At 31.5% G+C, this 288,358-nt stretch overlaps 6 protein-coding genes, 2 long non-coding RNA genes and 1 other non-coding gene across 12 annotated transcripts in view; 5 read left to right on the forward strand and 4 right to left on the reverse strand.

The window, feature by feature from the left end:
- Nucleotides 1-26,847: 26,847 nt before the first annotated feature.
- Nucleotides 26,848-30,675, reverse strand: LOC145330398 (uronyl 2-sulfotransferase-like). Its single transcript, XM_080175036.1, has 4 exons — nucleotides 30,650-30,675; nucleotides 29,070-29,459; nucleotides 27,392-27,501; nucleotides 26,848-27,032 (listed from the first exon to the last, which is right to left on the reverse strand). Exons 1-4 carry the CDS (start codon nucleotides 30,673-30,675, stop codon nucleotides 26,848-26,850), a joined length of 711 nt encoding a protein of 236 aa, XP_080031162.1.
- Nucleotides 30,676-48,716: 18,041 nt separating this feature from the next.
- LOC145329237 (uncharacterized) lies at nucleotides 48,717-53,146 on the forward strand. Its single transcript, XM_080173284.1, has 8 exons — nucleotides 48,717-49,255; nucleotides 49,595-49,706; nucleotides 50,109-50,183; nucleotides 50,336-50,406; nucleotides 50,627-50,699; nucleotides 50,871-52,454; nucleotides 52,703-52,757; nucleotides 53,065-53,146. Exons 1-6 carry the CDS (start codon nucleotides 49,161-49,163, stop codon nucleotides 50,964-50,966), a joined length of 522 nt encoding a protein of 173 aa, XP_080029410.1. The 5' UTR covers nucleotides 48,717-49,160; the 3' UTR covers nucleotides 50,967-52,454; nucleotides 52,703-52,757; nucleotides 53,065-53,146.
- Nucleotides 53,147-60,585: 7,439 nt separating this feature from the next.
- Nucleotides 60,586-78,521, forward strand: LOC145329238 (C-type lectin BfL-2-like). 4 transcript variants are annotated; one of them, XM_080173285.1, is made up of 11 exons: nucleotides 60,586-63,575; nucleotides 65,869-65,931; nucleotides 67,028-67,069; nucleotides 68,639-68,701; nucleotides 68,803-68,865; nucleotides 69,156-69,197; nucleotides 69,728-69,773; nucleotides 76,125-76,244; nucleotides 76,896-76,985; nucleotides 77,586-77,644; nucleotides 78,403-78,521. In XM_080173285.1, the coding sequence occupies exons 1-11, from the start codon at nucleotides 63,081-63,083 to the stop codon at nucleotides 78,472-78,474; spliced, it is 1,155 nt and encodes a 384-aa protein (XP_080029411.1). In that variant the 5' UTR covers nucleotides 60,586-63,080; the 3' UTR covers nucleotides 78,475-78,521. The 4 variants fall into 4 exon arrangements, with proteins under 4 accessions (XP_080029411.1, XP_080029412.1, XP_080029413.1 ...); XM_080173286.1 differs by lacking the exon at nucleotides 67,028-67,069; XM_080173288.1 differs by lacking the exons at nucleotides 60,586-63,575; nucleotides 65,869-65,931 and adding an exon at nucleotides 66,041-66,950.
- A 5,831-nt stretch (nucleotides 78,522-84,352) lies between these two features.
- Nucleotides 84,353-86,800, forward strand: LOC145330504 (uncharacterized). The gene is made up of 4 exons (XR_013883435.1): nucleotides 84,353-84,401; nucleotides 84,644-84,699; nucleotides 85,584-86,128; nucleotides 86,605-86,800. It is a non-coding gene; the product is annotated as an uncharacterized LOC145330504 (long non-coding RNA).
- An 8,860-nt stretch (nucleotides 86,801-95,660) lies between these two features.
- Nucleotides 95,661-149,048, forward strand: LOC145330475 (uncharacterized). The gene is made up of 33 exons (XM_080175105.1): nucleotides 95,661-95,721; nucleotides 96,505-96,591; nucleotides 98,869-98,949; nucleotides 101,084-101,146; nucleotides 108,505-108,582; nucleotides 113,671-113,721; nucleotides 114,697-114,723; nucleotides 117,082-117,140; nucleotides 117,267-117,993; nucleotides 118,221-118,298; nucleotides 118,647-118,710; nucleotides 121,939-121,991; nucleotides 122,352-122,413; nucleotides 122,495-122,571; nucleotides 123,201-123,263; nucleotides 123,617-123,684; nucleotides 123,767-123,824; nucleotides 124,103-124,205; nucleotides 124,306-124,418; nucleotides 124,786-124,838; nucleotides 128,280-128,359; nucleotides 128,425-128,514; nucleotides 143,996-144,110; nucleotides 144,383-144,464; nucleotides 144,596-144,693; nucleotides 145,845-145,931; nucleotides 146,362-146,466; nucleotides 146,585-146,639; nucleotides 146,940-147,010; nucleotides 147,511-147,577; nucleotides 147,658-147,749; nucleotides 148,034-148,134; nucleotides 148,899-149,048. The coding sequence occupies exons 1-33, from the start codon at nucleotides 95,676-95,678 to the stop codon at nucleotides 148,947-148,949; spliced, it is 3,105 nt and encodes a 1,034-aa protein (XP_080031231.1). The 5' UTR covers nucleotides 95,661-95,675; the 3' UTR covers nucleotides 148,950-149,048.
- A 5,358-nt stretch (nucleotides 149,049-154,406) lies between these two features.
- LOC145329242 (uncharacterized) lies at nucleotides 154,407-156,578 on the forward strand. The gene is made up of 3 exons (XR_013882820.1): nucleotides 154,407-154,441; nucleotides 154,699-154,807; nucleotides 155,440-156,578. It is a non-coding gene; the product is annotated as an uncharacterized LOC145329242 (long non-coding RNA).
- A 7,930-nt stretch (nucleotides 156,579-164,508) lies between these two features.
- On the reverse strand, nucleotides 164,509-164,580 carry TRNAH-GUG (transfer RNA histidin (anticodon GUG)). The gene has a single exon. It is a non-coding gene; the product is annotated as a tRNA-His (tRNA).
- Nucleotides 164,581-228,732: 64,152 nt separating this feature from the next.
- LOC145329246 (uncharacterized) lies at nucleotides 228,733-264,886 on the reverse strand. The gene is made up of 9 exons (XM_080173296.1): nucleotides 264,750-264,886; nucleotides 263,694-263,791; nucleotides 243,640-243,826; nucleotides 239,553-239,635; nucleotides 239,065-239,120; nucleotides 238,255-238,379; nucleotides 235,357-235,570; nucleotides 234,920-235,066; nucleotides 228,733-230,713 (listed from the first exon to the last, which is right to left on the reverse strand). Exons 1-9 carry the CDS (start codon nucleotides 264,867-264,869, stop codon nucleotides 230,613-230,615), a joined length of 1,131 nt encoding a protein of 376 aa, XP_080029422.1. The 5' UTR covers nucleotides 264,870-264,886; the 3' UTR covers nucleotides 228,733-230,612.
- A 1,078-nt stretch (nucleotides 264,887-265,964) lies between these two features.
- The window catches only part of LOC145330399 (uncharacterized), a 123,269-nt gene continuing 100,875 nt past the window's right edge, over nucleotides 265,965-288,358 (reverse strand). The window contains exons 18-24 of the mRNA XM_080175037.1: nucleotides 285,382-285,503; nucleotides 282,505-282,642; nucleotides 281,429-281,501; nucleotides 278,762-278,800; nucleotides 267,249-267,363; nucleotides 266,515-266,577; nucleotides 265,965-266,059 (exon numbers count right to left, since the gene is read on the reverse strand). Of these exons, the coding sequence (XP_080031163.1) occupies nucleotides 265,965-266,059; nucleotides 266,515-266,577; nucleotides 267,249-267,363; nucleotides 278,762-278,800; nucleotides 281,429-281,501; nucleotides 282,505-282,642; nucleotides 285,382-285,503 (645 nt within the window). The remainder of the gene's footprint in view (nucleotides 266,060-266,514; nucleotides 266,578-267,248; nucleotides 267,364-278,761; nucleotides 278,801-281,428; nucleotides 281,502-282,504; nucleotides 282,643-285,381; nucleotides 285,504-288,358) is intronic.

Below are 288,358 nucleotides of genomic sequence, written 5' to 3' on the forward strand. Positions count from 1 at the left end.
GTAATTACAAGCCAAAATAAACTAAATATTTTGCTTTACATTATTTATATATCTATATAGTAACAGTCTCAGGAAGGAAAAAAAGGAGTGTTGAGAACTTAAAGTTTAGGTATAATTTTACAATAATTTAAAACTGAACAATGTCTGTCTTAATGTCCTTTCATCTGTCTGTCCTTCCATCTGTCCATTGCATCCTGTGCCACCACAAAGATAAAATTTAAAAAAATTATACTCTAATTTATTTTAATACCCATATTTTAAAAATCACTCAGTTATAGCCTTCTATCTTTCACGCACAGAAAATGAAGTAGATAAAAATGGAGGGTGGGGGGGGGGGGGCGTTTAATGTAAAAGTTGTTGCTAAAATAACTACACAGATTACATTACCACTAAATCTTGGGGTGAAGCCTCTGGAGGGGAAGAGACATTAATAATAATCAAAATTAAAAGATCAGTCTTCTAAATTTAATTATTTTTAATTTTAGAAATAGAGAAAAATCAGGTTCAACTAGGCTTCAAGGAGCATCTCCACAAGTGCCCTTTAAAGGTAAAAGTTTATTGACTGTATTTTTTACTTTGAAAACGAATTAATTCAGCCACTGAAAAACTTGATTTTCAAATTTCTTTATTATCATTCTATGTATAGTTATATTTTAAAATTAATACTTTATATTTTATTAAAATTGTCAGAATTTTCTTGATAATTCTAATTCATGAAGTACTCAAATTATTTGAGACTAAATACTATCAATATTATGTGAGAGGAAGGGAGCAGAACTGTGGACCTTAAGGGATAAAAATTGGCAAATTTACACAATTCAAATAAATAATTTAATAAAAAAATAAATTAAAGTTAGAGATGTCAACAGAAAGTTTCCCTGGATTTGTTCACTAAGGACATCGGGTTTCAGGTAAGAAATAATCTACCTTAAATCTGCCATTGAAAATTACTTCTTAAGATTAAGATCAGTTTTTCCCCAAAACTATCTAAAATTGTACATAAAAGTTGTATTTTTTTAATAATGAATATGTTTCAAATACATTTATACTTACAATGTACAGTATGACCCTCGAAAAAGTATTTTTTAGCATCTGCAGCCCTTATTTCTCAATGAATTATTAAAAAATGTATATGTCCCTATAGATTTCCACATAAGTAGATATAAAATTTTTTTTTTTTTTACCTCCATTAACACCGGAGATTTTTAGAGCTAAAGTTTTGAAAAACACATATTTTTACACATATTTTTTGAGTCTTTTTAGTTTAATGATATTTTGAAAAACTTACTTATTAGGCAAATTTGTTTTAGATTAAAAAACCAAATAAATCTTTATGAATATAGCAGGAAAATTGTTTTTGTTTCATAATCCTAACTTTAATAACAAAAAAGTTATAAAGAAAATAAAATTAGAACATAATGATTTTTTAGTCTAAAAAAACTTAATTAACCCCCTATTAAATGATTGAGATGTCAGAAAAGGGGGCGGAGATAATCCTAACTTTAATAACAAAAAAGTTATAAAGAAAATAAAATTAGAACATAATGATTTTTTAGTCTAAAAAAACTTAATTAACCCCCTATTAAATGATTGAGATGTCAGAAAAGGGGGCGGAGCAACTGTCATAATTAATCCTTTTCTTAAATAAGGGTAAATAAATAACCTAAAATTTGCAAATAATCAATTCATTCAGTAGTATTTTTTGCCATATAAAATTGATATTTTTTGGTGGAATAAAAAAGAAATAATTAGTTAACTTGTTTTTCTTTGTGTATTATTATTCAGTTGCCAGAAAAACACAATATAACCATCCAAAAATTATGAGAAACAAAAAAAATTCTTTTTCTCAGTCACTTTTTCAAAACTTTAGCTCTAAAAATCTCCAGAGTTAAAGGAAGCCTGCAAGAAATACCCCGCTTTAACTGCTGAAAGACTGCCACAAGTAGATCAAATACCCGAAATTTGAAGCCTTCAGCTTCTATAACAAAAAAGTTCTAGGCATTTTAAAATGACATTTTATGTACAATGAAAATTTTGAAAGAATTGCAATGCTCATGTTGAAAACTTTGAAATTAAACTACGTGGCCTAGAAACAAAATTATAAGCTTATTTTTTTCATAAATTTAGGTTTCCAGTAACTAATTATATTTTTATAATAAAAATACCCATTTTTATAATCAAAATCATTAAAAAAAATTAAGTTTTACTTGCGTTGTACCGAATGTACTGTAGCCAATCAGAAGGCTGAATCAGCTTAACAACCAATCACAGCTAAGCTTTTATTAGTTTACCCCTTTGTTTCCGCTATGATTTTTGTTTAAAAATGCAATTTAAATCGATTTTTTTTCTTAGATTTTGACTATGAAATGTGGTGTTTTTATTGTAAAAATGTAATCAGTTACAGGCAATCTAAGTTTCTGACAAAGATAAGGTTATAATTTTGTGTCGAAGCGACGTAATCTAATATTGTTTTTTTCTTTTATGAGCATTGGAAATCTTTCAAAAATTCCATTGTACATAAAATGCTATTTTGAAATGCCTAGAACTTTTTTGTTATTGAAGCTTAAGGCTTTAAATTTGGGGTATTGGGTCTTCTTGTGGCAGTCTTTCAGCAGTTAAAGTGTGTTATTTCTTGCAGGCGTCCTTTAATGGAGGTAAAATTAAAATTTTTATATCTACTTATGTGGAAATCTATAGAGAACAAGGACATATACATTTTTAAAAAATTCATTAAGAAATAAGGGTTGCAGATGCTAAAAAATACTTTTTCGAGGGTCATACTGTATATGCTTTGTGGTTGGCTACTCAAAAAAACCCTTTTTTTTATCATTTAGAGGTTATCATAAATGTGGAGTAACATTGTTGAATGGACCACAAAAAGACAAGTATAGTCAAAAAGAAAAATATAGTCCAACTATTCTTGTTTCAGCTGCTCACTGTAATTTTGTATGCAAGGTAATTTGAAAGAACATTATTCTATGAGATATTTTGATTAAGTAATACTTTAATACATTATTTATTTATTTTCTAATATATTTTCTAAGCACTGAATTATTCTTTTTTTAGACTTACAAAATATTTATTTGATCCAATTATTAACCCATGTCAGGTCTACTTTCAGACCTTTGCTCTCTTTACCCCATTATTTAAAGAGCTTTGATCTTGTGACCTTATTTACTTAAACAGCAATAATTCATTTCTTTTATTTTCTAAGCTAGAAGAACAACTTTTCCCTTGAATTTCTGTAATTGTTTTTTTTTCTATATATTAATTTGATTTGAACTATAATGATATTTTATAATTTGGATTGATTAAGTAAAAAATTTGCTGTTAGTTGGCACCTGGAGGAGTGGTGAATTTGATATTTAAAAGTAGACCCAATGCCCCAAATTTGAATCCTTCAGCTTCAATAACAAAACAGTTGTTGTTATTTTAAAATGACATTTTATGTGCAATGAAAATATTGAAAGATTTCCATTGCCCTTATTAAATTAGATCTACTAGACACAATTATATCATTATCTTCGTTAACAACTTAGGTTGCCAGTAACTGGTTATATTTTTGCAATAAAAACACCACATTTCATAGTGAAAATCTCTTTAAACAATTTGGTTTAATTTGTGTTTGTAAGCATAAAATCATAGCTGAAACAAATTAATAGCTGTGATTGTTCAGCCTTTTTATTGGCAGGAAATACTACAGTACTCTTGGTACAATGCAAGTTAAACTGATTTTTAAAAAATGATTTTGACTATAAAAATGGGTATTTTCATTGTAAAAATATAATTAGTTACTGGCAACCTAAATTATGACAAAATAAGCTTATAATTTTGTTTCTAGGCTATGTAGTTTAATTTTAAAATTTCTAACATGAGCAATTAAAATCTTTCAAAATTTTTTGTTGTACATAACATGTCATTTTAAAATGCCAAAAAAATTTTTGTTATTAAAGCTGAAGGCTTTATATTTGGGGTATTGGGTCTCAGTCTTTCAGTAGTTACATTGATGCAGAGATTCAAAATCTATGGGGGAATAATTTATTAATAATATTTTCTCAAATTCATAGTTTGGGAATTGAAGATTAATAATGATTTTCAATTTTTACATATCAAATTCAAAAAATGCATGTTCTTATCCATAATTTGAAATATTTCAAGAATTGTAAGGGTGTTTATACTTTTGCGCAAAATTTCACTTTTGAATTAAAAATACTTGTCAATTTAATTTTAATACAGCTAAGAAAATTTAAACGTTTTTATGGATATAATTAAATTGTGTAATTTCCATATTTAAACTTTGTGTATAATTTTTTTAGGTGTTTTGTAAGAAACCTTATTTCATCCCCCAACCTAGACCCCTACTTTTAATTTTAACATTTGCACAAATTGTATTAAATTACTACAAGTTTGTAAGACTTCAAAATTTTCAAAACTACAATTTAGAATTTTTAATTCAAACTTTTGGAATCTCTGCATTAATGTATTTCTTGCAGGCTTCCTTTAAAATTTTCCTTTTAAGGATTCTGATGGTAAAATACTAGAAAGTTGCTGCTGTAATGAAAATGGAGATCCTGGTTTTGTTATAAATTGCAGGTAAGAAAATTATATTAATTTCTGGACATGGCAGTCCCAGCCACCCTTAAGTAACCTGTATTGGCGTTGCTACAAAAGACCAACTCTACAAAAGACCAACACCTACAAAAGACCAACTCTACAAAAGACCAACACTACAAAAGACCGACACCTACAAAATACTAACACATACATAATACCAACAACTACAAAAGGGTCGGGTTTGAAACTATTCCGTTACATAGCAAACACAGACTTTGGACAAACTGTCGGACGGAATTTTAAAATTTAGCCTGTGGACAAAGTTATTCAAGAAAGAAATTTCGGTTTTGAATTTTGTCCTTGTGTTTTTATTGTCATATTGGATACCATTTCTTTAAAATTTAGAAGATTTTTATACTGGTTTTATATTGGTCTTTTGTAGTGTTGGTCTTTTGTAGGTGTTGGTCTTTTGTAGAGTTGGTCTTTTGTAGAGTTGGTCTTTTGTAGCAACGCCTGTATTATAAAAGCCTTTTAATTCAGACAGCAGCCAAAATTTTTTGTGAATATTCCAAATACTGATGACCATCTAGTATATAATTTTTTTTGGCTTCAGGTTCGTCAGTAATGTTCTGACATTTATTTGATTTGTATTATAAAAATTTGACTTTCTTGGCTGCTATTCTAGATAAATGAATGATTTTTTTCTGTAACAGATTTTCCTGAATGATGAGCAATTACTTTATCTATATCTTACTTAGTACATCAGTTGGTCAGTAATGCTCTAATGGTTATTGATCTATAAAAAATTGCTATTTTACTATCTGCTAGATAGACATTGCACCATTAAAGGGTTAACATGTTTACAATTTTATTTTTTTTATAGATAATAAACAAAGAAATTGTCTATCTAATTAAATCCATTTAAACCTAAGTTTTCTTCAATTATCATACAAAAATAATAACAGTAAATATAAATTTAATTCTTTATTGTTTTTATATATCAACATGATATGAAAAATATTATAATAGGTTTTATATCTGTCTGGTCAATGAGATATTTTGGGAATTATTTAGCCAATCATATTAGGGTTTAATTATACAACAATTGGAAAACTTGAGTTTTCCCATAAACGTTTTTTTTCCTATATATAAATTTGTCATGAATAAAGCAACCAATTTTGTCAATGTTTAAAAAGCTTTGTTTGGGTGTGGTGGGCATCCTTATATTGTATACATTAATGTTGTCCTTACGTACATAAAACTTATCACATAGGGGAATTAAAATCAGGAGAGAAGTGTTTAAGTGATAGACTCAATGTACCCCCTCCCTGCCTTCATATTCTTTTAAATACAGAGCCAATAAATGCTAAAGGTGCAGCCACTATTAGTTTACTAGAGGCTGTGTTCTAAAATTATCCTGCTATTGGCTAGATTGAATATTATTTTTTTCTTCCATTGGCCTCTCCCTGAATATTATTCTTTTACTTTCATTGTCCTATCCCTGAATATTAATCTTTTTCTTCCATTCTCCAATCCCTGAATATCAACCCAACTACAAAAAAGTTACTACACATAAAGATTACTGCAACTTTAGTTTAATTTTTTCATCATTTTTTAAAGATTAAATGTCCTTCTCTCTCACTTCCCTTTCCTTCCATCTTTTTAAAATTTCATTTTTTTTAAACCATATTTATAATTTTGTCTGTCTTTCTTTAGAATATTTTGGGATAATAGTATTATTTTTTGTGTCAAATTATCGTCCTGAATGGGTTAAAATGTTTAGTTAAATGTTAAAGAAGTTGTATCAACTTTTTTGCTTTTTATTTAAGATAGCTAGCCGGTTCTTTCAGTAAGTAGTAGATGTAAAATTTTTCATAGAATTCAGATATGCAATCGTTTTTTTTTGTAGACCTCTTATTTTTTAATTAATTTAAGTTTTTTAAAAAAATAATTAAGTCGGTTTTAAGGTACTAAAACGCAACAAAATAAAAGAAGAAAATAGCTAGTATGAACAAAAATAGTAAGATCTTTAATTTGACACCTTACTTTTAAAATTCTGTTGAGTAATTGTTGAAAAAATCTATTTTTTTAACCTCGGTTTAATCAAAACATTAAACCTAAATATTTTCTCATACAGACATAAAAAATATGGGTTCATATATACCATTAGAATGAGAAAAATAATATGAATCCATTCTAAGCAAAATTGAAAAAGTTTAAAAAAATTGTAATAAAAAATAGAAAAAATAAAAAGTTTATTTTAAGAATTGTAACTACTAAACTAGCCAATCACAAATCGCAAAAATTGACGAATCGGGAAGCTTAACCTATAAAATTAACCTATAGAATTGCCAGAAAAAAAGGAGAACGTTCATACAATATATACAATAGATACTACAATAAATATAGTGATATTAAAGAACATGTAAAGAATGAAAAATTATGAACAAATATGCATCAGTCTGTTTATAAACTTCAAAACAATGCAGTTAAAAATATATTATTGTTTCTTGTGTTTAAAAAATATCTGCTACATTGCATTGTCTTTTGTTTAGGTTTTGTTCAGGTTTGGTTCAAGCTAACCCTTTAAAGCCGAAAATTATGATTCTTAAAATAAACTTATTTTTTTATTATAGTTTTATAAAACTTTTTCAATTTTGCTTAGAATAGATTCGTAATATTTTTCTGATTCTAAAGGTATATATGAACCCATGTTTTTTATGTCTGCTTGAGAAAATATTTAGGTCTAAAGTTTTTATTAAACCGAGGTTAAAAAAATAGATTTTTTCAATAATTACTCAACAGAATTTTAAAAATAAGGTGTCAAATAAAAGATCTTACTATTTTTGTTCATACTGGCCATTTTCTTCTTTTATTTTGTTGCGTTTTAGTACCTTAAAACCGACTTAATTATGTTTTTTTTAATTACTTAAAAAATAAGAGGTCTACAAAAAAACCGATTTGCTAATTTTACATCTACTACTTACTGAAAGAACCGGCTAGCTATCTTAAATAAAAAGCAAAAAAGTTGATACAACTTCTTTTAGTTTAATATCTGAACACATTATGGACGCATCACTAGTATCAAATTATTTTAAAACTAAGTTTTCTTTGATTTACTATTTTATAAATTTAAATTTTCTATTTTTTGAATACAAATTTAATAGTTTATAAATAATATATATTATTCAAATAGCAACATGAAATAAAAAAAATGAATTTATTTTTCATAGAGTAAAATAATGGGTCTTATCATTCTGGTCATTGAGAGTTTATTATTGATTATTGGAGCACTATGAGTATTAAACACTCTACTATTGGAAGACACAAGCTCATTTATAGACGTTTATTTCCTATATAGATCAGTCATGGATCTTGATGAAATAAAGCTAGCCGTTTTATAAAAAATCTATCGAAAATAATTCATAAGGTAAAAAACAGAAAAAGTAGTAGCTTATATAGGTGTAGAATAATCTAAATAATAATTGTATTAACTAATTTATTACAATATGTACCTTTCCTATATCAAAATAGAATTTAAAAATATTTAGAGCTAGTGTACATTGTGGAAACAATCCAACAATAGGAAAAGCTGAACCAAAAGACCTTGTTATTGTTTGTGGAGAAGTGAGTGTTGAGATTGAAAATCAACATAATTCAGAAGAAAATGAGGTGAATCATTCATTTTTCAGAAACGTAGATGAACTTTTAAGACTGCATTTCAAGATTATTATATAAAAAATATTCTAAGATACTATATAATGTTATGTTTTTAAGGTTACCTTGAAAGTGCTGGAGTATCACAATCATTTTAAATTTAACCCCGCAGACATTCTCAATGGCTATGACATAAGTGTATACAAAGTAGATGATACAATCTTAAGAAAGGTGAAATATTCTCAATATTTTAAAACCTACACAAACTATTAGGGGAAAATTAGCTATGGAGAGGCTGGTGTTTTCACTCAAATACAATCTGAAACACTTTAATCACATAATTTTGAAGAAAAAAATATGAAAATAAGGTGGGGATATCTACAAAAAAATATGTTAAATGAAAAAGGAGAGTTTCCTACAAACCTGAAACAGATATATACCTGAAACCCTGTACAGTATGTGCAAAAATATTAGAACAATTATTGGAGCAGTAATTGAGAAGGATTAATCTTTAATCATTTTATGCAGTAAATGAATATCTATATGCTAAAGGAGAAGGATTTATCTTTGTCTGTCCAAATTAAATATTGTGTGTTGCATGTTTTCTTTAAAGTTTTCTCATCATTTTTATGGTCTTTGAGACATCTAAAACTATAAAAATTTGTTGGTCTGCCTGTTTGTACATATGTTTGTTTTGTTCATTCATAAGACTTATTTTGGGGGAAGATAGGCTCATCATGTACTTTTTATGAGTTGGGTTCTTTAAAAAAGTGTTCTATAATTAGTGGTAGTCAGATAAAAATTTTCATTGCTAAAATTTTCTATCAATTTTAAAAAAAGTGTGGAAAACAAAAAAGGGTTATTAACATTTAAAGTTTTTGAAAGATTTTTTAACATTTAAGATTTTAAAAAGATTTTTAACCAAATATTCTGTTAACTGGTTAAATTTTTTTATTATTAATTTATATTTTCCTTTAATGTGCTGCTAAGGGATTTTTGTAAATTGCAATTAGTGGTTGACCCAACTAATCAAATTTCAATTAAGTACCCAAAGTTGTTAAGCCTAAGAATAGGAAAAAGGTTATTTCTGAAATCTTAAGCATTAGATAGATAGATAGAGAGACTATATACTTATAAGACCCACAAATAGTCCCCCTAATGTCAAATTAAAAATTATATTTATGATTTTCTCTGCGACTGAATTTCTTAATGTTCCTAAATCATAAAATTGGCTTCAGATGCCAAATGTTATCATTTTACCTTTATAATTACTAATTAATAATGTCATTCATATTGTGTGTTTTTAAAAAAAAGGAAAAATTATGCATGAAAATGTGACGGAAGTTTTTGTCCAAGTTGTGTCTGCTTCTGTTGTTCTCTGAGAGAAAGTACATTACGGAGCATACCAAGCCTTATGGCTTTTGTCTTTTTTGGTTTTAAAATGTGTTGTTGATCATTTTTGAGACATAATGTATATTGTGCTGAGTGAAGGTTTTTGTTAGTGGTGTTTCTTATGCAAGTATGTTAGTTTTATCAATTTTAACCCTCCTTACATATGTATAAATTGCGTGTTCAAGCATGGTGTTAGACAAAGAGATATTTTTGGCAATTTTACTCGATATTGTTTATATTTATTTTTTAACAAAAACTTTTAAAAAGGACCTAAGCACATTTTTTTTATATTAGTAGATTTTTTTTGTATGATTTAATTTTAGCTATACAAAAGCCATACCAAAGATTTTTCTATTTAAGTTATATACGAGCAAGGTGAAAGTGTTAAAGAATATAATTTTGATTTTCTTTTCAAAAGTGGTTCAGAAATCTTTTTGATTAATATTGCTTTGGGGGGGGGGGTAATTACCCCCCTGAAATCTGTTGGTAGGGGTAAATATCCCCTCCCCCCCAAAAAATATACCCCCGGGGTAAAAATTTTTTTTTTTTTTGGGGGGGGGGTGGTAAAATAAAAAAAAATTCGGAGGTATCACCACTTTACCCCCCCCCCCCCCACCTTGGACGTCCTTGATAACCATACATGACAACTAATTAAGAATTAATTTGTTAAATGTTCTAGAGAGAATACTTTAATCAAAGAAATATTTGGCCTATCTGCCTGCCTAGACGTGATGAAATTTATGATAGATGGTGAGTATTTCTATAGTTTATTAAATTTATTTTACAGAATGTAATCTAAACCAATATGTTTATTATTTATAATTATTTGCATGTATCACTCTTAGAACAAACCTACATTAAAAATAGTCACTAGAAATATTACTTTTAAGGTCAAGTAAATAGTTCTCAAGCAAGAATAAAGTTAAATACTTAAGAATGCACTTTAAAATCAATTTATATATTCTTGCATATCAGTACAATATCTGTAAAAGCATTTCAAGATATTCACATTAAAATATAAATAAACCATTTCATTATATTTGTATTATTATTTAGGCATTTACAAAGTGATTTACAGGGTAAACTAGCTGGATGGGATTCACCTGATGTTATTACCAGAAGTATTGGGGGAATAAAATCAAAAACATTTGAGGAATTTGAAACATCAACTTTTTTCATAAAAGAAGTTGTAATGGAAAAAATAGATTGCAAGGACCATGAACGCATGGGTACTGATACATATTATCCTCCAAGAGGTGCTTGTTTCAGGTATGGTACCATAATAAAAATAGTTGAATAAACTAGTAAATTTAAAAATAATTTTTCTTTTAGTGCAACTAACTGCCATCTTTATTCACACACATGAAAGAAACTAGAACTATAACTAAATACTAAAAATGCACAGAAAGTGTGTAGCCATTAAACATTCCCCACCAATTTTTTTAGTATTAGACAATCCATCAATATTTTTACAATCAACTTCATTAGAAAAACGATGAAAATTTTTTCTGATATAAAATCCACAAGCCAACAAAGAAAATAGAATATGTTGACTACATCTGTCAAATGTAAATGAGGTAAAATCCGCCACTTTCTAATTTAGTTTTAAAGGAGCGATTTATCCTGGGAGGGTAGAGGTACTATCCCTTAAAACAACTTTAAACCTTTCTTTTACCTATAAAAGCTTTTAAGGAAAATCTTATTGTTCCAGCTGTTAGCAAGATCTTCAGCTCATCACAGATAGATAGACAAACATCCAGTTACTTTTCTATAGGGATTGAAATAATTTTAGAGACCCAACAATGACAAGTTGTCCCAACTTCGGATTATCAGGATCTGGGATTATGAGACCTATTAACTGGGTAAGCATATACTTCACAAATAGAAAACAAGGCTTCCTACACTCCCCTCCCCTTACCCCTCCCCCTATATGTAAATATTTTGTCCTAGACTCATAGAGGAACTCCAACTATGTTATAGTCCTTTCCTGTAGAACACTAGACCTTTCTAAATCAAAGCTTTTCTATAATTAGGGTCGGTCCGTACGTCTGTAATGGATAGCTTTTTTCATTAATTTAGGCATATTAGAATTGTCCTTTCGATTTCAAACTTTGCATGGTGATTCCTGTAGTAGTTAGGTACGATTTAGAAAGCGTAGCAACTCTATAACCGTTACTAGAATGTACATACGTTCATTTTAAACATGTTGATTTTCAACTTTTTTAACAACAAAATTTGTATCAGAAAAAATTTATCCAATTGATCTGATTTTTTGAATACGGTTTCTAGGACAACAAAGTACAATATTCTAATCGAAGCATCTCTATAATCCAGTCCTAAAAATGTAAGTATTCCATAAACATTATCCTGTATCTAGCAGTTTTTCAACAAAATTACTTCAGTTCTGACACTATACAAGTGTTAATGTCCGTTTGTCCTACCATTTCAGTGCTTCGCTTTTATGGATGTTGTCATCCTTGTTGTAAATAGAAACTGAAAAAGAATGAATTATCAAGTACCAAATTTTTATAAATATAATAATAGTTACACATACAAAGAAAACTTCACCTTTTAAATCAAGCAATTATAAAATTATAAGTAATTTATTTTTTTTCAGGATCAATATAGCTTTTTTGGACCAATAAGCTTTCACAGGTAAATTATTAGATTATGATCATGATAAATTTCTTAATAGTATATAATAAAATATAAATTTCAAATAATATTATCTTAATTTAAAAAATAATTTTTTAATTTTTAAAAATTGATTGATTTAGAGGGTGTCAGGTTATACCCCTAACTTCACAAGGAGGGCTATTTTCAGACCTATATATCAGACAATCCATCAATCCATCTTTTGTAACAGGTATGTAGAAATGTAATGTGAATCAGGGACTAGGGAATGCTATTCTGGCAAACAATGCTTGAGAGCTGATTTTTACAGATTTCCAGTTTAAACTTGATGATGAGATTGGGCAACTTTTGGCAGAATTTAATAAAAAAACTCAAGCATTATCTTTTTTGCTTTCTTTAATGCAAGCAAATTTTACAAATTTTAGGAATTTTATCTAAATTATAGACTTGTCATAAATTATATGTTAAATAGCCAATAAAATTTATTAAAAATCCTAAAGAGTGGATAGTTGTAATATTTTGAAAAATATTTAAGATTGTTTAAATATTTATCTCATATAAAATAAAAATAGCAATAAAATTCTGAACTACATAACAACAGTAAACGAAAAAGTATCCTTTGGGGTTTACAGCTCTTATTTTTTAATATATTTGGGTTCTCTGTACATTTCCACACAAGCATATATAAAAATTTAATTTTACCTCCATTAACACCAGAGATTTTTAGAGCTAAAGTATTGAAAAAGTGACTGATAAAATTTTTTTTGTTTCACATAACTTTTGGATGGTTACACTATATTTTTCTGGTTACTGAACAATGGTATACAAAGAAAAACAAGTTACTAATTTTTTTTTATTCCACCAAAAGTATTATTTATTTACCCTTATTTTACAAAAGGATTTATTATGACAGTTGCTCCGCCCCCTTTTCTGACATCTCAATCATTTAATAGAGGGGTTAATTAAGCGTTTTAGACTAAAAAATTATTATGTTGTAATTTTATTTTCTTTATAAGTTTTTTGTAATTAAAGTTAGAATTATGAAACAAAAACAATTTTCCTGCTATTTTCATAAAGATTTCTTTGGTTTTTTAATCTAAAACAATTTTGCCTAATAAGTAAGTTTTTCAAAATAGCATTAACTAAAAATACTAAAAAAATACGTGTAAAAAATGCTTTTAACTAAAAAGTTAACCTAAAGTTTTCTGCTAGTAACCAAAGTAAAAGGATTTCTACCTTAATTTTGCTAAAAAAAAGTCGATTCATGTTAAAAGTTACTTTTTGTTTAGTCATTTTTGTAAAACTTTAGCTCTAAAAATCTCCGGTGTTAATAGAGGTAAAATATTATTTTTTATATATGCTTGTGTGGAAATGTATAGAGAACCAGGATATATGCTATTTTTCATGATACATTAAGAAATAAGTGCTGCAAACCATAAAAGATTGGCTAGTAATTTTCTATGCACCATTAGCTAAATAGATGAACCATAACCGTCCTATTAACGAAAATATTAAGGATTAAAGACTGTATTTAGCAGATTTTTGAAATGTAAATTTAGAATGACACTGATTCTAAGGTTTTTTTACTTATCATATGACATATAAAACAATTCAACACTTTTATGGATTTATTTTGCACTAAAGCATCATGGAAAGCAACATATTACATCAAACTTATTGATATAAAAATAAAATATGGTTTTCAAAAATAGTTCTTTTCTCAAAAACTAAAAATCCAATAACAAATCTTATAAAATCTACATTTAAAATAATATTTAAGATTGAATATTGATATTAGTTCTTGTTTAGATGTTTAGGTAAATCATAGACAAATGCAAAATACGAATACTCATTTTCTATGTGTGACAGATAGATCCACACCCCACCCTAAGGCTTATTAGGTTAGAAAAAAACCTTTGGAAACGGTTTATACTGAATGTACTGGGTCCTTTCTAGCTCTAATACTTTTTAAATTTTAATTTTAAAATATTGCTGTAAATCATCTTTTACACAGCTAAAAGGTGAAACATGAAATTGGATATTGACCAAATTGAACTTTAAAACCTAAACTATCTACATTCAATAAACAATCCCATGGGGTGAAGTGTGGATGTAATCACACACATAAAATGAGCTGGGAAAAACCAGAGGAAGCATTAGACGCCCCCTCTTTTGACCATTTAATAGATATTATATAAGTTTATGAAATAAAAAATGCATAAAGCAAATATGATTAGATAAACAAGATATTGACAAATTAACTAACTTGAAAGGTGATAAAGGGGAATCAAATTAAAACAAATAAATTCTTTTCTTTAAAAAAATAACATAAAGGGCGGGGGATCCCCTCATTAATAGGGACAAAGCCACTAGTTTGCTTAAAATTAAAAGATATTATAAGGTATACAAAGAAGATCTATCCTAAACTTTATATTTAATTAATTTATCTACTGTAGATACTGTTTAATATGTGCTTTCTGTTTTAAAATTAAAATTATTTTTTATGTAGGTATATACCATTTTATTTTGTATTTATAAGTTACAGTAAAATATATTTATTCATATATTGAATAGATGCACGCTGTTTCATGCCATGGATTGCATTAAAATATAAAATGAGAATGCCAAAAGATTATCAATTACCAACATCATGCTGGCTACTTAATGGAAATGGAATAAAAAATCATCCGTAAGTTTTTAAAAAAAATATTAATTTTTTTTAAACTAAGAAGACTAATCAAATTCTATTTATTAATCAAATTTTAGTAGGACAACTGATTGTAAAGCATTTACTGTTAATGGATTGGAAAAATGTAATATGACTAAATCGAAGGTATATTTATCTTGATTTGTTTTTAAACAAACTGGTCTGAAGACTCCAAGATTTTATAAAACATAGTCCCCAAATCTAAGAAAAATAAACAGTTCCCTTTTTAAATTTTCATTCATTCTTTATGATTCACTAAAAGAATTATATATAAAAATATTTTGTTAACAATATAGTAGTTAGATTTTTAAGAATACAAATAGATTTTTTTTCACTTCTCATGAGGATAAAACAGAATTATTATGTGAAGCAAGGTATAAATAAGTTTTACAAGATTTAATTGTTTGAAAATCCATGAATAGAAATATAAGAAAATCTAAGTGGTGAATTATTGTAAAAACATTAGAGTCAGATAAAGGTATTATAAAGCAACTTCTATATTATTAAAGCATATAAGATGTCTTTCATAAAATTAATTGATACCTTGCTTAAGATTAAGTGTACAAAAATTAAATAAATATGTACAGATAGTTTGGTTAAAAATCTGTCTCTTTTTTTGTACAACATTTACAATTTCCTTATTAAAAGTTTTATAGAATTAGCGCATTTTTTAATAAGCTTTAAAATAAAAACTGCTAAAACTATATTAAAAGCAAAATAATCTTATAAAAACAACTTTTTACTATCATTATAGTTGATAAGTTTAGTAAAACATTATTTCTAGGAATTTTTTGGTTTGGAAAATAGATGCTGGTCTTTTGATCAGGAGGGACACAAAGACCATTCCTTCTATTGTATTACAGGTTGGTCATAAGCCATTGGAGAGAGTGGGAGGGGATTTACATCCAATGCACTGCGAGTTAAGATATATAAGATGGAAAGAATTTTAATGTTAGAGGTAGATATGAAATCAGCATCAAATTTTAAGGATTTTTTTTATAAAATTCGTTTTTTGTATAATTCTTTATCTAAAAGCGCAAATACAATTTAAATTAATTAAATCTGTGATTGGTGGATCTGCGCTCTGATTGGTCGAATGATGTATGACTCTTAAGCTTCTCCCATCACAGAAGAGTTAATTGCCTTAAACTGCATTTGCACTATCAAATAAAGAATTATACAAAAAACGAATTTTATAAAAAAAATCCTTAAAATTTGATGCAGATTTAAAATCTACCTATAACATTAAAATTCTTTCCATCTTATATATCTTAACTCGCAGTTATATATCTTACTGCGTGTATTTAAGCTACAAATTTGTGGTATTATTTTTACGAATAAATTTATCATTTTATAAATATAAGAAGAATTTATTACAAAAAACACTAATTGAATTTTAGAGGACAAAAGGGATCCATTTGGTAGATTAATACCAGGTGTTCAAGGAACATGTCGCAGTGATTGTAATGGAGTAACAGAAGTTCAAGTTGGCCTTGGATTTGCTTTTGTTACAAGTACATTGGCTCTTGCAGGTGGGTTAAAATTAAACATTAATATTACTAACAAATTTTGTCATTTTGGTTGATTTTCAAATAAGATTGTCTAATTTATTTAAATATTGTTCATGAAAATTAACTACTTACTTTAAAAGAAAGCTTAATATATTTTCTCAATTCATAGGATCTTCCCTTGTACCACCATTCACATTTGCATCATCTGTGTTACTTGGCTCTGCATCTATGTCAATGTAAGTAATGTAAAAACTAATTAATATTTTTTCTCATATTCATTCAAATCCGGTGGATAGGAACTGATTCTCATCCATTCGAAAAAACTATGTCTAGCATCATATTATATCCAGCTTTCTACGAATATAAAAATATATTATTGCGAGAAACAACTATTGTACAATAATAATTATCACTGTTTTATTTGTATTAATATTGCTTGATAATTTAATGAAAAATTACTTTTAATTCAGGCAAGAAAGATGTCCAGAAGTTTGTAAGTTGAGCTTTGGTATGTGTTTACGTGGTAGAAGATGCAGAATGTTACAGAATAGCTCTCAACCTAGCAACACAACTAACAGAAATGCAAGCAGGAGAAGGTTCACACATCAGGTTAATGCATTCGGGAATCTTAAAGAAATAATCTTATAGTGTCAGCTTATAGAAAAATAAATTCGAAAAATAATAATAAAAATTGCTCTGAAAATAATAAAATTAATATTAATTTAGAATTCTCCTGAACAAGTTTTGTCAAATATAGAGGGAAAGCCCAAGAACGAACAGCTGAGAATCCTACAAGAAACACTGGAGTCAATTCCTTTGCCAGATTGTTATGTTAAAAGAAGAGATGATGAGCAGCAGATAGGATTCTTTCATGAAAGTCTTGGTTTTATGTCTAAACTATTTGACACTGTGTACAATTATATATTTGAATAAGCTTTTGCAAAACTACTCTAAAAGGCAAAAATTATATAATCAAATAATATCTAATTTTTAGTCTTCCTAGATATTAAAAGTAATTCTTCTTAAAGTTTTTACTATAATGCAAATTGTACTTTTTGATTCTGTTTTGAATGATATGTTATTAACCCTTTACAGTCGGGCCCCTTGCCGCACCTTAATCGGTAGGGGGGGGGGGGGGAGCTAGAGGGCTAAATTTTTTTGTGCAAGTCCCCTGTTTGATAATGAATTTCCGACCTTTTATAAGTCTAAGTCAATTTTCGCTTCCTTCACCCTTTTATTTAACAACCTTTGTTTTTAGGTCTTTTTTTATTTAAAAGTTTCAAACGGCTGTAATTTTCTTATTTTTGAAGCTAGAAGAAAATTTTTTTCCCAGAAAATGTTTATCTTTATGTAAACTTTACATTAGAAATATCAAAATATAAATTTCAGCGGCCGCAGCTGTACTTGGCAGCTGCCAGCCGCCGCAGTCGGCGGTCGGCGGGAAAACGGCGGCGGATCTTCATGAAATTTTAATACATTATGTAGACATGTAAGAAAAGCTTAAGTTTAAAATTTGAAGTCTCTAAGTCAAAAATTGCGGCCACAGGAGCCTTTTAAAGATTTCTGGAGACCTGGAGGATCAGGACCTGCAGGATCATACCTGGAACCTGAAAGTGACTTGAACACCTGTATTTCATATAAGGATGTACTACTAGAGGATTTTTTAGTATTTTAGTATGATAAAATGCTTTGTTTTAGTCAAAAAAAATATTTTTCCTCTTTACCTGGATGACCCTGATAGGTTTGCTGGCATCCTGTGCCCGCCAGGATGGAGATATTCAAAAAATTCCAACTCTCAGTTATGTGTCATACTTAAAAAGTCAAGCAGTTTGGGCTCTTTATCTTTCACACACAGAAAATGAGATAGAAAAAACCGGATGGGGGGGCGTTCAACGCCCCCCCCCCCCGACCGTTAAGGGTTGATATTTATATTTGCTTGTTAATTTGTTGAAATAAAATTAGTTAAAAATTATAAAGATGAGAAAAAATATTTTCTTTTGGAGTATCACATGTTAAGTAATTAAAAGATTGTTCTTTTTATAAGTGAAGCTACTCTATAATTTTGTCTGTCCATTTGTCAGTTTGTCCATAATGTAATTTGATTTACTCAGCTCTTAATAGAGCTAGACCTCAGATTTTTTTTGTCAACCTTTCAATAACTCTTGTAATATACTAAACAAAATTGTACATACATTTGTTGCAAATTGTGTGAATATAGGATACAGTAATAGGTCATACTTTCGTTTTTAGAATTTAATTATAGAGTTGCCTTACTTTTAATACTTTACCTTGTTGTCCTAAGAATCATTATTCTAAAAATCAGATGAATAGGATAATCACATCACACAACATTTTGTCAAAATATTTAAAAATCAGCATGTTTTAAATGTACGTATGAAATTTCTGGTAGTTATTATAGAGTTGCTACGCTACCTAATTAATATATAAATAGTTACTGCGTTTCTAATACATACCTAACTGTTAAATGAGTCATCATCAAGAGCTTCAAGAGCTAACCGTTACAGACGGACAAACCGACCCAAAATATAGAAAAGCTTAGCTTTAGAAAAAAACGAATAATTATGTTATAAACAAATTATCATCATTAAAATTACAAAATATTTAAAACTTTTTTTTCTTTTTAATAAAAATTTTTTTTATGAGATAAAATCATCCGATTGATCTTATTTTTGGATTACTGATTCCGATTACAATAGGGTACAACATTACGAGTGAAGTATCTCTACAATCAAGTCCTAAACATGTCAGTATGTCCTTAAACAGAATTCTGTGTTTAAGAAATTTTGCAACAAATTTACGTATATTTTTGTCAAAACTTTTATATTCTTATTTTGCATATTCAGTTCCGACACACTACAAGAGTTAATGTTCGTCTGTCATACCGTTTCAGAGCTTTGCTTTTATGGGTGTTGTCGTCCTTCTCTTAATATTGATTCCTAGGACAACAAATTACAATAATATAAGCAAAGCATCTCTATAATCCAGTCCTAGAAATGTAAGTATGTCCTTTAAACGCCATTTAACAGTTTTGCAACAAATTTACGTACAACTTTGTCCATACATTTATATTTTTTGTTATTACAAGATTGAAAGTTTGTTTGTCCTTTCATTTTTATAGCTTTGCTTTAGTGGATGTTGTCATCCTTGTTTATTACAAGAGTAATCTATATATCGTCACCTATAGCGTAAATTAACAGCACCAAAATTGTGTTGTAAATAAATGGCAAAAATTCATTGAATTTATCAGATGCTAAAAGCTCAATTGCATTTCTCAGATAACACACACACGCTTACACACACACACACACACACACACACACACACACATGCAAACACACATATACACACACACACACACCCCACACACAAACACACACATATGCTTATTAGCTTTTTTATAAATAATCAGTGAAAATGTTTTTTTATTGGATTATTTACATTCATGGCTCGGACAATAGAACACATGCAAAATTCATATTATTAAGGCCAATCGGGGAGGGGAGTGGGTGCTCCTGAATTTTAACATTTTGTACATTATCTCTGTAATCTATAATACTAAGTAGAGCGATGTCTGTCTGGGTGTTTGTTTGTACATAAGGTTCTCTTTTACAGGGTAGCTTCTCATAGGTCCCGGGAAGGTTAATAAGGTTTTCTTGGGGGGTGGGACACCCCCAAACCCCCTCTAATTTTTTTTTATCTTTAAACTAAAATTAAGAGAGTGGGGTCGACAGAACCCAAACAAAAAAAATCCCCGACCCAAAATTTTTTTAAAAATTTTCAGTTAAATCTAAAATACGAAAAATTAGGTTAGTCAAACATTTTGGGGCAAAGCTCCTAGAGGCTAGGGGCGATGCCGCTAGTGTTAAGATAAAGCGGCCACGCCTCAAGGGCACTTGTGAGAGGGGAGGGGTTAACTTCGGTAACCATTTTTTTATATTTAAAAAGAAAAAGTTAAAAAAATTTTATGGGGGGATTTTTTGGAAGGGGGGGGGGGGGTCGACCAACACCTGTATTATAATTTATTAGTTTTTAAAAGTTTTACTAAGGGGCAGTTTCTCTTGGGAGGGTGGTTGTACCCTCGCTCAAATAGAAGCACCCTAAAATGGAGAACCATATCGGTCAGCGATTAGCAAGATCCTTTGGCAAACACAGACAGACATACAGATAGAGATCATTTTACTTTATTATAATAACCATGGGCAATTGAGGGAAGGGGTAGAGAAGTAAATCTTCTCTAGATCTAGAAGAAGCTTCACTTTAAAGAAGACCTACATCGGTTCAGCGGTTAGCCTTACTAATTTACAGGGTGGAGCAAATAAGACCGGACAAACTTTAAACGGCCATAGCACCAAAACTACTTAACCAATCAGGATTTTGACCCCACTATAAAAAGCTTAAGTAATTACCTTTTAAAAACTTATGACAAAGATGTGCTCTTACTCCGAGCTGGCCGCGCTTATGTTCAACAAGGCAGATTTGAAATGCGCCGGTGGAATAATCTGGATCCTCGACTAGGGCCCACTAAATCGGATCTCAGCCCATCTGTAGATGAGGTAGAGTTATGCAACTTGCTGGGAATACTGTTAGATACATAAATAAGACACTAGAAAAGACTAGAGCTCTCTATCTAAAGTAGCTTGGCTGTAGTACTCCGGCAAAGTGAAACGTGCCAGTTTTTAAAATTCAATAAAATCTTTAAAATTGACGATTTTATGTTCATTTGTTTAGAAGTTAGAATTTGTCCGGTCTTATTTGCCCCACACTGTATATAATTGGAAATAGTATTTAAAATGTTAAGATTTGGTGATTATTTGAGTAACTTTTTTCGACAAAGCCCAAATTATATTAAAATTGTGTCAAAAATGATCCACGTGACGTAATAAAATGAGGAGGATGAGAGGAGAAGTGGGAAAGAAAACCCCTAAAAATGACAACATCTCACAGCAATTAGACTTTCCTTTATCCGAACCCCCATTGAACCAAATTCGTGGGAGCTTTAAGATGGTGTATTACCTGCTTCTATGGGGGGGGGGGGGGGGTGGATACACCCCACTAGCGGTCTACCCAACCAACCAAAAGTAAAAAAATCTTCCATTATTTGGTAAATTTCTCGCAAAATTCCTCTCTATTACACCTACTCTAACTTTATCTCATAAAGGACATCATTTATTGGTTATTTCGTTCATCCTGTAGGGGAGGAGGGGATGGTGGGATCATTATTTTAGCCTGCTACATGATTCACTATATTAGGGTACATGATAATCTCCTTCCTTCTTTCTATCTCATAAAGTATGCTTAGCTTATTGATTGATTATCTTCACTACCATTGTATGTAAACTTCCTTGTTAATAATATTCTAATTTTAGGAAATATTTAATATATTTTTGGATATAGGATGTTCGTAGATATATTCACAATGTGAAAATTTTCTTTAATTTAGCTTGCTAATATGGACAACATTTATTGGTCAGTTCGTTTATCCAGGAGAAGGGGAGGGAATAGGGAAAAAATGTAGTTTAGCCAGCCTCAAGTTTCATTTTATTAGAGTAAATGATAATCTGGTGTAAGATCCAAGTAATAATAAATCCATTTCTATCTTACAGTCTGCTGTAATGTTTAACTTTTATATTGAAATGCTTCGCTATTTTTGTTAGTAAATGTCCTTGTTAATAAATATTTTTTATCTTAATTTTAGGAAAATATTTAATGTATTATTTTTATAATGGTGCAATTATAAAACAACAAAATAGTTATTTAGTTCAATATATTACCTACATGTATTTAATCTTATTAAACAAAATATATTACCACAATGGATATAGAATAGAATATTTGGATATTATGACAGAGATAAATTTAGGCTTTTATTATGGACATCATTCATCGAGAGGATGGTGCAAAGAGAGTGGATGAAGGGATCGTAATTTTTGACGGCTACAAGTTACAATTTATCTGAGTACATAATAATCTGGTGTAAGGTCCAAGTAATAATAAATCCAATACTACCACTTCTATTATTAGTAGCAAAGCTACTCTATAATTCACGAAGGTTATGCGATTGTCTACTATTCTATCTCTTACTTTCTTTCACTCTTTTATGATTAATAAACATCTGTTTTCTAACTCATTTGTCCGTTTTAATTTTTTATGATTTGCTACTTATGGATGTTACCATCCTTGTTTTATTATAATGTAAGCGGCTACGTTCTTAAAGCCCTCTAGAGGCACTTTTAAAAGCATTGTATAACCTTTCTGTTTCATTAAACTGTTTTTAACCTATTTTTAAAACGTATATAAAAAATATACTATGACACCAGTAGAATGAGACTGCAGAGCCTAAATTTGAATTAAGTCCCCAATAAACTTTTTTGGGGGGATTTAAATATTAATTTTTACTGTTGTGTGATCATTTTGATCCGAGCAAAAGGTCTTTTTTTTATTTGGGTAAAATTTGTAGCAAATTTATTTTTGTCACATATACAAATGTGTTATAAAATAAGATTATTCAAACTTATCTTTTAAAATAATTTTTAAAAGTATGTATCTTTTATGTGTACGGTTTTCATTCTTTTCATTTTAATTAAATAAAAAATATTTAACTACATTGGAAATAAGTCACCTTGTGAAAACACTCTTTTTTTGAATTGTAAAGAATTATATAAAACAAGACTTGTTATTGGTTAGATTTCAGAATTATTTGTTTTATTGTAAATGTTAGATTTTTCAATGAAATTCATTGTTTTGGAAAAAAAAATTATTTCCAATGAACAGAGTAATGTTTTTTTATTGTATCAATATAAAGTGAATTATATAAAAATGTTCTGTAAGCCACAATATTACCCGAAGTAAAAAAAAAGCTTTTGCTTCGGTCAAAATGATTACAGCAACACTAAAAATTAATTTTTAAATCCCCCAAAAAAAGTTTACTGGGGACTTAATTCAAATTTTGGCCCTGCAGTCTGATTCTATAGGTGTCCTAGTATATTTTTGACCCCCCATTCAAAATTAGGTTAAAAACAGTTTAAGTAAGCTTCATACAAGCAGACAATCTTATCAGTTCTTTTTAGGGATAATCATTTTTCAGTATGGCTTCAAAAACGTTCAATATCTGCTGGATTATAACTGGTTCTCAGCTGTACTGAAAAATAACATGTACCATCGGGTTATAGACTCGGGCTAATAAAACTGTTTGTAATCTTAAAATTGTTAATTTTAATATTCGCGGAAAGCTGTCTTTAATACAGTGCAATAAATAACTATTATAAAACCAATCTAGTTTAGCTGTTTAAAACGCGATTTTTATTATAATTATAAATAAACTCACCTTTCTCTCAAATATTGATCTAAATATCAAATTTTCAGAGTATTTTCAATATTAGTTATTTTAAATGCTTATTTACAATATTAGTGTTGTTTTTATTTACATTATTATATAAATATATTTCTTTATATCATTTTTTCTGTATGATAAATGATCCTATCTAAATTTTGGAACAATGATTCCTTTTCAAAAAGATACAATATCTTAATCAAAGCATCTCTATAATCGGGTCCAATAAATTAATTATTGTCAGGGACGTATATTTCCTGATAATGTATTACCTCATTAAGCAGATAACTGTTTGACAGTTTTTAAGCTCTTATTAGGCAGAATCACGACATATTACCATTTTCAGTTTCTAATAGTAATAAGAAATGATTACTATTTCAGTAATAGAAGAGTAATAATAGAGTAATAGTAGATGTGAAAAAACTGTTCCAATCCTGAGCTTTAGAAATCTGACATTATTGATTATCTGAAAGTACAAGACTTTCAGTAATTGAGAAAAATTTAGGGGGGGGGGGGGTATACTCAGGAATGAAATTAGTTTATGTAGGCTTGCTTTGCTTCTCATGGGTGTGCCTCTGGACCTCTAAAATATAGAGCATTTATAATGTACATATAGTACAAGTATGTCCTTTTCCAATAAATTTCTATACAATTTTGTTTAGACCTATAAATTAATATTGAGATTTTTTTATTATAACACTCAACAGATTTATTGTTTGTTTATCCTTCCATTTTATTTTAGAGCTTTGTTTTTATGAATGTTGTCATCCTAATTTATATAAAGCAATTATTTTGGAATTTTCAGTAAAACTTTCTGTTTTCTAAATGTTTATTTTCAGAACTTTCCCAATATTTGTATTGCAATAAAGGATGATAGAATGCAAACTCCATAGAAGTTCTTATCTTCCTTTGCTTGTTATGTTTCTTGTTTTAATAATATCTGTTTATGGACCTCCCAATCCTAATCAAGGTATCTATCTATCTATCTTACTCTACTTGTTATGCTTCTTGTTCTAATAATATCTATCTATGGACCTCCTAATCATAATAAAGGTATCTATCTATTATTCATCTATCTATCCATCTTTCTTTGCTTGTTATGTTTCTTGTTCTAATAATATCTGCCTATGGACCTTCTAATCCTAATCAAGGTATCTATCTATCCATCTATATATCTATCTATCTTCCTATGCTTGTTATGTTTTTTTCTTCTTATAATATCTATCTATGGACCTCCTAATCCTAATCAAGGTATCTATCTAGTTATCTATCTGATTATGTTTGTTATGTTTCTTGTTTTAATAATATCTATCTATGGGCATCCTAATCCTAATCAAGGTATCTAACTATCCATCTATTTAGCTATCTATCTATCTTTCTTTGCTTGTTATGTTTTGTGGTATGGGTTAAAGAGAAGCTTTGCTCCTTAAAAGTATATAGACAACTAGCAAAAGGGTAAAGGCTAGAAGGGCTAGCTTTTATAAATAAATATTGCAAGCTGCTGCTTGCAATTTAAGAATGTGCAAAGTAAGAGACTAGGGAGTTCTCTATAATTAACTACATTCTGCTATACATCCATAATACAGTTTCTTGTTGTAATAATATCTATCTATGGATCTCATAATCCTAATCAAGGTATCTATCTATCCATCTATATATCTATCTATCTTACTATGCTTGTTATGTTTCTAGTTCTAATAATATCTATCTATGGATCTCATAATCCTAATCAAGGTATCTATCTATCCATCTATATATCTATCTATCTTACTATGCTTGTTATGTTTCTTGTTCTAATAATATCTATCTATGGACCTCCTAATCCTAATCAAGGTATCTATCTATCCATCTATATATATATCTATCTTACTTTGCTTGTTATGTTTCTAGTTCTAATAATATCTATCTATGGACCTCCTAATCCTAATCAAGGTATCTATCTATCCATCTATATATCTATCTATCTAACTATGCTTGTTATGTTTCTTGTTCTAATAATATCTAGCTTTGGACCTCCTAATCATAATCAAGGTATCTATCTATCCATCTATACAAGGTGTTTAAAAAAAACTGCGTTTTCCAGTTTTTGGAATCAACCAAAAGGAGCATGAAAAAAATAATTATATGTCCATATTCTCTGTAAAAATGTACATAACATTTACTTAAAGTGTTTTTCGATATCTCTAAAAGTGCGGCTGTACTGATAGGTACATGTAGGGTAAAAATGCCTGATGTTAAAAGTATTATGGACCTCCTAATCCTAATCAAGGTATCTATCTATCCATCTATATATCTATCTATCTAACTATGCTTGTTATGTTTCTAGTTCTAATAATATCTATCTATGGACCTCCTAATCCTAATCAAGGTATCTATCTATCCATTTATATATCTATCTATCTTCCTATGCTTGTTATGTTTCTTGTTTTAATAATTTCTTTCTATAGACCTTCTAATCCTTATCTATCTGACAATCTCTTTGAAATATGTATCTACTAGCGGCTACGCCCCCTAGAAGACTCTAGGTGCACTTAAGGTAAGAGGGGGGAAAGTCGACCTCATCCAATTTTAAATTTGAGTTTCAAAAGTGTAAAAAAAATATTTTTTTTGGGGGGGGAGGGGGGTGAAGACACCCTCCCCAAAAATAGTTTAAAACCTTCCCAGGACCTATAAAAAGCTTCATTGTAAAGGAGAACAATAATGGTTTAGCGGTTAGCGAGATCCTTCGGGACAGACAAAAAACGCTTACTACTTTATATAATAGGATATATCAATTTACATATATTTATTTACCAATTTACTAACTATTTATCTATTCAGATGATTGTACAGGAATTATTCTGTGTGTTGTCTATTTATCTCTTAGAAGATTTTTACTATAACATTAAATACTCATTACATTTATGCATCCATTAGTATGATTGTAATAATGTAATTAATAATAAGTGTATAAATTTAATCATATTTATTGTAATAACACTTCTGACATAGTAGAAGTAACAATTTTTTAATCAAATTTAGTTAATACTTATATGATATTTTTACAGGCTTTTCATATGCTGAAGTTGAACATTAAATCTTTTAACAATAAAATTATATAATTCTAAATCAATTTGTAATTCTTGTTTTAATTTCTGTATAACTTTCTCACTCTGCTCTGGATGAGGATTCACATTTTCTCTTGAGTTGTTTTCAGAATAAGCGGTAGATGCTCCCTTGAAGTAGCCTGTATCATACAGTAAATTATTTCTATCTCAATGTAAAATATCATAAAAGATTTGTGTACTTGCAAGAGGTAATAATTTCCTTGCTCAAAAAACTACAAAAACTTACACTTTACACAATACTTTTATCCTGGCATATAATGTTTGAAGTAACTCTTCTGTTATTCCAATAACTTTCTACATAATTTTTAAGATCTCTAGTATGTATGGTATATAACTGCCACCAGAACTAAAGAAATGTTACTGGAATAATATTTCCTTAGTTCTATTAGGGCCAATGAATTAGGATCTTCTATTTTTCAATGATCTTTAAAATGATGTGGTATAGTACTGAGATCTAAATAAATCTATATTCCTGGGATATAATGTTCAAGTAAGAGCAAGGTATTGGCAAACTCTTCCACAATTCCTACCACACTGTATTCTTCTTCTATATGCTTCTTGGCCAACTGAAGAGCGTCTATTGAATGGCTAAACAAAATAATAATTCATTTTCTCATATTCATTTGAATTCGGTGGATAGGAACCGGTTCTCATGAATACGAAAAAACTATGTCTAACATCGTATTATATCCAGTTTTCTACGAATATAGAAATGTACAATCATAAGATTAAAACTAGTTTTTTAGCCGGTGCCTTCGGCACCACAGGGCTAAAAAAAACTAGTTTTAATCTTATAATTGTACATTCTATATCCGCGGAAAGCCGTTTATAATACGATACGAGAAATAACTATTATGAATTTTTTCCATAGCAATTAAGGTCTTTATTAAATGAATGTATTACTTAATATTCTCTAACTTCTTTCATCAACTTTTGGGAAAAAATTCAGATTAATTGTTTTTTTTTTATCTTAATTGTGATTTAAATATTATCTAATAATAATTTGAGAAACGCACCTATAAATAGGGAGGGGAGATATTGAAGTTCAGCTCTATTGATGAAAACAAATTAACGATATTTTACCTATTTCCACACTCCCAAGCAGTTCCACAAAAATATGTTGTTATCAGTTCTTGAGATTCTCCAAACTTTATAGTCATATTTTTATACCACGGAATGTCCCCCCCCCCCCCAAAAAAAATAGTTAAGATTTCAGAATTAAGTGAGTCTGGAAGACAGACAGACAATATATTATTTTATTGTTTATAGAGACAGGTTAAATGTAGTGAAGAATAAAACAATAATATAAAAATATAGCCAAATCTACCAAAACTTAATTTAATTTTATATGTAGTAAGGCAAGCATCTCTGAGTGAGTTATATAGCATCTCCGCTCCCAAGACTAGGGATAAACTTAATGCATGTTGTACTGCAATTAAATTAGGACTTGTCAATTATAAAATAAAATTAATTATGTTTGTAGCAAATAAAGGGATTAAGCCCAATATGTGTAATAGTTAATGGATTTTTGTAATGCACATGATTTTTCCCCCATCCCTGACAGAGTCAGGGACAGGGGGATATGTTATCTAAACCTCTGTAATGATCTGAATATTACTTATATTGATTGTATTTGTATATGTCTGTCCCTGTACCTATGATTTGTAACTCATTGTTCATTGTAGATAGTCCCCTTTAGACCTTTTGATCAAATACACTATATCTTATACATGAACCTGGTTATTCAAAGCAGCGAAGCTGAGTACAATAAGGTTATAACTGTTACACATCTAACCACACCCGCTAGTGTCTTCTGTTGCTGAACCTGCCCATAGTAAGCAGACGTTGCTACCAGTCTCCTTACTACATATAAAAAGCTAAAATTAAACTAAAAGAGTGTATATAAAGATCTTGAAAAAATATTATTCCTGACACTCGGGGTCATCAGAAAATAAGCACTCTTCAAGAGTTTTATTGAACCAAGCTTGTGCTGGTCTCTCCAGGGCATTGCTCCAAAATCTCTCTGATCTCATGTAGTAAAACTGTAACATTACCAATAATAAACACTAGCTAGTGAAGCCTCCTAAAATGATAATCACGGAGGTGAACTTTTCACTTACTATGTTTGTAATTACCCCATCTAAAGTATTTTTGGCATTTCCTTTGAAATCATTCTTTGTACTGGATCTCTGACAACATTCATATATATTGGGTTGAAATTAAACTTTTTAAATTCTACATAATAAAAATGGCTGTTCCAAACTAATTTGTCTTGTGTCAATAGTTGTATTTGTCCAATAAGATCTTGGATCTCTTGATCATCTAAAGCATGGTTCTGATGAACAACATACATATCAAATTCATTTTCATCTGAGAGATCATTTATGACTTTTGTAACTGAAGAGGATCCACATTTTAGAACTCGGTTGTAGACTAGATATGATGATTCTTTGGACTTGGTTACATTATGACTAGAAGGTAATATAGGTACTTCTGGTACAATAGGGAGTGGTATGTTGAGCAGGGGCTGATGGCTATCATTCGTCCTTTTAAAATATATAATGGTAGCAGATCAAATTTTCATGAATGGATTTGATAAAAAAAATAACACTATTAGGGAAATTTTATTTTCATAGCTCCTTATCAAGATTTTCAATGGGGTATTCCTATCCAGTTTTTTTTTAGGAATGAATATTTTTTACCCGAGGGAATAAATGATGGACCGATAGTTCATCATTTATTCATGAGGGTAAAAAATATTCATTCCTAAACAAAAAACTGGATAGGAATATTAATCTCATTTAAACAAAAACTCATTTTTATGCTAAAATGTGGTTTAATTTTGGTTTTTAAATTTCATTTATTTCCCTGTTATCATTTTTCTTTCTTTTAGTAATTAATAAAAATTCTAAAATCTTCCAAAAAAACTAAAAATATTCTAAAAATGATACCAGGGATATAAATGATGATACCGGGGAAATAAATGAATATTTACATCCACTATTTAAGGGGTCTTTTATATGGGAATGGATATTCCTATGACATAAACACATCTAGTCCTTCTGCAGTTAATCATGCTATGCAGTTTTTAAGGTTTCGTGATTTTTTTTTATTTTTGTTGTATATTCTCTCTCTTTCTTTTCTTTTTATAACAGCTGAACATGTCTGCTACATAACTTATGTTGTCCTATTTTCCTTTAGTTTTTTTACTTTTACACTACACTAAAATTACACTGAAATTTAAAAAAAATAAATGTATGTAAATTTGCCACCATTATCCAGACCTTGCTAATCTAAAAATATCCACTTCATTCCATCCACCACTGAGGTAATTAGCTAGCAGGGTTTTGTTGTAAGGCTTCTTTGCCTAGTAAAAAAGGATGACAACATCAACAAATAGCAAAGCAAATTATTTTTTAGATCATCAAGAAAATCTAAATACAATTTTAGGTAAATTTTTGATAAGATGAGAATTATTTAATTTAAGAAGCTACTTTAATACAGCAAAATAATAAAATTGTGATATGGACAAACGAATTATCACAAAACAAAGCTTATCTGTATCTTCCATAGCACCCAAGAAATCATGTTTTAACCAGGAGTCTTTCTGGTCATTTGGACAATTATAGAGTAGCTTTATTCAAGAATATGATATATTTGTCAGTTTTTAATCAAAATTTTTTTTGTAGATTAGTATTTTAAAAAGTATTTGTAAATCATAATAGCTGTTTTTTACCTGTTTACTGAGCTGATATTGTCCATCTTTATTATTGATATTAATATTTTCTCTTAGTGTATTCAGTCTGAAAACAATTCAACAATTGAACTGCCATAAAAAAATTTTATTCAAGATTTTTGTTTGGCTAATCCAACTTTCTTTGAGACAACTTAAGATTTCCAGAAAAAAGTCCTGCAATTACAGAGTTGGTTGTCTGTCGAACTTTACTTTCAAATAATCCAGACAGAAAGAAAAAGAAGATATGGTTCCCTTTTGGTGCCTTGACTATTGTGACATTAGAGTAAAACACTAGAGGGAGAAAGGATTAAATAAATGTATCTCCCCATCGCAACCACCTTGTGCACCCCTTCTACTGGGTCATAATAATCAACCAATGCAATGGTGTCGCTTATATTAACACAGCCAAGTAGCAGAGAATAATTTAGAAGCAAACGAAAGAGGTCTTTGAAAAAGAAAGGGAGGTAGTCTGTATATACATCTGTACTATAGATCTTTTATTAGGCCCATGGCATTACAGTGAGCAGCAGGTTTATAATTTATAAGCTTCTCCTTTTCAACAAATAGCTCACAATTAATACTAAATATACCTGTAGCTTGTAGTATAAAACATTAGAATTTGGAGTACGGCTGTTAGAAGAACCAGTGTTTTTTTCTTGGTCAATTTCACATCCATTATATCTTATCAATCTGAAATTTGATAGAGGGATCATGATCGATTGGTAGTTTTTCATAGTTTACAACAAATTTTGCCTTAAAAACAAAGAAGATAAAGTATAGAATAGAATCCAGTTAGAAGATTCTGCCTGGCTAGCCTGAAGTAAAATTGGAACATTTGAAAGACCAAAACGGCTATAAGGCTGTTAGTAAATAACATGATTTCAGTAATTATTCAGAAAAAATATTCAAAATGAATTACTTTTGCAATAATTTACTAAAAGCCTTGTAGCCAAGCTCCCAGCTTTCTCTTCCCTATTCACAATGGATTAAAATTGAATTTGATGTGCATTTTAAGCCTAAACAAATTTAATTATGTTGAAAATTGACAAAAAATATTGGTCTCGGTATTTATATTATAAAACTAGGTTACTCTCTTATGTATGTTTTTAAACAGCTGATTTATACTTGATAGCTACTACATCCATACATTAACTTGTGGTAGGGGCAGAGGGGGGAGGAAGGGGCTGTACCTATATAACTGTTCTATGAAAATTACAAATGTGGTCAATCGTACTTACCAAAATAAAAACAACATTAAGTTAAGTGACTTTCATCTTTGTCTATACAGACCAAGCAGCTAATGCTGTCTTCACCTCAATAAGAGGTGTGTATCAGAGGTCTCAATCAGATACTTATGTGTATGGGTAAATAATTACCTTCTGAATACAGAGAATATTATAAATACTTCTAAAATCAAGCGTGTTACACTACAATACACAATTTTAAATCATGAAGATCAATAAAATTATTAACAGTATATATTAGATTTTGATACAAATTAAATTTTTCTAATTTTGTCCATCTAGTCATTGTGATTTGTACTTTAGCATTATTGTCGTTACTGCGCAAGTCAAAGATTCCTTCAAATTTCCCAGAAATTTTTAGGTTTTCACTTCTATTCCTCCTTATTCTATGCCTAAAAAACAGTTTTTCAAAGTGCCTTAATTTTGAAGATTAATTGATCATAACCTATTTAAAATGTGTGCTCATTGTGTTCAACTTCAAACTGCGCGGCATGTGTTAAAAGTAGAAAAATAGTATACATATCATTAGAATTGTTATGAAATCTAGTTTTTGAACATTTTACCACTTAGCTCCAAAACTATTTGAAGAACAGGAATGGTTCTTATATATCTAAAACCTAAAACCACATTTACAATACTCTGTAATAAAGTGAATTATTTCAATTGCAAATAAGACAGCATCGTAATTAAATAAGATCCAAACATTTTGTATTTTTAGGGAAGCTTTATTTAGAAAATTATATAACGCAACTTTGACATCTATTTACCTATTAGCTCTTCTATTTCTATTTTTGCCGACAGTATAGTATATACTACTTGGTTCAATTAATAATCCCTAAAAATAATAATATCTAATATTAAATTCTTCTAATTCCATGTAACCTAATCTAAAATATCATTGTTTCATTAAATTCACCAACTTATACTAACAACAAAATTAAGTGGAAGAAATCACGAAACCCATACGTTATTTCAGCTGTCCTTGGGGGGTCAAAACATAGTAGAGTTGACGAGCTCTACATCTGCCCCCCAATTATTATTATACATTTATTTCGCTTGTTGCTATTCCTGCAAATTCACTATTGGTTAAGGTTGAAGATACTTAGTAAGATGCAACTCTATTAGTGTCTGTCTGTCTGTAATGCAATAATAGTATGAATGGGACAAACTATCAATTCTTACCGTCCGAAAAGAATTAGCTCAAATATAAGGAAGTAGAATCATAGGCACCAGCTTCTATGAAGAATCCATCTAAAAAAGGTAATCATATTTTCAATAATCTGCCGGATTATAACCAGTTCTGAGCCATACTTAAAAATCATTTATTATATCATTTTATAAACAATTTTCTACGAATGATAAAAAAATATCTTAATATTAATACCAGTTTTCCTAACCCGGGCTTTAGGCCCTGAGGGGCTAACAAAACTTAAATAAATCATACAATTTTTAAATTTACTATCTGCGGAAGACTGTCTATAATAAATTACTACTACGACAAATTACTATTATTGTATAACGTTGTGTCTAAAAGAAGCTAGTATGCTAAGCTCTAGCTTGGATTGAAAAAGGACGGTTAACTATTATTGTCCAAAACAGTCAGTTAATATCCTATAATAAAGTAACAGTATGTCTGTTTGTTTGTTTGTCTGTCTGTACCAAATTATCTCGCTGACCGCTTAACCGATCGGGTTCTCCTTAACAGGGTAGCTTCTCATACGTACCAGGAAGGTTTATAACAATTTGGGGAAAGGATACCACCACCCTCCAAAGAAAAATCGCCCCTAGAAAAAAACATTAACCACGCCCCCCCAAAAAAAAATTAAATTTTTTTAAAAACTGAAATAAAAAATTGGGTGAATGATTGGGGTTGTCTAAAGTAAAAAAAAACACTTAAAAGTAATTTTGCATATTTTGTATTTATATTTACTTTTTAAATATTGATAACAAATCAGTATGTTTACTTATAAAATTATTTTTAATAACATTTTTTCTTGCATTCCATTGATTTTTGGACTGTTGATATCTCTTACGATAAGATAAAATGTAAAAAGCAAAGCGTCTCTAAATTAAGCTTTTAACCCTTAACAGTCAGGCCCCTTGCCGCACCTTAATCAGTCGGGGAGGGGGGGGGGGGGGGGGGCGTATCTCAGTTTCTATGAGAGCTAGAATGCTATAATGTTTTGTGCAAGTCCCCTGTTTTATGATGAATTTCAGACCTTAAGTAAGTCCTGGTCAATTTTCACTTCCTTCACCCCTTTATTTAACAAGTTTCTGTTTTTTAACTTCATTACTTTTACTTTCAGTACTTTGTGAATGTAGAAAGTAGAAAGTTCTATAAATAAATCTTCCTATTTAAAGCGAAGCTTTTCTATAATTAGGGTCGGTCAGTCCGTACGTCCGTCCGTAACGGATAGCTTTTTTCGTTAATTTAGACATGTTAGAATTGTCCTATTGATTTCAAACATTGCATGGTGATTCCTGTAGTAGTTAGGTACAACTTTGAAAGCGCAGCAACTCTATCATCGTTAACAGAAAGTCAGAACGTCCATTTAAAACATGCTGATTTTTTACTTTTTTGACAACACATTTTTGTATGTTAAAATCATCCGATTCGTCTGATTTTTCGTATACTGATTCCTATTACAACAAGGTATAATGTTATAAGCGAAGCATCTCTATAATCATGTCCTAAAAACGTCAGTATGTCCTTAAACAGTAACATGTATTTAATAAGTTTTGCAACAAATTTACTTATAATTTTGTATAGACATGTGCATTAATATTCAGTTTATTCAGTTCTGACACACAACAAGTGTTAATGTTCGTTTGTCCTTCCATTTCAAAGCTTCGCTTTTATGGATGTTTCCATCTTTGTTTTTAATTTCATACATGGTAGCTTAAAGTAAAGGATGGACAAAGGACTGATTGGCTATTTTTTATATTAACAATAAGATTAATTTAATGTAAGTTGTCTACAATACAATACGATTCATGGTTTTTCAGTATGGCTCGGAACCAGTTCTATTTCCGCGGTTATTTATCCGTGACAAAGCCATGCTAGAATAGTTATTTATCGGATCGTATTAGAGTCAGTTTTCCGAGGATATTAAAATGAAAAATATCAAACTTTTAATTCAAGAAATTTGCTAAGAGAAGCACCAAAATAAGATTTCGTGGTGTATCCCATCCTCATCTTCAGGATAGCTAGTTGGTACATAAATTACCAGGTTAAGTTTAGAATAGACAGGACTATTCTAACATGCATAAATTAAAAATAAGATTTATCCATTACTGACGTACGGTTCGAATGTAATTATAGTAAATCTTTGCTTTAAAATTATGGCAGAAAAATGTTATCCAATGCATATGATTTTTCATAAATCAACTTCAAATTCTTTGAATTTATGCAATTTGCTTAATTATATATAGTATACAGTAAAAGTACATACTTTCATTTTTTGGATCAAAGCAAGCAGAGTGTGCTTGACTTGGGATACTATATTGGCATACTCTAGGGGCACTTTAGGGGAGGAGCTGAAAATATATCTGTATTACATTTAAGTTTTAAAAAGAAAAACTTTAAACAAAATATGGGTGATTTATTAGGACCAATGAGAAGCTTCATTGAAAGGGGAATCACAACAGACGAGCGATTAGTGAGATCCTTTATTTAAAAATTTTAAAAGTGAAGCTTTTCTATAATTAGGGTTGGTCCGGCTGTCCGTACGTCTGTAACGGATAGCTTTTTTCATTAATTTAGACATGTTAGAATTGTTCTATCGATTTCAAACTTTGCATGGTGATTCTTGTAGTAGTTAGGTACGATTTATAAAGTGTAGCAACTCTATAATCAAGTCCTAAAAATGTAAGTACGTCCATAAACTTTAACCTGTATCAAGCAGTTTTTCAACAAATTTACTTATAATTTTGCTTCGACTCTTTTACATTTATATTCTGCTTATTCAGTTCTGACAATAATGAAAGTGATAATGTCCGTTTGTCTTACCGTTTCAGTGCTTTGCTTTTATGAATGTTGTCATTCTTGTTTTTCGTATTATTTCTACCACTTGGAATAGAGAGCTCCTAGATGCTATGGACGCAGCTGCTAGTTTATATATTTTGCATACATTAAGTAGTAAATTTGTAGGTTGATTTAGATGCAAATAAATCGGAAAAAATTGTTAAATTCAAATTCTTTTTTTATTGTCATGCTGCTTTGTTTGATAAAATATTGGCATACTCTGCCTTACTTGATAAAATATTGACATACTCTGCTTTACTTTATGGAATTTTGGCATAGTATACTTTACTTGGGGGAACATTGGCATCCTCTGCTTTACTTGATAAAATATTGGCACACTCTATTTTACTTGTTTTGTTTGGTACACTCAGCTTGACTTGATCCCATTTTTTCAGGATTTGATTATAGAGACACATATAATGCTGTACCTTGTTTCATTATTTATTCTTTACTATTTTGCACATTGCATTATGTATGGTAACACTTTTCAAAAATTTGATACAATATCTATATCTTGATCCCACTTTAAACTTTCATCTATTTTTCTGATCACTTAACTTGGATGTATTAAATATTTGATTTTTAAAAAATATAAAGAGAATTTTTTGACTCAATCAAATTATCTTAAGTCTCAACCATTGCATAACCTCCCTAATACATTAAAAAAGCTTCCGTAAAAAGTACAACAGTTTTGTATATTTTTTTCTTTTTCTAATGTCTTTTAGTTATTACTTGGTGTTAGGCCGATATTTAAACTTATCAACACCCCGAATAAAACATACATGAACAAGGATGACAACATCCATAAAAGCGAAGCTCTGAAACGATAGGACACACAGACATTAACACTTGTATAGTGTCAGAACTGAATAATCAGAATATAAATGAATAAGAGTCAAAGCAAAATTGTGAGTAAAGTTGTTGAAAAACTTCTTGATACAGGATAATGTTTATGGACATTGTACTTTATTGTACCATGAATCAGTATACCAAAAATCAGAAAATTCGGATAATTAGAATTTAGATCACATAAAATTTTTTTTTTTAAAAAGTAAAAAATCAACATGTTTAAAATGGACGTACGGACATTCTGGTAATGATTATAGAGTTGCTACGCTTTCTAAATCATACCTAACTACTACAGGAATCACCATGCAAAGTTTGAAATCGATAGGACAATTCTAACATGCCTAAATTAACAAAAAAAGCTATCTGTATGTGACGGACGGACGGACCGACCGACGGACCGACCCTAATTATAGAAAAGCTTCGCTTTTAAAAACACCTTGGCTAAAAAATCTTTGGATTATCCAATGAATGTTAATAACATACTAAATTGAACATGTATATAAAAAAAAGAAAACTGTTTTCGCTCCAGATAACACAATAATTTTTCTTGTATAATGATTATCTTTAAAGCCAAGCACATTAATTTTTTTATGTATAATAATTATCTTTAAAGCAAAGCTTTCCTATAATTAGGGTCCTGACGACTGTATGTAATTGGGAGCTTTTATCATTAATTTAGGCATGTTAGAGTTGTCCCATCGATTTTAAACTTTTAGTGGTAATTCTTGTTGTAGTTAGGCACGATTTATAAACTATAAACGTTATCAGAAAGCCCGTACGTTCATTTAAAACATGCAGATTTTTAACTTATTTATCTAATATTTGAAATAGTGATTTTATAGACTTATACATTTAGATTCAGTTCTGACACTCTAATAGTGTTAATGTTCGTTTGTCCTATCGTTTCATAGCTTTGCTTTTAAGAATGTTGTCATCCTTGATATGGTTTCACTTAAACTTGGCACAAACAAGGATGAAAATATCCCTGAGCTCATGAGAAGCAATTTGTCACTTTCACACAAGATACCTTGTTAATCACTGTAACCCACTCCCCAATTTATCTTTAAAAAAAATTAAGAAAAAGATAATTTTCCGTTTTTTATTGCTTTAGCCCTATTCTATTAGAATTATGTGAGGATTTGATAAATTTGACAAATAAATTCTATTTCATGGAATTTTATATTTGAGACCATTTGTTCATGGTTTGTGATTTTTGTTTTGTATGTTTTATACTTAATTAATCTTCATATTAATGTTATTTTAACTAAAACACACAAAGACATAAATACAGGAATCTAAAAGGATAAGATAAATTATTGTACATTCCCAATGAAAATACATAATATTACCCCTTAAGTATATTAAAATCAGTGGTTGAAACGATTGAACACTCCTTTTAATGAGCCATCTAATCAAAATTCATGAAAGTCCCCAAAGTTGTTAGGCCAACAAATACGAAAACGTTATTATAAAACTAGTGTAATAAAAACCCATTGTCCCCTATGTGTCTCTCTGCATAAATTAGGCATAGAGTAGCTTAACTATAAAAATTCAACTCACTTAGCTAAGCCTGGACATGTTACCAAGTTCACAAATAACCCACAACCGTAGCTCAACACGTAGCGCATCCGCTCGTCTTCGGGAAGGTGATAGGTTCGAATCTCGGTCCGACACTGCATCATAACTGAAGACGTTAAAAATGGTTTCTACTGCTGCTATTTCAGATGCGCGACATAAATAGTTAGAGTGGGGGGAATGCCTTGGCCCAAAACAGGCGCAACTCATTACCATGCACAGTTAGGACTTCTCAGACAAAGGTCGTGCAATCAAAGGGTTGGTTGTCTGATGGGTGTTGATACCCTAGGCGATTGAGCTTGTTACTCTGCACTTTAAAACACAGAGCATGTTCAAAGGTGACGTGGAGAGGACTTGTGCCCGAAGTGTCACCACGCCCCTATAGTCAATAGTCAAGTTCACAAATAAAATAATACTGAGTTTAAGAACTTGTACTTTGTGGAATTTGAAAGTAAAAATCATTAATTTTTCCCTAAGCAATAGTACGTACCTACACAATGATTCAGCACATACAATGCAAACTTTCTGCACTGTCAAATTAAGCATTTCCCCCCCTGTTACTCTAGCAGCAAACGTCGGTTTACACTGACTAACCTCCTTTTTAAAAGCAAAGCATTTCTATAATTAGGGTCGCTCCGTCCGTCCATTTGTCCGTAACCGATTGCTTTTTTCGTAATTAAGGCATGTTATAATTGTCCTATCAATTTCAAAAACTTGCATGTTGATTACTTTAACAGTTAGGTATGACTTAGATAGCGCAGCAACTCTGTAAGAAAAACTTTCGCTTCTAAATTCAGTGTAAATTGAAGTCAAATGTCATGCACCTCCCTCCCTGGATTTTATTTACTAAGTATATTTGCGATAACTTTTATTTAATGAAATCTTCCAATTTTTAACATGTACAAAACGGCCTGCTTAATTGCTTCAAGATCCATGTCAGATCTATATAGGAAATAAATGTCTATAAACGAGCTCAAGTTTTCCAAGGAATATATGATTAAAACTCATAGTGCTCCAATAATCCATAATAAACTCTCATTGCCCAGAACGATAAGACCCATTATTTTACTTTATTAAAAATAAATTCATTTTTTTAATTTCATGTTGCTATTTACCTTATATTGATGTACTTAATTTCTAATCATAAAAAAGAAAATTTAAATTTATAATATAATAAATTTAAGAAAACTCTGTTTTAAAAGAATTCGATTGTGGCGACATTTTGTGTGGTCAAATATTAAACTAAAATTGTAATCATCATCATTAACCCTTTGGTGATGGTAATGTAAAGGAAAAAATATAATTTAAAAAATCTTTTTAAAATCATTTAAATTATTAAATATTTACTTTCTTTTAGATAGTAATGCCGGGTGAGGAAAATAGATTTATTGAGAAATAGATATGCATATAGAAAACTAGCCAATAGGGAGATAATTATATCGAGCCAACTCTAGTATATGTATATTATCGAAATCCCAATATTTAAATTATATCAGTGAAGTATATAGCACCAAGTAAGGTGATGTATTGCTGAAGCATAAGATCTTGGTAACCGCTGAACTGTTCTTTACATAATATAGATACTGGTCCTGCGTTGGTTTCAAGCTATTTTATTGGGGGATGGGACACTAAAAAGATTAATACAAGCAACATTAATTCTTTTTTTTTGTTTTTGGATGTTGTCATCCTTGTTTGTAAAATCTGGTTTGTACTTTTACATTGAAATCTTAAGATTCAGACAAACAAGGATGACAACATCCATAAGTAGCGAAGCACAAAAAATTGTGGATGGGAATACTTAGAAGTAGATTTAAAGTGTATTTATTAAAATCAAGAATAGATTTATTGGAGAAAATAAACACGAAACCTGGTTTTATTTTGTATGATGAAGACGGTTAAAGTAAATTACATACATAACAATGGGGGAAAAAAATTTGAAACTGTTAATGCAAAAAAGTTTTAAAATTGGACCAAAAATACCAAAGATATGGGGAAATATATTCAAACATATAAAAATAGCCAAAAACCTGCTAAAAGACAGTTTGGCCGCCATTGTTTCTTTTCTTAAAACACCAGAAATTTAATGTTAATATCTTTAACTGAAAAATTTTTGAAAATTGGACTATAAACACCAAAGATATTGGTAAAAATGTGATAAATACAAATATAGCCAAAAACCTGCAAAAAGGCAGTCTGACAGTCATTGTTGTTTTCTTCAAATGACAGGAAATTTAATTTTGATATCTTTAACTGAAAAAATTTCGAAAATCGGACCATAAACACCAAAGATATGGAGAAAAATGTGAAAAATATAAAAATAGCCAAAAACCTGCAAAAAGGCAGTCTGACCGTCATTGTTGTTTTCTTCAAATGACGTAAAATTTAATTTTGATATCTTTAACTGAAAAAATTTTGAAAATCGGACCATAAACACCAAAGAAAGTTTGGAAAATATAAAAAATAGCCTAAAACCTGCTAAAAAGCAGTCCGACCGCCATTGATGTTTTATAGTTAATTGTGCTCCTCAATGGTGGGAATGTTGTCAAAAAAATTCAGCTCTCTATCTATTTTAGGAGCCGAGAAAATCACGTTTCCCCCAATTCATTAATTACGGACAGACGGACGGACGGACAGACGGACGGACAGACGGACGGACGGACATTGTGAATTATAGAGTAGCTTCGCTACTAAAAAAACTTAGTAATTCATATAATAGGACTAGCGGCTGTGCCTAGCATCTAGGTTCTCTGTAATGTATAAAAGGATAGAGAAGAGAAGAATGATAGCCTAAAGCCATCCTAAGACTTAAATCTAAAAATGAAATATCTAAAAACCTTCCTGGGATCAATGTTAAGTTTCCCTGAAATGGAAAACTCATTCGCTCCAGCTGTTAGTAAGATCCTTCGCTACAGACAAAGAAGCTTAGTACTTTATTATTAGAACTAGCGGCTTCACCCCTAGCCTCTAGGGGCTTTGCCCCAAGAGGTGATAAAAAAAAATTTAGACGAAATTCGTAAAAGGACCAAGGAAATCTTCTGCATAAAAAAAGGACCAAGGAAATCTTTTGCAAAAAAAAAAAAAATTGGGGGGGAAATTTCCATTTTTTGGGGGGTTAGGGATGTCCCAACTCCAAGAAAATAGCTTAAAACCACCACAGGACCGATAGGTATATACTCTGAAGAGTAGAATCCAATCGGTTCAGTGGTTACCGAAATCTTAAGCTACAGACGGTCGGAAGGACGGACAGACAGACATCAAGCTACTTTGTATTATAGATGACTAGTGGCAGATGAGCCTTTTCAAACGGTTTCACTTATTGCAAGTTAAAAACTACTCTGGTCCGTTGTTAATTATTTGCTCACTCATCATTATCAGAGCTGGATCTTTAAATCATTTTAATGGTGATTTAGATCGGGGTGCGCCGAATTTTAGCCAATCACAGCGCGGTATTTTCAACCAAAACGATTTCACTTATTGCAAGTTAACAACTACTCTGGTCCATTGTAAATTATTTGATCACTAATCATTATCAGAGCTGGATCTTTAAATCACCTCTAAAATAATTTAAAGATCCAGCTCAGAGAAAGTTAGCAAATATTGTGAAAATTTATGACTATTTCTAGAAACATCAGGGAGGGAGGGAGGGGACAATTGGCTGTTAATTATACTAGTACCCAAAGTTTTATAAGTATGTTATCTTATTCGATATAAAACCTTTTCACAGTTTTAACCAATATTTTTAAAAGCGAAGCTTTTTTATAATTAGGGTCGGTCCGTCCGTTTTTAATGGATAGCTTTTTTCATTAATTTAGGCATGTTAGAATTGTCCTATCAATTTCAAACTTTGCATGGTGATTCCTTTAGTAGTTAGGTACGATTTAGAAAGCTTAGCAACTCTATAATTATTACCAGAATGTCCGTTCGTCCATCTAAAACATGTTGATTTTTTTACTTTTTTAAGAACGAATTTTTATGTGATCTAATTATCCAATTGATCTGATTTTTGGTATATCGATTCCTGGTACAACAAATTATAATATTATAAGCGAAGCAACTCTATAATCAAGTCCTAAAAATGCAACATTATCCTAGCTGTATCAAGCAGTTTTTTAACACATTTACTTTACATTTTGCTTCGACTATATTACATTTGGTGCATTATTTGCCAAATGTACCACTTTTCTGCACTACCTCTCCGATTTTGTTAATACTCTATATTTTGGTCCGTTTGGGTCATTTAAGGATGCTGGATGGCCAAAAAAAGTTTCAGAGTCCCTGGATGTCTAGATATCTAGCTATCTATGAAGGTAGGTAACAAAAATGTAAAAAACACCCATTTCTCACAATTTTAAAAATTAATTTTTTCAGCAATCTTTTATCCAATCTATACATTTTATACACCAAAATGATCGTTTATTCATGTAAAAAGCGCACATAATGCTATTTTGGCCAAAACTCTAATTTTACAGGGTGTCCAACAAAAAGTGTATTTTGGATATCTAGCGTAATACCCAAAATACCTGTCCAAAAAAATCATTTTTTTTGGCTTAAATCCTGTGTTTTATCTGTGTGCATATGTGGTATATAACGGTTTGGACCACCCGGGACTATAAGGTTGTCAAATTTCACTTTGGGACACCCTGAAAATGTGATTTTTGCGTCTGTAGAGCTAAAACTTGGTCCAAATTGGCTATTTTTTTCAAATTACTCTTATATGTGTCTTAGTATGTTTAACCATAGTGTTTTCTGACCAGATCAATATTTTCATATTTTTTGGACACCCTGTATTTTTAAAAAATTTTTTTTTGTTTTTTAAAAATCTTTTTTCTATTTTTAAGTTACTTAAAATTGTCATATAGATACAGATTTTGACTAATAACAATAATATTTGCCTATTTTACAATTTTTTACACTTTTGTGACAACCTGTGCATGTTTTTGAATAATGATGGTTTTTGCCCATTTTTTTGGGGAAGGAGTCGTTTTAGGGCCATAGACTATTTCTTCATTTTTGTAGAACTTTTCAAGACACATCATTTGTTATTTATGCAAAAACCGCAAAAACCGAACCGTTTTGCCGTTATTCACCACCAAAGGCGGATTTTTTTTACGTTTTTGCTGTTCCGGAGGTTGTAATGGGCATTTGTGGTAAGAAAACATTGATTTATCAAGATCCCTCTTAAATACTTTTATTTAGGTAATTTAATTTACTAAATTTCATATTAAGTAAAATTTTTTGTGCAGCTAACCGTTTATCGTCGAGATGGATTTCAATTGTTAAAACAAGAAATTGAAGTGAATATAACATAAGTAATTGCTATAACATAAGTGATAAAAGAAACATAAATCATGTGCATTTGAAATTCCTTTTGACAAAAATCGGTTGGATATACAAAAAAATTTACTTTACATGAAATTTAGTAAATTTAAATGCCTAAGTAAAAGTATTTTACAGTTATTTGATAAATCAACGTCTTCTTACCACAAATGCCCATTAGAACCTCGCAAAAACGTAAAAAATTCTGCCTTTGGCGGTGAATAACCGCAAAACAGTTCGGTTTTTGCGGTTTTTGCATTAATAATAAAACCATCATTTTTCAAAAAACATGCACAGGGTGTCCCAAAAGTGTAAAAATTTGTAAAATAGGCAAATATTATTGTTATTAGTCAAAATCTGTATCTATATGACAGTTTTAAGTAACTTAAATAGAAAAAAAATTAAAAAAAAAAAAAATTTCTCTTTTTTTGAAAATATCTAGACATCCAGGGACTCTGAAACTTTTTTTTGGCCATCCAGCATCCTTGAATGACCCAACGGATTATAATATAGAGTATTAACAAAATCGGAGAGGTAAAGCAGAAAGTGGTACATTTGGCAAATAATGCACCATTTATTTATTTCTGATAATTCAGTTCTGAAACTATACAAGTGTTAATGTCCGTTTGTCCTACCGTTTCAGTGCTTCGCTTTTAAGGATGTTTTCATTCTTGTTTTTTCCTACAAACGTGTTTATCACCATTTCACATAAGTTTATCGTCTATTGTCTTATCCCTTAAGATCCTTGAGAGAATTCTTGGAAAGATTGTTGGCTTTTAATCAGGGATCTTAGGGGATAGGACAATGGACAATAAAATTAATTTTTTAAACAGATTGACTGTCTATTTCTTAAGAAAACATCACAGTGCCGTTGCAGTACAATGAGTACAATTGATATACAGCCCAAATTATAATAAAGAAAATTACCCCTTCTGTAGATAATATTTTAAGCCAACGAATAAAGGAAAGAGATTATAAACAATAGGAGTAATATAATCAAAATTCAATTGTCTCTTCCTCCCCTATCTCTGACATATTTTACAATTTAGAAAGTTGAATTTGAAGTTTTTGCTTGTATTTTGCCATAAGGAAAAAGGATAAGAGGATGAATACTCACCCCAATTTCATTGTAAAATATTACTTCCCCCCTACTAAAATAATTTGTCTGCTATTTATCTAAACCGTCCGCGGCTTTTTGCATCTTAATCATAACCTATTCTTTATATGTAAAATAAAACAAAAAAAATTTTATCTTATTAATTATTATTATTTTTCTGTAATTTATTATGTTTTAAAAAAAATTAAAGAAAATATTTAAAATACAATTTGATTTAGAATCTTAAAAAACAAACAGCCGCGGACGGTCTTAGTGCAGCAGAAAAGTATGTTTCGCCCAGTTTAAAAATAGGAGGGTTCACCTTTTATGATCAAAATTTATTTTTTTTCAAATTAGCCTAAATGTAATATTTAAATCTAATTAACATGATAAAACTTTTAAATGTTTACTAATAAAAAATTAATAGTTTAGCTCTCAGCCACCAGGTTCGCTAGTTGTCTACTTCAAAGACATACATTAAAACTAAGGCTAAATATTAAATAAAAAATTTCATAACTGAATAATCTAAATAAGTGAATAATCTGTAATGCTATCTATGTTCTTTCTCAGACAATACTCGTTTTTACAATATTTTTAACATTTTCAAGTGATGTTATTTACCCCTCAGGGTTTGGCCCTTTAGTGACAAAAATCCAAATTTCCAAAACAAGAAAAATACAGGCAAAATAAAAATTGATGAACGCTTTGATATTCTAGTTCTATATCCAAAGCTAGATGGCACTGAAAAACTGATTATTATAATTTACAATCAAATGTTCATATTAAATTTGTAAAAACGTTTATTTATTAAAAAATATAAGTTAGATAGACTGCAATGTAAATCTTATAAGCTGACAATGAGTGTTATGATTAAAGTCAGTAGCAAAGTCATGAAAAATTAATAATGATAATTTTATATTCTTTCATTAGGTTTCATCAGAATGGATGATAATTCAAAATATTTCTATATCATCCCTTAAAAATTAGATTTATGCTTCAAACAGTAACTATAATTGTCTTGAAATTATATTTAATTTTAAGATATTCCCATTTTGGAAAGTGGTGGAATAACATTAAAAATTCAGCGCGGCAATTGCTCAATATAGGCCTCTAGGCCCACTGCCTATTTTAGTCCTTCAAATACCTCGATTTCTCTCTTTTATTATTTTCTCTATGTATTTTGCATATCATCAATCACGCACTTCCAGGTCACGTGTACTTTTTGTACACAAACGCACAGAAAAAGGGGGTGACTGACAGGGTATTCAGTAGACCAAGGATGTACAACAAAGTTTAATTAATTTTGATCTTTAACGTGTCAATATTTCTTACATTTAAAATATTTATATTTTTTAGAAAATATTATTAAAACTGTATAAATTTTGTGTACAAATCAGATCCTAAATTTGCCTGACATCCACCAAATTGTGCGCTCTGTCTCATGCAAACAGTACAACAAACAAGGATAACAACATCCATAAAAGCGAAACTCTAGAATGGTAGGACAAATGAACTGAATATTAATGCATATGTCTATACAAAATTGTAAGTAAATTTGTTGCAAAACTGATTAAATACATGTTACTGTTTAAGAACACTAGCGGCTTCGCCCCTAACCTCTAGGGGCTTTGCCCCAACCCAAGAGGTTTGATCAACCTAATTTTTCGTATTTTAGATTTAAAAAGAAAAAGTAAAAAAAATATTTTTTTTTTTTTTGGGGGGGGGGTATTTTTCATTTTTTTGGGGGGGTTTGGGGTGTCCAACCCCCCAAGAAAATAGCTTAAAACCATCACAGGACCAGTAGGTATATTCCCTGAAGAGTAGAGCCCAATCGGTTCAGTGGTTACTGAGATCTTAAGCTTCAGACGGACAGACAGACGGACAGACGGACAGACAGACAGACAGACAGACAGACAGACAGACATCGTTCTACTTTGTATTATAGATAATTGTATCACATAAAAACTTGTTGTCAAAAAAGTCAAAAATCATTATAATTCGAACAGACATTCTGGTAAGTTTTCTAAATTGTACCTTACTCATATAGAAATCATCATGCAAAGTTGAAATCGATATCACAATTCTAAAAGGTTTACATTAAAGCCATCCAGTATGGACGGACGGACAGACTGACCCCAACTATAGAAAAGCTTCGCTTTCAAAAATTATTGATTATTTTTGCATTTAGAAAGAATTTGTCTAGCGCACGGCTGGGGTAATGGAATGTTGATTCCTAGGACAACAGAGTACAATGCATATTCAGAGCATCACTATAATCAAGTCCTTAAAATGTAAGTGTGTTCTTAAACAGTATCATTTATTTAATCAGTTTTGCTACAAATTTATTTACAATTTTGTTAGGACTTTTACTTTAATCAGTTCTTACATTCTACAAGTGTTTATGTTTGTTTGTCTTACCGTTTCAGAGCTTTGCTTGGCTGCTGCATAAAGTTTGTTTCTGAAATTTATATATTTGTCTGTTTGTTGTTTTTTTTATGAATGTTGTCATCCTTGTTGATCAAAGTTTCTAAATCTATTTGTATTAGTATAGTTATGCAAAAAAGGAAGGGAACATTAAACCAAAAACTACACTGATATTCAAAATGTTTTATATTAGTTAGCTTTAAAACTTTGGGTAGTTCAATTATTTTTGGTTGGATTATTCTTGTAATCTATTGAAGCCGAAGGGGTAATTAAGTTTATCATTTTTTGGAATAAGTATTTAAATCTATCTTTTGTTTTATCCTTTAGATTAAGTAACAATATCTAGGTTCTGTGAAAAGTATTGATTATTTAAAAGATCTTACTAACACACAACTGTGTATTGAGTTATAAGCTCATGGATATAATTCTCCTTGCTATGATAAAAAAAGTTCCTTTAAATGTTGACGAACTTGTTATTGCTCGGCTAATAATTGACTTAATTGTTCTTGTTTTTATAAAATTTTGTCAACTTATGTTGCTTTGCTACTTATGGACATTAAAGTTTATCGTGTAATTGATAATACACTACTTTTATTTTCTTGTTTTTTTAAATACCATCTATGGCTAGACTACTTTTTTACATAAATGTGTTTTTAAAATCTAACACCTTCTTGTTGCTTCACTTAGTGACAGATTTGTCCTTGTTTCTGTAAAATTTTGTTTTGTTATTTTGTGTTTTATGACCTATGGATATTATTGTACTTGTTTTATTAGTAAATTTGCCTTGATATTAAATCTATTAAAATTAATGACTAAATTTTGTTTGAACCTTATCAATTCTGCCTAATTTCCTGTCCTCAATATTCAATTGAATTACTCAATATTAAATTTTAAGAAAAGATAGTTATTTTGGGGTGAGGTTGAGTTCAGGGAGGGAGAGAACATTGGGTTGCTTATTACACTAGTCCCCAAAGTTTTATAACAACTCTTTTTTACTCTTTGGCTTACCAACTTTGGGGACTTTGAATTTGACTTGTTGGTTTTAGAGTCCAAATGGTTCAACCACTAATTGTAATCTACAGAAGGGGTAATTTTTGTTTTATCATTGGAGATGTACATCAATTTATCGGCCATTTTCTAATCCCTTTAGATCCCTAGGATGAGTTATACCCAACTGAATATTTATATCCAAAATTAGAGAGTTAATTTTTTTATGGGGGGGGGGGGGGGCCGGGGGGTGTAAATTTTGATAGTGGAGTCAATAAATTCCTTGGACGGCCTTGACTATTGTTCTAAAGGAAGTGAATATTGTTATCAAAGTTAAGGCTAAAGTACTTATAATATTTAAATGATTAATCAGTTGATATCAAACTATACACTACAGCAAAGCAGAAACAAAAGATAAGTAGAATACAATATTGTAGTAATTATGCATATAGCTGTTTATTACACCAGACCCCAAAGTTTTGAATTAATGTTTTCTTTTTCATTGGCTTAAAAACTTTGGGGACTTTTATTGAATTTTGATGGGTTGGTTGAGTGTCTAAATGTTTGAACCACATGTTGAAATCTACAGTAGGGGTAATTTTGTTTATCATCATTGGGGGTGGACATTAATTTTTCAGCCATTGTCTTATCCCTTTAGATCCCTGGGTCATATCTATGTTATATATACCCACCAATCATAATATTAAAGGAGGAAGAAGGGTGTGATTGATAGGTGTATTTAGTGCATGGTAAAGAAAGGGAAAGATATGGGTTCAGGGATATTTCATTGAAGAAAAATAATTGATAGAATTGGAAGGAAGGGATATATTACTGGGGAAAGGTGAGAATATGTATTTTGATAAAGAAAAAGATACAAAAAGGAGATGAATATAACATTTAGGATAGGTAAAATTAAATAGGACAGGTTGATGAATTGGCTGGGTAAATAAATGTATATTGATATACTTGGCATTTTTAGATTTTTATTTTCCAAAGATGAGAGGGGTGTTCTTATTATTTGGAGCATTTCTGTTCTGCAGCTCTGCATCTGCTGTCAAAGTTGGGCCATGCTTTGTAAAGATGGAGAATAGGTAATTTTTAACTTTACTTCATTGAAATATTTAACTAAAATTTGATTTTCTTGTTTGTATGGATTCTCTTATATCATTCATATTTAAAACAAAGTAATTATTGAAATTAAACCATTTATTTACTTATAAGGACCCTTTAATTTATTTTTTATTTGCATAAGTCGATGTGTGTAAAAATTGAAGTGTATGTGTTAGGATTGTATAAAAAAAGAGCAACTGACTATATTAGAGTTAGTAATATTATACTAATTGAATTAACTTAATCAGACAGAAGTATACTATAAACTTAACCTTATCATCAAATTTACAAACATAATTAAAAATTGCCTAATCTTCAAGGAGATTTCCCTTTATGGAGGGAACAGTAGGTCCTCTGTATACCACTGAGACAGCAGAGGAGTGTGAGAACATTTGCATAGGAATGCTCAAGTGTATGGCATACACTTATGAGGTTGTACCATAATATTAATCCTTATATAAAAGTAACAGGATCCATGTCTGTTTGTCTGTGTGTACCAAAAGATCTCACTAACTTCTGAACTGATATGATTCTACTTTAGATTGTAGCTCCTGGGAATATTTATAACTTTTTTAGGAGGATAACACAAGAAATCCCCCCCCCCCTCCCCTTAAAAAAAATATTTTACGTTTCCCTTAAAAACTAAAATTGTTATGCGGTCTAACTTCCCTCCCAACCTACCTCAATTGAACCTAGAGGCCTCTTGGGGCATAGGTTCTAGTATACTATTGATGTAACATTTTTTAACATTATATGATAATAAATGATAGGAAGAAGCTATGTAATTCCAGAATTGTTACCTTTTAGTGCCGTGTATTATTTTTCTAATTTTAGTTTAGTTCAAAGAAGTGTTTCATCTACCACTTTTACCCTGACATTGGAAATAATGAAAAAGAAATTGATTGTAAGGTATTTTGAGCTTGGTTGTATCAAATATTACTTTTGCTATTACTTGATAATGTTTTTATGAATTGAAATTTAAAAGTAAAAGCATCCTTTCAATTATTTCTGCAATAGTGTGAACTGTAATTCAAAATATTTATCATTTTATTTCTTGTTAGGAACCTTGTGTCACTTATTACATTGGCCTCCCCACCTTCTGTTACAACATATCAACAGATTATATTTTCTAGTAAGTATCAAAGAACCATTTTTTTATTATTCTAATTTACACTCAAAAGGCTTTACTACATTAAAACAAAGTATTCTGTTTTTCATTTTCTCAATCTGAAAAAAGTAGCAAAAACAAATTTTTAGAACTAAGATGAGAATTTGAATATTACTCATCTATTTTGCCTGGAAAAAATAAAATTTCTTTTTCTCTTAATTAAAATTTTTTATTTTTGTTATAGTCGTGCCTACCTCACCAGACTTGACGACTGTAATACCTACTCAACTTTGTGTAAAAGTATTCATGTTCTAGAGGTAAATAATTCAATTACCAGCGTTCACTAATAATAAATATAATAAGAACAGAATGAAAATTATAAGCACATTATTGACAAATTATTATCTTAAATAATGTGGTGACAAAATATTTCTAGTTCATAGTAAAGATTTTATAAATATGATCTATCAATGACATTCATTCACTAGGCTGAAGCAAACTCCTCCAAAGATGTTGTGGAAAAGATGAAGACTGAATATGAGGACAATAGCAGATTATTTTTTTTCTCATCTGAACAAAGCTAATCTATAACTTATAACATGTCTGTCCCTCAATCAACCAATACATATCACTAAAAAATTAATATTAATGCTCTAATTTAATATACAGGGTGTCCCACGTAAACTGTTTTTTTTTTAATGCTTATTACTCCCTTAATATTTGAGCTATCTTAGTAAAAGTATTTGGCAGCCTACTACTGACCATTTTATAGGGTAATGATGAAAAATCCACAAAATAAACAGAAAAAAATCTACGAGGTATTACATAAGAGGTTTATTTTATTGAATTTTGACTAACCCACAAGAAAATATTTGCTTTGTGAACTATAAGATTAGTTTGGGTCCAAACTGCTGGTCGCTCAGACTTTCTAAGCACAAAAATAGAACAATCTTGACATGGCATATTAGAAATTCTCAATATTCAAGAATCTGAAGTGTAATATAAGTAAACAATATGTAAAAATAGGCATAATATTGGTCTTCTTTTTCTTTAATTTTTCATTTGAGCTCGCTTTAAATGCACACAAGAACCTGAAATATACCAGATTTTTTTATTAGACTACAATGCCAGTTCTTATAATGTCTGGAGTAAGTCTTTGTGATCCACCGTTTGACCACCAGCTGCTTTAAAAGTTAACTAAGGCATATTTTTCTTGTAGTATAGTCTTATATTCACTAAAATCAACCTGTAATGTATTACCTTGTAGATTTTTTCTGTTAATTTTGCGGATTTTTCATCAATATATCATTAAATGGTCAGTAGTTTGCTGCCAAATACTTTTTATTTTACGAAGATAGCTCAAATATTAAGGGAGTAATAAGCGTTTAAAAAAAAACAGTTTACGTGGGACACCCTGTAGGTGACTGTTTTTTACTCACCAAAGGTGTGCTTGTAATGCTCTGGAGACAATAGAAAGCTATATATTAAAAATATTATTCTAATTTATGTTATTGCAGAATTAGAAACTTTTGAATACTTCCACTTATTAATAAAATTGAACATCTACTCTATAGCTCACTTGGTTGATTGTCTATCTGTAATAATTTAGGAGTATTATTTTGTTTTGTAGAATATAAAAAAGATATAAAATGCTGACAACCAATGTGAAGAACCACTTTAAAAGTTTAATAAATCCATTTGGAAACAGGGGAATTGCACAAAACTTACAGCCCTATATCATGCCGCCATGTGGGGAGCATCCCAACTCCCTGTGAATGGCAGTTGTCCATCTAACAAGGCTAGATTTATCTCTTAACTTTACTCTTCTCGAACTCTGAATTTCTTTAATTAAAAACTACCAACACCCACTTGTTATTCCAAAAAAAGATTTTTGGACTACAAAAATTCATTTGATCTCTTATTTTCATATCTTTGGACAAAAGCCTAATCATACCTTATTGTTACCAAGTTTTTATGTGATAATTTCTATATACTTATATAATTTTTGTTTTTTACAGATTCAGTTAAATACAGCTATGGAAAAGATTACAAATATGGAAACAACTATTCAGGTGATCATTCTAGTATTAAAACATTGCTTTTCTATTTTGGGGAAAAAATGTACTATAGGATATCTTAGTATATTGTAACATAAAATAGAATTTAAAAAATGCTGGGGGGTTGTGGGTGTTCTCAGCGCCCTCTGACTGTCATGGTTTATTAGCTTAAAAATATTGAAATATAATTAAAAAGTAACTTGTTCTAAAGTTTGGGCAATTATCTAGGGTTGATTTGATTGTTGAAAGTATTTCAATTACAGAAACTTATGATTGTGAATGCCAATGCTGTGGAAGAGTATGACCAAGCCATGAAAAGTTAGTTGATTTTTAACTAGATAAACAGACAATAAAAAAAAATTTTTTTAAGTGCAACAAAATGTTATGAAATTATGAATAGAAATAGATGAGAAAGTCATAAATAGATTGATAGATAGATAGTTTGTTGGATGGATAAATAGTTGAATTGATAGATATTTTGAGGGATGGATAAATAGATGGAAAGATAGAAGGATAGATAGATAGTTAGAAAGATAGATTGATAGAGAGCTATTTAGGAAGAAATATCATTAGTTCAAGAAATTGACAGCCAAGTAAATAAAAGATTTTAAATATATTTATTTAGTGAGAACTGAATGTAACATATACAACAAATTAGCAGAGGAAGACAGAGAAGCCAATTATGCAAGTGTTAATTATTATTGTGATAGAAGTGATCGTATTTATAATGTTAGTCAAGACTGGAAGGGAGCGGGCTGGTATAGATTCCAACACCCAGCTGGTATTTTATTGGCCCAGTCACCCCCCGGTGCTAATCATTGTGGGACAGTTGCAACTGGCTGGTCAAATTCTACACTTCCAGATAAACCTGGTGATAGTGTTGATATCAAGATATGCTTTCAATGGAGTGGAAATGATTGTTATGAATCAAATGAAGGAAAAGTCACTAATTGTGGTTCATACTTCACCTATTATCTTGACAATGTACCAGCCTGTGATAATAGATATTGTGGCAGTAACTAATTATAAACATTGATTAACTAATACCTTTATATTAGCTATTAATTTTTGTTTATTATTAGCCAATATGCACAAGACAAAGTATGATTATCCACTTTAGGGACTTTGTTTCACATAGCAATCATATGCATTAGCAATATCATTGATTTTAAAGTTTGACCAACCAGTCCTACAATGTTACCAGCTTTGCTTTTATATTACAAGCAGGGTGTTGGAATTTATATCTCCCTTACAGTCTTGACTAGTCTATGGTTAATATAATCTTTAATTATTTCAATAGAACCTAATGATTTGTTTAAATAATAAAACTTGTACTATAAAAACACATCATGTATTGTATAATAATGACAACATCCATAAGAAGCAAAGTACAAAAAAATCATGAATAAGAATATGGACAATGAGATTTAAAGAGCATTTGTTAATGTCAAGAATAGATTTGTAGAAAAAAAACCATGAAAGTTTTCTTATGGCTTTTTAAATTTTTTTATGATGACTGACCAACTGATGGTCTAAGTAAAAAACCTACTAGATTATCAGAACATCAGAAAAAATCAATGTTGATACTTTTATCCACAAAAAATCGTAGTCAAAAAAAGAAACATATGGGGATAATGTAAAAAATCAAACAGCTACCTGTAAATTCATCCTTGAACACAAAAATTCTTTGGAACAAATTTTGATATTGTCATCCAAATCTTTTGAAAATCTAACCAAAAACACCAAAGATTTGGGGGAAAATATCAAAAATATAAAAGTATTTAAAATCCTGCCTAAAAGCAGTCTTATCGCCATGGATATTTTAGATTTAATTAAGCTCCATATTGATGGAAATATTGACAAGGAGCTGAAAAAATAAAGATAAGGCCAAAAATTTGTTAAAAATAAAAATTGCTAAAAAACTATAAAGCAGTCCAAATGGCATGGATATTTTAAAATTGATTAGGCTCTATGGGATAAGAAACTAAGTGGGATCTCACTTCATTCAATGACCAGATAAAATCATATTTTCGTGGCCGAAGTGGAAAAAAAAGGAAAAAATTTCCACACCAGGTCTCACTTTTATCTTTAAAGAATTAAAACATTCTTATTTATAATTATAGCATTTGTTATAGATTTTTATTTTCTGCTAAGTTTTCTTTCATTATAGTTAGTTTACATACTTTTTTTATTAAACTGTTGTGCGTCTTATCTGACAAAATCTGACTAATAATTTTTTAAGTGCGTCTTTTTTGACACCATCAGACAAATCTTTTTAGGCTATTACTTATAAGCTGCTAGTTAATTCACCTCTACCCTCTAGGGCGTGTGGGGAATGTCAGGAAAATAGCATAAAACCATCCAAAGGTATTTATAAGCTTCCCTGATAAGTAAAACCAATTCAGACCAACAATTTCTGTAATTTTTTGCTTCAGACAAAAAACCTTACTACGTTATTGTATAGAATACTATACAAGCAGTAGCTACGCCCCTACAGACATCTAGGGACCCTTGAATTTTTTAAAGAAAAAGTTAAAAACAAATGTTTGGGAGTAGGTTATTGTTTTCTAGGGATGATTTTTCTTGGGATGTTGGTCGCACCTTCTTTCAAAATAGTAATAAACCTTACCAGACCCTAGTAAAAGCTACAATATAAAGGAGAATGAATGTATGTCCATTTGAAATAGGTTAATTTTTAAATCTTTTAACAACAATATTATATGTGTTATAGTTATTATTTTCCTCCGATTTTTAGAATAATAATTCCTAATACATCAAGGTAAATGTTATAAGATAAGTCCGAAACATGTAAGTATGTCCCTAAAACATATAATGTATTTAATCAGTTTTGCAACAGAATTGCTTACAATTTTGTTTAGACTCATTCATCAATATTCTGCTTATTCAGTTCTGACACACTTTAAGTGTTTTATTGTTTTTTTTTACCTTTCCAGAGCTTTGCTTTTATTGATATTGTCATTAAGCTATAAAAATTGGAAAGAATTTTAATAAATATAATAGATTTGAAATCTGCATAAAATTTTAAGGAATTTTTATAAAATTTGTTTTTTGTATAATTCTTTATCTATAAGAACAAATACAAATGAAGTTAAATAATTTTGACATCTTTGATTGGTGGATTGAAAACTATCTGCGCCCTGATTGGAGAAGCTTAAGTGACGTACATCATTCAACCAATTTATTAACTTAAATTGGATTTGCGCTTTTGAATAATGAATTATATAAAAAACGAATTTTATAAATAATCCTTAAAATTTTATGCAGATTTCAAATCTATTATATTCTTTAAAATTCTTTCCAATTTTTATAGCTTAATTGTCATCCTTGTTATTCATACAAAATACAAGTTTGTGATAATTTCAGGGAAGAAAAGGACATGGACTCTTAATTCCACTAGAACCCAAGGTTTACAACCACATTCTTTTTCATTAGATCAAAACTTTGGGTAATTTGTTAGATACTGGGTGTTAAACTTAGAAAACAAACACATTTTACTTTGTACAAATGCAAGAACTACGTAGAAATTTCTTCTAAAATGAAGCCACAGACTAATAGAGTTCTAAAATGTACATAGACATTTTTTTACAAAATCAAATTATTACCCAAACTTGATGGACCAAGTGAATCTATATACTAGTGATATTTTCTAAATGCTTTAAAAAGCAACTTAACAGATTCTTAACAACTAAGCATTTATTTAAAAGCTAGATATTAAAATCATGGAAATAATTTTGCATTAATTTTATTTTCAAAATAAATTGAAAATGAGTAAGGGTTAGCTAAGGGTCAGGTTAGCTTAGTTTATATTGAGTAGCACCGCAGGGTCAGGGCCTCCCTCAGGATAAGGTATTGGAAAATAAACTAACTCTGCCTGTTCTTTTCAATTTATTTTAAAACAAAGGGTGGGATAATTAGTGCTCAATATGCACTTTGTGTTATAGCTCACAGTAGGATCAAATGACAAATACTTGGATATTAAAAGTAGACAAAAATAAACTTCAATAAATAGGCTTGTATTTGAAGAAATGATGTAATTTCTTTTGCTTTATCTCGGAAATTACTTAAATTTTGCTCCTGTTAACTTCTAATTTGAATTTGGTAAGTACGTCTGGCTGTTTTGGAGTTGCGAAGCTACCCTATTTTTTAAAATCTATAAACCTTCATAACTTTAGTTACGATAGGAATATTTTAACAAAATCAACGTCTATGTAAATATTTCTGCAATGCAAACAATTTTGTTAACAAGAATATAGTGTCAGGTGCACCCAGTTTGAGTCCCGGCATTTTTAGGTAGGCCCAGAATAAGTAAAATAGGACACTTGTCAGCCATGTTTTCAAATATTTTTTACAGATATAAATAATAATGACATAATTTTCAAAACACTTTTGATTTTGTGCTAATACCTTTATTCTAAGTGTATTTATGTTTATTTAAAGTTGGTATAAGAATATACACATAATTACTTATATTATTATCTCTCTCACACACATATTGTTCTTTCTCTCTCTCACGCATATATATGGATTTTGAACATCAAAAATAATTAAAAATCATTGGCGGCAAATAACAGAGGCAAATACTGCAGAAGAAAAGAAACATCCGCCTTAAAAAGTTTTAAAATATTGCGGAGATGACTTTGGGCTCTAAAATGATTCTTTTTCCCTCTAACAGGGTAAAATTTGAAATAAACAAGAACGAAATTGTTCAAGTCATGCAATATAAAATGCTCAATTATGCAAAAAAGGGCGAGAGGGTGCACATAGAGAAAACTGTTTTATACATAATACATGTTGCATATTGATATTATAACCCGCGCCTTCCTGTCCTTTTTTTGGATACAATGGAAAAAAACGATTTTTAAGTTTAAAAATCTTTATAAAGAAATAATATATAACTGCCTCCTAGCCTGCCTAGCTGCGGTCGCTTGGCCCCCTAGCCATATAACCTAACCTAACCCAGTAATTTAGTCGGGGGAGGGGGGGGGGGGGGGTATAAAATCGAAAAAAAAATTCAAGAAAAAAATTCCTAAGGGGATAACGCTGTATTATTTGTTGCTTTGAAAAAATTGGGTAAAAATATGGAAAATCAAGAAAACTGACACTACCCTTTTTAAAAATTAATATTTTATTTAAAAATTTCTTTTCTAGCTGTATACTTAGAGCCATTATTAGGTCCTAGGATAGAAAAAAGTTGATTTAAATTTTTTGAAAGTCCCGATTTTGGCGTTGCTACAAAAGACCTACTCTACAAAAGACCTACCCCTACATAAGACCTACTCTACAAAAGACCTACCCCTACATAAGACCTACTCTACAAATTACCTACCCCTACATAAGACCTACTCTACAAAAGACCTACGAATATATATTGTTATATAAACATCAAATTTATTAATAAAGGAATACATAATCAATACATGGCCGCAGCGCTCGGCCCCCTGGCTTGCCTAGCCGCATGCGCTCGGCCCCCTTGCCTATAACCTAACCTAACCTTACCTAAATATTGTAAAAAAAATATTAAAATTTTAAAAAAATCTACCAACCACTTTTTGTAAATCAACGAAATTCTAAAATATAATTAAGTTAATGTACGATAAACATTCATACATTATTACATATAAGTTAGGTTAGGTTAGGTTAGGTTATAGGCAAGTGGGCCGAGCGCCCACGGCTAGGCAGGCCAGGGGGCCGAGCTCTGCGGCCATGACCTTCTAACATTACAATATTTTGTAGAGTAGGTCTTTTGTAGGCGTTGGTCTTTTGTAGAGTAGGTCTTTTGTAGGCGTTGGTCTTTTGTAGAACCAACGAGTAGGTCTTTTGTAGGGGTAGGTCTTTTGTAGAGTAGGTCTTTTGTCAAAAGATTCCACTGTGTATCTCCAACAATTTCTAAAATTTACATAAAATATTTTTTTCACTCTAAGCTTTTCTTTAATTAAGGTCTGTTTGTTCGTAATTCTTAGCTTTCTTCATCAAACAGTTAGCTCATTTTGTTTATTTAATATTAGAATTCTTTTATAGATTTCAAACTTTGCATGATAATTCCTATAATAGTAAGGTATAACTAAGAAATTGTAGCAACTCTATAATCATAACCAGATTGTCTGTACGTTTATTTAGGTCTTGTTAATTTCGTTTTCATCATCTAAACTTTTTGACAAAAATTTTTACGTGATATAATTATCAGATTTTTGGAATACTGATTCCTAGGAAACAAATTACAATATTTTAAGCAAAACATCTCAATGACCAAATCCAAAAATAAACAAGAAACCCTGAAAATAGTTTCTTGTATTTAACAATTTGCAACAGATTTATGTACAATTTCGTCAAAGAACCCAGTAATAGTGTCGGACTGATTATGACGTAAAAATAAAAATTAGCCAATGAGAGGCAATTATTGACCAGTCCGACACTTTTACTGGGTTCTCGTCAAATCCAATTCATTTGTATTTTGCTTATTCAGTTCTAAAACCTATAAGAGTTAATGTTCGTTTGTATTACTTCAGAGCTTTTTTGTTTGTTTGAAATACTACAATTTTAGCAAATTTGTGTTAAAAAATATTCAACCAATGATTATAATGAACAATATCCTCTACTTAAAAAGAACAAATTTACTTACAATTTAGTTTAAATTTATGCATTAATATTCTGCTTATTTTGTTCTGTCACCGATACAAATAGTAATGTTTGTTTGTCCTAATGTTTCATGCAGAGCTTTGCTCTTATAGATGTTTTCATTCTTTTTACACATTTGTTTTGCTTATGTAACTACGGAAATTTCCAGACTTTTATACACAAGGAGAGTTTAAAGTTGGGGTGCTTACACACAATGTGCCTATTAAGCACTCCCATCCCCCTCTTTTATTTTTTTAAAATTTAAATTTAAAAAAAGATTGGGATTATCTTAATTCTTTCAATGTTTAACATCTCTGGGGAGGGTTATAACCACGGTGCCCTAAACCTAAGGGGAACTACAAATATAACCTAGCCTAAATAAATTACAAATAAACAAATAAAAAAAGTTTATGCTAACAACCCCCCATACGCCCCCTTCTTTTTTCAAATTATCATAAAAACAGTGGGAGGAGTATCAGTGCTCAAAAATATACTTTGTGTGAAATTGACATTCTAGCCAAAAAATCTAGCCATTCTTAAAACACACTAGACAGTACAAAGTTCACATTTCAAAGTCGCATTAACTTTGAAATACAATATATGACTCTTTCACACAAATTTCCATGATGAATATTGATTACCCCCTTATTATTAAATCAATTGAAAAATGAAAAAGAGAGGGGGGTATCTCATTTTTGTTGGGTATTGTATAGCCCCGCAGGTCTAGGGCAAGTATAGATCCCTGCTTGGTATCCCCCCCCCCCACCACATAGCACAAAAATTGAAATTGAATGTTAATATCCTTTGTCCCTGTGATCTTGTAAAGTTATTTGCCACCCCTCTCTCTTAGGCAAGATTAGGTTTTTTGCAAATTCCAAAGAAAGGGGATAAGATAATGATCTACTGAATATTCGTTGTAAATTGCTTAGAACTAAATTGAGCTTTGCACTTGGGATTTCCGAGTGTAAACAAAACAAGAATGATTTTGTTAAAATAGAATAAAAGGACATTTTACATGAAATAAATTTTAAAGGGAAGTTTAGTATCAGCCATTTACATTTTGGTTTTACAGAATAAAGGTGTAACTTCTCCTGTAAAAAGGGTTGAACGTACATACATCTTACCTTTAATATTCAAGGAACAGAATGTGTGTTTGTTTGTCTGTCTGTTATGAAAATATTGCTCATTTGGCACCAAATTGATATTTTACCTGAATCCTCTAAAGAAAAATTACCTTTCTTAAAACATAAAGAATAGACAATAGTAGAACTACCCCTATGGTTAAAGTGGCCATAGAGGTCTCAAGATGTAAAGTCACGTAAATTTAAATAATAAAGAGTGCAGTTTAATTGGTTTTATACACAAAATTGGATAGAAAAAATCAAGTATTTTAAATTGAAATGAATATAAGCAAACTTACATACCCATATTTTTTAACAGATTTGTCCTAATTGCTTCTAGTCTGAAAACTAGAAAAATAAACAGTATATGTTTGATCATACACAGCACAGTTCAGTTTAGTTTCTCCGTTATAATATTAAAAAAACAGTGCACATGCAGGAGTTTAGATTAATCATGCCAGGGATGGAGAAGTTTATTCATTATAATTTTTAATTATGATAACATGCTTATAAAATATTTCAGTTAAAGCATTACAAACAGAGCAATAATAAACCAAAGAAGTTAATAATTTATTTTATTTTAATGGAATTAGACAAACTTTAAATATAATTTGTTTTACAAATTAGTTTACTCCTTTAACTTTAAAAATAATGATTATTGTCTCTCTTTATTTGATACTACTTTGAAAACATGCAAAGAAATCTTTTTTTTTATTATTTTAAAAAGATATCATCCATAAAAGCAAAGCTCTAAGTCATATAGTTACAGCAAATCAGATACTTACAACAAATTGACATTAACACTTAAGAAGCAGAATAACAATGTATATATACAAAATTCTATGCAAATTTGTTGCCACATTGCTTAATTACATGACACTGTTTCTGTTTGAATGTTTAACCCTTAATGCCCCCCCCCCCGACCCCCAGGAACCCAGCAAACCTGGCAGGGTCATCCAGGTAAAGAGCAAAAATATTTTTTTAACTTAAACAAAGCATTTTATCTTACCAAAATACTAAAATATCCTCAATTAGTACATCCTCATATTAAATACAGGTGTTCAAGTCAATTTCAGGTTCCAGATCCTGCAGGTCCTGATCCTCCAGATCTCCAGAAATCTTTAAAAGGCTCCCCTGGCCGCAATTTTTGACCTAGAGACTTTTAAATTTTAGACTTAAGCTTTTCTTACATGTCTACATAATGTATTAAAATTTCATAAAGATCCGCCACCATTTTCCCGCAACTTCGGCGGCTGGCAGCTGTCAAGTACAGCTGCGACCGCTAAAATTTATATTTTGATATTTCAAATATAAAAATTACATAAAGATAAACATTTGTTGGAAAAAAAAAATTTTCTAGCTTCAAAAATAAAAAAATTACAGCCGTTTGACATTTTTAAGTAAAAAAAGACCTAAAACAAAGGTTGTTAAATAAAAGGGTGAAGAAAGCGAAAATTTACTTTGACTTACTTAAGGTCGGAAATTCATCATAACACAGGGGACTTGCACAAATTTTTTAATACCCCGCTTTAACTGCTTAAAGCCTGCCATGAGTAGACCCAATACCCAAAATTTGAAGCCTCCAGCTTTAATAACAAAAAAGTTACAGGCATTTCAAATTGATTCTTTTAGTACAATAAAAATATTGAAAGATTTTCATCTTACTAAAAGAAAATTTGAATATTAAATAACGTCGTCTGGAAGCAAAATAAAAAGCTTATCTTTGTCAGAAACTTAGACTGCCAGTAACTGATAACATTTTTACAATAAAAAACGCCCCTTTTATATATTCAAAATTCCTTTTAAAAATTCGGTTTAAATTGCATTTGAAAGCGCAAAATCATAGCGGAAAAAAAATAAACTAATGTAAGTAATACAGATGCTCAGCTGTGATTGGTTCAGCTGACTTAGCACGGACTCAGACTTATGATTTTTAAAAATGATTTTGAATATAAAGAAGAGTTTTTTTATTGTAAAAATGTTATCAGTTAAAAATAAGCTTATAATTTTCTTTTTAGGTGACGTATTTTAATAATGAAAATTCTACTAATAGCAATGAAAAACTTTCAAAATTTTCATTGTACTAAAAATATGATTTTGAAATGTCTATAACTTTTTTGTTTTTGAAGCTGGAGGCTTCAAATTTTGGGTATTGGGTCTACTCATGGCAGTCTTTCAGCAGTTAAAGCGGTATATTTCTTGCATGGTTCCTCTAAATTGTACCTAGATAACACAGAAATCATTTTCAAAAATCAGTTAACTTTATAAATGATTACTATGATGGAGGGACAGACCAACCCTAATTATAGAACATAATCAAACTTTAAAATGAGAGAAAAGTACAAAAGATAAATTTTTCTATTGATTTTTTAGTTTATATTCATATAAAGATTATATATTTTGTATTTCCATTAGTTTTCCATACAATAGAAAGATATTTTGTTATTTTTTAGGCAACTTAATAATTTTATCTGTTTTTAATTGGATGAAGCATTGATCCTTTGGCCGCCAGGATAGGAAGATCGCTTTATACAATAATCAAATAAATAACTTCACATCAGGGATACCAATCTGTGCATACTTCTTGCTGTTCTCAAGTAATTTCTTCTGCTTTGCTGTTGGTGACAATGTGACCCTTCCAGAGCCAAGGATTATCATCCTTGGAGCCACAGGAGTTGGCAAGTCAAGTCTGGCCAATGTACTTTTAGGAAACCCACCAGATTGTGATGACTGTCTTTTTCCAGTTTGTCCTGGCAGTAAATCCTGCACAAAATCCACATCCTATGGAACAGGACAATTTAATGGAAATGGCTTTCCTGTTACTGTTGTGGACACTCCTGGCTTTGGGGATTCTGATAATGATAATTCAATTTTGATAGATGAAATGGTTCACTTTCTAAAAGATACAGTTAAAACAACTAATACTTTCCTTTTGCTATTCAATGGACAACAAGACAGAATTGATAAATCTCTTCAGCAGATGTTGAGAGAATTACAGGCTTTGTTTGGTGAGACGATTTGGTTAAATATCATTTTGTGTTTTACATTTTGGCCTTATGATAAAACCTCCATTGCAAGACGTAACAGTACTGGTAAGACAGAAACATGGAAAATAAATGATTTCAATTTGGCCCTTCAAGACAAATATGGAATAAAAAAAAATTTATCAGCAGTTTTCATTGATTCGTATGCAAGGAAAGATTTCAGTCTTGGAGATAAAACACAACAGCTTTATTTTGAGACAGAGATGGAAAAATTATGGAATTTGACAAATAATTTTCAATCTTTCCCTCTGAGGACCATACAAGATGTACTAGAGGAAGTGTATGATCTTAGGGGAGAAAATGGACAGTTGAAATTAGATATTCAGCAGCTAGAGGTTGTTATGTTTACAATTGTGTTAAAAAGTCCAAAATGCTCTGGTAAAATACCTGGTGTCATAAATCAGCCCCATCCCCACACTAGCCACAAAGTGACAAAACTAGAAAGGCTGAGCCTTCAAAATAATTATAGGGTTGTTTATTATTAGTAAATATGAGTAAGTCTAGACCTTAAAATTTTTGAACCACCCACTTTACAGCTAGTCTGGTTGACTATTTGTAAGGCAAAAATTTTCTTGGCTTAATTAAAAAAAATAAAGTCCCTGTAGTGTAATGTAACAAAAATTTAGCTTAGTGGGTTTTGAAAGATGAAATAAATTCAGATTTTAAGTTTGAAACAGTACACAGAGAAAAGACAATTAATGTTGTACATTTATCAGACAATTAAAATGTTCCAAGCTATTCATTAAAACTTCTTTAAATTTCATGATAGTTCAAATTAGTCCATATATCTAATCTCTGGTGTGCACAACTGCTTCTCTTATTGCTTAATGATTAATATATTTGAATAGTTCTTTAGCTACAAATTATAATTTATTTTTCCATACTCCTTATACATTATAATCAAACACTTCTAACATTCACATAAAAAAATAAAGGAAATTATCTTATGAACTCTCTTATGTCTTATTGACATATCCAACTAATTTATTAGAAGACAGTCACAAAGTGACAATTACTCAATCCACTAGTCTATAAATAAATAGGATTCATATTGAATAAGTCAGTCAATAACTTTTTTCCAATGTAATGGAGTAACTGATCCCAAAATTTTATTATAAAACTTTGGAACTAGTGTGTTAAACATAAGAATTTTATTATTTACATTTTTTTGAATACCAGAAACTGTGATATAGCAATGAAAAGGTGATCTTGTAATACAGTAAATATAGCTAATTTCAAATAACATGTTTGTATTACTACTTTTTTACAGTTGCTTTATTTAAACAACAAAGGGAGACATAAATGGGCAGAGTAATATTTTTCATTAAGGATGAGCAATTTTTTGTGAGCATTAATTTTTCCATCATTTATGACTTCCCCTTATAACACTTTTTCAACAGAACAGCTATTGAGTACAGGGGTATGTCTGTAAATCTGTAATTCTGACTGTCCAATGCTTGATTGACTGACTTTAGCAGAAATTTTTTTACCTAGACCGTGAGTTAAATCAAATAAATTTTTCTTTTTTAAATTTTAAATGTATTAAAATTTTTCTTTTTAGATTCCTACTTACAGTACTTTTTAACAAGGCAAACAGTTTTATTATGATGGATTTTAAAATAAGAAAAACTTTAAATTAGTGCTTAGTGCTAGTTATGAATCATCTAAGATAATGGCAAAGTAAAAATATAGAAAATATTTAAACCAATAAATTCATTTAATTTGGTGTACTAGTAAGATAAAATAATTATTGCAATCTGTAGAAAACATTAATTCAAGATTGCTACTCTTAGGTATGTCATCAGTAAGTTAAGTAAAAGGTATGTTTTGTTAGATCAAAATTGGAATGCTTGTTTAATAATAGATGTTGATTATACATGCTTAAAAATGTTATTACCTAGAGGTGTTTTATTATGTGTTAAAACCAGGGACGTTGTGGGTTTAAAACACCTTCCTCAATTTTAAAAGTAAAAGCAAAAGTTTTTCAAGGGGTTGGGAAATATCAACCAACTCCATTATTTTTAACTTTAGTTTTGAAAAGAAAAAAAATATTTTTTTTTGAAGGGGATTGTCCCACCCCTCATGAAAAAAAGCTTTAAACCATCACAGGACCAGGAGGTATATTCCCTGAAGAATACAGCTCAATCAGTTCATCGGTTACTGATGTCTAAAGCTTCATACAGACATCATTCTAATTTATATTATAGAAGATTAATTCTAGCATTTAGTCCCCTTTAGAAAAAATCTAGCTTTTGTCATATACTAGTGTTTGTTGCATTCTAGTGTTTGTCGCATTCTAGTGTTTGTTGTATCTAGGTTATGTTGTTTCAAAGAATTGTCTGTCCACTGTTTGTCTGTCTAGCATTTGTCAAAATGCACTGTTTGGCATATCTAGGGTTTGACATTGCACCATGTAATCATGTGTATTTTTAGAGATGTTATAGTTGTGCCTTACAATTGTAGAATTAGCATTGGAACTTTTGAGATTTTTTTTGGCATGTCAAAGGAGATTTTTCATGGGATTTATTATTAATAAATTAATTATTTATTAATCATAAATCCCTAATACATGTAAAATAAATTACAAATTTGTGAACACTTTAATTAATGTTGTTATTTTGATTTTAGTCTGATTTAAAAGAAAAAGAAAGAAAAATACAGTCACAACAAGATAGCATAAGTAAATTGAATGTGAGTTTAGATTGCATGTTTGACATTAAAAACATAAAAAGTAAAATAATTTTTATAGTACTGTTTATTTGTGAACACATATAAGTTAAACAAAAAAGTTTTAAACTTTTAAAGCATTTCCATATAAGGAAACATAGCAACAAAAAAAACATAGAAATTCAAATTATTTTTCTGAGAAAAGAATTCTCTTTTGACCAAACAGCTATTTTCCTATTGATTAAAGGGAGTGTGAATGTAAAAATTTCTCATCTGATTATCAAATCTTAACATTTTCTAAGCACATTTTACTACACTGATCAACCAAAAACGTCCTATTAACAAGCATATCCAGGAATAATGTTTTTGTGGTATTTTGAGAGGAAAAAAGGAAAAAATAGGGAAAATCTTAACGTTTTTGTTTCGTATAATGTTTGTAGGGATATTTAACTTGTCATATATAGTTGAAACAATTTACTTACTTTTAAGGATTTATCTTATGATATCAAATTGCCAATTAGTTTTTTTATAACATAGTAATTAGGTAATAAAGATCTATTTTAAATTTGTATTATTGACAAAAAAATTAATGTCTACAAAGTGTTGAATCTCAGAGGTTATTTAAAATAATAATATCCTTCTTTATTGTGTTGGACAATAAATAACCCACTTTGGAGAATTAGTTTACACTTTTATCAGACTGTTTATAAAGAAATATTGCACCTTTATTATTTACAAATTTGTAATTAAAGGTGGGCGAGAGATGGGCCATCTAAAGTTACTAATAAAAAAAAACCTGTTTCTAGCTTTGTTATTGTATTTGGTTTTCAACAAAAAAAAATTGCTTATTTCATCAATTTCTAAGTAACTATACATTGGTTTAAAGAAAGGATTATGTTAAAAGTCAACTTAACTTTCGGCGAAAAAAGCTGTTTTTAAGGAAATGAGTGACAGTTTTGCCCTATATTTGAGATTATATGAATGAGATGATGTTAAGGTTTGATAATCTGATGAGAAATTTTCTTGTTCACAGTCCCTTTAAGGTAGAAAAAGGAATCTTCTTATTGAATTTTTATTCTGTGTAAAGTATTTCTAATTAATTTTGTTATATTGATTTCAGTCCAATTTAATAGAAAAAGAAAGAACAGTGGAGTCATGTGAGGTAAGTTTATGTTAACAACATTTAGTTTTGTGTATGATTAAAACAGTGCACACTGGTCCGAAAACGGAGATTTGGGTCAACAATTCGTTTTAGCCGTTTTTTGGCCGATTTCGATGCCCAATACGGCAAATTGGGGGTTTTAGGGGTCAGGGAGTCCATTTATGAGAAAAAAATATATGACCTCGAAGGTCAAAGACCTTTAAAATGACCTTTAAAGTCTGATTTTGCCGTTCTCGTGGCTTTATTGGACATTTAGGGGGGGAAGGAGGTGTCCAATCAAGGCGACACTGAAATACGTTTTTATAGGGGATTGCATTAGCTAAATTTCATGTGAAGTAAAAATTTTTGTAAAATAAACTGGTTTTGCACCAGCTGAATTTCAAATTTTCGCCTTTATTTATAGTTTTAACCCATTTATATAAATTTATATAAATATATATATATATATTATATTATTAAGACATACTTTTAAAAAAGAATTTATTTGATACTTAAAGTCTTGAAAATTGTAATTTTTAATTAATTAAATATTTACAAATCAAAGCCCAAAAAATGTGTTTATGTTTAAATAGAAGCAGACGAACACACACATGAACGCACACACACGAACGCAGACACACGAACACATAGTTTCGACCAATCAGAGGCAAGAGATTTTTCTTAATTGTCCAATGAGAACTCAGTATTTTGGCTTCGACCAATAAGAGACAAGGACCTTTGTTTCGACCAATCAGAAGCGAGATTGGCTACGCTAGAATGTGTAGGCAAAAGATTGAATTAATATATGTATGTTTTACGACACGTATATTATTTTTTTTTATAATGCACAAAACGAACAAAATCGGATGCCATATATATCGTGAAATATGAAGCTAATTACAATACCAACAAATTCTCTTTAATAAACATGCGCGAAACTCGGAGAATACTCACTAAGAAAATTTTGCCAAACTACCCTTATCTTAAAAACTGAGAAAAAAAACCACATTTTTGCATTTTGTACCATTTTTTGTGTTATAAATAATTTTTAAACTTATATAGGACTTATTTTAGTTGGACAATTTTCAACATGCGGATATTTGATTTTATCACATTTAAGCAAGTATAGCCAATTTATCAATGTCAACAATACCTTCTTAGATTTTAGGGTTCTGCAGCTTTGGCCCCAAATTATTTCAAAAAACATATTATCAACATGGGTTGATATTTAAAATAAAGGTGGCCCAGGATGTCTTTGAAGGCTGGCAGGTCAACTTTTGTCTAAATTGATGGGTAGGAAAAATTGAATTGTTGACCCCTCCAGACCAGTGTGCAGTGGACTATAATCAACTGACTGTCTCTCTCTGACAGTTTATCTGTTTGACATTGCACCATGTAATGATGTGTATTTTTAGAGATGTTAAAGTTGTGGCTTACAAATGCAGAATAATATTAGAACTTTTGAGAGTTTTTTTGGCATGTTTAAGGAAATTTTTCACAGGATTTATTATTAATCATAAATCTTTAATACATGTAAAATAAATTACAAATTTGTGAACACTTTAATTAATGTTGTTATTTTGATTTCAGTCTGATTTAAAAGAAAAAGAAAGGAAAATACAGTCACAACAAGATAGCATAAGTAAATTAAATGTGAGTTTATGTTGTTGAAATTGACATTATAAATCTTTAATACATGTAAAATAAAATACAAATTTGTGAAAACTTTAATTAATGTTGTTATTTGATTTCAGTCTGAATTAAAAGAAAAAGAATGGAAAATACAGTCACAACAAGATAGCATAAGTAAATTGAATGTGAGTTTATATTGCTAAATTTGACAACAAAAACATAAAAAGTAAAATAAATCTTATAGTACTATTTATTTGTAAACAAATTTAGGTTAAAAGTTTTTTAACTTTTGGAGCATTTCTATACAGGGAAACGTAGCAATAAAAAAGCATAGAGCTTCATATTAGTTTTCTGAGTAAAGAATTTTCTTTTGACAAATAGCTATTTTCCTATAGATTAAGGTAAAAAAAGGAATCTTCTTATTTGATTTTTAATTCCGAGTGAAGAATTTCTAATGTTGTTATATTAATTTCAGTCTGATTTAAGAGAAAAAGAAAGAACAGTTGAGTCATATAAGGTGAGTTTATATTATTAACATTTAACTTTGTGTGTGATAAAGATAGTAGACAATAATTAACTGACTGCCTCTCTGAAAGTTTGTCTGTTTGAATGTCTGTCTAATGTAAAGTTCAAAAAGCTGATTTCCTTGGCTGCTATATGAGATAAATATCTGATTTATTTTAGGTTTTGATTTTTTACATTTAAGTGTTACTATTTTTGAATTTAATTTTGTGTGTCCATCTATCTCTTTTACTATCTGTCATTCCTTCCGTATGTTTAAGATATAATTTTCTTGGCTGAGTGGTGGGTTTTGCCCTTCTCCATCCCTAAGAGTCAATATTTCTCATTCAAGTTAATTTAACAATTTATTCAATTCACATTCCCTTAATAGTGGATAGAAAAAGAAACTTTCACTCTATATTGAAATAAGAATAGAGGAACATATATAAATAAGAGTTGTAAAATATATTTGTTTAAATTAGTTTGATTTCTAATTTTGCCATTACTAAAAATTAACATAGAACTAACCAATATTTTGTATTTTAGTCAAATGTGTGTCAATCAAATTCATTTAATTATGACATGGGAACAGGTTAAATTTGCTTATATAAAAATATCTGAAATATATTTATTTTTGTAACAAGGTTGTCTAAGATTTTTATTTTCTAGGGGGGGGGGGGGGCAGGAACTGAGAAATAATAAGGTCTGAAGCAGACCAAAAATTATCCTCCTTAGTTTCACTGTAAATAAAACAGACTAATGAAAATATGAACATACCAATAATTAGATGAATTAAGTTATACATAAGTTTTGTAAACATGCAAACATTCAAACAAATGCAAACAGTGTCCTAACATTTAAAATATAAATTTTAAAAATGATAATTAAAGGATGCAACATTTTAAAAAGCTATGCAAACACATCTTAAATATGATCTTATACATATCTAGACATTTAATATTAGTTAACTTTCTTAAATAAAATTCTGTATAAACCTATCCTAAAATCTTTTAGATAATATATAATCAATTATAACTTTATCATAGAACTTAATTGCTCTAGGATTTATAATTCAAAGTCAAGTTATAATATAAAGGATAACATAACATAAAGATTACTTCTTTATCCTTAGAGATCGGTCTCCAATTCCCACCTTAAAGTGGCTGTGAATTTGCAAATAACGTTATATATATAGGTAGATAACTGATAATTGAAGATAAATCTTTAAAAATATTGCCTAAAAAGATGACAAATATTTAATTAGATGAAAAAGAATTTTTAAATTTTCTGAACAGTTCAATACCGCGCACGTCATTCTTATGAAAATTGAATAATAAATGCAGTAAATACAAACAATTGTAGTGGTTTATAGAGAATTGCATTCAAATTAGATAAAACATTGTGTGTTTCTTTTATTTATCATTTAAAAGTAACACACTTGACAATCATTTTATTGATAAAAAATGCAAAAACTAAAATTAGTTACAGGTCAAAATTTAAAATATTTTTTACTGTCTCGGAATTTGCATTATCTCTCTCTCTCTCTCTTTTTTCCTTTTCTCTCTCTCTCTCTCTCTATCTATCTCTCTCTCTCTCTCTCTCTCTCTCCCTCTCTCTCTGTTTCTCTTCTTTTTCACACATTCATATTTTTACCTGGGGGGTTAGTTGTTAAATAAATATTATTTAAAGTAAAAAAAGAAACCAAGTCTAAATTTATATTTTTCTAATTTATATTCAATTCACTAGCAACTGCGTCCCTAGTATCAGGGATTTTGGAAGGGATATATAAGGGCAGAAAAATAGCTTTAAAGCAACAAACGACTTTTTTAATAAATATAAAATAGCCTAAAACCTTTGCTACAGACAAAAAAATCTTACCTTTTTTAAAAATACTAGCAGCTACGCCCCTAGAAGCCTCTAGTGCCACTTAAGTTAGGGGGGGGGGGGGTTGACCTCATACCATATTAAATTTGAGTTTCAAAAGAATAAAAATAGTTTAAAACCTTCCCAGGACCTATTAGAAACTTCATCGTAAAGAAGAACAGTATAGGATCAGCGGTTAGCGAGATCCTTCGGGACAGACAAAAAACCGCTTATTACTTTATATAATAGGATGATATTGTTAAATCTTTTCATTAAAAACTCACCTTGTCTATGTTATAGAGGGGGTGGATGGCTGGGGCATTGTAGGCTGAGTGAGTGTACGTGTGGGTGTGTGTGTGTGTGTGTAGGTAAGTGGATAGGGCGTTTTATGCTAAGTGAGTGAGAGTGTGTGTGTGTGAGCGAGTGTGTTAGGCTAAGTAGTGTGTGGGTGTAGATAAGTGGGATGTTACGTGTGTGTGTGGGTTCTAACTTTTCATTAGCGTAAAGAAAAGAAAATTAATTTTTATGGAAATATTTTAGTAAAATGACTAAATTTTTTGCTGAAAGTGTATAGCAAATATAGTAGATTTTTATTTTTTAAACAATTGAATTCTTAAATGTTATTGATTCTAGAGATTTAAACAATTTTTCTTTTGTCACTATACCTGCATAAACAAAGCGGTATTTGGTTAATGATTTTAAAAAATAAACCAAACTTTTTCATTACATTTAAAAGAAAGTTCGAAGACAAATATTGATAAAGGTTTATTACAAAATTATTTCCTAAGTATTGATTTTTTTGTTTTTATCTGCAAGCGAAGAAATGGCCTATTTTCTTATAGTTTAATTGTTTCTCTAATTTTAACGTTAACTTTGTGTGGAATTGAACTTGGAATTTTAATCTAATTTTTTTCTAACTTACTGGAACTTTTAAGAAATTATTCTATGAAAATTACTTAAAAAATGAGGAAAGGTAAATAAAAATGAATTCTGAAAAAACTAATTCTTGATCTCTTTAATAGATTGGGGGGGGGGGGGTCATATTGACCCCCCCCTCTATCTCGGCTTTTGTTACAGTTAGAGACATAAAAATTTTTTCTGGTGGTTCATGTGCATATTAAGATAAATTAATTTTTCTAGTCATAGTGGTCAGACCGTTCCTTAGCTGCTTTTTAGGGGCCAGCCGCTAAATATTAAAACAGCTGTAGATCGGCCAATTTTAAAGCTAGGATCACAAAATTTTAGGTGAAACTTTTATTTTTTATAACAAAAAAATTACTTTTTCTGACCATCGCCGAAAAACGGCAAATAATGGAAACTGCCATTTTCGGCGGTTACGGTGGTAAAATGGCGGTTGGCGGCGCCGATTTATATTTTTATCTGTTTCTGATCACAATAAAAGACTACAAAAAAATTTGGTTAGTCTAGAGCTGTTTTGAAATTAGGCAGCTGGCAGCTGACAAATGTCAAAACAAATGACAAATGTAGGAAATAGAAAATCAGTCAAAAATCGGTCAAGGAGTGGTCAAACAGTCATGACCTTACTACTCACAGAAGTTTATTATTGCTCAAGGATGTACCTCAAAATTTATGTACTCTAGCTGTAATAGAAGCCACAATATATCTGATATAAGTCCATAGTAAAAGCAGGACACAAAATTGGTCAGGAAGCGGTCAAATGGTCAAACGGTCATAACACAACTATTCTCAGATGTTCATTGATATCCTAGTATTAAATAAAAAAAATTTTAGGTCTCTATCTTATACACAAAAGTCATAATGAAGAAATTAAGATTTATTTAGAATTTTTCTAAATTTGGTGCCACCTAACTGACTTTGACCGGACGCCATGACCGACACAGACCAGATATCCTTATAAGATCAACTCTTGGCGACGTATAATTACTAAACTTAAAAAGTCATGAAGTCACAACTCTCTATCTTACCTACAAAAAAAGGACATTGAAAAAACTAGAGGGGGGGGGGTAGATATACCACACTTTTCTGGGATCTTGCCAGATCAAGTATCAACTGTGGGGAATACCAAAGGATGACTCCATGCAAAATTTGAGCCGGATCCGGCCAAAACCGGCCGGGATTTTTATAAAAAACCGGTTTTTCCCGGTTTTTAGGGGGTATCTGTAAAACAAGCCCCCTCCTGGGTACGCCCCAATATTGATTTTTGCTTTAAGGTCTGATCTGAATTCCTCAACACTGGATATGACCCCTAGAGTTGAAAAAATGGTTAAAATCCGGTCTTTTGACCGGTTTCCGGCCATTTCCGGCCCAAAAAAAAAAAATTTTAAATCAAAACTTCATCTAAAATTAAAAAAAATATGCTTTAAATTCCATTTTTCATTAATAATTTTTCAAAAAAACAAAAACCTTAGGTAATGAAGATAATTTTAGCAACTTAAAATGTGAAAAAAGGTTGAAAATTGACAAACTTATGTCAATTTGAAAAATGTTGGTAAATCCTAAAAATTTGACGGATTTATACATACATTTCAGAATTTAGGTTGACTATGGTCTTTAAGATACGCCATATCCAACAAAATTGCAATGAGAGGGTCTAAATGTTTTTCTTAACCAAAATTCTACATACCCTGGTGGTTCCAGGGATATATCATTAAAGCTTGTCGGCTGGCCAGAAAGCTTTTAACAGGCGGCCGACTAAAAGCCGGATTTAATGGTTATCAACTGTACAAAGTAGCGATTTTCGTTTTTTTTGGCCAAAACTCATGCAGGGAGTTGTTTTTTGGGATTGACATACAAAAGCAAGTTTGTACAACTTATTGGGGCGGACATTTCTTTAATTACGCATTATCCGCCACAGGCGAACCTATTGGCTTTTATTTGCCGCCAAAGGCGCAATTAAATACTTTTCTTTTGCAAATTTAATTGGCTACATTTTATGTGACATAATTTTTTTGTGCGTCCAACCAGTTTTGTTCCAGTTGAAATTTAAAAAAAAGATAACAACTTCTAATTATACCAACCCCATGAAATGTATTTTCCCCCCACAAGAAACAAGTTTGGGTGAAATAATTTTTTAAGCTGCAGGCTCCAATTTATCTTATTATTAATTATAACACTATAAATATGAATTATATTATCTTACCATATTTATACATAATAATTATGATTATGTTATTATTATTATTCAGTCATAGTATTATAAGTATTAATTATCATATATAACCTATTACAAATCAATCAATAAATTATAATACATAACCTATTTTAAATCGATCAATAATAACTCATATTAATTATCATTATCATTTTATTACTTATTATTTATGATTTTATCATTATTAATCATATAAAATATCCTATTACTAATTGATCAATACTTATTCATATTGTTATAATTTTTAAAAAAATGTAGTAACTATCACCATTTCTAAATTACTTTATTTGATTATCAATTGAATTACCTAACCTATTACATATCTTTTTAATTTATAAATAATTGCTAGAGATGAATAATAAGTATTCAGATTTGTCAGTAATAATCATTAAAGATTAATCAGATAAATAAAAGATAAATTAGAAAAAAAAATTACCAAGTAGTAAATATCAGTGATTGAAATGTGGAATTAATTATCAAAATTATGATGTACTAACAATTAGTGTTTAATTAATTTTAAAATTGCAAGAAAAAAATAATTATGATTAAAAAGTAATAATTTTTAAATTTCAACTGGAACAAAACCAGTTAGACACACAAAAAAATTTACTTCACATGAAATGTAGCCAATTTAATTTGCAAATGAAAAGTATTTCAGAGTTATCTTGATTGGATGACTCAAAAATAGTCTTTAAAACCTCGCGAACGACAAAATCGCCAAAAATCATGATTTCGGCGGCAATTAACTGCCAAACTGTCAGTTAGAGGTGAATGATTCATAAGTAAAGAAATTTTCCCCTTAAAAAGTTAAACATTATTGAAGAAGTGTCCTAAGTCGTCAAATCGACTCCATTATCCCATAAAGGGCCAAAAAAAAAAAATTTTTTTTTAAAATTGTCAAAAATCGCGCCTTTGGCAGTGCATATCAGGCAATAGGTTCGCCCGTGGAGGATAATGCGTAATTAAAGAAATGTCCGCCCCAATAAGTTGTACAAACTTGCTTTTGTATGTCAATCCCAAAAAACAACTCCCTGCATGAGTATTGGCCAAAAAAACGAAAATCGCTACTTTGTACAGTTGATAACCATTAAATCCGGCTTTCATTCGGCCGCCTGTTAAAAGCTTTCTGGCCAGCCCACAAGCTTTAATGATATATCCCTGGAACCGCCAGGGTATGTAGAATTTTGGTTAAGAAAAACATTTAGACCCTCTCATTGCAATTTTGTTGGATATGGCGTATCTTAAAGACCATAGTCAACCTAAATTCTGAAATGTATGTATAAATCCATCAAATTTTTAGGATTTACCAACATTTTTCAAATTGACATAAGTTTGTCAATTTTCAACCTTTTTTCACATTTTAAGTTGCTAAAATTATCTTCATTACCTAAGGTTTTTGTTTTTTGAAAAATTATTAATGAAAAATGGAATTTAAAGCATATTTTTTTAAATTTTAGATGAAGTTTTAATTTAATTTTTTTTTTTTGGGGCCGAAAATGGCCGGAAACCGGTCAAAAGACCGGATTTTAACCATTTTTTCAACTCTAGGGGTCATATCCAGTGTTGAGGAATTCAGATCAGACCTTAAAGCAAAAATCAATATTAGGGCGTACCCAGGAGGGGGCTTGATTTACAGATACCCCCTAAAAACCGGGAAAAATCGTTTTTTTATAAAAATCCCGGCCGGTTTTAGCCGGATCCGGCTCAAATTTTGCATGGAGTCATCCTTTGGTATTCCCCACAGTTGATACTTGATCTGGCAAGATCCCAGAAAAGTGTGGTATATCTAGGGGGGGGGGGGTCAATATGACATTACACTCTCAATCTACATAGATACATACTAAAAAGTTAAATACCAAGTTAATTACTTCGTTTCTGTATCCATTTTTAAACAGTAAGACTAAATATCATTCTAAATCATTCTATTGTTTACTTTTTTCTATTAAGGCATTTGCTACAAGATAATCAAGGAACCTCTCAGTTGGGATGATGCCAGAGAGAGGTGTAGAGGGTGGAATGCTGATCTTATCAGTATCCACTCTCAGCAAGAAAACAATCTTGTATTTAGTAAGATAATTTTAATTAAAAATTCACAAAATAAAGGAAGCGTTTGAAAAAAATATTTAAAAAACAGTTCATGTAGTGTGTATGGCTAAAATGCCAACAAGGATAACAATGTCTTAAAGTTAAATAGTCAAAAGAAAATAAAACTAAGCTTACTACCTTTTTCTAAACAGTCGAATACAAATACATAGTAAATGCTTACATTTCCATCTAAAGTATTCAACAAATATTTCTCCAGATTATTATGTTTATTACAGGAACGTTTATGTGGTAAGAAAGATTACATATTACATACTTTCATTACATTTGTATTATATTTACAATTAAAACTGGGGTTTAATTGTCATAGCATTATATCAATACTTAAAAATACATAACACCATGTCTAAATGTAAATTGTAGAAAATATTTTGATTATACTTAATGGTTACACAAATCAAGCAGATGATTATGTCATTATCTGAATGTTTACCTAACTGATAAGAATAAGAAGTTTATGGATCCACTTTATAAGCTATATACAAACAGTAACATCTGAAATAGTTTGGTTAATTTAATGTACTTTTTAGTGATCAATTCTAAATAAAAGTCCCTAAATATTAGGAGCAAACCTAAAGGTAGATTTAGTATGGTATATAACAAAAATCTATTTAGGCATTGCTAAAAGATTAGGTCGTCAAACTTGGATTGGCTTGAATGACCAAGCCCAGGAGGGGTCTTTTGTGTGGGCCGATAAAAGCTCAGGTGAAGTGTATACTTTATATATCTTTAAAACATAATACACTCAATATAATTTTATATTAAAACAAGGTTAATTAATTCATAAAAGCAAAACTCAACTCATCAGCTGAACAGACATACAAACCTTAACAAATATTTGCACTTGATATTATTTAGAAGACTAAACAAAAATACCTCACAAATCTATTCCAAGATTATTTAAATACGGGGAGCCTTATAATGGACAAACGTACAATTTACCACTTGATTATAGAGATGCTCTGTTTATAACATTAAAGCTAATTATAAATAAATATATATATTCCAAAAGTAGCAATCATATAGAAAGGGGGATAGGAGGGAAGTTGGTGGTTTAAGTTGTACCAACTAAGTACATAAAATCTTTCCACGACCAGAAGACTCTACATTGTAAATTATGGCCATATTGGTCCAGCAGGTTGCAAGACAAAAGATATACTGACAAAAACACATAGCACCTCTATTTTAGTAAAAATCTTTAGGATCAAATAAAAATTATGCGTTTTTATAATATTCACATATTTGACATATTTCTTACACGAGCTTTGTTTGTATTGATTATAATTATTTTTTTTTTTATTTTAGTTGAATACAAAAACTGGCACTATCAGATCCCAAATGGGGGTAGAAGTAAGTGTGTTTGTGTAAGTTAATTTCTTATTCTTATTGAGAAATCAAAATAAAAATCATATTTTTGTTCTCAATATTTCTTGTGTAAGTTTATGTAAAGTTGTCTGTAGATACATATATATTAGAAATAGGAGAAAGCTACTGTGAAAATATGACAAAACCCACTATGTCTTTTCTTTCCATGATTCAATATTTCTATAAAACCTATAAAAATGGGATTTTTAACCTTAATAAAATATCTAAATGGAAATCTTAGTGGTACACATTAATATTAAATAAATTTACTAGCATAAACTATAAGTTGTCGTATAATATTAAAGATTTATCTCAACTGTATGCCATCAGAAGGATGAATTTGTTTTATATTATTGTTAAAGTTATAACCAATATATAGCATCACTATTGTAAACTATGATAATAGATGTAGAATATACAATACATGGATATTATAACAGGAGAAATTTTTTTGTCAATTCAGGTTGCAATATCCCCTTCCATTTATTGGTCAGGCTTGTATTCAGTAGGAGGCAGAGGGATGGGGTAAAAAAAGGGGGAATGGAGGGATTGTTATTTTAGCCCTCTACAGAGTTCACTTTATTATAGAACATGAAAATCTGGTGTATTAAGTAATAATAAACTTTAATCTATACTCTATACAATATTCTTTTCTAAAATTCATACTATAAAATTAATTTGTTGACATAAAAGCAGTCTAACAAAGTTTATATGATACAAATATTAGATTTTAAGTATGTGTTATGTTCATTTGTAGGTATGGTATACTGATGGCATATGGGATGGTCATGGATGCAATTACAAAAAACCATCTGTATGTAAATTGTAATTACAGATATTATGTTGCTTCTTATGAATAAAAGCTTGAATTATAAATCTTTAATTGTTATTAATTAAGTTTAGATACTTTTATGTATTATGGCTGGTTAAGCAATAAAACATTCCCTGATTTCTCATAATTATTGGTATGTGATTGACAAGATAGCAGTAGGAAAAAAACAAGAAAACAAATTAATTACAATAAGAAATGATAATAAAACAAAATAGAATTATATAAATTAAATAATAAAAAATATAAATGACTTGACAATATAAGCTACTCTGTAAGTAAGTTGTGTCTGAAATCATTGTAAAGAAATAGTATCTATATACTTTTCAGTATCTAATGTGTTACAGTTTCTATATCTTACTTTGTCTGTCTGTTCATTATTACAAAGGAAAATTTAAATCAAATATTTTACTAAATAAAACAAAATTATGATAAATGAACTTATTATCATTATTCAATAATTAATATTTACGGCTACTCTATAATTAAAGTAAGTCTGAATTTCTGTCAAAGAATCAAACATTGCATTGTACAATATTAATAAATACATTAATAACTTAAACCTAAAATAAAATGAATAACACAAATAATATAGATTAAATGAGGGGTTATTAATGTATCTACTTGATGTTTATTAACACACTTGCCTTGTTACTAGGGTATATCATACTTTGTTCTGTTCATAGTAATAAAGAGAAATTTTAATTAATATTCCCCCTACACTAAATATTATAATGTAGTCTTCTGATCAAGAATAATCTTATTTATTTCAATCTTTGCTTGATCATTTATGAAACAATTTGGTTAAATATTAAATTCAAAGCATCTCTATAATTTGTTAACTTTTTTCTAGTATTTTGTAATTACTAATATGTAATGTGATTAATTTCATAAGCATAAGAACTATTTATTTTAAATGTAAGTATGTCCACATCAAACATATTGCCTATTGACTAACTGGAAATAAAATCTGTATGGGTAAGGAAAGGCTAAGCAGCCACAACAATAACAACTACCAGCAGTCAAGCAAGGTTTACAGAAACCTCCTCACCAGCAAAAATTTCAGCCTCAGTCAACATTAGTGGCAGCCCTAATCATTCTGAATTAAACCGCAGTCATCTAACAAAGCCGTTTTAAACAGCTGTAGGTGATGAAATATTCATGCAAACAGCTCAGGCAAATCTTGGATAGTAGCTGCAACAAACAGCATTGATTCGAGAATATTTCGAATATACTGAAAAAGAATATCTACCACCATCAACAATATGTTTCAGCTACTGCCACTCTCAGCCATCAAATTCTGATGTTAGCATAGTATCTCAATAGTTGTGTATCAAAATATGAATATGCCTATATATGAAACCTACTTTTGAAAATGTTACTATACATCCAGTAATGGAGGGGGCATTAGACTGTAAATTATACTGGTATTCAAAGTTTAAAAACTTTGGGTACATTACTAAATCTTAATTGGTTGGTTCAAATTAGCAGAGGCAAACTTTTCACATGATAGTTAAATCTATAATGTGGTAATTTTATCATAATTGTCTTATCCCTTCAGATCCTTGATGTAACTAGAAAAAAATAGTTGTATTGATTTTTAAAAAGAATTCTTTTATTTCAATATTGAAAGTGCTGTGATTCTATATTTTATCAGGGATCTTAATGGATAGGGCAAAGGGTCTAATTTTCTGCAAAAGTCCCTGAATAAAATTCTATCTTTGAAAATGTTAAAAAATGTTAGTAGAATTTTCTACTTACTCCCTGAAATTCATATTTTTGCAGGAATTCAAATGGATAAGACAATGGCAAATAAATTGGTGTAAATCCCCAATGATGGTAAACAAAATAACTCCTTTGTAGATTACAATTAGTGTTTGAAATGTTTGGACTCTTGATGGACCAATCATAATTGAATAAAAGTTGTTCAGCCAACTAAAAAAGAAAACATTATTATAAAATTTTAGGGACTAGTGTAATAAACAGTCAAATGTCCCCTTCCTCCCTGCGTTTATTATCCATTTAATTAATAATACAAAGTAGAATGATGTCTGTGTGTCTGTCTGTCTGTCCGTCCGTCCGTCTGTCCCTTAAGATCTTGGTAACCACTGAACCGATCGGATTCTACTCTTCAGGTAATATACCTACTGGTCCTGTGGTGGTTTTAGGCTATTTTCTTAGATACCACCAACCCCCAAAAAACAAAAAATCCCCCCACCATTTTTTTTGAAATTATTTAAAATAGTAGTGGAGTAGGGGCTCTCCAGAAAATAAAAGATGTAATAATAACTCTTGGGGCAAAGCCCCTAGAGGCTAGGGGCGAAGCCGCTGGTAATCTAATAAAGAAATGAACTAAGAACAACCTTTTCCCCTTATTTCTGATAATTTAAAAATAAGTGCTCAATAGGGTTCTTTATGGTCAATCACCTAATTTTTATAATAACAGATCTATAGTATAGATGTATATACATATAACTACCTGCCCCACTATTCCAATAACCTTTTTCGTCTGCTAACATATTTTATTTTCAAAGATCCAATTGAGAGTCAGCACAAGGTCATTGGGATGGGTGGATACAGTTATGTAACCCCTTCCCCCTCTAGTGTTTCACATTATTATTATGATTATATAAAGCTCCTAAGGGAAGGACCAATATTATATTATTGAGGGGGGGGGGGGGATGAAGGGTGTCCTTTAGATTATTAAGTTATTCTTCAGCAAATTCAATTGCTTTTAATGTTTGTTTTAGCGAGATAACAGTAAAACACTAAAAATTTAAATACTATAAATTTACAAATGTTTGAAAACAAATTTATTGGCAAAGCTACTCTAAATAAGTGATCAGTTTTTTTTCCTTCTTTTCTTCTTTATGTCTATTATACCTGTATCTATGATCTCTAAAAGTTCTTAATCTCTCACTATTTCCTTCTCTCGCCTCTTTTTCTCTCTTACTCTCTCTCTCTCTCTCTCTCTCTCTCTCTCTCTAGTATATAGTCAATGAAATACACCTTTTAAAGGCAAAGCTTTTCTATAAATAGGGTTGGTCCGAACTTCCAAACTGCTTATCTTGTTAATTTTAGATATGTAAATTTTGTCCTATTAATTTCAAACTTTGCATGTTATGTTCATGTAGTAGTTTGGTAAGAAAGCGTAGCAACTCTGTTATCATTACCAGAATTACCGTGTCTGTACGTCATATTTAAACATGTTGTTTTTAACTTTTTTAACAACAAATTTGTTCAAGGTTAACTTAGCACTAGGGAAGTGAAATGAGGGCCAAATGACTTAAATTTTAAATGGTACTTTCCCCTAAAATAGATATATTTCTTCCCTTGACCTATGTGAAGCTTCACTGCTAAGGAAACCATATCGGTTCACCTGTTAGTGAGATCTTTTGCTACAAACACGCACACACAGAGACCCACACACACACACACACACACACACACACAGACCCACAGAGACCCACACACACAAATCTTGTTACTTTTCTTTTTGTTTTGTGTTTGTAAACTTTTTCAGCGGCTGGATGCATAAGTTCAACGAGATACAGAGGGAAAAAATAGCCTAAAACTATCAAACAGAAGATCAAAAATGGCCCAAAACTGACTTGGAAACGGTGTCAAGCTTTATAAAATTTGAAAAGTTGATGGGTTCAATATCTAACAAATTTTAATTATTATTAGATTAATAATTATTAGATAAGCTAAAATATGAATGTATTTTTTTACATATAAGAAATGCTTTTGCTAATAACAGGTGCAACAAATTGGACATCTAAAGAGTTGGTTGTCTATTAATGGTTGATTACTTTATAAGATGGCCCTACCATAGGTCATTTGGAGACAAACGCCTGTAAACAAATCCTTTTAAACCTCACATACTGTAAGGATCTGAAGCACCAATTGTTCCTCAATGTTATGGAAAATATGCCTAGGGTAGGTTTTTGGCTATTTTAATAAAATAGGCGTGAAGATATAGGCTAGGGCATAGAGTAATAGATTTAAAAGTTAGCTGTAAATAGTTTTTAGTAAAAAGCTTTTTTATTTGGTAAGATTATTGTGTCTGATTTACCATCTACTTATTAATATATTTACCCAACATTAGTAATAGTTATTCATTGCATTGTTTTATAGACAGGTCTCTGCAGATAGAAATATGAAAAATTATAAAATTAAGTTTTGTTGGCCCTGCTAGGCCGAAGGACCAGGCTACTTAAAGTGGTATTAATTTGTGATTTTTTTATTCAAATACTCGCAGAAAATTGTCTATGATACATTACAATACATTATTTAATTATTTATTCTAATCCAGCGGATGTTAATCCGTTTAGAAGCCATACTGAAAAAATATTTGTTATCTATAATACAAAGTAGAACGATGTCTGTCTGTTGGTTTGTCTGTGTGTCTGTTTGTTTGTTTGTTTGTAGCAAAGGATCTCGCTAACCGCTGAACCGATCGGGTTCTCCTTTACAGGGTAGCTTCTCATAAGTCCCGGGAAGGTTTATAACTATTTTCTTGGGGGGTGGGACACCCCCAACCCCCCCAAAAAATTAAAAATACCCCCCTGAAATAAATTTTTTTTTTTTAGATTTAATTTTTAAAATCTAAATTACGAAAAATTGGTTTGATCATACCTCTTGGGGCAAAGCCCCTAGAGGCTAGGGGCGAAGCCGCTTGTCTTTAATAAAACAGAAATCAATTTTGTGGGGGGCAAATCCGCATGTTTCTATACATATTACTATTATGTTTTATAACAATCATGCTTGTCCTTCATGATAAAGATAAAACATTTCATGGGACATAATATCAAATCAAGGATAACAACATCCATAGGTAGCAACTCAAATGTTAAAGCTATTTTCTTATAAAATAATTATTCAACTGATTACTAGGACAAAATATTCAAATATTACAATTATTTTGTGTGGACTTCTAAATGCTTAATAATGAATGTACTTAATCATATTGAATGTTTGTTTGTTGTCTGTTTTAGTTGATAAGCTTCGTTTTTTTATACTTTGTTTAACTATGAGTAATGGATTTTTTATTACTTGGATCTTACACCAGATTTTTATGTTCTATAATTAAGTGAACTCTTTAGCTCTGGCTAAAGTAACGATATTCCCCATCCCCTCTCCTCCTACTGGATAAACTGCAAAAACAATAAATGCAAGGGGATACTGCAAACTGAATTGATGCCAACTTTTCTCCTGTCATAATATCCACATATATTCTATATCCATTCTTTAAGTTACACATTCTTTATTAAATCAAACCTTGTTTTAAAATTGATATATCACAATACAAGTTTTACCTAACCCCAAAGTGTGACACCAATATAATTTTGGTCTTTAGACCTAACTTTAACTATGTGCCTTATGGTGTTTTCACATTGTCGTACCACCCTGAATTTTAATTTTAATTTATTGTCATTTTATTAGTCCCCCCTCCCCCAAAATGACATTTTTGTTGTTAATTAAAAAAATGGCGGGAAATATGTTTCTCCAGCACAATCTCCCCCACCCCCTTAATCTCCACCCTCTTTCAGGGCGAACACACACTCAAACAGTCAACATACAACTTTACAGAATAGGATTGTTGTATATAACCTAGATAAATTGATTTTTTAGCCAAAAGTTTGATAAGTAGGCTTCCTCAATCGCCGGCTTGGTACTTTTAATGAATCTTGATAAATGATTTCAAACTGGCAGTGTCCAAACTTTTAAACCAATTATTCTAATATTTATAAGGGGAAATCTAATTAAAGTAAAAACACATAAACTTATGTAATATAAAAAAATTAATAAAATCAATGCAAAAATTCTTTTTTACGGTTTTGTTGAACATCAAATAAATGCTTATCACACTGTTGTTAGTCTTTATCATTTTGCCATACAGAAAGGCCACGCATTAAAGTTGCAAGGTATATATAAATTTTCATTTAAATATAATTAATTTTTTAAAAATCATCAGGGAACAAAGGATGGAGTAATAGGTAAAAAAATCATCTACCCACGATCAACTGTAGAATTCTAACTTGGGTAGCTTCTAAATATTGTGACTTGCAGAATAATTTGATTGTCATTATCATCTCCCTCCCTAATATTAATAAAGTTTATGTATAATGGCACCCACCAAGAAAATTATGTTTTTTGTTCTTTTCAGGCAAGGTTGGCCTTGTTGACATAAGACACACCGCATAGAAGATACACCAACAACAGGTATATAGTTTTTTTTATCTAAATTAGGAATTAAAGGGGAGTGTAGGTAATCAAGGATGCAACATTCATAAAATCTCTTAGGTAGCTTATAAATAATGGTAATAACAAGGATGACAACATCCATAAAAGCGAAGCACTGAAACGGTAGGACAAACGGACATTAACACTTGTATAGTGTCTAAACTGAATGATCAGAATATAAAAGTATAAGAGTCGAAGCAAAATAGTAAATTCGTTGAAAACCTACTTGATACAGGATAATGTTTATGGACATACTTACATTTTTAAGACTTGATTATAATATTGTTTTTTGTTGTCCCAGGAATCAATATACCAAAAATCAGATCAAATGTATAATTAAATCATATAAAAATTTATTGTTAAAAAAGTAGAAAAATGAACATGTTTAAAATGTACATACGGACATTCTGGTAATGATTATAGAGTTGCTACGCTTTCTAAATTGTACCTAACTACTACAGGAATCATCATGCAAATTTTGAAATTTATAGGACAATTCTAACATGCCTAAATCTTGGACGGACGTCAGACCGACCCTAATTATAGAAAAGCTCTGCTTTTCAAAAGGACCTACAGAATAATTATCCTGTTATTATCATCTCCCTCCCTGATATTTATATAACTATAAAGATTATCTCTCACTTTTCATTTATATAAAATTATATTTTTCAAATCTTCAGGGAAAAAGGGATGGAATAAAAGATGAAAAATAGATTTACCCCCAATCAATTCTTTCTTATAAACCTTGGGATAAAGGAGGACCTGTAGAATCAGTTGATTGTCATTGTCATCTCCCTCCCTGATATTCATATAACTCATGTAGTTTATGTATAATGGCAACATAGTTTTTCTTTTCTTTTCAGGAAAATTTGCGGCTATAGGCCACCTATCTAAAGGATACAGTCATCAGCTTATATCAGCAATGAAATTTATTCAGAGGAAAATCACGAAACCTATTCAAGATTTTCAGCTGTCCCAGGGGGGACAACTCTAAGTAAAATTGACGATATTTTTATCTGCCCCTCCCCTCCCCCCCCACAAACTGTTTTAGATTTATTTGGCTAAACCGTATTCATGTTGTGGACTATAAGCCAAACATCTAGAGGATACAGCACAACAGGTACAAAAGTTTATAAATTCAGCATGAAATGGGGGAATAGATAAACAAGGATGCGATATCTATAAAATCGGAGATCAAGATGCTGTCGTATCTTCACAATCATTATTGAAACAATGATGCACATGAAAAGTGTTCAAAAAGGTTAAATTGAAATTAAATGAAAGTAATAAAAGAGTTGCTTGTTACACTTTGTAAATTGTACCTAAATATTCATTTATGTCTAATGGCACTCCAATGTAATTTTGACAAATTTGTCACACAGAAACATAGAAGATACACCAACAAAAGGTAAAAGAGTCTTTATAAGCGAAGCTTTTCTACAATTAGGGTCGTCTGTACGTCCATTCACATGATGATTACTGTTAGGTATAATTCAGTACCTCTATTATTGTTACCAGAAAGTTTTTTTAAACAATGATCCCTAGGACAATAAGGAAGGATAAAACATACAAACAAATTACTTTGTGCCTTATCTTCCTAAGAATCATCATCCAAACAAGCTATAAAAATATAAACATGAAAGTAAGATAAAATATAAAGTTTCTGTTAATAATGCTACTCCTTTTGAATTGTATCTAATCATTATAGGAATCACTATTCAAAGTTTGAAATCAATAGGATGATTCTTAAATGACTAAATTAAGAGATGTATGGGACAGACAGGCGAACTGTTCCTTATTGCAGAAAAAAAATATCGCTTTTAAAAATAATTTAATTGAAATCTAAATTTTATTATTATTATTTCTAATATATATTTATTTAAGTGATTGGCAGCTACCAATCAGCTACCAGAGAGGATTTCACCACACCTCTCCCAAGAGAAGAATTAAAAAACCCCATACCCCCCCCCTTCCTCCCTGCCGTTCCTTTGCATGCCCCTCACACCACCATCCAAAATAAATTAATTATTGTGATTTAATTTTTTTTTAAAATTTATATCTAATAAATTTTAATTGTTGATACCTCGTTGTAATTGAAGCTCTGTTACTCTACTATGTGTAGATTGGTCTGTCTGTTCGTTTGTGGGTCTGTAATGTTTTTTTTCTACATTTTTGCTGATTCTTTTTGAAGATTAGTAATATCGAATTAGCGCAAAGTTTTTTTTATTCCTTATATGGATATTTTTTGGGGACTTTAGTGAATTATAATAAGGGTTGATTCATTAGTTAAGTGTTCAAACGTTTCAACCACTAATTTTAATCTACAGAGGGCATAAGTTTTGTATTATCATTAGGGATGTACATCAATTTATCTGCCATTGTCTTATCCCTTTAGAACCCTGGTAGCATATCTATATAAGTATCCATGTCCCTCACTTAATTATTTTTGCCCTTAGGGTCAGAGAGAGATAGGGGACAATTGGTTGTTTGTTATTCTAGTACCCAAAGTTTTATAATAAATTCTCACTCGTAGGCTTAACAACTTTGGGGACTTTAGTGAAGTTTGATTGGTTGATTGAGTTGAGTGTTCAACCAGAACACAGTAAAAGTGTCGGACTGATTATGACGCAAAAAACAATTAGCCAATGAGATGCCACTATAAATTTTACCATTGGTCAATAATATAATTATTAGGGAGGGAAAGAACAATGGACTGTAACTAATCCAAGTTTGAAAAAAACGTTCTCTCATGTGTTTGCTTAAAAACTTTGGGCACTTCTATTCATCTTTGATTGGTTGACTCAAACTATTGTATTCAAACTTTTCAACCAATAATTTTATTTTATAACTGTAGGGGTAAATTTGCGTTAATTATTTGTTTATAATAATCTATCATCCATTGTCTTATCCCCTAAGATCCCTGTATAGCTATAATATACTAGATACCTATAGCTACCCTATAACTAAACTACGTATTTAGTAACTTACTAAAATCATCTCTCTCTCTCTCTCTCTCAGAACTATAACGGCAGTATAACGACATATTATTTCAAAAGTTTATGTCCACAATATATGGCTTAAATAAAAAGTGGTTGCAGCTGACATAATTACACAGTGATAAAGGGATAAGACAATGGCCGATAAATTGATATACATCACCAATGATGATACAAAAAATTACCCGTTCAATAGATTTTGATGTGTAGTAGAAGCGTTTAGACACTTAAATCAAAATCCAATAAAAGTCTCAAAAGTCAACGAATAAGAAAATTAATATAAAACTTTTGGGACTAATTTAAGTTTTTAATAAACAGCCCATTGTCCACTCTCTCCCTGCATAATACCAACATTCACTAGGCTGTTTTTAATATAAAGTTTTTAATATAAAGTTTTTAATATAAAGTTTTTGACAATATTTTTTACCATGATCTTTCTCTTCCTCATAATTTTATTTTGATAATTTGTATTAATCTTCGCATCTATGATCTTTTTGGTCTTGTTAACAAGAAGAAGGGACGTTTTTTTTTCATTTCATTTTCTTTTATTACTTTATTTTTTGTTATCATTTTCTTTAAATCTAAAATACCCATTTAGATTTATTTTAGTTAATCAATAAATGTTAAGATTAGTGACATTTTAAACAGGGATCTAAAGGAATAAGACAATGGCCAACAATTTCCAATGATGATACACAAAATTTCCCCTATTGTAGATTACACTTATTGGTGAAAACGTTTGGACACTCAACTAAATGAATCAACCAATTAAAATTCGTCCCCAAGGTTGTTAAGCCAACGAATAGGACAATGTTATTTTAAGACGTTGGGGGGGACTAGTGTAATAAACAGTCCAATGTCCCCTCCCTCCCTACATTTTAAAGCTTGCTTTAATAGTTAATTATTTATCATATCTTATTATAGACAGCTGTCCGCGGATATTAAGTTATAAATCAAAACCCGTATCAAGTTAAACCTACGGGGGATGAAGGCCTGGTCTAACAAAACTGGTTTCAATATTATGATTTTTATTTCAATATTCGTAGAAAACTGTGTGTTCGATATGATACATGATTTTTCAGTATGGCCTAGAATCGGTTCTAATCCAGCAGATATTAATCGGTTTGGTAGCCATACTGGAAAAGGCCTTAATATTATATAGGTTTATTCCAGCAGCTACGCCCCTAGGGGCCGTATAGGGCAATTGAGAAAAAGGGGGAAGGGGTGAATACGATCAATTTGAAAAGAAAAATAAATAATAAATTTTGGGAGAGGTTATTTTTTCTAGGGGCGATTTCTCTAGGGAGGTTGGTGGTACCCTCCCCCAAAATAGTTATAAACCTTTCCAGGACCTATGGGAAGCTACCCTGTAAAGATGAACCATATTGTTGCAGCGGTTAGCGAGATCCTTCAGTACAAACAGACAAACATCTTGTTAATATATTATAAGGATTAGATTGACTTTGAATACATGTTCAACAGAGAGACAGACAGACAGACTGATGGATGAACAGACAGACTGATGGACAGACAGACTGATGGATGGACTGACAGACAGACTGACTGATGAACATTGAACAGACAGACTGATGGATGAACAGACAAAGTGAATTATACAGAAGAATACTTTATAATTGACTAGGGGCTGCGACTCCAGTTACTAGGGGCTCTGTATTTGAAAGGGTATGTATAGGGAAAGGCAGAAAAATTGTCTAAAATCATCCAAAAACTTTAATCTAAAATTAAATAGCCTGAAACCATTCCAGAACCTATTTGAAGTTTCCTTAAAATTAAGTTCAAAATCCTTTAAAATTTTAAGCTGCAGTAATAAAATAATAATACGTTTAATAGGATGTTTGTTTGAGAATTAAAATGACCTTAAAATATACACTTTTAGTTCTGTTATCTTTTTATTATAAGTAAACATTTTAACAGAATACTTTTTCTTAGGAAATTTCCATTCTATTTTCAATTTATGTTTAATTGGATATATAATATACATGGATATATTGACAGGGGTAAATTTTTCGTCAATTTAGCTTGCTGGTATGGATTTCATTCATTAGTCAGTTGTGGTAAAGCAGGGTTGATGTGGGGTATTGTATTATTATTTTAGCCAGCTGAGAGCATTGCTTTTTCAGAGTACATGAAATATATGGTGCAATATCCATGTAATAATATATCGATTCATGTTTTAGCCATGAAGCAATGCTTTTTTGTTATCTTTATATATGCTGGATAATTCGTTTTGGGATTTAAAACTACGTTTTATAACTTATAAATATTATTTATTACAAACTAGCGGCTACGCCCCTAGAGAAAATTAAGGTGAGAGGGGGAAAAAGAAAATAGCTTAAAACCATCACAGGACCAGTAGGTATATTCCCTGAAAAGTAGAGCCCGATTGTTTTAGTGGTTACTGGAATCCTCAGATTCAGACCGACAGACAGACCGATGGACAAACAGACAGAAGGACAGACAGACAGATGGACAGACAGACAGACATCATTCTACTTTGTATTATAGATACACGTGGTCACATTAAAGTTCAAGCATTTCTTTTTTGTTATCTTTGCATAACCTTGCTTATTCATCAGAATTTCTAATTACGTTTTATAACTAAACTAGCGGGTTCGCCCCTAGCCTCTATGGGCTTTGTCCCAAGAGATTTAATCAACCTATTTTTGTGTTATTTAGATTTTTAAAAAAAGTAAAAAAAAGGGGGGGGGGAGTATTTTTCATTTTTTGGGAGGGTTTGGGGTGTCCCACCCCCCAATATAACAGCTTAAAACCATCCCAGGACCAGTAGGATATTCCCTGAAGAGTAGAGCCCAATCGGTTTAGTGGTTACTGAGATCTTACGCTTCAGCCAGATAGACAGACATCGTACTACTTGTATTATAGACTTTGTATTATAGATTAGTGGCTAGGCCCCTCAAGGACTCTAGGGGCACTTGAAGTGGGCGTGGGGGTTGACATTCATTGATTCAATTTAAGCAAAAAAATATAGTAGGTCATTTTTTTCTTTGGAGGGTGGTGGTACCCTCCCCCAAAATAGTTATAAACCTTCCAATGACCTATGACAAGCTACACTGTGAGGGAGTACCAAAAATCCTTACTAGAATGCCCGAACAGTCATTGTAAAAAGCATTGTTTTGTTTTCAGTCAGATTTTGGTACAAAATGTCTTTTGTAACATGATTTTTTTATAGTTTGTTATTCCTAAGATGACAAGACAAAATACGAAAGGAAATTAAATTTGTTTTTTTTTGTCATATACATGGACATAAAGATTTATATTTTGCTCAGACTATATATGAGGCCTCTTGGAGCACATAAGGAGGGGGGGGGGGGGGGTTGATTTTGACTACCCATTTTTTACTTTAGATTTAAAAAGTAATTTTAAAAAAAATTTTTATCGGGGATTTCTCCTGAGAGGGTGGTGATACCCTCCCCCAAAATAGTTACAAACCATCAGAGGACCTATGAGAAGCTACCCTGTAGAAGAGAATCATATCGGTTCAGCAAGATCCTTTGGTTCAAACAGACAGATAGACATCCTGCGGGTATAGTCCTTTCCACGACATATCTCCATAAGGAGCGATTCTTCGTATTTTTCACAGTAGCTTTTCTCCTATTTCTAGCCCCTGCGGGGGGCTCTAACCCTGCGGGGCCATTTACCTAACCCTGTGGGGCAATCACCTAACACAATATAACCTAACCTAACCTAAAATAACCTATAAAAAGCCATTTTAAAATTACGAAGAATCGCTCCTTATGGAGATATGTCGTGGAAAGGACTATACCCCATCCTGCTACTTAAATATAAGGATTATGTTGATATTTGTTTGTCTTTTAGTATTGTTTGTTATATTTAGCTACGCTTCTGTGGTTGCTTTTATACTTAATTCAACTTAATGTATGTACCTATACAAAAGATAAAAAAAAACGTGAAGCCTAAAATCTCTTTTTTTTCTAAATCTCTCTCTCTCTTTTTTTATTGTGCTCTCTCTTCCTGTTGCTTACTTTATCTTTCTATCACACTCTCTCTCTCTCTCTCTCTCTACCCCCCTCTCTCTCTCTCTCTCTCTTTCTGGCGCTTATTAGCTCTCTATTGCTCTAGCTCTCTCACTGTCGCTTTCTTAATCTCTATCTTTCTCTCACTCTCTCTCTCTTCTCTCTTTCTCTATCGCGATCTTTTTCTGTTCGCAATCATAAGATCTCTGTAACCCCTTAACCGATGGATTCAACTCTTTAGTGAATATACTTACAAGCCCTTTGGTTTTTTTTAAAGCAATATTGATGGGGGTGGGACACTCCCAACCCCCCTAAAAAAGAAAAATACCTTTCCTTCTTTTTAGTTTTAAGAACAAATCTGCATAGGGGAGGGGGGGGGGGCATTATTTTGCCCCTAGATTCTTGGGCAAAGCCGCTAGTTTGGATATAAAAACAAAAATTGTTTTACAGTTAACTATTCTTTGACAACTTATACTTATGAACAAAATGTTCTTGTACACCAGGTGCAAATAAGTTACAAAATCCTATTTATTTTGAATTAAAAAAATTATGTGGGGTGACGGATGGACATTGCTTTAGATTATAGTGAAGCCTCGCTACTAAAAACTAATTTTATTGGCTCATATAAATTGAATCCACTTCAGAGCTGTTATAAAGAAAAAGTATGTATTTATTTAATATCTTAAAGATATCTTTATAATAAAGTAACAGTCTGTCTGTCTGTACATGAGGATCTTGCTGATAAGGTTCTCCTTTAAATCAGAAATATAAATTGTAATGGGTCGAATTCAACCCCCCCTAGGAAAAAAAGGCTTAGATTGACATGATGACGTCAATGGAAATATGTAATTGTTTACTTATATAATTAAAGATTACAAAACTAAAAGTGAACTTTCATTTTATGAGTTGAGGAGAGTAATATTCAGTAGCAAAGCAACTCTGCAAGTTTTAGAAAAAAAATTAGTTTCTTCATTTAACTTTCAGTTTTACTTTTCGACACTTGAAACCATCAATCTAAATTTTAAAAATTGAAAATAAGGTAGTTTTTCATTTGTTACTTAAGGTTTGGTTAGGTTAGGTTAGGTTATATTAGTTTCTAGGTAGCCCTGTAGGTTAGGGCATAACAGGTAGAGCCAACCCTAGAGATAAGGGAACCCTGAAGAGGTTAGGCATACAAAAAATTACATCCTCCAATCTCTTATCTTACTTTTGTTAATATAATATGCTAAAGTTTCGCTACTAATGGAATGGATGTAGAATACATGGATATTATGACAGGGGGAAATTTGTTGTTAATGTAGCTTGCTAATATGGAACTAAATTATTGGTCAGTTCTTTCATGCAGTTGGAGGTAATAGGATGGGTTAAAGAGGGTTGATGGGGAATAGTTATTTTAGCCAGCTGTGAGTAGTACTTTATTAGAGTACGTGAAAATCTATTGCAACATCAAAGTAATAGTTTATCAATTACTATTGTATGTTATTGTCCTTGTTATCTTTTATATTAAGCGTGGAGAAGAAAACATCATAAAAACTGTATATAACAAGGATGACAGCATCCATAAAAGCTAAGCTCTGAAACTGTAGGACAAATGACTAGAAAAAGTAATTTTCTCTAAAAATACACATGAACCACCAGAAAAAAATGTTACGTCTTTATCTGTAACAGGAGCCGAGATAGAGGGAGGGGCTCTAAGAGTACCCCCCCCCCCCCCGATCTTTTAAGGTGGGAATTGGGGCCCGATTTGTAAGGGTTAATGCTTGTATATCAGAACTGAATAAGCAAAGTATAAATATAAAAGTATAAACACAACTGTAAGAAATTTTTTTTCAAAACTGCTTAAATACAGGATAATGTTTAAGGAAATATTTTTATGAATTGATTATAGAGATACTTTGCTTATAACTATGTACTAAGTACTATGCAGTCTAGGAATCAGAATCATTAAAATCAGATTAATAGTTTAATTTTAAAAAAATGTTAAAAAAGTAAAAAAGTTTTCCACAAAAAGGCCCAATGTGTCCTATAAATCAGGAATTTTTCATGTATTTATTTTTTCATAATACTGATAGTAAAATTGGGCTGGGTAAGAGCGGACATTGGACTGTAACTTTTAATGGTACCCAAAGTTTCATTCTTTTATTTGTTATCTTTTATGTTAATTGGTTGGTACAGACTACTAGGCACACAACTTTTATAGCATTGAATCTAAGATACAGAAGAGAAATTTTGTTGACCTTAAGTAGGGGGAGGAAGGATAGTCAATTTGTCGTCCTTTATCTTTTACTCTTGGAGGAGGGAATATTAGACAGGTAGCCAAAGTTGTCTAAAGACATTTTCATATTTATTGACTTAAATCTTTGTAGATAAAAAAATATCGATCAGATGCTAAATTTTAATGTTAACCAAAGTTTCATAAATGTGTTTTCTCATTTGTTGTCTTAATTCTTTATTGGTTAGATCAAACTAGCAGTGGCTACATTTTTCCACCCATAATTTTGAAGTTGAAGTAGAAGATTAATTTTGTTTATCATAATTTGGGGAGAGAAGATTGTCAATTTATTATCTTATATTAGAATATGCCCTTATTTTGTAGATATAAATAACCATTGGACTTTTTATTAGTTGGTTCAAAATATCCATGTCTGAACTTGTCCACCAATTATTTTGATATGCATGGGTATTAATAAAGATTAATAGTATTGGATATGAAAATCTATTTATTGTTCATTGTTCCTCATTATCCTAAAATACAGAAAATTACCTTGCTACATCATGCATGAATGGACAGACAGACAGACAAAAGTTTGAATACATGGAAACTTCCTATTTGTGAAGTAGCTGCGCTACATTATACATGAAAATATGAAAAATACTCTGATAAATTTTATGAAGATAATTTATAACTCTAGTTTCCAAGAATTTTCTTATCTTATGCTTACGTTAATTTAACCTATTCTACCTGGCTATGAAGCTACTCTATTACATAAATATCTGTATGTCTTAGTGTATCAAAAATAAGAATAAGATTTTCTTGGCGGCTATTTATGATAGTTGACTATAATTATTGTTAATGGAAATAATTTGTTTTACAAAATAACCAGTTTTTATTTTAAGTTTTCCAAAAACATATTTATAGGTCCTAGCCATACAAAACTGCGGGGATCTTCCAAACTTTGCCTACCCTATCCTAACATAAGATAATCATCAAAAAATATTTATTTATATGTTGCTTGTGATATACATGCAATTTTATAGAATTCAATTTTTATGGAGTTATTGTAATTTACTCAGCTGCTTTGGAAGATTTCTGTTTCAACTTATATCCTCTGACTAAATTTTTATTTTATTTTGTCCCTTTGTCTGTAATTTTTAAAATTATAAGCTTTGCTCCACATGGGAAGATGTTGTTCTTGTTAAATTCTTCAGAAATTGTTGTATGATTTGTTTAAACAATGATTATTCTTAGAGCAAAGCTTTTTTTACATTTTAGATCTGTCCCAATTTCTTCAACATCATTTTAATGTTTAAGATGTTCCTTTTCTTTTTGATAAAGTTTATTTTATCTTTTTGTTACTAATTTTTAATATTAATAATTTATTAACATCTTATTTCTTTAAAATTCTAAATGGTTCTTCTTTATGTTTATGTTTCAAATGACTAAGCTACATTTGCATGACTAAGACAGGACATTGTTAATGAAGATTTTTTACTTTGAAATATATTTTGTTATGAAGCAACAGTAGTTACTAATTTTAAAATTTATGGTTGAGATTTATATCTGTTTAACTTTGGTTTTCATATTATTAGTATTTACATAAGTGTATTAACATAATTTATCATCCTTGATAAGTTATAAAATAGTAATGATAATAAACAGCACACACAAGAGATAAAAAAATATTTAAGAAAATTTTAGTTAGTTGCATTTAAGCCATTCAAGATGGCTGCAATGTACTTCATTATACTGCTATGTACTCTAGTAGCAGGTAAAAGTTCTAATCATTAAAACACTAAGGGGGGTGGGGGACAAACTCCCTTTTTTTTCTAAGAGTTTGATGTATAATATAATAGATTGGTTTCATTTTTGAATAGACATTTTTTACTTTAATATAATAGGGTCCATATTTCTATTTAGCAACATTTTTTTAAGTAATGAAATATTTCATACTCTTTTCAGAGAATGTTATTTATTAAAAAAAATATTCAAATAATTTTTAATCATTTGAAACTATTTAAATTCATAAAACTAATACTAAATGAAAATTATAAGGTGTTAAATGATGAGAGTGTTTGTATTACAGAAAATTTATTTTCCTTCAGTTAGCATTTCATTATATGATATATATTAAAGAAAGGTGCACATTAGATGCTATATTTTGAATTTAAAAAATTGGTTTTAATAGTGTATACATATACTTCAACACATGTCTCTTATTATAACTAGAACTGCACATTTTTATAAATAACTATTTGTTAAAACATTCGTTTTTGGGGTAGGGTTTTTTAATTTTCAGATGGTAGGGAGGAATAGTTACCACCATAAAATTGATTGGATGGAAGATAAGGTGGCAATCACTGACATATTACTGACAAAAAGGAAAAATTCATCTGACTTTTGAAAACTAAGGGCTTTGGAACATTAGTTATGAGATTTTTTAGGGGGGGGGGGGGGCATAGATGATTTTAAATCTAAGTACTGAACAAAATTATGTTCTTTAGAATATAAACTCTTTGAAGCTTTAGATATGATTATAATTTTTACAATTCAGGTTCAGAATATTGTCAAGAGCCTACAGATGACCTCTGTAAAAATGTTGTGGACAATGGAGTTTATACAATCAAAAACAGATGGCCATGTAAGAGTATAAATTAACTATAAAAGTTTTAAACTAATTTGCTTAGATATATTAATATAAAAAGGGTTGGGCCGGATATCCGGCCATTTTCAATATCCGGCCGGATACCGGATATTAAAGCTATCCGGCCGGATATCCGGCAATATAATCTTTTATATTTTACAAAAAAATCTCTGTTTTTTAAATCTTAAATGGCTGTAATTTTCTTATTATTGAAGCTAGAAGAAAATTTTTTTCTGAATATGTTTATCTTTATGTAAATTTTATATTAGAAATCTCAAAACATAAATTTTGGCGGTGGCAGCAGTACTTGGCAGCTGCCAGCCGCAAACCGACGGTTGGCAGGTAAACGGCAACAGATTTGATGAAATTGTAATAAGTCATGAAGATATATAAAAAAGCTTAAGTTTAAAATTTGAAATCTTCAAGTAAAAAGATGCGGTCACAGAAACCGTTTTAAGATTTCTGGAGACCTGGAGGTTCAGAACTTGCAGGATTATACCTGGAACCTGAAATCGACTTGAACATCTATATCACATATGAGGATGTACGACTATAGGATATTTTAGTATTAGATAACATGAAATGCTTTGTTTAAGTAAAAAAATATTTTTACTTTTTACCTGAATGACCATACCAGATTTGCTGGCATCCTGTGCCCGCCAGGAAGGAGGTATTAAAAATTTTCAACTCTTAGTTATGTTTCATACCCATATTTCGAAAGTCACTCAGTTGTAGCCCTCTACCTTTTATACACAGAAAATGGGATAGATTTTTTTGTCTGTAGTGAAGGATCTCGCTAACTGATGAACCGATATGGTTCTCCTTTTTAGGTCCCAGGGTGGTTTTAGTCCGTTTAATTTTTATAAAAAAGTCATTGTAAGGTTTTAAGTTATTTTTCTGCACTTTCATGTCCTTTCTAATATCCCTAGATACTAGGGACGCAGCCGCTAGTATAATATAAAACACCAGTTTATGAAGAATTTTTTTGCGGGTATAGTCCCTTTTGTGGCAAAGCCCCTTAAGGAGCGATTATTCCTATTTTCACAGTAGCTTTCCTCCTATTTCTAGCCCCTCGCAGGGGACTCTAACCTTGCGGGGCCAATTGCCTAGCCCTGCGGGGCAATCAACCAACCAAATATAACCTAACCTAAAATAACCTATTAAAAGCAATTTTAAAAATACAACAAATCGCCCATTAAGGTGCGTTGCTACGAAAGGAACTATATCCTTTTTTGATACTTTAATAAGTAGTAATTTAGCCGGTTATCCGGCCGGATATCCGGTAATTTGGCCGGATAACCGGATATTTGCCGGATATCCGGCGTTGGCTGGATATCCGGCCCAACCCTAAATATAAACATATTATTATATATATAAGAGAGACAACAGGATGTCTTGATATTAGTTTTTCTGTGTGACTGTATGTCTGCGTGTACAAGAATATTTGCAAACCACAGATCACTACTTACAGTAAAGCTTCTTTGAGGCCAATGAAATATTTTTGATTATGAAATATTACTTTGATATAACTGTTGTGTTAAAGAGAATATAAACCTAAATAATTTTATTCTTAATCACCCTTCTGGTTCCTTGCAAACTGGAAATTCAGTGTCTTTGTACATAAAACATTATTTTATGCACCCCTAGCAGTATGCTAGGAGGGGGAGGGGGGGTAGGTGGTTATTCTATATCTAATTTTCATTTATCTTTTAAAAAGAAAGGTAAATTAAAAATTTGCATGACCTCTACAAAGATTTATTGTAAAGGAGAACCATATCGGTTCAGCAGTAGGAAAAATCTTACAGTACAAACAGGATATACTCAGGGTGTGCCCTGTCAAATTAAGATTCATTTTCTGTTGAGATGCAAATTCAATAAATTTAATCAAAATGGTAAAATGGCCATGGCTGACTTATTATTGACATTATCATTTTCAAATGACATTATTTACTGTATTAATTTTATAAAATTTAAAATAGTGGCCAGGACTGACATTTTATCAACCTAACTTTATTCTACTACTCAATTCCAGGAAGGGGACATTGGATCATAAACAAAAATCGTTAACAAAGTTTTGTAAAAACGCTATTTTTATCATTAGCTCAAAGAATCTTGGGTATTTTATTTTATTTTGATTAGTTGGTTTATTTATAATCATAACAAATTAACAATCTCTGTCTTATCACTCAATATCCCTAAATAATTTTAAAAATGACAGGGTCATTCAAGATTTAATATTTGTACTATTAAATAATTTATAATTTGTATTTAAAGGTGATTGTAAGAAAGTCTGGTGGTGTGAGGGTGGAAATCTCCGGACTGAAAGCTGCACACCAGATGGTGAATTAGAAAGATGTAACAATATTTTATTTATATACATTATTAAGTACAAATGTTAATATCTATCTATCATTCAAATTAGTATTCTGTCTAATTGCTTAACTGATGGGGTTCTACTCTTCTGAGAATAAACTTACCGTTCCTCAATTTTAAAAAAATCAGGATGGTTTGGAAAATTCCACCACACCAAACCATTGGAGTAAACCCTCCTTTAGAAATATTACCACAACCCAAAGAATAATTTTGTAATAAAATTTATTAGTAATAATTACAAAAATATATACATTTAATTTTGCACAAATTACAAGGTAGCATTAAACATTGTAAAAATTGTGCAAGAAGTAACTCTAATTAAATTTTTTTTAGTAGCGAAGCTACTCTATAATTTAAATGTCCGTCTGTCTGTCTGAGACAGAAAGGGGAAACATGATTTTTTTTTGTCTCCTATAAAAGATAGAGAGCTGGAAATTTTAGGGATTAATTAATATTATTCTAACATATTTCATATTTTCACCAAGTTTCATTACAATTTGTTAGTTGGTTGGGGTGCTAGATTGATTCCTACATTTTTAAGTTTTCATGATTTTCTCAACTCCTATTCAACATAGACGGCTAAAATTTTTAGGGATTGAATACTTTCATATTCTGCATATGTTTATAAAGTTTTATTGAGATTCGATTATTTGTTGGGGTGCTAGCTTGATTCCTAGATTTTTAGGATTTCATAATTTTCTTTTCTCCTATCTGTAATGAACAGCTGATATTTTTAGGGATTAAATATGTTTACAATTTACTTATCCCCACAAAGTTTTATTAAGATTTGCAATCAGTATCAAATATATTTATTATTGATAGTCAAAGAATGAGAACTATCCCATTACAGACCTGAGAACAAACATACTTAAATAAAATAATAAAAGAAAGCTATGCTTTAAAAAAAATTGTATTCATATGTTACCCTATCTTTCACTAACACAAATTTCAAAATCTTCCTACACATTTATTACAGGTTACTTTACAATTAGAGCATGCTCATTAATCTATTTTCTGAAAGAATTTTAAAAAGTTATAAACACTGTGCTTCTTGTCTGAATTAATTCTATAAGTTAAGAATATGCTTTGGTCTAATATTAATCATTCTTAACCCTCAACGGTGGAGGGGGGGGGGGGCGTTGAACGCCCCCCCATCCGGTTTTTTCTATCTCATTTTCTGTGTGTGAAAGATAAAGAGCCCAAACTGCGTGACTTTTTAAGTTTGGGTATGACACATAACTGAGAGTTGGAATTTTTTGAATATCTACATCCTGGCGGGCACAGGATGCCAGCAAACCTGGCAGGGTCATCCAGGTAAAGAGCAAAATTTTTTTTGACTTAAACAAAGCATTTTATCTTGCCAAAATACTAAAATATCCTCTAGTGGTACATCCTTATGTGAAATACAGGTGTTCAAGTCAATTTCAGGTTTCAGGTATGATCCTGCAGGTACTGATCCTCCAGGTCTCCAGAAATCTTTAAAAAGCTCTTGTGGCCTCAATTTTTGACTTAGAAAATTTCATAAAGATCCGCCGCCGTTTTCCCGCCGACCGCCGACTGCGGCGTCTGGCATCTGCCAAGTACAGCTGCGGCCGCTGAAATTTATATTTTGACATTTCAAATATAAAATTTACATAAAGATAAACATTTTCTGCAAAAAGAATTGTTCTTCTAGCTTCAAAAATAAGAAAATTACAGCCATTTGAAATTTTTAAGTAAAAAAGGACCTAAAAACAAAGGTTGTTAAATAAAAGGGTGAAGGAAGCGGAAATTGACTTTGACTTACTTAAGGTCGGAAATTTATCATAACACAGGGGACTTGTACAAAAAAAATTTAGCCCTCTAGCTCTAATAGGAACTGAGATAATATGGGGGGGCGTTGAACGCCCCCCCCCGACTGATTAAGGTGCGGCAAGGGGCCCGACTGTTAAGGGTTAAACTAAAGTTTTAAATTAATTATAATTAGATATTTTTTAAAACACTTACTCCAAATCTTTATTGAAAAATACTTACATTAATACAGTAATAAAAATAAAAGCATTCATAGCACTTTACAATTATTGAAATTATTTATTAATCACAATGAAAACATTGAATATGTTTTTTTTCTAATTAGACGTGGGGATTAGAGGACTGTGTGTGAAACTAGCTGATGCTCCATCAGATATCTGCAACCCAGGTAAAACATTTACTTTCACCAGTGAAGGATAGGGCATTGGACTTTAAAGTTGTATAAACAAATTTTCTTATTAGCTATCCCTATAAACTTTAAAGCATTTAATAAATCTTGATTGGATATTACTAGGTAGCATTTAAAAAACGTTTTTACTACTTAATTAATTTACAAAAGGGTTACTTTAATAGATTATAATTAGGGGTGTATATAAATTTACTATTAATTGACTTATCCCTTTATATCCCTGAATTTAATTATCATATTCTTTTTTGGCATCAATTTGCATCAAATTATATAAAATTTAAAGGGACCACCCAGCAAAACTTTATAAAAAAAAAGGTAGCATGCTACATTGGCGATATCTCAAATGGGATATTATGAATTACCACCTAATGTTTTGGCGATAAACATTGGAAAATTGTCCTTTTAAGCAAAAGGTAGCTTGCGAGTTCAACATCTATATCGTAGCAGAGTATTGGGCTAAGTAGCACAATAATAACATAAATTAAAGTAATGCTGCTCTCTATTTGGTTCTTTCTTAAGTATAAAAGACTCTCTTTTTTCTCACTTCTTCTACTTTTAATTTTCATCCTCTCCCTCTTGCCCTCTCTCTCTCTCTTTTAATTTATGCTACTCTTGTGCTACTTTACCCAATACTCTGCTACGATATCTATGGCAAACTCGCATGCTACCTTTTGCTTGAAAGGAAGTTTTTCCAAGGTTTCCAAAAAATTGAGTGGTAATTCATGGTGAAGGGGAATGGAGGTAGCATGATACTCGATACATTTATTGCATGAGCTTGATGGTGATTCCATGGCAAATTATCTTGCTGGGGCAGTTTATAAAACATTAGATTACTTTGTACTTATTCTTTGAAAAGTAAAACAAATTTACATGGAATTGTTAGCATGAATTGTGTATTCATATTGCACAATATGAACTAATATTCTAACCAGACATAATTACTTATGCTCATGAAATTAAAATTCATATAATAATACTATTTTGTAACCAAACTAATTAGTTAATATTACATAAAATATTGTTAGTAAATATGTAATATTGTTCACTTAACAGCAAGTAAAATATTTTTAACTCTGTAATACTAAGCAATATTGCAGAGTTAATTATCTTATGTGTATTGAACATATTTCTTAACAATGCAATATTATAAATATTGCATTGTAAAAAGATTTTCTATGTATTATTAATAAGATTTTTTTTTTAAATTTATTTTTCATAATACAATCACTAAACCTAACGAATGCTAATGATATAGAAATCATAGCAACTTTGTAATCATTACCAGAAAGTTCTAAACATGTTGCTTTTTAACCTTTTTTTGATGACAATTTTTTCCTTATTAAAGAAAATTATTCTTATTCTGTATTATGTATGATTTTTTCCATAAAATAAATAATTTAAACAAAAAATTTTTTTGGTGGGGGGAAGAGGAGGGGAAATGTTTAATACAATTTTTAACTTTTAGATACAATTTTGATTAATATTGATTTTCATGGATATACATTGTGACGTATAGACAAACTGCACTTCTTATAAATATAGTTGACAATAATATAATAATTCCCTGTTTAGCTTGGTGGAACTGTTTAAAAAAATATCTATTAAAGGCATTGCTACTCTATAACTCACATAATTGTTATTGACCTGTTGTTTTTAAAATATATGCTCTTAAACTACACTTTAATGGCATTGCCATCCTTTTTTAAAACTCTTCCCCCCCCCCCCACTAACCCTCATTTCTCAATGGTTTTGGAAGAATAATTCAGAATTGTGCTGGAAATTTTATAACTGGGTTGTGGCCATTTCTCTCTCTCCCTTTATGGCCTGAAAATGGGGAGCACTTTTGCTCGAGAAATCTTAAAATGGTGTCAATAAGTGGGCTCGTATTAACCCCTTAGCTGACGATAACATAAACAGTCTTAAATAATTTATTTTAAAAATGTTTTTTATTTTCATTTGGGGTTTATGGGTTTTAGAGTTGTTTTTACAATTTTAATAACTTTTTTTTGTATTCATTTGACTCTCCCTGATAACACCCTGTCTAATCCTTGAAGCATATTTCCCGGGTTCTTTCTAGGTTGACTTTCTTCTATAATATCACTTTTTAGTAGCAATGTTACTCTGTAATTTAAAATGTCTGTCTGAAACGTTTTTTAGGGGAAACATGATTTTCTTGGCTCCTATAAAAGATAGAAGGCTGGAATTTCTATTATTTACTTACATAATTATAGAGCATAATCAAAACACCTATGACAGTCGGACTGCTTCAAGGCAGGTTTTTTGTTTTTGATTTTCACATATTTCCCCATAACTTTGTCATCCTTGTTCCATTGTTATTGACTTTTGACTAGAGGAAATGAAATGGGGTGGAGGGATTATACCCAATATAACCTAACCTGACCTATGGTAATAGACATAAAGTAAATTTTCAATTTGTTAACTACCAAACCCATTTTATAGAAGCCTTATAATATATAAGTCTTAGGATGTTTTTAGGCTGCAATCAAATTCCCAAAGTTTTGGATTGAAAAGGATAATAGTGACAATAGATGATAACATGTAAATAAACATTTGGTATAAGCATAATTTACAGTCCATTTATTCTGTGTCCTTGCTTTAATTGCAGATCAAAAAGAGTTGAAATTTATTTCTGCCTGCCCATCTGTTCATTAATCTTCATTCCCTAAAAAAAATTACGACTATTTATTTATTTGAAAAAGAGGAGCAAACTTTTTTTAAAACAAACAAACTAACATAGAGGTTATATGTTTATACAAATGAAAATATTGTTCTAATTGTTCTAAGAAGGAAATGGGCTACTAATTTATCTGACTGACTTAAACTTTATCTTTCTTTTCCCTTTTACAGAGTCATAAGGTTAATATTTCTCAACTCTTCCCCCTCCCTCTATAACAATCATTATCATTTCCCTGTAGGGGGAGGGGGGGGGGAGGGGTTCTGTGGTCAAATAACTTTTAAAATGGAATATTTATTTTGGATAATTTGAAAGGTGAACCTAATTTCTTAAATAATGTGAAACAAGATTGACAACAGCCATAAAAATGCAGCTCTAAAATAGAAGGACAAACGAACATTAACACTTGTAAAGTGTCAGAACTGAATACACAGAATATAAATGTATAAGTCTAAACAAACTTGTAGGTAAATTGGTTGCAAAAATGCTAAAATACAGGATACTGTTTACGGACATACTTACATTTTCAGGAATTGATTAAAGAGATGCTTTGTTTATAATATTGTAATCAGATTAATAGGATAATGTATAACATCAAAAAACATTTCTAAAAATTTCTAAAAAGCATAATATTTTAAATGGATATACAGACTTTCTGGTAGAGATTATAGAGTTGCTAAGCTTCCATAATCATACCTAACTTTTATATCATGAAAAGTTTAAAATTGATAGGGCAACTCTGATATGTGTAAATCAACAAAAAGAGCTAACTTTTCTGGACAGATGGATGTACAGACCAACTGACCCTTATTATAGAAAAACCTTGCTTTCAATAAAAATTTTAAGGATGGTTTGCTCACTAAAATTGAAAAAATCCTAAATTAACCCTTCATAAATTAATAAATATTATCTTACCTTATCTATAGATATCCTTATCTCTTTTCCTTGTTGTCATCATTATTTCAACTGACAATAAAACAGAGAAAATGGAGATGGTTGGGGCACACTTTAAGGAAAGGGCATGATGATATAACCAATCAAGCCTTGACTTGGAACCCCCCCATAGGAAAGAGGAAACCAGATAGACTAAAAACAACCTGTAGGAGGGAACTCCTAAGTAATCTGAAAGATAAGAAAATTCCATCTTTCAGCAACGCCTCAAAACGGAACCCGGTATTAGTGTCTTAGAAATTATCTTAGTGACGTAAAAAAAATAGGATGTGTCGATACTAATAGGATTTTTAAGAATTGTTAATATAGGCCTGAAATCATGATTTTTTGTGCTTTTAAAAAATATTAAAAATATTTCTAAAAATTCTACATTATTTTTGCTCACTTTTAAAAAACAAAATCAACTTTTTTTAATTTTTTTTTATAAAATTGTCTTTCAAAATTGAAATAAGATCTATCAGCTGATATTGTACTTCTTACATAACTCAAGAGTTGACTTACAATGTGTAAATATTTTATAGATTATTTAGCAAAATAATAAAAAACCTATATGTAATTTCGTGATTAATAATTGGCTTAATCTTACATTAAACATTGAATGATTTTAAATAATTTTCAAATATTTGCTTTTATAATTATACTTATTGTATAAACTCTCATAAGTTAGCGCAAAATGCTATATATTTTATCACATATGAGCTATTTTTTAAGCCAGCTTTTTAGTCAAAATTTCAAATCAATAACAATTAAATCAAAAGATATTAGGTTAAAACTATATATAAACGAGAGTAAAGAAATAAGATATTGCTATCAACAACAACAAAAAAGGGTTTTGTCTAGTTTTTGGTAAAAATAACGCATATTTATCATTTTAAATTAAAGCTATCTTTTCAAGATTACATCTATAAATTCGTCTGTATTTTATAACTTATACCTCTTACCATGAAAAATCAATTGATTTTCCATAATAATTTTATTTCTATATTAAATTTAGAGACAGCTAATTTTTCTTTAAATATAATGAGATGTTTATCAGAAATTTTTAATTAAGCATAATAATGTATATATAAAAAAGACAATTACGAATAAAAACAAAACAATCAATTATTAGATTATTTATATCAATAAATTTAACGGAATTTGAACGTAATTGTTAAAAAAGCTAGCTTAAACAGTTTTGCCATTAAAAAATAACCTTCTTTATGAATGGTACATTCTAACAAGGGTAATGATATCCAGTAGAGCAACATATTTAACAAATATGTCTTTAAATAATCAGTCTATTTAACAAATATCTTTTTAAAATGCATAAGTTATATTACCTCTCACAAGATTGTTTAGTCCTTTGACACTGTACATAATTATTATTTGATTGATCTATCCTTAATTTTTATTCATATTCAATTTTATTGTTTGTATATAAATATTTAATACCTGTATTATAATACGGTAATTATTTTTTTTGCTATGTTTTTATAAAATAAATATCTAAGCAAATGTTACCAATTCTTATAATTATCTGGAATTGAAAAGAATTACTTTCATTCGGTTGCTAAAAAGAGGAGAAAAAGAAATGTATTGAGTCAGATAGTAGCCTTAACCTGTACAGCTTTACATTTATTTCATAGATAAATTGAAATTGAAATTAGATAAAATTATTAATTGATTTTAGATTATTAAACAAGACATGTTAGAATTATCCTATCAATTTCAAACTCTTCATGATGATTCCTATGACAGTTAGGTATAATTTAGAAAGCAACTCTATCATTGTTAACATTTAAAACATGCTTTGTTTGTTTTTTGGCTGCTATTGAAGAAAGAAATTTTAAGTGAAAAGGTCTTTTAAGAGGTGTTTCAATGTATTTTTTTTTACAGTAGCTTTTGATGGATTATTTTAGGTTAGGTTAGGTGATTGCCCTGCAGGGTTAGGAAAATGGCCCCGCATGGATAGAGCCCCCCCCCCCCCCGCAGTGGCTAGAAATAGGATAAAATCTACTGTGAAAATACCAAGAAACGTCCCTTAAGAGGCATTGTCATGAAAGGGACTATACCCAAGATATATGTGCATCTACTTAACGACTTCCAAAATTTGAGGGTGCCCTCAAGTAATCACCCCTCCCCCCCCCCCCTGCATCTACTCTATACATTATTTTGTCTGTCTGACTGTCGGTCATGCTTAAAAAACCTTATTGTTGGAGAAATGTTATTTTCACGACTGCTTTTTTAGATAGCCAGCTGTAAGTTTTAGTCAAGATACCTTATATTTATACAGATCTGCTCCATATATTTATTGTCGGTCTGTCTGACAGATATACTTAAAAGGACAATTTAGTTTTAAAAGAAAAAGTTTAAAAAAAAGTTGTTGTTTTTTTTTCTAAGCGCGTGAGGGTGCAGGTACCCTATCCTAAAATAGTTAAAAACCTTCCCATGACCTATGACCTATGTCCCTGCAAAGGAGAAGCATATTAGTTAGGAAGATCCTTCCATATAAATAGACACACACACACAAACATTCTTTTACTTTGATATAAGGATTAGCATTTTGTTACTGTATCCTATTACTAGCGGCTACGCCTTAGAGGCCTCTTGGGGCACTTGAGGAGGAGAGAGTCCAATTTAATAAACCAATTTATTTTTCTAGATTTTAAAAGAAAAAGACAAACAAACAAACAAAGAGACAGACAAACAGACATCCTGTTACTTTATTATATCCTATTATATAAATTAGTAAGCTAAGCTTTTTTTGACTGTAGCAACGGATCTTGTTAACCGCTGAACCTAAAGGGTTCTTCTTTACAGTGAAGCTTATTATAGGTATAGAGAAGTTTATAACTATTTAGGAAGAGGGCTCTCCACTCTCCAAAAAAAAATAACACCTAGAAAAAAAGTACCATCTCCGCAATTTTACTTCTTTGTTTTAAAACTTAAATTGAAAATTGGAAGAATGAACTTTCCCCCTTACCACCCTAAAAGCTTCTAGTGATGTTACTGCTAGTGATAATATATTATAGTTTATATCAACATAATATGCGGATTTTAAGAAAAATTTAATCAAATATGCGGACTTTTTTCAACCTTTTTTTGACAACATTTATTAGACATATTAGAATTATGCTATTGATTTCAAATTTTGCACGGAAGTATGTCCTTTTACTGTATGCTATATTTACGCAATTTTGCAACAGATTTATGTGCAATTTCATTTAGACTTCAAAATTAATATTCTGCTTATTAAGTTCTGACACTCTAGCTATTGTGCGTTTGTTCTACCTTCTGATTTTTGTGCTTCGTTTTTATGGATGTTGTCATCCTTGTCTAGAAAATACAAATTAATTAATCTATGGTAGAAAGTACAGAGAGTATAAATTATTTCCTACATTTTCTTTATCAATTATCAATTATCAATCACCTCTATTATCCATCTCTTTTTTAGGGGTTACCTTTCCCACCTCCCCTCTAATCCCTCGTTTTTAGTTACGTCACTAAGATAATTTCTAAGACACTAATACCGGGTTCCTCAAAACGTGCCCAATAAACTGCCAAGAACTAAAAGGCACTGATGATGATGATGTCATCATTATTATTAAAATAAATTGTGATTACATATTTTTTATGTTTTTATGAATTATTCTTGATATATTTATATAAGCAGGAAATAGATAATCAAATTATATTTTCATGTGTTTAGATGAAAATTGTGATTTACCCACCGATGGAAACTGCACCGAGTTTACAGATGGATGGTCTGATGCCTTTCCTCTTCCATGTTAGTTTGTTTAGTTTCATCAGTTTAAACTTTAATTTTCTGTTTTCCTAGTAAATTATAATATAAAAATATAAGGGTTTATTGCATATAGCTTAAGATCTCTGGAAATGATTTAAGGGAAAGCTTTATAAATATATGTCTTGGTATAGTTATAAGTTGTATTTTTTCCCTCCAACCCATTTTTATAGCCGATAGGGGCAACAAGTATAACACAAAGTTATACATTTTTTGTCTTTTTGAGATGAAAAGCTACTCTATAATATTTGTCTAAAGCAAAAGATCTCCCTAATATGTTCATTATTTTGATTTTGCCTTATAGAAATGCTTTTGTTTTAACATCAGATGGTTTTAGGATATTTTCCAAAAGCAAAACCTCTTAGTTTATACTTCCTATAGGATAAGACCAAAGCTAAGAGTCTATGGTTTTAAGTAGTAAGGTTTAAGTCAGTAAGATGATTGCATAAGTAATATTCATTTTTTAAAAAAATACTTTGTGGTTAAGGGCGCACTTGTCTGTATGAATAAGGAGTATGCAGTCTAAACTTCTGAAGGGGTCAAACCATAAAAAAGATCCTCCATATTTTAAAAGTGGATTAAGAGTAACTTAACTATCCTACACCTTCTCCTATAAATGCAGTGTATAGGGCAATTTTACTAGTATATCATAAAGTAAAGTACATTGTCCTATAATTTACAATAAGTTAAAATGTGTTTTAAATGCCTGATTATTTGTCTGAATATCCACCTCTGATTTGTATATAAAAAGTCTATATCAATTTTCAAATAGAATTTCTGGCTTACAAAAAAAACTTATTTTCTGCAAAAAATTTTTTAATAAAACAAAACCACTTCCATGGATGAAAGAGGCGCTGCCACTTTTAGCACTAGCAAAAATACAAACATCGTGTTTTTGACAAAATGTGGGTGTGTTTTTGTCAATTTCGATTTTAGCTGTATTTTTGGCAATATTTTTTTAATCCTCTCTCAAAATTACACCTTCACTGCTGTCATAAACCCAGTTTTACTGTCATTTTTGTACCCCTGAATCAATGAGGCTGTCAAATTCACAGTTTTGATGACAAAACTAAACCTATTTTCATATTACTATTAAATATTTTAACCAATTTGTTATAACTTTAACTATTAATGTTTATAGTTGGATATAGATTATAGTTGCATTAACCCATTCATGCCGAGCGCCACTTTTATGGACGTATCGAGCTGAAAATTTCAGGGAAGTTTTATTATAGTAAAAACAGAAAACGTATTTTTTTTTACTCTAGAGGCATCCACAGGAATATCTGGTGTTTTGGCCGAAAAAATTTAAAATGTAATTTTTGAACGTCCAAAGTGAGTTGTAGAGTAGCTAATACTACAATACAATCTGTAATTGGAAACTACATAACCTCATGTACTTTATAGAGCTACAAGTAAGATACGAAACGATTTATATCACATCTAGTGTTTTGGCTATAGGTGCCACCCCATTTCGGTTAATAAAACCCATTTTTGTTGTTGTTGTAAAAAAGATCTATTAGTAAAACCGGATAATAAAATTTTTGGACTTTCATACCCATATGCCAAAGTGGAGCTATATAGCACATAAAAAAACGATACAAAAAGAATATAAAAGATAATAATTTGAATATAAACAATTCACAAATGGATGTAGTTGCCAATAAACTCTAAAGAAGGTGTATTAACTTTTATTTTTATAGCTAGCCGGTGCTTTTAGTAAGTAGTAGATGTAAATTTTTCCCTAGAATTCAGATATGCAATCATTTTTTTTGTAGACCTCTTAATTTAATTTTTTTTTTAAATTAAGTCGATTTTAAGGTACTAAAATGCAACAAAAAAAGGGATCTACTGCAGTTCACGGTAAAATATTGCTGGTAACGAATATTGCCAAAAATCTATGAATTTTTAAGGCTGCTAGCTGCCAAACGGCTGAACGTACATACCATGCCCGCACACTCTTTTAAGCGGCATAAGAAGGCCTACAAATAATCTGGTATAGCCATAAATCAACAATGCATAATTATCTCGAGTGCAGAAAAATGCGCAAAAAAGGCCTATTTTAGGCGTTTTTTTCTTTAGTGAAGCTTTCCCTGTGCATCATTTGATCTTGGCTATTTCAGATTATTTGTAGGCCTTCTTATACCGCTTAAAATGGTGTGCGGGTATGATCTTTACGATCAGCCGTTTGGCAGCTAGGATCCTTTTAAATTCATAGATTTTTTGCAATATTTAACCGTGAACTGCAGTAGATCCAAAAAAAGAAAGAAAATGGCCATTATGAACAAAAATAGTAAGATCTTTAATTTGACACCTTACTTTTTCAATTCTGTCAGGTAATTATTGAAAAAATTGATTTTTTTAAACCCACGAAAATAAAAACTTTGAACTTAATTTTATCATTACCTAGGCATAAGAAATAGGCGTTATATATACTGTTAGAATGAGAAAAATATTGCAAATCCATTCTATTTTTTTTTTTTTTAGGATTTTGTAAAATTTTATTAGTTCACATAATAACTAACATAAAATATAAAATTACATAGAAATAAAAAAGTTTTTGATGAAATCACCACCAACCTCTCCATCCTCCAAATCCCCATGGTCTATATCCGCCCCATCCACCCATTCCCCATGGGCCGTATCCGCCCCATCCACCGTATCCGCCATATCCACCCCATCCACCTATTTCACCCCAAGGACCGAAACCACCGTGACCACCTTTTCCATAGCAACCGCCATATCCGCCTTTACCATAACCGCCAGCTTCAGCCTGGAGAGCCAGAACAGCAAAGACTAACAACAAACTCAGATACTTCATTGTGAAACAAAATCAATCAACTCAGCTATATGTGAATAGTTGGATAGATGGAAGTGAATTCAAATCCATTCTATGCAAAATTGAAATAAAAAGTTTACAAAATAGTAAATAAACTACATTATTAGAAATTATATGAAAATATCATATTACATTATACAGGCAACCATCTTAAATAATTTTTTTGGGGTAAGAATGGGAAGGGGGTTAAGAGGGGGTAAAGAGGGGATGAAGAAAGTGTTGCCTGTACAAAATAATATATTAGGCCATTTTTATATTTTTTATTTTTTTACTTTTTTTCAATTTTGCTTACAATGGATGAGTAATATTTTTCTGATTCTAAAGGTATATATGAACCCATATTTTTTATACCTGTGTAATGATAAAATTAAGTTCAAAGTTTTTATTCTTGAGGGTTTAAAAAATCAATTTTTTTCAATAATTACCTGACAAAATTCAAAAAGTAAGGTGTCAAATTAAAGATCTTACTATTTTTGTTCATAATTTTTTTTAAAGACTTAAATTACTTAAAGAATAAGAGGTCTACAAAAAAAATGATTGCATATCTGAATTCTATGAAAAATTTTACATCTACTACTTACTAAAAGCACCGGCTAGCTATAAAAATAAAAGTTAATACACCTTCTTTCAAGAAAAAAATCATCAACTTTACTACACAAACAAAAAAGTTAGAAGTGGTATTTTGAAATCACCTCATTTTTCTTAGTTTTCCAATTTTGTTGAGCTATACCGGCAAACAGAAGTAAGCAAAACTGCCTGCTCCAGGGGGAAATGAAAACCAGGGTAGTAGAGGGGGGATTCATACTAAGAATGATGCAATTAAGAAACTGGGAACGGTTATTTTGGTTTTCGGTAACCGGGTGATAAAAACCAGTTCGTCACTAATGGGCTAATTTAAAAAAGATTGTTGTTCATTAACATATTCATTAAAAAGGGGTAGTTGCACCAAATGTATTTAAACTTGAATTTATCTAGTGAATGGCAAATATTTTCCTATTCAAGGGTTTCAACTATATTATAACAAAATTATATATTTTTATGATATACTTGTAACTTATGCTTTAAATCATTTTTCTGCCTTTATGCCATGCAACTTTGCCTTTAATTTATTTTGTCATCATATAAATTAATCTACACAACAATAATTATAAACTTATCAAAAGAAGGTAACAGACAAATATTGGATATTATAGAGTAGTTGAACTAATTAAAAAAAAAGATTGTTGTTAATCAACATATTAATTAAAAATTTCCCAGGCACACCTTATTATAAATTTTTGATGGTTATGAATTATACTTCACAAAAATTTCCAAAGGTCAATATAACCTGAATCAAGTTTGTGCCTTAGACTAGACCTCATTTTCATGATAGACTTAGCTTTGGCTCTATGAACAATTGGTATTTCAACTCCCAGTGCTAGAGAACATTTCAGTAAGCTATTGTTGAACTCCAGTGATTAAAGTATTAAGATATACTTGTAGAGTTGCTATGATTTTTAAAATAATTAAGCTATTAAAATTCTTGTAGAATTGCTACGATTTTTAAAATAATTAAAGAATTTAAATATATTTGAGAGTTGCTACAATTTAATTAAATTAATAAATTAGATAAAATGTATTTAAGTATACTACAACATTGAAGTGAATTAATACATATTTTTTTGTATATGTAATAAATAAACTGGATAAATAAGCATATATTTAAAAGATATATTTTTGTCAATATATAGGTGTGTAATTGACAGCAAAACTGTGAATATGACAGTGCTATAACTGTATTTTTTTCAAACCCCCTAAAAGTGCAGGTGTGAATTTGACAGTAAAACTGTGTTTATGACAGCAAATCACTGTGTTATATGGCAGTACTATCACTGTGTTTTTGCTGGTGGTAAATCTGCCATGTACCAGGATGAAACAAAAAAAATAAGAAATCAATAAAATCATGACACAATACAGTAAATTTTGAAGTAAAAGAGCTTGAAACCATTCCAATATCAAAATATGAATATAAAATTGCCTAAAACCATCTCATGACTTTTTTTACAACTTCCCTAAAAAAAAACCTCAACTTTGGCTCAAGACATAGCGCATCAGTTTGTCATTGGGAAGTGAAAACGGCTTGTTACTGTTACTTTTACCAAAAAAACCTTACTACTTTATTCCATAGGATTATACAAAATATTGATAAAATTGTATTCTATGTCCAGTGCTAAGAACCTTCTATCCATATTTAGGCAATTGTCGTGGTTGGTGGTTTTGTGATTTTGGTAGTGAAGTCTATATAAGTAAGTTAGTATTTATAAATCTAATCTTTTCAACATTGTACAAATCTTATTACATCACTTGCCTGCTAAATTCAACAATCAAATCATTATTTTAGTTAAATAAATTATAAAATACTATTTATACATTAGTAGCACAGCAACAATAGGAAAAAAAGAACAGTGAAGTGTAATGAAGAATATTAAAGGAATTACTATAAGCCCTGCATAAATTTATGTGTCTCTGTGTGAATTTATGCATTCAACAAACTACAGGGTGTTTTGTTTTAATACAACAAAAGTATTGCTTAATTTAACCCACTTGCCATTGGCAGAAATTAATAATCTATATCTTAATTTCTTCATTGATGTGGGACATTTTGTATAAGAAAAAAAAATCTAGCAATTTTCAGCAAATTCTCCTTAAAAACCGTTTTTTTCCAAAGAACCTATTTTAGAAAGATTTTAGGATCATGACCAATTTAAAGAGTGTGCAAAAATGCATACATTTTTAAAAATCAAATTGCCTGGCTTGTGTTATAGTAGAAAAATGTTGTGCATACCATTAGAATTGTCATAAGCTCTAGTTTTTGGAAATATATGTAACACATTTGTAGTATAGAAGCTACATCAGAAAATGTGAGAAATGTTGAAAATTTTAAGTAAGTTGGGATATTCTACCATGTAGCTCCTAAACTATACATAAAGTAAAGTAAATATTGAAATAGTATTAAACAACATTATATAATTCTCACTTTTCCAATAACACACAAGATGAATAAATTTGAAATAAATGTATCTAAACTATTCCTAGTAATGCTTGATCAACCAAAGATTTGATCTGCAATTCTACGAATGTATGGACAAGTCATTCTTTATTTTAATCATATTATTCTGCTATTTTATAGAAGAGTAGCATCAGTTGTGTCATTTCAATTTATTAAAATAATTTAAACGAATAGATTTGAATATTGTACAATTAATTTTAGATTTTATTAGGGCCGAATCATTGTTCTGAAGAAGAAGGTAACATTTCATATTCTATTTAGATAGAATAATACTTTAATTTTTTACAATTTAGAATCTTTTATTAAAAAACCTTATCTAGATACATCATACCCAATTTCTATTAGCATTGTAGATGGACAGACTTATAATAGATAAAATTTAGACACCAATCACATTTTACTGATATAATCAGTAGCATAAAGACAGATGAAGAACAAAATGAGGTAAAGTGATAATGTTCTTTCAAATAACTGCCTAATATCCCCATGTGCTTGCCTATTACCATGGATACATTAACCCTTACAGATCAAGCCCCAATTCCCACCTTATCAGATCAGGGGGGGGGGAGAGGCTCTAAGAGCCCTCCCCCTCTATCTCAGCTCCTGTTACAGATAAAGACGTAAAAAAATTTTTTGGTGGTTTATGTGTACTTTTAGAGAAAATTACTTATTCTAGTAATAGCGGTCAGACTGCTCCTTAGCCGCTTTTTAGCAGCCAGCTGCTAAATTTTAAAACAGCTGTATAGCAACCAATTTTGCAGCTGGGATAACCAAATTTTAGGACGAACTTTTATTTTTCATAATAAAAAAATTACTTTTTCTGATCATTGCCGAAAAACGGCAAATAACGGAATCCGCCATTTTCGGCGGTTACTGCGGTAAAACGACAATTGGCAACGCCAATTAATATTTTTGTCCGTTTATTGTTGCTCAAGGAATTACCAAAAAAATGTATAGTTCTCTAGCTGTAATAGAAGCCGCGATATTCATGATATATGTCTATAGTAAAAGCCAGACAAAAAAATCGGTCATAAAGTCGGTCAGGGAGCCGTCAAACTGTCATATCACCACTTCTCAGAAGGTCATTGATATCTTAGTATTCACAAAAAAAAAAAATAGGTTTCTACCTTATACACAAAAGTCATAATGTAGAAATTAAGATTTATTTCGAATTTTTTCTATTTTTGGTGCTACCCAACTGACACCACAACCGACACAGGCCAGATATCCTTATAAAATCAACTCTTTCCAACGTATAATTACTTAACTTAAAAAGTCATGAAGTCACAGCTCTCCATCTTACCTACAAAAAAAATGAGATAGAAAAAAAATCTGTAAGGGTAAATAAAATTTAAACATTTTATATTGGTTTTCCCAAATTCACTACCCAAACCCCCTAATTACTATTTAAGAAATACTTACAGATAACCCTTACAGATCAGGCCCCCATTCCAACCTTAATAGATCGGGGGGGGGGGGGGGTCATATTGACCCCCCCCCTCTATCTCAGCTTCTGTTAGAGATAAAGACGTAAAAAAATTTTCTGAAGGTGTATTTTTAGAGAAAATTACTTTTTCTAGTCATAGCAGTCAGGCCGCTCCTTAGCCGCTTTTTAGCGGCCAGCTGCTAAATTTTAAAACAGCTGTAGAGCGGCCAATTTTGCAGTTAGGATGACCAAATTTTAGGACAAACTTTTATTTTTCATAACAAAAAAATTACTTTTTCTGATCATCGCCGAAAAACGGCAAATAACGGAAACCGCCATTTTCGGAGGTTACGGCAGTAAAACGGCGGTTGGAGGCGCCAATCAATATTTTTATCTGTTTATTGTTGCTCAAGAATTTACCAAAAAATGTATAGGTCTCTAGCTGTAATAGAAGCCACGATATTCATGATATATGTCTGTAGTAAAAGCCGGATAAAAATCGGTTAAACGGGTGCGGTCAAACGGTCATAACACCACTTTTCTCATAAGGTCATTGATATCTCAGTATTCACAAAAAAATTTTAGGTTTCTACCTTATACACAAAAGTCATAATGTAGAAATTAAGATTTATTTAGAATTTTTTTTAAATTTTGGTGCTACCCAACCAACTTCGACCGGACACCACGACCAACACAGACCAGATATCCTAATAAAATCAACTCTTGCCGACGCATAATTACTGAACTTAAAAAGTCATGAAGTCACAGCTCTCCATCTTACCTACAAAAAAAATGACATTGAAAAAGTAGAGGAGGGGGTCAATATGACCCCCCCCTCCCCGATCTGTAAGGGTTAAAAGGCAGGTACTAATTTGTTTTGAAGCCTTACACTCAATAACACACAAAAAATTTTACTCTCCACCATTTTAAAATCTATTTTAATATAAGAAGGAGGATTTGAAGGGGTGGTACTGTGAAACAATGCTGGTTTAATTTATCTTTTGTTGGTTCAAGTAGCTTGATTTGTGATGATTTATGTATGTACTTAAATTTTTATAGATAATTATAGACTAAACTGGAATAATTTTAACCACCCAACTGTCATAGCTGTCATTGATAAAACTTTTTTTATCTTCAGAAGAATAAGTAATTTTTTATTTCTTATTGTAGCCTATGTTCCAAACGCTGATTGGGCTTGTTTTAATGAAATGGATTCTTCTTATTGCAAGGTAAAAAATATAAATAAAGCAAAACATAAAACTTAAGCTCTAAAAAAGAACTGGCAATATTTATTGGTACAAAAATTAGGTAAGGAAGTACTTAGTGTTTTGTAATGTTATATTTCTATTATTTAGATATTTCAATTAGAAACTACTACTTTATCAACAGAGGCTAGTTCTATAACTCCAACAGAGGAAAGTTCTACAACTCCAACAGAGGCTAGTTCTACAACTCCAACAGTGGCTAGTTCTACAACTCCAACAGAGGCTAGTTCTACAACTCCAACAGTGGCTAGTTCTACAACTCCAACAGAGGCTAGTTCTACAACTCCAACAGAGGCTAGTTCTACAAATCCAACAGAGACTAGTTCTGCAACTCCAACAGAGGCTAGTTCTACAAATCCAACAGAGGCTAGTTCTACAAATCCAACAGAGACTAGTTCTGCAACTCCAACAGAGGCTAGTTCTACAAATCCAACAGAGACTAGTTCTGCAACTCCAACAGAGGCTAGTTCTACAAATCCAACAGAGACTAGTTCTACAACTTCTACCATGAATACTCTAACAACAACAACTCCTAATCAATCAACTACCACTACTACAACAACAACCACCACTAATAGTAAAACAACAACAATAACCACCATGACCACTGCTACTACAACTCAATCAACAACAACTACCACCACAACTACAACAACAACAACTCCTACCCTATCAACTACCATTACTACAACAACAACTTCCAATGGTAAAACAACAACAATGACCACTATTATCATTGCTACAACAACTACTACAACTCTATCAACAACAACTACCACCACTACTACAACAACAGTTAAAGAATGTACCAAAATAGGTAATAAAATAAATTAATAGAAAAAGCATACATTGAATTCTTGTCTTTTAAAATAGATCAGATTATTCTGAATCCTGTATAAAGATGTTTTGGGATTAAAACAAAATTTAAGTTAAAATTTCCAAAAAATGAAGTAAACAAAAGTCCCAATAAATATTAAATAGAGTTTCATATTTACATTTAATTATTTTGGCATTTGAAGTATTATGTTAATATGTTATTTACAGATAAGCGTGGTCTGGAATGGGTGGCATTATTTAATGAAATAGCAATAAAAAACTGTTCTGAAACTTCCAATTCCACAGGTGCAGTATACTGTCAATTTCAATGTTTAAAGGTTTAGATTAAACATATTAGAAAAAGACATGATTTATCTTATGATTACGTTTTTAAGAGATCCTTTCAAACCTGAAATTGTAAATGTAAGCTTGAGTCTGTTTCCAATTTATCTAATATTGATTAAAGTATATAAAATATATAAAAGTCAGTTGTCTGGATAATATTAAGGTTAACCAAAATAAGGACTTTTGGTATATAAATGCTACAGGTTACTGAAAAGTATTTTAAGAAAATCAAAGAAATGTTTTCTTATGTAACTAAACCTTAAATGTACATTAAGATATAAGTATTGAGGTACTATATGAATATTTCAGAAGGATATGCACATTGGTTTTGTGATGGAATTATAGGAGACTTCAACAGTTCAGAGCCTGATAGGTAAGTTTTATTCAAATCAACAAAAATAGATTAACATCCTAAAATAAAAGAGTGAAATAATCCTAGAGGCCCTTAAAGTGATCGCGAAGCTAATTTTTCAAATTGCATTTTTATTTACCTTTTCTTATTTTTTAAGTAATTTTCATTGAATAATGCCTTAAAAATTCCACTAAGTTAGAAATAAATTAATTAAGGATGCCGAGATCCACTTCTCACGAAAATACCACAACAATCTGTGCACTTATAAGACTAAGGAAAAATCACCCTTTTCTTTGCTTACACATAAAAACAACGAAATTTATACTACAAAATTTTTTTTGTACTACATCTCTTTTGAAATAAATTTTCAAACTTGGTTTACATTTAAATATAAAACCTGCCTTAATATCGTAAAATCAGTTACCAAATATTGATATATCTATGCAGGTACACTAACATATGAAAAATTGTTAAAATCTTCAGAAATTACATGATTTAAGAATAAAATTGGGCAAAAAGAATAAACAAATATCATTTGCTATACATAACTAGCAAAAAAATTAGCAGTCTTACTAAACGTTTTCCATAAACAAAAGCAATCTTTTTTTTGTCCCAATTATCGGAAAAGAGTAAAAATTTTCTAAATACCTGCCTATATTTAAACCCTAGATATTCCAAATTTTGTTTTTTATTTAATTTTTTTTAAAGCCTTAAATTCATATTCCTACAATCAATATACATAAGTTTCAACTAAACATTATTTAAATGAAAATCCATATAAAAAAAACATTCAGGGCCCATTATTTTAAGTAGTTGTCTGTTTCATTCAACAGAGTTGGGGATTTAAAACGAAAAGGTCGTCAATTAAATAAAATCTGGATAATATATAAGTTGATTTTAATTAATTTTTATCCAGTAATATGACTGTTTCATTCACACAGAGTTGGGTCTTTGAAACAAAAAGGTTGTTAATCATTGAAAATCTTGATAACATAGATCATGCTTTTCAAGGACGTCCAAGCATTTTTAATGGGGGGGGGGGCGGTGAGGGGTAAGAATTAAAAATTACAATTCCTGGGATGCCTACAGCACCACCAAGTTCATTTTGGGGGGAGAAATCTTTATGTCATAGAGTTAGTGACGTCTAAGCTTTTTTATTTTAAGGGGGGTAAAAATTAAAAATTTTGGGGATGCCTACCTCTTTATCCTCCACCCCCTAGGACGTCCCTGGTGATATTATGTAAAATCTCGACAAATTGGTTAAACAAGTTTATTAATTTATTGATTTATTATCATACAGATTTTGTTTATAAACCCAACTTATATTAGCCGTTTGCGTTGCCCTCTTTCTTTCTTCGTCCCCTCTCTTACCTGTCATAGTACAAATGGTACCAACGGATTTTGTTAAGTTGAAATATAGAAACCAAACATTTTTTAATATTGTAAAAGTGTTCAGTGTATTTTAAGTTATAAGTTTGGACCAATATAGGACAATTTCAATAACTATGATAAGTAAATAATTGTATTCCCATAACTGAAAAGACATGTTATTTTATTCCCTTTTTTGTATATATTAATTGCTTATTATTAGTATTAAAATAAAAGCCTTGCTTTAATTATTGTACATCCATATTTAACAGACTTATATATAAATTTATTAAAAGAATAGAATTTGTGTGTTCTTTATTCTATTCCATGTTTTGAAGAATAAACTTTAATAAAATCAAGTTCTGTGGTGTCCGTACTCTGTCTGTGTGTATGTGTGTGTGTGTTTAATTCAACCTGCTGTACTCAAAAAACGCCTATCTTAGAAAACACTTATAGCAAAACCTTTAATTAATTCACATTTTAAAGTTTGTTTCTTTTAAATATCTTCTATAAATTTTAATTAATTAATTAAATATAATCTAAGCAAGAATTTTACCCCAAAATAAAATAAAACCTTAATGTCTGTAAAACCTTCTCAATTGATAATAAAACTTTAAAATCCCCCAATTATTTTTTTGCCTATTCGTATTTTTAGCTCTACAGTATGATTCCAAAAGAGAGTACAAACACACAGACAAACATCCTGTTACTTTATTAGTAAAAGGATGTTTGTGTGTCTGTATATTTGTACCAAAGGATCTCGCTAACTGCTGAACTGATCAGGTTCTCCTTAACATGGTAGATTCTCATAGGTCCTGGGAAGATATATAACTATTTTGGGGGAGGGTACCACCACCTTCCTAAGAGAAATCACAAGAAATCAAAAAAATTTATGTTTCTTGATTTAACAAAGAGCATTCAATGAAACATAAATGTCAAATGCAACATAGACATATTTTAAATATAAAAAAAGTATTTAAAGTGCCACTAGAGGCCTCTAGGGGCGTAGCCACTAGTTGGAGATAAAAAGCTTGGACTTTATCTTATCAATTTTTAATAAATGAATGTGTCTTTATACAAAATGAATATAATAAAGTCATATTAATGATATAAAAATATATTCTTATTAATATATTGATTGCTAGATATAAAACAATGCTTTGCTTTTTAAAATGTTTTTTTAAAGCATTTTCTGAGATATGCATTTTTTGAGATAGGCGTTAAATAAGATGATACAATATTGATGGTCCCGAGAATAGCTGAATTTTATAGTTTCAATTATAATATTATCAATTGCCTGTATGTATCCTGTTATATTACATTTTATCATACATATACAAAGCAATTAACTGATTTCAAATGATTTTTAACGTCACATATCTAAAGCCATGTAGATATGTAGATATTCATATAAATTTTCAAATAAAGGGAAAAATGAAAATCCAGGTACCATTATCAATGATATTCATTACCATATATGGCTTTATTTCTGTGACCATCGGAAGAAAATTTTTAATCTATCCGTAGATTACAATTTCAACATTTTTTGGTTAGTTTAATAGGGTATGTAACAAAAGCATTTATTTTACTATAAATTTGCAAGTAAACTTCAACTAAAAGATTGTTATTTGTCGATTTTGATAGGTTTTTAGGTATGTATAATAAAACACAAAATACAACGATGTTTTCAAGGGAATAAATTCGTTTTTTTAAAGTTTGATTTATTTTTAAATGGGAAGTATTTAAGACTTAATTCTCAAAATAGTACTCTTAAAAAACATTAATCAGTGACATATATCAATTTTTTTCCAGCTTCGTGAACACTTTAAACAAATGGCTTTAACAATTGTGAGAAAGGATGAAAACAAAACTTGTTTTTAGGAGCCAATGTTATGAATCCTGGGTAGCGGACATAGACAACATGATAAATGAAGGTAAAAATATGTTGAACTTTTATTTTACCAAACAGTTGATTAAGGCTACTTTTTACAAATTATGATTATTTAATGATAAGATTATTATTGTGTTGATACAAAATCTTCATAAGAAAGTAAACTTTATATAACATTAATTGTTGATAATTATAATTCTTTTTTTATTCCTTTTTTGAGCTAAGATTGCTGCTTTTTATTGTGATATCTTTGTATTGATAACAATGCATTTCTTTTTGAATTACACCCTGTCTGTCTTTTGGTCAAAAATGAGATTGTACGCATTATGAAAGTCTGTGATTCTAAAACTTTACTTTACAGTTAAATAATCTAACACAATACTCTCAAATCATGTTTTTAAAGGTTCCAATACAGATAATGAGATTGTTGATTACATAAACGAAGAATTGAGCCAGGATAGCAAGGTATTGACTTTTTTTCTTCTCTAACCTAGAAAATCTAGAGTAATTATCATTTTAAGGTATTTAGTTTTTCATATTGATTAGGAGCAATTTGGAGGAACTATAATCAGATTAACAGAGGAATTAGATAAACTTGTGTTTGATGGACAAAATGAATCAAGGTAAAGTTTGCATTACATTGTTATGCCAAATAAAGAGTTTTTCAGGATGCCTTGTTTCTTTCATTCTTTCCTGTTGTTCTTGTTGAAAATACTGCTTTTCTACATTTAGCCTCAGATAATAGGTAAATCTAAAACATAATAGCACTGACTGTTGATTTAGATTAGTTCAATTTATAAATCTTCTCTTTATTTACAGAGGTTAATTCATAGTCTCTATATTATCAAGTTCTTTTCTAGGATATTTACTGATCAGTTTCCATTTGATTTTATATCCCTTTAAAGATCTGTCTCTCTCCTGATTTTATGGAAAATGTAATTTAAGTTTAATTTTTTTTTGCTCTTGGCAATATTTGTTGCAAGAACATATTACAGGTAATGTAACATGTAGTAGGTCATATAATGTATAATTTACTTTTTTGTTTAGATTAATGAAAAATTTATTTATAGTTTGAGTTAATATAATCCTGATATTTCATTTCATGCAGCCTCTGCAGAATTCTGTATACATAATTATAAAAAGCTTTGATGCAGTTAAAGTGCCTGTCAAGCACTAGAACCCTCCACCCCATTTTAAAATGAATTTAAAATAATGAGGGCTTATAAGTCTAATATTTTTTTATGTACAATAGTGAAGATGGCTATGATACCAATTTTGTCAACACATACCTGAATGTGACAGATCAGATTTTTAGGTATAAAAGTATTCTATAAATAATTTATTTTATGTTGAAAGATGTCTAATTTTTTTATTGTGGGTAGGGTATAAAATTTCTACATGAAAGTTAATTTTACCTTGGTAGCTATTTATATATATATATTTTTTTTTAAAGTGAATGTAACCTCATTTAAGAGATTTAGGAAAGGGCAAAATATATCAGAATAATAAAATTGAAAGTTATATTAGATCACCAAAGGATATGGTATTATAATAATGCCAAACCAATATTTTTTCATGTCCTAAATCAATTATTCAATAAAAATTAGTCACTACATATGTTGGCAAAATGAAATACACCATGGAAAATATAATTGATAACATATCTAGGTCTTATCTTGGCTGGGAGGAAATTACTGATATGGAAACTAAAATGAAAACTGTAATTAAGAATCTAGGTATGAATATGTATTTAATAGTAATTTTTATCCTCTTGCATGTTATTTAAATCTTTTTTATTATCTTTACATTGTATTTTAGAAACAATTGATCAAGTGGGGTACAAGCTGGGAAAAGCATTAGCCAATACTAAATCTAGGTAATCTCATTTTATTCTATTAATCCAATCTAAACTTTGAGAAAATTCTGTCACAGTATTAGAGATAAATTGTAAGCAGATTAAAAAAAACATTTTAGATTATATTTTCATTAAGAATGTGTAAAGCATCACATTTACTGTTGTATTAAAATTATTTCAATATTATTGTTGAAAATAAGGGAAATCTTGGCAGAGAAGAAAAAGAGAAAACAAAATCAAAATAGTTTTTATACCTAAATTTTATTGAAGTAAACTTAAGTTTTAATTCTGTTTTTCAGAAGGGAAGTCTCAGTTACTGAACGATTTGCTGCCATAGAGCTTCAAGTGAAAAATTTAGTTCAAAATCAAGATTCAAATGAATACTCTTTTCAACTTAACCAAGTAAATATATATCAAGATATTTTAGATAAATAAAAGTCAATTTTCAAAACTTATAGAGATAATAAAAGAACTTTATGTAGATTACTAGCTTGATATTCAGGGAACAATATGTGTTGAGTTGGAATTGGATAATAAAGATGATAATATTTTTGTCCTGACATCAATCAAGACAAAACAAGATATTAATGACAAGAACTCCCCTATATTTGCAGAGTAAGTATTATTATTAAGTTATTATTATCAAATATGCAATATACAACCAGGATAAAGTTGAGATGAAAACAATTTTAATAAATCTATTTTTTTAATTTCCCTAAATTTTGAGTGTGTTATGATTACTCAAAAGTTTAAATAGCTCAAAAACTTTTTTATATTAAATATAAAAAATACAATTTCTTTTCACCAATGAAAAATATGATTAATGTTACTTATATTGTATATTACACATTTGTGACTCTAACTATCCTAAAAAATTAGACATCCAAAATGAAATAATTCAAAATTAGGAGTAAGTTAGCTTTTTAACTTTTCTAGTTTTAACAATTAGGCAGTTTTTTTCAAACATTGTTTTTTTTATAAGTTTGCCAATGGATTCACTGAACCATGGAGGTATGCTTGGTGATAGTCTCCTAGGTAATTTTAAATTATATTAAAAGGGATGTATACTTTTGTAATTTCAGCACACCCCACCCGAAGGCATGTTAGGTTAGAAAAAAAAAACCTGCAGAAACGGTTTACACAGGATGTACTGGGACCTTATGGTGGTTTCAGAACAATCTTTCCCTAAATTGAGTTAGTACCTTCCCATAGTAGAAAATTTTAAAATTACTTTTGGTGATCAAATATTACTTTTATTTTTTGTTTACCTTCACCTAACCTGCTTTATTGTCTTATTTTGTCTTTCATGTTTATCATGCAAATTCCCTGACATTGCAGTTGAAATGTCAGAAATTGAAGCTTTCTAAAAAGTTTTCTAACATTTTTCTAGCTCTAATACATTTTTAGATATCTTATTTCAAAGTATTGCTGTAAAATCATCTTTTATACAGCAAAAAGTTGAAATATGAAATTAGTTATTTTAGAGAAAATTACAAGTATCTTCATGTAAATCCAAATACATAGTTTTTAAGACTATATAAGCCAATAGGAGCATGCTGAAATGATTTTTAAAAATGCTAAAGGAAATAATATTTCCTATTTTTTAAAATAAATTGAAATTTAATTGACTTTAGAAAGGATTTTAAGGTAAGTTATGGTGTATAAAGTTGTTACTTTGTAATTAGAAAGCCAATAAAACACAATCATCTGATATTTTGAACCAATAGAAACATATATTATGAAAAATAGACATAAACATTGACAATAAACCAAAAATTGGTTGGAATTTTAATCATTTCCAAGCAGGTTACTAATCTACTAATTCTAGTAATTTTTTAAAAAGAATAGTTGATTGGCTTTTTTGATTTTTTATAACCTTATGAAACAAAATTAGTTTTTGCCATCTTAACTAAAAAAAACATAGTAATTAAAAGACTTTTATGGATTATCTCACATATAATATAAGAAACAATTTATTCTTAGGCCACATTTTTTTTGTTGATAAACACTATTAGGTACTCTAAACTAGTGCTGAGATTTTAAAAATAAATAAATCATAATTAATTATGAGTTTCTTGTACCTTAATACTCCTTTTACATCATTAAAAATGCCTTAATAGTGATTTTTAATTAAAATTAAATTACATTTGTTTCTTTGATATTTCATTTTAGCCTTCTCCTGTTGACTTAAAAAGTCTCAAAAAGTGTGTATTTTGATTGTCTATTGAATGTAGATAGTTTTAGGCACCTTAACTGTCCAATTTGGTCAATTTGGAGCAAAATTATAGTGATTTATATGAAGATACATGTAATTTACTCTAAAATAACTAATTTTATATTTCAACTTTTTGCTGTGTAAAAGATGATTTTACACACTGGTCGCCGGAAGGGAAAAGCAGTTTTTTGAAACAGGCTCTCTGAGATTATTGCAGATTCTGATATATACATATATAGACTAATGAAAAATGCAAAAAACGAAATCAAAAGCGTTCCTTCTTGGGAGAAAATGCGGGAAAAAGATTTTTAGCTATTTTTAACCTAAAATTCACATTGGCAAGCCTGTAAAAAATATACACACATTTTAAACATGTCATTGCTCAGCACCTAGAAGTGGTAGAAAAATGCTACACATACCATTGGAAAGCTCATAACCTCTAGTTTTCATATTGGTATATAACATTTTTGTACTATTATTAGTTTTTGAGCTATCCTCTGAAGAATACACAAGTATTTTCTTGAATTTCAAGTTTGATACTTGTTACACAAACCTTTTTCTAGTGATTAGGTTAATAACTATAACAACAAGCCCAACCATCCAGAGCAAAATTTTGTACTGGATTTCAAGGCCTATAATTGTATAATCTCTCCTCCTCCCCTTTGATCTTATATGTTTACAATTGGGGGGGGGGGGGTGTTTCATCCCACACCTAGAAAGAAAGTGTTAAAATGAATCTTTAGTTGCTACTTGGCTCAATTGTATGAAAAGTTTACATTAAAAATCAGCTTGTTATCTCTAAAAATAAGCTCAAGCCTTAAATTCTAGTGTTTGGGGTGGTGTTATATCCCTCTAACCCCAAGAAGGATATAAAGTGAAATCTTTAGTTACTACTTAGCTTAATTATGTAAAAAAAAGGTTTGCATTAAAAAAACTTAAGGTCAGACCTTAGATTTTTTAGTTTTGGGGGCTGTTTTAACCCACTAGCCCCCAGAAGGAAAGTGCCAAAATTCAATTTTCAAAGTTTTACTGGTAGATTTATTCACATAAGAGATTTTACAAAAAGAATCAGGTTAATAACTATAACAACAAGCCCAAAAACATACAGGGCAAAATTTAATACAAACTATACACATTTCAAAGACAATTTTTAATTAAGCTAAAATTGAAAGTACCCAAAATATACAATTTTACCTATATAAAATAATTATATAACTTCTAGGTTCTAAATAATATGATTTGAAAAAGGTTTGTGTAACAAGTATCAAACTTGAAATTCAAGAAAAAACTTCCTTTATAAAACTTGTGTATTCTTCAGAGGATAGCTCAAAAACTAATAATAGTACAAAAATGTTATATACCAATATGAAAACTAGAGGTTATGAGCTTTCCAATGGTATGTGTAGCATTTTTCTACCACTTCTAGGTGCTGAGCAATGACATGTTTAAAATGTGTGTATATTTTTTACAGGCTTGCCAATGTGAATTTTAGGTTAAAAATAGCTAAAAATCTTTTCCCGCATTTTCTCCCAAGAAGGAACGCTTTTGATTTCGTTTTTTGCATTTTTCATTAGTCTATATATGTATATATCAGAATCTGCAATAATCTCAGAGAGCCTGTTTCAAAAAACTGCTTTTACCTTCCGGCGACCAGTGTACAGCAATATTTTGAAATAAGATATCTAAAAAAGTATTAGAGCTAGAAAAATGTTAGAGACCTTTTTAGAAAGCTCCAATATCTGTCATTTCAACTGCAATATCAGCGAATTTGCATGATAAACATGAAAGACAAAATAAGACAATAAAGCAGGTTAGGTTAAGGTAGTCTAAAAATAAAAGTAATATTTGATCACCAAAAGTAATTTTAAAATTTTCTACTATGGGAAGGTACTAACTTAATTTAGGGAAAGCATGTTCTGAAACCACCATAAGGTCCCAGTACATCCTGTGTAAACTGTTTCTGCGTTTTTTTTTTTCTAACCTAACACGCCTTCGGGTGGGGTGTGTCAGCAGAAATAGGATGAGGGGGGAAAGGAAATTTTGAATCAGAATATCTTTTGTAGCTAAATTCAGACTCAAGATTTCAAAATTCTGACTTTTAATATCTATAGCAATTACAAACATCCTCCCTCCCCGACCCTCCCCCTCACAAACCAACAAAGTATTTATTCCATATCCATATTTTTATAAATAAACATGAATTGCACATTCATATTATTAAGTCTTTATTAGTAAATAGAAAAATTTTTAAAATTTAATAGGAATGACCATTAACAATGGAAGTTACAGCAAGGACAACCTGATCTCAACTATAACTTTTATATGGGAAGATTTATATAAGGTAAGCTTGAAGATATATAAAAAAATATGTCAATAATTTCATTTTGTTTACCACATTTCTTGTAGAATATTCCTGGATGCCAATTTATCCCTGAAAAACCACAATGTATCTACTTGGATACTGATGAAAAAAAGTGGTCTACTAAAGGATGTGAGGTAAGACCTATGTATTGTATTATATGTGAGGTTGAAACCAACTTCATGTTAGTAGTAATATAATTCATGAAAATATTTTATACAGATTGACCCTCGAAAAAGTAATTTTAGCATCTGCAGCCCATATTTCTCAATGAATTATTAAAAAATTTACATATACTTTTCTCTATAGATTTCCACATAAGTAGATATAAAAATATTTTTTTACATCAATTAACAGCCGAGATTTTTAAAGTAAAAGTTTGGAAAAAGGGCTTCAGAAACTGGATGTTGCTAAATATTTCTTAGTTTTTTTTGTTGGTAAATTACTTTTTCTCAACCAGTCAAGAAAGAAGAGCAAGTTTACAATTGATACATTTTTTATTGCATTAAAAAATGTTACTTTTACATATAAAAAACTACTTTTCAAATTTTACTGAATGCATTTTCCCTCAAATCTTATAATATCTCCCACTTATTAATATGACCTTAAATAAACCCCTCCCCAATTTATGCTCATTACTGGAAGGATTAGCGCCACCTTTACCAATAAATTCACGCCCACTCATCAAATTAATTTAAGACACATAAAAATCATTTAAATTGTTAAATGTTTAAAAAAAGTTTGTAGCTGTAACTTTTTTGTTTTTTAACTTATTTTGATAAAATAAAAAGTGTTTGATTTCTGTTTATGTAAACTTTTGATCTGCTACTATTTTTTATAGGATTTTTTTTGTGTAAGGGTGTTTCTGCAATGTACACTATTCTAAAAAGGCCTCTTAGAACATGTGAAAAAAGTGCTTTCAGCATGAAATAAATTTCTTGAAAACATCTTTATATAAGATTTATAAAAAGTATTGAAATTGTGAAGAAAACACGCAATTTCACTTTAAAAATGCATTTTTCTTGAAAAGTTAATTTTTCCTCTGCCACATTTTAGAAACTTTAGCTCTAAAAATCTCAGCTATTAACTGATGTAAAAAAGATATTTTTATATCTACTTATGTGGAAATCTATAGAGAAAAGGACATGTAAATTTTTTGATAATTCATTGAGAAATATGGGCTGCAGATGCTAAAAAATACTTTTTCGAGGGTCAATCTGTAGTTTCTTTTACTCTTGGCCCATATCAATAAGTAATTTTGTAATAATATTTTCCATTTTTAAGAGAGACTGAACTATGATTGCAGTATTTCAATTATAAGGCTTTTTTTGCAGTCTTCCATAAAAAAAATCCTAGATACATTAACCCTTAACGGTCGGGAGGGGAAGCTGAACGTTGAACGCCCCCCCCCCATCCGGTTTTCTCTCATTTTCTGTGTGTGAAAGATAAAGAGCCCAAACTGCTTGACTTTTTAAGTGTGGGTATGACACATAACTGAGAGTTGGAATTTTTTTTGAATATCTCCATCCTGGCGGGCACAGGATGCCAGCAAACCTGGCAGGGTCATCCAGGTAAAGAGCAAAAATATTTTTTTTTTACTTAAATAAAGCATGTTATCTTAGCAAAATACTAAAATATCCTCCAGTAGTACATCCTCATATTAAATACAGGTGTTTAAGTCAATTTTAGGATTCAGGTATGATCCTGCAGGCCCTGATCCTCCAGGTCTCCAGAAATCTTTAAAAGGCTCCTGTGGCCGCAATTTTTGACTTAGAGACTTCAAATTTCAAACTTAAGCTTATCATACATATCTACATGAATTTAAATTTCATAAAGATCTGCCGCCGTTTTCCCTCAGACCGCCGACTGCGGCAGCTGGCAGCTGCCAAGTCCAGCTGCGGCTGCTGAAATTATATTTTGATATTTCAAATATAAAATTTACATAAAGATAAACATTTTCTGCAAAAAATTTTTATTCTAGCTTCAAAAATAAAAAAAATGCGGTCGTTTGAAATTTAAAAGTAAAAAAAGGACCTAAAAACAAAGGTTGTTAAATAAAAGGGTGAAGGAAGCGAAAATTGACCTTGACTTACTTAAGGTTGGAAATTCATCATAACACAGGGGACTTGCACAAAATTTTTTAGCCCTCTAGCTTTAATAGAAACTGAGAAACTGATTAAGGTGCGGCAAGGGGCCTGACTGTAAGGGGTTAAAGATAAATATAATTCCTTCCCTTATTTTGAAATCAATATTTTGGTCAGGTTAGGTTAGATTTCATTAGGTACATTTACATCGTACTAGAATAAACAACACCAATAAACATGTATTCAGTTTTTGTTCATAAACTGTTTTTAAAGTAGATTTTTCTCAATCTAAATTTTCTTGAATACAATGAAACAATGAAATTATAGAATACAATACATCTGACAATATTTTATGAACCATGGATGTCTCTAAATAATGTTCTAATTGAGGATAGGTTGTGTGCATATGCTCATTTCAACTAACCGGACATATCTTTCCCAACATTTACTAATATACTTTCTAATTTATTTCCTCTGCAATAACTGTGGGTCTTGATTGGTTGCATTGCACACTGGTCTGAAAACGCAGTTTTGGGTTAACAATTCGTTTTCAGCCATCTTTTGGCCGATTTTAATGCCCAATACAGCAAATTGGGGGTTTTAGGGGTCAGGGAGTCCATTTATGAGAAAAAAAATACATGACCTCGAAGGTCAAAGACCATTAAAATGAAGTATAATTTTTGTAAGTATAACCAGTTTTTCACTAGCTGCAAATTTCAAATTTGCGCGTTTTTAATTTTTAATATCTTGATTATTTTATCTAAATTTTCTTGATTTAAAGTGATCAAGAATTCATTTTTTCAAAATGCATTTTCTTTACCTTTTCCTATTTTTAAGTAATTTCCATAGAATAATGCCTTAAAAGTTCAATAAGGTTAGAAAAAAATCAGTTTAAAATGCCAAGCTTATTTCCACCTAAAGTTCACATTAAAATCTGTGCAAGAATTAAACTATGAAACAATAAGCCATTTCTTCGCTCACAGATAAAAACAAAAAAAACAATACTTAGGAAATATTTTTATAATACATCTCTTTTAATATTTGTCTTCGAAGTTTCTTTAAAATGTAATGAAAAAGTTTGGTTTATTTTATAAAATCATTAACCGAATTTTGGTATGTTTGAGCTGGTATAAAGACAATAGAAAAATTGTTTAAATCTATAGAAAGAATGATATTTAAGAATTAAATTGTTTTAAAAGTAAAAATTTATTATATTTGTTATATACTTCAGCAAAAAATTCAATCATTTTATTAAAGTTTTTCCATAAAAATAAACATTATTTTTTTTATTCAAATGAAAAGTTATTGTAATTTGTCACACACACACATACCTTACCTATCTTGCCACACACACGCACACACACACTATCGTAGTATAACAATAAAACACACACGCACACACACACTATCAATGTATAACACTAACACACACACTTAACGCACCCACCCAAGAACCCACTTGCTACCTAAATAACCAGGGAACTAGAGGCATAAGACAATGGCCAATAAATCAATGGATATTCACAATGAAAATATACACAAAATTACCCATTTTGTAAACAATATTTGGTGGTTTAAACATTTGGACACTCAAAGTAATAAACCAACCAATTAAAATTCTATGAAAGTCCCCAAAGTTAATTAGCCAACTAACAAAATGTCATTAACTTTGGGAACTAATGTAATAAAAAGCCAAATATCCATTTCCTCCCTGCATACAATTACATACAGAAGGGTTTAGTTTTAAATGAAAAGATTTAACAATATCCTAATATATAAAGTTGTAAGCTTTTTTTATCTGTAGAGAAGGGACCGCTGAAACGATATGGTTTACTTTTACAGTGAAGCTTCTTATAGTTTTTGGGAAAGGTTTTAGGCTATTTTATTTTTATTAAAAAAGTCGTTTGTTGGTTTTAAGCTATTTTTCTGCCCTTTTATATCCCTTTAAATGTCCCTAGATACTAGAGACACAGTTGCTTGTGGATTAGATAGAAATTAGAAAAATATAAATTTAGATTTGGTTTCTTTTTATACATTGAATAATATTTATTTAACAACTAACCCCCAAGGTAAAAATCTGAATGTGTGAGAAAGAAAAACAGAGAGAGAGGGAGAAAGAGAGAGAGAGAGAGAGAAAGAGAGAGAGAGAGAGAGGGGTGTTATACTCAAAAAATACTCTTAGAAAACGCTTATAATAAAAACTTTGGTTCATGGAAAGGATACAAAGGATACAAATACAACAAAACCCGCAAACTTGTTTCCTTTCCATGACCCAAAACTTATAAATTATTTTGTGTTTTAAAGCTTATTTTGAATATCTACTATAAGTGGCCCTCTTTCTGTTTAAGTTAATAAATTATATTTAAGTAATACACACATCCTAAATATAAATTGTTATAATAATGTAACAGGATGTCTGTATGTTTGTCTGTTCTAAAGGATCTTGCTAACAGCTGAACCAGTATGGTTCTCCTTTACAGGGTAGCTCATCATAAGTTCTTGAAATGTTTATAACTATTTTGGAGGAGAATACCACCACCCTCCAAATGATTTATTCATTATACATTAAAAATTTTAATTTTTAAAATTTAAATTTTTATGGAAGTTTGAAGCTTTTTTAGCAAGTAGTAAATATTGAGATAGGATGAGGGTGCTATGTTCACAATAAACAACTATAAATCAGCTGACCTTATATCCATATTTGGTAATATCTTTTCAATTATCGGTAAAAATCATTTAATCTCCCCGTAAAAAGAAATTATAAACCTTTTTGGTTAGTTTAATATGTATGTAACAAAAGAATTTATTCTACTCTAAATTTGCAAGTAAACTTCAACAAAAAGATTATTATTTGTCGATTTTGATAGGTTTTAAGATATGTATAATAAAACACAAAATACATCAATGTTTTCAAGGGAATAAATTTGTTTTTTAAAGTTTGATTTATTTTTAAATGGGAAGTATTTAAGACTTAATTCTCAAAATAGTACTCTTAAAAAACACTAATCAGTGACATATATTTTTCCCAGCTTCGTGAACACTTTAATCCATTTAGAAAATATTTTAAATCATTGTTATTTCATCTTACTAAAGGCTAATAAAATTATAGCATATTTTTATAAGGATGCGTTTGTTTGTGTGTTTGAATGTGTGTGTGTGTATTCTTGTCTCTCCTCACTCTATGCTACGACATAACAAGGCGCGGATGCCTAAAGACACAAAAAAACACACACACACACAAAGACACATAAAGAGTAGGCTGAAAGAATAATATCAATTATATGAATATAAAACAATAAAATTGACATTTAGGAATTTATTTTAACTAATCTACATGAAATATAACAGATTTTTATACTATTTAGCTATTTCGTATGTTTTCATTTTGTTTATCAGATATTACTCCACAAAAATAGATCCTTCCCCTCTCTACGCGTTGTTGTAATAATTTTAAATTACAACATTGATGAAATTTAATTGATCTATTAGTTTTTAAGATAATGCACAAAACGAACAATTTCGGAAGCTAGATTTTTGTGCTAAATGAAGCAAATTACAATACCAACAAATTCTCTTTAATAAACATATAGGTTTACTCAGGTTATACTCACTAAGAAAAGTTTGCTAAACTTACCCTATGTTAAAAATTGATTTAAAAAAAACACATTTTTGCATTTTGTACCATTTTTTGTGTTATAAATAATTTTTGAACTTATTTAGGACTTATTTTAGTTGGACAATTTCCAACTTGCAGATATTTGATTTTATCACATTTAACCCTTAACGGTTGTGGGGGGGGCGTTGAACGCCCCCTCATCCGGTTTTTTCTATCTCATTTTCTGTGTGTGAAAGATAAAGAGCCCAAACTGCTTGACTTTTTAAGTATGGGTATGAAACATAACTGAGAGTTGGAATTTTTTGAATATCTCCATCCTGGCGGGCACAGGATGCCAGCAAACCTGGCAGGGTGATCCAGGTAAAGAACAAAAATTTGTTTTTGATTTAACCCTTAACAGTCGGGCCCCTTGCCGCACCTTAATCAGTCGGGGGGGGGGGGGGGGGCGTTCAACGCCCCCGCATGTTATCTCAGTTCCTATTAGAGCTAGAGGGCTAAAATTTTTTGTGTAAGTCCACTGTGTTATGATGAATTTCCGACCTTAAGTAAGTCAAGGTCAATTTTCGCTTCCTTCACCCTTTTATTTAACAACCTTTGTTTTTAGGTCCTTTTTTACTTAAAAATTTCAAACGGCTGTAATTTTTTTATTTTTGAAGCTAGAATAAAAATTTTTTTGCAGAAAATGTTAATCTTTATGTAAACTTTATATTTCAAATATCAAAATATAAATTTAAGCGGCCGCAGCTGTACTTGGCAGCTGCCAGCCGCCGCAGTCGGCGGTCGGCGGGAAAACGGCGGCGGATCTTTATGAAAATTTAATACGTTATGTAGACATGTAAGAAAAGCTTAAGGTTAAAATTTGAAGTCTCTAAGTCAAAAATTGCGCCCACAGGAGCCATTTAAAGATTTCTGGAGACCTGGAGGATCAGGACCTGCAGGATCATACCTGGAACCTGAAATTGACTTGAACACCTGTATTTAATATGAGGATGTACTACTAGAGGATATTTTAGTATTTTGGTAAGATAAAAAGTTTTTTTTAAGTCAAAAAAATATTTTTGCTCTTTACCTGGATGACCCTGCCAGGTTTGCTGGCATCCTGTGCCCGCCAGGTTGGAGATATTCAAAAAATTCCAACTCTCGGTTATGTGTCATACCCAAACTTAATAAGTCACGCAGTTTGGGCTCTTTATCTTTCACACACAGAAAATGAGATAGAAAAAACCGGATGGGGGGGCGTTACCAAAATACTAAAATATCCTCTAGTAGTACATCCTCATATTAAATACAGGTGTTCAAGTCAATTTCAGGTTCCAGGTATGATCCTGCAGGTCCTGATCCTCCAGGTCTCCAGAAATCTTTAAAATGCTCCTTTGGCCGCAATTTTTGACTTAGAGACTTCAAATTTTAAACTTAAGCTTTTCTTACATGTCTACATAATGTATTAATATTTCATAAAGATCCGCTGCCGTTTTCCTGCCGACCGCCGACTGTGGCGGCTGGCAGCTGCCAAGTACAGCTGCGGCCGCTGAAACTTATGTTTTGATATTTTGAATATAAAATTTAAATAAAATAAACATTTTCTGCAAAAAAAAATTTTCTTCTAGCTTTAAAAATAAAAAAATTACAGCCGTTTGAAATTTTTAAGTAAAAAAGGACCTAAAAACAAAGGTTGTTAAATAAAGGGTGAAGGAAGCGGAAATTGATTTTGACTTACTTAAGGTCGGAAATTCACCATAACACAGGGGACTTGCACAAAAAATTTTAGCCCTCTAGCTCTAATAGGAACTGAGATAATGAGGGGGGGCGTTGAACGCCCCCCCCCCCTCCCCCCAACTGATTAAGGTGCGGCAAGGGGCCCGACTGTTAAGGGTTAAGCAAGTATAGCCAATTTATCAATGTCAACAATACCTTCTTAGATTTTAGGGTTCTGCAACTTTGGCCCCAAATTATTTCAAAAAACATATTATCAACATGGGTTGATATTTAAAATAAAGGTGGCCTAGGATGTCTTTGAAGACTGGCAGGTCAACTTTTGTCTAAATTGGTTGGTAGGAAAAATTGAATTGTTGACCCCTCCAGACCAGTGTGCATTGCAGCATTACAAGCCTAAATGACTATTTTCATAACACCAACAAAATATGGCATATATTAGAAAATTACACATGTTCAGTAATAATGATTCTTATAGCATCCTTAGGAATATTAATCATAAGAGATGAATATATGAATATATGGTTTGACTAAGCTTTTTTTACTGCTATTTTGTAACAGAACCTTTAGCATTGTTTGTACACCTAACTTATTACTATTATAACGTATTTTATTAGTTTTTAGTCAGTTTAAAACATAAAATCACACAAAAATATTAATAAAATATAAATTGAAAACTATTTACAAATACTACATAAAATTAATTTTTGGTTTCTTGTATACTATCAGTCTTTCTTTGACACCTCGAAAATATTCCATTTTTTGTTTTATTAGAGTGAGGGCAATGACATCTTTTTAATTAACACAAGGGTATCTAATTATCCAGATTAACTGGTAAAGTAATAAGGTGAAAGAAATGTGGACACTTAATTAGAAAGTCATGTAATAACGCTAACCCTTTTATTCTCTTCTCCACTTATTATTTGCATTTTGATATTCATGAATATGCATAAATATTGCTCTATTATTCTTTAACTATTACAGATTGGAGCCCCCCCCCCCTCTCGATTTTTTTTGTAGGTAAGATGAAGAGCTGGAACTTCATGACTTTTTAAGTTCAGTAATTATACGTCGGCAAGAGTTGATTTTATTAGGATATCTGGTCTGTGTCGGTCGTGGTGTCTGGTCAAAGTCGGTTGGGTAGCAAAAAAATTTGAAAAAATTCTAAATAAATCTTAATTTCTACATTATAACTTTTGTGTATAAGGTAGAAACCAAAATTTTTTTTGGGAATACTTAGATATCAATGACCTTCTGAGAAAAGTGGTGTTATAACCGTTTGACCGCTCCCTGACCGACTTTATGACCGATTTTTGTCCGGCTTTTACTACATACATATATCATGAATATCGTGGCTTCTATTACAGCTAGAGACCTATAATTTTTTTTGGTAAATCCTTGAGCAATAATAAACAGATAGAAATATAAATTTACGACGCCAACCGCTGTTTTACGGCCATAACCGCCAAATATGGCGGTTTCCTATATTTGCCGTTTTTAGGCGATGATCAGAAAAAGTAATTTTTTTGTTATGAAAAATAAAAGTTCGTCCTAAAATTTGGTCATCCTAGCTGCAAAATTGGCCGCTCTACAGCTGTTTTAAAATTTAGCAGCTGGCCGCTAAAAAGCAGCTAAGGAGTGGTCTGACTGCTATGACTAGAAAAAGTAATTTTTTTTACCAGGAGCCGAGATAGAGGGGGGGCTCTTGGAGCCCCCCCCCCCCAATCTATTAAGGTGGGAATTGGGGCCCAATCTGTAAGGGTTAAAACGTTTTTTTGCATTTAGCCAATGCAGGTTTAATGTTCTTATTTCTACATTGAAAAAGAAACCAAGCTGTAATAATAAATTCTGTGTTAATAATTATTGACTTTTAGAAAGGTATATTGGGTGGTACACCCAAGAAAACAAAATTGGCAGCCCATGTTATTAGATGGGTAAAGAAAAGTGTTTAAAGTAATTCTGTATTTATAGAACAATACAGATACAGCTAGCTTAAGCCCAGTAAGGTTTACCTGAGCATACCAAAGAAACTAACTAGCAGGGGTGTTCTAGGAAGGTATTGTTAGTTCATAACAACTCTTGCATTATATGATTGAAATATCCAGTTAACAGTTAGATTTGCTCTTTAAACTTTGTAAACTAGCTCGCTGAAACAAACATACCGTTAGAACCGCTATGAAGTCTATTTTATGGAAATATAAGAACCATTACTGTGCTACTTATAGTTTAGGAGCTACGTAGAAGAATGTCCCAACTGACTTAAAACTTGACTTGAGAGTAAATCATCAAGGATAAAAAAAGTGTGTGCAAAAATGCGAACCTTTTGAAAATTCAAACTGCTTGGCTTGTGTGAATAGTAGAAAAATGTTATGTATATCGTTAGAACCGTCATAAGCTTTTTTTTTGGAAATATAAGTATGATTTTTGTGGTATTTTTAGTTTAGGAGCTGTATTGATAAATGTGAGAAAAGTGGAAAAATTTAATCTTTAATTATTTACTCGCAAGTCAAGTTTTAAGTCAGTTGGGACATTCTACCACATAGCTCATAAAGTATACATAGCACAGGAATTGGTTTTATATTTCCTTAAAATAGACTTCATATCGGTTCTAATGGTATGCATAACGTTTTTCTACGATTAACACAAGCTGAGCTATTAGAATTTTTAAAATGTACCTATTTTTATTTGCATACCCTTTAATTTAATCTTTAAAGGGCGAATATAGGTTGAATATGATATGGGCTCAAAAAAACCGTGCCATTCCATAGATTATAAATAACTTAAAGATATTGACATATCTTATTGTATAAGTCTGTTTATAGCTTAAAACCTGTCAAACTCAAGATAATATTATGTAAATAGTGTGGTTCCCTAAGAACTCAAACACCCTAGCATCACACAAGGCTTCGTGGCAAGGTTTAATTAAAAAGCTTTCGTTAAAGGATAGTCGTAATAACGTGGAAACCAATTAATCAGGGGTAAATATACCCATCTTCTACCTTCATACAAATTATATAAAGTAAAATATTTAAAAGTTTTAAAAAACATCAAATAATGTAGAAAGTAAAAAAAAATTGATAAAATTTTCTTGGAGGAAGAATGATTTCAAATCCCTGTTTTTTTAAGGTTCGTGTGTGTGTGTGTTGAAAATGCGTACTTGGGGATATTTATATTTTCCAGAATTAACCAATGATCTTTGTACAGAAAATAAACTTTAAGACGTATTATTTACCCTAGTCAATACTATTGGCGCACTTTTACGCAAATTATTTTAATGCTTTTTAAAAATTGAATTAAAGAGTATATAATCTAAAATAATAAACATTTAAATTATCATTAAAGATGCATGCCATTGTAATAGTCAATCAAACTTAAGCAAAATAGTAAAAAAAGTCTTGTAAAGGGCTAAAATAAACGGTTTGTCGCCAATCTGATTTATCATATGTTCAATTGAAACAGAAAATTGCAAAATCTACTTAAGGATTTTTTTGAATTTTTAAATTTGGCATAGATATTCTAAAAGTATGAAATGACACCTTTCATATAAGCTCATATCATATCGAACCTATATTCACCCTTTAATGATTTACTTGCAAGTCAAGTTTTTAGCCAGTTGAGACATTTTACCACATAGCTCCTAAACTATACGTAGCACAGGAATTTTTTTTATATTTCCGTACTTGAGGATATTTATATTTTCCAGAATTAACCAATGATCTTTGTACAGAAAATAAACTTTAAGACGTATTATTTACCCTAGTCAATACTATTGGCGCACTTTTACGCAAATTATTTTAAAGCTTTTTAAAAATTGAATTAAAGAGTATATAATCTAAAATAATAAACATTTAAATTATCATTTAAGATGCATGCCATTGTAATAGTCAATCAAACTTAAGCAAAATAGTAAAAAAAGTCTTGTAAAGGGCTAAAATAAACGGTTTGTCGTCAATCTGATTTATCATATGTTCAATTGAAACAGAAAATTGCAAAATCTACTTAAGGATTTTTTTTGAATTTTTAAATTTGGCATAGATATTCTAAAAGTATGAAATGACACCTTTAATATAAGCTCATATCATATCGAACCTATATTCGCCCTTTAATGATTTACTTGCAAGTCAAGTTTTAAGCCAGTTGAGACATTTTATCACATAGCTCCTAAACTATACGTAGCACAGGAATTTTTTTTAAATTTCCAAAAAATAGACTTCATAACGGTTCTAATGGTATGCAAACGTTTTTCTACTATTAACACAAGCTGCGCAATCTAAATTTTAAAAAGGTCCGCATTTTTTTGCACACCCTTTAGATAATGTTTCATTCTTTAAAAATTAATTTGGGGTTATATTACACAGAGATTTCCTGCACAATTCATCATAATTTAACACATTGCCATAAATTTGAGAGAAAATTACATAAGGTAAGATTTTTTTAGTTCATTACCATGAGTTTATTGTAAAGAAGTTGTTATTAATCATATTTCCTTGATTATCGTTGAACAAATGATTATTAACAACTTGGGCAGCAAGAATATTTCCACTAAATTTCCAATAATAATCAGAAAAACCTAAGAAAAACTAGATTGTAAAAAATGGGATGAGATTCTGAAATAATTCTATCAATTTGTATAGATAAAGGGTTTTCAGGATCTGCAAGAAATTGTCCTAATTCTTTACCCCATGAATCATTTGCTACCTAACTATGTCACATGATAATGACAAAATTAAAATAATTGTAGCTGGCAAAACTCTACTGAAAATGATTAAAAGAATCATATGTTATCCATTTTTCTTCTGGAGAGGAAGCCTAGTTAATATTCCTCTGTCTGGTCATATGTCCAATCCTGGTGTAGTCCATACCAGCTTCCTTACTAATTTCTTGTGGTATGACATGGTCTTTTGTTTCTTTCCTAGAGCTTTCTTAGCTGACTCAAGACTTTCCATCCATTCTAATGTACCTGCTTTCACAATTCTATTGTCCTCCATTTCATGATATGTCCCATCCTCTCTAAACATCTCTTTTCAATCTTCCATCAGATGAATTTGATCCTAAGCTTTGTCCTTATATTTTGCATATTTTTTTCCATCCTTCTGCATTTGGATTAGAGGAGGTTTGGTTTTGTTGCTCCAAATGTATCTATCTGTACACTCTGTTGAAGAAACTCTGGAGTTTCTTGATCTATCCATTCTGCCAGGTTCTTACTTCAAATAAGAGCATGCTCTCAACACAAGCTTGAGTTACTCTTGCTTGACATCTCTTGGACAACCTAGGATCCTTTTAGATAAGATTTGACCTTAGCCTAGGCTGCCCCAGTTTGTTTCTTTCACTGACCTATCATTACAGAAACCAGCCTGGTTGTTGTCCAACTTCTTCCCCAAGATCCTGAATCTGTTAGCAACAATCTTTTCCAGAATTCTGTTGCCCATGGCCAGTATTCGGACTCTTCTGTAGTTGTCTCTTCTGTTCCGATCTCCTTTATCATGTTATGGGATTACTAAGCCAATCTTCAGATCACCTTCCCACTTGTCAGAACTGTTGCACTATGGGCAAAAGATAGCGTTTTTTGTCATTTTTTTCCTGTTATACCTAAGTAAATGAAATACGCACTATTTGTTACTAAATTTCTTCTAGTATGATTTAAACATCTTTAAAATTTTTAAAAAATATTTCTATTTACATAAAAAATTTATCTTATTTAAAGTTTTTACCATTGACAAAGATATTTCAAATTTAGTACTTGCCTATTGGGAAAAATTAAATAGTTCATACCAGACAGACTAACTAATGCAATTTTTAGCGGACAGAATAAGATAAAGGGGATTATATAATAAGAGTTGGGGTGGGTATATCTAAAAGCTTTACAAGTTTGGATTATTTTTATACTTAAAAGGTGTTAATTGAGCCGCTAATTACCGACTAATGGGCGGATTTCATTTTGGGAGACTGGGGATCTTTTTATTAAGATGTGTAATAAAAAAGGATTTTAAAGGTGGCAATTTATACAGTAATGACAGAGGGGACAAAAGGATGCATTAAACCTATCAGAATTACAGATTAAATTTTTTAGGGTATAAGTAATTTTTATTAAACTCAATAGCACATCAATAAAGTACCTATGATAATCAACATAAAAATAGACACTACAAAATAGTTATTGCATTGCTAAACATTCTTAATTGTATTTGCTACAAGAATCATCAGGCTAAGTTTGAAATTGATAGAAAAATTCTGATTTTTAAATGCATAAATTAGTTTTTGGAGGTATCCATCACACAAGAAGGGAGCACTTGTGTTGAAAAACTTCAAAAAAAAAAACATTATCTTAATCCATGAATACAAATAAGCTATATTAAACCTTCCACCCCTTCCCCTTCCATAGCACTAATCCTTTAATTACAAAATTTTATCTCAAGTTTGAACCTAAACTAACATATCATGTTATGGTTAACAATATATAAGAAACGTTGTTATTATTGCAAAATAGCATAATATAATTTATCAAAGATAGGGTAGAAATCTTGAGTAATCACCCACAAAGGAAAATAGAAAACAATATGAATAATATGTTTCACACTCAACCTCATTTTACATTTTATATATACGATAGGAAAAGAAAAAGTTTGTAATATTGATTATTTACTAAATTAAGTCTTTGAATATTATTTAAACCATTGCTGTTAATAAAACTTTGTCACCTTGATTTCAAAACAATTAGTAAATGTCAATGTGTAAGCAATGGAATAAGAATCATATTTAATAAAGATTTATGATTTTTTTCCTTGTCCTTTTGAGTAAAATGATAACAAAGTAATTTCTGACCACTCCAGGTTATTAATAATGGAAAAGAAATAATAGATGTTAGAATTACAGAAGTAATGTTGGTATACAATCCAATTTGCAAAAAAGTTAAAAGAATCATTATCTTATATTTGAAATCCATAGAATGATCGATTGACAATATAAGTTAAAAAGCATTGCTTTGCCTAAAATTCTGGTCACATGAGCATTGCAATTCTTTCAAAATTTTCATTGTATACAAAATGTCATTTTAAAATGCCTAGAACTTTTTTGTTATAGAAGCTGAAAGCTTCAAATTTTAGGTATTTGGTCTACTTGTGGCAGTCTTTCAGCAGTTAAATCGTGGTATTTCTTGCAGGCTTCCTTTAAGTTTAAATTTTATTGTACAGTAAGACCTATGAAACCTATCTTTTAGGGTTTACAGCCTTTATTATCAAAAGTAGCAAATTTTCTTGTTCTCTATATATTTTCACACAAGAATATACAAAAATTTTGATTTTACCTACAAGAACAATGGAGATTTTTATAGCTAAAGTTTTGAAAAAGTGACTGATCAAAAAGTAAATTTTTACATGAAACAGCTTTTTTAGCAAAATTAAGGCAAAATCCTGTTTTGTTTTTTTTACTAGAAGAAACTTAATACAAAAGTTCAAAAAGAATTTGGTTTTTAAGTTAAAAGCATTTATTTACACATATTTTTGGAGCCTTTTTAGGGTAAAGATATTTTGAAAAACTTACTTATCAGGCAAAATTGTTTTAGATAAAACAACCAATGAATATATTGCAAGAAAATTTTGTTTTTGATTCATAATTCAAACTCTAATAACAAAAAAGATACAAAGAAAAGAAAATTTCAACAATAGGAATTTTATTCCAAAAAAGATAATAAAACCAATTTCCATATGATCGACAGGTAGAAAAAGTGGGCAGAGCAATTGTCATAATTAATTCTTTAAATTAACCCTTAATGGTCAGGGGGGGGGGTTGTTGAAGGCCCCTCCCCCTCCTGTTTCTTCTATCTCATTTTCCGTGTCTGTTGGAATATTTGAATATCTTCATCCTAATGGGCACAGGATGCCAGCAAACCTGGCAGGGTCATCCAGGTAAAGAGCAAAAATATTTTTTGACTTAAACAAAGCATTTTATCTTATAAAAATACTAAAATATTCTCTAGTAATACATTGCCATATGATACAGTTGTCAAGTCATTTTCAGGTTCCAGGTATGATCCTGCAGGTCCAGGTCTCCAGAAATCTGTTAAAGGCTCCTGTGGCCGCAATTTTTTACTTATTATTATGTATATTGTTCTTCAGTTACCAGAAATACATTATACATGCAACATTAGAATGCAACAAAATTTCTTAAATTCTAAATGATGGTTACTCAAGCTTATATATAATTCAGACAGAACATGTTTATGGAGAAAATGACAAGACAGTTGTGAAATGTGTGTGTGATCATCTCACTAGTTTTGGAGTCATGATGGATTTTAACAATAAAGTTAAAGCTGATGATCCTGGTAAGTTTATTTTTTTATAGTAAACAAAAAAACCATGACTTGCTCTACTATACAGCTTATTCATTTAACTTCCAGTCCTAGACAATTTTTGATTTTTTTGAGCTTTTTTTAAATGCTTCATTACAAACACAAAGCTTTCATAAAATTACAACTCTCTACATACTGGTGATTATGACTTCTGCAGACATCAAAGATTATTTATTTTGTTTAGCTATCTTTAAACTACTTCTTAAAAGCTCTACCAAAAACATTAAATGGTTTATTTTTTTCAGTATTCCATGTACTATCCATCTTTCTTGGTGTTACATCCATCTTGGCTATCATTGTCACTGAAATATTACTTTATTTTGGAAGGTAATTTTAAGTACTGTTTGAAACTCATCTTTAATATCATGAAATAAATATTTCTCTCTAAATTTTTTTGATTATTTTTATTTTATTAAATTGAATTATGAATTTTTTAATATAGAATGTTTTTTTGTTAGGGACAAAGATGATGATGAAGTGAACATGAAGAGGTCTGCCGAGAGAAATCTCAACTTGTGCATGTCATTTGCACAACTTGGATTTCTAATCTTTGTAGGTAAATAATTAATACTGATAGAAGCTGTAACTAAGGGAGAGACAATAATCATTTGTTTATAAATCATATATTCTCAAATAAGTCAAACAATTTTGTAGTAATTGGACACTATGCAGATATTCAATAATATTTTTAATGGCAAGATAAAAATACTAGTTTATATCAAAATAAAAATTTAAATTAGTCATTCCATTTCTTGTTTTGTTTTACAATAAGCTACAGTGTCATATCCATCAACTTTAAAAATTGTTTTTAAAATTCTTTTCTATATTGCTTGATCTCCATATATCTCATCTCCTCTCCATCTTTTAAAGTAAATGTAAAATAAAATTGATCTGGTATACTTCAATGATATGTAATCACTTGACCAACAGCCAAATTCGCATCCTTTTAAAAATTAACAAAAAAATAGGTTATAATAATATAAGTATTTTTACCTATTAAAACCATATATAATTTGGAATTATTCTCTGATACAAATGTACCACAGTGCCTTTGAAGGTGCTTTGACTTTAGTGTCAGAACCTAAATTGGGACATAGTGCATTTTATTACCCTAGGTTAGGTAACTTTATTTCACTTTTCAATAAAATCTAAAATGCAGCGGTTTTTGAGAAAATTAGATTTAAAAATTTCAAGTTCAATTTTCACCCACTAGGAGTTACCGCATAATCATGACAAGAAAAGCAAAGATTATTTATTTAAAATTTTAAACAACTTTGCTTTAATAAAGTCAGTCATAAAACCTCTCTATATATGATTTATTTAAGGCTGAATTTCCGTGACCTTAGCAAAGCAATTGATAAAAATGGCCATTAATTAACTCATTTCAGGAGTGGTTTTATGAAGAACTTTATAAAAGCAAAGTTGTTCAAAATTTTAAAAAAATAATCTTTGCTTTTCTTGTCATGATTATGCGGTAACTCCTAGTGGGTGAAAATTGAACTTGAAATTTTTAAATTTAATTTTCTGAAAAACCGCTGCATTTTAGATTTTATTGAAAAGTGAAATGAAGTTACCTAACCTAGGGTAATGAAATGCACTATGTCCCAATTTAGGTTCTGACACTAAAGTCAAAGCACCTTCGAAGGCACTGTGGTACAGACACTGTTATACTGTGTGTCATGAATTTGAATATTCATTAATTCCCAGGTAGAAATGATATTTTACCCTGTGCTGTTTGTGAGAGTCTTGGAGCTGCAACCCATTTTGCGTTTGTGGCCTGCTATGCATGGATAGGTAATAATTTAAATTTTTTTTATATTTCTAACCCAATGTAGTTGTTGATTTTAATAACAGAATTAAAATATTCATCAAGAACAAGTTTCATAATTTACAAATAAAAAAATGAATGTTATATAATCACCTTATTAAAAATTACGCAAACAGGAAAAATTTTATTTTGAATTATTTCTTAATGCTCCAGGAATCCTTATGTAAGAATTTAAATGTATACAATGGCAATAACATTTTAAAATTCAAAATAAGATACATCTGAATGATGAATTAAGATTGTTTTTGTGAATTTCTTGTTTGAGAAACAAGAGTTTCCTTCCAAATTTCTATCAAGCATATAATTTTATGCTTAAAATTAGTTTAGGTAGAGTTACATTGGGTACGCACTATCATATTAAGATACTAAACCTTAACAATCTTGTTATATTTTTAGTAATAGATTGTTCACAAGTGTACTACAAATTCTACAACAAGAGGGCACCACAGACAAATCTTCTCTATCTTTCCATTGCTTCATATGGTTTAGCATTTGCAATAGGTGAAGCATATTCATTAGAATCTTTTCTTATATATTGGAATTTATTTTAGCTTTTAATTTCAATGAAATTTTAGTATTATTTGATCAAAAATAATTTACTATTAATATTTTGTATTAGCTGGAGGAGTGCTCATCACTAGTCTAACAAATGAAGCCTATTTCTACCTGAGGAGGTAAACAATAAATACATATAATTACAAAAAAATACAACTATGTCTCTTTGTCTGTTCGTTAAGATCTAAAGAAATGCTAAATTAACTTGCATTTTAAAAAATCAAACAAACACAATACTTGTTATCAAATATGATACAAGATACAGAAAAAAACAAATAGAAAATTATTTTATTTATGTTTCTCTGGTCAATATTTTCAAATGCATGCAGCAAAATGATTTTCTTCTAAGAAGAGAAAATTTAGAGTTATGAATAGAAATATTTGAATTTAAAGATTGTAACTGTAATATGTATTTTTAGAAGCGTGGAAGGCCATGTGGACAGTTGCTGGTTGAATGACTGGGCTGAATATGCAATCATCATTCCCATAGGTTTATTTTTTTTAAGTACTTAAAAGCAAATCTTTTCTGTAAATCTGAATGAATTGATAGCTGTTGTTGTTTAATGAAACATGTTAGAATTCTCATAGATATTTCAAACTTGTAATAATTTAACAATAACAAGATACAATATTTTAAGCAAACCATCTCTTAAATAAAGTCCTTAAATTGTAAATATGTAAGTTGTAACAAATTTGCTGAGACCAATTATTTGATATATTGCTTGTAATTTGTAAATTATCTATTTGATGAACCCAATAATTTGGACATTGCAACAAAAAAGCTTATTGTTTTTTATAATCAAACTTAAGAAAGCCTAATTTATTTTCATCAGCATTTGTATGCTGCAAAATCATTATCATTCATTTAGAAAACTATGAAAATCTTAACTATTATTGTTTTCAAATAGACAAAATAGTGCAAAATATTTTTCCAACACCCCCTCCTCCTGAATTTCCTATCCCCTTAAAAGATTTAATGTAAATTTTAAGGAGTTTGTTTGCTTCTTTGCTTAGTGAGAATGGTCTTGACATATGTTTGGGTAAAGAAAAACTCAAGGTAAATGTTTTATTTTTCACATGAAAATTTAGATTGCTAATGCTATATATTTTAATTGGATATTAATTTAACTTATTTAGTGACACAACATGTGAAATAATCTTGGATCTTCTGGTATCCTTCAGAAGTACACTGGTCCTAACCTTTGTGATGACTCTCAACATTGTCTTTGGTAATTTTATACACTTTATAAACTTTAAATATTTTTCTTAACTTGAATTTGAAAATAAGAAATTTTAATATTAAAGGTTTATCTTATTCACATCATAATTAACTGACTTTATACAAGAAAAGATAAAAGGAAATATGTAATTGATACTCCACCTCAAAAAAGTTTAAAGATGGATGTGACCTAAATTTAGTCACTTTCCGATCATGTTTGGTTAAAAGGTTTTTGGAGTGATATAAAACTAATATAATGTGATAGGATATATGTACATAGATATATTTTTTTAGCCTTTTTTGCTGACTCCCAAATCTATGGCTACATAATTGTTCTTCTCAATTTTTTCCCTGGATTCTTCATCTTGTTGAACAGTACTGTTTACAACTCTGAGGTAACACATGATTAAATTTAAAATCTATTGATGCTTTTGTTGTATATTGTTAAAATAGTGACTTTAGGGACTCTATATTCAAATGGATATTGAGGGTCAGAAAAATAGCATAAAACCATACCAAGACTTGCTCATAAAAATTGAATAGCCTAAAACCATATCTGGACCTATAAGATGCTTCACTGTAAAAATGAACCATATTGGTTGAATGGTAAGTGAGATCTTCACTATAGCCAAAAAAAGCTTACTACTTTATATTATAAAATAGAGTGATCAACACAGTTCAATTAAACATGTTATTTTTATTTGATAAGCCCAATACACAATGTTTCATTGTTAAAAACAAATCTTCAGTTTGTTTATAAATAAAAAGACATGATGCTTTCATGAGTAGAAATTATATACTACTGTTTATTAAATCAAAAGATGAATTGTTTCTGCAGAGGAGGTAAAAAAGTAGTAGGAGAAGGGGGGTGATTTTGCTTAATAAAAAGGGAAAGGTAATGAGGCATTTAAATTTAGGTTTTTAAAAAGAATATAGGATAATACAAATTGTTAATTTATACAAAACTGTTCTATTGTGAATTCACATTTGCAACGACAAAGGACATTAAATCCATAAAATCACTACTGCACATAGTTTTCATGTCTTTTTGCTAATGTGAGAAACTTTGAAATAACAAAAAGTCAAAACACTTCTCCTGTTCTATTTTATATTGTGCAATGAACGCCTATCATATGAATAGCATTTATTTTATTTTCAGGTAGACATCTTTGGAAATCTGAAGAAGAACTTCAGAAGAAAGAATGCCTAAGGAATATAAATTTGATTGGATTTGATATTCAAATGTCTAAAAAGTAAAATCAACTTTTATTTCTAATAAATTGATAAAACATTTTTTTTAATTTCATGATAATCATACAGGGTCATTCAAGAGAAATGATTTTAAAAAAAAACTTAATTATGCATTGAAAATAAAATTATGTATAATCCTTTATATTTTTGGAAAACCTTTTATGAGACATTTATGTTTCAAATATTTTAAAATGATTATTTCAACAAATTATGCGTTAAAACAGGTTTTTCCAAAAGCCTTTTTTTTCAAAGATTTATTGATTTAAAGGTTGTAAAAAAATGTGCACAGTCAAATTGCGCAACTTGTGTTAATAGTAGAGAAATATTGTGTATATTGTTAGAATCGTCTTAAACTATAGTTTTTAAATATATAAAAACCATTCCTGTGCTACATATAGTGTAGGAGCTACATGGTAAAATGTTCCAATTACTTAAAACCTTTAAACCTTTTTCTCACTTTTCTCAACATAGCTCCTTAACTATAAATAGCACAAAAACGGTACTTATATTTTCAAGAACTAGAGCTTATGATGATTCTAACGGTATGCGCAACATTTTTCTACTATAAACACAAGCTGTGCAATTTGAATTTTAAAAATATGTGTATTTTTGCACACCCTTTAAGTCTATAAAACTTTGGAAAAATGGCCTTTGCAAAAACCGGTTTTTAGGGCATAATTTGTTGAAATAATCATTTTTAAATATTTGAAACATAAATATCTTATAATAGGTTTTCCAAATATATAAAGAATTTTACATAATTGTTTTATTTTCTATGCATAATTAAGTTTTTTTTAAATCATTTTTCTTGAATGGCCCTGTAGATTAAAAGATAGATTTGAATATTATTACCAACATATAATTTGATTTTTTGTATAAAGCAAGCCTGTAGGACATTCCGATATTTCAATCATAAAATAATTTTTCCTTTAAATTTTTTATAAAGTTTTTCACTCATTAAAAAAAAATAGGTATTGTTGGTTTTGTGACATTACCTCCTAAGGGGCGTTTCATCATATTTTAATAATTAATTTAATGAATTTAACCAAATTTCGAATAGAAAAAAAACCTGGATATTACCTCAGGCATGCTTTACCGACCAGGAATTGATTGATATAATGAATTAAAGAATTATGGTTTGGCCACAATTAGTAATTTAGGAATTATTAATTGTTCTATGTATTTTTTATATTTTTTTGAATACAGTTGTTTGCATTAAAAAATTGTTTTTTTTCTCCATATTCTCATTTTCAAAGCCAAGCTTTTCTATAAGTAAGTTTGGTCCGTCCCCCCATCCATCAGTCTGTAACAGTCAGCTCTTTTTGCTTAGGCATGTTAGAATTGTCCTATTGTTAAACATTATCCTGCATTTAAGCAGTTTATTAACAAATTTACTAACAATTTTGTTTAGACTTTTATACATGTATAATCTGATTATTCAGTTCTGACACTCTACAAGTTTTAATGTTCTTTTGTCTTACTGCTTCAGAGCTTGACTTTATGGATATTTTCTTCTTTGTTAATAAGAATTGTAAGAATTAAAACATAAAGATGTATCTTTAATTTATATATTTTTAAAGGGTTTTTTGAAGCTTTTGCATGTGTAGACTTATTGGAATTTATGAGGATGAAACTACAACTTTAACTTAATTATTAGTAGATGCTTTACTTTGCAATTAATGTTATAATCGTCCTACATATTTTAAACCTTGCATAAAGAATACTGTAGCAATACTGTGTTATCTTAACAGTGTAGCAACTCTATAATAACTACTGTAGAGTCAGAGCATCCATCAAATTTTTAGGACTAGGAGATTTTATAAACTTGATTTTTTTTAATTATAAAACAAAAATATTGTACATAATGTTTTACTTGTAGATTATCTATAATTTTGAAGGAAGTAAGTATGTCCATCTACAATGGTAAAAAAAATCTTAAGGCAGTTTACTTCAAAGTGTTTGGAAGAGTACAGAACCCCCTCCCTCTTATATTGGAAAAAAGGTATTTTTATGCGTGTTTATTTTTAAAAGCGAAGCTATTCTATTGATTGCTTGATTAGCCATAGTCTCTTAGGTTTTGGACCTAAGTAGTCATGGAGTAGGCTGAGACACTTTTGTACAGCCAATAGGGCTATCAAGCTCCACGTTCAAGCACATTATGACTTGACCCGCTATCTCTTGAGAGCTACTCATTATTACCTCACCCTTGCCAAGTATAGCAGGGGTCCCAAATTAAGTCACGAATGAATGACACTCACTGCAGAGGAGCTTGGGATAGGGTAGTACTGATATTATGCACATGACTATTAAGTATCCAAACTTACTCAATAATCCCCTTCTTACACAACCAGGGGAAGTTGCGTGAATGTATTCAACTGAAAAATTTGAGTTGCCACATGGGGAATAGAACTCGAACTCTCATCACCATAACTCAGTGCGTTACCACTGAGCTACAATGCCCCTAAGCCTAATTAGGGTCGGTCCGTCTGTACATCTGTCAATACCAGCACTTTTCATTAATTTAAACAGGTTAGAATTGCACTATTGACTTCAAACTTTTCATGATGATTCCTATAACAGTTAGGTACAACTTAGAAAGCGCAGCAATTCTATAATTGTTACCAGAAAGACCGTAAGTCCATTTAGAACATGCTGATTTTTGTATATTAAAATTATCCAATTCATTTGATTTTTTAAATACTGAATTCTATCACAGGGTACAATATTATTAGCGTGCAAAGTATCTCTATAATCAAGTCCTAAATATGTAAGTATGTCCTTAAACATTATTAGATTATTTTATACTAGCGGCTATGCCCCTAGAGGCCTCTATTACACGAAAAAAAAATTTCCAATCTATTTTAAAATCAGTTAATTACCAAAAATATTTTTTCACCGATAGGTGGTGTTAGTTATGTTTTTAGGTAATTGCAAAAAATTTTCGCAGTTTGTCGTTTTATATTTTTGTCAATATCTCTAGTGAGTGTGGTGTTACCCTCCCCCAAAATAGTTATTATCCTTCATGGGACCTATGTGAAGCCAACCTGTTAAAGAGAACCCGAGATCCTTGGGTACTAACATACACACAGACAAACAGACATTATGTAACTTTATTATAAGGATTGAAAAAAAGGTCCTACCCAAAACGTAGGAGTCCCAAACGCAGGAGTGTCCGCTATTTTAATAATATGACAATTTTGAAAATTTTTATATCCCTTTCTACAAAAAAATGGTTTTGTCCGCAGCGCTCAGCCCCCTAGCCTGCCTAGCTGCAGCGCTCGGCCCCCTGGCCTATAACCTAACCTAACCTAACTAAGAAAAATAAGGGGACCGAGGGAGGGGGGGGGGGGGTTGTATAAAAAAATTAAAAATTCAAAAAAAATTCAAAATTGAAAAAAAAATTCAAATAGTAAAAAAAATTTAAAATTGAATCAAAAAATCAAAATTGAAAAAAAAAATTCAAAATTGAAAAAAAATATTTTGGGACTCCTGCGTTTGTCCACTCCAACGTTTGTCCCAAAAATCCTGCGTTTGTCCACTCTGACATTTGTCCCACTCCTGCGTTTGTCCCACTCCGACGTTTGGGACTCCTGCATTTGTCCACTCCAATGTTTTTCCACTCCTACGTTTGGGACTCCAACGTTTGTTGTGGAACCAAAAAAAAGTTTAGGTTTAAGCATAGCCAAAAAAAACTCTGAAGGTATAAGAGAATGGACTATAAATTGATGATTCACAGGGTTAAAACATTTGAACACTCAACTTAATGAGCGAATCCCATGGAGGGAGGGGACATTGGGTCCCCAAAGTTTTATAATAACGTTTTCTGATTTGTTGGCTTATCAACTTTGGCGACTTTTAATAGATTTTAATTAATTTGTTAATAAGTTGAGTGGCCAAACGTTTCAACCACTAATTTTTATCTACAGAAGGGGTAAATTTGTATATCATCATTGGGTAAGTAAATTTATTAACCATGGTCTTATCCCTTTAGATCCCTGGAACGAACCAATCATAATTCATTAAAAGCCCCCAAAGTTGCTGTCCCAATGAATAAGAAAACGTTATTAAAAATTTTTGAGATTAGTTAGTGGAATAAACTACCCAATGCCTCCTCCCTCCCCGAAAAAAATCCTACTTTTAACCCTTACAGATCGGGCCCCAATTCCCACCTTAATAGATCGGGGGGGGGGGGGGTCATATTGACCCCCCCCAGTATCTCGGCTCCTGTTACAGATAAAGACGTAAAATTTTTTTCTGGTGGTTCATGTGTATTTTTAGAGAAAATTACTTTTTCTAGTCATAGCAGTCAGGCCGCTCCTTAGCCGCTTTTTAGCGGCCAGCCGCTAAATTTTAAAACAGCTGTAGAGCGGCCAATTTTGCAGCTAGGATGACAGTTTGGATTTATTTTAGCTAGGTGAAAGAACATTGTGGTTATGCCGAGAACAGGAGATAAGTTATTTTATAAATTTTATTATTTTACTAATTATTTTTGAATTTAAAATTTCTATTTCGGATTTAATTCAATGTGTTGCACTTGTTTAACTAAGAAACTAAGGAAAGAAGTAAGATAATGTTTTCTTTTTAAAAATATATATTTTGTGTGTGTACGAAGTTTATCTGTAATTGTGTATAAATATTTATGAGAATAAACTGAAAAACCCTTGATTTTTATATGGTTTTAGTAAAAATTATCTGTTTAATGAAACGGTTAAGTAAATAGTTAATTTAGATATTTTTACTTTCAAAAAATATTTTGTGTTTGTAAGGTGTATAGCTAAGCTTGAATAAAAGAAATTGTTGTGCATGATTTTTAAAAATTGTTTGATTATCCAAATTTTAAGCAAAAAAGTTTTTCTTTCAAATTTGGGCTAAGCAGTCAACAAAAAATATTCTAGGATAATGATTAAATCTAATTAAACAAATCTATTGTGTTAAAATTTGTTATAGGCAATAGTGCAAGAACACAATTAAGCCCGGAACAAAGCAGTGAGCCGCAGGATAATTGTAGTGCTTCACAAGGACCTGAAAATCCTTTAAACATAGCCGGGGGAATGCCTTCCCTTCGTACAAGGTCTATGAGGGGGGTAAATACTGGTGGAGTTTCTGCAGGGACTTCAGGACGTCGTTCCAATAGGCGAAGACAAGATGTAAGCTATGAACATGCCCAGCCTATTTCTGACGAAGAAGAAAATTCCCATGAAAGCCTAAAAGCATTTTTAGCCTCCCAGGTTCAGAGCTTAAAAGTTAATCTTGAGAACCACGTCAAAGAAACCCAAGCACAGTTCCTAAAAGATATATCAGGGCATTTAGCGTATATGGACAAAAAGTTTTCTCAAAAAAAGTGAAAGAAAAGTTTTGAATAGTGAATATAATCAAAAACATTATGACCGTTTACAGTCTTATAAACATTTTGTATGACAATAAAGAACAAATCGCCGCTATTCTAAATAGGTAATAATTGTTTTTTCAATGTATTGCTAGGGTTTATGAGGATATTTACAATAAAATATCATTATTGACAAAATATTGAGGGCAATTAATGGAATGAAAAGGACAATGGCATATTTAGAAATTAATTGTGTTTTAAAAATAGATTTGCAAAGTTAGAATATTGATAATTTTAGTCTACATAATATGTAAGTTTTAATTAAGTGTATTTGTTGGTAATGGAAATTATGTATAATATATTGATAATAATTTTTATTTAGAAATGTTTCAATCTCTCAAACTAGGAATACTCTACTTCATAAGGACAGGGGGAAAAGAAAACTGATTAATCAGAGCTGCCACTTCCAAAAATGGCTAGGATACAAAAAGGTAAAAGTTAGAGTAGCTTCGCTCTTTTCTATTTATTGATATGTCTAGTATAGAATGAGTATACTGTATAGTGAATGAATTTAGGTTTTAAATAAGCTATATTATAATATAGCGTAGCTACTCTAAAGTCTGTTTCGAACGCCCAACTAAAAAGAATATGGTAAATTACAATTTTATGAGGTTATTGTATAGATATTTATCAAGTATTCTTAACAGTAACTGAACGTCATCATAATGTTGGAATTTAAAATTAATTTTAACGTCTGGAATATGATCTTATATTTTATTAAAAAGGGAAAATACAATTTTCTGAGAACAGTAGTATTATGATAGATTACTGATTTTTTGGTTTTGATTACGGTTATTCTGGATTATTGTCGAGAATACATATATGTTGGTTGAAATAGCCGTAACTGGCTAGAAATAAATAAGATATATTTTCGTTGCTAATTAAACTCATGCTATTCATGTACATATTCAAATAATTTTAAGGATGCAGTTACAATCTTTTAAAAATTTTCTGTGTTTTTCTAGGTTTCAGAAAGAGTAACAACAGCAATATTTTTAAAATTGTTGAGTCTGAATTATATATCTGAATTCTAAATTAATTTTAAAGAATTTTATATTTCTAGGGGGAGTAAAAGAATACCAGAACTTAATTAATTCAACAGGGTGTCCCACAGTGGATTTGGAGGAATTGGCCAGTTCTGTTGGGATAAAAGAATCGGATTTTGACTTGAGGTCAGCTACCGGATTATTGGATTACTCTGGAAACATATTGTTCAAGGCAAGATTAAAGGGATTTGAATCTTAAAAATCTGGGTTTAACGTATGGAAACAATTCGCTCTAGTTAAATCACTAGTTTTATTTTGAGTGGATAAAATTGAATTGTTTTTTCGTCTAATAAATAAAGTAGAGAATGACAGCTCATGGTCTACTATTAATCAATATATAAATGGGGTAAAATTTTTTCATAGATTACTTTTAAAAAGTTTTGATAATCCTTATGTTAATGAGCAAATCTTGCAATTTTTAACGAAACATTTTCATAAACCTGAGAATAACAGAAGGCCTTTATTAAAAGATGAGTTTGAAAGTATGATTTGTGTGCATTGGAAGCAAAATTTTTATAGTTTGATATTGAGAAATTTATACTTAATGATTTTTGCTTGGATTGGGTTTTTAAGATATGATTATGGTTCTCAGTGAAATGGAATAATGTTACTTTTGTAAATAATGTGATAACTTTAAAATTGTTTGATGCGAAGAGCAATAAGAAAAAGAGGGGCCAGACTGTTAGATTTCAATTGATAACTTTATGAAAATCGTAAATAATTATTTACTGAAAGCAGGATTTTATGGTAAATTACATGGCGACTCTGTTTATCTATTTTTCTAAATAGATGATGGGTAATGCTTGTATAAGAAAAGATTATCTTATGCACATATGTATGGATTGTTGTTGGATTTATGTAACAGAGCAGGAGTGGACACCAACAAGATTATTACGCATTCTTTAAGAATTGGCAGATGCACAGAAGCATCATGGAATGGAATTCCGGACTATGTTATGGATTTTTATGGCAAATGGGCCCTTAAAAGTACATAAAGGGCTAGATATCGACGGGTTCTGGAATCTGAAACAATTTTAGTTTCAAATGTGTTAAACTAATTTCCTGTTTTTACATATCATTCTCATCAGCTTTGTTGGTTTGGATTATCTATCTAATTTTGTGTTTGTTTTGAAAGCGTAGTTTCTCTATAATTGGTTTGTCAGGGAGAATTAGGATAAATAATTTTGTGTTATATATATTTATCCCTGTCAATCTGGTTTTTGGGGTTTTTGTAGTTTTGGTGGGATTAAGTTGGTATGTTGATAGTCAGTTTGGATTTTAATTTCAAATTTTAGGACGAACTTTTATTTTTCATAACAAAAAAAATACTTTTTCTGATCATCGCCGAAAAACGGCAAATAACGGAAACCGCCATTTTCGGCGGTTACGGCGGTAAAACGGCGGTTGGCGGCACCAATTAATATTTTTTTCTGTTTACTGTTGCTCAAGGATTTACCAAAAAAAATTATAGGTCTGTAGCTGTAATAGAAGCCACAATATTCATGATATATGTCTGTAGTAAAAGCCGGACAAAAATCGATCATAAAGTCGGTCAGGGTGCGGTCAAACGGTCATAACACCACTTTTTTCATAAGGTCAGTATTCACAAAAAAAAAATTAGGTTTCTACCTTATACACAAAAGTCATAATGTAGAAATTAAGATTTATTTAGAATTTTTTTTTAATTTTTGTGCTACCCATCCGACTTTGACCGGACACCACGACCGACACAGACCATATATCCTAATAAAATCAACTCTTGCCGACGTATAATTACTAAACTTAAAAAGTCATGAAGTCACAACTCTCTATCTCACCTACAAAAAAAATGACATAGAAAAAACTAGAGGGGGGGGGGGGTCAATATGACCCCCCACCCGATCTGTAAGGGTTAAGGCAATTTCATTAATTTATTTTCTAAACATTTGGAGCACTTTCAAGCTCTTTATAGTGGCAATAAAAAAACTTTTGGCGTATGACGTCATATTAGATAAATAGATTTTTCTAATAATACGCAATTTAGAATATTTTGGGTAAGGGTTTTCAAATTTGTCCCAATTTCTTATAGGCACTATAAAGAGCTTTAAGCAATAAATTTTTACAATTAATTTTATTTTCACGCTCATTTGTTCAGCTGCGAAGCTTATTATGGTGCCTATAAAAAAGACGTGATACTGGCCTATCATTCGTCATTTTGGCTGTGCATCAGCCAATCATTGGACATTTGTATTGTATGACGTCATATTTTTATAAGCACATGGATTTAAAAGGATAAGACAATGGCCAATAAATTGAAGTACATTCCCACCAATGATTGCACACAAAATTATCCAATACGTAGATTACATTTAGTGGTTGAAATGTTTGGAAACTCAACTAAATGAACCAATTGATTAACTGTTAAGCAAAAAATATAAACATGATATTTTAAAACTTTGGGGACTAGTGTAATAAACAGCCTAATGTTTCCTCCTCATCTGCTATAAACAACATCTTTAGCTTCGCCTATTTGTGGTTAATATCATTGAATATGATGTGTCTATTATAGTATAGCAGAGTCCTAACCCTGCAGGGACTATACCTACGGGGCTACTATGTAGCTAATATCTTTGAATATGATGTGCCTATTATAGTATAGCAGAGCCCTAACCCTGCAGGGACTATACCTACGGGGCTACTATGTAGCTAATATCACTGAATATGATGTGCCTATTATAGTATAGCAGAGCCCTAACCCTGCAGGAACTATACCTACGGGGCTACTATGTAGCTAATATCTTTGAATATGATATGTCTATTATAGTATAGATGAGCCCTAACCCTGCAGGAACTATACCTATGGGGCTACTATGTAGCTAATATCATTGAATATGATGTGCCTATTATAGTATAGCAGAGCCCTAACCCTGCAGGGACTATACCTACGGGGCTACTATGTAGCTAATATCACTGAATATGATGTGCCTATTATAGTATAGCAGAGCCCTAACCCTGCAGGAACTATACCTACGGGGCTACTATGTAGCTAATATCTTTGAATATGATATGTCTATTATAGTATAGAAGAGCCCTAACCCTGCAGGAACTATACCTATGGTGCTACTATGTAGCTAATATCACTGAATATGATGTGCCTATTATAGTATAGCAGAGCCCTAACCCTGCAGGAACTATACCTACGGGGCTACTATGTAGCTAATATCTTTGAATATGATATGTCTATTATAGTATAGAAGAGCCCTAACCCTGCAGGAACTATACCTATGGTGCTACTATGTAGCTAATATCACTGAATATGATGTGCCTATTATAGTATAGCAGAGCCCTAACCCTGCAGGAACTATACCTACGGGGCTACTATGTAGCTAATATCTTTGAATATGATATGTCTATTATAGTATAGAAGAGCCCTAACCCTGCAGGAACTATACCTATGGGGCTACTATGTAGCTAATATCATTGAATATGATGTGCCTATTATAGTATAGCAGAGCCCTAACCCTGCAGGGACTATACCTATGGGGCTATTATGTAGCTAATATGATTGAATATGATGTGCTTATTATAGTATAGCAGAGCCCTAACCCTGCAGGGACTATACACACGGGACTATGTAGCTAATATGATTGAATATGATGTGCCTATTATAGTTTAGCAGAGCCCTAACCCTGCAGGAACTATACCTATGGGGCTACTATGTAGCTAATATATATCATTGAATATGATGTGCCTATTATAGTATAGCAGAGCCCTAACCCTGCAGGGACTATACCTGTGGGGCTATTATGTAGCTAATATGATTGAATATGATGTGCTTATTATAGTATAGCAGAGCCCTAACCCTGCAGGGACTATACACACGGGACTATGTAGCTAATATGGTTGAATATGATGTGCCTATTATAGTATAGCAGAGCCCTAACCATGCAGGGACTATACCTATGGGGCTATTATGTAGCTAATATGATTGAATATGATGTGCTTATTATAGTATAGCAGAGCCCTAACCCTGCAGGAACTATACCTATGGGGCTACTATGTAGCTAATATCATTGAATATGATGTGCCTATTATAGTATAGCAGAGCCCTAACCCTGCAGGGACTATACCTATGGGGCTATTATGTAGCTAATATGATTGAATATGATGTGCTTCTTATAGTATAGCAGAGCCCTAACCCTGCAGGGACTATACCTACGGGGCTACTATGTAGCTAATATCATTGAATATGATGTGCCTATTATAGTATAGCAGAGCCCTACCCCTGCAGGGACTATACCTATGGGGCTATTATGTAGCTAATATCATTGAATATTATGTGCCTATTATAGTATAGCAGAGCAAAAACCCTATAGGGACTATACCTACGGTGCTACTATGTAGCTAATATCATTAAATATGATGTGCCTATTATAGTATAGCAGAGCCTAACCCTGCAGGGACTATACCTACGGGGCTAACTATGTAGCTAATATCACTGAATATGATGTGTCTATTATAGTATAGCAGAGCTCTAACCCTGCAGGGACTATACCTATGGGGCTACTATGTATCTAATATCATTGAATATGATGTGCCTATTATAGTATAGCAGAGCCCTAACCCTGCAGGGACTATACCTATGGGGCTACTATGTATCTAATATCAAAGTAATTAACAAACAAAATTAATTTTATATTAGGAAAGGGGGATTTCTGTATTTTAAAATAATATTTTCTTAACCGCTCTGGCTTAACAACTTTGGGGACTTGGTTAGTTGGTTTATTAAATTGAGTATCCATACGTTCAAACCTCTGATTGTAATCTACAGAAGAGATAATTTTGTATATTATCATTGGTGATTGACATCAATTAATTGGCCATTGTCTTATCCCTTTAGAACACTGAGAAAAAATTGTGAATAATAGGGAAACTAAAACTACCTTTTTTACAATTTTTTATAAACAGGGAAGAAGGGACATTAGACTCTAAATTACAATGATTCTCTATAATTATGTTATCCTACTCGTTGGCTCAAAAACTTTGGGTACTTGGAAGCCCACTCCCTCAGCCCCGTAGCTTACAGAAGCCTAAAAAATCAGCGGTGCTTTTTTTGAGCAATAGCTTTAAGCCACAACCTACCTAAGCAGTTTTATATAAGCTGTAGCATAAGATATAAATGGATATATTGACAGAGAAAATTTTCGTCAATTTACTATTTTGCTTGTTAATATGAAACTCATTTATTGGTCAGTTCAATCAACCACCAGGAGGGGAGGGAAAAGAATTAAGGAGGTGAATGAGAAGTATTGTTAATTTTGCCAGCTTCGATTATTTCTTTATCAGAGTACATGAAAATGTGGTGCAACTTAATCCACTTAATAATATATCGATTACCGTAGCTGAAGCCGCTTTCAGCCATACAGCTTCAATTTTTTCCATTATATCCTTTATTTTATCTTAAAATCTCTCCTCTCTTTTTCCTTGCTAAAACTTTGGATACTTAATTGAATTTTGATTAGTTAATTCTGTTAGTGTCCTTACTATTCAACCAATAATTTGTATCTAGAAAATGATAAGGTTGCTGCCTTACTTTTGGACACAATCGTCATCTTTTGAATTTAAAATATGCATTTTTAATTTTGCCTTAAAATTTAATGTTTTGTGTTAAATTTTTCAGCTTATCTCTAAAGGTAAACATTACCAGAGAGAGAGGGGACAATTGGCTGTTTATTACACTAGTCCCCTAAGTTTTACAATAACGTTTATATATTTGTTGGCTTAACACCTTTGGGGACTTTAGTGAATTGTGATTGGTTGGTTTTTTAGGTTGAGTGTTCAAACATTTGAACCACATAGTTTACGCTACAAAAGGTGTATATGTATATCAATCTATCAGCAATTGTCTTATCCCTTTAAATCACTGAAACATTAAAATTAAACAATACTTCTAAGGATGAGATCAAAATTTAAAAAATACATCCTTATATAAAAGTAACAAGATGTTCTTCTGTCTCTGTGAGTGTGTATGTAGCAAAGGATCTCACAAACCACTCTGTACAGAAATTGTTTTCCTTTTCAGTGAAGCTTTTCATGGGTCCAGCAAAGGTTTATCTCTACATCCTCCCAGGAGAAGTCACCAATAGAAAATGACACCCCCAATTTTTATTTTATGTTTCTTTCTCTTAAACTAAAATTAAAAATGTAGTAAAGATCTCCTCCTCATCTTACTTAAGTGCCCCTAGAGGCCTCTAGGTGCCAAGCCGCTAGTAATACAAATGTTATAATTATACCTTTGAAATTATTGGAATGGAGATTGGGATAATTATTACACTAGTCCCCAAAGTTCTATAATTATGCTTTCCTATTTGTTGGCTCAATAATTTTTGAGATTGTTTTATTGTGTTTGATTGGTTGGTTCATTAAGTTTTATCAATTATTTATAATATATAGAAGGGTAATTTAGTGTATCATCATTGGTCATATAGATAATTTCTTCGGCTATTCTCTTTTCCCTTATGATCCCTGAATAGTTTATAACTTCAATATCACACAAGTATCACATAATTAAGTCTATAGAACAGGATAATCCTTATATAAAAGCAACAGTCTTGTATACTAATCTTGCTAACCTCTGGACTGATATGGTTCTCATTTACAAATGTAGATCCTGTAAAGATTGATAACTATTTTGGTGGAGGGTATATTTACTTAAATAACTCCGGGTGAGATTATATTGTAGCAAGGATGACATCATCTATTAATTTAAGTTGCGAAACATATAAATAAAAGACTATATATATCATTTAAATCGGTTTTGAAGCCATACTGAAATAGTTATATTCGCAACGTATTATAGACAGCTTTCCGAGGATATTAAAAGTAGAAATTATAGAATTAAAACCAGTTTTGTTAGCCCCCGAGAGGCTGAAGGCGCTGCCTAACAAAACTGGTATTTATTTAAAATTTTTATTTTAGTATTAGTGGAATGTTGTATATAATTTAATATGATTTTTCATTACAGAGAACCTGTTCTATTCCTGCGTATATGAATTGGTTTTGAAGCCATACTGGAAAGTCTATTCATAATAAATGCTAAGAAAATTCTTCACTGTATGGACGTTTTATGTGAAAAAGACAGACCGACGTACTAAGTGATTTCTATAGAAAATGATTTATTTTTTAATAACCTAGCTTCACTACTAAAAATAAACAATATTACAATTATTTAAACTTTGATAATCGATATACTATTACTTGGATGTTGCACCAGATTTTCATGTACTCTAATAAAGTTATACTCGCAGTTGGCTAAAATATTTAGAGTTTAAGAAGATTGTTTTGCTTTTTTGGATGTTGTCATCCTTGTTTTATTTTCAAGCAAAAAACACTAAATTAAAAAATATAATCGTCATGTAAACCAAACTTGACGAGCTTTACAACATTATACAGTCAAACCTACACACTCACACACACACAAACACACAAACATATGGACCACAGGGAGTAAGGGAGGGGACAATGGATCGAATATTCAATTTTTAGGAGTCTCAGACTTTGGGTACTTGCTTAAAGGGAATGTGCAAGAATTTAGCATTTTCTGACTGAGTTAGGGTACTTGCGCATGAAATGCCGCTACTCGTTATGTATGTTTTGAATATTGCAGACGGGGAGAAGGGATAAGGGAAGTGGGGGCAAGGGAAAAAAACACTCGTTGTGTTAGTTTGGAATGTAGCAGACGGGGAGAAGGGAGAAGGGAGGTGGGGGCAAGGGGCAAGGGAAATAATCAGAATAAAAAGGGGCAGACATATTCTTGCTAGCAGCTGGCCAATAATCTTGTAATATAAAAATCACACCAAAAAACCTCAATATATTTCATCAAAAACAAGTTGTGATTTCACTTTACATGACGCTATGGAAATCTATTATTCAATTAACAATCCCTTTATAATTTCCTACAAATTTATTGGATTAAACTGGATTTCATACCCTTTCTTTGATAATTCTTGTATTGAATTAATTTCCCATTGTCCCCTCCCTTACTCCCTGTATGAACCAAGTGTGTTACAAAGAAGATTTGTCAATTACATATTTGCCATTTATAGTTTTAAGCGACGCTTTTCTATAATCAGTGTTGGTATGTCCGTCCAGAACGGATATCTTTTCTTTCGTTAATTTAGGCATGTTAGAATTGTCCTATCGATTTCATATATATCACTTTGCATTGTGATTCCTGTAGTAGTTAGGTACGATTTAGAAAGCGTATCATCTCTATAATCATTACAAAAATGTCCGTACGTTCATTTTAAACATGTTGATTTTTTAATTTTTTAACAACAAATTTTTATGTGGTTTATTTATCTGATTGTTTTATTTTTTGAGATACTGATTCATAGGACAACAAAGTACACCATTATGCACAACGTTGGGGACTAGTGTAATAAACAGCCTAATGTCCCCTCCCTCACTGGGAGGTTTAAATTGTTGTAACCTAGCCCCCTAGAATTGCTTAGGTTAGGTTAGGTTTACTTATCATATCTTTAAATTTTTTCTGTAGTTTTATATATGATTTTATAACATTTTTCTTTCACTAGAAGTTGAATAAAACTTCTAAATAAAGTAGAGCACAGTAATGTGTTCATTCATATTTAGTTTACATTTTTGAAAAAAAGAGTTAAAATCCAATATATTTGCAAAACTCATTTGAGTTTTTTCTCGGCCAAAGCAAATACCTGTGTGTTTTTGTTTTATTTTATTTATTTTTAAAAAAGCCTATTCAGATATTTATGCTAATTTATTATAACTATCAAACCTGTTTTGTGGGTTCACTTTTGTATATAAAAAATGTATCGCTTATCTTAAAATATACATTAAAAAAATCACTGAAGTTAAGCAACATTGTCCAAGTTAGTACTTGGATGGGTGACCGCCTGGGAATACTTGGTGTCGTAGGCTTTACTTTTTTCTATCCCTTCAAAGAAGAATGAAATGTATATGTATTTTTCTGTGCAAAATATGCGACGCTTGCTTTTGACAACAGGCCTGGATAATTCAGATTTATTATGACTTGATTTCTGTGTTTCTTCAACAACAATCTAAAAAGTCACTACCGTGACCAGGATTCGAACCTGGGTTACTGCGGCCACAACGCAGGGTCCTAACCACTAGACGATCACGGCTAGAGACACTTAAGAGCCTAACACTGCTACTAAACATACAGCCATGCAATTTGAATTAAAAAAAAGTGCACATTTTTGCATAACCTTTAAATCTATAAATCTTCCAAAATAAGGAATCTGAATAAACCGGTTATTAAGGCATAATTTGTTGAAATAACCATTTTCAAACATTTGAAACATAAATGCCCGAGAACAGATTTTCATTGCCATTGCTGATAAAATATAATAATAATAATGTTTATTTTGTGCTGCCAGGTACCCCCTAGCACATACAATACTCTAAATTGCTGCTATCTATCGACAATTTAGAGTTTATGTGGTATCCGCCTAGGTTAAATGGCAGACACCCGAGTTCAAATGACTACGGCAGTGCGAACAGACGTGGACACATATATTATAGAGAAGCTACGCTTCTCTAGCAATCACTAAATAATAAACAGAGTCTATTCAGTTGTTCCTTTATTCAGGGTCTAAGGTTTACTAAAGTTGTACAACATAATATAAATACATATGGATTAGGAATAAAGATAGTTGAAGGTAAATCATACAAGTAAAACATAGATAGTTGCAATGGTTAGGTAGATGGCTATCCCTGTCCGGGGGAGGCAGGATAGCCCATGGAACAGCACAATAGGTAGATAAGCATAGAGGGGTTGAGTGGTAGGTCTGGGTACTAAAAGGGAAGGTTTGATGATTACTGTGACAACAACAGTCTGTGTGGGTGGTGATTCTATCGGGTGAAGGAAGGCTTAGATCCTTTATCCTCAGGGCTGAGGTGGTGCTGATAACTTGGTGGTTGAAGGGGAAGGTTCCGGTGCTTAAGAAGGGAGAGGGAGGGGTAACACCCCTCCCTCCACTTGCAGGACAACTGAGAGATGAAATCAATACCGTTATCTGACATATTTGCAGGTGGCTTTACAATTGTAGAATAACAGGATTTAGCTGGGTGCGTAGCATCACTATAATGTCTTGGTTTCTGCATGGCCCAGAGTTGCCGAATACCACATTTACATTATGATGTTTAGTCTCATACAAAATAAAATAATATATACTAAGAGATTAATTATTAACTAAATATAAATTAGAGGAAAATAAGTAAAATTTTCAGGATATGCACCAGGAGCTACAGGAGTACTATCTTGACCAAAATGGGGATAGTGTATTTGATTCCTGAAGCCCCTTTTTAAAGAAGACGAAAAGAAAAAAAAGAATATAAAACAAATTAAATGTGAAAGGGAAAATTGAAACTTTAATTTAGTTAAATTGAGTTGTGAGGATGGTAAAAAAAAGTAAAAAACACAAATAAACATTTATATTATGTTAGAGAAATCAGTAAATAATAAGAAAGATGAAAAAAAATATATGAAGGGATTTAGAGAAAAATAAAACAAAATTAATATGAAAGTAAAGAGAATAAAAAGGAAAAATAATAAGATAGATCATTGTTGTATATAATTTTAATACCATATTTCAAGTTTTAAAATATCATTGAAGATTAATAAGTAAAGTTTTTATAAAAAGAAAGGAGAAAGAAAAAAAAAACATAAAAAGGAAAAAAAAGCAATACTTCAAGCCTTTGTCATTGTATTATTTTTAAAAAAAAACAGAAATTTCTCAATTCAAAATAATATATTTTTATAGAATGCCACTTTGAGCTTTGCCCTATATTCAACCCTCCCCTCCCCGCCAAAAAACAACACTCCCCTCCCCACCAAAAGACACCCCCCCCCCTACTTAAAAAAATCACTAGGTTTTTTATGAAATCAATTTTCAAGATCTGTTTATGCACTCAGAACAGTTTTCTCTGTTACAAATAAAATTAAGTTTTTCCAACAAAAAATCTTTGAGTTTCATACAAAATTGTTTTCTTGACATAACTGTGCTAAAAGTATAAATAACCTCGTCATTATTATTATCATTTTCAGGATAAGGATTAGTGTTGAATAAAATAACAAAACTAAACCTCATATGTTTTAATCATTCTGTCAACAAGAAAATATGAAATATTTATGTTAGCATGTCGTACAATATCCCAGAAATGGCATTGTATGTTGTGAAAGCTATAAAAACCCTTTGAAAGCATAATTTTCATATAATTTAAAATAAAATTTCAAGGCATGACGACATTCAATAACTCTAAAAAATCATTTAGCAAGATTATTTGGTACAAAAAAAAAAAACAGACAGTCATCTGTCTACTTTGTATTATAGATAAACTTCTCTACAACCAGTATAAGTCTGACTGACCATCAACTATTGATTTAAATGCGGGGTTATTTAGCAATTAATGAGCTTCACCACCCAACTGGAATAATAATAATAATAATGCTTAAAACTTACAGCATGCCTTTATAAAGCCTTTGAAAGCTCTTTATAGTGTCTATAAAATAATGACGCCATACAATGCAAATGAACAATGATCGGCCAATACACAGACTAAATTACCAATGGCAGGTCAGTATACATTTTAATTGACCAATGGAAGACCAGTATAACGTCATTTTTAATAGGCTTCTTTACCTTGTCAAAAAATTGTTGATATTATGCAAATTTTTATTAAAGCCACATGGTGGAAGGAATTAATATTGTAATTGAAAAAAAATTCATATCTGTTTAAGCCATACCACTTTTTATCTAAGCCATATAGTTATATATCGATGAAAAGTTTTAGCAGAGTAAATAAAAAGCGTAGGTTGCGTGATTATTTACTATCCTATTGTATAAAAAATCACTCTATGTTATCTATAATACAAAGTAGAACGATGTCTGTCTTTTTGTTTGTTTTGTTCGTACCAAAGGATCTCGCAAACCGCTGAACCAACAGGGTAGCTTCTCATAGGTCCCAGGAAGGTTTATAACTATTTTGGGGGAGGGTACCACCACCCTCCAAAGAGAAGTCGCTCCTAGAAAAAAATTCCCCCCCCAAATTTTTAGTTAATTTTTTTAAAAACTAAAATTAAAAAATGGGTTTAAAATTTAAATAAAAATGCGACTAAATTATAATTTACGGCTGCGGCTTTGGTAATTAAGGGTTACGTAGGCAGCTCAGGTTTATTATTTCTTTGAGCCAGGCGTCTGAGGCTTAAAAAGCTGTGCAGCTATTTTGAGGCTTCTTTAAAGGGCGAATATAGGTTCGATATGATATGAGCTTATATCAAAGGTGCCATTACATACTTTTAGAATATCTATGCCAAATTTAAAAATTCAAAAAAATCCTTAAGTAGATTTTGTAATTTTCTGATTCAATTGAACATATAATAAATGAGATTGCCGACAAAATCGTTTATTTTAGCCCTTTACAAGACTTTTTTTTGACTATTTTGCTTAAGTTTGATTGACTATTACATTGGCACGCACCTTAAAAGATAATTTAAATGTTTATTATTTTAGATTAAATACTATTTTATTTCATTTTTAAAAAGCATAAAAATAATTTGCGTAGAAGGGCGTCAGGACTATTGACTAGGGTAAATAATACGTCTTAAAGTTTATTTTCTGTACAGAGATCTTTGATTAATTCATGATGATATAAACAACCCTTAATTACGCATTTTCAACACACACACACACGGCCACAAAAAAACAGGGATTTGAAATCATTCTTCCTCCAAGAAAATTTTATTGATTATTTTTTTTTTTTTTTTTACATTATTTGATGTTTTTTTAACTTTTAAATATTTTACTTTATATATTTTGTATGAAGGTAGAAGGAGGGTATATTTACCCCTGATTAATTCCCGAAACCTTTTTCTCATTTATTTGTACTGCAAAATAACAACAGTATTTAGGCAAACTCTACACGCATCCTGTTGTGAATATTGGTATTTGAATATGTTAGGGAACCACTCCTCTGACGTCACAAATTAGCCCAATTGGCTAGGTTTTTAGCTATAACGGCCTTATCCAATGGAATATCTTTATTTGCTTGAGTTATTCATAATGTATATACTTGCACCTTTGATATAAGCTCATATCATATCCAACCTATATTCGCCCTTTAAGCCGGATGACTGATTGTTGCTGCGGCTGTTGAGCCATATTTTCCACTCACACATTTTTGTTGGTTTGTAAAAACACTGTGAAATCCAATAAGTGTCAATATATATTAAATGTATCTATTTCACAATATTTTTACATTATATTGGGATACTCTTTCATGTCAAAATATTCAGGTTCTATGAAATCGATATGTTAGCAAACCCATAATTTACAAATTTAATGTTTTTGGATCACTTTGGTGCCTTTGCGGTTGAGGAGCCCTGCAAACTAAAGACAAATATACAAAATTACGTTAATTGATCTTATTTACAAGAAACACAAAAAAAACAGCGGATTGTCCTTTAATTGGAAATGAATTTTAACTTTTTAAAAAAAAATCAGCTTGTGTGGGTGGCTTCTAGAGAAAATTTAAAATTAGATAGATATTAAATATTTTTTTAATATGCAGAATATGAGCAGAAATTGATTTTGGTATTTGAGGATAGATTATATAATCAGGGAGGGAGGGGACATTGGGCTGTTAATTACACTAGTCCCAACAGTTTTATAATAACATTTATTTATTCATTTAGAGACTTTAAAACATATTTAAGAACCAGGGAGGGAGGGGGCATTAAGCTGCTTATTACACTGGTCCTAAAAGTTTAATAATAACGTTTTCGTATTCGATGGCTTGACATCTTTGGAGACTTTTATTGAATTTTGATTTGTTGATTCAATAAGTTGAGTGTCCAAACGTTTCAACAGATAATCTATAGAAGGACTAATTATATGTTACATCATTTAGGATGTAAATCATTTATTGGCCATTTTGTCTTATCTCTTTAGTTCCCTGTTTAAGAATACATTCCGTTATTTTGGAAGATAATGAGCTACACTTGTATGAATGTATAAATCCTTGTTATGAATCTAGACCATGCAAAAACAAAGCAATTTTCACTGCGATAAAATGTACTCTTGATATCTGCACTAAGGGCGTGTTTATGGGGAGTTCAGCTTCATATTGTGGATTAATCTATTTATTATAAATTGGATTGTACACCAGATTATCATGTTCTCTAATAACGTGACACTTTAAACTAAAATAACGATCCACCTATCTCCTCCTCTCTTACTAGATGAATACTGACCAATAATTGACAGGTAAAATAGCAACCTTAATTGACGACAATGTTCCCCTTGTCATAATATCTACGTATATTCTACTCATTGTGGCTTTTTAATACAAGCCTTGATTTAGAACATTAGAGCTTATTTGTACTTTTGATCATGACTTCTGGGGACATATGATGACAATAACTAGCATCCCAACTAGTGCAGACAACCAGCCCTTTGATTGCACTGTCTTTGTCTGGAAGCCCTATCTGTGTATTGTAATGAGTTTTGAACTTGCAAATTTGAAATAGTTGCAATAGGTACGACTTTCAGTGTCTTTAGTTGTGAGGCAGTTTGGGTCGAGGTTTGAAACTAAGAGCAGATGCGCCACAGCCGCGGTCTAAACATTCATTTTTCAAATTGGCTTTATGATAATGATAAAATTTTTTTTCAAGAAAGGGCTGGAAAATATGAAAACTAATACAAAGCAAAAGCTAAATTATTGCCCATTTGAACATAGTTTGAAAATTGAAACTTGCCCATAGAGGCCTCTAGGTCGAAGCCGCTTGTTCTATATAAAATAGTCAAATTTCGATCTGCCTGCATGTCCTCTAAGATCTGCATGTCCTCTAAACAACTGGACCGATGATCTTAAAATTATTGCTTATCTGAAAATTAGGCAAGAGTCTATCGCAGGTTTTGGATGTGCATCACCTCCTTCTATTGTTCAAACCTACACATAATTAAGGTTATTAGGAGAGAAGGGAGTAGGAGGCGAATTAAAGTTCTGTATATGCCCTAATTTTGCAGAGATCTAAATGTTTTCTATACATACACAAGGACAGTTATTGTTTAAGCAAAATAAAACAAGATCAAAAATATCTTATTTAAATCAGCAAGAAAAATTCAAAGTCAAATAAAGAAGCAAAGAATTATTAGGTGGTGATATGTTTAATTTAATAAAATGAGAGTTGTCATAGTTATCTTTTCTTTGGTAAAGCCATACGAGTAACTAAGCATTTAAAACAAACAATTGAACAACAAACATTGGTGATGGAAAAAAAAAATGTTATTTGAATTTTAAAAAGTGTATGCAGGTCCTACTCAATATTTTCTTCGTGTAAAAGATAAAGAACTATAACTAACTGAATGGTCATATGATATACAAAACTGAGAATTAAATTTTTTTGTATATCACCATTTTTGCGAGCAGAGAATGCCAGCAAACTATAGAGCAAAATTATAACTTAGGGTGAGAAATTATTAAGCTACCAGGAGTGCTGCACAACATTTTTTAACACTCAAGCTCTAATATGAAGTGCCGTTCAACGCTCCCCCCCCCTCTCCCACGACCGATAAAGATATAGAAGGAGGTAGTCCGACTGCTAAGGGTTAAGTTGGAACACCAAGTCAATTGAGAAGGTTTAATGCCACTTATAGAGATGGTACTCATCTAGAAATATACAATACATAAAGCATATTTACATATAAATAAGCAAGGGCAGACAAAATATATATATGCACATATTGTTTTAGCATCGGGAAGTGAATGGACTAGAAATGAAACTAGAACACAAATTAGAAAACATTGGGTACTTTTTACTTTATCATCCGTTGGTGGTTTATACATCGATTTAACAGTTTAGCCAAAGAACAGAATATATTGCATTTTTTATATTTAAGTATTTTGTATTCTTTAAAACTTATTTAGTAAAGAATAAAAATATTCGTTTTAAATATCAAATATGTGAGATTCATGACAATATAACATTATTGTATATTATGTTCTAGTTCCTTTGCTTATAGCATTAGACAGGTACAGAAAATAGCCTGAAATAATGCCAAGGTATTTTTAAAGCTTCCCGGTAAATCACAGCCAATTTGAATAATCTAATTATATAATTCTAAAGATACTGATATCTTTAGAATTAAATAAAAAAACTACAAGATGTCTGTCTGTTCCTATGTCTAAAACTTAAGGTCCCGCTAACCATTGTTATTTATTAATTGTTATTTCATTCTATCGTCTAATTTTATGGATGTTTTCATCCTTGTTATCCAATATTGAACCTAATTATAGAATGAATCTATATTTATAACATAGCTAATTGCCCTAATAAATGTTTGTTATAGACTTTTACCCTTTGCCAAATCTATTCTTCAATAATCTATGCCTAATATTTAATCTCGAGTTCTAATAATAGAATATGTAAAATAGATATATATATAATAAAAATTTAAAGAAAAGGATGACAACATCCATGTAGATTTATTGCAAATTAACTGTTTAGTGACATACTTACATTTTAAGACTTGATAATAGATATAAAGAGAAAAATATGTTTTACATGGGCTTGCACCCTGCAATTGATATAGAGTTACTACATTTTTAATGTTGTACCCAGCTGTTAACATAAATCATCATGCTAAATTTGAAATTGATAGGACAATTCCAACATGCCCAAATTGATGATATGATCTAACCGTTAAGGAAGGACAGACAAACCCTCTAATACATAAAACCTCGTCGCTTAAAGTGTTTTTAATAGGGTTGGGCCGGATACTTTTTTGGCCGGATACCGGATATCCGGCTGATTTCTAATGCCGGATATGCGGTTCCGGCCGAATATCTGGCCAACGTTCGATATCCGGCCGGATAACCGGATATCCGGCGTAAAAAATCAGTCAGATATCCTGTAACCGGATAGTTTTAATAGTTTAATCCGGGCAAACCGGATATCCGGCCCAACCCTAGTTTTTAACCTATTATTGAATGGGGGGTCAAAAATATGCTAGGTCACCTGTGGAATAAGACTGGGGCCTATTCATATTTTTAGCTCTGCAGTATGATTCTACTGGTGTCATAGTATATTTTTGATATACCTTTTTAAAATAGGTTAAAAACTGTATTTTTAGCCCCGAGGTGCACATCCTGTTACTTGTATATAAGGACATATTGTTAATATTCTTCTAAAAAGTGTATATCTAATGTTTTTGCAGCAGCATGTTGCCAGACAGATATTCAACTTTTTATCTCTCATCGTAAAAAAAAAATATTGTCCTCCTAACCTATCCCCTTACAGACAAATAGATATTCTGTTACTTGTATATGAGGACATATTGTTAATATTCTTTCATAAAGTGTATATCTAATGTTTCTCCATCAGTATAAGTAAAATTTTACTGTACAGGCACAACGATACTTATAAAGATAGACATTCTGTTACTTGAGGACATATTTTTAATATTCTTCTATAAAGTGGATATCTAATATTTGTGCAGCAGCATGTTGCCAGACAGATAATCAAGTTATTATCTCTCATCTTAAAAAAAAACAAATATTGTCCTCCTAGCCTGTCCCCTTACAGACAGACAAACATCCTGTTACTTGAGGACATATTGTTAATATTCCTCTATAAGGTGTATATCTAATATTTGTGCAGCAGTTTGTTGCCAGACAGAAAATCAAGTTTTTATCACTCATCTTTAAAAAACAAATATTGTCTTCCTAAGTTCACTTACTCTGCATGCAAATAGTTCACTTTATTGCATGTAAATGCTGTTCTATATTACTTAGGGATCAATAATAGGAATTATTATATTCTTTAACAGTTTAATCATAAATCATCAGGCCCCCGAAATTATTTGGGAGGGGGGGGGAGGTGATAGAAAGCCTTGAATTTTGCTAATTAGAGTTATAAACATTTGTTTGCAGATCCCTATTTGATAAAGAATTTACAACTATAAGTCAAATTTTGCTTCCTTCACCCTTATACATGTTTTTAACAACCTTTGTTTTTAGGTCCTTTTTTCTTAAAGAAATGGCTGTATTTTTTTATTTTGAGGGTAAAATAAAAAGCTGTCTGAAAATTTATTTTGAAATTTATAAAAACAATTTACAAGGAGGATCGGGATTTGGAGGATCATACTTGGAACTCTAAAATAGACATAGATACATTTGATATTATGTTATTCTACTAAAGTTTATTCATAAATTTTAACCCTATATAATGCTTTGTTTAGGTCAATTTTTGTTGCTTTCTACGATGGAGATATCCATAAAAATTCCGCTATGCATTCTCCCCAGACTTAAACAGTAATTAGTTATAGCCCTCTATCTTTTACACACAGAATATGAGAAAGAAAAAACAGAGGAGAGGGAGCATCCCCAACGCTCGACAGATAAAGGTTAATAGATGAAATTATAAAATTTCGAAAATGCCGTTTGATATATTTTATATTATATATTGCTACTCTTTCTAGACTAAAACCTACTATCTTGAATCAGCATACAAGCAGCGATTATATTTTTCACAGATTTATAATCAGAGCTATAATACGTCACGTAGTATGGACGTATATACTTACGGAACTAAAGGTCAAAAGATTATCCTATTATATAAACTAGTAAGCATTTTTTTGTCTGTAGCAAAAGATCTCCATTATAGTGAATCTTCTTAAAGGTCCAGAGATGGTTTTAGGCTATTTCATTGTTATAAATAAGTCTTGGTATGGTTTTAGGCTATGTTTCTGCTTTTCATATTTCTTCGAATATATAGCCCCTGGGTGCTAGGGGTGCAGTATAAAGTGTAAAGCCAAACCTTACCCTAAATTAAAATATGTGTAGCTCTAGTGCAGATCTATTTTATAATTACCCGCATTTATTAAATGTCTACAATTTACAGTCAGGAATACAGGGTTCTCATAATTACTATTCCAGTATGGCTTCAAAACCTATTAATATCCGCTGAATTAAAACCGGTTCTTAGTCATGTTAAAAAATCTGTATAGCACCGTATTACAGACAATTTTCTATAAACATTAAAATGAAGAATCATAAAATTATTGCCAGTTTTTTTACACCCGGGCCTTCGGCTTCTTAGGACTAACACAACTGTTCTTAATCAAATAGTTTTTCATTTTAAGATCTGCGGAAAGCTGTAGAGGCTATAGAAGCATTTAAAAAGGGTTGAGTTGAATTCGATAACCCAATTTTTATTTTAAATTTAAAAAGAACCAAAACAATTTTTAGGGGCCTTTTTTTAAGGGGCAATTTAAGGTACCCTCCCAAAATAGTTATAAAATTTCCAAGAAACTATGAGAAGCTAGCCTGTAAAGGTTCAGTGGTTAGCGATATCATTCAGTACAGATAGACACACATCACTATTAAAAGGATTACTCATACCTTATCCTGACTATTTATGTATCTAGGTTTCTATGAATAAAGTTTAACAATTAAAGTGATGTGTATAAGTTTGTTTGTCTGTAGATTCTAACTTTCATGTATATGGCTTGTTGCAAATTAACCCTTTTTGTCCCAGTGCAGCAATGACATCCCAGGGGGTGGGGAGGCGTGTTTACCCCCACTCAAACTATGAAATCCAATATCTTAACCCCTCAAATTTTTTTTTTAATTCATTAGATTACACCCCTTAAACTATTGAAACCCCTTATTTTATCCACCTCGAAATGAGCTGCTTTGACGTCACTAAAGTGCAGCTACAATTAAATTTAATAAAATTGTATTCCATCACAGGAAAAAAATTGTGCTGCTTTTATTAAATGTTGATTGGTTGGTTACCCATTAGCTTTACGATTTGACTGACAAAGCGAGTCACGGAGTGTATGTACATATTTCCCCATCTCTTTCTCTCCTACTGGACGAACGAACTGACCAATAAATGAGTTCAATGGTAATCCTAAATTGACGAAAATTTTCAATTTGTCTTAATATTCAAGTATACATTCCTTCTACACCCATCCATTAAAGCAAATAGGTGAGAGGAGAGTCAAACTGAATTATAGAGTAGCTTCACTTCTAAAAAATAAGACATAGTAATCCTTTTAATTAATGTATTGTTTTATTTGCTTTTAATTTTAGAAAATTAAAAAAGTTTGAATTTTTGTTTGTCTTCTACCTTGTCTGAAAAATAAAACTAAAGTTTTAGGAATGTTTAAAACAATTTCAACCCTTAAGGAAAAAAATAATTATCTATGTATTTGTTACTTAAGATTGTTATAATGGCTACAAAAATAGAAGCATGCTGTTAGAGAAGGTTCTGTATTGATCCTGGAGATGTAATTTTTAAGATGTGCATTTTTTATTTTGATATTTGATATATTAAAACTGCTTGTGCTAAAAACCCAATCTTTCGACGTCATTGTATCAAATATTAAACGAGCGGATACGCCCCCAGAGACCTCTATATAGAGGCACTTGATGTGGGGAGGGGGGGGAGGAAGTCAACCCTCTTATTTAAGTTTTATTTTTTTTAAAAATTGGATGGGGGAGGTAATATTTTCCTAGTGACGATTTTTCTGTAAAATGTGGTGGCACCCTCTCTAAATAGTTATAAACCTTCCCTAGACCTATGAGAAGCTACATTGTAAAGGAGAACCATATCGGTTCAGCTGTTAACAAGATCCTTTGATACATACAGACAGATAGACATCCTGTTTTTTTTAGTATAAGCATAAGTTTTTTTGTCATTAAATGCTATTTCCCTTATACAAGTTTTACCATATGTTTAATCATAAGAATATCAGTTACAGACCTATACTTATAGCTTCTAAGATAGCTTTCTTTCAGGGCTCGGCAGCCGCGCGTCAGCCGCGATAGAGCCTCAAATTAAACCCGTTTTGATGCTTTAATATTTTTTTTGAAAAGAGGGATTGCAATATTTAGGTCAGGTTTAAACTTCAAGATGATTTTAAAAGGCTTATTTCCCTGAGGCGTAGAGGCGGCTGCTGAGCCCTGCTTCTTTTTTCAAACTTATAACGTGACCACAAAACTGGTTGGAAGTCTTTAAATTGTAGAAAGATAAATACAAAGATTACATATCATATCTCACAAGTTTAAGGTTTTAAAGACGGATCCTTAAATATCAGGGATCTAATAGGATAAGACTAAGGCCGATAAATTGATGTAAATCCCCATTGACGATACAAAACATTATATATTCAATGATTGAAACGTTTGGTCACTCAACTTAATGAACCAACCAAGTTGTTGAGTTGACGAATAAGAAAATATTATGATATAACTTTGGGAACTTGTGTAATAAAGAACACACAGGTTTTTTAAGGATTGGACATAGATAAAGTTTTGTCAATTCTTAAATATTATGCAAATTAAGATGAGAAACTGTTAGATAAAGATATTCTAGAATCCAATAAAATCTACGTGACAAAATAACCCCACCCCAAAACATAAAAAACAAGGATAACAAATTTTAAAATGTAGAGTTTTAAAAATTAAAGAAAGCAGAATATTATTTAGTACAAATGATTCGCTTAAAGCAAGGGCGTCCAAGCTGTTATGACTATACTAACAAAAAAGGAAATTGTGCTGATATACTCTGACATACATAATATGCTAATACGAAAAATGAAAAAGATCAAAAAGGAATATGATATCGTTAACTTTAGTTTTTAGCTTTAACATGGGTTTTTGTTTTAGCAATGGAAACTTTTAGTTAACATTATTTTATATGGTATTAGTAGGAATCATCATATAATTTTTAACCTAGTAAAAGTGTCTGACTCAGATTATGACGTAAAACAATTAACCAATGAGAGGCCAGTATACACTGTAATTGACCAATGGTAAAATTTATATGGCCTCTCATTGGTTATTTTTTTTACGTCATAATCCGAGTCAGACACTTTTACTAGATTCTATAATTTTTAATCCTTAAAAACTAAATAAAAAAAACGAGGAGGGGTGGAAGTTGCCTCCCACTCCCCCCCCCCAGAATTTTTTTTTTTACTTTTAAAAAAATCTAAATTTAAAAAATAGGTTTTTGGATTCAACTCCCCCTCCTCAAGTGCCCCTAGTAGCCGCTAGTTATAGGTTTTTTTTCTATATCCGCCTATTTCCTAACCATCCAAAAAATTCCTTTAACAAAAACTTTGCCCCATCCCTTGACTAACTCAAACAAGGCCAAAAATTATGTCCAACTCCTCCTTTTAAAAAATTAATGTTTTAATCTTTTTTTTCAAACTTTTCCAGTTATCATTTGTATTTTCTGGTGATACCTAAGATTCAAAATAATTTGTGACATTGTTCTATATAAATGTATGTTTAATATCTTTGATCATATTTGCTGTTATCTAATGTCTCATACCTATATTTTTTTTAGACAAAATGAATTGAAAATGATTGCTAAAATCGAAATATATCTTCATATAGAATAGTGTATTTTTTTTAAAAATAGGTTGAAAAACATACTAATTTTAAAATATTTTCTGAAAATCTCTGGGACGGTATGCCAGCAAACCTAGCATACTCATCCATTGAAATATTTGTTTGACTTAAGCAACAACTTCTATGTGACCAAAATACTAAATTATTCTATCCAAATGAGAAATACAGGTTTTTATTTCACTTCCAGGAATGATACTGCAGGTCCTGATTCTCCATTAGCTTATCTAATATGTCTACAATCTACATAGCATATTGAAATTTAATGAAAATCTGCCGACATTATCCCGCAAACTGCATTTTCCTAAAAAAATTGTTCTTTTAGCTCAAAACTAATAAAACAGCCGTTTAAAATGTTAATCTAAAATGAACAAATGCTGTTCAATAAAAGGGTGAAGGAAGCAAAATATGACTTTATCTGGCTTATAGGGAGAAATTATTTATTAAACAGGCGGCATGCATGAAATTTTTAACCCTATAGCCCTAACAGTAGCTAAGATTATAGGAGGTTGGGGTGTTTAAAGCGCCCCTCCTCAAGGCCTGGCCAAAACTTCTAATAATCTCATAATTTTTGCGAAAAGTTGCCTATAAACAAATACTTATTTTCGAAAGGGGCTTGAACTCCTTAAAAAATATTGAGTTCTGTGTTGAGAAATAATGACATAACTTTTTGTTGGCTGACAAATGTAATAGTTGTGCAAACTATGTCAGGGATGTTAAGGGATAAGACAATGGACAATACATTGATATACATCCCCAATGATGATTAACAAAAGTTCCCCTGCTTTAGTTTCAAAAGTTTGGACACTATCATATTTCAACATAAGTTTTTGAATCAACGAATAAGATAGAGGTAGCATAAACTTTGGGTACTAGTGCAATTTGGGTACCTCACTCCCTGAAAAAATGTGGACTGTGGAGTTTATAGACAGAATATAATATTTCATAAGTAGACCCCTCCCCCCCCCCCACCACTTCTTAGCTTCTTTCAGTGCTCCTTACATTTTTATTTTCTGATTAAAATTGAGTTTTGGTGTGGGGGGGAGGAGCAGGGCTGTATATAAACCATACAGTAAAAATACGGGAATCTAATATCTTGTAAAATTGAGCAAACACAATTTAAGTGGTGTTTACTGGTATTCACACAATAAAGTCAACTTTTCTAAAGCAAAGCTAATTTTAGAGCGTATTCCCTCAAAGTTCTATTGAACACTTAAATTCTCCCCAAAAATATTTATTTTTTAAAAAGATAAGAGGGAAAGATATATTGTTTGTTATCATTATCTTATTTTGCTCTAAAAAGAGTATTATATTGATTTTATAACAGCAGAAAATCATAAATTACTGAATCACATTCAAATAATTTATTTACTGTTACTGTTATAGTTTAAGACAGAGAGAGACAATGGTCTGTTTATTACACTAGTACCTAAAGTTTTATAAATTCGTTGGCTTAACAACTTTGGGGGCGTTAGTGATTTTTTATTGGTTAGTTCTTTAGGTTGAATGTTCAAACGTTTCAACCACTAAATTTAATCTGCGGAAGGGGTAATTTTGTGTATTATCATTGGGATGTACATCCATTTATCGGCTAATGTCTTACTCTTATCCCTTTAGATCCCTTAGAAGTATGAAGAACATTTGTAGAAACATGATAAATCTTAAAAGAGATGGCCAAAATGTTTTACTGTTTTAGAGATTTGTATGAACACCATGTTTACAGTGGATATATGAACCAAACAAAATTAGTAAAGCCACCAGAACATCATTCTTAACTTTTCTTTATTAGTCACTAGCGTATACGCCTCTAGAGGCCTTTCTTCAGAGGATAGAGGTGACCTCCCCCCCCCCCCCCTAAAGAATTACAAACCGTCCCAGGACCTATGAGAAGCTACACTGTAATGGAGAATATTATTGGTTCAGTGATTAGCGAGATCCTTTGGCACAGAAAGACACACACACATAGACATCCTGTTACTTTTATATGAAGATACAAAACTACAGTTGAGAGGTTAGATGAATAGTTTTTTTTAATACACACCAAGTCGGGGTAAAAAACTAGCCTAAATTCATCCCATGAGCTAAGCAATGCTTTCCTTTGATCGAGAACTCAATGGGTTCATTGGTTAGCGAGATCTGAATGGTCAACAAAAATACCTATTTCATTTATACAAAAGGATAGCTTGTTTACATTTTGTGTACTTTTTTTAATTTCTAAATATAATTTGCTACTTATGAATGTTGTCATCCGTGTTATCTTTTTTTAAATTCTTAAATGTATACAAAGAAAGAAAATTGTTATATGTGTTATGACAAAAATTTTCCATACATACATTTTTTGTTGACTTGAGTTGAAATTGTAATCTTGGTGGCTGTCAAGACCATGCACAACAAAAACTCTTTTTACAAGCGAAGCTTTTCTATAATTAGGTTCGGTCCGTCCGTCCGTCCGCACATATGTAACGGATAACTTTTTTCGTTAATTTAGGCATGTTATAATTGTCCTAACGATTTCAAACTTTGCATGATGATTCTTGTAGTAACTAGGTACATATTAAAAGCGAACCAACTCTATAATCAAGTCCTTAAAATGTCTGTATGTCCCTAAAACTTATACATATTTATATATATATTTTGTATATTCAGTTCTGACACTCTACAAAAGTTAATGTTCGCCTGTCATATCGTTTCTGAGCTTCGCTTTTTAGTATGTTGTCATCATTGATTAAATGTTAAACTTTTGTTTATTCATGGCGCGTCCGTCCATTTGTCCATTACTTCAACCTGTCTAACGGTTAGCTTTCAATCATGATAAATATGTTTCTTTCTGAATATTCTAATGCATCAATTTTTCCTGATTTGTTTCTATGTTCTAAAATTTAAAATATAATTACTATCCCATGACATAACGTAAAGTTTGTTGTCTGAAGCTCAAGATCTCACTAACCACTGATCTGATGAATTTGGGCTATCTAATTTGTAAATTTTAATCTTTGTGAGGTTGTAGGCTACTTTTTGTCCATTACAATATATATTTATATATGTATACTAGGGGTGCAGCCACTAATGGCTCATTATTTTAAAAATTATAAACCTTTGTTTGGGGTTTTAAGGAGGCTTTACATTGTGTATATTCAATGTTATTTTACTACCACCTCACTAGATGCTAGGGACCAAACAGCTAGTCCTATACATTAAAGTCTAGACGTAACAACAAAGGGGGAGGTAGGTTGTGCTAAAATATCGTAAAGGTGTGAGTTTTAAGGGGTTAAAAACAGTAGTAGAACGGTAATATTCATTAAATATGTGTTTTCCTTATTGAATAAAACCATAGACAAAAAATTTAGTTTCTAAAGTTTAGTGTATATCATTGTTCTACTACTGTTTGTAAGCCTTAAAACTCACACCTTTATGGAATTTAACAGAACCCCTTAATTAACAACGATTTTCATTGAATGTTTTCTGTCATGTTAGATAATTCCTTATTTTTCTTCTGATAGTCTTAGCTTTGTGGAAGTTTTCATTCTGGTTATATTCAAGGCTTTTGTGTTCTATTCTACAGTAGACAGATGATGATTTTATTAGCGAAGCTACTATGAAATTAAAATGTCCGTACTTTCGTAAGAAACGTTTTGAGAGGAAATTTGATTTTCTCGGCTCCTATTCAAAATAGACGGATGACAGGGATTTAATAAGTTCACATTATACCTATTTCACCAAGTTTTATTAAGATTTGTTTATTGGTTGGGGTGCTATAGTGATTCCCAGATTTTTAAGATACGGCTATCGAAAACTTTTCAAATTCCTTTCAACAAACATTTATTAAAATACCCCTAAATATGCCTCCCAAGTGGGCGAAAACGGTCACTTTCTCTGTCTATCTGTAATGCTCAAGAAGACCATAATAAATTTTTAAAAGGTTTCTTGATTTATTTGTTTATTTTCATGACACTGCTTTATAATTCATTTTTTCGGATGTCTATCCATAATCTTTAAGCTTTGCTACTTATAGATGTTGTCATACTTGTTCTCTACTGAAGTAATAGAAGGTACTTTTCAATCACATATCTGTTTTTTTTTATTTTCACACAAAAAAGATAGTTAAAAAACTTAGATTTATAATAAAAAAATAATACAAATATATATTTTTAAAAGAAATATTAAGTTTTATACTTCAGTATATTTGATCTTTGCCTCTGCTGGAGTACAGATTCTAGTAAATTTTATTTATTACTGAATTTGATAAAATACTAGCGCACCTGGATTTTGGGTTTTGACAGATTATTATTAGGGCTGGAAAGCCGCGACGAAGCCGCGACGAAGCCTCAAATTTAAACCATTTTGGTTGCTGTCAAATATATTAGGAAAAGAAGGTTTGTCACATTAGTTTAAGAATTAGACTTCAAGCTGTTTTTAAAAAATTATAAAAAAAAGTTATTTTCCAAGAGGCTTACAGGCGACTGACTACATTATTATACATCAAAAACTATATAGAGATTATCTGTAAATTTTGTTGTATCTTGCTTTATTTTTAACATATTTGAATATCAACTGATTCATAGATACTTTTTAGACAGAGTAGTAAGTTACACCCTCCCCCCCCCCCCTTGCCCACTGCATAAATATGCCCTCATGTTTGGTGGTTTGAAGCTATAAATCTCCATCAATCCTGTATTGTATATATGAAGAATATAAATCAATTTTGCCAATAAACAATATGTGTTCTTGACATTTTTAAATTTATATCCTTTATTGGGTTTACAATATCCTAAAGTAGTAGGATGTTTGTGTTTGTGTTTCTGAAAGAGTTTGACAGTATCAAGATTCTAAATGCCTATGTGTACATTGCAAATAATTTCTCATATGAAGAAAAACCGTTTCACCCCAACTTGACGACAATTTTTACATGGAGTAAAGAGATGCCTACGCTTTCTCAATGACACCCAACTACTACAGGAATCACCGTGCCGGGGTTAAAATCTACCTGATAATTCTAACATGCCTAAATTAGCGATAATAGCTATTTGTTACTGACGAACGGACAGACTGACCCTAAATATAGGAAAGCTTCGTTTTGTAAAAGTTTATCTAAAAAAACAGTAAGAAAAAGAAGCAGACAAATGCAAATTTCTTCAAAATTAAAAACAAGAATGTCTATGAAAAGAAAATATATGCAACTAATAGTTATTTATCGTATAGTATTATAGACAGCTTAGCCGGACAGTATGGCTGAAACTCGGTTATAATCCTGCGGATATTAAGCGGTTTTGTAGCCATACTAAAAAATATTAAGACTATAAATAAATAAGATACTCTGTCCTAAGAAATGGTTAAAAAACCTTTAGTTATTTATGCATTCTAAAGTGGTAGTTCCATAAATAAATGTGTTTGGTTTTGACGATTATTTTTTGTCAGGTAAAACAATTGAGTCAGCCGCAACTCAGCCTCAAATTTGGAGATTTTGAATTTTATTTTTGAAAACAGGGATATCCATATTTGGGTCAGATTTAGACTTCAAGCTTATTTTTAAAATTTTAAAAGGTTGATATATCTGAGGCGTCCAGGTGGCTGACGCGCAGATGCCGAGCTCAGATTTAAAACTGAGCAATAAACTATTCCATTAGTTAAGTATTGCTATTTAAAAGATTTTTTTGTTTGTAAAAATGATATAAATAGGGAAAACAGTAGAGAATTCGAAAGTTTACCCCAAGTTTAAAATATAATTTATAATTTTAAAAGATTTTTTTTTCTACAGAAAGATGAAATTACCGATTGTATTATGAACAAGTAAGAAAATAGCCAAACACCAATTTAACAAGGATGACACCATCCATAAGTAGCAAAGCTCAAAAAGTATGAATGAATATCAAGAAAAAATTTACTATAGAGCAATGTCATACAATAAACATTAAACATGATAAAATAGGTAAAACAGGATACCTCAAAAATCACGCAACCTTTAAAATAAAATAAAAACTTAAAAATCTAAAAATTGATCTAGCACCGCAATTAATAAACAAATCTAAATAAAAATTGATTAGAATATGTAAAATATGATCATATTCAATCAGCCGTCAATGCTGAATGGAAATCAAAAAAAATCACGAAAACCTTAAAATTTAGCACCCCAATTAATAAACAAATCTAAGCAAAACTTCGTGAAAATAAGTAGAATATAAAATTGATTAATTCCGGAAAATTTCAGCCCTCTATCTTGATAAGGAATTGAGAAAATCACGAAAACTTGAAATTCTAGGAATCGATCTAGCACCCCAAATAACAGACAGATGGATAAAACAATATATAGATTATTTGGACATAATTCACATGAACCTTTACCAAAAATTTCAGCTGTTTATCTTGAATAGGCAGACAAACAGATACACAGACACAGATACACAGACAGACAGACAGACAAGGATATGATTAAAGTTTAAAATTGTTGTTTTATTGTAAAACAAAATAAATGAATTATTTCTAATTTTATTTTTTAGAATAGTAGAAAATGAAAACTAAAATTCAGATTAACTTGAGTTTGCAAAAAACAAGTTTTGAATTCTTTGTAAATAAATTAAAAATTTATAACATTTCTACTTTTTTTTTCATGTAAAGCAAACAAACAAAAAATACTTCTTTTAATAATAGGAGGTTTCGCTACCATTATACATAATTTATCCAGTTAAGGACGTCTAAGGGGGGGGGGTCAAGGGGTGATTACCCCCTTAAAATATTTTTTTTATTTTACCCCCCCCCCCCATCTAAAATTTACCCCTACCTTGGGGGTGCCGTAGACACCCCCAACCATTTAGAAGGGGGTATTTATCTTACTAAATTTATTGGCGTGCTTCGCGCGCATTTTAATACTAAATATTTAATAGTATTTTATTATTATGTAGGTACCTTTTTATATTTCCCCCTTTTTAAATTACTCCCCCAAAAAATTTTACCCGGGAAGTAAATTTTTTTTTGGGGGGGGGGGTTAAACAAAATTTACCCCTGCCAACAGATTTCAGGGGGGGTAGTTACCGCCCCCAAGCAAATTTTACCCCCGAGGTGAAATTTTTTTTTTTGGGGGGGGGGGATAAAAAAATTTGCTACGCGCTTCGCCCGCCATTTTACTTCCCTATAACAAAACTTTACCTTCCCCAAATAAAAAAGCTACGACAATCCTGAATGTTGATATTGTCATTATTTTAAATATACACTCTAACCAACTATTACTATGTACTACTTGACATTCTGTAACCCGATATTTATCATGTTTACTAGAATTTTATGTTTTTATTCTAAACTTTGAATAAATTTCTTATTCTAAACTAATACATTACTTATAGCAGCTTCGCATCCAGGGGCACGTAAAATGTATAATAAGAGATATAAGTTTTCCGGAATTGTAATGTAGGGAGTAGATTTGAAATCTGCATCAAATTTTAAGGATTTTTTATAAAATTCGTTTTTTGTATAATTCTTTATCTAAAAGCGGAAATACAAATTAAGTTAATTAATTTTGGCATCCGTGATTGGTGGATTTAAAAAATCTGCGCTCTGATTGGATGTCGTACATCATTCAACCAATTAGAGCGCAGGTAGTTTAAAATCCACCTATCCTATTGGTCAAAATTAATTAACTTAAAATGTATTTCCGCTTTTAGATAAAGAATTTTACAAAAAACGAATTTTATAAAAAAAATCCTTAAAATTTGATGCAGATTTCAAATCTACTCCCTACATTAAAATTCCGGAAAACTTATATCTCTTAATGTATAATCTATGTTAAAACAGCTGTTTACCAAAAATATTTTTTTCGCTGCTAGATGGTGTTATTTATATTTTTTTGGTTTTAACTTTTTACCATAAATATCTGCTAGGCGGCGTTTTATTATTATTCTTTTTTATTTTTGGCGATTTCTCTTGGGAATTGGTTGGTAGCCTCCTCCCAAGCTATAAACCTCCCAGTACCAGGACCTATGAGAAACTACACTTTAAAGAAGAACCATATCGTTTCTGCGGTTAGTGAGGTACTTCAGTACAAACAGGCAGACAAACATCCTGTTACTTTATTATAAAGGTAGTAGTCTCCTACTTTTTTGTTATAAACTAATCAAGGAAAACAACATCCTTAAAAGCAAAGCTCTAAAATTAATCTGAATGACAAACGAGCATAGACCCTTGTATAGTGTCAGAACTTAATAAAAAGAATTTTGGTCTATTAAAGAGTATAAATAAATTTACATTTATAGGCTTGACTATCGATCTATTTCGCTTATTCTATTGACACCGGTTGTCCTAGGAATCAATATTCCAACAATCAGATGAATAGGATAAATATCCTTATGATAATGATAATGATAACAGGATGTCTGTCTGTGTATCTGTTTGTGTGTTTGTATGTTTGTACTAAAGGATCTCGCTAACCACTGAACCGATTGGGTTTTTCTTAACAGGGTATCTTCTCATGGAAAGGTTGATAACTATTTTGATTGAGGGTACCACCACCCTCCTAAGAGAAATCACAAAGAAATCGATTTTTTTAAAATTTATGTAGAGGCTTTAACGCAACATAGACATAATTAAAATAAGGAAACAAACATTTGAAGTGCCACTAAAGGTCTTTAGGGGCTTAGCCGTTGGTATAACATAAAGCAGCATGTTTTTAATTGACTTTCTTGTAACAACATTTTGACAACAACAACGCATTCGACAAAATTGATGCATAATCAAATTGTAGATTGCAGAAAGAGAAGAGAGGGGAAAATGGGCTGTTCATTACATTAGTCCCCAAAGTTTTATAATAACGTTTTCTTATTCGTTGGCTTAACAAATTTAGGGACTTTAGTGAATTATGATTGGTTGGTTCATTAAGTTAAGTTTTTAAAAGTTTCAACCCATAATTATAATCTAAACAAAGTGAAACTTTTTGTATCATCATTGAGGATGTAAATAATTTTATCGGTCATTGTCTTATCCCTTTAGATCCCTGAGTAGAATGAAATGAGTTTATCAGAAAAGAAATGGATAGAGATATTATATAATCCTTATAAGTAACAGGATCTCGCTAACCGCTGAACCGATCGGGTTCTCCTTAAAAGGGTAGCTTCTCATAGACCCCGTAGAGGCCTCTAGGGGCGTAGCCGATAGTTTCGTATATTGAAATGAAGCTTTATAGAACAAACTTTGTGAGTTAAGATTAAAAATCTGTCAATTGCAACTTTGCACAGGAAAATGAAAAATTATGGTTAGAGGTGAGAAAATTCAATAATAAACTTTCTCCTATTTGGGAAAAGCGTAAACTAAAACTTTTTTCAATAACTTTTGTATGAAATTTTAAAGTAAAGTGACTAAACTTTAAAGAACAAAATTTGTTGAGTAAATGTATATATTTTAACTCTTTTTATCCTTTATCCTGTTGGTAAAAGAGTAAACTTGATATAATGACTAAGTACACAACCCAGTGTGGAAGATGATAAAACTTTTTTTTTCATTTCACAATGGAATTACTACAAAGCCAGGTGAGAATACAATGTTGTAGATATTCCGGTTGGGCCGGATATCCGGTTAAAAGATGCTAGGGGTGCAGCAACTAATAGTACAGAAAGGGATGAAAATATCCATTAGCAGCAAAGCATAAACAAGTGGTGGAATGACAAATGAAAAAAGTATATGTTTAGTGGTTATAACATTAACATAGATTAGAAGAAAAAAATTATAATACTTTTCCGAATTAGCTATCTTTTCAGGACAGCTTAATATTTTTTTTTGTGTTTTGGGCGATTTCTCTGACCTTTCCGACCTTCTTATTTAGCTAAAGGCCAAGCAACTGGTCCTATTGTGTAAAGTAGTAGAGAGATTTTAATAAATACTGAACCGTTTGAGTTCTCCCTTCTATATTCTTCTATTAGCCGCTATTCCTTATAAAAAAGATGTATGTCACTGTGTCAGTAGAATAAGATGTTATTGACAGATCGGCAATTATGATTCTTCTTTACATCAAAGCTTTATATATGTCATGGGAAGGTTTAATACTATTGTGGGAATTGTAACTACCTACCCCCCCCCCCTCAAGAAAAACCACTTAATTTTTCTACGTGTACTGTAGAAATACTAATGCTTAGTTCACTTTGTTCTTATCATTACTTTGATCTTGAAACAGAGGAAAGGATTTATTATTTCCTTACAGTACAGGGTGTTTCAAGACATTTATATTTCAAATATTTAAAAATTATTTTTTGCAACAAATTATGCCTGAAAAACCGGTTTTTCCAAAGGCCCTATTTTTAATGATTTATGGATTTAAATTTTTAGAAGTGTAAGTACTATTTTTGTTCTATTTGTAGTTTAGGAGCTACGTTGAAAAATGTGAGAAATTTGAAAAGTTTTATGTAAGTTGGGACATTTTACTACGTAGCTCCTTAACTACAAATATAACAAAAATAGTACTTATATTTCCAAAAGCTAGAGTTAATAACGATTCTAACGGTATGCATAACGTTTTTTCTACTTTTAATACAAGCTACGCAATTTTAATTTTAAAAATGTGCGCATTTTATCCACAACCTTTAAATTCGTAAATCTTCAAAAATAAGGCGCTTGGATAGACCGGTTTTAAAGGTATTAGCATTATTTGTTGGAAAAAATCATTTTCAAGTATTTAAAACATCAATGTCCCAGAACAGGTTTTCCAAATATGTAAAGCATTAAAAAAATTCTTTAACTTTCTATGCATATTTAAGATTTTAAAAAAAGTTTCAAATGAAACAACCCTGTAATCTTTATAATTCTTATATCAGTCTTATTAAAACATAAGCTTCCCAGATTTTCTAGAAGCGAAGCTTACTCTATAAAAGAATACGTTTTTGTCCATATGTTGGAAATGCCAATGAATGGTTGTTATTGTTTAAAATTGCATTAAATGAATTGTTTAAATACATACAGATAACAATCACTCATTGGATTAAATTCTAAATCTGCACTACACTGTTAAAAATAATTTTTTTATTTAGTATCAATTGATACTCTGGAGAGTATTGGAACCGTAAGTACGCTACAACTATATAATTAATATATAACACTATGTAATACTATATAACACAATAATTATTACTATACAGAACCCATACATTTTTTTAGTATCGATTGATACGCTCTAGAATACTGGAAAATACGGTACAGAAATGTTTATTAAAATAGTACTATTTGATAGACTCTAGTGTACTGGAAAATACGCTGTAGAAATGTTTTTTAATTTAGTACTATTTCATACGCTGTAGCTTAGCAGACAATACACAAGAGAATGGTTTCTTAAAATAGTAACTATTCATACGTTCTAGGGTACGAATCCGTACTGTATAGAATAATTGAAACAGACACCATTGGTGCATACCTCTCATGGAAGTGTTTCTGCTTGGTCGTTTTAGACAAAGATGAAATGTTACTATTTATGCTCAGATTTATAGTTTTGATTTTTGTAATTATGACTGACCATAGTTTTTATTTTTAAGGATCATGTTTAGTCCTAAACATCTTTAAAGTCATTTTTTTTACTAAATTTACATTTAAATTAATGTTTTATTGCTCTGCTTGGTATGTTTGTTGATATAACAAAATGTATATGTACATATAATAATCATATATTATAAACTGATCTTTCATCCAAAGTAAAACAGTTTCATACTCTACAGAGTATCAAAATTTATGATAGAGGATATCAAAAATTGCAAAGGAGAGTATTAAAAACTTACTTCTACCGTATTGAATAATATTCCAAAGAGCGTATTGGATAATACTATACGGACAAATACATTATTTAGTACTACATGTTACTCCATAGAACACTAAGTATTGCTCAATACAGTATTGAAATCTTCCTTGTATTGTAATAAGGTTTTTTCCTATAACATACGGATTGATACTATACATTAATGTAAAGAATATATAGTATTATCTGATGCTAAAAAAAAAATTATTTTTAACAGTGTATGATTAGTCAAACATACTCACAAACACCATTCTCTGTAACCGGACAAAGTGTCACAAAAATCAGCCATGTGACGTCATAAAAATGTGGGAGATAAGAGAAAAGTGGCAAAGAAAAACCTAAAAATAGAGATAGATTATACCTCTAAAACGTATTTGCATTAATAATTGCACATTTTCTTGTTACAAATTTTCACCCTTGTTTTGTTTAACATGTTAATCAAATTAGTTTTCTTTTGTATTTATTTAATTCTAAAATATATTTTGAATGTTTATTGTTAAAATCTATTCTAACATATATAATTTGATTCTTTTTCTCAATTACTTACATAAAAAATTACCACAATATTGATATTAATACAGAATAAACTCTTATTAATTTGTATTAAATGGGAAAAATAGTATGGTCTTTGAAATTTGACAGAAGGATCAAAATGTATTTCTTTTAAATGGACTTTGAACAATTGAAGTTTTGAAAGGAAAGGTAAGAACAAACATTTTCGAAAAGAACGGGACCTAACTTTTGTTATTATTTTAACCCATTCGTGACGAGCTCCCAAAGTTCAAAGTTTTGATTAAATGGGGTTCAACAAAATAGATTGTTTCAAAATTACTCAACTGAATTAAAAAGTAAGGTGTCAAATAAAAGGTCTTAAAACCAACTTATTTTTTTGTTAAAACTTAAATTACTTCAAAAAAGGTCTACAAAAAACCGATTGCATATCTAAATTCTATGGATTATTTTACGTCTACTACTTACTAAAAACAAAAGTTAGGACACCTTCTTTAGTTTAATAACTTTATCATCATAATTGGGGTGGTGGAAGGGATGGTGGAAGTTATTGCACATTGTCCCCATATCCAGGGATCAAAAGGGATAAGACAACGGCAGATAAATTGATCTACATCCCTAATGTTGATACAAAAAATTACCACATCTGCAGATTACAATTAATGGTTGAAACGTGTGAACATTACACTTAATAAAGCAACAAATAAAAATTCAATAATAGTTATTTCTCACATCGTATTATAAACGGCTTTCCGCGGATATAGAAATTATGAGATTAAAACTGGTTTTAATCTTATGATTGTACATTTCTATATTCGTAGAAAGCGGTTTATAATACGATGCTAGACATAGTTTTTTCGTATGGATGAGAACCAGTTCCTGTCCACCGGATTCGAATGAATACGAGAAAAATCTTTAAATTTGTTAAGAGAACGTTATCATAAAACTTTGTGGACTAGTGAAATAAATAGCCCATTGTCCCCTCCCACCCTGCTCTATATTCCTGATTTCCGGCAGTTTTGAGGTTATATAGACAATTGAGCATAGGAAAAGTTTGGTTAGAAACGTCAGCAACAAAACAACAACTACTTCCGATGACTTTCTTTTTATTTCCTTTGCGGTATAGACAGACAGGCGCACAAAGATCATGTTACTTTTGTTTAAGTATGCTTACTAATCAAATGATAAAATATGAATCAATACAACATTAATAGTATACAGAAAAATAAGTCGAACCATGTAAATTTTATTAGAATATTTAATTAACAAAAAAGTTATAAGAATATGATTCAATATGGGAAAAGGTAGGCTTTGCCTGACTAACTTGAAAGATTTATAGTCATTTAAAATACAATAACAAGTAATAATTTTTTTTATGTAATATTAATTAAGACTCTATGGATCTATTGACGTCACATGGCTTATTTCAGCCACTATGTCCAGTCAAAATTAATAGATTTGTGTTCATATTTTTTTTGTTACCACTCTAAACTGTTATTGAACATTTCTGTAAAATATTTAAAGTGTACTTAAAGTACACTATAAGAAACCAAACAAATGGTACCCTATTCCAATTTGGTTATTTGGTTAGTTCTTTCCTTTCTGCATACATTTTTGGTATAGGCATATAAACTTAGTTTATGAATTCTACAGACAATATACTCGTTTTGTTGTTTTTTTGGACAAACTTTTTTCATGTAAGTTACACCATGACAAAATTTTAGTGGTCATTATATCAACAGTAATTATCCTAAATAAAAAAAGCATCTGTATCTATGTGTCCGTCTTGTTTTCACGATGGATCTCGCTAACCGATGAACTGATATGGTTCTCCTTTACAATATCGCTCCTCATATATCATGAGAAGGTTGATAATTATTTAAAAAAGGATACCACCACCCTCAGAAGAGAAATCGCTCTCTAAAAAAATTTACCCCTCCCAATTTTTCTTAATAAAACTAAACAAAAATACGTGGTGGGAAGGTAGGTGGGTTGACTTTGAGGCACTCGGGACATTTGTATCATATAACATTATTTTTATGCCTGCCATGCCCTTTTTACAAAAAGTGGGTGGGGGGGGGGGGAGATTTAGATCGTCAAAAATAAGTTTTACTGTAAGCCAGCTTCAAAGTCAATACTGTAATTTATAAAAAATGGCATGTAAATATTTATCAGTTACGATCACATTTTGACCTCCTATACCAACAAAGAAATTTATTCGGAAAAAAAATCACGAAACCTATATGTGTTTATATTTGTTTTTCAGCATTTGTTGGGGAAAACACTTTTTTTTTATTTCGCTCTTTTACTATACCTTATGCCTGACTTTTTAATTGCATTTCAGCCGACTAAACCATTAAAAACGACAGATTGCTACTAATTTTAAAAGATCAGAACAGAACAAATGAACATTATAAAGACTGTACCTGAATGGAAAACATTTAGTTATTCAAGGAATAAAAAATCAAATTATAAATGTTAAAGTTTCTAAAATGTATTTATTGTTTTTTTAACTTCTCCTAAATTTTTTATGTATAAAAAAAGAATAGAGATAATTTAGAGACACCCTATCTGAATCTGCCAATAGGATACATTTAGAAGAGCAATCTGGCCATGTTATTGGTTGAAATGTATTGTTTATAGATTTTGTTATGAGATTACATAGTTTTGTTTATTTTGTTTGCATAATGAGTCAGCTATGAAGAATCAATTTTCTTATGATAAAATTAGCAAGTTAGCTCTCTAGGAATTTTATAGTCGTAAATTTTCGTCACTCGTATGAATTAAATGGAACGTGAAAAATAAAAAAATAGTGTTTGTTTGGATCATAGAAAGAAAACAAAGTAGCGGGTTTCGTCGTAATTTTCACAGAAGCTTTTGATAGGTTATTTTAGGTTAAGTTAGATTTTTTAAATGTTAATGATTGCAATGCATGGTTAGTATGGCCCTGCAGTGTTAAAGTGGCTAGAAATAGTAGAAAAGCTTCTGTGAAAATACGACGAAACCCGCTACTTCGTTTTCTTTAACCATCTACATAGATATACTAAATGTATTAGAAGAAGCCAGTATAAATTGTGTACGTACATATTAACCTAATCTATCTTCCAAAATAATTACTCAACAACATTTTCTAGACTCCACAATTTTGTCTTCTTGACTTTTATCAAACTAGACAAATTTAAGACAAACCCCAAACTGTCCCAGTTTTGAGCAAGACGATTCCTGTGACGTCATATAAAAAAGGGAAGGGGGAAAAAAATCTCTTCCCTTTTCTCCCATCTCTTTTGAAGAGATTTTCTCCCCCCCCCCCCACTTCCCTTTTTCTTTCCCGAAACGTATATGACGTAACTGGAATCGTCTTGCTTAAAACTGGGACAGTTTGGGGTTTGTCTTAAATTTAATTTATATTTTTCTCTAGGTAAAATTAGCTTATTTTGAACTAACGGTTTTGCCTCTAAAGTCCTATAGAAAAAACACTTGAAGTATTTTTAAAGAGTATATTTTTTTAGGGATGATTTCTCCTGGTACCCTACCCCATAGTATTATAAACTTTAAAGTTTTAGAGCTATTTGTATTTAAAGTTATTTGTTCAAAACAAAACAATAAGTTTGGAATTTGGTGTTGGTTTGCAGAATCATACACGAAACTTGAATTTGACTTGAATATCTTTTTTTAGGGGTGGTACTCTCTCCATAAATAGTTATAAACCTTTCCAAGACCTATGAGAAGTTACACTTTAAAGGAGACCTATACCTGTTCAGAGGTTAGCAAGATCCACCAGTACAGAAACACAGGTACTAAACACCATATTACTTTTATATAAGGAAAAGTCTAGGCCTAATTTTTAGTGTAGATCCTTACATCATATTCTATATTCTACTTTTTTAATAAATATTTTTCCTTTTGATAATTATAATGCATTTTTAATCCACAGGTGCATTTTAGGAATGAATTGATATATTGGTTGAAAATACCCTTCTGATCAAACAGTGAAGTAATTTTGGATGCGGGACTTGTTTGTAAATTTGAATAAATAGCTTAGAATATTCTAAAAATATTCTAAAAGTGGATGTAGAATATAACTGGATTATCTGAAAAAGGAAAGATTTTGTCAATTTAGGTTGCTATTAACACGTCATTTATTGGTCAGTACGTTCATCCAGTAGGAGGGGGGGGGGGAATGTGATAGAGGGGATGAAAGGGGGAATATATATTTTAGTTCCAAAAGTGGAGTAACATAGCTCCCCCCCCCCTCCCTTACCCTATTTTTTTGGGTGGAAGCTTTTTACTGTAAAATCCCTCATTTTTGTAGTTCTGAATAGATTAGATTAGAAGGATTAATATCTAATTTTTAAACAAAGTAGATAGCTATAAATGATATTTATTTATCGCATCGTATTATAGACAGCTTTCCGTGGGTATTTCAATGATAAATTAAAAGATTAAAACCATTTTTATAGCCCCAAGTTGCCGAAGTCCCGGACTAACAAAACTGGTAAAGTTTTTTTTTTATACGCATGGAATATTTTCTGTAATTCGATGATATACATGATTTTTCAGAATGGCTAAGTACCGGTTCTAATGCAGCGGAACGGAATTTATATTATAATTGTTCCTTGAATATTTATTAATCAGTGGAGAATTCAGAGAATTTAGAAACACAAAGTTTTTCAATTAAAATAATTTCTTAGTTGTTTCTAAGTTACCAACTTAGCACACTAACTTTCTTCATTAATACGGTTTTTTTTACATGCATAGTTTGTTCTATTAAGATTAACTTCACAAATTGCAAACTAAATTGAATTAATTGATTTTTTCTCAGGTTTGGTTTTGGTTAAGTTAGGAAAGATTAAAAGTGCCTTAAAATGCACCTATGGCCGATAAGACAATGGCCGATAAATTGATGTACATCTCTAATTATGATGCACAAAATTACCCCTTCTGTAGATTAACCCTTACAGATCGGGCCCCAATTCCCACCTTAATAGATCGAGGGGGTGGGGGGGGGGGGGGCTAATTTGACCCCTCCCCCTCTATCTCGGCTCATGTTACAGTTAGAGACATAACATTTTTTTTCTGGTGGTTTATGTGCATATTTAGAGAAAATTACTTTTTCTAGTCATAGGGGTCAGACCGCTCCTTACCCGCTTTTAAGCGGCCAGCCGCTAAATATTAAAACGGCTGTAAAGCGGCCAATTTTAAAGCTAGGATCACCAAATTTTAGGTGGAACTTTTATTTTTTATAACAAAAAAAGTACTTTTTCTGACCATCGCCGAAAAACAGCAAATAAAGAAAACAGAAAATCGGTCAAAAATCGGTCAAGGAGTGGTCAAACGGTCATGATCTTTCTACTCACGGAAGTTTATTATTGCTCAAGGATGTACCACAAAATTTTTTAGGTCTCTAGCTGTAATAGAAGCCACGATATACATGATATAAGTCCATGTTAAAAGCAGGACATAAAATCGGTCAGGAAGCGGTCAAACAATCAAAGGGTCATAACACCACTATTCTTAGATGTTCATTGATATCCCAGTATTCATCAAAAAAAATTTCAGGTCTCTATCTTATACACAAAGGTCATAATGAAGAAATTAAGATTTATTTACAGGGATAAGGGATAGGAAACGTAGGAAAATATTATTTTAGGCCTATTCCAAGCCTAGGCCTAAAAAACTAGTTATTGGATGGCGCAGTAGTTGGTTATAAACAGTAATGAAATAGCTGTGTGTGTGTGTGTAGATAAAGTTAAGAATAAAATTCAGGTAGCTACTCTATATATTAATGGCTTTTGTTAAAATCTCGTTATGATGTTTTTTTGTCTCTTGCATTTTTATTAAAGAGTAAAAATTTTATTTAAAAATATTATTTTATCATTTCTTATTAAAATTCGAAATAAATAAATAAATTTAGTACAATAAGTAAATAAGTACTTGTAAAAAGTTCTAAAATTTAAAATACAACATTTCATTTATAAACTACCAAATGAATAAATTCGTAGCTACCTACTTTCCAAAAATTATCACTCTAATTTTGTTTTTTATATATGGTATTTTTTAATGTAAACTCTGGGCAGATTTGATATTTAAGTTGAAGTGATCGAACACCTTTTCTTATCAATTCCTATTTTTATTTCTTAGCAGACAAGATAAATTTTTTTATTGCCGCGCTTTATTATATTCTCATCCGCCAATTGGTGATTGGTTGATACAAAACAGGCCGATTCTTATTGGTTTAGAGCGATAGCTACTTGGGAGCGTCCGCCAGTTTGATAGGAATTTGTAAAAGTTGCAATATCCCTTTAGAATCTAGGCCAGGACCTAATTAATGGCCAGGTTTCCTATCCCTTATCCCTGTTTATTTAGATTTTTTTCTAAATTTGGTGCCACCTAACTGACTTTGACCGGACGCCACGACGGACACAGACCAGATATCCTTATAAGATCAACTCTTGCTGATGTATAATTACTAAACTTAAAAAGTCATGAAGTCACAACTCTCTATCTTACCTACAAAAAAATGACATTGAAAAAACTATTAAAATAAATTGTTGAAACGTTCGAACACTCAACTTAATGAAGCAATCAATTTTTTCTCTCTAAAATTTAAAAAAAAATTTAACCCTAAACATCTACATATATTTATCTTAAATGTTTAAAATAAATATTAAGTTGTTTACATAATTTTAATTCTCATTCCAGCCAGCTTTCACATTTCCTTTTTAAGATAAATCAAACTTTCTTTTCTTTGAAGTTTTTCCTTCCTGCTATACTCATGATCTAAATAAGGTTAGAAGTGAATATCCTATTATAATTTTTTTTTTTACAAATTCTAATTTATGTGTATACTACAAACAACCAGGGGTTTCATTTTTACGAATTTAAATTTTGTGTATATGGCGAACAACTTGGGTTTAAATTTGCCACATAGTAATTTGACAAAAGCTAACTTTAAAAAAAATTCTATATAGGAGGGTAGACTTCCCATTACTTCATAGGGCGAACATAAGGCTACACTTCCCATAAAAGAAAACACGGTAAAATATTGCTGGTAAGCAATATTTCCAAAATTCTATGAATCTTAAAGGCTGGTAGCTGCCAAACGCATAAACGTACAGATCATGCCCGCACACTGTTTTAAGCGGCATAAGAAGGCCTACAAATAATCTGGAATAGCCATAAATCAATAATGCATAATTATCTCGCAGTGCAGAGAAATGCGCTAAAAAGACCTATTTTACGCGTTTTTTCTTCAGTGAAGTTTTCCCTGTGCATAATTGGATCTTAGCTATTCCAGATTATTTGTAGGCCTTCTTATGCCGATTAAAATGGTGTGCGGGTATGATCTGTAAGTTCAGCCGTTTGGCCGCTAGCATCCTTTAAGATTCATAGATTTTTGGAAATATTGCTTACTGCTTACCGTGAACTGCAGTAGATCCGAAAACAGGCACGCTAAGATTCATGCTAATGGCGTGCATACAAAAACTTTGAATCATGAAAATGAAACGAATTAGCAAGTTTAGTCATATTTTCATAGTAGCTTTTCTCTTTTTTCCAGCCCCTGCGATTGGGCTCTAACAATATGGGGCCCATATCCTAACCCTACGGAAAGTCATTAACATTTACCTAACCTGAAATAATCTATCAAAAGCTACTGTGAAAATACGACGAAATCCACTACTTCATCTTCTTTCCATGATCCAATTTTTTTGCCGAATTCTTATTTGTTAGGATTTTAGTCTGTTTAGTGACTTCTGCTTTAAAAATAACAGTTTAAATTAACCTTCATGTAATATCTTTGCCATAATAATTAATTACAAATTCTAAGAATTCCAAATATTAGCAAACAAGCTGGTAATATTCCTTAGCATATTAAACATTTTGAAATCTTTAATAATTATTAAGAATTATCTTTATGTTGTTAATAGCCATGTAAGAGTAGCTAAGGAGTAGATAAATAAAGTACCTCCACAGATTATGATGTCATACGAAAGAATAGCCAATGAGAGGCCAGTATACACTGTAATTGACCAATTGTTATATCTATGCTGGCCTCTCATTGGTTATTTTATCGTATGACGTCATAATCTGTGGAGGGACTTCATTCATCTTTACTAAGGATTCTGATTTTATGTCTGTAACCTACAGGATCATATCTAGAAACCTAAATCTTATGTTGATTTGTACTTTTATACTTGAGCAGTTAAAATCATTGAAATATTATGCTCAGTGCCTAGTCTAAGACTCTTAAAACCCCTCTCCCCTTGATTGGGGTTTATTTAGGTGAATTTACTGTTTTATATATTTTATCAATTGGTTATTTTATAACTGTTTACAGTTTTTAAGTTCATTCCTCCCTAAACTTTATAATTAATTTAAAATTGTAAGTTTATATAATCGAAATTCTTTTTAGATTTTTTTAAAGGAAAATTAAATTTTTTAATTTTAGGAAATTTTAGAAAATTCTGTTTCTATTCCCCACAGGGTTCTAACCCAGCTGGGAAATTTCTGTTTAGGGATTTTTGGCCATCTCTCCAACCTTTTAACTGTAAGATGTATGAATAGTAATAAAATAAATATTAACCCCTTACAGTCGGGCCCCTTGCCGCACCTTAATCAGTCGGGGGGGGGGGGGGGGGGGGCGTTCAACGCCCCCCCATGTTATCTCAGTTCCTATTAGAGCTAGAGGGCTAAACATTTTTTGTGTAAGTCCCCTGTGTTATGATGAATTTCCGACCTTAAGTAAGTCAAGGTCAATTTTCGCTTCCTTCACCCTTTTATTTAACAACCTTTGTTTTTAGGTCCTTTTTTACTTAAAAATTTCAAACGGCTGTAATTTTTTTATTTTTGAAGCTAGAATAAAATTTTTTTGCAGAAAATGTTAATCTTTATGTAAATCTTATATTTCAAATATCAAAATATAAATTTCAGCGGCCGCAGCTGTACTTGGCAGCTGCCAGCCGCCGCAGTCGGCGGTCGGCGGGAAAACGGCGGCGGATCTTTATGAAATTTTAATACGTTATGTAGACATGTAAGAAAAGCTTAAGTTTAAAATTTGAAGTCTCTGAGTCAAAAATTGCGGCCACAGGTGCCGTTTAAAGATTTCTGGCGACCTGGAGGATCAGGACCTGCAGGATCATACCTGGAACCTGAAATTGACTTGAACACCTGTATTTAATATTAGGATGTACTACTAGAGGATATTTTAGTATTTTGGTAAGATAAAATGCTTTTTTTAAAGTCAAAAAACATTTTTGCTCTTTACCTGGATGACCCTGCCAGGTTTGCTGGCATCCTGTGCCCGCCAGGATGGAGATATTCAAAAAAATTCCAACTCTCAGTTATGTGTCATACCCAAACTTAAAAAGTCACGCAGTTTGGGCTCTTTATCTTTCACACACAGAAAATGAGATAGAAAAAACCGGATGGGGGGGCGTTCAACGCCCCTCCCCCGACCGTTAAGGGTTAAATAAAAAATATTTTCATCATTTGTTTTGTATACATGTTTAACACAATACAAAACATTTTCTATACAAATAAAATATTTGATTAAAAATTACCAAATTTCTAAAACATTAGGCTTACTTTCTCAATGCTAAATGTCCTGGAAATTGCATCAGAGGAGAATCTTCAACTTTTATTATTTGTAAAAGCAACATAGTGTGCTCTATAAAACTTTGCTTCCCTCACAAAATACACACCCTCTTTATTTTCTAAATTAAATTGAGAAAAGGTTTAATATGAAGCTCACAGATAAATTCATGATCTTGTACATGGAAATGTCTTGGTCTACAAAGAGGTGCAATAATAAGGGCCAAAATTTGTCAATATATGAATTAGCTGTCTTAAATTCCAAATGAAAGAAAGATTTACAGCCGTGCGTCATCCGCAACGAAGCCTCAAACTTACACCCGTTTAAATTATTTGAATTTTTTTAAAAATTTGGTTCAGCTTTTTTAAAAAGATGCAATATGTTGTTTCCCCTTATTTTTACAGGAGGCTGGCGCAAGGTTGCAGAGCTCTAAAAAACAAGTACTTTCATTATGAACAGTAGTGACAGCACTTTTTGAAAATATACATAAATGCATTTAGTGAAAAAGAGAGAGAGAGAGAGAGAGAGAGAGAGAACAAAAGAAAGAGAAAAAATATAGTTTTCAAAGCTAGTGATTCATTTCAACCTAATACTACTTTATCAAACTAACATATGTGTACAGATGAATTGATAACGCACTCAGGATATTAAGTAAGGTAAACAGCCAAATCTTTAATTGCATGACCTTTGCTTAAAAGTACTAACTATGCATGGTAATAAGTTGCGTCTGTTTTTTTTCCCTTATTCTCAAACTTTTAAGGAAAAATCATGTATAGATCTTATTAAAGCCAATTTTTCATTAATACTAAAATAAAAACAATAAAATAAATAACAGTTTTGGCAAAAAAAAACTATTACATAATTTTAGGCTGTTGTCAACTTTATATTGTAAATTAAATCTCTGATTTATTTCCTTTATCTGGAGGAAAAATTACTAATAATAATAACAAGCATGGAACCCTCCCCCCAAATGGTTACAAACCTTCCCAAAAACTATGAGAAGCTACCCTGTTAAGGAGAACCCGATCGGTTCATCAGTTAGCGAAATCCTTCGGTACAAACACATAGACACACAAACTTGTGAGTCAAAGGCACTTATAATGTTAATCTATTTTTAATGTTGACCAAACTCCTATTAATAAACAGTTTGACCTAATAAGCGCATGTGACTGGAATTTTACTCACAACTAACAACACAACTGAATTTTGCGAAAGCTACTATTCCCTTTATAAATGTGTATAGATAATAAATATATCTACCAAATCTTTACAGTTAACCTTTACAACTTTAAACTTTGAAACCAAAACTAAAACAATTTCAAACTAACATAAATAATAAAACAGTTTTCCATTTAGTTTATCAAATATTTCATAGGCTTTGATAAAATAAAATACAAAATTTTGTAATTTTGAGGTTTATATTGTATGTATTTCATCAATTTAACTATCGATTTACAATTTATGATAATAATATAGGATAAGGTATGAATAGTTTATGGTACAAGGATAGTAGAGCTTCTATATTAGAACAGTACTGTTAAAATACCAAGACAAATCTTCCTTTAGTAGGATAATTCAAAGAGTCAAGCCAATACAAAACATCTTTTGTTAAGATTAGGATTAGAAAGGAATTTTTATGTATATATTTACTTTTTGTCTGGTTTTAGGCTATTTTAGATTACTTTTGTTTAAAGTTATCTTGAAATAGATATTTTTCGTGTGGTGCTTTCCCTCCTCACCTAACTCTGTGGTGCCTACTCTTTAGCCAACATAGCCTAACCTAACATGACACTTAAAATAAAAAACACAAAAAACTACTAAATTTCAAAGTAAACTTTTAAAGGAAGAGGCGAAGCTACTATAACATTCCATAAAGTTTTGTGTCTGTTACTGAAAAGTTAAACAGTTAACTCTGGTCAAAGAAAAAAGTATTACATGATCAAATACAGTTTTAGGTTGTGTATTAGTTATTTATCGCATAGTATTAATAAAATAAAATTAATCGTAAGCTTAAAACCAGTTTTGTTACTTCCAAGTGGCTGTTTTTCATTTTAATTTTCGTGAAAAATTTTTTGCAACACGATACTATACTTGATTTTTCAGTATGGCTCAGAACCGGTTTTCTAGAGCTGAGATAGTTTGTTATGAGTCCTTGGGAGGGAGGGGACATTCAGCTGTTTATCACACTAGTCCCCAAAGTTATTAACGTTTCTTATTAGTTAGCTTGACAGCTTTAATGAATTTCAGTTGGTTGATTCATTTAGTTGAGTCTTCAAACGTTTCAATAACTAATTGTAATCTACAGAAGGGGTAAATTGCATCATTGGGGATTTACATTAATTAATCTGCCATTGTCTTATCCCTTTAGATTTCAGTGTGAATCAAACCACAAATCGCATTTGATCCCTAAAGTTTTGTTTCTGACATCTGTGTCTTCAACAATATAATGACCCAAGACGTTTATAAAACTTGACAAAAAAATTCTCTATGCTTTTATTTAGATATTTAACACAAATTATTTAATGCTAACACGTTTTTTTGCTGCAATTTTTTAAAAGCGAAGCTTTTCTATAATTAGGGTTGGTCCGTCCGTCCGTACGTCCGTCCGTCACAGAGATTTAGCTCTTTTCGTTAATTTAAACAGGTTAGAATTGTCCTTTCGATTCCAAACTTTGCATGATGATTCATATAGTAGTTAGGTACAATTAAGAAAGCGTAGCAACTCTATAAACAATACCCGAATGTCCGTACGTCCATTTTAAACATGTCGATTTTTAACTTTTTTGACAACAAATTTTTGTATGTTAAAATTATCCGATTTTTCTGATTTTTTGAAAACTGATTCCTATTACAAAAAGGTACAGTGTTATAAGCGAAGCATCTCTATAAACAAGTCCCGAAAATGTAAGTATGTCCTTAAACAGTATTATCTATTTATGCAGTTTTTCAACAAATTTTCTTAAAACATTGTTTGTACTGATGAATTAATATTCTGCGTATTCAGTTCTGACAATCTACAAGTGTTAATGTTCGTTTTTCCTTCCATTTCAGAGCTTCGCTTTTATGGATGTTGTCATCCTTGTTTTATTTAATTTACAAATAATAAAAAGTGTTTTCCAACAAAGTGCCTGTCGACCACTAAAGCCCCTTTTTAATTTGTTTAAAAACAACGGCAATACTTCCTTTTTTCTGACTATTCCCTGCGGGGGCCTAACCTAACCTAACCAGACAAAAAATTTATTTCAAAAGTAAGGGTAGATAGATATTTTCATGCTTAACAATTCACTTTGAGGGAAAACAAAGTTTTGTAATAATTATTCCTTTTCGTTGGCTTAACTGCTTTGGGGACTTTTTAAAAGTTTTGATTGGTTGGTTCATTAAGCTGAGTTTCTTAAGGTTTCAATCACTAATTGTAATCTACAGAAGGGGTAATTTTGTGTAAATTCATTAGGGATGTACATCAATTTGTCTTGTCCCTATATTTCCCTTATAAAAAATATATTTTGCAGATTTTTTCCAATCTTTAAGGAACACCAATAGAAAAAAATTGACACCTTTATATAGTTTTCTTAAGATTTTCTTTTTTACCTAGGTGTATTGAGTTGTAGGCATTCCAAATATTCTAAACTAGCAGCTATGCCCCTAGAGGCCTCTAGCGGCTTATTGATATTTTTGATATTTCTTTTCTATGGTTTATTTCTTTTGGAAGGGAAGAGAGTCCCCAAACCAAAATAGTTATAAACATTCCTATGACCTATGAGAAGAAGAATCATAATAGTTCATCAATTAGCGAAATCTTTTGGTACAGACAGACACACACACACACAGAAATCCTGTTACTTTTACATAAGGATTTTAATAATTTTTCGATTAATTTCTGTTGAATTTAGGTTCATCAAGACTAAAACAAAACTATTTTTTCGAATGTAGCCACAGTAAGTATTAAAACTTTTAAACATTTCAGACAGCCGCCCACCATCCGCTACTTAACCTTAAACTTAAAATCGTTTGGATGCTTTGAATTCATTTTAAAATGAAGGATTGTCCTATTTTAAGCTGCTTTTTAGAATTGTAAAAGATTGATTTCCCTGGTCTCACGGGCAGCTGGTAAGCGGGGCCAAGCCCTGTTTTAAGATACACTTTACTCTTAAAATAATTTCATATGAGCAAAGCTTCTATTTGCCTGTTAGTGTTTGTGTGCTCTTCCGTCCCATCCTTATGATAAAGTAAAAGGATCTCCGTGTTTCTGTATGTGTGTACCGAAGGATCTCTCTTACCATTGAAACTATATGGTTCTCCTGTACATGGTAGTTTTTCATGGGTCATGGGAAGATTTATAACTATTTTAGGGGAAGGTACCACCACCCTTAAAGATAAATAGTACCTAGTATTAGATAAGTGGCTGATAAATATTATAAATTCCCACTATTCGATGGTTTGTTGTATATATGCTTGATGATATAATTCATGACCCTTTTTAATAAAAGAAAATAAAAGAAAATTTCTACTTGTAGAGAAAAGTAAAACACAGACGAAATACAATATTGAAATAATAATTTTTTGTGTCACTGTACCTTTTACCTTTTTGCTCAATACTGATACAATAACAAATAATATAAATATAGAATTTTGACAAAATAACAAAAAAAAGTATTCACTTTAGCATTTATAGCTGATTAATTGCGTTGTGAAGGGAGGGGGGGGGGAGGGTTAATAACAACAAAGGGCTAGAAATTTATTGTAAAACCACAATCACAACTATTTTTAGACAACAAACCGTTTATTGCAAGAACTTTGTCTTGAAGTCCTAACTATGCATGTTTATAAGTTGCAGCTGTTTAAGGTATAAATATATACCCGACTCTTACTATTAATGTTGTGCATCTTACAAAGCAGACGTAGGTTTAACTTTTAAAATTATAGTAATGATATGTTATTTAATTGATTTTATCTACATCTAGATTTTAAAGAAAAATATTAACTATTTAAATAACAAGGATGACAAGATCCAAAAGTAGCAAAGCACAAGAATCTTGAATGGACATATTTATAGAACAAATGATCAATGTTAAAAAAGAAAGAAAGAGTTATAATGCTAAATATTATAGAAGTCACGAAACCTTTAAAAACAATTTGAATCTAAGTTTTTAAAAGCATGACTTAAAGACTGACGGAACATGTAAATTATATACTGAATGCTCATTGGTATGGGGAATCTTCATTAAAAATTGCAGCTGTTTATCTTATATAACATTTCCACCATTGCGTTTCGGACAGACAGATAAGGTAATTATAGAGTAGCTTCAGTACTAAAATTAGGATCTACTGCAGTTCACGGTAAAATATTGCTGGTAACTAATATTGCCAAAAACCTATGAATTTTAAAGGCTGCTAGCAGCCAAACGGCTGAACGTAATATGCAAAATACTTCATGATATATGTCACAATTACGGATCGTGCAATCAAAGAGTTCGTTGTTTGTGATCTTAAACCTAAAACAATGTAGAAACACAAAATATATATTTAGCTAAAGACAGCAAACAATTGATTTATTGGAAATATGTTACTTGATAGCAAGTGAGAATTATAAAGAAAATTTAAAATAAAGGAAATTTTATAGATGGTGGTAACAGAAAAAAAATATTTTGTCGCCTTCACCCTAAAAACCTTTAGGAGCACTAAACCCCCTTATTTGTCTTAAATTAAATTAGAAATAAAGTGGGGTATTGTTAGTAGCGAAGCTACTATATAATTTAAAGATAGACGCTGGAAATTTTCAGGGACTAAATAAGTTCACACTCTTCATATTTTCATCATGTTTTTTCATCATGACACTGTTCTATAGTTCATATTATTCCAGATGTCCATATATAATTTTTGAGCTTCGCTACTTATGGATGTTGCTATCATTGTTTGTTTATTACTTTAGGTTAGGAAAGGTTAGGTTATATTAGAGACAAGTTAGCCCCGCCATGTTAGGCCACAGCAGGAATAGAACCCTAAGGGTTTTCCCTCCCCCTGTTTATATATTTGTTGGTTCAAAACTTAGGGTGCTTTTATAGAAATTTGATTGCTTGGTTTTAAACTAATTACCAAAAATTCCAATTTATAGGAGAGGTAATCATGTTTTTCAATAGAGTATGTAGTTCAGTTTATCATCCATTGTCTTATCCCTTAACATATCTTGGTACCCCGGAAAGGATTGGTCAGAAACTGTTTTGTCTATTATATAATTTTGTCTACACTTTAGAGAATGAGAAATGAAATTCTAATTAAATTTGAAACATAATCTTCTACCATTGTCAAGGATGTAAAGGGATAAGACAATGGCAGAAAAATTTATGTACATTCTTTATGATGATACACAAAGTAACCCCTGTTGTGGATTAGTGGGTGAAACATTTGGACACTCAACTTAAAGAACCAACCAATCAAATTTAATTTAAAAGTAACAAAGCCGTAAAGCCAACGAATAAGTAAACATTATTATAAAACTTTGAGGACTAGTGTAATAAACACCTCAATTTTCCCTGATTCCCTTAATATTTTGCACACCCGATGTTTTTATTATATGTATAAAAGAGTATGTCCGTGACTTGTGTATATACTTATATTAATATTCCTAAGCCAAGATAATTTAATATATACATTTATTGTAAGCTTAATTTTGGTGGAAGGTAAATTTCATGGAACAAGAAAATAAAGAGGTTTATAATTAAAAATTACATTATAAAAATAATGTTTATTTTCAGTTTTAATGTATTAGCATCGCAATTATGAATGTTTTTTTTTATAATATTTGTCATTTGACAAATGTCTAAACAAAAAATATTATTAAAAAACAAATTACGACTCTTTGATTGTTACTCTTTTGCAAGGATAAGCTTTGTTTGAATAAGTTTATAACTTTCAAGATTTTAAATAAAGGAATTATAATTATGCTCTTCTATTCATGGAGACGCATCTATTTTATACCTCTATGTATGTATGTGTAACTAGTACGTATACAATGTGTTTTTATATTGTAGCTAGTTTAGTTCTAAGTCTATGCTGCTTGTTCTAAGCTAAATCCTTGTTTACAATCATTATAAAAACCAAATATTGGACGGTTTCCATCAAAGACTCCAATTGAGCGGAAAACCATAATCAATCTAAAGTAAATTTAAAATTCAACTCGAGATTCTATCAATTGTGTATCTCAAATCTAGCTCAATAAAGGGCATTATTATATTATCAAAAGTCCTTCAGACTACCAATCTTTTTATTCAAGAAGTCCCAATGATTTGCGCATGTTTTTGGCCAGGACATTCGACCTAATCTGACTACTATCCAGAAATAGGCTTTATATTATACCTCTATACAGTGCTTAATGACTAGGATGTTATTCTAGACATTAATTAATTCTAAATATGATTAATTAAGATTTCACAGCATAATTCTAATATAATTATAACAGGGGATAAACTTTTAATATTCTATGTAGATACTAGTGGCTGCGACCCTGGCATTAATGGGCTCTGCATATTCAAAGGGGTAAGAAAGAGAAGAAAAAAAACATCCTGAGACCAGTGTAAAGCTTCCATGAAAAAGATAACTCAATTGGTTCAGTAGTTTTGGAAATCTTAACCCTTACAGATCGGGCCCCTATTCCCACCTTAATAGATCGGGGGGGGGGTCATATTGACCCCCCCCCTCTATCTCGGCTTCTGTTACAGATAAAGACGTAAATTTTTTTTCTGGTGGTTCATCTGTATTTTTAGAGAAAATTACTTTTTCTAGTCATAGCAGTCAGGCCGCTCCTTAGCCGCTTTTTAGCGGCCAGCCGCTAAATTTTAAAACAGCTGTAGAGCGGCCAATTTTGCAGCTAGGATGATCAAATTTTAGGACGAACTTTTATTTTTTATAACAAAAAAATTACTTTTTCTGATCATCGCCAAAAAACGGCAAATAACGGAAACCGCCATTTTCGGCGGTTACGGCGGTAAAACGGCGGTTGGCGGCGCCAATTAATATTTTTATTTGTTCATTATTGCTCAAGGATTTACCAAAAAAATTTATAGGTCTCTAGCTGTAATAGAAGCCACGATATTCATGATATATGTCTGTAGTAAAAGCCGGACAAAAATCGGTCATGAAGTCGGTCAGGGTGCGGTCAAACGGTCATAACACCACTTTTCTCATAAGGTCATTGATATCTCAGTATTCAACAAAAAAAATTTAGGTTTCTATCTTATATACAGAGTCATAATGTAGAAATTAAGAATTATTTAGAATTTTTTTTTAATTTTGGTGCTACCCAACCGACTTTGACCGGACACCACGACCGACACAGACCAGATATCCTAATAAAATCAACTCTTGCCGACGTATAATTACTAAACTTAAAAAGTCATGAAGTCACAACTCTCTATCTTACCTACAAAAAAAATGACATTGAAAAAATAGAGGAAGGGGGTCAATATGACCCCCCCCCCCGATCTGAAAGGGTTAAGCTACAAGCAATCTTAGGCCTGTCAATTTAAGAAAACCCAATGTTATTAACTCTCAGGCAAAGCTTTTAAAAAATCAATGTTTGTATTTTTAGACAGTTTGAACTAAGCAAAGCATTTGAAAGATCGAGATAGAAAAATAAATACAAAAATGATCGTCGGTATTTTATGTTAGCTTGGTGTTGATTTCTTACTTGATAATATTAACCCCTAAATAACTAAGATATTAATCCCTGTTTAGTGAGACGAAGACCAAACTGCATTACTTTTGTGTCACTTTTGATTCCTGTGACGTCATAAAATGAGGAAGGTGAGAGGAGTAGTGGAAAAAAGAAAGAAAACCCCTAAAAAAGAGATGGAGAATATGACGTCAAAAGTGGTGCAAAAGTAATGCAGTTTGGTCTTCGTCTTTAGTGATGCATTAAGTTTATATAAAGATTATCCCTATTTCATCCCTAATGGTTAGAGGCGCACAGCTACTAATTTTGATTTTCCCTAGAGGCTAGAGGAGCACAGTTACTAATATTATCCCTAGAGGCTAGGGGTGCATATTTACTAATATTATCCCTAGGGTCTAGAGGCGCACAGTTACTAATATTATCCCTAGAGGCTAGAGGCGCACAGTTACTAATATTATCCCTAGAGGCTATAGGTGCACAGTTACTAATATTATCCCTAGAGGCTAGAGGAGCACAGTTACTAATATTATACCTAGAGGCTAGAGGTGCACAGTTACTAATATTATCCCTAGGGTCTAGAGGCGCACAGTTACTATTATTATCCCTAGAGGCTAAAGTGCACAGTTACTAATATTGATTATCCCTAGAGGCTAGAGGTGCACAGTTACTAATATTGATTATCCCTAGAGGCTAGAGGAGCACAGTTACTTATTTTTATTATCCCTGGAGGCTGGAGGAACACAGTTACTAATTTTGATTATCTCTAGAGGCTAGAGACGCCTATTTACTCGTTTTGTTTTTCCCTAGAAGCTAGAGGTGCACAGCTACTAATTTTGAGTATCCCTAGAGGCTAGAGGCGCACATATACTAATTTTGATTTGCCCTAGAGGCTAGAGGTGCAGAGCTACTAAATTTGAGTATTCCTAGAGGCTAGAGGCGCACAGTTACTATTATCCCTAGAGGCTAGAGGCTAATAGTAATTAATTTTGATTATCCCTAGAGGCTAGAGGAGCATAGTTACTTATTGTGATTATCCCTAGAGGCTAAAGGCGCATAGTTACTAATATTGATTATCCTGGCTAGAGGCTAGGGACACACTGCTACTAAATTTGATTAAATGTGGTTAATGTTAACACCCCAGACTTTCTAAATGCAAATTTAAACAAATTGAAATTCCAAATTTTACCGCGTTTTTTTTCAAACTTTATTGTTTAATTCCTGTGGGTCTAGCTAGAAGCAGTCACGTTCGGTAGGGGGGGGTGTAGAGGGGTGTCAACACCACCACAAAACTGAAATTAGGAAGGCATGCCTTCCCTTTTCTCACCTAATGATTTCACACACCCTTGGCGAATCGCTGTACGCGTCAATAGCCTAGAAGTAAATACTGAAACTACTCTATAATTTTTACATTCTGTTGTGTTATGTTGATAAAGATGATCTTATACACAAGAGGGTGCAGAATGTGCTTTAGAGGGGAGATGTATCACTCTCGCATATTCAAATCCCACTGGATAGTTACTGTGCACGCCACTGATAATATGTATGTTTGTGTCCCCAGCGGGGATATATTGTAGGAAAGAAAAGGGTTTGTCAGCTGCCTGTAAGCCTCAGGGAAAGGAAATCAATGTTTTACAATTTCAAAAATCAGCTGAATTCTAAACCTGACTCAATCATGTCAATCCCTCTTTTTTAAAGTATCCAAAAGTTTTCAAATATATGGGTAAGTTGCTGAAACCTGGAAAGATGGCTGCAATTCGTATTGATAATATTCTTCCATCTAGAAATAAATTAGAGAGGTAATTTACTTTCTATGTCATTGTCATCTCCCTAACTAATTTTCTGAATGTGTTTAGTTGATGGAAACTACTATTTTACATTATAATTCCTCACATGGATGTTATCATGCTTGTTATTGTGATGGCCGTATAAGTCAATGAAATCAATACTGCTTTGATGAAAATAAATTATCCTTATTCGTTTTTGATTATTCTTAGGCAAATGGAAGTAACTTAGATAGGCTTCACAAGAATTTGACATATATTCACAAGAAATGTAATAAAAAATTTAAAAATGACGAAGTACAATTACTAAGAAAGTTATTCAGCAATTTTTGAAACCTCTATTATTAATGCTTGTATCTAACTTCTAAGATAAAATTCTATGCAAATAATTAGTCATAGCATTATTGAAAGAAACATGTATCGATATAAATTCCAACATACTATCATGTATTCATCACCTGATTACGAAAAACAAAAGAAAGGCAGAATAAAAGAAGTATACAAGGATGACAACATCTATAAGTAGCGAAGCTCAAAAATTATGGCTGGATATTCAGAAAAATTAACTTTTTGTCTCATACGGTCAGACGTACGGACGGACTGACGAACATTTCGAAATGTAGAGTAGCTTCGCTACTAATAAGGTTATTGATAATAAATACAGTTTGCATTTTACATATTATCAACTTTCAAGCTTTCATTATCAAGATTAATTATTCACTCTAAAGATACTGCAAGGCTTTCGACCAGGGGCGTGCACAGCGATTTACGAGTGGGGTGTGAAACCATTAGGGACTTAAAAAGGGGGAAGACACGCCTATATAATTTTAATTCTAAGTGAAATGTTGCTACCCCCTTAACAACCTTGCGTACGCCACTATTTGCAATTAATTGATGGACCTAGTGGATGTACTTTATCCTAACTAGATGGTTAGGTAAGTTGATGAAAAGTTATCCCCTAATATAAAATTACGTATCTCAAAAAACGCTGTTTTAAGTTTGAAATTTTGTGCATTTACCATGATATTATCAAAAGCCGTTTGATACACAATAAATATAAAAAGTATATATGATCAATTCATTATTTAGACCAATAGGAACGTTCTGACCAGATTATAGTTTTAAATGAGTTGTTATTTTTTCTTTTTATTTATGAAGTCATATAATAATGATTAGAAATTTTAGGAAGATGATTTGCATATAGAAATTATATTTTTAGAACTTGTTTCGAATAAGAAACTTGCTCATATTTGACTATTTATTCACAAAATTTTATCAAATTTCATTTGAGATGTATTGTTTATTGTATCTAATTAATCATCTAGGGTATGACATCTATTTTCTATACTTTACATAAGCAAATTTTATGCAGTTAAGTAATATAAGAAAAAAATAATTAATCTTCTTGCCTTTTTTATTATTAAATCTTTAAATTGTAAAGTAACCTAATGATCAAAAAAAAATTCAAAAGTGATGAAGCATTACCGACTTTTTACATTTTTACAAAATAAAATGTTGATATTTTTGTAATGGAAAATAGAGACACTATAACGTTGCAATATTATACAATCATAATAACACTTTTCATTTGACAGCCCTTTGTCCATGGTTGCCTGAAAATAATAAAAACTATGATTTAGACTTTTATAAACCAATATTAGATAGGATAATTTTATGTCTGTTTTTACCTAAAATTCTAACTGCCGAGAGCATACTATAAATCCTTGTCAGGAGGTTCTTTTTGTTTTTTTGGGTGGGGGGGGGGGGGGGGGGTGAGGGATCGTTATATATAATCTTTATTTTATTTGGGTATATACAACTATTTATTATTTTTTTTTAAGGGGGGGGGGGTTAAACTTACAGTTTGGATGTGATAATTAACAATTTTTAACATATTTACATAAGTTATAAAACCCAAGGGCTTTAAACCATGGCACGAAATACATTTCAGGGGGTCAAATGGTAGTTTATATCCACTGAAAATTACACCATCTTACTAATATTTTTGTTATACGACAATTAAAATAACTAGATGCTTCCCTCTATATAGCCTTAAGAGAAAGGGGGGGGGGGCAGAGGTCATACAAAATGGCAAAAAAACAACCAAAGACATTATAAAGCTTTCCTGAAAAGTACAACCAATTAGAACTCGCATTTTCTGATATTTTTATCTTCAGATAAAAAGCATATTTATATAATAGGATAACGAAAGAAAAAAAATGTTAACAAATGTATAAGTTTTAAATTTTCATATATTTTGTCGTGGCAACCGTGCCTATTACTTTAGAATGCAATTTCCTTTACATACTTGTAAATATTGGCAAAGAACAATTGGAAATGTCCCTCCTTAATGGCCTTGGGGCCAGTCTTCATGCAATTCTTTTGTATTCCACCAAACATTTACCGCCCTCTTTGTGTTTTAAACTTAGGGAGGGAGGGAACAATGGACTGTTAATTACACTAGTACCCAAAGTTAGGTTTATTTCATTTGTTAGCAAATAAACTATAGGTGCTTTGTTAAATTTTGATGAGTTGGTTCATTAAGTTAAGCATTTAATTTACATTAGCAAAAATTATGTTTTTATTGAGGATGTACATAAATTTATCGGCTCTTGTCTTATCCCTATAAATCCCTGGTAAAACTTAATTAATGGGAAGGATAAATATCCCAAATATATAATTAGTTGGAATGGAGGGGGTTGGTAAATGATTAAGATAATTCAGATTTTTTAGTGGAAAGAATTTTTTTTCATTATTTCTTCAAGTAAATATTTGTCAAATTCACCTACTAGGTAATTGCATTATCAACATTACCCCCCCCCCCTTCCACCTAAACAACACGCCTAATAAAAGCTCTAGGGTTGGTTAGTTATTTAAGGATTATGAAAGCCCTGCAGGACTATTACCTATTAAAAAAATGCTAAAAAATTAGAAAGATTGGCTAAAGGGCCTGACTATTTTTAGTAAAATATTCTATGACAGTACATTTTTAGTATGATAATGCTATTCTTTTTTAAAATTAAATATCTTTTAGGACTGGTTTCAGAATTTCTTAAAATAGGGTAAATTAATTAACCAAAATTTTGGGAATTTAAGTTTTCCAAAACACTTATATTGAATCCTGTTTAAAGTAGGCATTTTTTTTATATAAAAACTGAGCCTATAGTGAAAACTGTTAAATATATTTTTCTAGTTGTTCTCTTGGGTCATATTTACATTGAAGGAATTAGCTTAAGGAGATTGGATTAGAAGATCATAGTTGCCGACTTGAGGATTGTCATGAAAATCATGTGTGTCATTTGAAACTATGAAAAATCTCAGTGTTAATAGTCAAAACCAAATTACTATCTTTATTTATAAGATATTCTATGCTATAAAGTAGTAAGTTTTTGTTGTTGTCTGAATCTAAAGATTTCTAAAAAAGTACAGTCTGAATTGGCTCTACTTGGTATGTAAGCTTTACATTTGTTTCAGGCTACTTGACCTCCTTAAGAGACTAGGGGCGAAACAGAGTATACCAATGTCTGTCTAGAGATTAAGATATCTGTAACTGTTGAGTTAACTGATTGGGCTCTACTTTTCAGGGAACATACCTACAGAACCAGTGAATAAAGAAAAACAGTTTTAACAAGGATGACAACATCCATAAAATCAAAGCACTAAAACTGTAGGACAAACGGCCATTAACACTTTTACAGTGCTAGAACTGAATAATCAGAATATGAATGAAAGTATGAAAGTCGAAGCAAAATTGTGAGTAAATTTGTTGAAAAACTACTTGACACAAGATAATGTTTGTGGACATATTTACATTTTTAGGACTTGATTTTAGAGTTGTTTTTACTTATAATATTGTACTTTGTTGTCCTAGGAATCAATATACCAAAAATCAACTACTAAGGAAATCACTATTTAAAGTTTGAAATCGATAGGACAATTCTAACATTTCTAAATTAACGAAAAAAGCTATCCGACCCTAATTATAAAAAAATCTTTGCTGTAAAAAATACACAATATCATTAGCCTCTGCAAATTTTGGCTTGACGTCCTTAAATCCCTAAAATGTGATCACTCCATAATGCAAATAATAATTGGTATTTCTTGATTGAATTCGCCACCAGAGGTTTCTTTTTGGAATAGTGTTATAGTAACTTTTTTTCTTAGGGTCATTTGTATTGCATGCAAGGGTGGCTAAGAGCTTAGCCTCAAGGAAATAGTTTAATTAACCGCAATATATTTATAAAGCCTACCTAAAAATTACAACTAATTCAGACTAGCGAATTCCGAGATCGTTAGCTTTAGACACAAAAAAAGCCTCTAAGGGCACTTAAGAAGGGAGGGGAATAAGTAGACCTCATCCCCTATATAATTTTTAAAAGGAAAAAGTATCTGTTTTTTTTGTTGGGGGGTGGGGTCTTCTTTTATTGCAGATATAATATTTTTAGGGAGGGTACCACTACCCCTATAAGATAAATCAACCCTGAACAAAAATACCCTCTTCACAAAAATAAATTGAAATTGAGTGGGGGAGGGCAATTAACCCCAATCCCAACATCTCAAATGCTCAAGTTAAGAAATCTAAAATTTGAAGCAAAAAATAGATTTGACATAGACTTCCTAAATTGGAAAAATATCAATATTTTATATTATCGGTCTAGTAATAGATATATTATTACTTGGATGTTCAACCAGGTTTTTATATACTCTGTTAAAGTGGGCTCAATACCAGCTGAGTATACACGTGGATATTCAGCTACTATTGGGGTCATTTTTGGATACTTAGCTACCATTGGGAAAATGTGTGGATATTCAACTACCATTGCATAGATGAAAAAAGTTTTAAAACAATTATTTTGGATTTTGTAACAAAGGTTTTGATATAAAATCTTATAAATTAACTTATATTAGTAGCGCAGCATTTATATAGATAAAAATTAAAAAAATAGTAGGTAATGTCAATAAATATTTTTTGTCCCTAAATATCTAAATTTCAAACAAGTGTCTTTAAATAATTAATTTAAAATAATGAACAAAATACTTGAAGCGCTCTAAAGTATCAATATCCCCAATGCACCCCCTTTACCCATCCTCTCCCAATCTACTGACTAATAAATGAGGTCCATGTAAGCAACCTAAATTGACGACAAATTTCCCACTATCAATATGTCCACGTATATTCTATATTCATTGGTCTAGTTTCATTCTTTTTTTATATGTCAGAAAGTGAAGGTGTAAATCATAGGCGTCCAAGGGGGGGGGTAATGGGCCATTTGGCACCCCCAAACGATTTTGGGGGGGGGTAATTACCCCCCCCAAAATAAATGTTCTTTAAAAAAAAAATTTTGGGGGGGGTATTTACCCCCCCCAAATTGAAAGTTCTTTAAAAAAAAATTTTATTGAAAATCTTTTTTTGGGGGGGGGGAGTAAACTAGTTATAAAACTTACCAGGACCTATAAGACGCTTTACTTTAAAGTATAATCATATTGGTTCATTGGTTAGTGAGTTAATTATTGTATTTTTATGTTCTAAAGAATGAGATACTACTATATATTTGAATAGTAGTGGCGCCCTAAGCATCTAAGAACTCGTGTTTTCTAAAGGGTAAAAAGGGAGGAGAAAAATAGCCTAAAACCACTCAAAGGATTGACCTATAATAGTGTGGAACCATCATGGGATCTATGTGAAGCTTTCCTAAAAAGGAGAACTCAGTATTAAAAGTAATGAAATCTGAAGCTATAGTCAAATAAACCTTACTTACTACTTTATGTTATAGGATAGTACTTATTAACTTAATAGATTAGGTAGGTGCTTTTTTTACATTATTAAATTACCCCCCCCAAAAATTTTACCCCCGGGGTAAATTAGTTTGGGGGGGGTAATTACCCCCCCCAACAGATTTGGGGGGAGTATTTACCCCCCCCAACAGACTTTAGGGGGGGTAATTACCCCCCCCAATCAAATTTTACCCCCGGGGTAAAAATTTTGGGGGGGGTAAAAAAAAATTTCGGCGCGCTTCGCGCGCCATTTTACCCCCCCCAAACACGAATTACCCCCCCCCCTAAAATTTTTTACCCCCCCCAAAAAAAAAAGCTTGGACGCCCCTGGTGTAAATCAAGGTTTTTGTTTCAGGTTAAACAATTAAAAATTACTCCTGGATTTTTAACATTTCTTTGTTTTACAAGTATTCTAGTATGGCTTTAAAACCGAATAATATCCATTGGATTACCCAGCATATACTTTTATCGCATTATTTTAAGAAACATGTCACATTAATACGTCCTTAATGACGTAACTTTTTTATTACTATACAAATGACGTTTCATATTTTTTTAAAGGACGTTTTGTGTACCAAAAATACGTCGTTATCTTTAAAAAAACGTCACAAAAAAATATAAATAATAACAATATTTTGAATTTAATGACATGTTATCTTAAATAACGTCGCATTAAAACGTAAATTTTTCCTTTAAAACGTCCAGAAAAACAAGATGGCCGCCAAACTAACAATATAATTTAAATATTAATTAAAAAATAATAATATTTTATTAAATCCTAAGAATGCGGCCTTAACTCTGAAAAAACGTCACTAAAAAATATAAATAACAAAAATATTAAATGACATATTATTTTAAATAAAGACATATCAAAACGTCATTTTTTTACTGTAAAACGTCAAAAAAAACAATATGGCCGCCAAAATTGGTATTTAATGTGTATCAATAAAATATTAGATTTAATATTAAACAATTATTATATTGAATTAAATAAATATTTTTTTAATTGAATCATAAAATTAATTAATAATTAGAAATTGATTTGAGTTAAATAAAAATGGATTATTTTAATAAAAATTGCAATTAATCTAGATGCTTGAATATGAGAAATGTACACAGGAAAAAAATAAGACCTCACTCTTAATCAGGAAACGAGAAAATCTTTTTTTTATATATTTCTAAATTTCTGCCTTTTATTGCCTAACAAACCGACCAACAGACAAAATATCATGGAACAGATTGGTTAGAAGCCTCTAGGGGCACTGGTAGGAGGGGGAAAAGTTGACCTTATCCCATTTTAAATTTGAGTTTCAAAAGAGTTTTAAAAAATATTTTTTTTTGGGGGGAGGGGGGTGTAGAATCCTCCCAAAAGATAGTTAAAAACCTTCCCAGGACCTATAAGAAGCTTCACTGTAAAAGAGAACAATATCGGTTCAGCGGTTAGCGAGATCCTTTGGGACAGACAAAAAACGTTTACTAATTAATATAATAGGATTGATATAAAATAGAACTCTTACCTTTAAAGTTATAAAACCAATTGAAATTCATTAAAGTCCCCAAAGTTGTTTAAGCTAACTTCTTACCTCAACATTGTAAAACTTATATTCATGATTTGTCGTCGATTATGATCTCCTTTTGAAATTATGCAACAAGAGAAGGAAAAATGTTTTTAAAATTCATTAACTCATTCTCTCATCACATTTACGAACGAAGTTCTATTATTGAGTAAATTTTATTCTTTACACACATTAAATTACTCATAAATTGTAATGCTTGTTTGAGTGGTTTAACTATTACTAAATACTAAAATAATATTTATATGATGATCAGCGGTCTGACATAGTTCAGAAATTATTTTTGTCTTTTCATAAGACAAATTTAACTTCAAAAATAAAAATAATAGATTTCTTAATATTATTTTTATGTTACAAACTTTTAGTTTTTAAGAAGAAAAAAATATTTAAAAATAATTATGTCAGAGTTTTTTCTGAACTCTTCCTTATTTCCTAAAGTTTCTTGAAAATTATTTAACTAATCAAGATGGTACACATTACACAATAAGGACGTATAAATGCCACATTATTTATTTCATTTACTGTGACATTAATATGTATATTCTATGAAATATATTAATAAATTATTTAATCAATAAAGATGACTTATTACAAATTAAGGACGTTTTTAATCCACATTATTTATTTTATTTACTGTGACATGAATATGTAATTAAAAATATATATTAATATGTGGAAAAAATACGAAATGACGTATTGAAACAACCTTAATTTTTATATTTAATCAGGCATTAATTTGTAATTTCTTTTTTTTTAGAAAAATAATGGCAAATAAAAAACAGTTAAGGCCATATTAATAAGTCATTTTCTTTAAATACGTCACAAAAAGACGTATTGAAAATTAACGACATGTCAATGCGACCTTTCTAAAGAAACAAAACCACTTTAGTAGATGCTGGGTAGAACCGTTTCTCAGCCAAACTAAAAATAATGTATTGTATCGTATTACAGAAAATTTTTGACGAATATTAAAATAAAAATCATAAGATAATCATAATCATTGGAGACAGCGTAAAATGGCATCAACAAATGACGTGATACAATAAAGTTGACCAATGAGAAGCCAGTATACATTGTAATTGACCAATTGTAAAATTTATACTGGTCTCTCATTGGTTATTTTGTCGTATGACGTCATTTTTTTGGTACCACTTTACGCTGTCTCTAATCATTGCAATAGAATTTAAACTACGTTTTGTATGAAGAAAAATTACCATTTATGTTGAGTAACAACCTTGATATTAAAAGAATAAATGTATTATATCAGATAATATTGGCATAACTTATATAATATATATTATAGAAAAATATCTTTCACAATGAAATAAATATATATCATATTTTATTTATTTGTGGCTAGACAGCTGGCTAGAACAATAATACGCCACATCTATCCCCCTTTACCCCATCCCCTTCCTTCTTATTGGATGAACGAACTGACCATAAATGAGGTCTATCTATAGATATCTACGGAGTGGGGACAAAACACCTAATTTAAAAATACCTAATTTAAAAATGCCTAATTTTATAAATGTCTAATGTGACAAAACACCTAATTTATAAATACCTAATTTAAAAATGTCTAATTTAAAAATACCTAATTTTAAAAATGCCTAATGTGACAAAACACCTAATTTTAAAAATGCCTAATTTTATAAACACCTAACTATAAATACCTAAGTTTAAAAATAGCTAATTTTAAAATACCTAATTTAAAAAAACCTAATTTTAAGCATATCTTACAACTGTTGTTGAACATATTAAACTGGCGGCTACGCCCCCTAGAGTCATCTAGGAGCGATTGCAGTGCGGAGGGGAATTCAATAAGTCTGGGGGGGGGGGGAGGGGGTTACGACCCCCCTCCAAAATTTCAAAATATAGTTTGAAATAGAAAACTGGACGGACGTACGGACGGACCGACCCTAATTATAGAAAAGCTTCGCTTTTAAAAATAAAATTTTATGATTAGTTTGTGGCACCTTAATGAGAAATAAATTAATTAGTAAAATCAAAGTTTGAAGGACAAAGAAAATGAATTTCAATTTTTATTGGTTTCTTCCCTAACCTAAGTAGCCGTAGCGTCGCTTCCTTGGGGGGTGATAGTTGACCATCCCCTATTTTAGTTCTAGTTTGATAAAGAAAGATTGAAGAAATATAAAAAAAAAACGGGGGGAGGGAGGGGGGATTTATTGAAAGGGCGATTTCTCATTGGAAGGTGTTGGTAACCTCCCCAAAAGTGTTATAAACCATGAACTAAGGAAAGCGTCATTGTAAAGATGAACCATATTGGTTCAATGACTAGCGAGATCCTTCAGCCAATTGGATTAATGTTATCAAAATTTTAAGTATTTTAGTGAAAAAATAGATATTTTAGAATTAGGCATTATTAAATTAGGCGTTTAGATAGTTTAGAATTAGGTATTTTTAAATTAGGCGTTTTTAAAATTAGACATTTTAAAATTAGGTATTTTTAGTTAGGCATTTTTAGTTAGGCGTTTTTAAATTAGACATTTATAAATTAGGCATTTATAAATTAGGTGTTTTTAACGTAGGTGTTTTTAACATTAGGTATTTTTAAACTTAGGTGTTTTTAGTTAGGCATTTTTAGTTAGGCATTTTTAAATTAGGTGTTTTGTCCCCACTCCGATATCTACAATAGCAAGATATTGACGACAAATTTTCCCCTGTCAATATATCCACGTATGTCTTATATCCAGTAACTCATTAAAAGTCAGAGTATGTCAATTTTAAACATTATAATTTTACTTTTAACAAAATAATATTCCAATTCACTTGATTTTTAAGTATGGATTTGTATGGATCATTATGGTATAATAATAATAATTAGGTATAATTATTATAAGCGAAGCATCTATACAATACACTATAAAACAGTCTTTAAATGTAAGAACGTCCATATTAAGAATCCTGAATCTAAATAGATGTGGCATAGAATTATTAAATCTTGTTAACAAACTTTAAATATTAACTGAGTTGGTACTCTATGAATGTTCGTTTGTCTGATTTGTATAGGATGTTGTCGTCCTTGTTTTAAAATAAATGAAAACTATATTTACAGATATTTGACTACCTTTATTGTAGAGTGGATACACTATAAAAAATTATTTGGGTCTATGAATTTGAATAGATATAGATTTGATTTATCAAATGTAAGAACGACGAATGAATATTTTTGCAGCATAATAGACATATAAACTTCTGTTTCGGGTTTTTAATTGTTATTTCTCGCATTGTATTATAAACAGCTTTCCGCGGATATAAAATGTACAATTATAAGATTAAATTAAGAATATGCGTAGAAAACTGGATATAATATGATGCTAGTCATAGTTTTTGAGTATAAATGAGAACCGGTTCCAATCCACCGGATATTAATGGGTTCCGAATTAATACGACAAAACATGTTTTAATCCTTCATCCCTATTCATAAAGAATTGTGTAGTTTAAGAGGCTATTTTTTGGTTACTTCTTTTTTCAAAGTTAAGATTAAAAACTCCTGAAGTGAATTCTTGAAAAAATTTGCCCCACTAAAATCAGTTTGCCTCACTAAAATCAGTGAGGCAAACTAAAAATTTAGAGGGGATAATTTTGCCTCATTAAAATTTTAATGGGGCAAACTGATTTTAGTGAGAAAAAGCTTTTTTAAAGAATTCACCTCTGTTTTATGAAAAAGTTAGTTATATTGATAAGAAGGATGACAACATCCATAGCAAAGCACTAACAAATCATGGAATGGGCACAGTAAGTTACAGAGCAAAGGTTGATTCTTTAAAAAAGCTTTTGGCTCACTGCCTCACTGAATTAGTGAGGCTGGCTAAAAAAAATTTATGAAAATCATCAAAAATCGCATAAAAAGTCTACAAAAATTATATAAAATCATAAAAGGGTTAATGACATCAGATTTTGTTTAATTTTTGTAGATTTTTAATGCTATTTTGGAGGAGTTTTCACAAAATATTTTAGCAAGCCTCACTAATTTTAGTGAGGCAGTGAGCCAAAAAGTTTGTTTAAGAATCCATCTCAGATATTTATTTGCCATAACAAAGAAAGAAGAAATATTAAGCATAATCTTTTAAAAATCACAAAACCTTTTAAAATTTAGGGTTATATCCTTTGAAGCATTATATGACCAAAGAAATAATTTTAAAAAATGGTGCTGCAACCACCACACTTGAGAAAAAAAATGGGGGGGGGGGGTATTTTTTTGATTTTTTAGGGGGTTATGGGTGTCCAACCCCCAAAGAAAATAGCCTAAAACCACCACAGGACCAGTAGGTATATTCCCTGAATAGTAGAATCCAGTGGTTACCAAGATCTTAAGGGACTGACAGACAGACAGAGGGACGGACGAAAAGACATCAAACTATGTATTTGTATTATAGATATAAGTCTAGTAAATAACGTTCCCCCAATCCTTTACGGACCAAGTGACTGACTGACGATCAGACAGAGTGTTTATAGAGAAGCTTCGCTATGAAAAGAAACTCTACAACTATGTCTATTGTTGGAATATTGTGAATTAGATTCATATTTCTTTTGTATCCTCTTATTTATAGCCACAAAAAAAAGGTTTCAGGCACGTAGGGTATTTAAAGTAGGGTGAGAAAATGACTCAAAAATCAGCCATGTGACGTCATAAAATTGAAGGATTATCCATCTCTTTTTTAGGGTGTTTTCTTTCCCACTTCTCCTCTTATCTAATTTATGACGTCACGTAGCTGATTTTTGAATGACTTTCACCCCATACGTATTTAAATCTACTGAAAAGGAGTAAGAGTTTGGAAGGAATGTTTTGGCCACTAAAAAGGCGAAGCTCGTTTGTCTGTTAACTAGATAAAATAAGTTGAAGTTTAAATTTTTAGTTTCTATCATTAAAATTTGCAAAACCAATGCCTTATAAATTCGGACAATAGTCATCTTTATAATTACCCAAGGAGAGAGGGGACATGTGGCGGTTTATTACACTAGTCTCCAAAGTTTTGTTATTCGTTGGCTTGGCAACGTGTCCAAACCAGGGGCGTCCAAGCTTTTTTTTTTGGGGGGGGTAAAAAATTTTAGGGGGGGGGGTAATTCGTGTTTGGGGGGGGTAAAATGGCGCGCGAAGCGCGCCGAAATTTTTTTTTACCCCCCCCAAAATTTTTACCCCGGGGGTAAAATTTGATTGGGGGGGGTAATTACCCCCCCTAAAGTCTGTTGGGGGGGGTAAATACTCCCCCCAAATCTGTTGGGGGGGGTAATTACCCCCCCCAAACTAATTTACCCCGGGGGTAAAATTTTTGGGGGGGGTAATTTAATAATGTAAAAAAAGCACCTACCTAATCTATTAAGTTAATAAGTACTATCCTATAACATAAAGTAGTAAGTAAGGTTTATTTGACTATAGCTTCAGATTTCATTACTTTTAATACTGAGTTCTCCTTTTTAGGAAAGCTTCACATAGATCCCATGATGGTTCCACACTATTATAGGTCAATCCTTTGAGTGGTTTTAGGCTATTTTTCTCCTCCCTTTTTACCCTTTAGAAAACACGAGTTCTTAGATGCTTAGGGCGCCACTACTATTCAAATATATAGTAGTATCTCATTCTTTAGAACATAAAAATACAATAATTAACTCACTAACCAATGAACCAATATGATTATACTTTAAAGTAAAGCGTCTTATAGGTCCTGGTAAGTTTTATAACTAGTTTACTCCCCCCCCCCAAAAAAAGATTTTCAATAAAATTTTTTTTTAAAGAACTTTCAATTTGGGGGGGGTAAATACCCCCCCCAAAAATTTTTTTTTAAAGAACATTTATTTTGGGGGGGGTAATTACCCCCCCCAAAATGGTTTTGGGGGGGTAAATACCCCCCCCAAAATCGTTGGGGGTGCCTACGGCACCCCCAAGGTAGGGGTAATTTTTTTTTGGGTGGGGTATTGTTCACAAAATTTTGGGGGTGCCTACGGCACCCCCAAAATCGTTTGGGGGTGCCAAATGGCCCATTACCCCCCCCCTTGGACGCCTATGGTCCAAACGTTTCAATTACTAATTGTAAATCACATTAGGGGTTATTTTGTGTTTCATTATTGGGGATGTACATCAATTTTTAGGCCATTGTATTTTGCCTTTAAAATCTAAAATGTATATTCCTTACTGAATATAATCAATTTATTTATCAATTTTTCCCTGTTTAAAACAAGAAATGATATCAAATAACATTTTATCTTTTATTCTTTGATTTATACTTTTGATATTATGCATAATTGATTATCTCTTTTCAACATTTTCAAACTTTTTTTTGGTTCAAGAACTTTTTGCTTATATACAGTTGAGGTATTTTTGTCAGTCTGTTGAAATTTTTTAGACCAAAGCTTATCTATAAATGGGTAGGTATTTTCGTTTATTTAGACATGTTAGAATTGTCCTATGTATTTCAAACTTTGCATGGTGATTCCTATAACAGTTATGTACGATTTAGGAAGCGTTGCAACTCTATAACCGTTACCAGAATACCCGTACGTCCATATAAAACATGTTGATTTTTTACCCTTTGTGACAAAAAAATATTGTATTATATATTTTCTAAATCATCGGATTTTTGGAACAATGATTCCTAGGAGAACATAAATAATTTTGTTTCTCGTATTCATTCGAATCCGGTGGACAGGAACCGTTCTCATTCATACGAAAAAACTATGTCTAGCATCGTATTATATCCAGTTTTCTACGAATATAGAAATGTACAATCATAAGAATAAAACCAGTTTTTTTAGCCGGTGCCTCTTATCTTATAATTGTACATTCTATATCCGCGGAAAGCCGTTTATAATTCGATACGAGAAATAACTATTATACTTTTAAATTATTATTCTGATAATTGAGTTTTGTTTGATTTTAGAGCTTCGCTCTTATGGATATTGTCATCCTAATTAAATTCTAAATCACTCACTTATTTTTTAGTACCATAGTATACACGTTGTTTATAATTCCGTCAGTCCGTAATATTAAATTACTTATTATATACTCTGTCCGTTTGTCCATCCATGATTTATGTGCTTCGCTACTTATTATATATGGTCATCCTTGAAATCTTTGTACGCTATGTTCTTCAAATGAGCTTCAAATTTGCTTTGTAGTAACTGTAAAAAAAAACTTTATAATTTTATTCTAAAATGCAAATTTTTAATGAATTGTTAGTAGCAAGCAAAGCTTCTCTGTAAGTGGTCTATTGTCTAAATGTCTATCTATTAAACAAACGTTGTCCGTACGTCTGAAGCTAAAGATCTCTAAAACCGTAGGACCTATATAGCTTTAATTATGCGAGTTACAAAACTCTATTTGTGGTGTATGAGCGCTTCCATAAAACAGATTTCTATTTTAAAATTGAAATCATAAGTTGGAAAGGGGAAACAAACCTCCTAACTCCATACGACCGAATCCCTAAGTGGTGATTTTACGTTTTCTTCTTTGCTTCGCTTTTTAAGACCTATTAGATCTTGTTTACATTGATACGTTTTTATCTTTGTATTTGTTTTAATTGATGTCACCTATTTCTTTAAAAAAAAAGATTCGTTTCTGTTTGATTTTAATAGTTCTAGTTGACAAAGCTTCGCTTTCTTAGACCTACACATTCTTGTTCACACTGACAAAGTTCATTCTGCGAGATAAAATATATGGAGGGGGATGTGTAAAAAAGGACAAGAACCTCTGGCGATGGTGTAAAAAGTGTAATTTAATTTTACAGAACAAGTTCAAGTAAATTTAGATTCATTATGCTGTAAAAAAATATTGTGTTCTGGTAATGTAAAAAAATTAAACATAGCGAAAAAGATGCTTATTATCAATTTGTACAACTATTTCCCAATGCTCTACTTTTAGGACTATTTTAATCGTATAAAATGAATGTTCTTCATGTAAAAGAGCCTTTTCTCCACTATGGCTTGGAAACAGATTGGACGTTCTAGCCTTTTTATGCTTAGAAATGTACCAAACATACAATTTAGTGTTGATGCGCTGAAGAAAATTCGAATGTTATTCTCGAATGTCATCACATATCTCAAATTAAAAAGAGCGAGTAGTTGATTTTTTTATATTAAAAAAATATTCAATATATTAATATAATATTTGATATAATATTCAAAGGGGAAGGGGAAATTTGACTGCAAATTTGACTAAACTGGCACACAAAGTTTTAGAGATAACTTCTTTTATTCGTGGCAGCGTTGCGGAGCCGTTTGATTTTGGTGTGGCTCCGGATCCGGCTCCGACCAAAAGTCAAGAAAAACTCGACATATTTTTTCTCACGTCTATTTTTGACTTTTTAAGGTTTTAAAAGTTCAATTTTTGATAATAATGGACTTGAAAAAAAGAGTTACCAAATTATAATTTATAAAAAATCTTTTAATTTATTTATCTAGTCCGGAGCCGAAGCCGTTTTTTAACAAAAATTACGGCTCTGGCTCCAGCAAAATATGGCGGCTCCACGGCTCCCGGCTCCGGCTCCGAAAAACTGATTCGTGGGCTTAAAAACTTGTACTTTTTTCATTAAATCTTGATTATATGTTTCAAACTATCAGTGGTCAAATAATGTGAATCTACTAAAGGGGTAGGGGTAATTGTAATTAATTATTGTATATTAACCTAAGTTTTTTGTCATTTGATTTTTCTTAGATCATATGATGTTCCTTTGTTCTTGGGAAAAGTTGTATTAAAATCAAAATGCAAAACCAATTTGTTTAGATAATTTGATTTCAATAACTTATATCAGGCTTTAGAAATAGTGATTAATAGAACGAACAGGCATCCTTCAATAAGCAAAATATCTCTATGATATAGTCTAAATAGTCTATAAAAACTTTGATGTTGTACCAGATTTCTATGTTTTCTAATAAAGTGATGCTCGCATCTGGCTAAAATAACGATATCTCCCATCCATTCCTTTACCTCATCCCCTCCTTTCCTACTGCATGAACTAACTGACTAATAAATGAGGTCCATTATATCCACGCATATCCTAAAAATATACTGTATATCTTTTTAAAGTTTTGTTTTGATTTGGTTTATGTTTCTCACTGTTCGTTTTTTTGATGAACTTTACTTTTAGTTTTATTGATGTTGTCATCGTTATTTAATCTGCATTGAAAGGCACTATTTTGAGAGAAAAAATATTTTCTCGCTTAGGTTAAAGTTTTTGCAAGGGAATTGTGAAAATTGTTTAATTTTGTGACTCATATGCAAATTCATGCTATTGTACATACAATGTAATATAGTGAAAAAAAATTGGGCTTGACAGCCGCCCTAAGCTGCAACTAAGCCTCAAATTTAAACCCCTTTGGATAAATAATTTTTTTTTTAGATAGATTTCACTGACGGACAGACAGACGGACATTTAAAACTAAAAATAGCTTTACGAATATAGAAACAATTGAATATATTATATATTTATTTGATAAATATTATTACAGAGAAAAACATTATCTACATACATACATGTACAAGTGCTTAATTACAACTATTTTAACTGTATCAAAATTTAACTCATTATTTTTTTTTATAAAAATATTATCATTGCAACACAACCATACATTCACGCTAAAATTAACCTTTTTAGCAAATTCAATTTGTTGAAAATAATGAATAAGTAAATCAGATTATATCTTTCATTAAAAAACCCCTGTATTTTTTTGTAAAGCAAATGAAAGTTTTCATAGATAAAAAGTGGCGCTAGAAAAATAATAGGATTGACTTTTCTTAATCATTTTTGGAAGGAAACCATGATTTAGGATATTTTGTTGTTTAAGTTTAGTAGCCCTGTAGTCAGGGATCTAAAGGGATAAGACAATGCCCCTAAATTTATGTACATCCTCAAAATAACCCCTTGTGTAGATTACAATTAAGTGTTTGAAACGATTGGACACTTAACTTAATGAACCAACCAATAAAAATTCCCCTCCCTCCCTGTCCTGAAGTCCTTTGTTATTTTTCCAAATGATCCAATTCAAATTTGAAATTGGAATGCAAAACTAAATCCCTTTCTTTTATTATTCCATGTGTTCCTATAAAACAGCAATTGGTTAGAAAGCCAGGTGCGTGCACAGTGATTCTAATTAAGCCTATATGGTTGCCAACACACCCTTTACTCACACAACACATTCTTGTTGGGTTCCACCCTCCCCCCCCCCTCTACCACTCCCTGAGTAAAGAAAATGGGGTTGCTTGTAACTTCCCTTTTAAAAGTTTCTTTGAACGCGCCAAAATAAATCAGCGCACCCATAACTTTTTTATCCAGTAATTTAAACACGAAATTGGATCTTATTATATGATTACAAATTTTTAAAACTTTAAGGAATGGAGGGACTGGACATTGGGCTGTTTATTAAACTAGTCTCCAAAGTTTTATGCTAACGTTTTATTATCCGTTGGCTTAACACATATGGGGACTTTGATTGAATTTTGATTGGTGGTTTCAAGTTAAGTATCTAAATGTTTAAACCTTTCATTATAATTTACGAAAGGGGTAATTTTATTCATCATTTTGGGGAAGTACATTAATTTATCCGTCATTGTCTTATCTCTTTAGATTCCATTGTAGATATTATTGTACGAACATTTGTTTGAAGATAAGCCCGTAAATTTATTAAAGCAATAAAATAAAAATTATTTAAATTGCACTTAAAATCACCTGAGATAAACTATTTCTACATAAGATTGTTTTTAGTCCTTTCAACTTATCTTTTCTTTTAAAAAATACTTTATGGTTATTCTGAGCTGAATCTTTAAATCGTTTAGTGGTGCACTGAATCGGGGCGATCCAGTTCACCCCGGTTTGCCACTGGGCGCGCTGATTCGCTCATTCTATTTTGATTTAAATATTGAAATCTAATAATATCTAGGTGCGCCGAACTTGATCGCCCCGATTCAGCGCACCATTAAACGATTTAAAGATCCAGCTCTGAAGTATTAACTTATATATACATCCTTAGCAGTGAGACTACTATACACTTCCTCTTATTATAGTCTGTCTATTTATAACTGCTTTAAAGGGCTCGGCAGGCAAGCATATGCCTCAAATTTAAACCCGCTAGTTTGAAAAAAAATATATGAAGATTTAACCCAGGCATTCACGCGGCTGACGGACATAAAGCCCCCTTAGTTGTACATAAAAATATAAAAAAAAGATAGAAACCGTAAAATGTATTTTTTTTCATGTAAAACATCCTTGTAAGTAATCGTCCTTGTGTTTATGTTAGCCTCAGATATTTTTTATTATATTTTACAGTGTGTTTTTTTATGAGAACTTTTTGAAAGCATCTTTTCGGTTCTCATCTTCAGGGGGGGATGCTTTTCCCTCCCTGGTTGAGATATGGCCTTCAACTTTTGAAATTTCAAGTACCCAATAGTATCTGTATCAATTTTTAACTCTATATCTAAATTTTGAAGCGTTTTGCAGCCATTCTTGCAAAGGGTAGAAGAAAAATGCGCTAAAACCATTTTTAGATGTCGACACCTAAGTTTATTTTTTTTATTGTACTGTACTTTTTTTTTAAACTAAATTTTTTTTGGTTTACTATTAATTGTCTTAAAAAATGAAGAAAATAAGCCATTAATCATTAAATTCTGGTAACTATAAGTGGAGTAAAATTGCTTTCAAAAAAGTTCTCTTAAAAAAACACACTGTATATGAAAAGCATGGTATTATATCTTTATATACGGAAATGCAAATATACATAATTGGAATAAATGAACATTTTTTACTTCCATTATCTTTAACAGTGCAGTGAGGATATAGGTGTATTATTCTTTTTTTAAGCGAGCTATAGTTCATTTGATTTTATATATATTCAACATTTTCATTAAAAATTATTCATTTTTTACACAAGATAATGATATATGTATGTTACATAGAAGTAAAGTAGGGTATGTACTACTTATTATTCTTATATACAAGTAAAAGAATGTATGTCTGTTTGTAATAAAGGATATGGTTTTCCCTTATTGTGATGCTTTCCATAGGTTCAAGTTTATAGCTATATTGGGCGAGGGTACCACAACCCTTGCAAGAATAACCGCTCGAGAAAAACTTTTTAAAAGCTTTGTATGTTAATTAAAAAGTTAAAGTCTAATAAAAAAATCGTTTTGAAATGAATCTTTTCTGAAAAATTAATGTTTCTTAAAACTTGGATTTTTAAATCATAAATGTACATTAGCCGCTCAAGTACAAAGATATCACTCTATTTTCCCACTGCAAACTCTTATTATAAAAAATGTTTGCTTTTGGGAAAAATAAAAAGAATGCAACATAATAAGAGAAAATATTATATAAACCCTGTATGTTTAAATCACAAAATTATGCAGTTTTTGAAAATTTAACTTTATCTTTCATTCAAAATATTTTAAAGCAATTATAATTTTTAGACTTTTGTTGTTTTTATTTTCTTGCTAAAAGATATTTTTCTAACAATTATTATAAAGCAAAATGTAGCACAGTAACAAAAATACGTTTTTTTTTAAATTAAAAAAAACAAAATTTGTAATTTAAAGTAAGAAATAATATCATTTGAGAAATTCAATATTTTAGGAGAATTTGTAGTATGGCTACGAAACCGATTAGTATCCGCTGAATTAGAGTCGGTTCTTATCCTTACTGAAAAATCATGTATAGCATCGTATTACAGATGCTTTTCCACGAAAATCAAAGTGAAAATCATACAATTTATAGCAGTCTCGTTAGCCCGGGGCTTGGTTTTAGGCCTATAATCTTTATTTTAATATCAATGGAAATATGTCTATAAATTAAATATTAAATTTAATAAAACTTGAGAAATGTTAATGAAAAATATATTTTTGTTGCTGTACTGTATAAAAGATGAAACAAAGATAAAAGTACATGATTATATGAGAAAGCGCAAAATGGCGCAAAAAATTACTTCATACAATAAAGCTAGCCAATGAGGGGCCAGTATACACTGTAATTGACCAGTGGTAAAATTTCTACTTGCCTCTCATTGGTTATTTTATCATATGACGTCATTTTTGGTGCCATTTTGCGCTGTCTCTGATTGAAGCGTTTACAAATCTCACTCTTTCTTGCTATCACTCTTGATTCTCTTGGTGTCTGTGTTACCATTTTTAGAATCTAGATCTGGGCTTACTATACTCTCCTCATACTTCTCATTTCCTTAATTAAAAATATTGTTATTTGTTATCTTAGAATAGTAAAATAGATTTAAATCTAGAATGTGTCCTTTATGAATAAATTTATGTAAGTTTGATATTAACAAAGCGTTTGACAAGCACAAAAAGACCTACTTTTTCAGCAATGACTTCTTAAATGTACTTTAGCTATCCTTTGATCAAATAATATGTACAAACAGACAGACTTAACAAAACCAACAAGTTATACAGTAACTGTTCTAAAATTACCAAATCTAATATCTAAGTCACTCCTAAATGTTTGAGGAGGGTTTATGAAAGTATAAAACAAAACATTCGGGTATAGTTCCTTTCGTGGCAACGCTTCTTAAGTGGCGTTCGTTTTATTCTTTTATAATAAATTTCCAAAAATCGATGTATTATGACTTGAATTTTTCATTAGATTTTTATGAACTAGCCATTAACCCATTCGTACCCACACGTCAATAAAACTACGTTAAAGTAGCCTCTGTTTAGATGACTCTAAAAACTGACAGGGATAATATATCAAAAAAATGAAATTATATATTAAAAGATTATTGCTATTACTTTCATTTAAGACTTTAAAAATATTTAAATAATAAAAAAACAATTAAAATTTGAATGTTTTATTAGAGGGCTTAATCAAAAATAGAAAATTGAGAGGGTAACAATTTTTATGACTATAAATCAATCAAAAGAAATGGTGTTTTTACAAATTTTCTTAAATGTTGTATCTATCAATGATCTAAATTTTTAGATCTCAAAAAAATTGGGAGGGCATCCTAAAATTTATTGGAGAAAAAAGCCTTTGAAAAAGTTACGTAGTTTACTTTACGCATGGCTTAAAATTCCCCCATAGTATTTGTAATGATATATGTTATAATGAATTCAAATCCCCATCAATTATGCCCTAAAATCATGTTTTGAAAGTTTGGTCAGTCCTTAAATATTTATATTTTTTTATTTGTAAAAACATATTTTCAAAATAATTTAACAAAGCCAAAAAATAATTTAAATTCTATCTGTCTAATTGAAAATGTCTTCATTAAAAAAAACATTATTTATTGCAATAGCATTATAAGTCCCTAAAGGTAAGTAAAAGACCACTTCTATAAATATATGAATATGTAATTTGTTCTCTTTTGCTCTCATTCAAACTTCTTAAAAATCGAACCTTAAATTGTAAAAGTAGTTAGGTAGAAGAGGGTCAAAGGGAAGAACAAGGATGACAACATTCATAAGCAGCAAAAAAATCATAGATTGTCAAACAGGCAATGTGAGATATTTTTTCATACTCATTGTTCATAAAAAGAGATGGAGAAAAATGATATTTAAAAACCATTTATAACTGATAAATGTGTCTTTTGTACTATGACTGACAGTCAAAGAGACCAAGTAAATACATACTGGATAACCATTCTGTACCAGAAAATCTTCACCAAAACTTCACCACTTTACCAGTTGAGATAAATTTTTTGTTAACCTAATCAGTTCCTCATCAACAGACGAATGGACATAAATAATCATAGACTAGCTGCAATACTATTTATATAGTAGCTTTGCTTCGCTACTAATAAAAAACAAGAAGGACAGAAATTCATATATATACATTTGAAAAAGGAATAGTTAAATGACCCATACTCCTGAAATTAAATTCTTTTTTTTAGATGTAATTAGACTTATACAAAAATGTATATATTATATATATTATAGATGTTAGAAAACAGCTTTCCTTCATATACCTGATACTTAAAAATGTTATTTTTGTTGTTTTAAATTAAAAAATTTTAACACTCATAATGTGTACAAAATTTTAATTTAAAGATACAACTAAATATTATGAACACATATTTTTTATAATATACTGAGCTCCTTGTTAATCATTTTCTTAAAAAAAAACATATCTCTTTATTCCTAGATAAACAGGAAATAGGATTGGCTAAGATATTGTTTTACAGAGATATGAAAATCAATTGGATGTATAATGATAGGGGGGGAGGGGGCGGGATTTTTCCATGAAAGGATTAATTTTATTATGGTCAAGAATATAAGGGGAGGGGTTATATATAAGCTGTAAAAACAAATTGACCGGAAATGCACTGTTGGGCGTGATTTGACATCTTTACCGCTCATTACCTTGGGTGTAAAATTTAGGGCGGGACATCAAAGAATCTTATTTCTGATTGGTTGAAATCATTGTCATATGTTATGGTAAAACTCTCGCGCATTTGTGAAACCGTGTGATAGAAAAGTATTTAGGAATGGGTTCTATATTTAATAAATGGAACAATGGTATAAGAGAAGTATTTAATAAGCCTTCATTTTTCTATCTTACATTTGTCTTGTCTCTAAGCTATATCCTTTATACAGCATGACCCTCGAAAAAGTATTTTTAAGCATCTGCAGCTCTTATTTCTCAATGAATTATTAAAAAATGCATATGTCCTTGTTCTCCATAGTATTCCACGTAAGTAGATATAAAAATATTTTTTTTACCTCCATTAACACCGGAGATTTTTAGAGCTAAAGTTTTGAAAAAGTGACTGAGAAAAAGAATTTTTTTGTTTCTCTTATTTTTTGGATGGTTATATTATGTTTTTCTGGCAACTGAATAATGAGACACAAAGAAAAACAAGTTAACTTAATATTTCTTTTTTATTCCACCAAAAAATATAAATTTTTAATGGGAAAAAATACTACTGAATGAATTGATTATTTGCAAATTTTAGGTTATCTATTAACCCTTATTTATAGAAAAGGATTAATTATGACAGTTGCTCCGCCTACTTTTCTGACATCTCAATTATTTAATAGGGGGTAAATTAAGCTTTTTAGACTAAAAAATCATTATGTTTTATTTTTATTTTCTTTATAACTTTTTTGTTATTAAAGTTAGGATTGTGAAACAAAAACAATTTTCCTGCTATATTCATAGGATTTATTTGTTTTTTTTAATCTTAAACAATTTTGCCTAATAAGTAAGTTTTTCAAAATATCATTAAACAAAAAAGACTCAAAAAATATGTGGAAAAAAATGCTTTTTACTCAAAAACTAAATTTTTTATTTCATTTTTATATAAAGTTTCTGCTAGTAACAAAAATAAAAGGATTTCTAGCTTAATTTTGCTAAAAAAGTCGTTTCATGTTAAAAGTTACTTTTTCCTCAGTCACTTTTTCAAAACTTTAGCACTAAAAATCTCCGGTATTAATGGAGGTAAAAAAAATATTTTTATATCTACTTACGTGGAATACTATGGAGAACAAGGACATATGCATTTTTTAATAATTCATTGAGAAATAAGGGCTGCAGATGCTTAAAAATACTTTTTCGAGGGTCATGCTGTATATTATAAGGTTCTTATGTCTGTAGCTTAAGATTGAGTTCTCTATTTTAGGGAAGCTTCTCATAAGTCCTGGGATAGTTTCAGATTATTTCACTTTTTATATTTAAGCTTCTTTTTCTACCCCTTCCTATCCTCTTGAAGACAGAGTCCTAGATGCTAGGGGCAAAACCGCTAGTAATTATAAATGAAATGGTATTTAAAACCATTTTCATATTTTGTAATGTATATAATAAAAGTAAAATAACTTTTTTCTTTTGTATTATGAAAAACAAATAAAGTTTTCTAGTAATTTTAGTATTCAATGTCAGTTATTTCCTATCATCTGATAATGGGGTAGGGTGTGGCCAAACGTCAATTTATAGACGTGGTCATATTTTCTGTCATAGTGGTCATAACTAAAAAATTTCTTTTGATTTGCATGCAAATTATCCATAGAAAGTAGGATATTTAAAAAAAAATTTTAATTTTCAATTAATTCTTGGGGTGGATATTAATGGGTTAAAAGAGGTCTATGTTAGAAGCTAAATTGAAGAAAAACTTTCCCCTATTAATAAATATTCACATATCCTATTAAATAAAGTAGTACGCGTGTTTTGTCTGTCCCGAAGGATCTCGCTAACCGCTAAACTGATATTGTTCTCCATTACAGTGAAGCTTTTTATATGTCATGGGAAGGTTTTAAACTTTTTCTGGAAAGGGTGTCTTCACTCCCTCGGGCCTCCCCCCCCCCCAAACAAAAAAAAATATTTTTTTTAACTCATTAGAAACTAAATTTAAAATGGGCTGAGGTCCTTTTCCCCCTCCAACCAGTGCCCCTAGAGGCTTCTAGGGGAGTAGCCGCTAGTATTCCATAATTTAGTAATTACCTTCCATATCATGAAAACTATTTGCTCTTCTCACATTCTTCTCAGGTTTAAAGTAAAGCTGTTGGTGGTGAAGGTCGACCGATGGCCGGCCAACGCTGGCCGGACGGCCGACACTCGATGCCCGCCCAACCATAGCACTTGCTATACCTGTAAAAAATCTTTCATTGGATTTTATCTTTTTTAACTATATTTTATTAATTTTAAATTATCTTAATATAATTTTATTTTGTTCTTTCATTTTCTTTTCTATGTAAGTGAATAAAGTCGTTCAAAAATAAATTCTGATGTCATAAAAATGAGGGATGAGGAGAGAAGGAGTGGGAAAGAAAACTTCTAAAAAAGAGATAGATAATCCGTCATTTGCATGGCGTCACACGCTGATTTTTGAGCGACTTTCTTTACTAACCTATTCTATTTTTAAAATTTAAAATTCTTACCTGGTGGGTGTCTGCTTAGTCGAACAGGCGACGGTGTTGCTGACATCATGTGGCCTCCGCCTACTAGGGGTGCAGACATCATGTGGCCTCCGCCTAGTGGGGCAGACATGATGTGGTGTGAGGCGAGGATTGTGTGGTGTGTGTTTGCGTGGTGATGGTGATGGTGGAACCCATTGCTGCGCGGATAGTGGTGCAGTTCTCCGTTTAGTTCACCCTAGATAAACACATTATTTTAATATCAAATTGTAGTTATCTATAGTGCCCTAAAAAATGGGGATAGATGCCACTGCGTTTGGCTTATTTGATCTTTTGACGTCAAGGGATAGAGAAAGGGAAGGGGAAAAGAAATCCTATAGAAAAGAGATGGGGTATAGGGCATTTTATAACGTATTTCATAAAGATATGCAAGTGAAAATTGTTGACATCTATCCCTATTTTGCCAGGGCACTATAGACAGCTACGCTTTCAAAAGACTTAAAACTTTACAAGATTTATTGTCCGTTGTACAAATATGTAAATGTACATGTACCTACGTTGATAATTATGTTTCATATGTATGTAGAATTGTTATTTATTGTTTATAAATATCTGTATGAGATTACTTAACAGTAGCTTTACTAAAATATATCATCAATTTTCTAAATTAGTTTGAAAATAATTAAAGATGATAAAATTTTAAGGTTTTTTATTTGGTTTTGATTTTCGTTTCTGTCTATATAAAAAATCTTTAAATATTTATGTCTATTTATGTATAAACCAACTAATGATGTTGTAAAATTAAACAGTGAATTACTGTGTATTGGACTTAATAAACTGTGTTGATCACTCTATGCTTGGTTTTATTTCTAAAAATTTATGAAGTTAATAAAAAACTTATTATGTTGTACATAAAAGTAGATTATTAATGTAGCAACTAGTATATAATATAGTTTATTGCGTAAACGGATTTCCGTAAAGAATGTAAATAGCAGACACTAAATATATCAAATAGGCATTCTTACAATAAGGTAAAATTTTTCATAAAAGCTTTCCTAACAGGGACGCCTAAGCTTTTAATTTTGAGGGGGGTTAAATAAGGGGATTCAATGGTTTGAAGGGGCCAATCTAACGTATTTTAAATTTAGTGAGGTAAATACAATATCCCACTACCCCTAATCTAACAAACCTTATCTCATAATAGTATTGACTTTCTAAAAATATTTAACATTGCATTACAGACAATTTTTCACGAATGATAAAATAAAAACCATTAAATTTATACCAGTTTTGTCAGCACTGGCATTTGACCTCTCAGGGGTTAACAAAGCTGGTTTGACCTTTTGATTTTTCATTTTAATATCCGCGGAAAACTGTCTAAAATACGATTTATATTTTGATTAACAATATTGTAGAAACATTTCAGAACTATTAAGTTATCAGTAAGATTTATCCACGTATTTACACATACAGATACATATAAATTATCTTTATCTATTTCCTATCTATCTGTATCACAAAAAGGATAAAAAACACACAGATAGATAGATAAATAAGTAGATAAAAATATAGATAGATAGATGAATAAGTAAATAAACAAGGATGACAACATCCATAAAAGCGAAGCTCTGAAACGGTAGGACAAACGGACATTAACACTTGTATAATGTAAGAACTGAATAATCAGAATGAGAATGTATAAGAGTCAAAGCAAAATTGTAAGTAAATTTGTTGAAAAACTGCTTGATACAGAATAATGTTTATGGACATAATTACATTTTTAGGACTTGATTATAGAGTTGCTTCGCTTATAATATTGTACTTTGTTGTCCCAGGAATCAGTATACCAAAAATCAGACAAATCGGATAATTAGGCCACATACAAATTTGTTGTTAAAAATGTAAAAAAATCAACATGTTTGAAATGGACGTACGGACATTCTGGTAATGATTATAGAGTTGCTGCGCTTTCTAAATCGTACCTAACTACTAAAGGAATCACCATACAAAATTTGAAATCGATAGGACAATTCTAACATGCCTAAATTAACGAAAAAAGCTATTTAAAAAACTAAAAAAATCAACATGTTTAAAATGGACGTACGGACATTTTGGTAATGATTATAGAGTTGCTACGCTTTCTAAATAGTACCTAACTACTAAAGGAATCACCATGCAAAATTTGAAATCGATAGGACAATTCTACCATGTCTAAATTAACGAAAAAAGCTATCCGTTACGGACGGACGGACGGACGGACGGACCGACCCTAATTATAGAAAAGCTTCGCTTTTAAAAAGGATAAAAAACACACAGATAGATAGATAGATTCGTAAATAAAAGTACAGAAAGGCATATATACTATTATATACAAACTGTACCTGGTGAACTGCTTAGGCTATGGATATAAAGATCTACTTACAGACATGCAGATAGACAGACAGACATAAGGTAACAGACAGTCATTATGGACAGATAAAGAAACAAACAGACATAAGGTAACAGACAGTCATTATGGACAGATAAACAGACAGACAGACATAAGGTAACATACAGTCATTATGGACAGATAAAAAGACAGACAGACATAATGTAACAGACAGTCATTAGGGACAGATAAATAGGGTAGACCCATTAATTGGTAAATTGATAGGTAGATAGATAGATGGATATCAATATAGATAGATAGACAATCTAATCTGAGAGCTAGCCCGTCAGAATTAGTTCTAGAATCTGAACTAGGGGTAAACACATTAATTGGTAGATTGATAGGTAGATAGATTATAGATAGATAGACATTCTAACCTGAGAGCTAGCACCATCAGATTTAGTTCTAGAATCTGGACTAGGAGAAGTTTCACTCTATTGGTTAGGTTACATATAGATATATGGACATATAAATAGATAGATAGAAATCTTCACCTGAGAACTAGCCCCATCAGAATTAGTTCTAGAATCTGGACTCGGAGAAGTTTCACTGTCTTGGTTAGGTTGAGGACTGAGGATTGGAAACAGGGCCGCTAACTCACAATTAGCATTGGATTCGCCTACACAAATTTAACAAGGATAAAATAGTTTTTAAACTATAAATGGAGCTTTATATAGAGCCTAAAAATGACATCATACTGGCCTACCATTGGTCAATTAAAATGTATACTGACCTGCCAGTGGTAAATTAGAGTAAAACACTCGAGGGAGAAAGGGTTAGATAACTGTATATACCCATCGCAACCGCCTAGTGCAACCTTTCTATTAGGTCATTGAAAATCAACTAATGGTGTCGCTTATATTAACACAGCCAAGTAGCAGAAAATAATTTAGAAGCAGACGAAAGAGGTCTTTGAAAAAGGAAGGGAGGTAGTTGTCTTTATATACATCTATACTATAGATATGTTATTGGTAATTTAGTCTGTGTATTGGTCTATCATTGGTCTTTTGTATTGTATGGCGTGATTTCTTATAGGCATTATAAAAAGCTTCACTGTAATAAACCTTATAATATCAAATCAAGTATATTAAACTTAAAAAAGAGTTTGCTGTTTATTTGAAAACGTTCAAATCTCATAGCTTTCCTAAAAATGAATTATTTTCGCCTCCACAAGTTACTATAGGTGAAGATAATCAAAATATCAAAAGCATACTTTTAATATAATTTGGGGTTATTAAAAAGAATATTATTTTATCTTTCATATACATAACTATACATATCTATAATTATATGAAAATTCTTACCAATATACGTCTTGAGAGCATTCAGAAGGGTGGTAGCTCTTGTTGTTTCTTCATATCTAAATTATAATTAGAATTCATTATTAAGAGATAGGATAACGGCCATAAATTGATTACAAGTAAAATTAACTCTGCTTTAAATTATTGGTTGAACAGCTTGTACTCTCTTCTAATAAAGCAAGCAATCAAGATTTAATAAAAGTACCCAAAGTTTTGAGCCAACCAATAAGAAAGCATGTTTTAACAACTTTGGGTACTAGTTTAATTTACGGTCAAATGTCAACTCCTCCTTGCATTGCCTGTACTACACAGAAGCAAAAAAAAATAATAGGATTTTAATTCAATCCAAAGTCACATACCCTGATAAAATGTTTCTCCCACCTGGCTAATTTAACGCCTCCCTCCCCCCCCCCCCATCCTTATGATTCTTGGTTTTTGAGCAGCAATTTTTTTAGATTTTGTCATTCTTGTTAAGAATTCAAAAATATGACCTGATCTTTTTAATTATTTCATCTTGTTCTTTGATCTTTAAGTTTGCGTCTTTCACAGTTTTTACCAAATCATCTATCTGATCCTTAATAATTAGAATATATAAAAAATCAAATAATCATTTAAATAAGACTTAAAAATTACTATTAATCAGGAAAAAGGGAATGTGATTCTGAAAAACAATTCTGAAGAAAAATTTCCCTACAACCCCCTCCCCCTTTTCTCCCCTTCTTACCCACTCCTCTTCAGTTACGTAAAACAAGATACACTACCGCCTTACTTCCAAAGGTTTCGTGATTTTTTGTAGAATTGATTGTTAGAATAGCTAGCTATTTCCGGTATCTGGATAGTCTCAATATCCGGTATCCGGCCGGATATCCGGCCAAAGCTCGATACCCGGTAAATTATCCACCGGATATCCACCAGTAAAAATCAGCCGGATATCTGTTATCCAGATAGTTTCAATATCCGGTATCCGGATATTTAGCTAACGCTCGATATCAGCCGGATATCCGTTATTGTGTCTTGAAACCTGAGCAAAGCGAGGCGTGATAGTAAGGGGAGATAGGAAGGTAAGGAGACCCGAAGATAAGCCATAACGTGTCCGTGCCGTGTCTTGAAACCCGAGCGAAGCGAGGCATGATAGTAAGGGGAGATAGGAAGGCAGGGAGACCCATAGATAAGCCATAACGTGTCCGTGCCGTGTCTTGAAACCCGAGCGAAGCGAGGCGTGATAGTAAGGGGAGATAGGAAGGTAGGGAGACCCGTAGATAAGCCATAACGTGTCCGTGCCGTGTCTTGAAACCCGAGCGAAGCGAGGCGTGATAGTAAGGGGAGATAGGAAGGTAGGGAGACCTGTAGATAAAGTTAATAGTAAGGGGAGATAGGAAGGTAGGGAGACCCGTAGATAAGCCATAACGTGTCCGTGCTTCCCCTAGTGTCTTGAAACCCGAGCGAAGCGAGGCGTGATAGTAAGGGGAGATAGGAAGGTGGGGAGACCCGTAGATAAAGTTTGGGTACCTGTTAATATAATTTGCCTTATTCATTATAGGTTTATTTATTGAGAGAAAATTGTCTGTAATATGATGCATTTCAGTGTGGCTGAGAACCGATTCTAATCTAGCGGATGTTTATCGGTTGCGAAGCCATACTGGAAAAACTTAAAGTTCCCTCATTCAATAGGATATATTGACAAGGTAGAGCTTGTTAAGTTGCTAATATGGACCTCATTTATTGGTTAGGGGGTAAGGGGTTGGGGGGCAGACCCACATGGCAGGGTTTATGCTAGTTTTCATTTACTAGGTTTAAATTTTGTATCAATTAAATTTCAACAAAATTAAAGTTAACTTTTCTTGCAAAATAATCCCATTAAAAATAAAGATAGAAATCTGAAAATTTTTGTGTAGATTCCTCAAACACATGAGAATCGCCGCTCTTTTATGTTTCGTACTCGATTTTTAACTTTAAAACCCTTTAATTATGCAATGTTTGTCCATAGGTACTAAACGACATGGAAAAACACAATCCCACTTTGAAGGGCCCTAACTCGGTAGTTTTTCATCGTAAATCAATGAAATTTTAAACATAGTTAGTTTAGGTAGTTCCTAGTACACACAAAAAATTTCATTAATATTGAAGCAATACGAAAAAAGTTATGGCTTTCGTAAAATGGCACTAGAAACCTCTCCTCAAATCACGGAAAAAAACACGATCCCCCTTTGAATGGCCGTAACTCGGTAGTTTTTCATCGTAAATCAATGAAATTTTAAACATAGTTAGTTTAAGTAGTTCCTAGTACACACAAAAAATTTTATTAATATTGAAGCAATACGAAAAAAGTTATGGCTTTCGTAAAAATAGCACTAAAAACGATGAGAAAACAGCTTTATAAAGTCTCTCACAGAACCGGTTTCCAATACCTATTTTATTAGATTAAAAGTATCGTTAAATTTGACGGTTTTAACGTGAAAATGCCATGAAAAACGATTAAAAACATCGTTATTCTATAGCCACTACATTACTATAAAAGTCTAGCTACAATCCCAGTCAAAAAAGCGTTAAAAATTACGTTTTTTAAGTCACCTATTGGTCTATACAACTCTCAATCTAGGCACTTACATCTATTGGGAGTAAACAACAACAAAAAGTCAAAATATCTGTTTAGTTCAAAACTTCACACATAGATGTCTCCAAGTTATAAGGAAACCAAGACTTGACAAATAACAATATGACCATACAAATTCGGAAATTTTTAATTTTTTTTTCGCGAAAAATAGAGCAACTTACGATCAATTTTTGACCCACTTCCAGTTAAGATAAATTGATCAGGTTTTTTTCCCCTGAAAACTACGGCGTTTGACTTGTTATTCCAACAAAAAAATCTAGAATATGTCGATCCGTTTAGCCGTGAGAGCCGACGAAACTTGCCGACTAAAAAAGCCGTCAATTTCACTTTAAACGTCCGTACGGCCGTTTCTATAAAAGCTAGACAGCTGAAAATTTTTTTGTAAGACCTGTAGGCAATTTAGAATCTCTGTTATTTCATGCTTTGTCTTCGATTTTTACACCTAGACCCCTTAAATAATGCAATCTTTGTCCCTAGGTACTTTTTTACTATAGAAACGTTATGAGTTATAAAACAAAGGATATTATCAACATTCCACCAAACTGAAACTGACCAAAATTCAAAGATTTTTATATTTTATTTAGAAGATTTTTTTAAAATTTTAATGCTAAACAAAACAAAAATTAAGTTAGAATAAATGAAAAAAACAACAGATACATAATAATATATATTTTTTTATATCAATATCTACACAACAAGTTATCTTTTCATATCATAACTTTCATTCTTTTACACTGATTTTGGAACAAAAATAAAATAATAAAATTCATATAATGGTCAACTTTAAGTGTGTTTTTGTGTGTGAGGGACAATTTTACCATGTCCCAATGACAGGTTTGGTGTGCAGACTTTTTTCTAATTTAAACTATCCACATATAATGTGTGTGTGTGCCTATCCAAAATACATGTGACAAGTGCTCCATATTTCTTTTCTTTCAACACTAAGTAGGGGGAAAAAGAAGAATATATATATATATATCCAATAGTAATAATAGTGTGTGGCAGTTTTTTGTAGCATTTTTCTTTTCACCATTTCCATATACAAAATAAACATGTTAAATAATTAATAAATATAATATATATAAAAAAAAGGACTTTTTTGTACTGAAATAAAGATAAAATAATTGTTTGGGGGATGTGATAGACTAGACTTCTCATCTTTTATTATATTTAAGGCAGTTCAAAATTACAGCACACTGTCAATCTTTAAAAGGAGAAGCGTGCACTGAGTATTGCCAAAAGGGATGTCAACCCATACGGTTTTTAATATCCCTTAAACCCCAAAAATATGAGTGTGTAATACAAACAACAATTACTGTGTAGTTTTTATGTCCATGGGGTCGTTACATCCCCCTATATAATCAATTAACTCAAAAGTCAAACAAGCGTCCTTTGATTGGTAAACCACAACCCATCTCAATTTAAGGAGTCTTTTTTAACATGACACCCACCTTGGGTTCCACAACCCCTTTATGTACGCCTCTGCTTTTAATAGATGAATAAGTCTTTGTTTTTAGTAATAACTTTTAAGAAAATTGATAAAATATTCAGCATTTAAAGTTTTAATAAAAGTTTCAATCTATAATCATCATTTCATTATCTTTATGACTCTTTGTTAAGGAAATTCGACACAGGAACATATAATTTTGTAATTTTGTTGGTTTGATTCACATTTATCAAGTGTGTAATGTGTATATCTATAACTATCTAAGAAACAAACCATAGAGGTGAGGAAGAGTGGTGTAGGGGGTTGTCAATGCCCCTTTTCAAATTGAAATTAGGTAGACATGCATTCAATTTATTCAGCCACCCCCAACCTCAAAATAAATTTTTTTTTATATATTATAAGCGGAAAAAAACCTTGCACTTTTCCGTCATTGCTTTACGCTAACACATTTGATTTAAAAACAGACTATACTACACTGTAAATAAAATGAACTGGGTTTAGAAATAATATTATGTACCTTTAAATTTTCCTCAGCTCGCTGCCACTCTATCTGTGCCTCCATATCATGCTGCTTTGGTCCTTTTCGACCTTGGTTACAATTTTCTGCCCGCGTTGTTTGACGCTTAGCTGGATGTTGGTGTTCTTGTTCATGTTGACATGCATGGTCACAGTGCTCCAAAGCTTTGTCTGGGTCTGGTGTTGATCTGAAAATATATATCTTTGTTAAATTCTTATTTAAATTATATTGATACGCTTTAAAAGTTACAACTTGTCTTACTTTGTTTTAAAATTTTGTGAATCTGCCACAATTGTACTCAATATCTATATACATTAGACAGAACCTAACCCTAACCAGTCGGTGGGCAGGGAGGGGGGGTTGCAGTGCCCACTCTTTGATATGATCCATAATGAGGCCTGATGGTTAAAGGTTAATATGTCCAATCGAGGTAGAATATTCAAAATTGATGTTTTCATATAATTATCATTATATAAGTATGAAACAGTTGAATTCAAATAAGATTAAAAATCCATCATTTACTTTCATAAATTAAATTCATTCAAGAACTTAATATATCTTAAAATAATGGTTCTTCCTATAATAAATCCTTTCTCAATTGTTAATTTAATATAGGTGATTAAAAAATATATAGAACACTATTAACTCTTTTGTTGTAAAATAATTGAGTTTCCTTGTCAAGTTACATAATCCATATTAAGTTATTGGAAGAGAAAAGAGTTAATAATAATTTGTAAGCTTACTTTCATCTAGGCACACAGCCCAAACTATTTCAAAATTAATCTAGAAATTTTCACACACATTCACAAGTGCAGGCTGTTCAAAAAGTATTTTCTTGTATTCATTTAAAACTGATTAATATCCTGTGGATTAGAACCGGTTCTCATACATATGAAATAACTATGTTTAGCATCGTATTATATTCAGTTTTCAGCAAATATGAAAATGTACAATCATAAGATTAAACCCAGTTTTTTAGCCCCAAGATGCAGAAGGCACGGGCTTAAACAACTGGTTTTGATCTTATAATTGTACATTTTATATCCACAGAAAGCTGTTTATAATATGATTCGAGAAATAACTGTTCTAACGTTCAATTCAAGGCTGGAGTATGAGTTGATCTGACAACTTATCAACTTAAGTCTATACTTTCTAACTTTTAATTCATATGCATCTTAAGTAAAATTAGTTATCTAACCTTTTTATTGCAAACTCTTTGTCAGGGTATCCTAATTAAGCCTATTATTTATTTATGGGCGTAGTTGTCTGAATATTCACCATAGATATTTAAATAAGGTTTTAACATGACCATATGTATAGTAAAAAAACCAAAGAACAGAAATATGTATCATTTTTTATATGACTTGATGATTCTTCAATAGATAGATCAATGCTTTTATGATTTAATTAAGAATTTTTTTTTTTTTGGACATCCTTGAATTTACACTAACACACACATACACACAGAGAAAATATCTGCAACTATTGTTTCCACAATAAGGAGGTAAAATACCTTGTGTTGCAAACCAAATTCTCAAAGTATTTTCAGATGCAGTAAACTTTTCCTTACACTGAAAGAAATTAAGCTTATTTTAATTTTTTTTAAAGAGCTATGGCTATCCCATAATATAAAGAAGTAAGGTAGGTAGGTAGCTATTTTCCTGACATATCCGTTCTCTCCTAGAGGCTAGGGGCGCATCAACTAGTATAAATATATATAGGCTGCCCAAAATAGTTATAATTCTTTTTGGACCTGTGGGAAGTTTCACTTTGATAATAAACCTCATAGGTTAAGCATTTAGCAAGGTACTTTGCTAAATACATAGAGACATCCTGTTACTTAGACATAAGAATTTTATGTGTATTAATAACTCTGATCACCAATGAAAATAAAACTTTTGTAATTAAAATATTTTTTTACAGTGTAAATATATTTGTCAATGTTTAAAAAAAAAAATTTATACAGATGCTTATTATAATCATATTATATATAGAAGTAAGGATTTCTGTTCTGTAGCTTAAGATCTCAATAACTACTAAACCGATTTGGCTTTCTATTTTAGGCAAGCTTCATATTTGTCTTGTGATGGTTTTAGGATATTTTATTTGAAGTCGTGGTATGGTTTTAGACTATTCTATTTTAAGTACTGGGAAGGTTTAAGGCTTTTTTGTCTCTCCCCTTTGAATACAGAGCCACTAGATGCTAGGGGCGTAGCTGCTAGTTAAGTTAATAAAGTAAAATATATTTCACAGTGAACTCAATTAAATTAATGTGTACTTTAAAAATAACGTTTCTTCTTTACCCCTCCCCCCCCCTTGGACGTCCTTCCCACATCCAACCTAGCACCCTCCCCTCCTACTGGAGGAAAGTAGTGACTAATAAATGAGGACTAAATAAGCAACCACATGACGACAAAATTCCCCCTGTTATAATATCCACATATATTATATTCATTATGAACCATTAGACTATTTTCAAAAAATTTTATAAATTGTGTGTAGTGTTATTGTGTTGGTGAGAGTTGCAGAAATATTTTGCAAATACATTGATAGACAAACACAATGCAAATATTAAATTCTTTTTTTACAAAAACAATTAACATTATTGTAAATTTCTTTTATCATATACAATACTAGCGGCTACGCTCTTAAAGGCCTCTAGGGGTACTTAAGGAGGGGAGAGTCAAATTTCTTATTTTAGATTTTAAAAGAAAAAATAAAAAGAAGTTTTTTTGGGGGGGGGAAATTTTTTTTGGGTGGTGGTGCCCCCCCCATTTTTTATTTTATTTTAAAAAGTTTTTTAAAAATTGGGGGGTGAATTTTTTTCTAGGGCGATTTCTCTTGGGAGGGTGGTACCCTCCCCCAAAATAGTTATAAATCTTCCAGGGACCTATGAGAAGCTACCCTGTTAAGGAGAACCCGATCGGTTCAGCAGTTAGCAAGATCCTTCGGTAAAATAACAAACACACAGACAAACGTACAGACAAAAACACAGACAAACATTCTGCTACTTTATTTAAAGATACATATAAAAAGAAACCAATATGTCAAATAATTAGTGAATTTAAAAACAATTAACTATTTGTTAAAAAAAAACTATGAATTTTACTAATTTTTTTTATAAACAGATAACAATAACACAAGTTTTTAGGTTTCTAATTTTACTAGGGTCTGGGCTTATTTGTTCATCAATTTTCCTACATGATCTTTATACTAGTCGTGTTATTGTGGTATTCGGCAACCGTGAGCCATGCCTATGGCACCCCTGATCTAGGGTTCGGTGGAGGGTCAATGGCCCTCCCCCGAGTCCTGGGGAAGGGGTCTAGCGACCCCCTCCCTATGCTTAAAATTAATGATTGAATCTGTCATGTTTATTATGGTTAACTGTATTCTTAATTCTCCCCCACCCTTTTCAGGGATGGGGGATCATTATTGCCCAAACTGACCATTGTATATGTATTATGATGCTTTTATGTTATGATTATTTATTCCTATCCATGTAATTATTGTTTGTTGTATATAGCTTTAGTATCTTTTAAACCTTCAATAAAGTGACAACTGAAATAGATGTTGATCATTATCTAGTGAATGCTAGAGAAGCGTAGCTTCTCTATAGTAAGGTGTCCACGTCTGTCACACTGCCGTAATCTAATTGAACTCCAGTGTCTGCCATTTATCCTCGGTGGATACCACAACTTTTGGTGACAGCTGTGTGAGATTACGGCGAACACCAAGTGTAGAGCAGACGCGCATCTGAGGCTAAGGTACTCCCAGCAGTGAAACTGGCAAAACTGACGCAAGCAACCTGAATTACCCACCCTGGACAGCAAAGTTTAACTCTGCATCCGGCAGTTGTGGAAGCGAGACAGCGAAATTTGACGAATAACCGCGAGCAGCGCCGATATCTAACGGAGAATTGAGCGCTCAAAGGGCTGAAACAGGCCTGCGGACCGGCTGAAACAAGCCAAATAAGTGTAAACGGCTGAAAATAGGCCAACTTTACTGCAAGAAATAGCAGGATCCGAACCAGTGGCGCTAGCAGGACGGGACATTCCCTGCTGCCATCAGCCGGATTTGGATCAGCGGCGCTAGCAGGACGGGACATTCCCTGCCGCCGATAGGCTGAAACATGCCACATAGCTGCAAGCTGCGAGCCAACATACGAGTGTAGTGCACCAGAACAGAGAAAAACTATGTCAACTCCAAGTATCCTGAGAGGCTACAACGCAGCCACCCATCTAGAAAAACAGATATTATGTTACATTGCAGGGATTACCACCCTGGTGTGATGGCTAAACAATAGATTTATGAGCAAAGCTTGGCAAACAAATTGTTGTGTTGTGATAAATCTAAGAATAGAACAGGCTTGGATTTATTGTGTATTGTGATAACAGCTAAAAATAGAACAGGGTTGGTAAACAAATCTGTTATGCAATTGTGATAAGGACAAAAATAGAAGCTAGATGTAATATAATAAAGACCCTGATATACAATCAAAACACCTCAAGCCCACAGCACAACAACAATACACCCCTTATTCCAAGGGAAAGGGAGGAGCCCCTCTCCATTGAAGGCAAATACAATCAGGGTGATATAATAGATAAGCCTAGGATTAAGAAGAAAAGGCACTATTACACCAGCACACAGTTACCTCCCTCCCTCACAGGGGGAACGGACGGAGTTACCCCCGTCCCCTCACGCGCTTCCCCCTTCCTACCCACACTAGACTAAGTCCGTCTGTAGTGTGGGGCTAGCGACCGGACACACAGAGCGCCATTCACGGGTAGCGCAACAGAGTGCGGAAAATATCATAAATTCAACGGACGAAGCGGACCAATGAGAGAGCGAGTTGAGGGGTGAGAGCGCGTTTTCCCCGTGTGCGCGGATTTGACGGTGCGTACGCGCGTTGCAAGGACAGGAGATTTCACGCACACACACACACACACACACACACCGGAGCGGAGCTACTCCATAGCATTTAACAGGGGTATTTTTAGCAAATAAAGAATTACAAGCTTCTCTCCTTCTAGCTCTAGTGTGATAAAGGAAAACCCAATCAGTTCCTGACAGCAGTTCAGACCCTCAACATCTATCTACCCCTACCAGCCTACCCTACAACCTCAGCACCTAACTAGTGATAAGTACAGCTAAGTTATATCTTTGCAACTAAACTACCAACCTAGTGATACAAACAGTGTTGGCTGTTAGGCTAGAAAGCCTCAAGTGACAAACCATTCATCTTAGTACTGTATAACTTTGTGCCCCGCCGTTGAACCGTTGACCCAATGGACCAGCCGCAAGCCCCAGGAGGTGACCAAGCCCCAGGATGGCTCCAGGATGACCCTCAGCCGGCCCCAGCCGAGTACCGCAAGCTGATGCTGAGCAATCTGCCGGAGTATAGAGGGCCGCCCAAGCAATCCTGGTCGTCACATATCCGCAGACTCGAGATGTCATGGGCGGCTTACCGCGTGCCACCTCATGATTCCCTCAACCGCCGCAACGCCCTCCTACTGTCACTGGTAGGGCAAGCGGCGGAAATGGCGTCCCATCTGTTTGGCGAGGCAGGCCAAGCCTTGACCTACGAGCAGGTCAAGGCCGAGTGTGAAATGTTATTTCGTCCTGCTTTTGAATCCCAAACGCTTAAACAAGCGTTTAGGGATTACAAGCAACACTCGACAGAACCGATACAGGCGTACATATCCACTAAATGTGCCCTGTATCGGGACGCCTATAGCCATGAGGATCTTGAGTTGTTGGTGGACGAATTAAATCGTGGAATTCGTAACGCCAATGTAAAACGCATCATGATGGGTCATGAAATTACGAGTGTACCTGAGTACACTCGTAAGGCCATGTTTACCGTCACCATGATCACAAAGCAACTGAAGGAAGGTGTGTGCCTAGTGGACTCTACCGACGGGCTGACTGGATCCGCCAGCATCCAGTTGCCCCAGTATGATGATTCGGAGCCAATGGAGATTGGCGCCTTGGCTCCGGGTCTCCACCAGATGGGGAAGGTCGCTCCAGATGACAAGGTTCCAGGACGCTGCTTCCGCTGCCAGGGGAGAGGCCACCGAGCTCGAGACTGCCCAACGCCTGTGGAAGTTAGCCTAGAGGAGAGACGTACCCAGCCACGCCGTGACCGTTCTGCCAAGTGTGAGCGTTGTCACTATGACGGTCACACGGCGGCCGACTGTAGAGCTGACTGGGCCCAGGTAGCCAGCCGCAGGCGCACCGCCGATAAGGGCGCCCCTCCAGGGAAGCCCAGCAGAGTGGCCCACATGGAAGGGAGCGCGCCCCCAGCACCACCGCAGCAAGCAGCCGCTCCCAAAGCTGTGGACCGAGCCGATGGGATGCCGCAGTTTGGGACTGTCCCAGCTAGGATCAACGTACTGGGCGGCGCGGCTGAACCCAACCGGGTTGGCCTAGGCTTCAGCCTCAACCATCTGGGGCAAGAGCTGATACAACCCAACAACATCGCCGAGCCAGAGATTCTGAGGCCCCAGCCTTTTAGCCTCAACATGATGGAACCTGCCCGACTGAGCCTACCCAGCAAGAGTGGAGGGGCGCTGCCCAGCGTCCCTGAGACGGTGTATGGGAAGGCCCTGGCAGCCGCCGAACGAGAGAGGCAGGAGGTGCTAGCCAGCGCCTCTGCATCGATGTATGGGACGCCACCCGGCGTCGCCACCTGGGATGATGGGGGGGTGCTATCCAGCGCCTCCCACCTGGTGCCTGGGGCGACAACCGTCGCCGCCACCGAGATACCTGGATCCTGGAACGAGCCAGCCTCCAACCTGATGTCTGGGGCGACAACCGTCGCCGCCACCGAGAGACCTGAGTCCTGGAGTGAGCCAGCAGTCCCAGAGGAAGGGGTGACACCCGTCACCCCCAGTCAGCCAGCGCCACCAGCCTGCAGGGAGAGCCCAGCTACATGCCATCCAGAGCCCCCTGCCAGCCAAGGGAACCTAGCTGCTCAACATCAGGATAAGTTGAATTTGTTAAATGTGTTGTATCCAAGCTATTGTAAAACCCCAGCCTTGCCTGTGCCCCCTGCACCAGAGGCTGGGGAGATTGAAATTTGGGAAAATAAGGACTTGCCTGTGCCACATGCACCTGAGTTCCTAGGGCAGGGGAGGGAAGTGAGTAAGGGCGAGCCTGTGCCACATGCACTTCAGCCCCATGCCACTGGGCATGCTTTGGACAAGGGAAGGGAGCACTTGGGGCTAGGGGAGCCGACACCCAGGCAAGTGCCAGTCGCTTGCCAGTCTGTCATTGGGGAGGGTATCGGGGTGCCCCGGCCGCCTAAAGATAACGCTCAATGGAAACTTGTATCTAGCCAGGAGCAACCCAGCCGTGTCCAGTCCCAAGAAGCAGCCGTGACCAGAGCTGAAGATCCCCAGCCGCGTGTACGAGGTAGATGGTTGCCTGGAAGCCTCTCCCATTGGTGGATGGTCCTGTGGGGCCTCCTGCTGGCAGCCGTGTGGCCTACAACCAGCTACGTCCTAGTGGGATGGGACTGTGCCAACCCCACCCATGTCACATCCTACAATAAAGAAAAGATGTGTAACACGGAGCCCCTACACCAGGAGGTGCCCCTGGGCCATGAAGTACACGTCCTGCAGCAAGTCAAGGTGAGGGAAACCACCGGGTACAGTTGTCAGCTCACCGTGTCCCAGTGGACATTCAGGTGTGGGGTATGGGGTCACCTCAAGGTGACCTCGGTCCCCACCCTCATGAGGCCAACCAAGATAGACCCAGAAGCGTGCCGAGACCTGGCCAGGAACCGAGTCTACACGCTGCCAGGCAAGACCCAGCCACTGACGTTCCAGCTGAACCATCCCCTGTTCTTCACCATCGACATGGTGGGCGCCCTCGTCAACAGCCCCGAGGGGGTGGGTTGCGAAGGGGAGGACGTCCACTTCGAGGGCCAGCTATACCGCAATGAATTAGTGCTCCAGGAGCGACGGCTGCTGGTCAAGGAAGAGACCTATGTGGTGGAGGATGGACGGGTGGAGTCCCAGTCTGACCACCTGACCCTAGAGTGTCCCCATTCTGAGCTGTCCTGCATCACTGGGGAAGCAACCTACGTGTGGGACCACCTGGGGAGAGATTGCCCCTTGAGGCTGATCCGCAGCCTCCAGCCCAGCCTGGTGATGGATGCATATCTGGTTGACCATCAGGCCCAGTTTTTCATCAACATGACCAACCCCACCTCGATTGTGAACTGCGACTTCGAGGCCCACGCCACCAACCATCCAGCGTTGTTCGTGGCAGCTGACCCAGCCGCGGCTGCGCTGCCCAGAGTGTCGGCCAGGGATGTTGACGTTCCCCTTCAAGCCCAAATACATGCAGGTTATATTGGGTTTACCCTGGAAACGCGCATGAAAAGCACCACAGCAGAAGAAGTAGCGGCCAACTGCTGGAAGCTCCAGCAACTAGACCCGGCCCACCCGGTGCGTGTCCAGGGGAGCACGTTCTCGGTACTGAGGGGAGACATCCTGCTGCAGCTGACCTGCCAACGCCATAAATACGTTGTCCGCGAACACAAGGAGTGTTGGGACAAAGTGCCAGTAGAGCCCACAGGTTTTGTAGACGCTGTGACACGGGTATATAGTGAACACGCCACCAAGATCCCCTGCTCCTCCACCTACCCCCTGACTGTGCACGCGGAGGAAGGCTGGATAGAGTTAACCCCCGCTCCTAAGAAAAGGCCACCCCCGCTGGATACGCCTAAGCAATTGTTGACAGAGCCCTTAGATGACTTCAGTTCAGGGGGCTTGTATTCGCAGGCTGAGTTGAACGACTGGCAACAACTGCTGGCGTTCCCAGCATACAAGAGTGCCATGCTGACCGGCCTATCCTATGGCTCCTGCGTTCAGCAAGGCAGCTGTTCGGCCACAGGAGACCATGGGATAGTGTCCTACAACATTGACCGACTGGCGGAGGAAGGAGAGGCAGCCCTGGATGTCTGGGCTGGATTTAGACAAGCCATCCACGAGTGGGGAGATGGCGCAGCCATACTGTGTTTGCTGTTGTTGATCCTCAAACTGCTGGGGGACCTAACCATCATTTCCCTGGCAGCAGCACAAGGAGGAGTCCGGGCAGCCCTGAATGCGATATCACAAGTGTTCCTGTACCATCCAGCTTTGTATAGGAAAGCGCTGGCTAGAGCCAGGCTCAACCATGCCAAGTCCCGGGACTTTTCAGTGGACTGGGATGCCATTCCCATCGGCCGGGAAGCAGCCGAGGAAATGGTGTCTATGAAATCAACTGACAGCGGGCATGACCGCCCAGGTAGGCCAGGACCGCCCTCTGGCAGACCCCGCGGCCCCTCAGGAGGACAGGCCGCTGCTCAGACGATCAACCTGGCGGCCAGCGCCCCAGCCGCTGCCAACAACAACCAGCAGGCCCCACTGCTGACCGTTCCAGCAACAACTGCGCCACCAGCAAACCTGATACCTGCCGGCGCTGACCAACGTGTCCAACCCAAGCCGGCCTCTGCCTTCTATCCCACATTGGGAGCCCATCAACCCTAAGAAGACACTCACCACTAGGATTCCATTGAATCATTATCGTTTGTATATATATCTTAGCCCTAAGGAGCGGACCGAAGGCCTCAACCACTGTCGGAAGTCTGGTAGGGAAATCATCTCCCAGCCTTCCGAGGGGAGAGTTGTGGTATTCGGCAACCGTGAGCCATGCCTATGGCACCCCTGATCTAGGGTTCGGTGGAGGGTCAATGGCCCTCCCCCGAGTCCTGGGGAAGGGGTCTAGCGACCCCCTCCCTATGCTTAAAATTAATGATTGAATCTGTCATGTTTATTATGGTTAACTGTATTCTTAATTCTCCCCCACCCTTTTCAGGGATGGGGGATCATTATTGCCCAAACTGACCATTGTATATGTATTATGATGCTTTTATGTTATGATTATTTATTCCTATCCATGTAATTATTGTTTGTTGTATATAGCTTTAGTATCTTTTAAACCTTCAATAAAGTGACAACTGAAATAGATGTTGATCATTATCTAGTGAATGCTAGAGAAGCGTAGCTTCTCTATAGTAAGGTGTCCACGTCTGTCACACTGCCGTAATCTAATTGAACTCTGGTGTCTGCCATTTATCCTCGGTGGATACCACATTATCATTGCTCTGAAAACTTAACACCCATATATGGATAATTAATATAGAATATACGTGGATATATTGACAGTTGAAATTTTTTTGTCAATTTAGCTTGCAAATATCGACCTGATTTATTAGTTAGTTCGGTAATGAAGTAGCGGGGAGAATGTGGTAAAGGAATATGATTGGGTGTCTCGTTATTTTAGCCAGTTCCTAGAATTAATTTTTCAGAGTACGGAGACTTAATTTGCGACACCTGCCATACTCGACGAGGGTGACGTAATAATGAGTGGCTCTCATGAGATAGCGGGTCAAGCCATGATGTGCTTGAACGTGGAGCTTGATATCGATAGTGTGTCTACAAAAGTGTCTCAGTTTACAGCCATGACTACTTAGGCCCAAAACTCTAAAAAAACTATAGCTAATAAATCAATTAATCAAGTACATAAAAATCTGTTGCAACATCCAAGTAATTATATATCGATTTGATATACATTGTGCAAATACAATAAGTTCTTTACAATAAACTTTACTTAACCCAGAGTCTGCATAGAGGCTTAATATTGACATAATGGGATGCAGCAGCTAATTCATCCACCTTCATTCATTTGTCCTTGACCAATATACCATTAAAGTGCTTGCCAGGAATAAAGGGATAGGTTAATGGAGAATTTAATGGATTTGTACAGATTTAATTTTTGGTTCTTTTTGCTTCTCCGGGTATGGTCCCATTCGTGGCAACGCACCTTAAGGGGTGATTCTTCGTATTTTTCTCAGTACCTTTTCTCCTATTTCTAGCCCCCTGTGGGGCAATCACCTAACCCAATATAACCTAACCTAACCTAAAATAACTTATATAAAGCCATTTTATGCAATACGACGAATCGCCCCTTAAGGGGCGTTGTCACGAAAGGGACTGTTCCCGCTTCTCCCAGCAGGCATTTTTTAATAGCGAAGCTACTCTATAATTTAAAAAATGTCCATCTTTTTGTATGACTATATGTCTGAAACGTTTTGGGAGAAAAATGATTTTCTAGGCTCCTATAAAAGATAGAAGATTGAAACTTTTTGTTGACGTTCCCATTATTATGAAGCATAATTAAGTACAAAACATATATAGCGGTCAGTCTGCTTTTATTTTTCACAGGCGATTTTCTCCGCATCTATAAAAGTTAGAAGGCTGAAACTTTAGAACTTACTTTGTCCGTTTGTCCATTTCATAATAGATTTTGTGCTTCGCTACTTATGGATGTTGTCATCCTTGTTTGTAATAAAATCAACCTATATTTCAGAAAATGATACACCGAAAAACTTATCTCCCATTGGCTAATCCCTGCAAGTCCTATTGACATCCGCAAATAAAGTTTTGCAAGAGAACAATATATTTGCATTGTGGTGCAATAAGATTATAATTTGGTGGGAAAATACTTTTTATTTTCTTCAACAATTTATGTTTATTATACTTCATGTATTTTATATTTTTAAAAGTGAAGCTTTTCTATAATTATGTTCGATCCGTCCGTCAGTCCGTAACGGTTTTTTTCGTTTATTTAGGCATGTTATGATTTTTCTATCGATTTCAAACTTTGCATGACGATTCCTGTAGTTAGTTACTATTTAGAAAGCGTAGCAACTTTATAATCGTTACCACAATGTCCGTATGTCCATTTTAAATATGTTTATTTTTAACTTTTGCAAATTTTTATGTGATATAATTATTGATTGATCTGATTTTTCAAATGCTGATTTCTAGGACAACAAAGTACAATGTTATTAGTAGAGCATCTCTATAACCAACTCCTAAAATGTAAATATGTCCTTAAAAATAACCCTATATTAGCGTAGTTTTCAACAAATTTACTTAAATTTTGTCTCGACTTTTAACCATTTATATTCTGATTATTCAGTTCTGACACTCTACAAGTGTTAAAGTTTGTGTATCCTACCGTTTCAGAGCTTCGCTTTTATGGATGTTGTCATCCTTGCTACTTTAAAAATAATGCTATAATGTAATTTTTAAGTTTTAAATATGATCATTAAGTAGCTTTTTTTTAAAATTATATCCCAGTGAAATAAATTTTGTTATATTAGGAAACATTAATAATTAAGGGAATATTTTTATAGAGCAAATTAAATATTTCCTTTGTTTAAATGAAAAATTAATATACACTTACACTAATTTTAGTTTTAATCAATTTTGCATTGATATGAATATTTTTATCCTTGTTTCGAACCTTTGATTTGATGCAAGAAAAAGTGAATGTTGTGAAAAAAAAACTTTATTATTGGTAATAGAATATGATTGAATACTTTTCTATGTGCTAATATTTCCATTAGGTTGCCACAAGAAACACTTTACTGGATTAGATTAGTATAGTGTACGTTGCAAATAATTTTTACCCCAATTCTGAGGAGAAGGCAGCATAAAATATTATCATTAATTGTAAAATAAAGACAAAAACCTTATGGTGGGGAGGTGGGTTTATTTCCTCCCCTCGGAAAAGGGTTAAAGACAAAAATAGAAACGGCATAAAAGGCTATTATATTAATCATTATATAAAAGTAACGGGATTTATATCTGTTTGTGAAGATGATTAAAGTCCCTCCACAGATTATGACGTCATACAATAGAATAGCCAGCATAAATTATACCATTTGTCAATTACAATGTATACTGGCCTCTTATTGGCTATTATATCTTATGACGTCATAATCCGTAGAGGGACTTTAATCATCTTCCTGTCTGTTTAAACGTTAAATATGGGTTTTTAAAATTAATCATTTTACAAACATTAAAACAATAAAAATTCCTAAATATCTTTATTAGAAATCAGGAAATATTTCTTGTAACAATTTTTCATTTCTAGGGTTTTGCACTTCTTTTTAGTGCACTTTACTTTTAGAAAAGATAAAAGTTGTTTCATTGAACGTTGGTAAGTTCATATTTCTAGACACAAGTCACATGAGAAATAATAACTAAAATTATTCATTCCATTGCAAAAAACGCGATATTCAGTTTGTTTAAATATTCAATTAATTAGGTTTTTTCAAGAATTTCATGTGTGTGAAAATTTTTTGAGCGTGGGAACCATTTAATTTTCATTTAAATGATACATATGTTTTTCATTTAATTTCATTTTTAGGACCCGTGGGAACTTTTTTTTAGTGTGGGAACCATTTAATTTTCATTGAATTTCATTTTTTGCAAGTGTGGGAAAAAACGGGAGAAAGAATATGTTTTAGTATAAAGAAATGTTCTATCAGTTTCAAACCTTTTCCATTCGATAGATCATACTGACTTTGGAAAAACTGTCAGACCGATTTTTGAAATTCAATCTGTGAAAAAAGATATTCAAGTTTTAATTTTTTGTTTTGAAAATATTATTTTACATGTATTGACGCCATCTTGGATTATGATAATTTTTTTTTGTTAGAAGATTTTTTTTCTAAAATATTTTTAAAAAATTAACTTTTTACAATAAAAAAATCTTTGAACTTAAATTGACCAATAATTCAAAGATTTTTTCTCTTTGATTTGGAAGATTTTTTATGATTTTTATTTTTAATGTCAAATAAAAACACAACAGTGAAAAAAATGAAAATTAAATGAAAAAACGTTTTATGATTTTATTCAAGAAATTATTTGCTAACATCACCTTTTTTGTTGCAATAGAATGTTATTTAAGCAAACAAAATTTAGCATAAATGGATATTTAAATCCCTCGGTATTAAATGATGAGCTAACGCTCGATCATTTAATACCTTGGGATTTAAATATCCATTTATGCTAAATTTTGTTTGCTTAAATAACTCATTTCATTTTCTAAAGCTGCAATAAGCTTTATTTATCACTAGCGGCTATGCCCCCTACAGGCCTCTAAGAGCACTTGAATTCGATAAGATTTAAAAAGAAAAAGTAAAAAACAACTTAGGCATGTAAATTTTTTGGGCGATTTTCTTGAGAGGGTGATGGTAACCTCCCATAGGACCTATAAGAAGCTACCATGTAAAGGAAAACCATATCGGTTCAGCAGTTAGTGAGATTCTGCGGTACAAACAAACACACAAATATACAGACATTCTGTTACTTTATTATAACGATTACATTTTTAATTAATCTTTTTAATGTCATAAAATACTTTTACAGAATAAAATAATGAAATGTATAGTATTTTAAACTATATCTCATTCACTATTGATTTTATGTGTGGGTTATACAATGTGAAAAATAAAGGAGTGCTCAAAATCGCCTGCAATGAAAAAATAGAAATGTTATTTTTGCTTGTTTACTAAAATCATGGGCTGCTATTCAGCCAATTAATTCCTATTGAAATTGCCGCAAAATGTAATATTTTGTTGGGGTAAAGTTGGCGTATAGCTTGTTTTTTTCTCGTAACTAAAGAAAAAAAGAGAAGGGGCTTGAGGGGAAAATTTCCTTTAGAATTGTTTGTCAGAATCACATTCCCTTTTCCCTGACTAAAATAGTCATAATAATTATTAATAAAACGTTTTTATGATTGTAAAAACTGGTCAAGGATTTACAAAAAGTAAAAAAAAAACAGTATGTTTTTAATGGACTTACGGACATTCTGGTAACGATAATAGAGTTGCTGCGCTTTCTAAGATGTACCTAACTGAAATGGGAATCAGAATACAAAGTTAGAAATAGATAGGACAATCATAGCCTGTTTAAACTGATACGTACGGACCTATCCTAATTATAAAAAAGCTTTGCTTTTAATAATGTTAAAAGTGTATGCTATTTTATGATATCTTAATATATTTGTAGGTTTGTGGCAACGCCAATGTGTGTATTTGATTTGTCTAGGTTTCAACTAGAGATAAAGGATCATGTAAAATGATATATAACTATTTAAATTGAGAAATATGTGAATTAGTATATGGTCAAAATGCACTTCAGACAACCAACCCTTTGATTACTCGACCTTTGAATGGCATTCCTAATTGTGCAATGAGCATGGTAATGAATGAGGCCCTTGTTTGAGCCCTAAAAATACCTAATAGTCTAACTATTTTTGTCGTGAACCTGACACAGTAGCAGTAGGAACCATTTTAACGTCCTTAGTTGTGACAAGGTGTTGGAATAAGATTCACTTTACTGACAACGAGCGGATACACTCTGTGTTATGCCACGTCACAGTCGGCGGGTTGTCCTTATTGCACACCTTTTCTATTGAAGTTCTAATTATGCATGGTAATTAATTAGGCCTGTTATGGGCCAAGACATTCCCCTTAATATAACATTTTGTCGTGAACTTGGCTTAGTAGCGATAGGAACCATTTTTAACGTCTTTAGTTGTGACAAGATTCGAACCTATCACGAGCGGATACGCTTTTGTTACACCGGAGTCGGCAGGTTGTCCTTATACCTTACCTATTCCTTTCCCCCTGTGGTGACCTGACCTGATTGTGTGTTTTGGCCAAATTTTAAATTAGAGATTACACAAAATACAAAATATATATATTCATTGTTCGGTGCTAGATACCATTTATAGGAGATCAGACTCCATTTTGGCCAAGAAAGGAGAAGCAAATGACTGTAAAATTCACCAAAAAAAATATTTGCCAAAAAGACAAAAAATTCAAAATTGAAAAAAATATTTCTAAGAGGATAATACCCACTTACACAAAGTAGTTTTATTGTTGCGCCTAGGCTCAGAACTTAACAAAAGACAACTAGGAATTTAACTTTATTTCATCAGCTAAAAATTCTACACAAAATTGATAGAACTAAGCATAATAGAACACAAAATGCATTATTAACATCTTTTAAGTATAGAGATAATCTACAGAAATAATATCTAAATCAGCTAATAGAGAAAAGTGAAGGTATATTTCTGACATCTTGTTGGTTGAAATTGTGTACAGATTTTGGTAGGAAAGGGAATGATTTTTTATTCCGTTGTACAGTGTGTTTTTTTTATGAGCACTTTTTTGAAAGCAATTTTACCCCACTTATAGTTATCAGAATTTAATGATTAATGGCTTATTTTCTTCGTTTTTTAAGGGAAATTATGAAACAACAAAAAAATTACAGTTTTTGTTAAAAAAGTACAGTAAAGTTGAAAATTAAAAACTTAGGTGTCAACATCTAAAAATGGTTTTAGCGCATTTTTCTTATGTTCAAATATTCTACCTTTTGCAAGAATGGCTGCAAAACGCTTCAAAGTTGAGATATAGAGCTATAAATTTATACAGATACTATTGGGGATATGTACTAGAATAGGTCAAAGTTTGAAGGCCATATCTCAATTAGGGAGAAAGTACTGGCCCCCCAAAGTCGACTACTGAAAATCAAATTTTGAGCATAAGAAAAATGCGCTAAAACCATTTTTAGATGTTGTCACCTAAGTTTTTAATTTTCAACTTTACTGTACTTTTTCAACAAAAACTGTAATTTTTTTTGGTTGTTTCATAATTTCCCTTAAAAAACGAAGAAAATAAGCCATTAATCATTAAATTCTGATAACTATAAGTGGGGTAAAATTGCTTTCAAAAAAGTGCTCATAAAAAAAAACACACTGTATAATGAGTAAGCTATAAATAGTCACATTATGTGGGAATCACATGACAAAACATACAATAAGTTAGCTATAAATAGTCAAATTCTTTAAAATTAAGTTATCTTTCTAGAAATTATATTATCAAAATTTTGTCCTCTGAATACTTAATAAACAAAGGTGTTTGTCTGCTATAGGAACCATTTCTAGTTTGGCGAATTTTGGGGTGAAATGGACCATCTATATATATTATGTCTATTCATAGAAGTTAGTAGCTGGCCTGATTCAATTATAGAATTGATAGATATTAAATATCAAGAATAGATATAATAGACATTGAAATAAATAAATAGAGAAATAGGGCAGAACCATGGATAAAGGATGCAAGATTTTTAAGCCTGCGAAAGGGAAAAATTAACAGAATCTGCAATCATCAAACATCATTTTATTCAACAATTCAACTAAACCATGTCATATTTGTTTTAGATGAGTATTTTCAAACTATTTTTTTCATCATTTATCGGCGTATTCCTTAAAAGTGCCTTGTTGAACACAGAAACCTCTGCTTTTTAAACACTAGAGGGTATTATACGATTATTTTATGTAGGTTAGGTAATATGGGGTACTTGGTAGCCCCACGGTGATTATAATCATAAAAAACGGCATTGCTTTTTTTCAATTTTTTTCAATAAAAAGAGGGAAGGGTTTTTGCTTGACAAGCTTTTGAGGCAAAGCACAAATTTTTATCTTAAGTCTATTACTTATGCAACAAGTTTACTAATAAGCAAACTATTTTTTGTTACAATTTAATCTGATCCCCATATCCCCAAATAGAATTAAGTTTAGCTATAAATATCTAAAATTAAATCCTTGTGCAACAATTTACATTAAATATATATCTATTTCAATTCTGCATTCCAATAAAACAGTAAGTTTTTTTAGTAAATAATCTAATTGATAAAAAGCTTCTGATTTTAAACATAGATTTTTTTTATCTACTATTAAAGGTATACGGATACCTATTGTTAGATAGAGTTTTTTTTTTAATTTGTCCAACGATTGTTAAAAGAAGAAACTTATCCAGTCAATTCTATGTTGACAAATAAAAATAAGAAAATATCAAAACAAAACTCAATGTAAAAGGTTGTGGGCTAGAAATAAATGGCGAAGCCACCACAATATTGATAAATAAATAAAATAAATTTCTGCCTAAAAATTTGCAATAATGTGTAAACATATTTTGCGCTATTCCTTCTAGCCAGATGCTGGAATGCATAAAGAGGTAAACATTAACGTTTTTTTATTTCCCTAATATATCCTGACTTCAGGGAGAAAGGGATAACAAAAAAAAATAAAAATCATATATCTTTTAAATTATGTTAAATGTATCTAACATGAAACTGTAATAATGTCTACTTAAAACATAAGCTTGTAAATGATTGAGGTGTTTTAGATTGGTTTTAAACTATTTTTAATTTGCAACTCCACCCTCTCTATATCAATGCTCCTAGAGACTAAGCTAGTCAAACTACCTACGAAAATAATGCAAATTTTTAAAGAAAAAATTTGAAGTAAAAAAAGTTTATAGTTTACAAGCGGCTCCGCCCCTAGCCTCTAGGGTCTCTGCCCCAAGAAACTAGCCTAAAACCACCACAGGACCAGTTTTTATATTCCCTGAAGAATAAAACCATATCGGTTCAGCGGTTATTGAGATCTTAAGCTTAACACAGACTGACATGGTTCTACTTTGTATTATGGATAATATTTTTTTTATATTTATTTCGAACCCCTTTTTCCTGCTGTGCCTCCTGCATAAGTAGATTATATGGGTCAAGCTGTTTTGCTTAAATTGAATCTGATTTTGCATCTGCACTAAGATAAACATGTCTACAGACATATCACAGGTTAGTGGAACTAATAAGTATATAAGAATAGATGTATAACCTTAGACAACTACCTGGATCAAGTGATTAGGATCTTTTTCGTCTGCTAGCTTATTGCTTTCTACTCTTTTGTAGCGACTTGGCTGTGTTAATATTTCCGACGCTATTGGCTGATATTTAAAGGCACAATTGAAAGTCGGCACATGGTCCCCACCCCGTGAACCCTTCCCCCTCTATTTTTTTGCTTTAATGCTTTACTTTACAAACATATTTGTTTTATATGTCCAGTCTATCCTTAGTTATGTCCATCCATTCTTTTAAATGTAAATCTTTCCACTTTAATAATATATCTAGCAGATACGCCCCTAGAGCCCTCGAGTCAACCCTCCCAGAACCCGGTATTAGTGTCGGACTGATTATGACGTAACAAAAAAAAATTAGCCAATGAGAGGACATTATTGACCAATGGTAAAATTCATAGTAGCCTCTCATTGGCTAATTTTTTTTGTTACGTCATAATCAGTCCGACACTAATACCGGGTTCACCCTCCCACTTTAATTTTAATTTTGGTGGTGGATATTTTTTTTCTGTGGGGCTCAATTCTCATAGAGGGTGATTGCTACCTTACTTAAAATAATTACTTAAACCTTTCAAGAACCTTACAGAAGCTATAACGTAAACCAGTTCATCAATTAAAAAGATACAGATAGACATTTTGTTACTTTTATACAAGGATTACAGCTTGGTAGCAGCCTATATTAAGTCTGGTCCTATATACTGTGGAATTGCTAAAAAATGTGCGAAAGAAAAATGTTAAACAAAATATTATATTGTTTATTTGGTAGCAGCTACACACTATGAAAACAATTGTTGGCTACTGCTGCAAAATTTGCAAATTCAAGCAGCAATTTTCTATTAATGCTGATTTGGTTCAATCATTGGCGGCTGTCTTGTAATAAATTTTCGAATCTTTTGTTTATATATTGTATGTATGTATATACATATATGCCTATCTGTTCATTCATTTATTCATCTACTATTTAGTATTTATCAACCTGCCCCAACTAAAGGTTCAAAGTTGAGCACAAATTTAAGTTATTATAGGGGTACTTTAACCTACTTAGGCACGCTTTAGCTAATTCAACGTTTTTTTTTATGCAAAATACATATTTTTATAATAATATGATATTTTTTTTGTAAATTGATTAAAAACATATATTGATGTTAAGGTTAAAATAATTTTTAAAAAATATTTTAACTAGCACACAAAAAGCAAATTTTGCATATATACCTCTAGTTATGGTCAACAAAATTACCCTCTATCCAGATTGATATACCTCCAATTATAGTCAACAAAATTAACCTCTTTAAGCAGATCAAATTATTGATGGACAAAGCTTCTTTGTAAAATCAATTCAATATTAAATATAACCCCCAAAAGTATTTAAACACATATAAAATAATTACTTCAGAAGGCATTGCAATTTAGAGGTCATTGAGCTTCCTTTCTGTTAAAACCTCACCTTTTATTATTGTGATGTTTATGTGTGGTATAGCTACATTGTGGACAGTCACAGTCTGACAACAGGAACTCCAAGCTTCCCACGGATACATTCTCAACCTGGACAATAAATGTATAAGTATAGATATGTATATAATTCAGAAAACGATCTGACACAAGTGGCGTAGACCCTTTTCGACTGCTGGCAAATTGCTTTCTGTTCTTTAGAAGGGACTCTGCTGTGTTTATATATCCTATGTATTAGCTGATTTTTAGAGGGACAAACTGACTCAGCAATCTGACGTCATAAAAATGAGGGAGATGAGAGGAGAAGTGGGAAAGAAAACCCATGAAAAAAGAGATGGATAATCACTCATTTTCATAACGGATCACTTGGCTGATTTTTTTTAGTCACTTTGTCTCTCTACGTTGATTTCAAAGAAGACCCAATACAAAATCGGGACAGGGTCCCCACTCCGTGGGAAGAGTTATATATAGCTTGTGCCGCCTCTATTCTTTTACTTTAATGCCAGAACGAGTAAATTGCTTTTTTCACGGAGCTCTACATACACACACACACAAATCACCAATTATAGGCCAGTATACATTACACCATTGGTCAATTACAATAATTATGGTAAACTGCTTCTTTAAATATATCTTATGCTCTATTCCTTCGGCAAAAACCAAAAGACATTACCTTAGAGAAACTGACTCTTAAAAATTAATGGCTTTTTTTTAGAAACAGTACTATATGGTTTTCAATAGTACGTTTGTGCGCAAAAACAATGTTCCAATTGTATTATCATGCATCTTACATAACTACAAGAATTTTAAAAAATATATTTCCTATCATAAGGTGGCTTCCTGTATTTGGTAGATCAAAACTACATAAATCATGGCTGGGCAGCTGCGCATCAAGCCTCAGGAAAATCAACAATTTAATAATCTAGAAGAATATAAAGCATCCAAACTGGTATAAATTTGCGGCTTGGTCGCGGCTGACGCGCCGTATGACGAGCACTGAAATAAATCCTCCCCTCCCAACCCCACCAAAAAAAGTTCAATGTCTAGTTACCATTCGTTTATGATTTTTCTCATTCTTTCGTAAACTTTCTTCCTGGCTTTTAAGCAAGGCTTGGTTCATATGAATAACTTGTTCTTGTTCTTTCAATATTCTCTGTTGTTGTCCTATCATCTCGTTTATTTCATGCAGCCTTGTGGTATAAATACTTAAAAATCTTTTTTTATGCATTTATTAAATTTTGATTTGTTAGACTAGCATATAAAAAAGTAGTAAGGTTTTTTTTTGTCTGTAAGTTTCGACAAATGCAGTACCGATTGAGTTCTCCATGTTCACTTGGGTCCCGGAGTTTTTTTTTGATATTTGATTGTAAGTTTTTGAATGGTTTTAGGCAATTTTTGCCTTTCCCTAGCCCTTTAATTACAATCCCTTTATATGCTAGGGGCACAGCCGCTAGCCATATAAATAGAAAAATAATAATTATTTAATAGGGTTTATGTATAATAATTTAAGTCTACTCAAAGAAACAGTGAATTAATATTTTAAGTTTTATTCCTTGAATTCATATGTTCAATTTCCAAAGAACTTGTACTTAGATTATCATCGTCCTGATTTGGTAAAAAGATATAACAGTTATTTCTCGCATCGTATTATAAACAGCTTTCCGCGGATATAAAATGTACAGTTAAAATATTAAAACCAGTTTTTTGCCCAAAGAAGCCGAAAGACATAATTTTTCAGTATGGATGAGAAGCGGTTCTGTTCAACCGGATATTAATCGGTTTCAAAGCGATACGGTAAGAGTTATTTCTTTCATCGTATTATAAACCGCTTTCCGCGGATATAGAATGTACAATTTTAAGATTAAAACCAGTTTTTTTAGCCCCGAGGTGCCGAATTTTTATATTCGTAGAAAGCTGGTTATAATATGATGTTTTTTCGTATGGATGATAACCGGTTCCTATCCACCGGATTCGAATGAATATGAGAAATAATATTATTATCATTTTTTATGGTTGATTTTTCTCTATACGGCGGTGTTTTTATACACCCACACTGAAATAGATAAAAAGAAAAATCTCTAATTTTAAGTTGCTATCGAGATCTTAAGCTTCATTTGTAAAAACGGTCAGACTTACGGACTGGCCGATAGACATTATTCTACTTAGTATTAAAGATAAAATTAATAATGTTGTACAAAATATACGATTGTGGAGGATTTTTCAAAACAAAAATTAGAAGATTTTTTTTTACTTTCATATTTTTATACTATCTTTTTTCCTGATTATCAGCTGTATTTTGCTCATCCTCCTGTTTTTCAGATGTCTCTTCATTTTCAGAGTTATCCTTTTCTTTATCTGTTTCTGGTTTAGTGTCTTCAGTAGGATTCTCATCACTTTCATTTGTTGATTTCCCCTGATTTTTTTTTAAAATAATAGATTTGTCAAACCAAAATAAATAGGGGAGGGGGGGGGGGGGGGATAACGCCTAATAAATCGTACTTAATTTTTATCAAATTGGCATGCGAAGTTTAAAATCAATAGGACAATTGAAACAACGAAAAGAGATAACTGTTGCCAAGCCAAAATGAACAGCTAAAATTTAAGAAAAGGGTATTACCCATAATAAATCGTACCTAACTTTTAAAGGAATCATCATGCAAAGTTTGAAATCAATAAGACAATTTTAACATGTCTACATTTAATATTCTTTAGGGATCTACTGCAGTTCACGGTATAATATTGCTGGTAACGAATATTGCCAAAAATCTATGAATTTCAAAGGCTAGATATTTGGTCGAAATAAATAAATATATTACTTTCCTGAGCCTGTAATGATTTGGTACTTGTAGCTGTAGCTGGGTTTAATATTTCATTTGATTCTATTTTAGTGGTATTTATTTAGATAAAATAAAACCAATCATTAAAATAAAGAAACATGATGTATTTCTGTATGTCTGTTTGTAAAAAAGTAACTGTTGAACCGATTTGGTTCTCCTTCACAATGTAGCTTCTTATGGATATAAGGAAGATTTATAATTATTTTGGCGGAGGGTACCAACGCCTCTAGAAAAAAAACCCTTACCCCACAAAAAAATATTTTTTTCTTTTTTAAAAATTTTAAATATAGGAATTGGAGAGGGAGGTGACATCTGCCACCCTCCAGAAGACCCTTTTGAGGCCTCTAGGGACAAAGTAACTAGTAACTAGTATACTTAAATTTAAATTTAAAGTTAATTTAAACATCCCCCTCCCCTCTGCTGATTTTTGTCCTTTGCTAAAAAATCCCTATCAATTTAGTTTTAACATCCAGCTAAACTATAAGATTGATCATAATATTTTTTTTTTTAATTTTCCTTTACAAGCAACATCTTCTGCCTTTATTTCTTTATTTTTTTTCTTATCTTTTAAGTTTTAATATGTGAATTAAATTAATATGATTTATGTCATTTAGACTGAAGAGGGTGCAATGTTCACCGAAATATATTTTAATAAATAACTAAGAAGTATCAAAGACTTTTTTACTCAGTGAATTTATCATAAAAATAAACACCTTTAGAAAGCCTTTTTAGTTTGAAATTTTCTTGTTCAAGGTGGGTCAACTTTTCTCGATACTTTGCCTCCAAATTTTGTATCTCCAATTTTGCTGTGTGCTCTTGCAGCTCCATCTGAAAGAAATAAGGGTTAGGTTCAGTAAAGATAATAAATAAACAATCGGGGTCAACAAAATAGGAGTATATTCCATATTTTTTAAATTTAATATCTGTAAATAACTGTCTAAATGCTAAAATAACCATTCTAACACTCCTCCTAATTTGATTTATTCAGCTGGTTAAAATGCGGTTTTTAACTGTTCTAAAAACACATTTATTGTGTGAATTTGTACAAACATTGGCACCATGGAGCCAACGAAATAGAATCTTTATATACGTATCAGCAGACAACTAATGTACCGGCTATTAAGTTATGAAATTCAAAGACACCCTGATTGAATTTGATTGAAAAATGGTTGATTTTTTAAACACTTTGACCCGCTACAAGTCAAAGACACCTATACTTTTGCCCAGAGTCTGCTATTCAGCCAATTAATTTCATTTGAAATTGCCAAAAATTAAATATTTTGTTGGAGTAAATGTTTTTTGTGTGTAACTGAAAGCGAAGTGGGTAAGAAGGGGAGAAAAAAGGGGTTTGAGGGGAAACTTTCACTTGGGAGTGTTTGTCAGAATCACATTCCTTTTTCTCTGACTTTTGCCTTACAGTTTGTTTGACTACTGAAAATTTATTCTATTCTAAAGAGGATAAAAAGAAGTAAATTTTGCATGAAACAAGATTACAGACAATTTTAGACAATTTACAGATAAGAACAAGAATTATAATATTCATAGATTTTTTAGCAAGTTTTACAAAAACTTTTTTAGTATGTCCATATTTCTTATAGAAATAATTTTTTTACAACTGTCTGCAAAAGATATAAATATGAAAACATATACATATGTATTAACTGTAAAATGTTTCATGATTTCAACCAATTTTCTTGATTTATGACTGACCACTTAACACTTGCTTTTTCAATCATTTGGCTGGGCTTTATTGCTTGTTGATGTTGTCATACTTGTTAAGATTTTATTAACTGACAAAAAAAACAATCAATTATTTCTAAAAGGAGAGAAAATTATAATCTAACTTATGTATGAAGTAATTTTTCCGATCTTCCAACTAAAAAAGCCAAAAGATTTAATTTATCAATGTTAACATAGTAGCAAATAGAAATAGTAGCTCATAAAAAAGACATGTGACGTCATAAAATGAATGATTATCCATCTCTTTTTTAGGTTTTTTATCCAATTATCTTACCTCCCTAATTTATATGACGTCACATTGAGCGACTTTTACATATACATGTATTGATTTATAGTTTTTAAATTCTGGAAATAATCAGAAAATGTATATAAACAAGGATGACAACATCCATAAGTAGCGAAGCACAAAAAATTGTGGATGGGAATACGTAGAAGTAGATTTAAAGTGTATTTATTAAAATCAAGAATAGATTTATTGGAGAAAATAAACACGAAACCTTGTTTTATTTTGTACGGTTAAAGTAAATTACATACTAGATGCACATAACAATGGGGGGAAAAAATTTGAAACTGTTAATGCAAAAAAGTTTTAAAATTGGACCAAAAATACCAAAGATATGGGGAAATATGTCAAACATATAAAAATAGCCAAAAACCTGCTAAAAGGCAGTTTGGCCGCCATTGTTTCTTTTCTTAAAACACCAGAAATTTAATGTTAATATCTTTAACTGAAAAATTTTTGTAAATTGGACTATAAACACCAAAGATGTGGGTAAAATTTGTGATAAATACAAAAATAGCTAAAAACCTGCAAAAAGGCAGTCTGACAGTCATTGTTGTTTTCTTCAAATGACAGGAAATTTAATTTTGATATCTTTAACTGAAAAAATTTCGAAAATCGGACCATAAACACCAAAGATATGGGGAAAAATGTGAAAAATATAAAAATAGCCAAAAACCTGCAAAAAGGCAGTCTGACCGTCATTGTTGTTTTCTTCAAATGACGGGAAATTTAATTTTGATATCTTTAACTGAAAAATTTTTGAAAATCGGACCATAAACACCAAAGATATGGGGAAAATTTGGAAAATATAAAAAATAGCCTAAAACCTGCTAAAAAGCAGTCCGACCGCCATTGATGTTTTATAGTTAATTGTGCTCCTTAATGATGGGAATGTTGTCAAAAAATTTCAGCTCTCTATCTTTTATAGGAGCCGAGAAAATCACGTTTCCCCCAATTCATTAATTACGGACGGACGGCCAGACGGACGGACGGACGGACAGACGGACGGACGGACGGACATTGTAAATTATAGAGTAGCTTCGCTACTAAAAATACAAACGAGCCTTAAAAAAAACAAAACGTGATAGATTTATGTTAAGTAAATGCAAGTGCCAGCAACGCAATTTTTAGGAAGTCAGACTGACGTACAAAGATAATAATAGAACTGGAGAAATGTTGAAGAGGTCAGTGAGGTATAAAAAGATATTAACCATTTACATATGTACCTACAAAATTCAAATTACATATTTTATTCAAGTGTATTAAAAGATCACAATCCTTGTATAAAAAAGATGTTTTCTGTGTAGGACATTATCTATATACAAAGTAGAACGATGCCTGTCTGTCCGTCTGTATACTTTGATATAAAGTAGTAATATTTTTTGTCTCAAGCTAAATATATCGAAAATTTGTGGTCTGAAATATTTTTACTTTTTAGGAAAGAACTATAAATGTGCTAGTATGGTTTCAGGCTATTTTTCTTATCCTTTTTTCCTAGAGGTTAGGGGTGAATCAACTAGTCCTATTATATAAAAGAGTATGGCTTTTATTTGTCTGAAGCTTAGGATTCCAAAAGCTTCTGAACCGATTGCGTTCTACATTTAAGAGAAACATCACATTGGTCCTTGGATGGTTTTAGGCCATTTTTTCCCCCTTTCCCTACTTTTTGAATACAGACCCCATAGATGTAAGGGGACCAACTAGGTTTCTTATAAAGTGAAGGGGCAATGATACAGGAGAAGGAATTTTTTTCTTCGATTTTTACAAGTTTACACTATAAATTGTCAGCTATAATATTATGTGATAATGTTATAAATATTGTAATAGCCATAATGTGTTTAATGTGCAATTTAGATCATCATCTTATGGCAAGCTAGTAAATAGTTGAAAATTAATATAATATCATAAACAGAAGCGTGCAAGAGGGATGTAGATAAGTCCCCTTTAAGTAAACCCCGCTAAAACAGCCCAGAGGAGTGTTAGGTTTAAAAGTCGCATCCCCATTAAATAAAATATGAGTATGTGTAGGGACATAGTCACCCCCTCCCCCCCCCCAAAAAAAAAAAAAAAAGTTGTATTTTTAATTATTGTTGTGTGTTACACTCCCATATATCTCGATTTTTTAGGGGTGTTAGATTTTTTTATCTTAGATATAAATATGTGAAATTTATTAATTCTTTGAAATATACAAGTGATATAATTTTAGCGTAACTAAACAATGATTTACAAAATAGAGCGCGGCTTGACAAAACGCATGAAAATGTTATCGTTGATAATACTTGAAGCAATTTGGTTAAAGATCTCTGGAACTAAATTATGCTCACACAAAAATTTACATTTCTGCGTAATAACTCACGATAAAAAATTCTTTAACCCTTACAGATCGGGGGGGGGGTCATATTGACCCCCCCCTCTAGTTTTTTTAATGTCATTTTTTTTGTAGGTAAGATGTAGAGCTGTGACTTCATGACTTTTTAAGTTTAGTAATTATGCGTCGGCAGGAGTTGATTTTATTAGGATATCTCGTCTGTGTCGGTCGTGGTGTCCGGTCAAAGTCGGTTGGGTAGCACCAAAATTTAAAAAAAATTCTAAATAAATCTTAATTTCTACATTATGACTTTTGTGTATAAGGTAGAAACCTAAATTTTTTTGGTGAATACTGAGATATCAATGACCTTATGAGAAAAGTGGTGTTATGACCGTTTGACCACACCCTGACCGACTTTATGACCGATTTTTGTCCGGCTTTTACTACAGACATATATCATGAATATCGTGGCTTCTATTACAGCTAAAGACCTATAAATTTTTTTGATGAATTCTTGAGCAACAATAAACAGATAAGAATATTAATTGGCGCCGCCAACCGCCGTTTTACCGCCGTAACCGCCGAAAATGGCGGTTTCCGTTATTTGCCGTTTTTCGGCGATGATCAGAAAAAGTAATTTTTTTGTTATGAAAAATAAAAGTTCGTCCTAAAATTTGATCATCCTAGCTGCAAAATTGGCCGCTCTACAGCTGTTTTAAAATTTAGCGGCTGGCCGCTAAAAAGCGGCTAAGGAGCGGCCTGACTGCTATGACTAGAAAAAGTAATTTTCTCTAAAAATACACATGAACCACCAGAAAAAAATTTTACGTCTTTATCTGTAACAGAAGCCAAGATAGAGGGGGGGGTCAATATGACCCCCCCCCCGATCTATTAAGGTGGGAATAGGGGCCCGATCTGTAAGGGTTAAAAACAAACTTTTTCTTTGTATGTAAGAAACATAAAAGTTATTTGCCTATTTAGAATTAAATGTGAAAAAGGTAGAATGTCAAACATATCATATAATTATAAACTTTAACCATTACCTATGAGAATCTACATTTGAAAGGAGAACCATATCAATCAAGCAGTTATTGAGACCTTTCAGTACAAATACATACACACACACATAGATCCTGTTTGTTTTTTCGTGAACTAGTGACTGCGCCACTAGTATCTAGAGGTATATATTCAAAGGGCAGAAAATAGCTTAACCCCTTCCAGTCGGGCCCCTTGCCGCACCTTAATCGGTCGGGGGGGGGGGGGCGTTCAACGCCCCCCCTTATTATCTCAGTTCCTATTAGAGCTAGAGGACTGAATTTTTTTTGTGCCAGTCCATGGTTTGATAATGAATTTCCGACCTTTTATAAGTCTAAGTCAATTTTCGCTTCCTTCACCCTTTTATTTAACAACCTTTGTTTTTAGGTCTTTTTTTACTTAAAAATTTCAAACGGCTGTAACTTACTTATTTTTGAAGCTACAGGGTGTCCCATGTAAACTGTTTTTTTTTAAACGCTTATTACTCCCTTAATATTTGAGCTATCTTCGTAAAATAAAAAGTATTTGGCAGCAAACTACTGACCATTTAATGATATAGTGATGAAAAATCCGCAAAGTTAACAGAAAAAAATCTACAAGGTAATAAATAACAGGCTGATTTTAGTGAATATAAGACTAATCCACAAGAAAAATATGCCTTATTTAACTTAAAAAGCATCTGGTGGTCAAACGGTGGATCACAGAGACTTATTCCAGACAAATAAGAACTGGCATTGAAGTCTAATTAAAAAATCTGGTATATTTCAGGTTATTGTGTACATTTAAAACGAGCTCACATGAAAAATTAACAAAGAAGATCAATATTATGCCTATTTTTACATATTGTTCACTTATATTACACTTCAGATTCTTGAATATTGAGAATTTCTATATATGCCATGTCAAGATTGTTCTATTTTTGTGCTTAGAAAGTCTGAGCAACCAGCAGTTTGGACCCAAACTAATCTTAAAGTTCACAAAGCAAATACTTTCTTGTGGATTAGTCTTATATTCACTAAAATCAGCCTGTTATTTATTACCTTGTAGATTTTTTTCTGTTAACTTTGCGGATTTTTCATCACTATATCATTAAATGGTCAGTAGTTTGCTGCCAAATACTTTTTATTTTACGAAGATAACTCAAATATTAAGGGAGTAATAAGCGTTTTAAAAAAAACAGTTTACGTGGGACACCCTGTAGAAGAAAATTTTTTTTTCCAGAAAATGTTTATTTTTATGTAAATTTTACATTAGAAATATCAAATATAAGTTTCAGCGGCCGCAGCTGTACTTGGCAGCTGCCAGCCGCCGCAGTCGGCTGTCGGCGGAGAAACGGCGGCGGATCTTCATTAAATTTTAATACGTTATGTAGACATGTAAGAAAAGCGTAAGTTTAAAATTTGAAGTCTCTAAGTCAAAAATTACGGCCACAGGAGCCTTTTAAAGATTTCTGGAGACCTGGAGGATCAGGACCTGCAGGATCATACCTGGAACCTGAAAGTGACTTGAACACTTGTATTTTATATAAGGATGTACTACTTGGTATGATAAAATGCTTTGTTTTAGTCAAAAAAATATTTTTGCTCTTTACCTGGATGACCCTGCCAGGTTTGCTGGCATCCTGTGCCCGCCAGGATGGAGATATTCAAAAAATTCCAACTCTCAGTTATGTGTCATACCCATACTTAAAAAGCCAAGCAGTTTGGGCTCTTTATCTTTCACACACAGAAAATGAGATAGAAAAAACCGGATGGGGGGGCGTTCAACGCCCCTCCCCCCCACGACCGTTAAGGGTTAAAACCATCCAAATGCTTAAATATAAAAAAATAGCCTAAAACTATCCCATTACCTATACGAAGCTTCCCTAAACAGGAGAGCTCAATCAGTTTAGTAGTTACAGAGATCTTAAGCCTCAGACAAAAAAACCTTACTACTTTATATAGTAGGATAACATTGTTATTAATCATTAAAAAACTTTGTTTATTCATTTATTCCTTTACCCTTGAAAGCTACTTCAAAGGGCTGAGCAAAATATTTAGAAATGCATTTGATCCTATCAGCTCCAATCAGTAAGTTAAATTCTAGGGTAGATATTGTATATCTGTGTGTCTTTCTATCTAGATTATAAGATATGTGTTATATAAGATATTAGCTATATATCTTTTATCCTTCTACATGTGATCATTTAAGTTTTGATCAATAAGCTGAATTCTAAACTAAAAATAAATTCTTGGGTGTATTTTGTATAGTTTTCTATCTATCTGTATGTCTTTCTATCTAGATTATACATAATAGATTGTAAGATATGTGTTATATAAGATATTAGCTATAAAACTTTTTATCTATCTACAATTGATCATATGAATTTTAATCAATAGGCTAAATTCTTAATTGAAGTTAAATTCTTGAGTAGATATTGTATATTTGTATGTCTTTCTATCTAGATTATAAGATATGTGTTATATAAGATATTAGCTATATAACTTTTTATCTATCTACAATTGATCAAATAAGTTTTGATCAATAAGCAGAATTCTAAACTAAAGTTAAATTCTTGGGTAGATATTGTATAACTTTCTATCTATCTGTATGTCTTTCTATCTAGAAAAACATATATATTATATAAGATTTTATCTATCTACATGTGATAATATGAGTTTTAATCAATAAGCTGAATTCTGAATTAAAGTTAAATTTTTGGGTAGATTTTTAATAATTTCTATCTATCTGTATGTCTTTCAATCTAGATTAAGATATGTTGGCAGTATAACTTTCTATTAATCTATTTATAATTCTATCTACATTTGATAATATGATTTAATCAATAGGTTGAGTTTCTAGGATAGATAGTATGATTGAATATCTTTCTATTTATTTGTAGGTGTATGTATATCTTTCTATCCATCTGCATGTCTTTCTATCTAGATATAGATTATGATATAGAAGCAGTGTATCTTTAATTTCATATATAAGACTATTTATCGTATGAGTTCTAGTTAACAAGATGAATTCTAGGTTATATGGTATGTCTATCAATATATTTTGCATTATCTTTAATTTATAAATCAAAACTAATGAAAAAGTAACATTTTACTAATTATTAATATCAAGTTTATTTTGGTATGGAATATTTTTTTAAAAAACAGCTGTTCCCTTGGCGTCTAGGGTATCTGTATTCGAAGGGGTTGGGTAGTATAGACAAAAAACATGAAACATTTACAGAACTTAAGCTACATACAAAAAAAACCTACTACTTTAAAGATAAAGCTTTGAAACGTCAAAATTCATTAGAAATAAATATTATAAATCTTATAAAAAAGAAAAGGACATTAGAAGAAGAGTAAATCTTCTTTAAACTTTCTAGAGAATTAATTTATGTCTATTTAAAAAAAACATACTTTAGTTTTTCATTTTATAATTGTGCACCTATCATTGTTCTTTTTTGTACAAAGGATGTAACCCAAAAACTTCTTAGAGTTTAAAAAAAAAGATCTATGTGACACATTTACATACATACATAATGTATTTTCTTAATATTACCCTATTCCTGCTATAACCCGCGATCGTGGCTCAACAGGTAGTGCATCTGCTCGACGCCGAGGAGGTGATAGGTTCTAATCTGGGGCCGACTTAACATCAACGTTAAAAATGGTTCCTACTGCTGCTATGTCAGATGTGCGACATAAATAGTAAGAATAGAGGAAATACCTTGGCTCAAAAACAGGCGCAAATCGAACTCACTACCATGCACAGTTAGGATTTCTCTGACAAAGGTCCTGCAATCAAGGTGTTTGTCTGATGGATGTTACTTAACCTAATATCCTTGGGTGTTAGTGTATTGCATCCCATTACAAGTGGATGATGCTCTGGATTCTCTAGATGAACACTTAAATCGAAGGAGAATCCCGCCCTTACGAGGTAATGGTGATAATATTTTTGAATAGATTTGTATTTATCCATGAATATCTGGGTTTGTATGCATTCAATATTGGTTTCTAAATATTGCATAAGTAGAAGGCATAACATCTTTTACATATTGAGGCAAAATTGATAAGTTTTGGACATATAAGATAAAAAAGTTAACTGGACAAAGTGTCTCAAATATAAGCCATGTGATGTTATAAAAATGAGGGAGATGAGAGGAGAAGTGGGAAAGAAACCCCATAAAAAAGAGATTGATAATCACACAATTTTATGACGTCAAATGGCTGATTTTTGAGACACTTTGTTCATTTACAATAAAGGCTTTTGTGGCCTTTTCTTTGGTTCCGGCTTTTAGTTATTTTCTTGGATATGACACAATAAGAAAACCCTATTTCAATAATATATCGTTTAGATGTTAGTTTTATCCACTCTATCTGTAACGCTGTTTTTAAAGTAATATATCCCCTAAAAATGCAGGTGTGAGTTTGACAGTAGAACTGTTTTTATGACAGTAAATCACTGTATTTATGACAGTATTATCACTGTATTTTTGCTAGTGGTAAATCTGCCATGTACCCAAACTCTTAGATTTGTAAACTATGCCTAACTTGATATTTAAACCTTTTTTAAACTATGAAATTACAAATTTTGTTTCATTATAAATTTGACTGTTTTAGTATTTTGGCTAAACTGTGAAAGCGTAATTTGTAACAGTATGTTTTCAATGAGCTGCAGTATGTCTATCTATCTATCAATTTATCTATCCATCTTTTTACATTTCATTTCATTTACTTTTTTTTTATTTTTTCATCAACTTATGCATTTCTTGAGGAAAGGAATTATTTTATTTTTTATTGACATATACCTGTCTCCCTGTTTAGTAGTACTGCATAGCCATGCACTAAATATTTACAGCACCTTCAAAATGTTCGCAAAATGCGTCAAAATAAAAAAAAATCGTCCAATAATATCTAAGTATTTGGTCCTAAGTAATAATGTAGTCAGGCGTAACTAGGGCCAGTTCAAGCTCCAGGTTCAAGCACAGTATGATTTGACAAGTCTCTTGGGAGCTGCTCATTATTACCTCACTCTCGCCGAGTACGTTAGGAGTCCAAAACTAAGTCATTAAAGAATAACACCCTCCAAAGAGAAGCTTCTGACAAAGGTTGTACTTGTATTATGTACTTAATTACTGAGTGTCTAAATAATTATCTCCTCTCTTACAAGGCCTAGGGGAAGGTTGCGTGAATGTATTGCGACTGAGAAATTTAAGTTAAAGCGTGGGGATTTCATCGTCTTTTGAAGGAAGATGCTCTATAAATTTAATTTCTCTTCAGATACAGCTTTACCTTCTAGTGTATTTTTTTTAAATATACAAAAAGAAGCCTTAGATCACAAAGTTAACTCTAGGACACATAAAGATAATAAGTATAAATGTGAGGCAAAATATAAAAAAAGTTTTTTAATTTAAAAATAGTTTCTACATTTTTGCCTATATTGGATGGATACCAATAATATTTACAGGTCAGCTGAACCTTAGTTTCCGATTTTGTACGTATCACCCTCATCCTACCTCAATATTTACTTCTAGCTAAAAAAGCCTCAAAATTCCAAAAAAAAATCAAATTTTAAAAACTAAATTTTGAATGTATAATAAGTCGTCTTATTATTTATTTTTAAAGCTGAAAATAGCTTTTGCAATAGTTGGGTTATCTGTCGCACAACTTCGGAAATTAGGAAACAAATGGGAAATCAATTTTCAGTTGATCTATTTACAACTTCAAAGCCCTTCAACCTCTGGAAACGATATACAAATATTATGCAATCATCTAATATTTTCAATTTATACAAAATTTTAACCAGTAGATAACCAAGATTTTGTTTTAAATCAGACTGAAAGATGATTAAACTAATCTAATATTTTGAAATTGTAAATATGTTTGGCTTTGAAACCGATTATTAACCGCTAGAACCGATTGTCAGTTATACTGAAAAAAATAATGTATAGCATTGTATTACAGACAGTTTTCCATAATTATCAAACCACCACCATCAAAAGAAATATCCATTAGAAAAAATACCCCCCCTAATATTTTACTTTTTCTTTTTTCAAACAAAAATCAAAACAAGGTGTTGGGTCGTCCCCCCCCCCTCCCCCTTAAGTGCATCTAGAAGCCTTATCTATCTATAATTTCGCTATGTGTATACTGATCTATGGTATAAAAATGTATCTAAATGTGTAAATCTTAGAGTAAGTTGTCGGAAATTTAAAATCATGTTTTGCAAAGTTTCAAAACTTAAACTAAGTTTATATATTAGTTCATCATAGATGCATATATTGGTCTACCTATCTATCTATCTGTCTATCTATCTATTTTATCCATTTTAGTTAATTTATTTGCTCTTGCATTTATTCTTCTTTAATCTCATATATCTGTCTATCTTTTGTTATTTAAAAAAAAAAATAATATACTTGTTTGGGGTTTTTGTTAAATTTTAAAGTAACAGGATGTCTGTTGAAGGATCTAACTCTCCTCAAAACCCATATAGTATTCTTTACAGTAAAACTTCTTATAAGTCCAGAGAAAGGTTTATTTTAGGAGAGGGTACCTCAACCATCCCCAAATAAATCGCTTCAAGAAACAAATCCCAAATTTTTTTCCAATTTAAAAAAAAATTATTGATTTTGAAGGTTCGACTCCCATCAAGTGTTTTAGAGAACTTTAGACATACAAACAGATGCACATCCTTCCACCTAAGTATCTGCTATATTATCATCATAGTGTAAATATCCGAATGCACAATATATCGGAAACAAATAGCGCTAAATCTCAGTTTCCAACTATAAATTAAATTGAAATATAATATTTGAACACAACAAGGATAAAAACATTTAATATAAGCGAGGCAATGTTAAATCTATAATGTTACTTTACCTGGTCTATTCGTGTTCGTTCTGTATCCTCAAATTTCTCCTAAAAAATAGATTTTTAAGAAATTTCGGGTATAGTCCGTTTCGTGGCAACGCACCTTAAGGGGAGATTTTTCGTATTTTTCACAGTAGCTTTTCTCCCATTTCTAGCCCCTGTGGGGGGCTCTAACCCTGCGGGGCCAATCACCTAACCCAATATAACCTAACCTAACCTAAAATAATCTGTAAAAAGCCATTTTAAAAATATGACGAATTACCCTTTAAGGGGCGTTGTCACAAAAGGGACTAATCCCGAAATTTCTTTTGATATTTTTGAAACAATCAAAATAATTCAGGACTTTTACACTTATATTGGACATTATCTTTCTTGTTTTTAAAAGCAAAGCTTTTCTATAATTAGAGTCGGTCCGTTCATATGTCCGTCCGTTCTAGACGGATAGCTTTTTCGTTAATTTAGTCATGTTAGAATTGTCCTATCGATTTTTTAACTTTGCATGGTGATTCCTGTAGTAGTTAGGCACGATTTAGAAAGCGTTAAATTTACTCACAATTCTTATTATTCAGTTCTGACATTATACAAGTGTTAATGTCCGTTTGTCCTACCGTTTAAAAGCTTCGCTCTTATGGATGTTGCCATCCTTGTTTAATATTTAACATGCATATGGCCCCAAAACAACTCTAAAAAATATTTTAAACTTTATTTTTGTCATTTAAACCGAATTAACTTTTTATTGAAATTAATTAATGGTAGGTAGGGGGGGAAATCGCTGCTCTAATTCCAAACAAAAGGAAATTATGTTTGAATCTGTACACACCGTAATCAATTTTATTAGCCCAGCATAGTGGAGAAATACACAGATTGTAAAACCTTTCATGTATACAGGGGTACGTCACTTGACGAAAAAAAACCTTGATATCAATTTTAAAAATAAGAAATTTTACCGTACTTATTTATTTTTTGTACTTTTAGTTACTTACAAAATACAGGACTATTTTATTTTATTTTTCAGATTCCTTAATTTGCTTCCCTTAAATAAAAATAACAGAATATATTTAGAATAAAAAAAATTATTTCCTTTTAGTCAGAATTGTTTTTACCAATCAGGGAAGCCTTTTAATGGCTTGAGATGGTTTTAGGCTATTTTTCTGACAACACCCACTCATAAAGTATCAAACAGCACGGATGACAACAATAATAAATGAACAATTATCAACGATTTATTTCATTTATTTGAACACCAACATTTTGAAATGAAATTTAAAAATTAGGTAATCTAATGCATAATTTTCTATACCGTTAACAACCAGCAAGCAGTAAAACTTTTATACGAATATCTATAGATAGATACAGTGGCGTGCACCGAGTTTTGGAAGGAGGGTGCGCGAAAAAACACCTTAAACCAAAATAACGGGGGGAGAGGGGGGCGGGTGTAAGCTTTTAGGGATGAATTACAGAAAACAAGAAGAGTGTTATTTTAGGGCCTAGGGGCATTAATACAACCCCAAGATCTACCCACCTACATCAAAATATTTAAGATGAAAATTGCGTATATTGACGAGGGAACTTCTATCACATCCCCTTATGAACGCCTCTACAATACAATACATATATACATAGATGTATAGATTGATGTACAAAAATATATATGAACATACTATAACAGGAAAAAGAACAAACAAATTAACTGTTGAGTTTATGGCATTTGTATCGGAGAGACTCGAACAAAAAAAAAACTTTTAAAGTGTCACTAGAGGCCTCTAGGGACATTGTCAAGGGGTTAAAGCCCTATAATTAAAAGAAGTAATTTGTTTTAAATTAATGTTTGTATTGCAATACTTTTAAATCCCTATTTTGATTATACTTATTTATTAACTAAATTCTCATTATATAATTTATTACTTGTTCATTTGAAAATTTGATAGGAAAAGAAATACCAACAGTAGTGACTTAAAGAATATCTTTTCTATTAAAAATTATTCGAGCAGTAACAAGTTCAATTTGAATTTTATTGCAATGCTAAAACAAAATTAGAAAATTAAATTTTCTAATCTTAAAAAAGAATTGAATAATAAATGAAGATTTACAAGTGAAAACTTTGCACTTTCTTTTTAAAAGATCACTTAATCTCAGAACGGAGTATCCATTAACCCATACCCCCACCCCTCCAAACTGCTTTCTTTCCATCGGCATGTTTTACAAATAATGAGTAGGGGGACAGTTTAATATTAGTAGTTCTTTTTTTACTTTTGTTTAGTTGCAAAGTTGTTTAGCCTAAGAATAAGAAACATTTTTTGCAAAACTTTGGGGACTAGTGTAATAAACAAACCAATGTTCCCTCCCTCCCTGTCGTTATAAAACAATCGATCCTGGCTTCCCTGTAAGCAACAATGGTAGATAAATAACATAATTAAGTTTATACGATGTACATTAAAAACAAGGATGACAACATTCAAAAAATCGACATGTTTAAAATGGACGTATGGAATTCTGGTATTGATTATAGAGTTGCTACGCTTTCTAAATTGTATCTAACTACTACAGGAATCATCATACAAAGTTTGGAATCGTTAGGACAATTCTAACCTGTTTAAATTAACGAAAAGAGCTAACTGTGACGTACGGACGGACTGACCCTTATTATAAAAAGCTTTACTTTTAAAAATATTTTACCTGAAGGTCTTCAAATTTAGATTCCATGACATGAAATTTGTTTTTCCAATATTCTGAAGCATCCTCAACCTCCCTGAAAATTTAGTTTCGATTTACGCAACTAATCTTTCATATAATTAGGGAAATTAATAAACAGCTTTTGAGTCATTATAATTATACGACAAATTTCCAGTTAAAGCCATTAAATTTTTTTTTTGAAAAAGCTCTACAAAGTGTCCAAAAAAGTGAACCGTTTGAAGTCAATAGATTCATCTCTTTTTCAGGCTTTTCCTTTCCCACTTCTCCTCTCCTCCTTCATTTTTATGACGTCACACGGCTCATTTTTTCGGACACTTTGTAGAGCTTCATTTTGAACCAAAAGTTAAAAAATTTATTACTTTTATTCTTGAAAAACTTAAATGATTTAATCTGTCAAATGCTTTTCTGAGTTTAAACTGCCAATAAATATTATTTTTTTTCAATTTACCAATTTAATATAAAATTTTGATAAAAGGGGAGGTAGTTTGTGCTAAAACTCCGTAAAGTTGTGAGTTTTAAGAATTTAAATAGAAGTAGAACTCTAAATTTTGTATGGCAGTTGTACATATCCACGATATACCCCATTAAAGCAACTGCAATGCCAAATTTGATAGTTAACTTCTTTTTTAAATTCTTAAAACTCACAACTTTGCGGAATTTTAGCACAACCTACCTCCCCCTTTGTGTTATTTACCCTATCCAACTTACAACTGTTTCAGCGAGAAAGGAATACACTAACACATAATTTAAGAATTTAAGAACAAGCTCTCCATCTCTTTATCCATGTATTATATCTATCAATTCATCAATCCATCTTTGTACATCAATTAGTGAAATCCACTGTAAAAAATCTATAAATCTATTTGCCAAACTATATATCTAGTTATCTATCAATCTATTTAAAAATCTATCTATCTATCTATCTACCTTGCTTTATTGACAAGTTCATCCATCTCATCCTCCTGATCTTTACACTTGTTTATCCATCATCAAACCTGTCCATCTATCTATCTATTTCCAATCTATCAATATATTTAAAAATCTATCAATCTATTTACCTTGCTTTATTGACAAGCTCATCCATCTCATCCTCCTGATCTTTACATTTGTTCATCCATCCCTCAAGTTCATCTTCCAGCTCCCTATATTTTCTCATCCACGCCTCCACGTCTCTGTCCCCTTTCTCACATATTTTCCTAAATAACAAGAACGATTATATCCAATAGCAGTAAACCTGCGACTGTGGCATAATATTTAACGCATCCGCTCTTGTCAGGAAGATAATGGGTTCGAATCTCGGCTTAACACCGCGTCATAAATGCAAAAGATATTAATGCTAGATTTTGTGGACTAACATTGAAAAAAAATTAACATTAACTTTTACTGAGAGAAAGGGAAATAAGGATGCATTAGAACGACAATTCGAGTTATGTAATTACTGTGCTTCTCATGATGTATTGGCCCAAAAAAATATATAAATATAAACGAATATTAGTATAAAATGCATAGTTTTAAAAAGTCAAGCATAGTAACTTGGTGCTTTTGGATACAAGAGAAGGTAACTAGACAATGTGTCTTATATCAGCCATGTGACGTCATAAAAATGAGGGAGATCAGAGGAGAAGCGGAATAGAAAACCCATTAAGTAAAAGATGGGTAATCCCTCATTTTCATGACGTCACCTGGCTGATAATTGTTACACTTTTTCCCTCTACTTATGAAGTTACTAAGAGTATTCAATATAAATGTCCAAGTTTAAGCAAGCATAAATGGATAATCAAATATTTTTGGTCCAAAAACTATATGATATGTTTTAAATCCTATATTATATAAAAGCCTAATTCCATAAAGTGCCCCTAGACCGGCAGTTTTAATAAATCACCATAATTTCTTTTTGTTTTATTTATGTAAATTGGCAAACCCTTTATCCTTGTAAGTTTATGACAATATCGAATTAGATTCTAGAGTCGATATTGGACATGTGCTACCTATACACCTTATCAATATGTTATCATAAAACAACAAACTTTTTTGAAATTTGAAAGCGATGCTTTTCTAAAATCATAGTCTGTAGTTCTGTTCGAACATAAAATCAAGTCTTAAAAATGTAAGTATTTCCTTTATTTAGACTTATAAATTGGACAGACGTAAATTTATGTTTAATCCTAAGAAATAAATATGACTATTTACTTGAATGAAATGATACCTAGGACAACAAGGTACAGTATTTCAAACTAAGCTTCAATAAAATAAAGTCTGAAAAATGTAAGTATGTCTTTTTGATTATAATTATAAATTGAACAAACGTAAATATTTGTTTATATCTTGCAAACAAATTTTCAACAATAGCTTGCATTTTCCAAATAAAGGCTTATGCTAAGAAATAAATGTGACCATTTACTTGGATGAAATGAAAATAAATCTCCTATTTCCTACTTCTAACAAATAATGTGGTCAGATTGTCCCTACGCTGTTTCCCTATTGTGGTATAGTTCAATGCTATTCTAGACTTTCTTAATTTATTTCTAAGTTGAATTGTCTGAACATATCAAATTTGAACAGTTTACTCTATATTGATGTAAAATGATATACCATTGTACTTAAATATCTCAGAGGAATAATTTTTACATTGTACTAGTTATTAATCGTATAATAGACAGCTTACCGCTGATATTAAAATGAAAAATAAACAGAGCAATATCAGCTTTGTTAGCACTCGTATCAATTGTATGATTTGTAATTTAATAGTCGTGGAAATTGTTTGTAATACGATGCTTTACATATATTTTCATTACGATTGTGAACCGGTTCTATTTCAGCGGATATTAATCGATTTCATAGCTATACTAAAAAATAATTTTGCTGCATATGGAATAGATACATCGACCATTTAATTAAGAATCATGCTTATAGAGAAACAATATAATGCAAAATGCCCGTCTATCAAAGTAATCAGATGCATTATGAAATGTAAACAAACAAAACTAAAAAAGTAGAAGTGTGAATTCTTTAATATAAATATTTTTTGACAGTGAAGTTATTTGAAATTATTGGGTCAAATGTTCCTTTTGAAATCTTCGCTACTCTTGCGTGCTGTTATCCTTGTTTAAATTAGACTTAGGGAGGGAGGGAACAAAGGGGCTCTATATTACATTAGTCCCCAAAGTAGTATATTAAAATTATCTTTCTTTGTTGGCTTGACAACTTTGGGGACTCACATTTAATTTTGATAGGTTGGTTTAAAGGTTGATAATCTAAACGTTTCAAACCACTGATTGTAATATACAGCAGGGATAATTTTGTGTATCACCATTGGGAATGTACATACATATATCGTCCATATGGTATACCTTTAGATCACTTATTAAATTGATCATATGTATTTCATTAAAGGTTAAGGAAAACCACTTGGTGTAAGTATTAATTATTGCGGGACTTATAAATTTGTACATAACCACACTTTTATTGGCAAGCTCAATATAATTGACAATTCTAAAGATGGGTGGACAAAGTGTATCAAAAATCAGCCATGTGACGTCATAAAAATATGGGATTATCTATCTTTTTATAAGTGGTTATCTTTCCCACTTCTCCTCTTACTTCCCTCATTTTTAGGACGTCACATGGCTGATTTTTGTCCAGCTACTTAAAACTTACTCCGCGTCTAAAGCCTATATGCGCACGACAGCCAAGCCTTCGAAAACTGAACGTTTGCCTGGTAGTTCTAACTGTGCATTGTAATGATGTATGCAAGTTTAAGACCACAGGGAATTACCTTACATTAACTATTGATGGCACGTGCCTAACATAGTAGCAGTAATAACCTTTTTTAATGTTTATAGTATAACGTGATAAGATCAAGACTCGAACCAAACACCTTACTGACAGAAAATTGACATGTTACCGACTACGCGGGTTAATTAGAAAGCTCTAACCTTAATCTATCTACATCTTGTTCTAGTGTTGTTATTCTAGTTCTGTACTCCTCTCTATCCTGTTTCAACTGTTCTTTTAATTGTTTTGTGTCAACCTTGTCCAGAACAATGTCATCGTTCGCCTACAAATATAAAATTACGAAGTTTTATTTTTTGATGCGCGCATAGCATCTCTTTAAGTGTCAACTTCCCTCGTGTAATTTTTGACTCTCTAGTAATAATTATTACTTTTTATGTTCTTTCAAAAAGTGAATCACGCAGAAGGCTAAATAATCCCCTATTCCACCCTTTTATTACATCCCATCCCCTCCTTCTGGATGAACGACTTGACCAATAAGATATGTTCATGTTAGTTGGGTAATGCTTTCCTGAATTTTTCTCAATTTAAGTCTATAAAATGATATACTTTTCATTGCAATTTCGAAAACTCCGGGAAATCAGCGGGCAAAACTATCGGCTTTGCCCCTAGCCACTAGAGGCTTTGCCCCAAGAGATAATTTAAATAAAAAAAAATAAATTAAGTATTTCAGGTGCTGCCATTTTTTTTGAAGTAACTGTCTCAAAACAATATTTTATTGGCGGGTGAAAATTTTCTTTTTGGAGGGGTTGGTGGTGTCTCACCCCCTAAGAAAATAGCTTAAAACCACCACAGGACTAATAGGTTTATACCCTGAAGAGTAAAATCCGATCGGTTCAGTGGTTACCGAGATCTTAAGGGACAGCCGGACAGACGGACAGACATCATTCTATTTTGTATTATAGATTGCATCCCTTAGTATCTAAACGTATATGGTTGCTGCGCTACTTATGGATATAATTCTCCGTTTTTTCCCTAGATTGTTTATTGTTTTTGCAGTATGGCAATATCTAGATTAATGTATTAATTAACCTACAAATGTCACTAACAAGTCTGGGGCCTAAGGGGATGGGACAATGGACGAGAGATTTATTTTCCACACATCTCGTATTATAACAAATCACTTAACCCTTACAAAGATTAAAATTTTGGTACAAATCAATCATAATCAAAGTTTTTAGACTAACGAAAGGTGGATATTCTTTTGAGCCGTTTTGTTATTTCACTAGAGGCTCTTAAATTAAAATGGGTATGGGGGATGAATTCAACCATTTAAATTTGAATTTTTTTCTTAAATAATTTGGGGGGAGGGAGGTAACTCTTTTTAGAGACGATTTATCGTGGGAGGGTGGTTATAAACCATGGTACAGGTACATTTTAAAGCAGAACCATATCAGTTTATCGGTTAGCAAGATCCTTTGGTACAGACAGACACACAAACACAGATCCTGTTCCTTCATATAAGGATTTTAATTTACTGTATACTGTGTATTGCTACAATGCTTATTTCATGTTTTTTGTTTTGTTTAAATCAAATGATTTAACAATGGGTTTAAATTTAATTGTGTGTTTGAAAGCAAATTAATACCATCTAATTAGGTCAGCTGAATTTGAGTTGCCGATTGTGTACACAGTTTCCTCATCCTATCTCAATATTTACTACTTGCTAAAAAAATTTAAACTTCCAAAAAAAGATCAAAATTTGAATGAATAAACGATTTATATTTACATTAAAAATTTTAATTTTTCAAATTTTGATATTTTTTGGAAGTTTGAATCTTTTTTAGCTAGTAGTAAACATTGAGATAGGATGAGGAAACACCGAGGAAACTGTATACACAATCGGCAACTCAAATTCAGCGCAAAATCTAATTACATACATATATGTCCATACATTCCCTCAGATTTTTAAGGGATAACGATAAGACAATGAATGATGATTTTATATGCCACCCCCAATTACGTTAAACAAAATCAACAATACGGTAGATTAAGATAAATACATTGATAGAAAAGTTTGTACAACCCAATTAGGATTTAATAAAATTCTCCAAAGTTTTCAGCCAATGATATAAAACCTGTTACAGATTCAAACAGACGGCAATTTTAACCTACGTTTTAAAAAATGTTTATAAATAAATTGCACATGTTTATGTGGTTGTGTGTGTGTATGTGTGTGTGTGTGTGTGTGTGTGTATGTGTGTGAGTGTGTGTTTGTGTGTGTTGGAGGGAGTTGTAAAGGGCAATGCCAAGGCCATGGGAGGATAATAGATGTAATAAACAATAGAATAATCCTTGTACATAAGTATCAGGATGATTTTCTGTCTGTAGCGAGAGATTTCACTCAAAGCTAAGTCGATATGGTTCTCCTTTATAGTGAAGTTTCATACAGTCTCCGGGAAGGTTTATAAGATTTTGGGGAGAAGACCTTAAACCTCCTAAGAGAAATCGGTTCTTAAAATACCCCTTTTCCTAAAAATTTTTTTCTTAACTTTTTCAAACTAAAGATCATATTATTTAAAATTGGAGGTCCATTTTACCCCTTCAAGGCCCTCAAAAAACTACCCTCTTCTCTTATTTTAAATCAAGGAGAGAGGAGAGAGGGTAATTAGAGCAAAATAGAGTATTGGTTAAAATATCCATGAAATATTAGATCTAATGTATTTTGTAGAGATATGGTGCATTCTGTAGATAATATTTCAAACAAAGCTCTACTTCATAATTCAATATTGTTCACCCACTGAGCATCAAGAGGAGAGGGGTGGGGGGGGGGGGTAGCAGGGAAGGAGGGGGTAGTCCACAAAATTGTATGATAACGTTTTAGTTGACTCAACACATTTTGGTATGGATTTTTATTGGTTGGTTCATTAAGTTGAATATCCAAATGTTTCAGCTACTAATTATAATCTACAGAAGGAGTAATTTTGTGTATCATCATTGCCATTGGTGACGTACATAAATTTATCGGCCATTGTCTTATCTCTTTAGAGCCCTGGAGGGGGGAGATTTGTGGGGTTAGGCTGCATTCGGGGTTCACAACTTTCAAATAAATTATATTTGTTGTAAATTTTAGTAGCGTAGGTTCTCTTTAATCATGGTCTGTTTGAACGTCCGTGTATC

Source organism: Acartia tonsa, chromosome 10, assembly GCF_053477335.1.
Source record: "Acartia tonsa isolate MP-2025a chromosome 10, ASM5347733v1, whole genome shotgun sequence".
Lineage (NCBI taxonomy): Eukaryota > Metazoa > Arthropoda > Copepoda > Calanoida > Acartiidae > Acartia > Acartia tonsa.

What these genes read in the sequence shown, in the direction of transcription:
- LOC145330398 (XM_080175036.1), bottom strand. Translation starts at nt 30,675, where the DNA reads ATGGACAATATCAGCTCAGTAAACAG. An exon ending in AATATCAGCTCAGTAAACAG is followed by an intron (nt 29,460 to 30,649) that starts GTAAAAAACAGC and finishes ATATTTTAAAAG; the next exon opens with GACGAATGATAGCCATCAGC. An exon ending in GCTCTTACTTGAACATTATA is followed by an intron (nt 27,033 to 27,391) that starts TCCCAGGAATAT and finishes TGTATGATACAG; the next exon opens with GCTACTTCAAGGGAGCATCT.
- LOC145329237 (XM_080173284.1), top strand. Translation starts at nt 49,161, where the DNA reads ATGAGAGGGGTGTTCTTATTATTTGGAGCATTTCTGTTCTGCAGCTCT. An exon ending in AAAAAGAAATTGATTGTAAG is followed by an intron (nt 50,184 to 50,335) that starts GTATTTTGAGCT and finishes ATTTCTTGTTAG; the next exon opens with GAACCTTGTGTCACTTATTA. An exon ending in AAAGTATTCATGTTCTAGAG is followed by an intron (nt 50,700 to 50,870) that starts GTAAATAATTCA and finishes TTCATTCACTAG; the next exon opens with GCTGAAGCAAACTCCTCCAA.
- LOC145329238 (XM_080173285.1), top strand. Translation starts at nt 63,081, where the DNA reads ATGGTTCACTTTCTAAAAGATACAGTTAAAACAACTAATACTTTCCTT. An exon ending in ATAGCATAAGTAAATTGAAT is followed by an intron (nt 65,932 to 67,027) that starts GTGAGTTTAGAT and finishes TATTGATTTCAG; the next exon opens with TCCAATTTAATAGAAAAAGA. An exon ending in AGAAAACAATCTTGTATTTA is followed by an intron (nt 76,245 to 76,895) that starts GTAAGATAATTT and finishes AAATCTATTTAG; the next exon opens with GCATTGCTAAAAGATTAGGT.
- LOC145330475 (XM_080175105.1), top strand. Translation starts at nt 95,676, where the DNA reads ATGGCTGCAATGTACTTCATTATACTGCTATGTACTCTAGTAGCAG. An exon ending in GCTTGGTGATAGTCTCCTAG is followed by an intron (nt 124,839 to 128,279) that starts GTAATTTTAAAT and finishes AAAATTTAATAG; the next exon opens with GAATGACCATTAACAATGGA. An exon ending in TATGGGAAGATTTATATAAG is followed by an intron (nt 128,360 to 128,424) that starts GTAAGCTTGAAG and finishes CATTTCTTGTAG; the next exon opens with AATATTCCTGGATGCCAATT.
- LOC145329246 (XM_080173296.1), bottom strand. Translation starts at nt 264,869, where the DNA reads ATGATAGGACAACAACAGAGAATATTGAAAGAACAAGAACAAGTTATT. An exon ending in AAACATCACAATAATAAAAG is followed by an intron (nt 243,827 to 263,693) that starts GTGAGGTTTTAA and finishes ATATATTTTCAG; the next exon opens with ATCAACACCAGACCCAGACA. An exon ending in GAGCTGAGGAAAATTTAAAG is followed by an intron (nt 239,636 to 243,639) that starts GTACATAATATT and finishes CTAATTATTAAG; the next exon opens with GATCAGATAGATGATTTGGT.